Below are 252,187 nucleotides of genomic sequence, written 5' to 3'. Positions count from 1 at the left end.
GGCACCATCATAAATATCCACTTACATATTGACTTTTCTCTAGTATGGGTCAGTATTCTAAAATTCATAGGTAATTGATACTAGCTGTTCATCTTATCTCTAAGACAAGCATTCTCCCCTTCTGATCTAGTATTCTGAGTTGAGTGACACAAGCAAACACCAAGAATCCATTCCGCAGTGGGGGTTTTCCCAGCAAGTTCATCCCCCGCTTTATTTTCTTCAAGCACATTCTTTTCCTCTCTTAACTCTTGTTTCCTCTCTGGTCACACATTTTGGAAAGAGATACTCCAGATGCACGGTGTAAGTCCTTACTCCTGTTGCGTTGATGAGGAAACTGAGGCTCCGAATGGTTAAGCTTATGAAGGTCTCCTCACTTGTAAGGTGCAGAGCTGGGATTCAGATGGGCGACCTTGACTCCAGAGTCCACTGTCTTTCCACTATGGTTATCTTTCAGCCCCCAGCATGTTTTAGTTAGACTTTGACCTTCCCTTTATCTCGTCGTCCTCTTCCTTCCCAACTCTTTTTCCGCCACATTTATGCTAGCCAACCCTCTCAGCATTTGTGAGTAAAATTCTAAAGACGGTTCTCTCTCCTGCACACAGCAGTGCTCACGCTTCTCGACATGGGATGGGGTCCCCATGATTAGAAAGGCAGACTCACACACCTACAAGAAAAGTCCTGCTGAGACCGTGGAAGCCATCAGAATTCCAGACCCCCCTCACGAGAGCCAGGGGACCTCAAACTTTGGTGTGCACAGAATCACCCAGAACATGCTAACGATAGGCACTCCCAGCCCTGCCTGGAGAAATGCTGATTCAGAAGATCTCTTCAAGGGCTTCCAATGAGGGAGTTGCAAGCTCAGATCTACTACACGGCTCTGATTTAATAAGTGACCTCACCATTTCTTAAGCCTGCAACCTTGGACTGATTGTGCCTTGGTTTCCTTGACTGTAAATGGAGATGGTATCAGCATGCAACTCATGGGGCTGTTGTGAGAATTCACCACAATGATAATCCCCACAGATATTTACATGGCCCCTGTAGTAGTAAGTGCTTGACAATGGTGAGCTGTTTTTGTTGATACCAAAGTTCGAGAACCTCTGCCATAGGCAAAAACAAACATCTCACTCACACTATGTCTCCCCCAGGACAACTAGAAGAGTAGTAAATGCAGAGGATATTAGTACACAACTCATAGCTTTTTTTTTCCCTTTTTTTAAGATTTTATTTATTTATTTGACAGACAGAGCGAGGGAGGGAGAGAGAGCATGCAAGGAAGGGGAGAGGCCGAGGGAGAGGGAGAAGCAGGCTCCCCACTGAGCAGGGAGCCTCATGTGGCACTCTATCCCAGCACGCTGGGATCATGGCCTGAGCCGAAGGCAGACGCTCAACAAACTGAGCCACCCAGGTGTCCCCACAACTCATAGTTTTGTGATGAGAATTAAACAGCGTAAACCAGTACACCAACAAAAGCAGTAATAAAGCATAACTGGAAACTGTAATGAGTTCCACAGTAGGTCGTATCAGGGACGAGGGATTGAGAAGAGTGGGGGATCTACTTAGAAGGGGATAAAGGAAGGGACCTTGAATCTGAAGGCTGAACGGGATTGGGAGAATTGGACTAGATTCATCCAAGTGAAGAGGATGGGAGAGGACAGGTAAGCAGGTGAGCGGCTGGCAGAGTAGAATGAAGGCAGGGGAGGCAGGAGCATAGTGGGGACCAGACCCTCAAGAAGATCTTGGTTCTAGATGGGGCAGATCTTGCCGGCTCTGGTAAAGACATGGGATTTTATTAGAAAAAGAACCTTCTTCTTTTAGCTTTCTGAGCAAAATGGCACTCATTAGTTCCCACTATTAAAGAATTCGTGAACAGAACTGGTTCCCCTGTCGGAATCCTATGTCCCAAGGTGCTGTCCTTCCCCGGTCATGGCGGCGTGGCATCCGCTTACCCGAGCGCCCCTGTGCCGCACAAGAAGCCATTTGTCGTGGAATGTGGTGATGGGGAGCATTCCACATTTTTCACTGTTCCCACTGAGTAACCCCTCAACATGTGCCTAGACAGTCCTCTCGCATCAAACCTACACTTCCAGGCAAAAGGAAAGTCTGAATATGAGCTCAGAGCTGGCTTTCTGGTAAAATGAAGCTCCCAGAGCAGTAAGTAACCCTTTCTATCCCTGTGAGGCTTAAAGACTAGATTCTAACGATCTTAAGGGAGGTGTGATAAGGCTTTCAAGGAAGACCCGAAAACCGAGCTAATTGAAGGCCAAGACATGGCAGTGGAGACCCCCTGTGTTCATTCTGAGTAATAGCTACCTGCGTCAATACTTTTTCTCCCACCCGAAGAAAATTAAAAGGTGTTAAGTGGGAAGATGTCCTTTCTGTACCAGGGCCGTTCTTAGGAATTTATTTATTCTCTGATGGGTTGCCACCTTTCCAAATACAACTTCACCAACAAGAAGTCAGGTTAAATTCAGTGGAACCAGCAAGCAGTGTCTTTTAATGTCACTGAGCCTTAGTGTTATCATCTGCAAAAATACAAAGTTTGTGGGTGTCTAGGTGGCTCAGTAGGTTAGATGTCTGCCTTCGGCTCAGGTCATGACCCCAGGGTCCTGGGATCGAGTCCTGCATTGGGCTCCCTGCTCAGGGGGAAGCCTGCTTCTCCCTCCCCCGCTCCCCCTGCTTGTGCTCTCTCTCTGTCAAATAAATAAGTAAAATCTTAAAAAATATATATATACACACACACACACACACACACACACACACACACACATACTTTGGACTGTACCTTTTGAGTTCCAAAGTCCTGGCAGCCTGTGATGAGACCTGGTGACCCAGGTCCTAGCCTTGCCTTCACCTTGCCTTTGGCTTGGGTGGTCAAGTTCCAGGGTCCCAGAAGAGGTGCGGGATAGAATTCAGTGCTCTCTACTCTTTTCAGCTACTTGAAACATGCAGCTTTCAAAACGTCCACCCAACTTCACAGGCTTGAAAGAGTCACCACTGCAACTTGTCCAAGCCTGTGGCCTCCCCCAAGCTTGGCTCTCAGACTACAGTAGCTCCCCTACACGGCGGTCCCTGCCCCCAGAAGAAAGGACGTGAGTAAGAAAGACCGGTCAGGAACCAGAGAAGAAACCAGAAGAGAAGAACCAGAAACCATGGTAGGCAGGCTTTTCAACAGCACCTTATCCTAAGCAGGACTTGGAACTGGGTCTGGAAGATGCCGAACACCCTCTTTGCCTTGACAAGGATACCCAGACTCCACCTGCTGGGATGAGGGGCCTCTAAGTGCCTTGCAGCCCTCTGAGACTTCATTAGTCTTTGAAATTCTGATCTTCTGGCCCCTCTTGTCATATGAAAATAGCTAAAATTTACTGGACATCAAATATGTGGCAGACAGAGTTCAAAACGCTTTGTACAGGGCCTCTGCGGGGGGCTCAGTAGGTTAAGTGTTCGACTCTCGGTTTCTGCTCAGTTCATGATCTCAGGGTCCTGAGATTGAGTCTCCCTACTGGGCTCCCCACTCTGCAGGGAATCTGCTTCTCCTCTCTCTCCTTCTTCCCCTCCCCCTGCTCATGCACAGTCTCTCTCTCTAAAATAAATATATCTTTTTAAAAAACCACTGTGTACGTATTAACTCATTTAATATTCACTACAACACTGTCTAGAGGTAATTACTCTCCCCACCTTGCAGGTAAAGAAATCTGAATCCAGAGATTAAATAACTGGTCTGGGACCACACAGCTCTTAGGGGGGATTCCAGTCCAGGTGGTCATTACCAAAGCCCATGCTCTTGGTCCTCCCTCAACACCCCCCAAACCCCATAGCAGCTGCTGCATGGTAGGTGCTCTGTGAATACACGCCAAATGAACCAATGTCCAGCAAAGGTTTGACTGCATCAAAATAGAACTCATTTCAAGATCCCAGTGAGAAATGTTCCTAGGCAATAGATTGTCCTAGAACCTCCCCTTCCTTTCTAGACCTTCGGGGATTTTCAGCCAGCAGCTCTAAGTTCTTTTTTTAACTGGTAACAAGCACCCAAGGAGCCTGGGCCAGAGAACACTTGCACAGCACTGCCCAGTATCAGCCTTTTTTAAAAGCTGCAAACCAGAAACCCCAGATAGGATCAACCCACACATTCCAATGCCACCCCAAAGTGAGCTTTGCCTCGAGGGGCACATCCCACACAGCATTCTCTTGTCCATCAACTTCCCCAAAGCAGTTTCAATCCCTGCTTCATGTCTAACATTTCTAATTGACGGGAGGGTATCTACTATGGATACCAGGCTACCAACTTTAAATGCCTTAATCTGTTTTTTGAGATCAAGCCAGCACGGTGGGGAGGGGCAGAGGGAGAGGAAGAGAGAGAATCTCAGGCAGGCTCCACGCCCAGCTCAGAGACTGAAGCAGGGCTCCAACTCATGACCCTGAGATCATGACCTGAGCCGAAATCAAGAGTCAAACGCTCAACTAACTGAGCCACCCAGGCGCCCCTAAATGCCTTAATCTTTATACACCCGATATAATTGTACTCATCTGACAGGTAATGAAAGCAATGAATGCCCAGAATGTTTGCATAACTTGCAAGGGTTAACTTGGCCCATGAGTAGCAGCCCTGGAATTCAAACCCAGATAAGTCTGGAGCCAAAGTCCGAGCTCCTTCTACTTGATGCTGTCCTGAAGGTGGTTATTAGCACTTCCTGTTGGCTTCCTCCCAGGTTCTATGATCACTGTCTGGGGAGGGAGTGAGGGGGTGTTTTAGAAGCAGAAAATCTGGAAGCTGAGGACCATTTCTATAGAGAATTCTTAAAAAGATTAAATCAAGTAAGCCAGGTGAAGAATTTAGCACCGTGGCTAGAATGGGTAAGCAATCGTCCTGATCAACTGGGGCCAGAACCAAGAATGTTCCAGAAGGTATTCAAATGAAGACATAAATGAACAAATAAATGACTATTGATTCTTTTTGAAATGGTTTGTCGATGCCCTACCTTTTAGTTTGACTTTGTCGAAATAACCAACTGGCTCTAAGTAACAACCCAATTTTCCTCAATTTCATCAGAGATAGCTAGAAAAATAATGAGACATATATTTTCATTGAATTAACTCTAATAAAGCTCCTGAGGCCAGAAGCCGGGCAAAGGCTGCCAGACTTATTCGAGGCACACATGCTTCCTTCTATGTTCCTTTCGATACTTGATCTTCAGACACTAAGTGCAAATGCCGACATCCGGTCTCTAATGGTATATGATGTCCTGAGATGTACATGGATCCTGCTGTGAGTTGGTTTGGAGACTTAGGCCAAAATAAAACCAGCACCACGCACGTAATTAGAAGCTTCCAGTGCATTCATTAGGAGGCAGATAAATAGTTTAAATAGGAGATCAAAGAGCCATTAAAATGATTACGGGAGCACAGAAACAACTTTGCAACTAGGGGACTAGGTCCCCTGATGTTCCCTAAATGTGCAACTGCATTTTCAACATAACTAGGTACTTAATTGTGTACTACCCTTAGTTAATACATTTTAACACATAAAACATTGGATTTTTTTTAAAAGCTACTTTTACTCACTTATTTTTACTCACTGCTTTTGGAAATCAGAAAAAAAATGTATGAAGGTTCCTTCTTACCCTCTACCCAACACGTTGCTAAAGTTTGCATTGGTTTAAATTCACAAGTGTAATTTGCTTAATAGTTGTCAGCGGTTGTTTAAGTCTCTGTAAGAAATCTGTAAGGAGCCATGTGAAAAAGTATACTTCACAAACTGGACTTGGCTCCATAATTAGGACTTTGAACTTTTTTAATCAAAATTAAATATGAAGATTTGAGATAACATGCTGTAAATAGGTACACTTCTTCATTTCCCTTTAAGCACCTTCACCAATGGTGGCTGAAACGTGGCCCAAAAAAAGTCTTCAAATAATTCATGATAACCGAGCCACCGATGTCCAGGTTTTATGAGTGTAGTTTTTCAGGGAGAGAGGGAAACACAAAATTGTTAGGGCACTCAGCACTCAAACAATAAAAGAATTCAGTTAAGAAGCAGGATATAGGGACGCCTGGGTGGCTCAGTTGGTTAAGCAGCTGCCTTCGGCTCAGGTCATGATCCCAGCGTCCTGGGATGGAGTCCCGCATCGGGCTCCTTGCTCGGCAGGGAGCCTGCTTCTCCCTCTGCCTCTGCCTGCCTGTGCTCATTCGCTCTCTCTCCCTCTCTGACAAATAAATAAATAAAATCTTTAAAAAAAAAAAAAAAAAGAAGCAGGATATAATTTCCAAAGGCAAAAAAAACAAACACAAAACAAAACCCAATATCCTTCATCTGTACAATTTCCAATTAAAGAATATAATAGCAGGCAGACCTCCATTTAACACAGCAACAAAAATTAAAAAAAAAATTACTTGGGAATAAATTTAACACAGAATGTTAGAAACCTTACTTGAGAAAAACGAACATTTTCCTGAGAGATCCAAGAGCAGACTTGAACAAAAGGGCGCACATTCTCTATTTTGCATAGGATTACTCAACAGTATAAAATCATCAGTTCCAATAAAATGAGAAGTCATTGTTTATGGAGCAGGACAAGTAGGAATCAAGTTGTTATGGAAAAATAAACGTGCAAGAACAGTCAGGAAACATTTAAAATGAAGAGCTGCGGCGTGGGACCAGGCCTACGGGACACAGCCGGGTACTGTAAGGTCTTTACAACTGTGGCAGCTTAGCAGGCCCAGAGGTGACCAGACCAGCGGAAGGGTGCACAAACTCTAGAAATAGACCCAAGTTCATTGGCACCTTCATGACAAAGCTGGTATCTCAAATATGGACAAGGCAAGGAGGGGGGTTTTAATAAATGATGCTGGGATATTGATTTACTATTTGGGAAAAGATAAAATTAGATCTCTACCTCACACCATAGATAGATGGTGTGAAACTCCACATGAATCAGGGAGCTAAATCATGTGGTTTTTGAATGTTGGTGAAGTCCAGAGCCAACGGCCAAGAAAGACGTTTTGAGTTGTCTTTGATGAAAAAAGGTGGTTTTATGAAAGCACAGGGACAGGACCTGTGGGCAGAAAGAGCTGTTGACCAGGGTTGTGAGGGGCTACTAATTACATATTTGGGAATGGGGGTGGGGTAAGGAAAAAGGGAGATGTCTAAAAGGGCTTTGATATGCTGAAGACTCCCAGGATCCTGGAGGCCTATTATCAAGCTAAGGTTGTTTAACATTAAGACATTTGGGAGTTTCCTGGAGGAAAGTTATACTCTGCCTGGCTCAAGTATTTGTTAATGGGCTGCTTGTTATAAGGAAATTTAATTTTATCTACATTTCCTTCTACATTTGTTTCCCACATCACTATGGATGGGTGGGTGATGTTCAGACTCCTGGGAAATTGTGGCTATGGGTTTCTGGAAGTTAGGCTATGGATAAGAAGGCTTTTAACTTGTGAATCACTAAGATGTTAGTAAACTGCTGGAGACTCCTGTCCCACAGGACCGTGACCTCTATTATTTAACCATTTGTTTTTCCTTCCTTAACTTTTACGGCAGCTGGGAATGCCTGAGGAGGAAGGTCACATATATCCCACCTGGGTGTGTGTGCGTGTTGGGGGACTGTTGCTCCGTGTCAGCTTGTGCTTCTCCCTTAGCTTGCCTTCTACTCCCTCATCATAAATATTTAAAAAAAAAAAAAAAAGGAAGGGAAGAAAATCATGTAAGTACTAGAAGAAAACGTATGTAAATTCTTCTTCATCTGTGTCTAGGGAAGGGATTTCTAAAAACAGCTAGACTCAATCGAAGATTGATAAATTTGACTCCATAATTTTTTTTTAAATGTCATGACAGGAAAACAAACACTGTAAGTCAACGTCAGAGGGCAAATGAAAAACAGGACAAAATATTTGCAACATTGGCCATAGATAAAGGGCTGGTTCTCTAACATACAAAGAACTCCTTGGAATTAAGGAGGAAGAGGTCAAAATACCTGCTAGAAATATGAGCAAAAGGCATAGAGACACACGCACAGGTGCACGCACAGGCGTGTGCACCTGCATGTGAATGTTTTAAATGACACTTCAACATACGAAAAGATGTTCAACTTCACTTGTAATGTGAGAAGTGCAAATTAAAACTACGGAGATACCATTTCTCACCTTTTCTGGTTAACAAGAATTAAGCAGTACAACAAAAATTAAACGGTATAACAAAAATTAAACAGTATGAAAATAGCATTTCTGATTTTTAGAAGAACTTAAAATTCAGACACCTGCGTGAGCCCCTGCAAGTGTCATGGGCCGTACGTAGTCTTTTTATAGTCTGATGGGAGAGGGAACTATTTCACATTATTCACCTCGGTAAATAAACGAAGAAGATAGTTTCTGATTATGATAAATACCAAGACGATGTGGGTAATGTGATCCAGGATGGGATTAGGGTGCAGCCTGTGAGTCTCTGAGAGCAGAAAATTTAAAGAGTCAGTCCACGCAAGTGTCAATTTAATTAAATCATGATCAATTTTAATTTAAATTATAATTGGAAACAGGGAACCAAGATTAAAAAGCCTTGAGGCAGAGTCGGAAGCAGCCCAGGTTTTGCATGCATCCCACAAACCAAAGAGTTTACGCTATCAGCTGATGATAATGAGAAAGGAACCATGGACCCTTCGTGGATCGAAAATGGTGTATTTGGAATGGCTCTTCCACAATGGGACAATAAAACATCTGCAGCCCCCTCTTCTCAGACGAAGGACCTAGGCATCTAACAAAATAGTCCCAAGAAGTCCCCAACCCCACTTCTTGCCTAGGGCTGGACATTCCAAGAGGTTTCACACAACAGTTAACAATGATGCTCACTTTTTCCCATTTCACCAGTTTCCTCCTTCTCCGGATTATCTGCATGTGATAGAAGTCTAGCGAGATGTCAAAATATAGTCATATCAAACATTCCTAATTAACAGATCATTTGGCATCGGGTGAATCCACAATATTTCAGAAATAAAATGGTTTCCCAAGTCAGCACAACAAAGATACAGAGAAACTATAGGTAACTCACATACCTATGTTTGGAAGCCATAAATACTTACCAACAATTAAAAATTATGTATCAATAATTAGAAAACTATAGGTGGGACCAAAAGCAATCTGCATTCAACAGTCTTTGGCATCAATATGTTCAAGCCATTTCAGATCATAAAAAAACAGAGGGCCATTCAGACCAGATAAACAGGGTAAAGGAAGTCTAATGGATTTGTAGGTAAAATACACTGAAGTATCTATGGACCCAGGAGAGGGGAGGTTTAGAAGACTGTGATACCCTTTGATCAAGAATTAATTTTGTCTTATACAACTGGGCAGTTAAGGAACATATTGTGAAAACAAACAAGCAAATAGTAACAAGGAGTAACAAGAGAGAGTAACAGGTCTTGGGGATGAGATGGGATGGCATCCCATCCCTGCTCCTCCACTAGGCTGGGCAAGTTCAAACTTTTCTAAACCTCCTTGACCTTTCGTCTCCTTCACTGTGAAACCCAGATCCTGCCTCATTTGCGGAAGTGGTGTGAAATAAAGAAAAAAATCACGTGGAGTAGCGGAGTATTGGCTTGGCCCTTGGTCGGTTCTGATTATGCTGTGTTCTTTTTCTAGTGCAAATTTAGACCAGAGTTCCACAGCATCAACTGGAATAATTCTGAGCTATATATACGGCACTTCCTCCCTTCCAGGTGCTTGGGGCCAACCTTGGAGTCCCTGTTGACTTGCCGATTTCCCTCGTACCTCCGCCCCTCCAAGGCAGGAGGAAGTCATGCTGGCTCCCGTATGTCCAGAACATGACCACTTCTTACCCCCTTCATCACTGCTCCTAGGGGAGCTGCTGTCATTTGTCCTGGGTTACCCCTCAGCCTCTCCAGCAGCCTCCATGCTTCTATTCTTGCCTCCACAGGGTATGCACAGCAGAGCAGCCAGAGTGAGCTTTCCAAGGTGCAAGTCAGATAATACTCACAGCCTTCTGATGGCTGCCACCTCACTCTTAGTTAAAGCCGATGTCTTTGCAAAGGCCCGCCAGACCTCCATGACCCAGCCCCCACTGAGCTCTCACACCTTCTGTGCTAAAACTCTCACTTTCCCTCACTCTGCATAGTCACTCTGGGCTCATTGTTTTTCCTCGGACACACCCGGCTCACTCCTGTCTTGCAGCATTTTGTTTAGCTGTTTCCTCTGCCTAGGACCTCTTTCCTTGATTTTCACTCTGCTATCTTCCTCAACTCTTTCAAATTCTTTGAGCTTGTATCACCTCAATTACTCTAGCTGACAAACTGGCTCCTGCCCGTGTGCATTCTTCATCTGCAGGGACCTGCTTTTCCTTGTCTCCATGGCACTCTTCATACTGTAGAATTTATCTTTTTTTTTTTTTTTTAACATTTTATTTATTGGGCTGCCTGGGTGGCTCAGTGGGTTAAAACCTCTGCTTTCGGCTCAGGTCGTGGTCCCAGGGTCCTAGGATCGGGCCCCGAGTCGGGCTCTCTGATCAGCGGGGAGCCTGCTTCCTCCTCTCTCTCTGCCTGCCTCTCTGCCTACTTGTGATCTCTCTCTCTCTCTGTGTGTCAAATAAATAAATAAATAAATCTTAAAAAAAAAAAAAGATTTTATTTATTTGACAGAGAGATCACTAGTCAGAGAGGCAGGCCCTCTGCTGAGCAGAGAGCCGGATGCGGGGCTCTATCCCAGGACCCTGAGATCACGACCTGAGCTGAAGGCAGAGACTTAACCCACTGAGCCACCCAGGCGCCCCAAGAATTTATCTTTTTATTAGGCTTATCACTGTCTGTTTCCCTCTGCAAGAATGTGAACTCCACAAGAGTAGGGATCTCCGTTTTGTTCAAGGATGTTCTTGTAAGATTCTATAACAGTACCCATATATGATAAGTACTCAGTACTTTTCCTACAAATGGTGTTAGATCAGTAAGATCACTATGTATGAAATAATACACACCATACACAGTATAGGTATGCATCAATGCTTGGAAACAATGCTTGGAAAATTCCGTTAATTCAGAACCTTCCATGCCCTAAACATGGTGCACAGCTTGAGTTTACATAATGGGCAAAAACACGGAAAATGTGAGCACCCTTAAATATGGCCAATATAAGAATCTAATATGCTTAGTCCAGGCTGGGTTAGTTCAAACCAAATTCAATGTGGTCAAAAGCACAAATAACAATTTGGAGTGGAGGTAACAGGATGGCTGTGGTGGACAGAAACATGGAGGAAGTCTGAAAATAATGAAGACCATGACTCCGAGGCTACGGGCCCTTCCAGGACCCTTATGGGGAAATAACTTGCTTCCTTCTGCCCCTTCACCTTGCTCATGCTCTCTCCCTCTCTCAAATAAATAAAATCCTTTTTTTTTTTTTTAAGATTTTATTTATTTATTTGACAGAGAAAGGCACAGCAAGAGAGGCAACACAGGCAGGGGGAGTGGGAGAGGGTGAAGCAGGCTTCCCACTGAGCAGGGAGCACGATGCGGGGCTCGATCCCAGTATCCCTGGGATCACGACCTGAGCTGCAGACAGACGCTTAACGACTGAGCCACCCAGGCACTCCAATAAGGAAAATATTAAAAACAAAAAAAAAGGCTAATGGAATCATCCAGATAACACTGTACTGGACCATGGTAATAGCAGCTCAGTGGTGCAAAGGGGCCATGCTGGGATACATTTTGAAGGTAGGGCCCATAGGCTTCACTGAGGTTTGTATCCGCAAGCCTGCCTATGTTTTCAGCACACATGTGCTATTTGAGATCCATTTCATAGAGTAACAGCTGCTAGGACTCCTGCAGCAAGATATTAGATGTCACGGCTGTCACCAGAGTTCTACTGGAACTCTTGGGTGTGTGAAAATACACCACAGTGCCTTGCTAATGCTGTAATGAAATGTCTATCACTGTAGCTTTCTCCAGAATGTCAAAACTCAGGATCTAAAAATTTCTTCAAATATTAATGAGCCGGATCGGGTAAAACAAAAAGGAGCATGGGACTTGAGGTCAAAAAGAACAATCTTGAACCTTCAGTCTCCCACTTGGGTTTGACCTGCGAGGTTGTCTCAGTCCCTGCTTCTACACTACAGATGACAGCACTGAAGGTGGACCCAGAATGTGTTTCTCTGCTTTCATGAGAAACTGCATGTACCAATATGTAATGGGCTTCCTGAGGGATAGTTTGCATGTACAGTGCAAAGACAGAGAGAAAGATCGATCTAAGGTATAGCCAAGGAGACTCGGAAACTAAGGAGTGAAGGGAAGGAAGGCTGGAACTCTAATACTTGAACCACTCACCTGAGCGTGTGTTTTACAAATGAATGGTAAGTCAGGTGAAATCTACAAAGGGAGGTCCAGAAACAACTTGCTCATGTGTTTCCACTGTTCAGCAACCTTGGCAATGAGCACATCAGACCGTCACGATGGCATCAGTCATCCAGCCAACCTTTCTCTGTGTCCTTGGCTGCTAAGCAACTTTCCAATGGTGATTTGGGTTCTATGTGGACTGTCCTAAAGATATGTGGTCCGGGGGCACCTGGGTGGTGCAGCAGGTTAAGCGTCCAACTCTTGGTTTCTGCTCAGGTCTGAAACCTTTGGGTCATGAGCTTGGGCCCCACATCAGGCTCTTCCGTTGGTGCAGAGCCTGCTTGATATTCTTTCCCTCTGCCCTCTTGCTTGTGCCTTCTAATAACTAAACAAATCTTTAAAAAAATAATAAATTAAAGAAAAAAACATGGTCTGCTTGGCAGATAGAATTCTTACGGTAAATTAATAAACTGGAATTCCACATACTAAGACATTAAGACGTGCCTTTTTATTCCCTAGTCAAAGGAAGAAAATTCAAGTGTTGGCAATAGTGTGAAGATACTAGCAGGAGGAATAAAAAACTTAAAATATGCATATTCTTTGACCTAGTAATTCCCACGCTGAAGTATTTATCCTATGAAAATAATTGGAAAAGTGGGCAAAGATGAACATACAAGCATGCTGAATTTAGCATTTCTTAAAGTATTTTAATCAAAATTATATATATTCTAAAAATATATGGTCCAGTTTTAACATGTTATTTGTAAAATAAGTGACAGTTGAGCCACATAATAGAACAATGGGATACCGTGGTCCAGACTAGGTGATGCCAGTGTGCACGTGTGCGGCGCGCGCGCACACACACACACACACACACACACCAACCTCAGTGGATCAGAACAACAAAGATTTATTGATCTCCCATGCAAAGTCCACTGCAGGTCCAGGGCAGTCAGGCTCCAGGAGATCGTCTCTATCAACATGCACTTCTGTGACCCCTGCGGGAAATCCGTGGAGGTTAAGCCTCTCCCCAGCCATTAAACGCTTCTGCCCGCACTTCATTGGCTAAAGCAAGTCACGTGGCCTCACTGACCCTCAAAACCCGCAGCATAGGTCCCGCTGCACAGCGCTCGCATCCACAACTGTGAATGCTCCCCTGGAGCTCTATTTGTTGATATGGGCAAAGGATCCATAGTACCTTGGCAGGGGTAAAAGCACGGCCCCTTAACACTGTATCCAGAGGTGTCTTGTTACATATGCCTGCATGCATTTAACGAAAACACTGAAAGACATACAGCCCAGGTTTAACAGTGTTTTCTCTGGGGGGTAGGACAGAGGGCTTAAAGCACATCTTTCTAACACTTTTTGGTATTATCTTTTTTATTTTCACTTTTTAAATTATATATTATTTTATTACATATTATTATTAAATAAAGCTATATGTCTTTGAAGAAGCACAGTAAACCGCCATGCTGGTTTGTAAGAAACCAACTTCCTAACAGTGAAGCAGAGGAATCAGCTCTCCTGGGTCGGAAGCACCCCGTGTTTATTCACAAGACAGACCTGCTTGCTGATGTGGAGAACTGGGGCACAGATGCTGGTGTGTCCCCATGCACCTCGGGGAGCCTAGACATTCGGAGCAATCGCACTCCCGGGCTTCACAAACTTGGAGAGAGATGGTAATACCTAACCCCGAACCCTTACAGGAAACACTCATGACAAGCTAGCACGTGAAAGCAGGTATTATGGAGAAGGCAAGTGCTTTCAAGTCAGAACGACAGACAGGATCTTCTTAGCTTCTCAACTGTAAAACAGGGATGGTAACGCCCCTGAAGTGTCTCCAGGATGGAACAGCAGAATGCAGGCAGAGCACCAGCGTACTGTGCTAAATATAGGCTGGTTAGTATTATTGCCCTGGGTCCGTATCAAACATAACAAAAGCTAAATTAAGCAAGAGAGTAACAAGCAAGGAACATTTTATTGTGTATGTATATTCTCAAAAAAAAAAAAAAAACCCCACAAAAACAGAACCCACAAACAGGAGCAAAGAACAAAGTTTTCTAACTCTCTGGGATTCACTGGGGCACATTATCTTATAGAAACACAGCTAGTACAAGACAAAATGTACTAATTGACACTGCCCTCTGCTTCCCCAGTCAAAAAGGCTATAGAGTAAAACACTTTAAATTGTATTCTAATATAAACTCGTTGCACAAGGAGTTACTGTATAGTAAACTGCAGAAAATAGAGTAGGCATTCAATAATCTGCTCACAATTAACAATTAAGCAATAGACACTTGAATAAATAGAGCATGTATTACTTATTTGTTAAACCTCAGGTTTATAATGAGCAGATGGTTCATCACTAATAACTGGTTAACTGGTTCCTTACATTTTAGAAGACACCAGATCCAGTAACGGAAGTAGGAAGTAACTGAATGAAACCCAATTCAGAAAGTTATTTCCTTGGGTCTGGGTCACCATGGAATTTATAACATATTTAGGCCAGTTTCAACAGTTTAAAAATGTAGGTACTAGTAAACTGAATTCTTTAGGGGAGAACCAAGTGACGTGTTCTAGAGAGCTATTTTTTGTTCATATCCTCCAGGCAGCAGGACAGAAAGTAGGACATTGTAAACAGAGATTTACAGTATAATGAATAATCTTGTTTCCAGCTAATGCCATGGGGGTGTTTCTGTCATTTGCAGTTAAAAAAAAAAAAGAGGGCAATTTGAGAACATGTCTCAAATGAAGAACTGACATTTCCTTATCACAGACATACTAGATCTAAAACATAAGGATCTTCTCTAATATTCTGTACTTCTTAATCCCTAGTTGCAGGAATTAGCGTGAATATTCAGGAATGGAAAAACCATGAACTGTTACTTGAAGAGCTATTTTAAATGACCCGTTTAAGAGTAACGCAGTCAAAATAAGGCAATAACTAGAAACCTAGTTGGATCTTCCTTCTGTGTCCGGTCAGCAGAATTGTGAAAATAATTTTTGCTCACCTCTATAAAAAATATTACCCATTTGCTCCCTAGTGTGCAGTAGAGACAAGACAAGCCTGCTATGTGTGTCCTTAAAATGAAAAGTGCTAATAGGCTCTGGTGGAGAGAAAAGTTAACTGAAACATTCTTTCCTTTTGCCGATACCCCTCTCTAATTCTCCCTTACATAATGCCTTTCCTCTTTGATTTACATTAGCTTAACCCCTTAGGAGGTGCTCTCACAACCTTATATTCTCTATAGAACACTGAGTTTTTCACTCAGTTTTTAAAATAAAAGAAGGCTGAAAGCTGCAGCATGATATTGTGCTCAGTCTACCACAGACATTATAAAATCACATTTTACAGAAGTTAAAGGCAAACAAAAACCACAGTTTGGTACTTGTCAAAATGGCAAGAAACAGATCATATCCCATTTTCCTTTCAGGACTTCATGAAATCCCCAGGATAGCACCTTTGTATGAGCTGGACCATTAACTGAACAAGAGCTAACATTCAAAACTGCCCTGTAAGAGCCCATCCCTCCAGTTTCCTTCTGTCTTAGTATCATACGTTCTGCAAAGAGCTCACGAAAAGTTTAAAAAAATGAAACACCTTTTTCAGGTGATAGAACACAAAAATCATACGGAGCAACAAAACCCTTCAGTCTTATTTGTGAAAGCAAGTCAATTTTTAATGCAGATTATTCTAAATATGAGGTACCTGATCTCCTTTCCCTATTATTTGTGTCACTTGGCCAGTAAGACATCTTAATTACCTGTCTTAAATATTACAGTCCCTCTCAGCTGTTAAAAAAAAAGATTTAATCCCTTCCTCATATCACAGCGAACCACCATGCTGTCTTGATATGATCCCAACACAGTGACGCAGTAGTGAGTTTTTAATCAATATCCACTAGTAAGACTAACAAAAATACTGTTGCTATCTACTTAAAATTTGTCTTTAAGAAAAGTAGGCCTCTCTCCACTCACTTGCATAGCCCTAAAGTAATAGGTATGTGTACTATTGTTAAAAACAATCAAATAAATAAATATTGGGATATTAAAAGACAGGCTCTCCCTTTCCCCATCTCTTCCCCATCCTGATACTAAGTGGCCAAAAACTTTTAAAATGCCATTTGATACAAGAGAATTCACTAGTTGCTATGAAAGCAATTTACAATTTAGGAATTACTGTGCAGGACCTGGTTAACAATTCCTGCTCTGGGTTACTAATTCCCTTCTATGAGATGCTGATAATATTCCTTACAACGAAAAGTCAACATAGTTTAAAAAGCTTTGGAGTTCTTTTCTGAGGTGTATTATTACTAAACTGCCACAGTATCGCAGGGGCCCATTCTGGGACTACAAATAGAATGTGTCTTTTTAAGAGGACTGGGCTGTTCCATGGAGCCGACTGATCATCTCCCTTCATCATCATGCTGCCGGCGGGGTTGTTTTTCCATTTTCCGAGAGTCGTTACGGACAGCAGTGAGTATCAGGCAGCTTGTGTGACTCCCACATTAACAGCACCATTAAAAACGTTTTGTCCTCAGGGCACATTTGGGGGAAAGGGAAGGATGTGGGCTGCCTAGGTTAATACAGAAACTGTACAGCTCACTAGGTAACAACGGGGAAGGTTGGCCCCTGGCACACCGGCTGGCTGGGAAGAGGAAACTGAGCGCTCCCGACACCGAATGCAGGTAAGGGTGCTACCTGGCAAGAACAGAGATCTTTAAGAAGAATCACTACGTGCAGAGAATATTCACATACTGCCAGTGAGGAAGGAGAGATCTCTGGGTTCTTGGGGTCCTCCTGCACCCCTCAAGAGGGAGACAGCAAGTCCTCCTCTCCTAATCCCTGCTCTAACAATAGAGCTACAGGAGCCCGTGGAGGGCCAGCAAGTCTTAGGGGAAGGGTGTTTGCACTTGGAACTGCTTTAACGCTTTTGTTCAATGGTTTTTCCTCTAAAACTCTCATTTGCTGAATGACTCCTTCAGCACACGTGAGCTCACTGCTCATGAGAAGGTCTCACTGAAGTCATTCCTTTCCTCAGGGAACCACACCAGATGAACTTTTTTCCATATTTGTCCCTACAGGTAGTTCCGCAAAGGCCCCCAAACACACCTTACATTTTTTTCTCTTTAAAAATGTTGCTTTGTTTTTTAGTGGCTACTATCCATTCACGTGACAGTGACCACGGAGCCACGGGGAAGGGCTGTGTTGGTGAAGGGTGCCGTGGGGAAGGTGCAGACCTTGACCAGCTCCTGGATCAACGTGGAGCAAACCCAGTTGCCAGACTGCAGCCCACCACGGGCGTCATGTCCCATATCTGCAAGAGAAAGAACATGCTAGAGAAGGCTGCACTCATCACAGGGCCCAGAAGCAGAGCTCACACCAAACAGTTGTTAACCTGGAAAAGGGGATAAAAGAACTCAATCTGTCATTCTTTCACTACAAAACCTTCTCGAGATCTATAGATGAAACCCCTCAGTGCACTAAAATTTGAAAAAAGCTTGTGTTATCTTGAGATCCGAAAATGACATAGTAATGTTTTACTATAAATCTAATTTCATTTTTAATAAAAAGCCCACTGGGAAAAGCCCCTATTAAAAAAAAAAAAAGATTATGAAATAAAGTGTGTCATGGTTTCACCACTCCGGAGTGGTACTCAGTATGAAACACTTAATTTTAGTTTGTTAGTGACCTGAGGGATCTAGTGAAAGAACATCTGGTTATTTCCTACAACTAGGAAACCGGCCTGGGCCAAGAGGAACACCAGCCGGGGAAGGATGACCAGGCAGAGGGGCTGGCTAAGCCCTGACTGACTGGGGAGGCAGGAACTCTAGGCAGAGAGTGACCCAGGGGTGCCAGGCCCCAGCAGCTACTCTGAGAGGTGGAGGTCGTGCCGGAAACCCCCCCGGAAGGAGGGGCCACCGTACGCGGGACACTCGCAAACATGCAGTTTGTTACTCAGGGTTTCCATCCTGCTACAGGCTGCACGGCTGCTCATGAAAAGGGAAGGCGAGCTCACTGACGAGAGAGTGAAACCAGGCCAGCAGCTGTCTGTCCACAGCACAGCCACGGAGCACTCCACACACAGACGCTCCTTGGGACACTTGAGCAGGCTACCTTTACGACGCGGTCGGTCCCACAGGTCACCATCAGTCCCCGAGCAATGTCCATGGACATGTGGGAAATATTGTGTTTTCCTTCATGAAAGGTTGCTAGAGAAGTCCGACTAACAAAGAGAAAAGAGAAAAGAGACCGCTGAAAGCTCACCTGTTTCCAGAGCTAAGGGAAGAGGTCTTTTTGCAACGTAACAATGATAGTGTTAAAATTTATCCCTAAAAGTGTAGCTATAGTTTGGAAAACTGTTTATAATTGCAGGACAGAAGGCAGGATAAGCTGAAGATTATTTTATATGAGGTCTGACAAAACTCTCCAAATAACTGATTTTTATTTTTTTAGTGGAAAGCCTAGTATACTCCTAGACATAGAACAAGGGCCTTAACTGTGCAGAGGAACTGCACGGCAGGAGATCCTACCCCACGGACAAGATCCTCACGGGGAGACGGCAGGCCTCTGGGCCCTCCAGGAGCAGCTCGGGGCACCGGCTCTCACTCTGCCCCTGCGCCCAAACCCTGGCCTCGTCATGAGCACGCATGGACTGACACCAGTGATGCCGACTAGCCTTTCCACTTGGGCCTCAGCCAAGGTCTGCCAGTGTAGCACTTTCCAAGATGATTCAAAGGGAAGGCAAAGGAAACGAAATTCCCAGGCCCATGCAAGCCAGGGTTGGGAAACTGGAGGGACAGCAACCTCTGCCACCGCACCGGTGTGTGCTGGCCTTGACCCTGAGGGGGCTCAGGGATGCCCCGCCGCTCAGCAGCCCCACTGGTCTGAGCAACACCATGCCCCAGTGTTTGGGAGAAACTCGTCTAAGGTCGTACAGCGAGGACAGAACGCCCTCCCCAGGAATGTTTAGGGAGCTGGGAAGAGACAAAGGAACAGGGCATCATTTCTCAGGCTCCTCCCCCTGTAGGGGCCCAGTAAGACGAAGACCCACAAACACTCACTCCTCCTCTTTGATGGAGTCGTAGCAGGAGTCGCACACCCGGACCTGGAACTCGAAGCCCATGACAGGGTAGCTGGAGCGCTTGCTGCTGCACTTCCCACACACAGCCTGCCCACATTTCCGGCAGTGATGCTTCAGGACCACCGGAGGGAGGAAAAGGAGGAGTTTAACTTTCGCTCCTGTTCCGCTTCAGGGCAGGAGGGTGAGAGTGGGGAAGATTCGCCCTGAATTGTAATTACCCTATTCAATGTACCATTAACACGGCGGGCAGGCAGTGTCAACATTTGTCAAGGATTTCCAAAGATCCTTGTTTTATTGGTCAAATACTGCTTTTTATTCATTCATATTATCTGTCTAGAGGTCCACAAACAACATTATTAAAACCAACTTCAAGTTCATTTAGGAGCTCAAATGACTAGAGGTTTCAGGAAAAAAAAAATCTATTCCTATGTCAGAGAAAAGGTTTCAAATAAAGTAATATGACCTCATTAAGAAATAAATACTCATAATCATACGTTTTACCATCTCTTAATCCTTCAAACCGTGATTCTGGAAATAAGCTTCAAGAACACTCAAAACAGTCCGGTTATTAATTTTGTCATATTCTTTTACCACTAAAAGTTTAGTAACCCATACCTTTCCTCTCTCTTCTAGTAGTTAATTCATACGATGGAAATTAATGTCTTCATGTTTCCTATATAGGTAGGGATTATCTTGCCCATCAATTACAATGCACTAGTTACCAGCAGACATGCATTGCCGGAAGCAGTCTAATCATGGAACTCAGAACTCGAGTTCCATTTCCGAGCATCGGAATGTTATAGGAATGCTAAGATCACCCCTGCACTGCCTGCCAGTCTCATAGCAGACCTTGTGGGGAGCAGCTTTGTAAGTGACACTGAAGAAAGTTTATTAACACACACAAACTTTAGGCCAATCCCTCATAGAGGCACAAAGAAATAAAATCAGCATTCTTCATTACTTACCTGCATCAATTCATACTGAATTCATATTCAATCTGAGTGGACTACCTTCAAGGTTGCTGTAGAAATATGTTTTTTGTAGAACTTTAGAATTACATGAATACCTAGTGATAAGGGCGTCTTTGAAATCTATAGGCTATTTGGGACATGTTTCTCTTATCCAAAAAAAAAAAAAAAAAAAAAACCCAACGAGAGAGAGAGAGAGAGAGTACCAGAAACATGCTTAATAAAAATGTTCCAGGTACACCAGGCACACTTATATGGAACAATCTGTGAAGAATTTAAAATTCTTAGTGTCACAGTACTCCAGTGAGGGCCAAATTGTTACATTTTTAACAAACAGTGAAAGCATAAGGTTAACAATCATATGACCTGCTTCATTCTCATTCTGAGCATGGTTAGCACAGAACACTGACTTGAACAAGCCATACTCCTAGACTGAAGGATCTTTCATGTATTTGCAAATAGGCTCTCAGTGTTTTCCGTGCATCCATGCTTTTCCAACACTGGACAAGTGATGGAACACTTAGGTAATAATCTTGCTGCACCAGGAAAGGCCCCACTCATGGTCTGTTACACAGAGATGGTGATCTCAAAAATGCAGGAGTTCACAGCACTTACAGGAAAAAGTATGATTCCAAACAAAATGACAAATTAGTACCACAAAGAACAAGATACATGATTAATCCAGTGAGAGTTCAACATCGGCTACTCACCTGTCTCAACCCCAGTGTCTTTGTATCCCACATCTGCTTTATATTCCAGAAAAAGGGCTGTTCACATTTCTGGCAAGAATCACTCTCTAACCACTGAGGAGCCTAGGGGAGAAGAAAGTCAAAGCCATCACTGCAACATCTCCTTGTTTACTAGGATTTCTCAGGGTTAATACCACAGTTTCAGACCTTGCTGATTGTTAGCATTTTTTTAAAAAATTCCTCATTTTAGCTTTTGCCATATTCAATACTATGTATTTTCCATAATCTCTATCATTATCTTGTTGACAAGATTGTTCCATTTTTGGGGCACCTGGGTGGCTCAGTGGGTTATGGCCTCTGCCTTCTCCTCAGGTCATAATCCCAGGGTCTTGGGATTGAGCCCCACATCGGGCTCTCTGCTCAGTGGGGAGCCTGCTTCCCCCTCTCTCTCTGCCTACTTGTGATCTCTGTCTGTCAAATAAATAAATAAAATCTTAAAAAAAAAAAAAAAGACTGTCCCATTTTTAATGTATATACATAGGAAGGAGTAATTCAGTTTTCACTGTGAACTCCTAAGGGTTGTCTTCATGTATTTCTTTTCTGCGCCAGATATTGTTTAATATCTATATCCAGTTGAGTGAAAGCCCATTTCTTAAAGAATCTAGTGAACTACCACTTGGGAAGTCTTGCGAGGTCACAGGTGGCCAACAGGGGTGTTCTTCCAGGTGTGTCTCGTGTCAGACAGATTTGCCACCACCTGTCCCCAGCTCCTGGGAGCTCCTGTGTCTCACACCACCCTCAGACCTCTGCTCCAGCACTGGCCTCTCTGTGCTGTCATCCTTTATGCCCATTTCCTTTCTGTCATTAACCTGTTATTCACCGGGCTCGCCCATCTTTGTGTAGGGATAGCCTGTCATAGACTAGGTTCTTGATGAATTTTTATTGAAACAGGATGACTAAAGTCTCAGTATTACTTTAACAAGAACTTAGAAAATATTTCTCTAAACAAACCATTACAAATTGTACCCGATTAGGGGCACCTGGATGGCTCAGTCAGTAAAGCATCTGCCTTGGGCTCAGGTCATGATCTCAGGGTCCTGGGATCCAGCCCCACGTCATTCAGTGGGGAGCCTGCTTCTCTTTCTGCCCCTCCCCCACTCCTGCTTTCTCTCTCTCTCCCTCAAATAAATAAAATCTTAAAAAAAAAAACCTAAAAACCAAATTGTACCCTATTACAAGATGAAACCATTCAAAGTTATTAATCAACCTCAATCACTTATCGTTCTATATGTGCACAAATAGAAAACATGCATTTCTATCAATTAAACCAAAGACAGTGACAAAATAATCCTTTTTTGATCTTGAAATTGGGACACACAAGAAAAATATCCGTGGTAAGAGGAGAAAATGCTGGGAGAGCGCAGAAACCGCATCACACCGACCCTTCTAACACAGGCAGGAGAGACAGAGGGCTTTCAACACTCAAACCCGAACTTCTGGGGGCTTCAAGGACTGGTGCCCTTACTTCCTTATTTTGCTTCCTATTGCATCAGAACTTTTGGCTTTCCTACTTCTTATTTTAGCGATGTCACCAGAAATATTTCTACACACGACAGCCATGACAAAGGTGTTTCTTGGTGGGGGTGGGGGGAGTACTCACAAATCGCAAATCGCAGGCAATGTGCTGAGACAGAAGAGAGGTCCCTTTAAACAATGGAGACGTGCTGGAAAGATGGGAGGACGGACAGAGCAACAGGGACAGGCACCTCGGTGAGGAACCACCTCTGCTTCTGTGTCCATGGAACATGGAAGGAGGTCTGGGAACAGTGCTTGAGCACCCCGTCCCCCACGGTGGGCCCTGCCACCAGTGGCACAATGGAGGGGACGCAGGGGCCAGGGCCTGGTCTCATGGCTGGGACCCCCGCCGGCCAGACGCCCATAGGACCACACACGCGTGCGACAGAGCACGAGACGTGTTCAGGGCGGCAGGATCCAAGCAGGAGGAGCCCCGGGTGAGGGCGTGAGGAAGGCGTGAATGAACGCAGGTGAAGTGCTCGCACGTGCGGGCCGGGTGCTGAGATCGGCTGTGCCTTATTTCACCCGATTCTCCACACAACCGCAGGGCACACAGGCAACACCGTCCTCACTGTGCCGCACACGAACCGGGGCTCTGACCCCGGGAGACGCAGTGGCCGCAGCCTGAGCCCGGTGCCTGTTGGCCACACTCCACACGGCAGCCGCACGTGGGCCTCTGGGGCGGGACCCATGAGGTCTCCACACGTGGCTCTGGGGTGGGGCCATCAACGGAACCGGGTCCCTGCCCTCAGGAGCGTCGTTCTGTCTAGGGGTTTAGGAAAGAATATTACTTCACTGAGCTGCAGGAGAGAGGGGCTCGAAGGAAGGGTAAGCTTGAAGTAATTTGAGGTAATAAACCAAAAACATCAGAAAGAAACAGGCTTCCTGCAACAGTTTACTGTAAGAAATACCCATCACTGCTATGCTCTAGGCTGTCAGGAAGCAGCCGGTTATGTGCTTACTCCCTGCAGAGGAAAAACTCTCTTTTCCTACGAAGAGTAAAAGAGAATATGAATCAGGAATTCTGCTCAAAGATGACGCAGCAATAGCAGCCCCTTGCACCACCATCACCAGCTGGGCAAGAACGCACTGTACTAATGTATACCACACACACTAATGCGTGCCATCACACACCCTGGGATCTACTAGTTTAAAAGTTCTCTTTTAAAGAGGATCCATTCTAATGATTACTTGCTCATTTATATTTCATGCCTATCTCCAAAAAGGAGCCCCTCTAATTATGATCTGGCAGGGAAACAACTGCCCCAATCGGCATCTCCAGGTGACTCAGAAAGAAATTCCAAGCAACCAGTGTGGAGCTAGAGAATCTGGGACTAATTCTCTATGCCTTTGCCTAAGGAAGTCCTACAGATTGTACAAACCCTAACTCGGGGCCAGAACCTTATAGATCATAGGCTGTTTCCCTTTGCACTATATTAAGCTGGTTTAAAAAAAAATAAAACTATTAAAAATGATGCATTTTTAAAAAGATTGATTTACTTTAGAGAGAGACAGATATAGTGCATGGGGGTGGGGCAGAGGGAGAGGGAGAGAAAATCTCAAGCAGATTCCGTACTGAGCATGGACCCAAATGTGGGGCTTGATCTCAGAACCCTGAGATCATGACCTGAGCTGAAACCCAGATGCCCCAATAATGCATCTTTTTGATATAATTTGCTTCCCCACCAACACTGTCAACTACTGGGAGAGCAGCTAGTCGAGCACGATGTGTTACCAGCCAGCATGCAAGTGATCCAGGGTAATCTTCCACAAACAATTAAAGAGAGAACCACCTACACAGGAAGTGGCCTGAGTGATGGCGCTATATTTTCTTTCCCTAGACATACAGATAAACTCCATAATTGTGTAATCTTGAAGCGGGGGGTGGAATCTTGCTTTTATTTTGTTATTCTTTCCTAAAAGAATTTACCAAGGATAAGAACAGTGGACTGAAATCCAAGTGGGTAAGACCTTAGGGGAACCACCAGCAATACTGGCCCCAGGGGTTGCCTTCCCAGTGAACCAGGGAACACAGCCTCCAAGTTAGCTGTGTTCTCAACAAAATCAAAACAAAGAGACCAAGAGCCAAGGAAACCGAATAGTATACCAGCTGTTCTCGACACCCGAATCTAGCAGCTATCGTAAAACACAGTTAAAAAAAATCTTTATAAGGAAAGTGTCCATAATTAATATTACGCCAATGTTATATGTATTTAATGAATTCCTTAAGCCTTACCAAAATATCTTGCCGCACACAGGTAATCAAGATTTCCTCCACTTAACTCATCTCACAAGGTTACTAGAAAAGCTAGCGATCGCTACTTCTCCACATATGGACTTCATTTTATTATTTATGTACAGGTTAGTCTATTTCCTTCATGAGATTACAAGCCTACAAAAAGCAGGCAAGAATCTGCGTAATGAGCATGGTAGCCATAAAGCCTGAAAATGAGTAATGTCGCCTTGATTACGATTTCTGTGGTATGCCTAAGATGCAGGTTTATTTGGTGAAAACGGGACTCCCAAGTAATCAGGAGGCCCCACAAAGCAGACATGTGCAGAGTGGGGTGGAAATGGTGCACCCACGCCCAGAGTCTGCTTTGAGGGGCACACGGGGCCTCTGCAGGACCCTGGTGACGTCACACAGCCTGTGTGTAGTGCCATGCAGTGTCGTAACCCTCTATGAGGCAGATGCACCTGCCTCCAGACCTGTGAGCCACGCTGTAGGGGCTCAGAAGATGTCTGAAGCTCAACTGTAAGCCTCAGTCCCTCACACTCTAAAATCTCTTCTGAGTCGACAAAGAGGCAACTCTTCTGCTATTTACATCACAGGTTGGAAAAGACAGATAATATCCATGCTGGCAGACATGAGAATGGAAATCCTGCCTGGAAGTCAGCTGACACCATCTATAAAAAGCCTTAAGACATCTCCTTGTCCCAGAAGGTCTATTTTCGGAAATCTGTCTGAAATAAATGAACAATCACACAATGACAAGGTTAAGAATGTTCACTGCAGCATTATGTAAAATAGAAAAAACGACCAAGTTACCCACGGATAAGAAAACAGACTGGTGGCTGCTAGAGGAGAAGTATGGAGGTGGGGGAAAGCAGTGAATGGGGTCAAAAGGTGACCCAAGAATCTGGGGGTCTCCTAAGGGCCTACCCACTTGGATTTCAATCCACTACTCTTACCCTTGATAAATTCTTTAAGAAAAAAAAAAGTTGCAAACTAAAAGCAAGATTCCCACCTTCAAGATTACATGATTATGGAGTGTATGTTCTTCAATACAAGAAATTAAAGTTTTGAAATGATGGGTGGTGCTGGATGCTAACTTGGCTCACCGTGGGGATCATGGTCCAATGCCGAATTGCTATTTTCATACCTGAGTTCATATAAAGATATATGTCAATTATTTCTCAATTTAAAAGAAGATGGCGAGGTTGTTTAGACAATCAGTGAATCTGTCTCAAGAACTAGAAGAGGTTTTGGAAGTTGTGTCATTGAACAATCCTACTTGAAGGAGGGTGGGACTGACACTCAGAGAGACAATGACACTCCTCTGAACAAGGTCTCACAACTAGTTAGTGGCCCCAGCAAATTAGAACACAAGTCTCCTAAAAAGAACACTATGTCAACATGTGCTCGGTGGAAAATAAAGCAGAGGACAGAGATATTCTTTCCCAGGAAAACATGAGGCTCCTGGCAAGGTCCCGGGTACTAGTCACAGCAGGGGTCCCAGAGCATCGGGTAACAGGGATGCCGTGGGGCCGCCACAGTGCTTCCTGGGGCTGTGCACAGTGCGTGCCCCAGGCGACATGGGGAACTGTCTTTGGCGTGTTCTCAGTGCACGTCTGCAGACTGAAAACAGCCCACATCCTCAATCTGTGGGCAATGCCTGTCACTGCGGAAACTCTCATGTGGGGAGAGGACATGGGACAAACTGACACACAGGACCTTGTCAGATACGAACCAGTAAGTACAAGGGAGAGGGGCTGGGGCTGTCTGTGACCTGGTCAGCATCAAGAGCCAGCAGGGTGGGAAGCCAAGAAGCCAGGTCTTCAGGGACCTCTCCACATCAGCCTCGCCCTGCTCATTCTCTTACCTCCTCTCTGCTAACGTCCATGTTCCACACTGCAATCCCACCATCCGAGGAACAGGAGACCAGCTGCCTTGTGAGCTGAAGGTAACACAGCGACTGCACTCTGTCACTGTAAACAACACACATCGGTCACTTGTCTCAATGTGGAGAAACATAGATACTGTCTTCACTTAGGCTCCAATCTCTCCCCTGGCTAGAACCAGCCACTGGCGTTTTATCACTGACAATTTGGTATAATTTCCTGGCTTCTAGTCTAAACTTGGATCAGCGTTCTGTAACTTATGACACAGCATAGTCGCTTTTATGAAATAAAAACTACTTTCAAGTCATTCCCTCAGAATTGCAGGCCACAGATAGGACGATGGCTACGTTTTTAGGACCAATCGCTATGATCCATTCCTTTTCAGGTATACAATACTCACCTACCTGCTCATAACAAAGAACAAAGGAGTGTGTACACTTACTGGAACACAACCCATAAGAAGAGGCGATGAGACACCAGAGACAACTGACACACACACTTGCCCGTGTGCTCACTCATGCACACACATGCGCACACATGCACACACACAATGATGGAACGAAATCTGCCTCCTTCCCGTGTGCTTGTCAGACTCCTTTCTGGATCCCCTACGAAGCAATCTACTGCCCCGAAGACCTGTGTGAAGCATCTTTCCTGGGGCGCCTGAGCGGTTTGGTCAGTTAAGTGTCTGCCTTCGGCTCAGGTCATGATCCCAGGGTCCTGGGATCAAGCCCCGAATCGGGCTCCCTGCTCAGCAGGGAACCTGCCTCTCTCTCTCCCTCTGCCTCTCCTCCTGCTTATGCACGCTCTCTCAATCTCTCTCTGTCTAATAAATAAATAAAGTCTTAAAAAAAAAAAAAAAGAATCTTTCCTTGGCTAATTTTTAATGTGATTCTGCTTACGGTAAGCAGCAACAGGCTAACCAATGGGGAGAAAAGGAAAGGCCAGTGTCCCTTCCCTCTCAAAACCAGAAGGCAAGAACCTGGGTATTACACTGTCCTAGCTCAGCTGACTGCATCAAACCACACCCACATGTGACATTTCAAAATAAAAGAACAAATCAGGCATCCAGTTCGAGACAGGCTCAGCACGGCATTCCACGCCATCTTCCACAGTCAAAGTCTCACCGGAACCTCCTTAACAGCCCCCCCAGCAGGTAGTTCAACAGGGTGACTCCTCGGGAGAGGCAGGTGGCAGGTGCTCTTTGGACTAAGAAGGAAGAAGACCCTGGGCTCTATTTTTGTTCTACAACATCAGTCAGTCAGGACTCACAGAAGAGCAGTTAAAAGGGACTGAGTGAGCCCCAGTAAATGGCTGTCTTAACAGATGTGGTTTGAGAAAGCAGGAGCAGACTACGAATACTGCCCCCCCGCCCCTGCAGACTCTGATTCTGTCCCCACCCCCACAAACAGTCACGCACTGATGGCCTTGCAGCAAGAGCGTGCGGCCTTTCCGTCCGCCGATGTCCCACATGATGATGCTGTTGTCAGAGGCTCCTGAGAATAGTAACCGCTGAATAGGGTCCCACCAGAGGCAGGCGATGCTTCCTACAGGGCAGAGAGAGGGCGAGGTTAGGTACAGCCTTCCACCTGCACAGCTGGACTGAAGAAGGACCAGCTGAGCCCTGAAGTCAAAACGTCTCTTTGCTGTGTGAAAGGTCATTCAACGCTTTATCTTGAGTCGCTGAGAATACAGAGCACATCCATCCCCCAGACTTGTAAGATAATGATCTTTAGTTGCACATCAAACTACTTTGGACACAAAGATGTTCAAAGAAATATTTTTCATTCTGTATCAAAATAAAAATTACACAATAGCTATATATATATATATATATATATATATATATATATATAGCTAACGCTATTTAATGAGAAAAGACGGTGAAGATTATTGTGGTCAACCTGGGTAATCTAAAAATCTAGATTATTCCAGGTCTCCAACCTTGCAGATGTTTTACCTTATGATGCATGTTTAAGAAAATCAAATTGAGGGTCTCAGAAAAAAAATGGTCTGTAGGTATACCACAAAATTATGCCAGAGAATTTAGGTAAAGAAGTCCAAACTTCACAATTCACATTCTCTGTTGGGTGAACTTATCAGATTCAATATCCTTGGGAAATCTTTATTTCTACAGCTCTCTAATCTATTTCTCTCTCAACAGATTTCTTTTTTCATTATTCTACTGATTACTGCCTGCCTTGAAAAATTATTAATAAACTTAATAAAACAGAACCCGTCACACAAGTTCGTAATATTTTTGGTGGTTATAGAGAAAACTGATGAAGTCACATTCAAAAGCAAACAACAGTAACTAGTTTCTCACAGAAACTTAACGTAAGTGAAAAGAGAAGTGTTCTGCAAAACTGGCTTCAGGGAACAATTATGCATAAATTTAAGCCTGTGCCCCATACACTTCAGCTAGAGGCCTTACAGCACATAAACGTGGGGCTTTGCTATAAACACCATGAAGCAGTTACCAGAACCCGGTCTGTCCTTAGCAACACAGAGAACAGCAACTTGAGCCTGGGGATCATGAGACCGTTAGTCATAAACACAAGTGGTTTCCTTAGGGGCTGTGCTTTCCTGCCCAAATACATTCTAGCTTGCTGGTCTTCTCCTCTCTCCCCTCTGCTCAACAAGGTCCCTGATCTGATGCACTCGATTTCACCCAAATAGATCAGCTAGGAAGCACAGAGTACATTTAACTTGTTATACTAAAAACACTGTTTTCAAAAATAAGATCATCATTAATTCTTTGAACAAATGCCCAATTCTTCAATCCAAACCAAAAACGGTGGCAAAATTTCTAATTTGTTACCCAATACAGCCAAATGAATTTTAAAACCCTTCCACAGAACCTGGCCAACTGCGCTGGAAAAAGAGTAAAATTCCACCCATTCTTTCCCCTCGGCCCCTAACGGAGCAGAGGCAGAACCAGCCCAGACATTTCTCCTAATCGTATCGCTCTATCAGGTCTTGTTCAGTATCCCAGAAACCGAACCCCCCCCCCAAAAAAATCTTCTACAGGTCTCACCACTTACAAGAAATTTTCAAAGACCTTCTGAAAATAACTTAAAAAGGCAAACAAAATAGAAAGTATTACCCCCACAAGCAATCTGGAAAGGACTTTGATGATATGAAACCCAGCTCAACACCCTATCTTCACTTTGCTTTCAGTCTTTCAGATCCGAATCCCACATCTGGCTGATCAAACTGAAACTGACAGGTCAGAAGAGCGGATCATTCACGAAGCTGCAGGGCTGAGAACTGGGTCTGGATGCCCAAATTAGGAGAAAAACCTGTGGGTGATCACAAAGCCTACCTTCATGACCTTTGAGGGTCGTAATGACTGAACAGGAGTTCTGTTCCAGCTTCAGAAGCGTGATCTGTCCAGAATAATCGCCAACAAAAGCATACTGAGTATCAAAATCGTATCTGTGGAGAAGCAGTCAAGGATATGTGACACAATCCATCTAAAAGTCATAAAACAGAAAAATGTGCATTTTAAAGACCTAAGCATAAAACTATGAGACAGGAGGTACCCAAATGAAATTCAGGCACTAGGTACATATTTAAGAAAACAAGTTTTCAAGCTGGTAAATTTTCTTGGGAAAATTAACATTCGTTCATTTAACAAGAATTCATGGAGCACCTACGACTACTGTAATCAATGCCCTAGGAATTAGGAGTAAAAAAGGTTAAGGGGTGACAGAGAAGTGAGACATGACATGAAAACAAGTAACTATAATCAAATTATAATAGAGTTTAAAAAAGTAAAATAGTAGTGAAAACAGCAAAAAAGAATTGGAACAAAATAGCTTTTTATGAACTATCTCTGGAGATAATGTAAAACTGATAGCAAATATGACATGAGCACCCATCTTTCTTTGGCCTAGATGATGCAGCTTTAAATGAAAACATGGTTTATTTTAAATTGCTGTGCAGAGTTTAATCATCCAAAAGGCAGCTATTTGGGGCAGTGGTAAATTTAAATTTTAAAAATATACTAACTATTGATAACAACGCATTACTTTCTAAGTCACTTAATGGGCATAGACCTTTATGGTCAATCTGCAGCATAAACACATCAGGATAACCACTGCTTTGATTCCAAAACACAGGTCAAAAGGAGCAACACAGGCTGGACCATGACTCTGTGATCCCGTGCCATTTTCTATCAGTCCATATGAAAAGCCCAACACATAACAAACACTTAATTAGCAAATTAAATATCTGAGTATTTTTCCCTTATTTGATTCTGAAGTATATGGTACTGCTTTAATGCTTACTTTAAGTATCTCACTGATTTGTAGCAAACATTTTTTTATAGAGGTTTTCAATGGAAAAAAAGAAGAATTTACTCTGCCAGACATCCAACTCTAAAAGAAACTACTGTGGGGTACCTGCCTGTTGACAGCCTTGATCGTGCTGTCACTAAGATACACAGCTACCGCGAGAAGTCCCTAGCAAGGGCAAATTCTACATCAAACAAATTCCATACAGTGGTAGGAAACTGTGAAAGCAGCAATTTACTAACATTCTGGGGGATCCTGAGGCACTTCTGAGAATATGGAAAGGATTATGAACCCTGTCCACACGTTCACACAAACTATGAAACTCCTGTAAGCCTGTTTATCAACTCTAGGGTCACAAATCCTTACTACATTCTCTTCCAGGGTCTGCCAATAAGCAAATAAAAGATCCGTTCCTTTCTATCTTTATTCAACAAAAAAGTCTTTTCTTTCACCTTGAAATGCAAAGGAATAAGGGGGTGGGGGTTTGCATTAATGAGGTTTAGGTTTCCAAGATTTTGTATTAAGAATGGATAGTACCTCCCAATAAGAACAGTAATTCACCTAATTGTTATTTTTAATACACCAATTTTATACCAAAGAAAAGCAGATACGGGAAGTCTTGCATTTCAAGTGAAATACACAGGAGTCACTCGGTCTTTGGATCTCAACGGACAGGTTATGAGCGTACTCGAAGCCAACTACTGAGCTGAGGAGGTGCTGGGCAGGAGGAGGTCCAGCCCTTGGAAGGATACTGTAAGCACGAAGCCCAGGAGGTGAAGAAATGCCTCCCCAGCATGTTGCCGCTGCGGGTGCACATCCAGCTGACACACTTGTCGTGGCCGGTGCTGATGACCCACTCGGCAGCCAGGCTGAAGATGATCGCAGACACCCGGTTCTGATGAGCTGTGGGGACAGAAAGGGAAGTCAGCACCCTTCGCGAAGAAACGGGACCTTCCAGATCAGAACCGAGCCCCACCTTCTCCAGCTGTTCAGCCGGGAGACTCACAGTCTGAACAGGGGTACCAGGGAAATGCCTGTGCGCTGAGAGCAGCGTTCAGATAACTGCCCTACCCCACCTCACCAACAGGCTTTCCACGTCCCAGCCGCCCTGTCTCGCCACCTGATGGACAATCGTGAGCTGCAGGTTACTAAAGACTGATGCTCAAGGGGGATTCCAAAAACTCATCAAAGAGCAGACCTTTTTTTTTCCCTTTTTTTGTACTCGAGAGCATTTTTACTTTGCTAGTACTATCAATAAGGTCCATATGGAAGGAGGTAGTATTTTCTTAAAGGAGCAATGTGTTTTTATAGCCTATCACTTCAGTACTTTGACCTTTTAGAAAACACTGGCATTGTAAGGGTGCCTGGGTGGCTCAGTTGGTTAAGCGACTGACTCTTGGTCTTGGCTCAGGTCGTGATCTCAGGGTAGTGAGATGGAGCCCACACGCCCCACCCCCCGGCCCCAAACCCTGCTCAGGCACTGCTGTGAAATAAATAAATCTTAAAAAAAGAAAAGAAAAAGAAAACACTAGAACTATAAACAAGAGAACTTAAATTTTCTGAAATTAAAAAAAATAGTGTAAGCATTTTGTTTTTGGAATAATTTCTGCTTGTGTAACTTTTTATTATTTATAAAAACAAAGTACTTATAGAGTACTGTATTCCAAAATAATCGCTGAGAATGAGGAAAGTATTTTTTTTTTTTAAAGATTTTATTTATTTATTTGACAGAGAGATCACAAGTGGGCAGAGAGGCAGGCAGAGAGAGAGAGGGAGAAGCAGGCTCCCTGCTGAGCAGAGAGCCTGATGCGGGGCTCAATCCCAGGACCCTGAGATCATGACCTGAGCTGAAGGCAGAGGCTTAACCCACTGAGCCACCCAGGCGCCCCTGAGGAAAGTATTCTATTACCTAACTCCTGAAATGTTGCATTTCCAGCTGACTATAAGCCACACTGGGACAGTGACCTGTCAGTCTACTTCATCTAGTGTAGGACCTGGCATGAAGCAAGTGTTTAATAAATGCCCAGTCTGATGAATGAAGTCAGAGGCTAAACAGAGAAACTTCTGACCTTGCTCTCAGCTGTACAGGTTGTTTTGGAAGAACCGAGGGACACTTTCTTATAAATTAATTAGGAAATACTACAACTCTGTGGGTACAGGGGTAAAATCATGAACAGACATTCATCAAACCTAACAAATGATCGCCATTAAGTAAAGCTTAAATAATTTATAAATTGAGAACTATTTTGATCATCAAACAGGCAAAAAATGTTTGTAAGAGCAATGATGCACAGGCTGGATGAGCTAATATTCTCAACCACCACTCATGGGCCTGTAAAAGCTTACACTAATGCGGGAAGAAGATTGCAAAATAAATCTAGAGCATTAAAACACTTTTTAATGTTCGACCCAGTTACTCCATTTTTAGGAATTTGTCTTAAATAGAAGCAACCAGGGTTACAGGATTAGAGTCAGAGTCAAGGACACGCACACACTATGTATGTATATATGAATTATACACTCACAGATATACACACACACAGACACACACATTGTCATATATATTAGTGTGTGTTATCAAAAAATGGAAGCAGTACATAAGCTCAAAAATAGAAGAATGGTTAAATTAAATCTGATAATGCACGCAATGGACTAGTAAATGCAAATTTAAACACTGATAAGCAGGTAAAGGACGGTAAATAACCCTGAAGAGTTGACAGCATCCTCTATAATTGGGGGAAACACATCTACAAAGTTAATGTGAAAACCTAATTCTGATCACAAGAGACAGAGCTCTCGTTTTGTGTCTATCTATACGCATGTGTATGCAAGTATGTGTTTGTATTATAATTACCTGGGTAGGTCTTGATAAAGTTCATTTTATTAAAATCCTCAGAAACATGAAATTCCTAAAAGTAAACATATGCAGTAAGAACACAGTTATGGTCTTAAAAACAGGAACTTAACTTTCAAAACAAAGTAAAATCCAAGACTAGCTATCACCAGAGTAGGGACTCAAGATTAGCTGTAACAGAATAATAGGGAATTGCTTCCTTCATCAGACTTGTCCTCAGGCCACGATCTCTGTTGGGGGCCAGACCAAAGAAAGGTGCTGCCGATCAGCATGGCGTTTTTGTTCAGTTCTTCCTCCACAAGTGCAAGCTTTGTGGTCCCTCTCCCTCTACTGCAAAGGAGGCATCTTGCTAATTCTGCTCTCTTGGCTACACTTGAGTATTCCCAGGATGACACGCATGAAGCAAGACTGCAAAGATCCGTTAAGGGAGTTCTCAGCTGCAGTGTAAATAAGGCACTGGGAACCTCAGCAGCATAAGGGGGAAATTATACACATGTCGTAGAGAACACACACAAAAAAGGGAAATTCAGAGATTGCGAGTGGCTTGCTTCTTTTAATATTCTTGTATTTTTCAAATACAAGTATTTGGAAATAAAGTATGTAATACTTTATAAGTAGGAAAAAATAAAAGTATATGCTTTTTAATGAAAAAATCAGCTTCAGCATAAAACCAAGAAGACAAAACTCTAAAGAAAAAACACTAAGAATACTATTGATCAATGTTAACTGAAAAGTTCTTAAGGCGCTAAGGAACATGGGCATTAGGAATTATTGTACACACACACACACACACACACACACACACACAGGAATACTGATTCCTTGCTATCTTGATATTGTGAAGTAAAAAATGTGTAAGTATATGTAAGTATGTGTATATGTATGCATTAATATATACAGTATATATTGTGTGTACATTTACACAGATATATACATACATACACACTAGGGACAGTATAAATGTATTTTATATAGATCATTGTACATATACTGATCTGTACTGGGTGGAAAATCGATAGATCAATTGTTAACAAATGATACACTGGGTTTGCACTGCGCCTTTGCACTGAAGAGCTATGAGTTTTTATAAGCCGTTCTACAATCACAGAGTCTACCCTTGAACTGGGAGCCACAAAAAGCATCCCTAGAGAGACAAAGTGTGCAACCATTGGAGAAACTATTTGTGCTTTATGGTTTCTGGTTATAAATGTGTCTGCACATCACCATGATATACCTATAAAATTTTCAGAAGGAGAAATACTCGAACACTGACATCTACTACTACTATGGTATTCATAGCAGTCCCCAGCTGATGGCAAAGACCTGGGAGAGCCCAACCCTGCAGCCCTCGCCATCTGCCTACTGCTGAGTGAACTGCTTGGGCAGAGAGCCCATCCTTTCCACTGGCTTTTTCCTTCCTGGCCCTTAAACACACACTCAAGGCTTCTTAGCCTTTAACTCTAGAAACAAAACAAGTAGACACAACAAAACACTTTTAGCAGTTCTATGACTTTCCTCAGATCCTTCTCTAAAAATCAGCCCACACTGATGACCCACCATGGCACAAGGCATACGGCAAAGAAAGGGCTTCCCTTGCTCAACACCAGCTGCTAACTAGCTGGTCCCAAGGTCATTTTCCAGGCCTGACCTCATCCTCCCCCCACTGCACCTGGCCCTGTGACTCACCCCTGCATGAAACTCACTGCCTCTCCAGCTTCCACAGCCACAGTGTCCTGGCTGGCTCTCCTCCCACTTTGCCCATTCTGCCTCCGTCTCTCCCATGGATTCCCAGTCTCTGAATTTCCCTTAAATACTGATATTCCCAGGGAATATGACCTTGGCTCTCTGCTCTTCTCAGTCTACCTGCTCTCCCTAGTTGAGGCCAGTCACTGCTGTAGTTCCCACTGACACCTATGTCAGAGAATTCCCAACCCTACACTCCAGACCAAACCCTGAGGTTTACGTCCATGTACCCCACTATAGTACTTACCTCATCACTTTTCCCACTATATTACATCTTTCCTGTCTTAGAGCGTAGCTGACCACTCAACACCACCATCCTGGCTAAAAATCTGGAAGCCATCTTCACCCCATTCTCTATAAAACACCCACATCCAACTAGACATCAAGTCTGCCACCCAGACAGCTCTCAAAGCCAACACCTCTTCTCCAGCGCTACCCCAGCATTTCAGTGTCGCACTGGGGTCCTGAAACAGACTCTTAACTGGGACACCTCAGTTGTAGCCTTGTCCCCTCAAACTCCACACACTGGCACAGTAAGCTCAAAAAAACAGAAACCCGACCATTCTGTCCTCCCCTGCTTAATGCTCTTCAATGTCTCCCCCTCGTGCAGTGACTCCCTACTGCACCTGACCCTAAGGCTCACTTTTGAAAGAGGTCACTGAGAGGGCATGACCACCAGCTGACCCATGAGCCAGGCCCTGGCAGTCAGTTGTCCCAGGCTCCTCACCGCTTCCCTGTCTTCGGTATGTATGTCCCACTGCCTTCCCCATTCCAGAGGCTGTCCCAAGCGCAGAGACTTGATAGCGATGTGGTGTTAGGGCCATCAGGATGATATACAAGACTGAACCCAGCTCAGGCCTCTACATAAACTTTTAGGACTCTGGTGAGTGGGGAGAGAGATTTACTCGTCTTGCAGCCACTCAAGACAAGCCTTGTATGTAAGCTCCCCTGCTCATTAAAACTGCCACCCAGCAATGTGGAGTGACCTGCCTCTTTTTTCGGTCTCACGCAATTAGACCCACAAAAATATCTATCCATCTATAATAAACTGAATTTTTAACTATCTGGTCCTTCACCAGGGTTGGCTTGAGAAGCACTGCCTTAAAGAGTTATAGGAATTGTTGGCTGGATAACTAGTCACTGACCTTGTTCTCGCCCCCCTCCGTTGTTACTTACACTTACACACACACACACACACACACACACACATACACACAAACACACCAGAACCCACAGGCTCTCCACTGTGCCTGCCCTGCTTCCCTGTAGTTCAAGGACAGGGCTGCTGCAGACCATATATTCAGTGTATGAAGGCTGAGCACCAAGCATTCTGAACTCCATGACTTGTGTAAAAATAAGTACAAATGAAAATTAATCCATTTTTCGGCCTCGTATCTATACTGAATTAAACATTTTGTTACGCCAAACAATCAGGCATTCACTGTTCTTTATTTAAACTGTCCACAGGCATGAACACAGGGGGGTCAGTATAACAAGAGCGCTCTGCAAACGACCTACCATTACGGCTCCATTGTCCTGACCCACAAATACCCGTCTGCTGTCGTGGTGGTAAGCCAGAGCAGAGCAAGGAGCTGCCGGAAAGACAGAGACCATGTTATGAGCAAAGCTAGGCATTCTGAGTCATTGTTTAAAATACATTACTATATAATTTACATTTAAAACAAGAGGGCAAGACTGTTTCAGAGAAAATAATGATGTAAATGGAGTATGTTATTCAAGTTCTTTCTGTTGTTTTAGTTTAAAATACCAATTCAAAAAATCTTCATTATTTTTCTGACTTTGAGGGCAGCTAGCCAGCATGAAGCTTCATGGTTTTCTGGTTGAAACTCCTACCTGCAGGCTGCAGAGTGTGGGGGCAGAGTGTGAGGGCCAGTGCTCAGAGTGAGGAACCTGTTACCCAAACTCAGCAGGCCAACCTGGCCCCATGCCTCCTCCCCCATAACAGAATGGTTAGAGAGAGGCTGGAATCTGTGGAAAAGGGGTTCCCAGCACCAGAATTCCTATCTCACTGTACATGTGAGCAAGTGGGGCAAGCCACTTTGGGATTATGTGCTCTCTTGAAGGGTCAAGAAAGGTTCCCCTTCCCGTGACATACACAACCTCAGTGTGTAGGAGGTGAGGTGTACATGTGAGGTATACATGTGAGGTATACACATGATCTTTGTCCGCAGCACTGTTAAGTGCCTGGAACAGCACCTGCCTCTTCCCACGTCCATATCCCCTTCCAGGTTCTACCTGTCTTTCTTCCAGAAAGCTTGGGCCAGAGAATGAGTTTCAGAAAGGAGAAACTCTACAACATCTCCTTCTGCTCAAAATCAGATTGAAGTGATTTGGAAAATGGAACATGTGGAAAAAGAAATATCTGGGTTCATATCAGCCTAAAGAAGTTTAACTGACCATAGGAGAACCGCAAGGGAATACATACCGTGAAATAAACCTGAGTTTACTTTAAGGTAACACTTCTTATAAAAAAGTACAACAAAAAAAGTCTTACAAATGACATGACCACTTGAAAACAGGTTAAAGTTTTCTCTCTACAAAGGGCTGACATTTTCTATTGAAGGATGAAGGTAAACTACAATGCTCCACCGCACCTGAAGGCAAAGACATGGCGAGCTGCACGATCAGATTATGGGAAGAGACTTTTTTCAGGTGCATTCAGAGAACGACCCCACTGGGAGGCAGGAGCTGCAGCTGTCTGCGCACGAAGCAATTACACGTGACTGAAGCCTGTACCCCTCACCCACCACACCGAAGCAGGAGCCTATAAAGAATCAGTGTCTGGGTGGCTCAGGAGGTTAAGCGTCCAACTCTTGATTTCAGCTCAGGTCATGATCTGGGGTCATGAGATAAAGCCCCATGTGGGACTCCGCACTGGGTGTGCAGCCTGCTTAAGATTCCTTCTCTCCCTCTCCCTCCACCTTTCTCTTTCTCTCTAAAAAAGAATGATAGAGCTTAAGAATTATAACCACAAAGGTGTAAGTATCTTTGTCATATAAAGTACTCTTTATTTTTATTTTTATTTGTTTTTAAAGATTTTATTTATTTATTTGACAGAGATCACAAGTAGGCAGAGAGAATGGGAGGGGGGAGCAGGCTCCCCACTGAGCAGAGAGCCCGATGTGGGGCTCAATCCCAGGACCCTGGGATCATGACCTGAGCCGAAGGCAGAGGCTTTAACACACTGAGCCACCCAGGCACCCCTAAAGTATTCTTTAATAACTATTATGAAATTATCTTTGGGGGCACCTGGCTGGCTCAGTTGGTGAAGCATCTGCCTTCGGCTCAAGTCATAATCCCAGGCTCCTGGGATTGAGCCCCGCATCGGGCTCCCTGCTTGGGGGGGGAACCTGCTTCTCCCTCTGCCTCCACCTCTCTCTCTCTCTCTCTCATGAATAAATAAATAAAATCTTTTAGAAAATAATAATAATAAAATTATCTTTGGCAAATCAAACATGCATTGGTGATTTCTGATTCATTGTCACCCTTTTGCTTACTTTTAGGTTGGTACAAAATCTTAATGCTTTAGTTTTAAGCTTCTTTTCAATTCTTTTTATGTCCAACCCTGTAACAAACTATACATAAATATGTAACATACTCTTGTGTAAAATTTACAATGTGCTGAGTAGTTTTATGAGGCTAGAGAATTCTCACATTGGGGAAAAAAAAAAAAGCTTCCCTAATTTATTTGCTGTGTATCCAAAGATGTCCTGGCACTTTTCCCTAGAAGGGAAGCTTCTAATGAGATAAGCAGTATTAATTTAAAAAATTAGATATTCATAGTTGTATAAACACACAAAACACACATCATCTTTCAAATCAGTGGCCTTTTAAAAAAGCATCATTGCAATCCAAAATCATAAGCTTAAAACTCGAGTTTCATAAATAAAGGTTATTTCTGTTTTTTTGGAATACAGCCGGGCTCCTTCATTTATATACTGTTTATGGTTGCTTTCACGCTATGATGGCAGAGTTGAGTGGTTGCCAAAGAGGCTGTTTGGCCCACAACGTCTAGATATTTACAGGTCGACCCTTTGCTAAAAAACCTGGCAGGCAGCACAGTTCTGGAGTCTGATGGGCATGGATGGAATTCCCACCACAAGCAACTGACTCAACCTCTGGCATTAGTTTCCTCACTCACCAAATGGTGAAAAAATCATCTACCTTGTACAGCTGTGTGATTTCATAAAAATGGTATTATAAAAAATAGGCAGGAGTCACACAGTAGATCACAGAAACTAGGGATTACCATTTTTCTTCAGCTAAAGCATATTCTGAAACTTATTTTTGTTACAAGATTTGTAAAGTTATGAAAAAACTCAATCGCACAGAGCAGTACACTAAGGACTGGCTTATTGATCACTCTGTTGGATCACAAGAAAAAGTTCAAATTGGTGGACGGTCACTAAAACGTCCTCAACTGGATAATCTGCAGATAGTTTTTAGAACAGAGCACTTTGCATATTTTGAACTCATCTTCAATTAGAAGTCCCTGTAAAGCAGTCGTTTCTCATCATTCATTCACCCTGTTCTCTGCTGGAGGCGTTCGTACAGTCCCAGCAGTGACGCGGTTCCAGATGGAAGTGTAAGGCGCAGTAGGGAAGCATCTGGAAGCCATAAGCTGAATATGTTTAGGTGCAAACATATGGATGTCGGCCACTCACAAAGACACTATGCCTGTTCTTTCCAGTTGTTGCTGGTCCTTCCAGACACAGCATTCTGAGACCTGCTTTGGCTGGCGGGGGCGGGGAGCATTTAAACCAAGTTAGCAAGGGATGGCAACTGAGATAGCCAAAGCTGTGAGCCCAAGACCTAGAAGCCAAGGAAGAGTGCACACTTCTGCTAAATTCGGAGAGAGCAAGTACAAAGCTGTACGAACTCTCTGGGATAAATATAAACCGAAGAGGAAGTGAACTGAACATAGGACAAAATCCATCTCCGTCTCTACTGCAGGAAGCCTGAACTCCAAGGTCGAGGACGCAAGGGCATGAAGCTATGCCCAAAATGCGAAGTGCGGAGGAATGGCGGGAAGGAGGACTAAGAGCAGTAGCATTAACAAGACTGTTCACAAAGATGACAGAACACTCCCCAGCACTGGCAGGACTTCCTTTCTAGCTGTGAGACGCTTCCCTGGGCCACTGAAGGGAAGGGCTTATCAGTCTGAGAGATGCTCTGCCCTGGTCCGAAACAATCAAAATCTGATTTGAAAATCTGTCCAACGGGCTCTGTGAGTGCACATACTGAGACGCAGGGTCATCGTCACTGAGAGTTAGCAAGGTCACGCAGCCACAGTCCACGTGGACGTGGGTAGGAAGTGCTACTGCTTGGCACTGTAAGTTGTGACTGGGATTTCAGGTGGTCTTCTCAGAGGGGACATACTATAGAATTCTGTATCTCCCTTTGCAACAGTTATCGTTACAGCAGCAGCCCACAAAGTCTTCACATTCATGGCGGAATTACCAAGACAGAGGTGTGCAGCCTGCCCAAGTTGTCCCAGGAAGGCAGGAAAAATCAAACTCCTGATCGACTTCTAATTTTTTCTGAACGTGACCACAGGAGCCGAACAGTGCACACACCCCAGGATAGATGCAGGAAGGAGAACGTGCCGGCCAAGAAAGGAGGCGCTCAGAAGGACGACCCAGACGGACTCCTCGGAACTTGCTGAAGAACTGGCTGTTCTGTGTTTGTAACACACTCTACTGCCTCTGGAATGAAGTCTTGAGAAAGCTGGGAACACTGTCAACAGTGTCTACAAACAATGGCAAGAGCTCTTCCTCGGAGGATCTGACCATGGTCTTCAGAAGGAACAAAGCATCAGGCAGGCCCCAAATCGTTTCTCTTCCCCGGGGGTCTTCTGAACACCGAAACCATTAACAGAGCAAAATTCCTCATTAAGGACCAACATCACACGAGGGAGTGAGTAGCGATGGTGCCTTCCGTGTGGCCATTTGGGATAGCAGGACCCAACCCCAGAGTGGGCCCAGGGGCATCCAGGCCTCTGCCCAGGGCTTTCTTTCCAAGAAAGGAGGAAGAGAAGGAGGGGCAGGGATGGATGGCAAGGATGCTCACATTCGCGGGAAGGGCTGGAACTTCGGTGTAATTTTATGTCACTGCCTCTCAGGGCTCTTTTAAAATTGCAGTGCAAAAGCTTCATCTTCTGGATTTATTTTGTGAACCTAATGAACTACTGAGAAAATTCTCCATGCAGAATGGATTATAATTCGTACACAATCTCTCAGTAGTACCTGGAAGTTTGTGAAAAGGGTGAGCAGAAGGCCGGTTATGAGGGCATGGGAGTACACAGCTCTTTTTTAGTGCCAGGCTCAGCCACTTCCAAGCACACAGTCATTCCGAATACAGGCTGGCAAAACAAAAACAAAGGAAAACCTGGGGGTGGTGAGGCACGCCCCTCCCCCTGCCTCTCCTTGTTTTTCAGTTTTGCTCAAGTCAGCTTTAGGTAAGCCAGCAGACCTGACTTCCTTTGCAAAAGAAAAGGAGTCTTCCTGCAGCTTAACACAGTCTGTTGGAGTACTGGGCAACTAAGAAACCCATTTTGAAATCTCATAACACTTTTTTAAAAAAAGATTTTATTCATTTATTTATTTTTGTGGGGGGGCGGGAGAGCAGAAGGGAATCTCAAGCGGACTCCCTGCTGAGCAGATCTCACAACCCTGATATAAAGACCTGAGACAAAATCAAAAGTGGGATGCTTAACTGACAGCCACCCAGGCGCCCCTCTAGTAGCACTTTTTAATCGAGCACTTTGAACTCTGAATCACCAAAGGCATTAGACATACTTCCCTCCAGTGGAACAGTTCAGCTACTCACAGGCCATGGTGTGGTAAATGCTGGGCCAGTACTGACCACTGTCTCTTTTCAGCCATACTCGGATGGTTCTGTAGAGAAAAGAGTGGAAGAGCAGTCTTTAGCAATTTCATCCTATTTGTGCTCCAGGGAAATATAATTATTTACTTTATTTTCAATCCTGTTTCCCAGTTGACCTTATAACATCGATCAGTTGGACAAATTAGAGAAATACAGTAGCACCCACAAGTACAGCACACAGTACCTTATATACAAACTGTGCGTGCATGCACATGCACACGCGTGTGTGCACGCGCACACACACACCATATCTAGCTACATATCTATGACCATATATGGCAAGTTATGTGGCAGCTATGAGTCAGAATTTCAAATAATTTTAATAATATGGAAAAACTTATTATATAAAAATATAAAACGAAAATTGCTGCTTTTCTTAGTAAAAAACAAACTATGCAAACTTGGTCGCCTGCCATCTGAGCCAAATGAGGAGAGCATAAACAGAAAGACATAAACAGACATAAACAGAAAGACAACGCTTCTGGAGAACCGGGAGAGATGTGTGTAGAAAGCAGAGCCCACACCGCTGCTGGTTCCCAATAATTCCTGGTCTTCCTGCCCCGGGGGAGGAAGTCATCCCACGCCAGGTCTCTGGGCCTCTCCTTTCATCAGAACCCTCACAGGGAGATGAGGAAATCCTGCACACAGGCAGGAAAATGACAAATGACCAAAATAGCCAAAGTTTAATATTCTGGCTTATCATGTCAGAAGAACAATAAGGAACACTAGGGCTCTTCCTACTCCACTCACAGAAGCTCCTCAAAGCTCCAGGTCCCTTGCCTTCCCAATGCAGGGGCGCTCACTGCCTCCCCACACAGGCTCACTCTGCTTCTGTGCTGGGTCCCACCCATCCCACTGCCCCTGACTGTTAGCTCTGTCACAATCACACTAGGATTTCTAACAGCAACGCAGATTCTCGTACACAGTTGGCACCGATTAAATGTCCGCACCTTAAATTAAAATACGTAAGTCTAAATGTTGACACCATCTGTCTTCATTTTGTTTGGCATTCAAGACAAGTGTGACTAGTCCATGAGGATAAAAATCAGAATGGTGTTGCTTCCAGGGGAGGAAGATAGAACGTAAAGGGATATGCAGGAACGTTCGGGGTAATGATAAGGGCTCTGGGGAGATGGTTTCGTGAGTACATGCATTTGTCAGGACTTGCCCAACTACAATTCAGATCTATACAGATTACTGTATATAATTAGATTGCAATAAAGACAGACTAGATGTTGACCTTCATTCATCCAAATAAATAAGAGGACCTAGCAGCAGAGTGGGCAAATTACTACTTTGTATATGAACTGGATACAGGCCTCAGCGTAGGAGAAGCCATGTGTACAACACGCCATCTTCCAGCCACTGCTGATTGGTCACAATGGAACCTTTACCAACTTTCTCCACATCCCACCCCTGATCACAACTGGCTAGACCAGAAATGGGGCGTCTGATCCTAGCTGGTCAATCAGCTCCTCCCTGGGGAAATTAGGAACAGGGAGAGAGAAAAATAGATCAGTATCTCTGATAGTTGAAACGACTGTTTCTGGTCACATGCTGTTTTCCAATTTGGACTGCAGAATGTTGCACATCAAAAAAAGGGAAAGAATGAAGTCACCCATTAAAAGAAGCAGAAGCGATCTGAAGAGGGTCCAGGTAAAAGGCCCTCATGCCCAAGACTGAGCTATTTCCCTAGTCTGGTGTTCTTTGAGGCAGATACCGCAGCATCCTTACCAGAAACACTCTCAATAGCTTAAGTCAGCCTGAGTTATTTCTGTTGTTGGCAATCAAGCAGATATTAATACAGGACATCTAATGACACCAAGAATACTAGACCCAGTTTCCTCAGTTGAGCACCATTAAACAAGCTCCTATGTGATGAGGTTCACAAGGCAGGATAATCAGGCAGACTTTCTTTCAAGGTACCTGTATTGTGACAGTAAGTTCTAAAAGTCTAAGTTCATATGCAAAATTAAATGAGAGATCAGAATAAAGCATATAGGAAGGGACCTTTAATTTTCATAGTTTGTAATTCCACATCCTCACGAACACACAGGCAGCTCAAAGAAGGACTCAGTGGCACATGCTCTCCCTCATGGAAGAAGAGCAAAACTCAGTAACAGAGAAGCTGGCCGTGAGTACAAAACCCTAAAGGTCACCTCTGCCATCCCATCACCTAACCTCGAAAAGTCTAATTTTTATTTCATGAAGTTCAGAATGATATTTAAAATAGCCCAAGGTCAACATGGAAACTACCCAGACACCAGCATCTTGGGAACACAGTACTACTTCCTTTGGAGGACAAACATTAGTACTACAATTCAGTCTGCACCCAGCTAACACACCAGGAAACTGGCAAGACTTAAATTATCTCACATGATGTTTCGTTTGAAAATCGATTCCATCCGGGCTGAGAAGACCATCCTTGCTTGAGAATCAAGTTCCAAAACAGGCACCTGACCTTGAAGGTCTGCTCTACCTCTCCATATTCACATCTTCTATCTGGAATTCTGCCCTGTCTCTTTTCAAGCCATGCTCTTTCCCCTCCTTCCACAACAATGCTAAAATCTCCCATTTCCAAGACTAAATCAAAACAATGTTAAGTTTAACACCTAACACTCCAGTACTCTACCCAGAACCAACGTATTAAACAAAGCTGTATAATTTCTACTAAATAATATAAGAATTTGTTTTGTATTGTGTTTAGAATGTGTCTTGATTGGGTAATAAATGGTTGTAATAGGCTTAAGTTGGGCTGCTTATTAAAAAAAAAATCAACAAACTCGAGACAATTTTTTGTCAGAGACAAAAAAATTTACTATTCAGTAAACTGGAAGTAAAATCTATTTAAGTTGAAAACAACACAATAATACAGTTTAATAACATTTACAGGACAAAACTATTAAAAACTCTAGTATGTTATTAATAGACTATATAATCACCAAGTGTCAAGATTAGATTGTTTTATTTCTATTAAAAACCACAGTATTTTCTGCCTAGCTGAATGTCTATGCCACTCTGAGTTATATTAAAATATAACAGCTTAACTTTTCCTTTAATATTTTGACAAGTTTACACCCACTCACCTAAACTCGTTTTTTATGCTTTGCTTGCTGCTTATTTTAGCCATTTTTTTAGTGGATGGGTTTTCTTTGAGATTCTAAGACCATGCCAATCTGAAAAAAAATGTCTTTCCTTAAAACCAAAACCTTAGAAACATGTTCACCTTTGCCAGGCTCTATTTTTAAGTTATTTTAAAACAATAGTCTGATAGTTTTCCAAAAGGTACTTAGAAAGGAAATGTGTCATTTCTTTCAGAGCCTACATAAAATTTTTCCAGAGATCTCCATGCTACTGTTACCTACACTGATCTCCTGTGCCCTCCTCATTAGAGAGGCTTGGGCTTACATATAGCTGCAGTATTTTCCAAGGGTAGGTGAGAAAAGCTGTTTCTATGTAAGATGGTAATGTGATACATGTATGATCACGCCGGACGCCCACTGTGACCATCACTTCACCTGTCTGTCATTCTTCAGCTAGGTGGATGATCTGCTTGTTTTCCAGGTAAAGGAGAAGCCAAAGCTGGATGGTATTTTTTTATTTTAAGTATTTCCAACTGAAATGTGTTTAAAATGTATCGCCATGGAGGGCTAAGCAAATGAGTAAGTGAAAACAGTAATACAAATGCCATTTCTAGGGCTCTCATAATTTTCTGCCAGCGCTGTAAATCAGAACTCACTCTTCGGCCAGAATTTGTTCCATATACTAAGAAAAACGTTTCCTGCCTAACTAATACGGCTGCTACCACTCCTACTAATAGTAATGGCAACAAAAAGTGATTTAGGAATTCCACGCTTGGCAAATGAGTCTGAAGAAATTATTTAATAGGAAAAAAAGAATTACACATTACTAAAAAGTTCCTATGAGCATCATTCCAAGGAGTAAAAATTGGGGGGAAATGTTAAATAATGAAATGGATTAATGTCATATTAATTCAACAGTTGACATAACCATTACAAATAGTTCTGAAAATCATGAGTTCAGATAAGCTACTGAATTAGTATGCTTACGCAGTCATCAAAAATAGTTGCAAAGACTATGAACCCACGAGAAAATGTTTATGAAATGTTCATTTTTCTGTTAAAAAAGAAAGAGCATAATGTAAAATGATATATCTAACTGCTGTAATTAGGCTGGGAACACACCTGTGAAGCAGCCGAGGCCTTCGGCTCCATTGCAGGGAGAGGGGGAGGTCCTGGAGTCCTGAGACTCGGAGAACTCCAGGGTCCCCAACCTCCACTCGGTAAGCAGAACAAGAAGCCAACAATTAAACAACTCTTCACGAGCCCTCAGGCACTCAAGGATGTATCTGTTCAGCTTCAAGGCAGCTATCTAAATGTGAATACTGGGAACCCCTAGGTGGCTCAGCGGGTTAAGCGTCTGCCTTCAGCTCTAGTCACGATCCCAGGATCCTGGGATCAAGCCCCGAGTCAGGATCCCAGCTCAGCGGAGAGTCTGCTTCTCCCTCTGCCCCTCACCCCACTTGTGCTCTCTCTCTTTTAAGTAAATAAAATTTTAAAAATCAATCAATAAATAAATGTGAAAACTGTGCACTCCCTACGAATGCATCCATTAAATCACTCCCAACACAAGCAAACAAGGCTGAGCAGTGACACAGGCCTCGGACTGAAGCTCCAGGGCAAGCGCAGGCTCTAGAATCCGAGGCAACTCCAAGCAGGCTGCAGCCACTTCTCTTCAGTAAGGCAGAGCCTAAGAGGTTCTGGTCATCCCTCCCTGAGAGTTCTCCCCTGAGGCTGATTCTGTCTTCAACAGACACTCCTGCCACGGGTGAGGCCTTGAAGTCTGGAGCTTGTCGGTCCCCCATCGAGTCTAGTCAGGGATCTGATGCCTGGAGGAGGTCTGTGCAGAGGGCCACACACGCCCAGAGCTAAGAAGGGGACACGGACCCATGGACTAGGACTCAAGGACTAGAGGTGCTATGTGGACACAACCTTGAGAATGTCACCCCCCAGGAGAAGTGAGCAGGAGGCACAGCTGGGTGAAGGAATCAGATGCAGAAAGGCAGGAAAGAGAAGACCCCAAAAGACTCAGGGCCACGAGGCCTGAAAGACACAAGGCAATGCACCGTGCCTCTTGATAAACGTGTCCCTGCTTGACTTCTTCTAAGTTCACAGCAGTGAACTGTAGTGGCAGACAAAGCTACTTCCTATATTCTAGAAAACACATCGGGATCCAGGAAAGGCTACTGTCGGTTGAGAACGTGATGCCATATCCTCATGGCAATGATGACAGCTAAGACCTCCATTTTATACTTAGCAAAAGTAAGGAGAGTCAAAGCCCTAAAATCAAACAAACCAACATCAGTTTGTCTGGTTGTTTTGTCCAATTTTATTGCTCTTTTATCAGAGGATGATGAAAATTTCACATTTCAAGACATTACAAAAGTAAATAATTCAACGCCGAGCAGCTTTTATATGGTAAATAATAAAACAATTTAAAAAAAAAAAAACTCTTTTTAGAAAATTCTACATTTTATCCTCCAAAGCAGTAACCTCTAAACAATAAGGAAACATGAAGAATTAAGTAACTTTTTCCCTCCAAACAAATCTAGAGTGTGGAAAAGTCGAGGTCTAACTTCAAAGCTCTTATTTGGTACAAAGAAATCCTGATTTCTATGCTAAACAGGAACAGTGACTTAACAAAATCTCTCGTGACTAACAGGTATTTTGTTTTTTGTTTCAAATTTTCATTCAAACCTAGCTAATATATAGTGCAATACTGGTTTCAGGAGTAGAATTCACCCCTTACATACAACACCCAGTGCTCATGACAAGTGTGGATCCCCATCACTCATCTAGCCCATCCCCCACCTCCCTCCCTCCAGACACCCTCAGTTTGTTTTCTATGGTTAAAAGTCTCTTACAGTTTGCTTCCCTCTCTTTTTTTTTTTCCTTCCCATATGTTCATCTGTTTTTTTCCCTTAAATTCCACATATGAGTGAAATCATTCAGTATCTGCTTTTCTCTCACTTATTTTGCTTAGCATAATACACTCTGGCTCCATCCATGTCATTGCAAATAGCAAGACTTCATTCTTTGTAATGGCCAGTGTTCCATTATATATATCATATATATATAAAAATATATACACACATACACATACACACACACACCTTCTTTACCCATTCATCAGTCAATGGGCATTTATTTTTAGAATAAAATAAGCTAGAGAAGAGAAAAAGTTATTAAGAAAATAGAACGGAAAATACATTCATAGTACCATATTGTAAGAAATCCACATAGAAGAGGGCCTGCACAGTCCAAAATCATGTTGTTCAAGAGTCAACTGTACTTGCTGTTTTAAGCCACTGAATTTTGAAGTGGTTTGTTTCACAGCAATAACTAAGTGATACAATGCTATCTGTTCCAAAAATAGAATACCCCCCCCTTTTTTTTAAGATTTTATTTATCTGACAGAGAGAGAGAGAGAGAGAGAGACAGAAAGCAGGCGCACACAAGCAGGGAGAGCAGCAGTCAGGAGAAGCAGGCTCCCCACTGAGCCGAGAGCCAGACACAGGGCTGGATCCCAGGACCCAGGGATCATGATCTGAGTCAAAGGCAGATGCTTACCTGACTGAGCCAACCAGGTGCCCCTAAATACTTTGAAGAATACTTAGGATTCTGACCTTAAAATGAAGTATAAATAGCATATGGCCTTTACTGAGTGTCAAGGATTTAAAAGTACTGAATAAGCACTCATTAAAAGCAAGTTGAAAATGTAGGAAATCACCAAGTCTTTTATAAAGCCTCATCTGCTTAAACTAGAAAGAGGAGGAATGAAGATAGATTCCAAGCACGGTTCTTGTGAAAAGCACTGGCTCTCCAACCCGAAAGCATCTTGTGGGAGTGCAGATTAGTATCACTTTTAAACCTAAAACTCCATGAGACCGACATCTGGATTCAATACAGTTTATTTTCCAATACGATTACCTTGAAAATCACGCCCACACTTTGATAAATAGATTCAAAAAGCACACAAGTGCTTTGGTAAAATCACAAGGCCAAATTCTGTCTAGACCGACACATCAGCATTTCTAAAACCAGTTGTTGTTTTGTTTTGAAGTAGGCTCCGTGCCCAGCGTGGTGCCCAAGGCTTGAACTCATGACCCTGAGATCAAGACCTAGTCTAAACTCAAGAGTTGGACGCCCAAATGACTGAGCCACCCAGGCTCCCCTTTTTAAATTTCTCAAAAAACACCCTAATTATCCCAAAACAGCTAAATGAAAGCAATTCAACCATTTTTACATTATAAACTGATAAACAAGGATTACTCAATTAACCAATTAAACACAGAATACAGAGGACAGCATATGTTACAAATTAAGCCCAAGCCCTGGTATTTTTAAACTCTTACACTAGTTAAGTTTGAGGAAATCTGATTTCCCAGTCACTTTTAGGACTCCTGATACTATTTCATATCTTGATAAATCACCAAACATTTCTGTTACCTTCAGCAAAGGATATTCTTCCCTACTCTAACTACCTTCCAGGGCTACAGACACCAAGTGTAACTCTGGAAGCCTCGGTGCTTTCTCTACCGTCAGGATGCTAGCCTGTAAGAGAAGGAAAAGGATATGGTCATCAGTGCAGTCTGCTTTTATCAAGTAAATAGCAGTTTCCTTTCAGCCAAGTCTCTTGAACTCTGCCCTCTTCATTCCTGCTGTGGAAAGAAGCCTTTCTCCTTTGGTAACAAAGGGGGGAAACACTAGATTTTTATTGAACTGACTATCTTAACAGAAAGGCAGGGAAACCATCTTTTATTCCCCGCCCTTCCCAAGGAAAATTAGATTGGCTGAGAAAAATTTAAATTTCCATCTCCTTCTACAGTCTAGGGAAGGAATTCTGAACAGCTTTTTTTTTTTTTCTTTTTCTGAACAGCTTTAACTGCCCGTGATGATGACGCTTGGACTCCTGACTTTGTCACAGGCAGATTTCTAATCCCAAGAGGAAGGCCACTTACGTGGCACCTCCAGCAGCTCTTAAATGAGTAATGCCTCTCCAAAAGTCAGACGGATGGTTTTCTACCTGCACATGTTTTCTTTTTTACTTGAGGAACCATTCCTGTTGTTATCTGCTCACCGTTAGCATCAAAATGATTTTTGGTGACCTCTGTGCTACCAAGAAGGCTAAAAAGCCATCAGAACCTCTAGCAGCAGAAGCAATCCAGGCAGGAGGCGTCAACAGAGGGTCCATTAAACACTTCAACTTAGGGGAAAAAAAAAAAAGTCCAAACTCTATCCATAGCCTACATGTCTCGAGACACAAGGTTAAACTAACCCCCCAAAAGCAAAGTTTGAGGCACTCAGGAAGAGTAGCCTCATTTTCAATTCTGTTCCACACTTCTTTCTTCCTACCAGGTCTGTTTATTGATTCCTTCAAACTAACAGCTGAGAGACCACTGCCCACCGGCTTTCCATCTGGGAGTCTGGAAGTTTGGCAAGCGCTAGGCAGAGGGTACCAGCCCCCTGGTAAAAGCAGGGGTACAGAGTTGCTAATGAGCCTCCTGGGAGACAATACTTTACGTGTGTGGTCAGAAGTCAATGCTGGAGGAATGAAGCACTTTCTGTGTGACTCTACACGGGTTAGGACTCCCAGAAGCTCATGCTGCTTTCCTCCAGACTTCACCCCATACCTTTCCCTCACCAGTTCTGTCTGTGTCCTTTCGCTGTAATAAATCATGGCCCTGAGGACGACCATATGCTGGCAGTTCTCCTAATGAATCAATGAACTGAGGGGTGGTCTTGGGGCCCCCGAACACAGCAGGGCAAAGATTTTATAACAGAAAACTCATGACTGAAATGACTCCTGACCAATATGGAAATGATGAGAAGACACGACTCAAAGACAGTTACAAGAACTTAGGTTTGTAAGTGACTCCCAAAATTGTTATTGTGCTACTTCATTCAGAATTTTTTTTTAATTTACACACATACACACGCAAAGCAAACTCTTTAGCTTTTGATGAGATTAAAATAATTCCGTGGGAAATAATAATGGCCAACACATACACAGTGCTTTCCCTGTGCTGGCCACTGTTCGATGCACTTTGAATATTAATTAATCCAATTTCAGGGCAGGTTCTATCCCCATTTTGCAGATGAGAAAACCATGGCACAGAAAGAATAAGCAACCCCCCCCCCCGGGTCACATGGCTGGGATTCAAGCTCAGGCATTCTGATCGAGAATCCGCTCTTGACTATGCTATAAAAAGAAAGTGATCCTCACAGTAAAGGGCCACCCTAACAACAGAGGAATAAATGCTTCCTTCCTTCTCACTTCTTCGTTTTATTTTCTAACACAAATCAAAGAGTCTACTTTTAGGCACTGCGTGACAACAAAAACACAGCAGTTAACACCCCGGGTTTCTGTAAAAGCCAACGGCTTCCAGCTATGCCAGGCTTTCTCTGAAGTGTAACGCTTAAAAATCAAGTTGTTGATTCAAAATTGCTTCCATGTGAACAGTTAGTAAATATATAATTTTTCCCTCAAACTACCTTAATATGCTTAGAAGTGTCTAAAAGGAAACAAGTACGTCAAAATAACAGCAGTAAGAAACGTAGATGTACCCATATATGTTAAAAGTTGGATTTCTCTAATTGTTACGGTTTACCAGCCTAAGTGCAACGTCCAAAACACACGAGATCTGCCTTTGTTTGACTGCGGCCAGGAAACTGAGTTCCTCGCAGAAATCAATCACGGCCTCCAGACCCTGATGCAAGGGCATAAGTCTGCTCATCTTCCAACTGTCTTCCAAACCTGAACACGGCAGCCTTGCCTTATTTCTAAGGCTTTATCATAAAGTTTTTTCTTTTAAAAATTCTACCCTTCCACTGACTCTTAAGAAATTTGTGATGCAGTCCATAGGAAAAAAAAAGATCAAAAGGCAGATGTGTCCAGGGAATGGGTTTCTCACCGTCTAACCATATTTCAGTTCTGTTCAGAAAGCCGAGTCTCGTTTTCTGTTCCCACTATCCGCAAAATGATTGCTGTAGTTCAAATTCCTCAACTTACCACTCAGGTTAGTACTTTTACTTTTACAGTTTCCTGACTCGAGAGAGAGACAGGCTGTCCTATTTTATTGATTCAAGAATTTTTTTTTTTTTTTTAAGATTTACAAACGTAGCGTACTTGGCAAGCAGGAAAACAGCAGTTCCCAAGTTCAAGCAACTGCAAACTAAAGTTAAAAACACAAATTCAGGTCTAGTGTGACAAAGGAGTTTGGGGTAATTATGACTCTAACAAAATCTACATGAATGCACACAAGAGAGGAGTTGCCATTTTCTGTTAACCCTTTGTGGCACAGGAACTCCAACATTTCAGATCAGACCCGTAAGCTCACAGGCCAAACCATTTCCAGTGACTCCAGGTACAATGGAATTAGGCTCAGTGTTCCACATGGGTTTAACACTCTTTGAGGGGATTGTGTGTTTTCACATTTGTCATACACAGTTTGGTTTTATTTTTTTTATTTTTTTAAAAGATTTTATTTATTTATTTGACAGACAGAGATCACAAGTAGGCAGAGAGGCAGGCAGAGAGGGCGAAGCAGGCTCCCTGCTGAGCAGAGAGCCCAATGCGGGGCTGGATCCCAGCACCCTGGGATCATGACCTGAGCTGAAGGCAAAGGCCTAACCCATTGAGCCACCCAGGTGCCCCCACAGTTTGGTTTTAATGGGAAATCAATGGGTACAATTAAATGACTCCAGGTAAATATATCCCAGAAACTGACAGAAAAGAATGCAAAGTACATAGTGTTCACCCCCAGTGGGCCTACGCAGGCAAGCACCATGACAAGAAACTCTGATAGAAAGTGGTTCTCAAAGTGGGGTTCGTGGACCAGCAGCATCAGCATCAACATCACTGGGAACTTGGAAGAAAGGCAAACTCTCAAGCCCCACTCCAGCGTCAGTGTCAGAATCTGATATAGGCTCAAGTTTGAGAACCACTGTCGAGAAAGACCAGATAAATAACTACACAAAGCCTAACCCAGGGTATCTCAAACACGGCACTATTGACATCTGGGGCTGGTAATTCTTTTCGCGAGGTACTTGGTGTCCTGCGCTTTACAGGATGTTGTGCCCCATCTCTGGCCTCCACCCACTAGATGCCAGCAATACCCTCCTCCAGTTGCGACAACCAAAATGTCTCCAGACCCTGCTAAACTGCCCTGTGGGCCCAAATCACCCCTCTTTGAGAACACTGGCCTAGTTTAGAAAACTGGACACTAACTTCAGGTGACCCTCATATCTTTCATTTTTCCTCTCAAAATGCTCTCAAGCCAGTTCCCGCTGCTTTTAGCATTTATAAAACGAATTAACTTTGGCTGGAGCCTACTTTAAATGTTAAGAGTTAGTGTTCTGAGCATTAAAGCAGAAGTTATACAGAAAAGGTGTAAGCTTTGTTTAAAAAAACAAAAAAACTGAAAGAAGGAAGGATAACTGAATCATAGCAAAAGGTAGAATCCTAGTATTTTACACTTGCTGCCGGAACAGTTGATCGTTGACCGATACTGCCTGGATTCACTTTGCCCAAACACGCAGCTGGATGATGGCAGAAAGAACCAGAGCCTCCCAATCAGACCTGGGTTCAAATCTTCATCTAATCACTTACTAGCTACAAGGCCTTGGGGAGTGACTTCAGGATCCTTTGTGCCTCCATTTCCTAAACGTTAATGGCCCACGCAGTGGGATGCATAAACCCACCCTCTGTTCCAAACACCCCCAGCAGGGCCTGGGGACAGCCCCTGAGGTTACATGCACGGCTGCTTCTGCAGGGGAATGCATGAGCACTCACACAGCACGGGATAAATAAAGAGTACAGTCTCGTCTCTTCAGGCCAAGTGAGTTTTTGCACCAGTGAGTTTTCAGGCCCAGTTTACAAACAAACTAACTAACCTACCTGTGACTTTTAGAATACACTGAATTTTGGAGCTACTGAAAAGGTTAAAAGGTTAGCCATTGTTATTTCCAAAGTATAAATTCTGATCATGTCACCTGCTTTGCTTTGTCACCTCATGGTTCCTTACTACCGGCAATCTGAAGTCCAATTCCTAAGAGTGGTGCACAAGAAAGGCCCTTCCAAAACTGGACACTAGGCCCTCCAGCTCTCAGGACTCTCCCCTGCCATGGCTACTCATACACCTTTTGCTCTGGTCACCTAGATGTAACGGTGGTTCTTCATTGCATCCTGTTCTTTCCATCTGCCTGGAGCAGGTCTGTGCACCCTCTTTCCTTCACACAGTCCACTCCTCTATCCAGTGACATCTCCTGAGGCTTTCCTTGAACCCTGGCCCTCAAGGACACTCTTTCCTCTGTGTCTCCCCAACACCCTGAAAGCTGAGAGCACAGGGCCACCTCCTCACCGGTCTGTCCAGCCCTTTGGAAACAGAGATTCTGGCATCACTGTCGTTCTACCCCACAGATCCAGCCCAATGTCTAATAAATGCTTGTTTGATGAATAAGGGTGGTCAGTATTCTGTTTCCCTAATATGCTGGTTCCATCAGGTCAAGGGCCATAAAAATCAATGAATCAGAAGTCAGGAGGGCAGGTGCTGTGACTTTTGATCCCTGCTCTACTACCTGAGCCTGGACTCAATTGGTACAGTATTTCTAAATCTATGAATCAATGAATCTATGAATGTATGAATGAATGATTGAAGAGGATGACACATATATATGACAATGTAAAGACACAGCACTACATCCAACAACAACAAAAACCCATAGCCAAGTGCCTTCATAAATCTGATAAAGTAAGGCACCTGCTCAAAAATGCCCTACCTTCAAGGAAGCTCCAGGGGGCCTGAAACACAAATTAGAAACACAAGACTCCAAGCATCATCTGGTCCAGTCATCAGCAAGAGCCCTGCTGTGCCCCAGTGAAAAAATGAGCTGATCTAAGGCTCCCCCAGAACATTTCAGTCCCAGAGCAGCTAAGTAATCACTTTCCATAAAACTTTTATCAGCACTGCTCCTGGCCAGTAATCTCAAATATTCAGCAATTTATCCAACATGCATGAGTCACGGATAAGATATTTTACTGAATAAGATAGCTAAGTTTTATAAAATGTTGTCTGCGTCTAAGTTCATATCGTGCAAATATCATTATTGTGTCCTTTGCCTCTTTTTTTTTCCCCCACGTTCCCTTCTTTTCCCTGTGGCTCATGCCCCCTCCCCCTTCTTCCTTTCCCTTACAGCTTCTGCACACCAACACCCAGGTCTTTCCAACTGCTCCCCACCTCCTTTGAAGTTAGCTACATGCAAATGAACTGGAGAGACTACTGCCTGCTTACAATAAAAGGACTCAAAAAGCAAAATACAAAGGTCAAGTAGGCACTGGAGGCTTCAGGTTTTCTGTTCCCAATCAGGACAGGCCCCTAAACGGTACTTCAAAAGCTATGACTGCAGAGGGGTGGACTATGCTGTCAGCTCTAAGGGGACAGCAAGTACCTCCCACCTTCCAGAAGGCTTTTATGACTTTTGAAATATCACCATTTAAGAGCACTCATTGTAGCAAGGAAACACAATTTCACTCTGCAAACATCAGTCATTTCCTCCAAATTTCCCACCGTAAAGCCACAAACCTTTTAAAGACTTAAGGTTTTAAAAACACTAAAGTTTTAATACAAATAATATGTCTTCAATCCAATCACACAGCCCTGGGCCGACCAATGAGCTGGAAAGAAGTGACTTTAGGTGCATAGAGACATGTTTTAGCTATGAGTTTAATTCTTTATGGCAAATGATACTGGTTTTCCATTAACGGTGGAAAATAAATTTTTCCTTGAAATAAAAGCATCTAACCTTCTCAAAAATAAGTCTCTTTAAAAAAAACAAAACAAACAAAAAAACACCCAAAAAACTATGTAGTAAATAAGAGTTCAGATGGTAATAGCAGCTGTAAAAAAAAATAACTGATCTAGGGAGCCGGTGCTGTGCGAAAAGTGTTGTCAACCCTAGAGTAGGGAAGAGAGTGAAAGCCCCGAAGTTCTGCTGAGAGAAGGGAATCCCTGGCACTGCCGCCAGTACTCCTGGCTCCAAAGCTTGGAACTGACCGCCGACAGCCAAGCGCCCCCCACCCCACCCCCACCCCATAGAGGTCGCGACGCTTTCTAGGAGCAAGCAAAACCCCACAAAGGAGAGCAGGAACGGGAGTCCCGCACTGGAAGGGGCGCGGTGGGACAGGGTTGCTAGGCTGGAGGGGGTGAGGATCCCGACCCAAACAGATGGGGTGGGGGGTCACTGACTGGAGGGGCTCAAGGGGATGAGGGTCCCGGGCTAGAGGGGCGGGTCAGGGGTCCCGGGCTACAAGGGGGGAGGATCCCGGGCTACGGGGGCACGGTGGGGGTTCCCGACTGAAGGGGCGCACTGGGACTGGGGTCCTGGGCTGGAAAGACGCAGTAGGACCGCGGGGCGGTCCGGAGGAGCGCGGTGGGACGAGGGTCTCGAGCTAAAGGGTGAAGATCCCGGACTGGAGGGGCGCGGCGCAATTCCGGGGGCCGAGGACGCCCCCACGCGGAGAGGGAGACCGCCGACCCTACTGCCCCCACACCCCGTCGCCTGCGGGAGTACGGGCCGCCCGGATCGCGTCTCGGCCCGCGCACCGCCCGCCGGCCCTACCTGTCCTCGCTGGCGGTGATGACGCCGTCCTCCTTGGGGATGAGCAGCGCGGCCGTGACGGCGTCCTGGTGCCCCTCGATCTTGCTCAGCAGCACCGGACGGCTGCTCTGCGGCCTGGAGTGGATCTCGGCCGCCATGTTCGCGCGGCGGCGGCGGCGGCGGCCTCCCCGGCGGGCGGCCCATCAGCTGACGGCCGGGCGGGCGGGGACGCACGGGTTCTGCTCCGGCTCCCGGGCCGCATGGGCGCTGCGCCGCCGTAAGCTCCCGAGTGCTGCCGCCCCAGACCGTATTGCCTGGGGAAGCCGCGCAGCCAAAAACTCCGAAGGCAGGCGGAGCGCCCCAGAGGGCGCCTGCCGCGGACGCGGAAAGTGATAAAGGTTGAAAAGTGAAGGCATTTACCCAGGAATGGATTGAGCAGATGGAGGGGATGAGGAATTGTCTCCCAAACCAGAGCCTAATGGAAATACTACTACTTTGTGTTTATTCTAAGAAGCCATTGTTTGGAAGACGTTCCAAGATATTGGAATTCTGAAAAAATATAGGGCAGTTTAGAATCCTTGAATGACAGTCAGGGACACTCATTGAGTGGTGACTATAAACCAGGCACTATTCCAGTTTCTTTACATGGATTGTCTTGTTTAATGCTGCTAATAAACTTTAAGAGATTGAGAGGTGAGTGTTCTTGTATTCTCATTTTAGAGACAAAAAAACTGGACCATGGAGAAATTAAATCACTTGCTTAAAGTCGCACATCTATTAGAAAGAGAAAAGTAGCTCTAGAACTCCAGGAGCTGGCTTGGTACTCTGAGCCAGGCGTCTGCATTGCTGGGAGCTGGCCTGGTGCTCACAGCTGGTTCTTGCAGAACATAAACATTAGACAATGCCACTCTATAATCATATATAAACACAGCAAAACATGAAATTGTTCAAGCCATGAAAATGAACAAATATTCCTCTATTCTGGCCAATAAGAGTGACTCCTGTTTCTTTACCAATTACAGCTTTAGCTTCTGCCTAGTCTTCCTCCCTCTAGACCAAATTAAAACCTCCAATCATAGAATTATCCCCGTTTCATGACAGCATCCAGCCCAGTCCAGAGGAAAACCCTTCTTCCTTAAACCCTCCCTGAAATCACCTAATAGAAACCTAAGTCCCACAATAAGTTCTTTCATTCACCAATGCCCCATAGTTCCCATCATATGCCTTCTGCCAATTAGCAACCAACCCAACATGTTCAACTATGAATGTGTTTCAGGTAGCTTTTGGCTGGAGCACATCAGCAGCTAAGTTAAAGGGTCATGATGGGGACCCAGAAAATCATTGACCCTGGAGACCTCCCTTCTCCAACCCACACTCCCCCCAACACTGTATTATTCTGACTAATGAACTGCAGAATTCCAATACAGTTGTGGGTACACAGGGCTATCCAACACTTAAAATGTGACTAGTCCAAATTGAGTTATGGTATGGGGGCAAAATATACACCGAATTTTAAAGACTCAGTATGAAACAAAACAAAAAGATATTTCATTAATAATTTTCATATCGCTTACATGTTGAAATGATAAAATTTAGATATACTGAGTTAGATATTTTAAAAATTAATATTACCTGTTTCTCATTATTTTTTAATATAGCTAATGAATTTTAAATTACACATGTGTTTCACAAAATAGTCATTAGTGGATTTATTCATTTATTTCATTATTTCATTCATTATTCATTTATTCAACAAACATGTATTATACACCTACTAAGGACCATATGCTGGCAAGATGAATTAGACATGGTTCTTGCAGGATGCCTGGGTGGCTCAGTGGGTTAAGCCTCTGCCTTTGGCTCAGGTCATGATCTCAGGGTCCTGGGATCGAGCCCCGCATCGGGCTCTCTGCTCTGCAAGGAGCCTGCTTCTCTCTCTCTCTCTCTCTCTCTCTGCCTGCCTCTCTGCCTACTTGTGATCTCTGTCAAATAAATAAATAAAATTTAAAAAAAAAAGACATGGTTCTTGCAAGGCTTTTACAGTATGATTATTAGACAGGCTACTAAATGACAGTTTCAAACAACACATATCTATTGAATGCCTGCTATGAGCCAGGCACCATTCTGCATGCAGCTGTGTTCCAAAGACACAAAACTCACTCGTCCATTAGAACGTATATTCCAGTAAAAGAATCAGATAATAAAATAAATAACTAAGTTACATAGTATATTAAAAGGTGTTAAGTGCTATGAAAAAATAAAACAGTGAAGGGTGATAAGGACGATTAAGGGTATTACAATTTTAATTGTAATTAAAAATTGTAATTAATTGTAATTTTAAACACAGATTGCCTTCATACAAGGGAGGCAATCAGCAAACACTCTTGGCCTGCAGCTCCCTCAGGGTCGGCTTCAGAAGAAGGGAGCCACCATGGCTTGGCCATGCCCTTCATGGCACAGACAAAATTCAGTAACTAAATGAGAAAGGACTATAAAGGCCTGGCCATGTTGGTCTGGTGCAGGACACACTGATAGAGCTCTCTCCCAGGTTGGATGAGGTTTTGTCAGGCCTGTATTTCAGCTGACTACTTACTTCTCCTGCCTAATCCTGTTACCGCTGCCTCTCTTCACAGCTATGAATGCTTAATAAATACCCTGCACACCAATCTCTGTCTCAGCATCTGCTTGCAGAGAATGCAGCCTGAGGAAAGGCCCCATGGGGAAGGTGACATCTGAGCAAAGAAGAAGAGAAGGGAGCAAACCATATAGAAATATGGAAGATCTCCTTTCCTGGAAAGGAACAGCAAGTGCTAAGGCCCTGAGGTAAGTGCGGTTTTCCAGGGCTGGCAAAGCAGCTGGTGTGGCTGGAGCAGAGTGAGTGAGGAATACAGAGAGATGAGGAAGAAGGGTCACCAGACGGACCATGTTAAGCCCTGAGGTTATGGTAAGGACTTTTGCTCTTCCTTTAAGTGAGATGGGAAGCCAGTGGAGGAATTTGAAGGCAGAAAACTGCCTTGTTCTGCCTTTAGTTTTAAAAGGCAAGGATGTCAGTTGGGAGGCTAATAAAATAAGGCAGTTGAGAGTGGATGATGGTTTAGCACAGACTGCAGATGGTGAGAAGACAGCAGAGTCTAGATATTTCTGGAAGGTGGGGCCAGTGAGCTTTGTTGGATGTGGGGTATGAAAGAAAGAGGAGCCAGGATTTGTGGGATGACCAACCAGAGGAATGGAACAGTCTGGGGAAGGTATTTGGGCAAGAAGACAGGGAGTTTGGTTTTGGATATATGAAGCTCGAAGGGCCTGTAGATGTCCAGGTGGAGGAGTTAGTGGATGATCAGGTGCAGGAGTTTTGTATACACAACTGAAGAGCAGAGAGGCCTCTTCTGAACGTATAAAATTGGGATTTGAAGGGGTGTAAATGAAGTGTACCAGGCCGCCCTGGGCGGGGTATGTTTCCTGGGCCTGGGTCCTAGAAACATGTAGTCCCTTTATTGGATAACGGGACTATTATCCATTTATTGAATAAATAAACAAATGAAAAAATAATAAACAAATTGAAAAAATAAACAAATTCATGAATGAATTTTAAAAACTGGCTAATTCCTCAACTCTGTGAGTTAGTGGTAAAAACTTTCTGAGACCCTACATTTTTGGTTCCATAAACAATGTTCTCATTGTATTTACTGAGAAACTCTCAATGCAGAGACACCTCACTTTAATATAACATTGTTTGCTTCAACTAGATTATTAGATTATTTCTCCCATTAAGTGGACTATTACAGAAATAATAGTTTCCTGTGCTTATAATCCATTTATTTGATGAATGAATGTTCAGTGAACTTTTTTAACATGCAGTGTAAATTTATTGAAACACAAAGACCAGTCATGATCTTCTTTCATCCCTTCTTCGAGAATTTGCTTCACCCAGAAATCCATCAGCTTGTTTTATGATATGTGCCAACCTGCCATTTCCTCTCTCCCTCCCCAAAGAGAACCCTTTTCCAGGCTAATGAACCATTCAGATTTTCCCTCTTGAAAGGTTAAGCTAAGAGACCTTGAGTTGTATGATCTATCAAAGAAAAACAAGAGCTAGACGATAGTTAAGAACAGATTTTATTCTGGAACTGTTGCGATAAGGGAAAAGAGAACTCTGTATGGAACTGAGCTCAATTCCAAATACAACATGGACCAGGGGAAATTATAACCATGGGGGCTGGGAGGTGTCCATGAACACTGAACTAAGTGGAAGCATCAAGGGCAAGGGTGGGGGCCAGGATTCTAGCTAAACCAACAGGATTCTTCTGAAGGCAGGCCAGAGTGATCAGGTTTCACCAGGGGACAGTGGTGGGTGATGAATTTGATTAGATATTAAGGGTAATCATATATTAAGGGTGGGGGAGCCTTGCTTTTTTTTTTCTTTTAAAGATTTTATTTATTTATCTGACAGACAGAGATCACAAGTAGGCAGAGAGGCAGGGAGAGAGAGAGGAGGAAACAGGCTGCCTGCGGAGCAGAGAGCCCAATGCAGGGCTCGATCCCAGGACCCCGGGATCATGACCCGGAAGGCAGAGGCTTTAACCCACTGAGCCACCCAGGTGCCCCGTGGGGGAGCCTTTCTAAACTGACTTAGGATTCTTGCTGCAAGTGGGCTATGCAGTCCCGACAGACACCAAAACCTAAGGTTGAAGCCTCGTTACAAAGAGGGCTTAGGGGAGTCTGACTAAAGTTTGGTCAAGGGGAGAACCTTTGCCAGAGCCTAATATTAGAGATTCTTGAGCTAAGTAGTAACATCCCTGGGTCTGCATTTCAGGGAGATGAATGAAGATGAAGAGTGTCTGGGGAAGAGAGGAAGGTGCAAGATGTGTTTGGAGGTCTGGCGAGGAGGTAAGGATCACCATCAGGTAGCCAACTGCTGCAGAAATTTAAAAAGGATGTGACACCTAGACAAAAGTGGATGTTTGTGGAAAAGGAATAATTGAAGACATAGTAGTCCAAGCTGGGTAACTGTGGGGCGACACTGATGCCATGAACAAGTAGAGAGACCACAGAAACAGGTATCTTTTGGGGTCTAGATATTGAGCCTGCAACTCAAAATTGGAAATTCAGAGAAGTCTTCCTTTGTGAATTAATATTAGAGCAAAACATTTATATGAACAGTTTGGTAGGAAAGTTTCCACTAAAAAGTGGAATATAAAGGGGAAAGAACCCCTTATAATCCCACTGTTCTCATTTTTATATATTTTTTCAGTTTTTTTTGGGGGGGATGCTTTAAAAAGTTTGTACTATTATAAATTGAAATTTTGGTTAAGTTAATATCGCTTAGTCTAGGGCTCCTGAAAAGAAGTTTTCTGGAGACATGTTGGGTAAATATTCGCTCCTAAATAGTGGCAGGGTTGATGGTCTGTAACTCTTAAGACTGAACACATATACATTGACAAGAAGTGCTTTCTTTTATTAAGACTTTCACGTGTTTTCTTTAGACTGAGAGTGAAAAGGGTTTTTGCGCTAATGAGAAAGGAAAGAACAAGAAAGCAACTGAGGGTGAAACAACTCCCACACACTTCCGGATCCAAACTCCCCCCACTCCCCGCTCACCTAAAAGTCATCTTTGGGTTGGCAGGAACCAGAGCTCGCACATGCGCAGTAAAACTCAACGGCAGCCGCCCGCCCCCGGGTACTAGCCCCGCCCGGATCTCGCTCAACTAGCCCAATTCCGGGGGGACTGTGTAACGGAGACACTGGTCCGGCTTTCTTCCTTCCGCCCTCTATTGCTTTTCCCGAGAAATGGCCGGTTTGGGGAGAGTGCTTTTGCGGGGGCCTCGCTGCCTCCTGTCACCGGCCCCTCCCACTCTCGTCCCACCAGTTCGGGGCATGAAGAAGGGATTCCGTGCCGCCTTCCGCTTCCAGAAGGAGTTAGAGCGATGGCGCCTGCTCCGGTGCCCGCCGCCGCCGGTGCGCCGGTAGGAGCCTCCTCGGAAGGGGTCGGGGTGGGCGTCGAGGACCAGGCGGCTGCCTGGAGGGTTGTTCCTCGTTAAAGCGCGCCTGGCTTGAGCCTAGGACGTTTGCCGTAGGGACACCGGTGGAACGTGGAGGCGTGGGCTGAGGCACAGGGAATGAATTTCTGCCTCGGCGTGGAGCGCGGGGCTGGCCCCGACGCTTCGGAACTCTTATTTAGAGCCTGTTAACTGAGTTGTGAGAAATGACGCCTGCAGAGGCTAACTAACCTTTATGTAGGCTTGGGGGTGTCGTTTCTCACGTAATGGCTGAGAGTTCCTGGGTAAGAGAGGGGAGAAGCCGTTGCACAGCATTGCAAGAGCAAAATTAAGTACGTGCAACTACAAGTCTGTTTGCCAGGATAGAAGGAAAACAGTTGAGCTTTAGCTTTCTTGCCCCAATTAATCTTGTTTCTTCTTAGTCTTGTTCCAGTAGTGTCTGGCAGTAGCTTGACAAAGAAGGCCAGTAGTGTGGCATGAAATGACAGCTTCATAGCTCCAAATGACATCTGCTATACCTGAGGTCTTGAATCTTGTTCTCTAAAAATGTGACTTTGACATGTAGTCGTGGCGATGTAAAATATGACTCCATTTGTAGGTATTTGAGTTCCATGTTATTGCTATTACAACCGATGGAACAGTGATTAGCTTTGAAGTTCTTACTCCTTGGGAAATTTAGTGTGAAATTTTGATAACTACTTTAATATTGCTGCCCCACCCCCAAAGTTGAACCAACTTATACATCTGTCAGTAGGAATATATGTGTTCATATTCCTATACTCTTTCAAAACAATATTAAGTTATTTTCCTAATAGGCAGAAAAAAGTATCTCTTAACTCACGCTTCTTTGATTATTGTGAGCTTAGTCACTTTTGGCTTTTACAGTTGAAAGAAACTAGGGATTGTAGAGGTTAACATACATTTTATGACTTATAACCAAGATCTTTGTATTTTCTTACCTATTTTTTTTTCTTACCCATTTTTACTTAAAAGAGTTTTATTTGGATTTTACTGTCTCTTTTTAGAAAGACCTTTTAGCATTCTTGGGAATGCTTACGAACTTTTAATCTACTTGTAATGATATTAGATGCTAACTTAAGTGGGGGTTTTTAAAACTTAATAAAATATGAGAAATATAGCGTACTTATTGTTTAGAGTTTGAGCCTGTGAAATTATAACTCCTATTTCGTACCTACATATAAAGCACAATTCCATGGTTATAGCAGAAATAAAGTCTCAAAAAGATAGGGTAATGGCTTAATTTCTGATGTTGAAGAACTTACATTTGGCAGTTGGCTCAAAGGCAAAATGAATCCACCAATATATATAGCAAAGAAGCACGAGTAATCATCTGACTTAAATTTTAACTTTCAGAAAATCAAAGTGTGGTGTTAAAATGAAACTCAGTCTTTTCTTTGTTTCCTTTACATAATCAATAAAGTTGCATCTCAGTTAAAGTTTTCACGTTATTGTAGTATCTTATTGCTCTCTTTACCATCTCTTACTGTCTTCTGTTTTACATTTTTAGTTCAGAGAAGCCCAACTGGGATTACCATGCTGAAATACAAGCATTTGGACATCGGTTACAAGAAACCTTTTCCTTAGATCTTCTCAAAACTGCATTTGTTAATACCTGCTATATTAAAAGTGAGGAGGCCAAGCGCCAAAACCTTGGAATAGAGAAAGAAGCTGTTCTTCTGAATCTTAAAGACAATGAAGAACTCGCTGAACAAGGGACATCTTTTTCAAAAACTTGCCTCACACAGTTTCTTGAGGATGCATATCCAGACTTGCCCACTGAAGGCATTAAAAGTCTTGTTGACTTTCTCACTGGTGAGGAAGTGGTATGTCACGTGGCCAGAAACTTGGCTGTGGAGCAGTTAACACTGAGTGCAGAATTTCCAGTTCCCCCACCTGTTTTACAGCAGACTTTCTTTGCAGTGATTGGAGCCCTGCTACAGAGCAGTGGCCCTGAGAGAACTGCTCTTTTCATCAGGGTAAGTAATGCTTAATTGCACGTGCTGGGGCCTGCTTGAGGTGGACAGTAGGTTGTAATTCATTTCTTTGTTATATGATTGTAGAAGGTGATCTGTGAATTTTTCTCCCTACCAAATTCTGAGAAAGACCTAAAGCTTTTTTTTTTTTTTTTTAAATGTTTATTTGAGAAAGAGAGCATGCACATGTGTGCATGCTAGGGGGTGAGCAGAGGGAGAGAGTCCTAAGTAGACTCTGCTGAGCGTGGAGCCTGGTGCAGAGCTCCATCTCATGATTCTGAGGTTACCTTGAGCTAAAACCAGGAGTCAGAGGCTTAACCAGATCCACCACCCAGGCACCCCCCATATGTGCATTTTAGAAACTGTTCTAGGGAGTTGGGATTAGAATAATTCAACTTGTGCTCTCACTGAAAGTTCTAATAATAAACTAATAAGACCATTTTCCTGTGGGGAAAAATAGGAGGCATAGGTGATCACCAAAAAAATCTGGATTTCTTTTTATATTCCTACTAATACCTTAGGTATTCACATTGTTTTTCCTTCACCCTGCAGTTGGTTATTCTATATTGGAAGTAATCCAGTGATCCATACATAGTGTAACTAACTGTATGTGTCTCATAAGACAACTCTTTTATCTATACATTAGAAAATTCAAAGTTCCCTATTGAGAACCTATAAATTTAATTTTTTTTAATTCCAGTATAATTAACATTCAGTGTTCTATTAGTTTCAGTGATAAATATTATTTATTGATAAAGCCGAAATAGAGTTCTAGTGCTCGGGCAAGTGTTGTAACGAAATTAACTATTTTGTGAACTAAGGTATTTTTCTTTTTAAAATTTCTCCCCTCTTGTCCCCATTCACCCATCCTTTATTATATACTGTGTTTGTTAACATGAACTAATTGCAGTGTATTGTGACAATTCATGTTCCCATATTTTCTGTCAACACTGATAATTTTTTTTATTAGCAGATGAATTCTACTTTGAATGGTCATAATTTTTCTATTTTTTTGTCTTATAAATTGAAAATATTATCAAGTCTTTAATGGTTTTCAAAGAAAGTTATTTTGAAATTATTTAGATGATTTTTTTTTAAATCATGAATTTAGACAGTGAAGTGCTATTATAGGAGTTTCTGCCAGAAGTTACCACTATTTATTCATTAATTCGTTTGTTTTAAAAATATTTTTCTTACTGATAAAAATATATTTCTAAGTTGTGAGATAAGATTTTACCTTTATGAACTTTGGTGGTGGTTTTTTTCAAGTTTTTATTTAAATTCCATTTAGTTAATGTATAGTGTAATAGTAGTTTCAAGAGTAGAATTTAGTAGGGGCTCCTGGGTGGCTCAGTGGGTTAAAGCCTCTGCCTTCGGCAGAGTATTTGTTAATACCCATCACCCATTTAACCTACTCCCTTGCCTACCTCCTTTCCAGCAGCCCTGTTGGTTCTCTGTAGTTAAGAGTCTCCTTTATGGTTTGCCTCTCTTTTCCCCCTCTGGGTTCATCTGTTTCCTTTCTTAAATTCCACATATGAGTGAAATCATTTTGTATCTGTCTTTTTCTAGCTGACTTATTTCATTTAACATAATACTCTCTAGCTCTACTCATGCCATTGCAAATGGCAAGATTTCATTCTTTTTTATGGCTAAGTAATATGTATGTGTGTGTGTGTACACCACTTTATCCATTCATCAGTTGATGGACATTTGAACTCTTTCCATAATTTGGCTACTGTTGATAAAGCTGCTATAAACTTTGGGATGCATGTGTCCTTTTGAATCAGTATTTTTGTATGGTTTGGGTAAACACCTAGTAGTATAATTGCTAAATCATAGGGTAATTCTGTTTTGAGGAGCCTCGGTACTGTTCTCCAGAGTGGCTGCACCAGTTTGCATTCCCACCAGCAGTGTAAGAGTGTTCCCCTTTCTCCGAATCCTCGCCAACTTCTGTAGTTTCCTGTGTTTTTAATTTTAACCATTCTGACTGGTGTGAGGTGGTATCTTAAATAGTTTTGATGTGTCTTTCTCTGGCAGTGCGTAATGTTAAGCATATGTTCATGTGTCTGTATGTCTTTGGAAAAATGCCTGTTAATGTGTTCTGCCCATTTCTTAAATGGATTATTTGTTTTTTTGTGTGCCGAGTTTGGTAAGTTCTTTATAGATTCTGGATACCAACCCTTTATCAGATACATCATTTGCAAATGTCTTTCCCCATTCTGAAGGTTGTGTTTTAGTTTTGTTGACTGTTTCCTTTGTTGTGCAGAAGCTTTTTGTCTTGATGAAGTCCTAGTAGTTCATTTTTGCTTTTGTTTCCCTTGCCTCTGGAGATGTGTCTAGTAAGAAGTTGTTATAACCTATGTCAGAGAGGTTGCTACCTGTGTTCTCTTCTAGGATTTTGATGGTTTCCTGTTTCACAATTGGGCTTTCATCCATTTTTAATTTATTTTGTGTATGGTGTAAGAAAGTAGCCCAGCTTCATTCTTTTGCATGTTGCTGTCCAGTTTTCCCAAATTTATTGTCTTTCCAGTGGATATTTTTTCCTGCTTTGTTGAAGATTAGTTGACTGACCATATTTTTTGGGTCCATTTCTGAGTTTTCCATTCTGTTCCATGGAACTATGTATGTTTTTGTGCCAGTATCATACTCTTTTTAAAAATTTGTTTATGTATTTATTTCATTATTATTTTTTAAATTTTTATTTATTTTATTTTAATTTTATTTTGGGGGTGAGGAGGGGCAGAGGGAAAGAGAGATAATCTGAGCTGAGCTGAGCTTGATCTTACAACCCTGAGATCTTGACCTGAGCTGAAATCAAGCGTTGGATGCTTAACTGACCACACCACTTAGGTGCCCTAGTACCATACTGCCTCGATCACTACAGCCTTGTAATAAAACTTCAAGTCCAGAATTGTGATGCCTTCAGCTTTGATTTTCTTTTTCAAAACTGCTTTGGCTATCCGGGGTCTTTTGTGGCTCCATATAAATTTTAAGATTGTTTGTTCTAACTGAAAAATGCTGGTGGTATTTTTTTTTAAAGATTTTATTTATTTATTTGACAGACAGAGATCACAAGCAGCCAGAGAGGCAGGCAGAGAGAGATGGAGAAGCAGGCTCCCCACTGAGCAGAGATTCCCTACACGGGGCTTGATCCCAGGACTCTGAGATCATGACCTGAGCGGAAGGCAGAGGCTTTAACCCACTGAGCCACCCAGGCGCCCCTGCTGGTGGTATTTTGATAGGGATTACATTGAATGTGTAGATTGCTTTGGGTAGTATAGACATCTTAACCATATTTGATCTTCCAGTCTATGAACAAAAAATGTTTTTCGGTTTCTTTCTGTCATCTTCGGTTTCTTTCATAAGTGTTCTGTAGTTTTCGAAGTACAGATCTTTTACCTCTTTGGTTAAATTTATTCCTAGATAGGGGATGCCTGGGTGGTTCAGTTGGTTATGCATCTGCCTTTGGCTCAGGTCATGATCCCAGTGTCCTAGGATCCAGTCCCACATTGTGCTGCTCCCACTGCTTGTACATGTACTTGCTCTTTTCTTTCTCTCTCTCCGACAAATAAATAAAATCTTAAAAAAAAAAAAGTTTATTCCTAGGTATCTTACGGGTTTTGGTGAAATTGCAAATGAGACCTATTCTTTGATTTCTCTTTCTGCTGCTTCATTATTGGTGTATAAAAGTGCAACAGATTTCAGGATGTTGATTTTTTTTATCTTGAGACTTGACAACTCGTGTATCAGTTCTGGCAACTTTTTTGTGGAATCTTTAGAGTACTCTTGCCAGAATATCATGTTGTCTGCAGCAACTATGATTTTTGTAAGAAAACTTACATGAAGAATTATATGGATATGAAAAGGAGTAATACATTTTGTCTTTTTCAATTCCCATTAAGTTTTAAATTTTGTTAAAAGTGTGCTTTGATTACATTCCTTATTTTCTTTATACTACTTTAAATGTATAAATTGTATTTTTATATGCAGGACTTCTTAATTACTCAGATGACTGGAAAAGAACTTTTTGAGATTTGGAAGATAATAAATCCCATGGGGCTACTGGTAGAAGAACTGAAGAAAAGGAATATTTCAGCTCCTGAATCTAGACTTACCAGGCAGTCTGGAAGTACCACAGCTTTGCCAGTGTTTTTTGTTGGCTTATACTGGTTAGTAAAATTTTAATCTTAACTTCATAACATTGATTGGAAGCCTTACAACTGACTTTTCACAGTTCTTAATATAAGCTCTAATTGCATTAACAGATTTAAAAAATCTCATTCCCATGATTTTTTTTTTTTAAGATTTTGTTTCTTTATTTGACAGAGAGATCACAAGTAGGCAGAGAGGCAGGCAGAGACTGGGGGAAGCAGGCTCCCCACTGAGCAGAGATCCCGATGTGGGGCTCGATCCCAGGACCCTGAGATCAGGATCCTGAGATCAGGACCTGAGCCAAAGGCAGAGGCTTCAACCCACTGAGCCACTGAGGCGCCCCACTCTCATTCCCATGATTATCTATTGATTACTTTCTTGCTGGTCAGTCTTAGGGGAAGGTAAATAATCTGTGGTTTGCTAATAGTAGCTTTTGTTAACCAGCTGTACATTATAGAATTCCATTCATTTCAGTGAATAAGAATTTCATGTTAATTAAATATTTCTGTAGAAAAATAAAAGTTCTGATTCATAAGTGTTAGAGATTTACCCTTAATCCACACTTGTAATAGCTTTCAGCTGAGCCTAGGACTAGAAAAAGAAAGGCCTAGTTGTCCATCAAAATATATAAATCAGCCCACATTGAGAATGTTTTAGTTTTGTTAGTAAACAGTTGGCTTGCCTCACACTGATTGAATACTTAAGAAACCTAGATTAAAATTTAGGTCAGTATTTTTCTCATCTTTATATGATGTAGGATTTTATAGGTTAAAGGCATTGGGAGACATCACAAAGGAGAAAATGGACAATGTTGTAAAAAGTTTCAACTTTAGTTTTAATTGAAATGCAAAGCAAAATAATGAGGTACTCTTGCTTATTAACTTGGTAAGTCTTAAGCATATCTTTTATCAGCAGTTCATATATTCCTAGTAGAAGGAAAGAGTGGTACAGTATTTCTGTCAGTAATTTTGACCAGACGCCAAGAGGTTTTAAATTCTTCATATCCTTTGATTTGGTATTCTCACTTTGGGTGTGTCTCTCCAGGTTGCATCAAAAATTTGTAAACAAAGATATGCATTTGTCGTTTACTCTTCATACCCCATACCTAGAACAGTTCCTAGGACATGGTAGTCAGTAAACAGTTGTTGAACTAATACTATTTTTTTCAATTAGAAAATTAGAAATAACTTTGGAATCCAGTAAGAGAGGAATAATAAATGCACATGACAGAATATATTACAACTAGGACAGGTGATGTTTTTAAGAGACTTTTAGTGACATACAGACATTTTGAAGAATGGCCTCTTATTTTTAAACAAAGCAGTTTGCCCTATTACTACCAGTGGTTGTCACTGGGTAGTAAAATTATTTAGTTTTTCCCTAGATTTTACATAATGGTATTTTTTAAAAATGATCAGTGATACCCTAAGACCATCATTGGACCAGAAACATAATAAACATTTTGTAAAAGCTTGAAATTCACTCAGATGATTTTCTCATTCCATACTATTACAAATATGTATATGGAGAATTATTACTGTAAAGTTTAACTTACATGATTAATCTTTGTTTCATTTCAAATTATTACCATAGCAAATGTTTCTTAGCAAATTCCTTCTGTATTGTTTTTCTTTTTACTATGTAGTTTTGCTCATTTTTCTTTAATTTGATTCTATTCTTCCTTAGCTTTCAAGTCAACTTATATTGAATCTGAGCTATTTTTTTTTTAAAGATTTTATTTATTTATTTGTCAGAGAGAGATAGAGATAGAGAGAGAGAGTGAGCACAGGCAGACAGAGTGGCAGAGGGAGAAGCAGGCTCCCTGCGGAGCAAGGAGCCCGATGTGGGACTCGATCCCAGGACGCTGGGATCATGACCTGAGCCGAAGGCAGCCGCTTAACCAACTGAGCCACCCAGGCATCCCTGAATCTGAGCTATTAAGGGGAATTGCTGCTCATGAGATTTTCAGAGATGCTTCTTTTAGTTAGTAAAGCTTGGGGTCAGGAAATTTCTAGGAAGTAGTTAAATGTTATTGAGAGTAGCACATCCACACCACACTTGTTCAGTGCACGTCCTTTCCTCCCTGTGGGAACAGTTCTACATTTTTGGAGAAGAATTTGCTAGTTTTTTGTAATAGAAATATCAGTATAGCGGGAATACCCATTTTTGTTTAATTTGGCTTAACTAGAATACTGATACCCTTAAGTGTTCACTGTGCAACCTCAGTATCTTTTGGGAATAAATTAGAGTGGATTATAATACATAAAATAATGTTTTAAACCTTAGCAAGTTTTAAAGATCTAAAGCTCTTAATTTAAAGGACAGAACTGATTTCTCATTTGTTTTAAAGTTTAGATGAGAAACCTGAAAGGCAACAATTTTTTTCCATAAAACTTTTCCTCATATCACAGATTCAGGATGAATTAAAAATAATGTAGTTATATTTTCCATGGACATTTTTAATAGTTTCAAATTTCTTATAGCAAGATTTGTATATATTCTTTAAATTCCTTCAACAACAACAACAGCAGAACAAACCCATACTTACATGTGCCTTGTTTTTTTGATTTGAAAAATACTGGATCCATCTCGTGAGTCGTTTGTATTTCTATGGAAATGTAAATATTTCTTTTCTAACTACTGCATATAATAAATTTGCAACAAAACTGGTTAATTTCCAAAGCTCTTGTGTTTTTTCTGGTAGATATTATTGCCAAAGTAAGATTTAGAAGCCATAACTGATTTGTGACTGTCTTATGATCACAGGTAATTTCAGACTACTCTTGTTTTTTTTCCTAGTGATAAAAAGTTGATTGCAGAAGGACCTGGGGAAACAGTGCTGGTTGCAGAAGAAGAAGCAGCTCGAGTGGCACTTAGGAAACTCTATGGGTTCACTGAGAACAGACGGCCCTGGGACTATTCCAAGCCCAAAGAGAATTTAAGAGCACAAAAGACTGTCACTGCCAGCTAACCTGTCCAAATTGTGGCAGCCTGAAATTTGTGAGCCAGAGAATGAGATAAATGTTGAAGATGTTCAAAGCTGGATATTTTTCAAATTGTAAATAAATAGGTCTTATTTCTCATAACGAGTTCCTAAAATTAAATAATATTTATCAGGTCATTGATTTTTTTGGGGGGGTGGGGTCAGAAGTCTTGGATGTTTTTCCAGTAAGTTTTTTCTAAAGTCCTTGATTTTATTATTTTATTTAACATGTGTAATTAGGTCTATTTTATTCCTGGCTAGCTTTGAGGTATCACCATAATTTGAGTGTATGTTTTACGTGAACTTTAATACCAACAAAAAAGGCACTCTTTCTCTAAAGATTTTATTATAGTTTAATTTGATATACTCACGTTGGTGAACTGTTTCCATAATGGGATTTTAGCTAAAATAGTAATAACTCTTAACCCTTATAAATGTTAAAGTGTAGCTTATCACAATTAGACAGTTATTTACATGATCCCTAGAGTCTGTCTAGGTTTAAAATTCTGTACACCAATTCATAGTTACTCAATTTCTATAAAACAAAAAATAAAGTTTGTTTTTAAAAGAAAAGTCAGAAGCAGCTAACTGAAAAAGTATGTATTTATCAATGTTATTGGAAAAACAAAGTATCAATTTAGTATTCTATAATTATAATCAGAGCCACTGTGTACCAAACACTGTTCTTTTTATTTTATTTTATTTTGTTTTATTTATTTATTTGACTGAGAGAGAGAGAGAAATCACAAGTAGGCAGAGAGGCAGGCAGAGAGAGACGGGGAAGCAGGCTCCCCACTGAGCAGAGCCAGATGCAGGGCTCAATCCCATGCCCCTGAGATCATGACCTGAGCCGAAGGCAGAGGCTTAACCCACTGAGCCACCCAGGCACCCCCCAAACACTGTTCTAAGTATTTTATTGTAACACATTCAGTTTATAGAGAACAAATCTTGAGTATGCCCTTCTAGTTCTTCAGTCGTTTGTGTTGGATGCAGTATTTCTCCAGCTGCAAATTTTTTTTTTGTTTCTTTGTTTCTTTTTAGCTTTTTGGCAATAGTGGTAATTTTTAGTTTCAGTTTGTCAGTAGTCACTCCCAGGGGTTAATAAGAAAAATGGGACTTGGGAGTTGGGAATAGAAATGTTAGAACTGAGGGCACTTTTGCTGTAAAATCTTTTTTTTTTTTTTAATTGAAATATTTTTATGTTTGAAGAGCTAGCATTAAGGTAAATATCCTGGATGACCCATTCAGGGAAGTTCATTTAATCCAACTTCCTGAAGCCTGCTTCCTTTTACTGATGGAGATGCTGGTGGTACTCACTGAGGCTGTATTTCCGGATCAGACCATGCTCGTTTGAGCACGGGTGGCAAAAACAAGACCCCTGGCTGAGTTTTCACAGCTCCCAAAGAGCTGCTGGTGACCCATCTGCTTTCTCAGATGCAAGGAGGTGAAAGGCTTGCCATAAAATCTTTATAAGGGAAAATGAAGAGGACCTTTGGAACCCCTTTCCTGAAACTGGTCAGGGAAGTGGGAGTTTTGTCGTATGTAAGGGGGCTTTCAGTATCCCAAGTGAAGCAGAGGCTGTTCTTAGAGGGGCATGTTTGAGAACTACCTAATTGGCCAAATTGGTAGGTTAAATGATTTCACCCTTTTTTTTTTTGTAAGATTTTATTTATTTATTTGACAGAGACAAGTAGGCAGAGAGGCAGGTGGCGGGGGGTGGGGGTGGGCTCCCTGCTGAGCAGAGAGCCTGATGCGGGGCTCGATCCCAGGACCCCGAGATCATGACCTGAGCTGAAGGCAGAGGCCCAACCCACTGAGCCACCCAGGCGCCCCGATTTTTGAGAGTTAACTTTAACTCCTAACACTTGAATGCAGGGATAGAGGGCCAAACCCAGTAGTAAAAAACACCACGCTTGTGTGTGTCATCCACAAGGAAACATGATTTGATTTCATGGATGCCAGAGAAGGGATGATAGAAAGTTTCTGAGAAGCAAAAGACAGTAAATGTCCTCCAACCACTTACACATCCAGTATATGCAAAATGTCAGGTTTAGCTGGAGTATTACTCTAATTTTATTTTAGATGAACATTTTTTCCAAAGCTCTTGAGAGAATTCATTTGCAAACTTAGTAGTCCTTCATTTCCCTGATAAGTAGTGCTGGTAATGTGATCCCAGGTTTCCCCTGTTCAAGGCATTTTGCAGGACCTTATCCTACAAGGTTGGAGGGGAACTATCCTCATACTTTGTTTTTGAAGCTCCTGAACCTTGAATGATTCTAGATTTATATGTAGGACAGATCTAGCTCTAGTTGATAAAAGCTACTTTTTGCAAGTAGAGAGATCCAAATCCCTTATGGGGAATGTGGTTTCAACACATTTCTAAGTAAAGTCTTCTCTGAATTTAAGTTGTACCTTTAAAAAAGTACCCACTAAGCTATGATTGGCTGGAATGTAGAAAATAAAACACGTATTTTCTCAGTTCCATATGAAATTGCTTGAAACTTGGAGCTAACCTCTAGGAAACCTTAATTTGCATTATAAGAACCAATAAATACTGTGTGAGTTTGATGTGTGGGCAAGAGGAACATAGGTGTAAGGATGTTGTCAAAGGGGTGTGTGACCAAGAGCATTGAGTGACCAGGTGGAGGACTGCCATTTGACTAACGTCTGGTTCATGTTGAGAAGAAAGTCATTATGACCATAAGGAAGTTGAAGAAATACAGTAGCACTAATACTTGAGCTTGGCCTGGCACCACCGAAAGACGTTTAACTCTTTAATCTTTACTCTGAAATTGACATCCTTTCCCACCATTTCCCACTCGCTTTTCCTAAGCCCAAAGTAGAACAGTGAGCCAAAAATGCATGATAGATGTCTATAGACTCCATTACATAAACCTTATTCTTTTTAGTCCATATTGCTTTTTATGATATGCATATATAAAACAGGAAACAGTATTCTCAAAGTGTTTTATGTGGTCATAAGAAAGTAAATTATTACTAGAAAGTACTTTCCAAGTAAGAATGGAACAAATAGGGACGGTTTTCGTGTGTGTGAACCTGTTTTAATATTTGGCCACTAGGTGGTGTGGTAATCCTACTTCATAGTTTAGTATGCAATGTGCTCATTTGCGGCGAGCACTTTTCTCCCTATACAGGAAGGACAGACATTTAGGGCAAAGGATTACAGTGAAAAATGACTTCCTGAGGCCTGTTAGAGCTCTGACAGCCTATGAATGTGGTTGCAGAAACTAGCTCACCTTATCCCGTAAGATGTTAAGAGTCTGATAAGTGAACAATTCACCTAATATGCCAAGGTATGCATGTTTGAGCTCTTTCCTATTTTCTGAAAAGAGGGAAAGTTGTAGGGTTGCCATAGATTAAACTTTTAAAGACTTTATTGGCCCCTTCTTGCTATTCTTCTTTTTTTCTTTTTTTTTGGTGATGGAGAAGATGGACTGCAGACTCAAGGGCATCTTGAAACTTTTAGCCAGATGTGGACATTTCTTTCCATGTGGGGGACCAGATCTCCCCGGCTGAGGGGCGCCCACTGAGGAGGCCCAGCTGGCAGCCTGTAAGTAACGTCTGTATCCCTAAGCCCACTTGGTTTTCTCCTCCCTTCAGTTGACTCTGGTGTCATCTAAAAATCTAGTTTGTAAAGCCCCTCTACCATCGTCCCTGAGGACCCAAGCTGAGGCTTGTAAATTTGGTTGGCTATCAGAGCACTTGGAAGCCATGGTTCTCTCTGTGGAATACCAAGAATGATTTTAGATTAAATCTCATCTCGCAAACTAACAACAAGTCCCCCCACCCCCCAGGAGAAAATTCATGCAATCAAATATTGTAACCACAAGCACTCATGCCCCTGAAAAAAGAGCAGTTTGGCATTGGTAGTGGCTGTGCCTTCCATAACATTCATTTGTTCTTGATCAGGTATCTTGTTGTCTGTTAGTGCTCACTCACAGCAAGACTAATAGTTTCAAGAAAAATTTCTGGGAGAAAAGCAATTAAGAAAATTAAAAACATTAACGTATTCTCCCTTCAACTGAGGAAGAACTCCATTGTTTGATTGTTTGCAGAATATCTTTTTACCACATCTGTTATGTATCGGAATCATCAAATGAACTAATGAGTTTATTCTAATGAGTTTTGCAGAAGAGATGAGTAATGAGGTCATTGAGTGTGAGAGAAGAATATTTCTAATCAGAGCAATTGCCTGACTTTCTGAAGACACTTCCTCTATGTACATTATTGATCAGCAAGACAACAAATCAGGGCCAGAGGTACTTATCAGTGGGCAATAGAGTTAATAAGACAAATACAGTAAAACAAAATCAGCTGATCATCCTCAGATTAACCAACCTGATGACGTCTCTGGGGCTCCTGACAACCTGCCTCTGGGACCAAGCTGTGCGTGCTCTCGTTGTTCACTGCTCTATGAAGGACAAGTGCAAAGGCCGGCTACCCTTCTTTTCACCTTTGGTGGCTGGGATTAGAAACTTCAGATGAAGGAGGTATAGTGCTGAGAAATTTAAAAATTCACTTCCATTTCAGTACCTCCTATTCAGTAATTTAATCTGCAAACACTAATAATGTATCTGCTATCATATAAAAGCGAATTTTAAAAAAGATTTTATTTATTTGACAGACACCGTGAGAGAGGGAATACAAGCAGGAGGAGTAGGAGAGAGAGAAGCAGGCTCCCCACTGAGCAGGGAGCCCGATCAATACTGGGCTTGATACCAGGACCCTGGGATCATGACCTGAGCTGAAGGCAGCCACTTAAGGACTGAGCCACCCAGGCACCCCATAAACAGTGATTTCTCACTTAGCAAATTTTGCCTTTAAATCACATCTGCCTCCTTTTTTCTTCAAGATTTGGGAGAGGGTCAAAGGGGCAGTTGGGGAAACTCAGAAGAAGCAGGCTGTAGAGCCAGTAGTGTCTTCCACTCTTGGGTGGTCTGAAGTGGGTTCATGGTGGGACACGGGGTCTTTCAGTGGTCATGGGAGGCCAAGGCCAGAGATGTCTTCTGCCAGTTAGTTGACTCGGTCGGTGCCTTTCCCCAAGCAGCCACCAAAGACCAGCCCTAGGAAGTGGTGTTTGCTACTCTGCTGGCTCAGGGCAAATCCCTGCTCCTCCCACTTCAATTTCTTAGACCCCTGAATGTGGAGCTCATGGGTCATTCAGTTTTTCACTTTCAGAAAAGCAGAGTTCCTGGGACAAAAGTCATTCCGCGTGTTTTAGGATTGGCATTATTTTCAAGTTATTTGTCATGTCCTTTTTAGGACAAAGACTCAAAGGCCAGTAAGACCTAGAGCTTTTGACTTATTTGGGTCAGTACCTACTCTTTTTTTTCGGGCAGAAAGGAAGAATCCTCATTTCATTAAGTGTCAAAAGAGTGATTTCACTGGTTGTTGGCCTCAGTTCCGTAAGTCTACCATTTTGTTACTTTGGGAAAATTGCAGCTTGTCTCCTACCCAAACTCAATGTGACATGTAATCTATGTGATAAAATTGTTTGCTCAAATGTCTACATGGATAGCAAATAAAGATTCTGACACCCAATTCCAATGTGTGGGGTCCCCCCCACCTGCCTCACCAATGCTCAGACACCAGCTGGATATCCTACGGTTGAATTCAATTCTAACACCATCTACTGGGAGGAAGTATCACATCTCACTGGTTAAGGGCTCGGGCCCACAAGGCTTCCCCTCCCCCACCTACTTCAGATGCCAGTTGGCACCCAGGTTGTCACCTCTCCTTCTGACCCTTAGGCTATAAATCAGAGATTCCCAGGACCCCCTCCTCAGCTTCTATTAACTTGCTAGAGTGACTCACAGAACTCAGAGAAACATCTTGCTTACTGGATTGCTGGTTTGTAAAAGGATATTATAACTCAAGAACAGCCAGATGGAAGAGATGCATAGGACAAGGTCTGGGGAAGGGCGAGGAGCTTCCCTGCCCTCCGAGTGCACCACTCACACAAATCCCCAGGTGCTCATTGACCTGGAAGCTCTCTGAACCTGTCCTTTGGATTTTTATGAAGGCTTCCTTACAAAGACATAGTCGGTTAAATCACTTGGCCACTGGCCATGATTCAACTTAAAGCCATTCTCCCCTCCCCAGGGGTCGGTGGGGGTGGAGCTGAAAGTTTCAGCCCTCCAGTCACATGGTGGGGTCTCCTAGCAACCGGCCTCCAATCTGTAGCCATCAAAGCTCCCAGGTCTCTCTTTGGAGGATACCCTGGCCAGCCCACCAGATCCAGCCCTGGCTGGCAGTCCGGATTACTGCAGGTCTGCCTTCTGTGGAAATAATGCACATTTGTGTAGGTTAGGGCTTAGAATTAGGTAGATGCCTTGTAACCTCAAGGGCTCCCTCCCATGACGCTGCCTCTCTGGATGCTTGCCTTATTTGGACAAATGTTACCTCATTAACATAACAAAAGAGCTCTTTATAGCTATCACTTTGTAAATTCCAAGGGTTTGGGGAGCCCTGTGCCAGAAATGTGGATGAAAACCAAATATATATATCTCTTAGTATAAATCACAGTATCAGGGCACCTGGGTGGCCCAGTTGGTTAGATACCTGACTTCAGCTCAGGTAATGGTCTCAGGGTCCTGGGATTGAGCCCAGTGTGTGGCTCTGTGCTCAGTGGGGATTCACCTTGTCCCTCTCCCTCTGTTCACCACCCCCCTTATGCTCTCTCTCAAATAAAATCTTTTTTTTTTTCCCCCAAGATTTTATTTATTTGACACACACAGAGAGAGAGAGAGTACAAGTAGGGGAAGCAGCAGGAGGAGGGAGAACCAGGCTCCCACCAAGCAAAGAGCCCGACATGGGGCTCGATTCCAGGACCCTGGGATCATGACCTGAACTGAAGGCAGATGCTTAACCCACTGAGCCACCCAGGCACCCTTCAAATAAATAAAATCTAAAAAAAAAAGAAAAGAAAAAAATCACAGTATCACAGAAAATGTGAACTTTTATGACAGGTCTGCAATATTTTTAAATTTATTTATTTTTTTTTAAGATTTTTATTTATTTATTTTACACAGAGAGAGAGAGAGATCACAAGGAGGCAGGCAGAGAGAGAGGGGGAAGCAGGGAAGCAGGGGGAAGATTTGGTGGGCTGAGATCATGACCTGAGCTGAAAACAGAGGCCCAATCCACTGAGTCACCCAGGTGTCCCAGGTCTGCAATTTTTTGTCTCCATATCTTAAATTTATTTCCGTTTCCCTCAAGTAAAGGAGTTTTTCTAAATTTTATCTTTTTGAGGATAAGACCTATAGACTCATTGACTGAAGTGTATCAAAGGATAAAAGTTGAATTCTGTAAAAGTAATAATTTGAGAACTTTCCTCTAGTCCAGAGATTATCAACAAGTTCTAGAGGCTGCTAGAGTCAAGTCAGAATAAAGTTAAAGATAAGCTGGGAAGATCAAGTGAGACAGAAGAAACAGTCTAGGAATCTTGATTCTACAACTCTTCCATGAGATTCTTCCAAGTTCTGTATATCATAAATTTGAAACTTTACTATCTAAAATACTAAAGAGGCATTCAGAAATGGCACCAGATACTTCAAATTTTAATGTGCTCAGTAAAATGCTCAGTTTCTATTTTGGGGGAGTAGACCATCTGTAATACATAACAGGGCCACACTCTACTAGGTGATATTAGAAAAGCAAACCCTTGGGGGCACCTGGGTGGCTCAGCCAGTTGGCTGTCTGACTCTTGATCTCATAGCTCAAGTCTTGATCTCAGGGTCATGAGTTTGAGCACTGCACTGGGCTCCACACTGGGTGTGGTGCCTACTTGGGGTCGGGGGAAACAAAGCAAACTCTTCTGGTCTTTTCTGCAGTGAGCACTGCTGAAGCCAAGAGTTGGGGATCTAGTCTTGGCCCTGTAGCTGCTTCTAGGCTTCTCTCTTGGACTTATGCCCACTTGGTCCTACTTGTGTATCTTGTAAGTACACTTAACACAGGTTAGGTATTTGGTCAAGCTAGAATTCACTCTCTCCCTTCCATGATTAACTTATTTGTGGAAAGGACATATTTATCTCTGTACCCCCTAATGCTTGGTACCCAGTAGGTACCCAAATGAATAAATGGGGTGTATAATTCTTGGATTACTGCTAACACTATTTCTATCTTAAACTATTCAAAATAATATAACAGAATGGGACCAGAAAATGAGTAAAACTGGCTGAAAAGCATTAATAACTATACTAGCATGTTTGCTAGAGTACAAGTAGTTTGTGTTAACCCTTCAAAATAAATTTCTGGCATTTACCCTTTTTAAAAAATTAATTAATTAATTAATTAATTAGACAGACAGAGATCACAAGTAGGCAGAGAGGCAGGCAGAGAGAGAGGAGGAAGCAGGCTCCCCACGGAGCAGAGAGCCTGATGTGGGGCTCGATCCCAGGACCCTGGGATCATGACCTGAGCTGAAAGCAGGGGCTTTAACTCACTGAGCCATCCAGGTGCCCCAGGCATTTACTCTTAATTAAGGAAAGCAATTCCCACCCCTTTTCTTTCTCTCTTGGCTAACCAAAGTATCCCTACTTAAATAGTTGCAAACAGCAGAGCTCAGCCCACTTGACAAATAAGAATCACAAATGGCAAATTGTTGGAGTGTTGGATGTAAAGTTTTAATGTATAAAGAGGGATGAGTAGAGCTCATGGATTTAAAAAAAAAAGTTTTTAAGTTTTGATACATATTTTAAACCAATTCTGATATTAGATGATTCAAGCCTTTAGGAGATTAGAAAAGTAACAACAATGACAACAAACCAGGCAAATAAAAAATTATGAGGAATGTGAGGAGGTCTCCAAAAACAAAACAAAACAAAAAATCTTGCCCTATCAGGAAACAAACACTCCGGCCCATCACTGAAATTATAACATGCACTGTTCACTTGGAGTTCAAAGTGTCTCAGGACCCAGCACCTTCCCTGTGCACTTGCTATAGAAAACCCTACTCTTTGCTGGAAATACTCTTGAATCCTGCCCTTAGCGAGCCCCTGCTGAGATGAGGGCTGGGATTGCATCCTCCTCTAGTGCTGGGCAGTGACTTAGAAAGGGTGGTGAAGCAAGGAACAGTGTCTGATTGCCAGGGTTAGAGGAAAAGAAGAAAATGTGGGGGGGGGCTGTGGGTTTTCTGCTATTTGCCTGAGTACAAAGATTTAGTAGAAGAAGTTAAAGTATTTTTTTAAGTAACATATAATGTATTATTTGCCCCAGGGGTACAGGTCTGTGAATCATCAGTCTTACACAATTCTCAGCACTCACCATAGCACACACCCTCGCCAATGTCCACGACCCTGCCACCCTATCCTTACCCCTCAGCCACCCAGCAACCTTTTGTTTCCTGAGATGAAGAGTCTCTTATGGTTTGTCTCCCTCCTGATCCCATCTTGTTTCATTTTCTTCCCCTTGAAGTTAAAGTATTTTTAAAAAGGCTCTGTTTCTTTTGTTGTATTTTCAATCACAGAGAAATGGCATTTTTTTTTTACTACTCATAACACTTTATTTTTTACTTTGTACAAAATACAAAAATGCAAATCCAAAGAGTACAGAGCAGTAGTGACAGGCACACTGCAGAACAGCAAACCTTGTCTAGCAAGACATTCTTTTTTTAGACTTTATTTTAGTGAATACATGCATTATAGAAAAACAACAACGACAACAACAAAAACACCCAAAGAGGCTAGAGATTTTACTATTTCTACCCCCGAAATAATGCCTACTATCAAGACTTTGGATGAGACCGAAACAAAAGAATTTAAAAAGGCCAATAATATTTTGTTGAATAAAAAAAGTAAAAGCTACCATAAAATGTGTTTTTGTGTTTTTTATTTTTATTTTTTTATTTTTTCCCCATCACACTGATTCAATTTCTTCTGAAATGCCACACGTGTAAACAAAACAAAACTCCTGAACTGGACAGTAAATACTCAAGAGGGTTAGCTCAGTAGTTTAAAGGATTTTTTTAGACATTTTGAAGCCTTTCTATTCACCTGTCAGTACAGTGCTCCAGCCATCCTGCCCCTTTTCCCTTTGATATATATCCCAGAACAGAAATGCTTGCATCATTGAGTCTCTGTTCCTAAGAACTAGTTTTGAAAAAGAAAGTAATGTACAAAAATATTTAACAGAACTATGAAAGATGTAGGAAAGGAGTCTTATTTTCATTGCAAAGGAGCCTTAGCTTTGCCTGGTTTCTCCTGCACACTCTTCAGGGTTTGTATATCTGCCCCATGAATAAGACAGCACCTACAGAATTAAAAGGAAACAAGGCACAAGTCTATAAAAAACATTTCTTAAAAAAAGATATAAAGTGTGTTTAAGGGATAGTCCCTAGGCTGCGATTAACTCTTCTCAAGCAGTGCTATCCAACAGAACTTTCTGCAATGATGGAAACGTCTATATTTTCATTGTTCAAAATACTAGCCACTAGTCACAAGTGGCCATTGAGCCCTTGAAACATGGCTAGTCTAAGAAACTGAATTTTAAGTTATATTTCATTTTCATTATTGACAGTTAAGTTTAAATGACCATGTGTGGCTTGAGGTTCCCATATTGGACTTTTGTTCAGGAGCACACGGATTATGACATTAAAGATACAAGACAAAAGGATAAGGAACTAGCCTGTGTTATTGATTAAAAAAAAGAATAAATGCTGAAATGTATGAGTTTCTACTCTGCACCAATGTGAATCCAACCTCTCCACAAAGACAATCTCACTTATTCTTCATAATTGTACTAAAAGGTAAGAACTATTGTTATCCACATTTTAAAGATGAAGCTAAGAGGACAGAACCAACATTGAACCCATGACTTGGGGAGCCAGTTTGTTATCAGATTAACAGTTCTCGGGCTATAACAACAGAGGGGGCTTCTAGAGGTTGAGGACACGTAGTTTCTTATAAAATTTAACTACTGCACTTACAAAAATGTGGACAAAAAATCAATAGCTGTCAAAAGTCCCCAAAAGGGCTGCAGAGCTCTCTCAATGTTAAAAACAAACCAACCAACAAACCTAAAATCAGTGTTTAAAAGATTCCATCACACTCTGTAAACACAGCCATGGTTTTCTTATCTCTTCAAGGTGGGTGGTCTATTACTCAAAGGGTTTGCAATTGTTGACACAAGGGAGACGGATTAAGAGAAGCAAGGCTGGGTTTCCCTATGATTCCATACACCTTTCGGAATTCTAACGGCTCGCGAAGGACGAGGATGGAAGAGAAGAGTCGCTTACCTGTAGGATTATGTCGGATGAAAAACAGAAAAGGTCTGTCTACTATAAACCAGGGAGGCGACGACCTTGCAATTAGAATCGCAGCTATGGGGAGAAAAAGAAAATGTGTTGTACACCCCGCGTGAGGCCAGCAAGGATCCTCGGTGTTGGAGTTAGAGGACACAATGCCTGTCCCACAGGCTGGCCAGGTTAGATTGGCCCAATGGTCCTCATTTATTGAACCCCTACCACGGGCCAGGCCCTTTCCACTCCATGTCTCATTCTATACATGTCTATACAAATACCACCTTCTTTAATCAATGTACTCACTCCACAGGGTTTTTAGGAGGATTAAATGACCTAAACATTATAAGCTTAGAGAACAGTGTTTGTCACTTAACACCTACTGCATACTCACTGTTATTATTAGCTGTTTTTTATTTATACCATCTGCCTTGCCCATGAAGGCTCCCTGGTCCTTTTCACTCAGCCAAAGCCTTCCTGTACATCAAGGCCCAGCTGTGTTTTCAACCATTTTGTCTGTGCCTTTTCCTCTGGTGGGTTCCCTCTGCATGGTAACGGAGACCTCTCATCTGGGACCCCCACCCCACGCTGCTGTAGCCGCTGGACTCAGAAAGCAAACTTCCGTAGCCCACGGCCCTAGACATGCTTGCCCGGCCATGCTTCCCCATGGCAGCTTCAATTTCATAAGCCTGTGACAGGGCCTTGCGGGAGGGTAGGTGTTGGGATAAAACTGTACCGTTCTTTCTGCAATGGCCCAGTTCTCTTCCTCAAACCCCAGGAAGCACTAATGATTTGGGCTTGATGTCACAAAGGAACCATCTACAGCTAAACCTGGGGTTATTGAAAAGCAACCAGGAGTTAGCAGGTCTTCTGGGCTAAACTGTACCCCCTCAAAGTCCCTATGTTGAGGCCCTAAACCCCAAGGTATTTAAGTTTGAATGAGGGCACAATGGTGGGGCCCTGATCCAATAGGACTGGTGTCCTTTTAAGAAGAGAGGAAGATACATGGGATACTGGTGCTCAGGGCAAAGGCCACGTGAGGACATAGGGAGAAAGCAACCCTTGGCAAGCCATGGAGCAAGGCCTCGGGAGAAACCAGCCCTTGATCTTGGCCTTCCAGCCCCAGAACAGTGAGATACAAACTTCTGCAGCATAAGCCCCCCCCCCCCCGCCCCATCTGTGGTCCCGCGCTACAGCAGCCCTAGGAACTAAGCCAGCAGCACTGGCTTCCTGGGCATGTGGCCTGCCAGTCACACTCACGCAAGGCCCACACTCGGTTCAGTGCTCGGCTACGGCTGTCTTCAAATTCTTAGTAAGTGTTCAGTGAGGCCTCCATCTCTATAGTCTACAGGGCCCTGCAAATTACGGAGCCAGTCCCGACAATGACACAAATTGGCAAAACTGGTCAATAATGGCAAAATCCAGCTCTCCCTTACAAGTACCTCTTAGAAGAGACAAAAGGCATCTGAGAAATTTGAAGCGCTCATATTCTAGGTCTTTGTTTTTAATGTTACTTTAAAGGATTACAAATTAAATGTTTATTCTAGGAAGGCCATAAAGTGTCTATTTGGAGCATAAATGGTACTTTTTCATGACCAGAAATATGTGACCCAGTTACAAGCGGAGCTGGGATATTCCCTTTATGAGTTCAGAGTTTGGCCAGATCCACCCAATCTCAGTTGGATAATTAGGGGCTACGAAAACCAACCTAAGATTGTTCTATTTTCTCCTTCGTTATGTAAACCACAAGGAGAAAGCAGATGTAGATGCTCTACTTATCAAAGGAGGTGGCCCAGCAATCCTGCCGTAATTCAACAGCTGCTCGCTCCTTCTTCGCTTTGTCCCGGATAGACCTGCCTAGTCCCTATCGGTAGTTGCTATTATTTTAGGTTGCAATATGAAGATTGGGCTTTTCTGCCAATAAGAAACCAGAATATGCTTTAACCTTCCGAGGGCAGGGGTCAGCAAACCCCTGCCTTCGGGCAGAGTCTGAGAGAGTCAGATCCTGCTTTTCTAAATAAAGCTTTATTGGAACACAGCCACGTCCACTGGCTCCGATCAGCTCTGTGGCTTTTCCGCTACAGTGGCAGCTTTCCCGTCACAGTGGCGGAGCTGAGAAGCTCGGGTGGAGATAGTACCAGCCACAAAGCAGAAAATACACACTATTAAGCTCTTTACAGAGAAAGCTTGCCAACTCTCGTCCTGGAGGAATGTCTCACACTGAGGGGCTTTCCTTAATGGAACAGACTCTGAGCCTTGAGAAGACAGGTCTTCATTCTCTCTAAATGCATCCTTGTCACCTTGTCACCAGTTCTGGGCTGGGGGTACTGGGTTTGCTACCAACTGGCTAAGGGGCTGGGCAAGCGATAGCACGCTCCCGCCCCCGCTCCGTCCCGGCCCGTCCTGGCTCCTGACCCCATCCTTACTTGTTGCTGCTGAAGCTTTGGTCCCATCTTCGCTGACTTCAATTTTTGCTTTCTGCAAGATGTGAGAAACATGCAGGTTTTCTGACCCTGTTTCCAGAAAATAAAACAAACACAGCATTTATCTGATACACAGGCCATCCATTTGGCTCAGAAAGTAACTTCAAATCCTTGGCAAATTCCAGTTCTTAAAAGGTGTCAGGGGAAGTGACCTCTTATAGTCTGGTGATTGAAGGCTGTAGGGTGACGGTCACCTGCCGTGAATTTCAGTCTCTGTTAAGTGAACTGTGATATCACTTCTGAGGAGGGATTCACCGACCCTGAATGTGTTAGTACCTCTATCAGTTCAACTCTGATCACTCAGCATTGCATAAAAAAATAAAAAGAGCAGAGCTTTAGTAAAGAAGTCCAGTTTTTCAGAAGAAGCAAGGCAACAATATTGTTTGTAAGGGACAAAATGTCAGATCCAGAAAGAATTTCAGATGGCATTTATGGATGGGGAAACTGAGGCCCAGAGGGTTAAGAAATCTGCTCTCAGATCATATGGCTGGTGAGTGGTTTTTCACAGGAAAAGCCAGTCATCTCACTGCCGTATTAGTGAGAAGATAATCTGAGTGTAAGAAGTGTTCAGAACCAGACTCAGAATGGCAATTGTGCCTCTGGAACCTTCTAGTGAACCCATTTTCCTTCTCAGCAAAACCTTATCATTCCAGCAATACCCACTGGCCACAGCATTGTAGGAGAATGCAAACAGAAGTTAACGGTAGCCTTGATGGGACACGGGTCTGGAAGCAAACTGAAAAAGTGCTTTCCATGTCACCTGGTTTTCAACTGTCTGCACAGATGCTGGGCTTTAATATGACCAATGGAGAATGAGAGGGATGTCTGCAGGACGAAAGTCACCAGCAGGTTAACCATAAGATCTAGGAGAATTTCAGGTACCTGGTTCTCCCTCTGAGCACCTGTGAACTACCCTGCCGGTGTAGACAGTGGGCCATAGAAGAGAATCCTGGAGGGGAACGTGCAGGTTCAAACAATGCCCTCTAACGTCACTGGGCTGAGGAATCCTGTTAAAATGATTCCGATTCAGTATGTCTGGGTGAGACCCAAGACTGTGCCCCTCAGACAAGCTCCCAGGTGCTACACGGGCTGTCCCACCTGGGATGCACTGGGTTATCCAAGGATGAAAGGGCGTCAGAATATCCCTACAGCTGCAAGTTCACCAGGGATGTCGTGTGTAGCCCCAGGACAGGCACCCAGGTGCTCCCCTGCAGGCCATCAAGCTCAGTAGTGAACTTCTCAAGGGGAAAAACACAAAAGGAGCATAAATAATGTTTACGCCATGACTTCTTTTGGAAGGAGGTTGCTGTGCTCCACATTAAAAGGACCAAGAGGGGCACCTGGGTGGCTCAGTGGGTTAAAGCCTCTGCCTTCAGCTCAGGTCATGATCTCAGGGTGCTGGGATAGAGCCCCGCATCGGGCTCTCTGCTTGGTGGGGAGCCTGCTTCCCCTTCTCTCTCTATCTGCCTCTCTGCCTACTTGTGATCCCTCTCTGTCGAATAAATAAACAAAATCTTTATTAAAAAAAAAATGGACCAAGAGCAGAGTTATATTCAATAGGACTATAACTCTAGGAAAAGGTACATATATTGGCAAATGTAGTGACAGAATACCAGCTGCGTCCTAGATGCTTTGGCAAAGAAAGGTTCCAGTCAGACCCCTCTGAATTTATACTGTTTCGGATTAACGAGCCTTAAATGCCAAAATACACATCTGGATATAGTGCATGCCTCTTGTTGCTAGATGTAAGCAAGGATCTGAGAGTTTAAAAATCTTCATTTTCCAAACACAGGGAAATAGTTTGTGTTTGAAAAAGAAAGACTAATATCTAATTAAGAGCTACATTTGTAAGTATTAAAGACGATACACGAAGGTCTTCTGTAACTGCAGAGTCACCTGGGCCTCCCATGAAATGTACACATGAAACACAGGGATGGATGATTTCTGTTGATTTAGATGACTGAGAATGAACAGTATCATTTGGTGATAAATCAGAGTAAATCCTGGGGAATTTCAGGGCAATACACTCCTAATTTTGATCTTTTCTTTTGTTCTTTTTTTAATTTTAAAGACTGATTTATTTTTTTTTTAAAGATTTCATTTATTTATTTGACAGACAGAGATCACAAGTAGGCAGAGAGGCAGGCAGAGAGAGAGGAGGAAGCAGGCTCCCTGCTGAGCAGAGAGCCCGATGCGAGGCTCGATCCCAGGACGCTGGGATCATGACCTGAGCTGAAGGCAGAGGCTTTAACCCACTGAGCCACCCAGGTGCCCCTGACTGATTTATTTATTTGAGAGAGAGAAAGAGAGAGCAGGGAGAGGGGCAGAGGGAGAGAGAGAGTATCCTAAGTAGACTCCCGGCTAAGTGCAGAGCCCAACACAGGGCTTGATCCCACGACCCTGAGATCATGACCTGAGTCGAAATCAAGAGCCAGGCGCTTGGTGGACTGAGCCACTCAAGCACCCCGATCTTTTCTTTCTGAACAAATCAGAAACCCAGTTTGTAACACAGTCTCCAAGTATAAGACGAAGTTTTAAATTGAACATACTTGTTATTTTTGCAAAATTTGCTTTCGATGGATCGAACATCTCGGTGATGCCAAGAGCTTTCAGCGGCTCCTTCAGGTCTGTCTGTGCTACAGCTGTGAACCTAGCAGGAAAGGAGAAAATGAGGGAAGATCATCACACCATAAGCGATGTAAAACGATATTAGCAGTGCCGGTGCAGAAGGCTTGATAAACGGAGTCTTTGTTAAGCACGCTCTGGACACCAATCTAAACTGTATCTGAAACTGTAATTCCAAGATTTAGGCAGAGAACGACTCCTCTCTCAAACACTTAGCTGGCAAAAGGAGCCGGACGTCGTAACGGCAAATGAGAGTGGCCTCACCCTCATGTGCTGCAGGCTCCCCCAGTCCAGTTCTTAGGGAGATCTGTGGAGGCACTTTCCCTCACGCTCATGGGAGGATATCCAGAATAGTGACAGGATCATCTACAGGTTTTCCCCATTTCCAACCAACCAAACATCATGGTGGCTGCCATATTGGGGATGGTCCAAAGAGAGGAGACACATTCCTGCTCCCTCTTGATGGGATTTTGAAAGCATTTTACTAGGAAAATAGGAACCAACAACAGGAATTGGTGACAATGCATTCTATTTGGGTGTCACAAGAGTTTCTTGGACACTTGCGACCTATCTGGCCTTAGAGTCACACTTACGTAAATGTCAGCTATTAAATCTATCATCAGAGGAAGTTTTTTTTAGGCTTTCTCCCATTTGGTGGAAGAGCAATCAGGGTATGCGTGTGCGAGCAGATTTTCATCACAGATGGGCTCTAATGATAATTTACCATTATAATTGTGCTTTATCTATAATGTCATAAATCTTACTCATTTATAGCAAGCACTGCCTACATAAAGGCACACTTCACAATAAAAAAATTCTTAGGAGGATTACTAATACTTATTATGAATGGATTCCTCTGATTATACTTAACTCAGTGACCAGAGAAGTAAAATCTATTAGAACTGGAAGGTGTCTTTCCCACCCTGAGACGTGGCTGGTTAAAAGCTCCGGGCACTGGTGGCATGATCACAGACAGGGGACGTTCATGCCTCTTTCACAGGTCTGGGTATAAAGCATTCTCTCACCTGTTAAAAATCTGGGATTCAGGCAGAATTTGGGATTACTTTCCCCTTGGTTTCAAGTCATAACGACTCAAATTCCACCAATATTATGCTTTCAGGGTGCAAGAAAGAACTGCCCAAGTATGATACTAATGTAAGGATTCTTCCTGGATGGTTTCAAAATGTTTCCTTACCACCTAGCTTTTGGACCTTGGTCTTCAGGAACTTCCAGCTAAAACTTAAAAAGACTAAAATGAAACTCCTTATCAAAACACGGGAAACACGACTAACCTTTACTGTATGGTTATACACGTGTTTTTCAGTCTTTTGGACAAAATTAAGTAAGTTAAAAGCCCTCAAAATGGTACTAAGGAGCTTGAGGGCTTATGGAGACTCAGAGGTCGGGCTGCCTCCTTTCCTTCCCTCCTGATGATCATTATGCTGCCGCATGAGAGGCACGGGAACTAGAGGGGGGATGGGGAAGCTTCCGAGAAAGCAGAGCCTTGTATTTCCACCATACAACTTCTGAAAAGTAAGTCAGGCTTTAGGATTTAGGCTGTGCCATTTCCTAACCTCACGCTGTCTGGTATCTGACCCAACTGCTCCAGGGACAGAGTACTCCCACTGTCTTCTCTTCAGGGAGAGGGACCACTTACTTGGGCAAGATGACCTGCACCCTCTTGGGCACCATGGTGCTCATCCAGCTGTCTATGGTCTTGGTGCTGATGTGAGGGATGATGGCCGACAATGGGGTAGAGCTCTCGGTTGGCAAGGCGATCAGCATGCTAATGCTTTCCCCGTGGTAGGGCAGTTCGATGAAGTTGTACCATAAATCGTTGGGGGTGCTTGTAGACCCTAAAGAAATCAGAGACAGGTTCAGTGTATCCCTGATGACTTCTAGAAGTGGCCTGAATCTTTGCTGACCACATGCGTAGCTTCAGAGAGAAGAGGGCAATTCAGTTTGAAAACTTCTCTTTTCCAAATATAGTTTCCTTAAAAGGACAAAGATAAAGACAGTTATTTCTTCTTTCCCTGGTGAAGAATTCTTTCTTCAATTTAGACATGTCTTAACAAAATGCCTTCGGCGTCACTAAAATAACATTAATTCTGTTGCGTTGAATTGAACTAGATCATGAGGCACTTAGAATACAGTGCTTTGCAAGAAGCTAACCCTTATCATGTGAATATAGGAATGAATTTGAGCTGCCTGAGAATTGCTCTTTTGGCTGAGCCTATGTGAGCATGTGAAGAGAAGGGAGAAAGGGATGAACGGCTCCATTGTTTAGGGCCCACACCAACCACTTCAACACATTTAGAAGCTACAGCGCCCCATGAAGTAGTATAAGCAGTCCTAGTTCATAGACCAGGAGGCTACAATTAGAGAAAGTAAGTAACTTGCCTAGAGACACGTGAGCTAAGAAGTGGAACGCCAGGACTTGGATTCAGTATGTCTAATGCCAACAATGACCTTCCTAGTCCACTACCCCACTCCCTCCTCACACTTCACCCACTCCAGTCCTTATGGCTTTTAGATACCTTATGGTATTTGCACTTCCTAATAAAAACCTGACAACGATTTAGACCAGCACTTCCCAAAATGGTGGTCGTCTGGAGAACACAAAACCTGCACATCGCCCAGGAGACAAACAGATTCCATACCCCAGTAAGTTTAGGAAACACTGGACTGAGTCTTCTCGCAGATTCGTAACATATACCAGTGCTGTAAAGGCTCTGAGACGGTTCTGAAGGAAAGCTGTTTGGCTATCCCCAGGTTTCCTGAACTCATTTGATCCTAGAACCCTTTTATCCCATGTGAAACATTCAAAACATTCAGCAGCTGAGCAGCCCAGCTGCGCACTGACTGATGGGAGCTGGTGTTACTGAGCTCAGGGAGGCACCAGCTGGAAGCCCAGCTCAGGGGCACGGGGCCCACGGAGGCCACCGACTCCCCGGGAAAGAACCTCCCATGGAACACGCCTTAGGATCCCATGAAACCTTTACATCAGGCATGTAATGAGAGACTCATTAAAATTAACTACGTAATGGAAAGCCAGCATTTCTAGATTTCTGGCGGATCTCTGAAATGGTTTATTAAGCACTTCAGACTTTTTAAGAACGTAGTGACCTTGGTGAGGCACTTAACCTCTGCACGCCACTTACTATGGAGAGTGGAGATACCAGGGACATTAAAAGTACGTCCCTCACAGGGTCGCCGTGATGATTAAATGAGAAAAAATATGTAAGGCGCTTGGCAGGGCCGGGCCCACGGCAGATGCCCGCTGAACATGGGGCCCCTCCGCCTCCTCCCCCAGCTCTAGATGACCTAGAAGAATAATGCATTTAAGAAAAAGAGAAAAGAGAAAGCGAGTTTCTCTCATGATTTTCACTTGTCTTTTCTCTAGGGACGAACTCTGCCAGTCACCGCGTGTGCGACAGGGAACTTCAATAAGCCAGTTCTCCACAGGAGGGGGCTGGGAGGGCAGGAGAAAGGGAGAGACCTCGAATTTTCTTTGTCTTTGTTACATAACCAACACTTTTAGCTATAAAATATGATAAAGAATAGCAACGCTATTAGAATATGTGACATGACAGGATGACATTCAAGTTTCTCCTTCAGGAAGAAAACTGTGGGCAATTCGGGGGGTGCTCAGTATATCCCCTTCCCATCCTACTGCATTTGCCAGCGGGGCTGTTCAGCAACTGTCTGGCTCCGGATGCCCGGGAACTGTCACTCAAGGCCAGTTCTGTCTCTGGGCTGCCTAAGAATCAGACATGGGATTCTTTAACTTTCCTTTTACCTTGAGTAATAAAATGGTCTTGGCAGAAACTGGAAAATCAATGGGAGAGTCAGAAAAAAACACCACTTCCTAATGAGCCCTTTAATCTTGAAAGAAAATAGGAGGCCCTGATCTGGCAAAGCTCTTCTAGAAACTGTGCGGTTTGGGGAGCAGTTAATAAATGATCGCTCCAGGGCATGAAATAAGGACCTGGCGGCATCCGTTAACCACTTCTAGAAACGTTTACTGTTCTGATAAGAAGAATCAGGGTCACGAATAAAGAAAAATTATGAGCTGGGGTGTGTTTTTCCAGTGGGGAGGCAGCTTCACCTCCACCAGTGAGTCCAGCCTCCACTGGATACGTGTTTTGCTTTGTTTTTTTTTAAGATTTTATTTATTTATGAGAGAGTGAGAGAGAGAGAACAAGAGTGAGAGAGAGATCATTAGCAGGGGAAAGGGGCAGAGGGAGAAGCAGCCTCCATCCCAGGACCCCGGGATCATGACCTGAGCTGAAGGCAGACGCTTAACGGACTGAGCCACCCAAGCGCCCTCCACTGGATACACCAGTGACTGATCAGTTCTGTGAATAACCCCTAAGCATTCTGCACCCAGGCACTCACGTCCACCCAATGATTCCTTTCTCCCTGGCCCTACTTCTGCTTCTGATCACAGATGCCTCTCTGCACACACCCCTTCCATGCTAATCTTTGCTTGGTGGCTTGAGGAGGTAGGGGACAAATTAACACCTCTCTTCTCCTAAACTGATCACTAAAAGACTGCTTTCTCAGCATCGTCTTAGGGAGAACAAGGGCTGAGGTTAAACACATGAGATCTGGAGGTCTAGAATCTGGATTCAAATCCTGGCTCTTCTGACACGCTAGCTCTGCATCTTGGGCAAGTGGCTTAATGACAAGTCTTAGTTTCTTTATCCGTAAAATGGGATAGCAGTGCCTGGCTTACAGGATTGCTGTGAAGATTCAACCAGATGATACACGCAGCACAGTGCTCAGCACAGAGGCTTGCTTGTACCCAGTAAAAACTTTCATCTACTGATGGAAGGAGCTTTTTAAACGCGTTTCTTCTTGAGCGCTCAGTCACTGCCCACACAGTTCACCAAACTGAGGCTGCTGAAACGCAGCCTCAGTTCACCAAAAGCAACCACAGCGACTGCAGTGGGCACAGCTCCAGGGCAGAAGGAATCGAGCAAGGAAGCGGAGCTGGAGCCTTGTGTCCTAGCAGGGAGCTTGTCTTTGTCCCAGAGACCTTTCTGTTAAAAAGTCCTGGCCAGGCTCTCTGTGCTTTAACATCTGGGAAGTAGATGGAGTGTTCTCTAATGAGTGCTGATGCTGGAGTGTAGAAAAACGTGAATGAAGCAGGTTCATTCATGCTGGAAAGGAGGAAACAGATTAGAAGGGGAGAGAAATCTTTTCTCTTAGATGAATGGGGATCAACAAAACCTTTAATGAGAATAGACAAAGAACCAAGTATTAAAAACATGGAGATTTAGAACTTTCTGTAAGTGGTTATTTTGGGGATGATCCAGATATTCCGGAAAACCCCCCAAAGACTCTGATCCCTTCTTTAAATCCTACAAGGGAGGAAGTAACTAGGCTTGCTTGAAATGTTAAGAACTCCTCTTGGCCTTTAAACTCAGAGAATATTTTAAATATTGAATATCAGAAAAACTTTATAGATTAAAATCCCTCCAATTACCTTCCACTACAAGCAGCTTTATGGATTTCCTGAGCTCTTGGGGAACGGTTTCAGCTCTACTTCAGAAGAAACTGAAATACAGATTTGAAAGCAAAAAACAGAACCACTGAATGCAGTGGTCCATATTCTAGCTGAAATGCAAAGGGGGTCTGTGGAGAATTAATGGGGAAGAAGGTGTGGTTTAAGCAACTAGGTGAGTGCAGGTGACACTTGCTGAGCTAACGAACGTGGAGGGAGAACCAGATGGGTGAGGACAATAATATGTTTCATCTATGGAACTAAAACTTAATAGACAACTTAAAAGACAACTTGAATAGGTAGGTATGAGTTGGAAGCTTAAAGGAGTGTGAAAACAGGAAATATACTGTATATTCAAGTATATTTATATGTATACACATATATACATATATATTTGGAATTCTTTGTGGTCTTTTTTTTTTTCAAAATGAAGTCTTTAATGTCTAAATTCATAACCATAAATCAAAAAAATTATAACTTTTGATTCAGCAATTCCTATCCAAGGAAAGTACCTTTATAAATTCTGACAGTTTGTTAAAGATTTATGTACAAGAATGCTTGCTGAAGTGTTTATTACAAGAAAAATGTAATAATATATACAATAATAATATCCATAGGATAGTATAACACATTTATGCCATGGACTATTATACAGCTGATTAAAGGATCAAGTAAATCTACATGAATTAACATAAAGTTTTCCACATATGATCTAATGTATAAAGCAAATTATAGAATAGAAATTACAGTATAATCCTATTATGCAAAAAAGTTTCATAAACATACTTTCTGTAACTATAGAAAAGGTCTCAAATAATACACCTACCACTAAAGGGGTTCTTACACTGGGAAACGGGATTATAGGAAAACATTTATTTTTTGCCTCATTGCAATGTTTTATTTATAGATTTTTGCAATGAGCATGAATACACTTCTTCTGAAAAAAAGATTTCAAGAACTTTTTTTTTTTAATTAGAAGAATTTTTATCCTTAATGTGCTTCTACTTTATGGGACATAGTCAGAAGGGTTTCCCTTCATCTTTCATTTTCCACCCTCTCTTCTTAACATTACTAAGTGAATCTTCTCAGAGATCTTGATGGCGTCTTGGGGGGACGGTCCAGAGGACAGACACATGGACTACCAATGTTTCCACAAAGTGATGGAGGGGGCGTGGTGAGACCCAGAACACCTGCGACGGGGGAGGGGAGCAGGGGGGTGGTTTGCAGAGGTCATGTGAGTACGAGGAGCAGCCTCTGAGCTCAGCGGCAATGGCCCATCTCTGAGCACTGGCTGGTCGTGCCAGCCGGACTGGTGACAGGCAGCAAGGGGGTGGCCAGCTAAGTGGTCTGTAGTCAGGAAAACAAGTAGCTGCTGTGCCGTCTTCACAGATGTGATAAGTCTGCCCTGTGTCACCCTGAGAAGCAGCTGTGCTGGCCCAAGAGGGAAACCAGGGAACACAGGACCCCCGTGTGCTCTGTCACATGGCCCAGGAAGACTGGGCCACTTCCCGGTTACTCAGCAAACCCCCGTGAGAGGCACAGGGAGGAGGGCAAGGAGGACGGCGGCTGTCCGCAGTGTTTACTGTGAGGGAACGAGAACAGTGCAGAGAAGCGGGTTTCCTTCTGCTCTGAATTCAGTGCAGATCAGTAAGGGTCCGAGAGGAAGAGACAGGATCACTGGGTCACTGAAAAGGAGTTTAATGACAGGAGTATTTACAAAGCACGGGCAGAGAACAGAGAAGCCATTCCAGATAGTATCTTGGGCTACAAACATTACCAAAGTAGGCTGGGAAGCGGGAGGGCAGCATGGTGACCCAGAGAGAAAGCGCTCTTGGCCACACCTGCTGACAGGAGTAGAGACCTTTCGTACAGGGGAGCAGCCACCCTGGGGACCACAGGGAGGGCCTGGAAGGGCCTGGAAGTCAATGCTCCAAATCCTCTCCTCCTGCAACCCTATCACCTGCTAGTTTACCTCATAGCCAACGCAACGGGAGGCAGGGGAGCCCCAGTGCAGCCTCCTGGGGCCTCAGAACAGGGGGGAAGAGGGTGGGGAAGGGAGGGCATGACTTTGGAAGGTGGAGAGAAGGTACCAGCTTACTGTGGTTCTATACGGTTAGGATCCTTGACAGCGAGAATGCATTTGTGCATTACTGTCTGTAATATACACACATACTCTCAGACAAATCAGTTCTTAATGGAAAGGCTACCCGGATATGTAACTGCCTCTCTAGGAACATACTATATAATGAAGAAAAGATGTTCCATTCCTGTAAAAACAAACATATTAGTGTTTCATATGTCTTTCATATGTCTACAGGATCCTTGTGTTTTAATCTTTCATGACTGATATTTATTTTTCAGCAACAGAAACATACAATCATTGAAGGCCTTTCACTTTTAGTCTTTTTATTAGAACAGATAATGTGTATAAAGATTGACCTAAAATAAAATGGCTTTGCTTCGGATACGAGCTGGTGGCTTTGCTGGCGTTCCAGTGAGGTCTTCCCGGCAACACCAGCAGGGAGCAGGGAGGGCTCGGCTACCACGGGAAAGAGGGGATGACTTTTGGGCAGAAAGAGCCTTTTATTATTCTCACTTGCTGAGCATGTTATCTTTCTGCAGGGCTTTTAAATACAAATTATCTTCAAAAAAAAAATTTGAGGGAATGACAAAAATTCATCTAGAAGCTTCACGAAAGATAAGCAAGAAGGAAAGGGACTTTGTTCCTTGCTCCCCTCGAGGGAGCCATTCCTTCACTTAGACAATTACGCAGATGGCGGGACCCTGAGCAGCACTGGATGCTTTCAGAGACCGAATATGCAAAGGTCATACTCGGGGCCCATGTGTTCAGGTTCTGATCGGAGACACAAAGGCTAACTTACAGAGGAAAAAGATCAATTTAAATTGGACGACAAATGCTTCCATGAAACCAGGATTAAAAAAAGAATCACCAGACTTCGTGTATCAGTGCTGTGGTAATGACAGCAGGGGTTGGTCATTGTTTCCTGGGTCGTGAAACTGACACAGGCTTGTTTTAAAAGATTTGCAGATTCAAACAAAGAAAAATAATCATTTGAAGTACTACCACTGTTCACATTTTATTGAACATCCTCCAAAACATGTCTCTACAGATGGAGGAATATATAGAAAGTATTTTACGTAAATGAGATGAATCAGCATCTGCTGTTCTAGAACTTGTTTTCTGAAATCAACCGTATATTGTATCATCTTTCTACTTATGTAAATCTTAATCTATTTATCACATATGTTCCACTATACTTACGTATCTGGGTTTTATTTATTTGCTAGGGTGAGACAATCTTCAGAGCTTACGTTCCTTGGTGTGGGATCACTATGTGGGCTCCTAGGAAGTCCCCATCCCACAGCTTCTTCCACCCTCCACAATCGGGGTGCCCACATCTCCCCCAGCCCCCACCAGAGCTACGAATGGGCTTTGTCAATCTTTGTAATGTTTGCAAATCTGGTAAATGGAAAAGAAATCAAATTTTTATTTTTATTTTTAATTTGGTAATGTAAGGTAGCTCATGATGATTTGATGAGGCTTTTGTAGGCTTAATGCCTGTTTATATTTCATATTTTATGAGCTGTCCTCTCTCTTTAAATTGTCAACCTAAAAGTCTATATGTTATATGTTAATACATAACCTCTGTAAACGATATGAAACTTTACCCTGAGCTTTAAAAAAAGTCCTGCCCTCCTCTCCCCTGCGCTTTAAAAAAAAAAAAATCAGTCAGTTCTGCCCCTGGACGAAGTGAAGGCGCTGGCGGGGTGAACGGCCACGCGGACACTTACCGCATCGGAACACGGAGAGCTGGGCTAACATGGGCACTTGATATGACTTCCCATCGGCTGCCACAAACGTACGTTTCTTCGTGTTCTCGGGTTGGAACCGTGATTTCCACAAACCCTTAAAATACACGGCATTGACCAGGACGAGTCTGGTGAGCACACCATCGATGAGATCTGGGGAGAGCAGGTTGTCGATCATACCTGGAAGGTCACAGAACAAGCAAGGGACGATCTCAGGACTGGCCGTCCACTTGAGGGCAAAAGGCAGTGTTGGAGCGCGGACAGTGGAAAAAAAAAAAATGAAAGAAATTTTTAAAAGACCGAAAAGGAACTGTTTACAACACCCTTTTGGTCCTTTCTCATTTTTTTTTTCCTCACTAAAAATGAAAGTTGAAAAATTAAAAAGATAAAATCAGAGAATCCAAAAAAGACTTTAGACAGCCTCTATTTGAGGGTTACCAGAATTTTCATCAAAATATTTTTATAACTGGGATGTCTGGGTGACTCAGTGGATTAAGCATCTGCCTTCTGCTCAGGTCATGATCCCAGGATCCAGGAATCGGGTCCTGCATTGAGCTCCCTGCTCAGTGGGGAGCCTGCTTCTCCCTCTGTTGGCCACTCCCCTTGCTTGTGCTCACGCTCTCTCTGACAAATTAAATAAAATCTTTAAAGAAATAAAAAAGAAATTATTTGATAACTCATTGCCTGCAAACCCCATGTTTTAGAAAATTTTACTCATCCAAATAAGCTACACTTAATTAATGATGAATTTCCCTATCGTTGCTAATAACTGACAGGTGCGACTCCCAAGGAGGGTTTGCCATCAGCACAAGATATGCAGTTGCTGTTTCAACTACCGGGTGGATTTAATCCTGGGCAAAATGAAGCTCTTTGGCCTGCGCAATTTTATCAAGGATAACTGTTTAATTTCTCTGAAGGTTTTAGAAATGTCGGGCATTCGCTTGGCATCCCTGGTACCACAAGGCCTCACAGCTACTTACCGAAGGGCTGGAACCAAAAATTGGTGTCTACATTTATGAGTTAGGGATCGAGCTAGGTGTAATATTATAGAGATAAAAAGAAATGGGGTCTGTCCTAGAAGCCCTCCTGAGTTGAAGGGACATTCGTTCCACAAAATGTCAAGAATGGTCCATCTTGTTTGTGTCAGAAGTGAAGGAGCAAACAATAGTGACAGTCTCAGAACGTCCTCTGAGGCCACGAAGACCTTTCTCAAGTGCGACCTGCGCTTGAAGGTTTGGGTTTTCATTAAGGTTCCTTTTGCTCGGTCTTTGAAGATTCAGCCGTATATGTGTTAAATGAGGGATTACTAATACCCAAAGTGATAAAAAATTAGCTTATTAATTAGTTTAAACTAAAAATTAGTTTAACTATAGCTTTTGGCCTGGGCATTAAAAAAAAAAATGTAGTGCCATAATATAAATGCGTATTATAATTCTTTAAATGGTTAGAGTACAATCAATAGTTTCTGAAGAAGCAAGACTGCCGAACTCAGGTGTGAGGGCTTTGAGTCCCTTTAGATGATGTTCAAGAAGTCGATGTCCAATAAACAAACATTTGACTACGTCATGTTCAAGTCAAGACGCACACCCAGAGGTTGCCCAGACTCCAGTGTCCTCAGTAAGAGCTTCATCACTACTCCTTACTTACACAAGGGGGCACCAATGCCACCATCAGTCAGGGTCTGAAGGAAAATCCCCAAGCTTAAATGGCCATCATTCTATGCAAGGGCAGCCTCTGTCCTGTGGGAGGAAGTCACAATTCTGTGCATCAGCCATGGCAAACTCCTCAGAGTTGGCTCCCGACAGTGGAGGTTGTGTCTTACCTTTGCTGGAAACATCACCCAATCCAAACCCTAGGTGCGTTTAAGACACAGGTCCACTCTGTATCTGTAATAAAGTTCCTTAGACCCTCCTCCCAAACTCCCGGGAGTTTCCATAAAGCTCAACACTCAGCATCACCATTATATGTGTGGTTTTAGACCCATCTAATGTGTCTCTCTCTCCCACCTGGACCATAAACTGCACAAGAGCAAGGACCCTGTCATTCACTTTCTGAAAGTCAAGTCTATCTCTGTGTTGAGTACACAGTCGGTGCTCAATAAGTGTCTAAGTGTCTAAAAAGACACTTATTGTCTCCACAGACTCCTTTTTGTTGTGGTAGATAAGTCCTCTGATTGACACTGTCAGGATCAAGATATAATAAGGGGGATGAAGAAATAACAAGAAATGATAAAAAGGTAAGAACTGCATGGTTTAGAAGCAATGAAGCACCTGGAGGCCCTGCCATCAAGAACTATGTACAGAACTATGCAGTAAACATGCATTCACCTATCCACCCACCCATCCATCTACCCACCCTCCTTCCCATCCATCCATCTGACCACCACCCCACCATCCATTCTTGGATACCTACCTACCATGTGCCAAGTACTCTTCTAGGCAAGAAAATGAACAAACAAAAAATGAGGCCCACCCTCAGAAAGCTATGGAGAAGAGAGAGGGGGAGGTTGGCATAAATGACTTAGGAAAGTGTATTCAATAGTAATAAATACCTTGAAGCAGAAGTACTCAAAGATGCGAGGGCAAATAAAGAGAGGGACCCGATCTGGTCCGTGGGGTCAGGGATGGATGGGTTCCCTGAAGTATTACTTGCCCTAATAGTTATAAAAACAGCTCATGTCTCTGATTGAAATAAGTCAATCAGAGAAAGACAATTATCATATGATCTCCCTGATATGAGGAATTTGAGAGGCATAGTGGGGGGCTTGGGGGGTAGGAAAGGAAAAAATAAAACAAGATGGTATCAGGAGGGAGACAAACCATAAGAGACTTAATCTCACGAAACAAAACTGAGGGTTGCCAGGGGGAGGGGGGTAGGGAGAGGGTGGTTGGGTTATGGACATTGGGTAGGGTATGTGCTATGGTGAGTGCTGTGAAGTGTGTAAGCCTGATGATTCACAGACCTGTACCCCTGGGGCTAATAGTACACTATATGTTAATTAAAAATTTTTTTTAAAATTAAAAAAAAAAACAAAAAAACCAGCTCATGCTTGTTGAACATTTGTTAAGTGCTATGCACTTTGCTAAATACTTTACGCATGTTATTTACATTTCCATAAAAACCTTAATGTTGTTATAACTTTTAGTAGATGTCACTGTCGTATCTCCACTTTAAAGGTGAGGACTCTGGGGCACAGGGAGGTTAGGGACCTTGCCCCAGGTTACATAGCTAGGAAGCGGCAGAGCTGAGATTCAAACTTGGCGCCTGTACTTTTAACTGAGATGATGCCGTTCCTGTGCTCCTGTGCCGGTGTGGAAATAAACAGGCATTAGCAAGGGGAGGGGGGAAGAAAGGCAAGCCGGGTAGCCGGCTGTGACAGGAGAGAGCCCGGTGAGCTGGAGAGACAGGGAGGAAGCTTGCACGGCTGGAGCACAGAGCAGGTGAAGGAGCAGCGGAGGTGGAGACGCAGGCAGGGCAGCCCTGGCTGGGCCATCATCACCCCATCACACAGGACAGAACCTTCGTGTCTGGCCCTCCCCCTCCGCAGGGGCAGGAATGGGACTGGGCAGTCTTCCAAATGTGGACTGCTGGATCTCTAGGGTCCTTGCGGGCTCTGCCAGGTAGGTAAGTGCCCCTCAGTGGGGCCGATCGCTCCAAGGGGGCGACACGGGACCTTGTGGGGGAGTTTTCAGCTGCATGGCAGGTGGCCAGAGAAGCTACCTGTCCTGCGATGCTCCAAACGGTCCCACGCGGTAAAGAAGCGTCCTGCTTGCCGTGCGGCTTACTCACACTAGCGTCACACTGGCTTAGCATCCCCGGAGCCCAGAACCTCACTCTCTCCTCCATGTAAACACAAAGTTAACTGTTTGGGGGCATGTTCTTAACGTACAGGGAATTTTCTAGGTGTGTGACTGCCGGGCATATCAAATGGAGACTCTTCTTATTTTGTTCTGAAATTTACCAAGAATTTTGCACCGTTTTAGAAAAAAGTGCTTCAGAGAAAGCGGAAGGCAGCTTGTGGTTTTCGTGTTCCTGGCATGACAAAGCTGTCTCCATCTGTTTTTGTAGCTGTCAGTTCACAATTATTCTAAGAATATGACGGCTTTATTATGTTCTCAGGTGCAGCTGGTGCCCAAGGGTTTACCTACTGAACTACATACATAAATTAGTTTTGTTTTTCCTTGTATTACAGTTCAGCATATACTAATTTTTAAAAATTATGTGTAGTTCTGGGGCGGCTGGGGGGGGGGGCTCCGTTAAGTGTCTGCCTTCAGCGTAGGTCATGATCCCAAGGTCCTGGGATCGAGTCCCACATCAGGCTCCCTGCTCAACGGGAAGCCTGCTTGTCTCTCTGCCCCTCCGCCCCCCACTCGTGTGTCCATGCACTCTTTCTAATAAATAAATAAAATCTTTAAGAATTGAAAAAATTTTTTAAAAAAGAATAAAAATTTTGTGTACATGTGCACAGGTTACGTGAGCTATGGATTTCATTTCAGGGTGGCAGAGTGAATAGTAAAATCTTTGTTTATGAAATCTTATAAAATATAATCTTATAAGATCTTATAAAAAGATTATAAAATATAATCTTATAAAATATAATTATATTACAATCTTATAAAATATAAAATCTTTGTTTATAAAGACGGGAGTGGGCCTGTAGGGTTGAAAAGCATGCCCAAGTCTTACGACACTCCCCCCTCCCCAGAGGCAGTAAGCAACTGAGTCAGTGTGTGTCCAGGCAGTTTGAGTGCTGTCACGTGGCACACAAGCATGACTAACTATTTCCAGCACACTGGTAAAGAAGGCTGGCAGGGGCCACAGACACGCCACAGTCATCCAGCCATCTAGCTCTGAGTGCCAGCGACCCCTGTTCTTAGGCCTCTAGGCCCAGAAAAGAACCACTAAACCCTTCACACTTGCAGGTCTCCTGATGGTTCTGTGGTTTTAGGAAGGGAGCCCAGATTGCGCTGTCCAGGACCCTGTGCAGAAGGAATGCCATTCTGGCTCCCCTCTACCCTCCCTGGCCCTCCTGGTCCACCTCTGCACTAGTCTGTCATATGCTCTTGGACATTTGCATATACAAGTCTGCTGGAGGGTGGGGGGCGGAGGCAGACTGGGCGAGCACCCGTTTCCATGCAGAAAGCTATGCCCCCTCCTTCAGAGATTCAATACAGGAGGTTGGGGTCCAGGGACCTGCATTCAGAACAAATGCCCTGGATAATCCTGATGCAGGCGCCCCCCAGAACCACCTTGGAAACATATGACCCGAAAAGCCAGTTTCCTCATGTTCTGTCCTTGGGTCCCAATGGAGTCTTTGGGTTTCTTGTGACCTAAACTCAACCTCCTACAAAAAAAGTTTCCCTGGTCTGTATCTGCAGTCTTCCCTTTCCTCCATTGTTCTGGACCCAGCTCTAGTCCAGAACATTTCCATCTAGACCACTAGTTTACAAATTAACAGGTTTAAAACACCCACGTTAGACATCTCCTCAGCCTAATGAGAGGAGAAATGCGTGTAAACACGTAATCACGAAGCGGCATGGAAAGCGCTATAATAGAGGGGCATAGACAACGCATAATCACATGCCCATTGTAAGACAAGAGGAGGCACCTACTTCCCGGAGGGGATGCCAGCAGAAGGAAGGAAAGCAAGGAGGGAGACCAATCCCGAATCTTGCAGGTGGAGAGGGGCAGCCGCAGAGGCACACGTAGGAAGGACTGAGCAACTGAACGTTCAGAGCGGGCCTGGGCCTGCAGGCAAGGCCTCCAGGGAGGAGATGTAGTGAGGACAGGGGACAGTCAGCGCAGCTGAATTCTACTCTGTTGCCAGGGCCCCAGGGAGAATCGTCCTGAACAGCACAGGGAGTGGTGGTGGCAAGAAAAGGGAAGGAAAGGCGCGTGGGTGGCTCAGTTAGTTAAGCGACAGCCTTTGGCCCAGGTCATGATCTTGGAGTCCCGGGACTGAGTCGACATCGGGCTCCCTGCTCAGCGGGGAGTCTGCTTCTCCCTCTGACCTCTCTTCTCTCATGCTCTCTCTCTCTCAAATAAATAAATAAACTCTTTTTAAAAAATTTAAAAATAAATAAAAATAAATTTTAAAAAAGGGGAAGGAAGATGTATGGAGTCACGAAACCTGCTTGAGTCCAGGCCTTTGACAATGGAATGGCCATGGGACCCATTAGAACCTCAGAGTCCCCCGCATGTTTTCATTCACAAAATAGAAGATTGGACAAAACTGTTCCCGGGGAACCAAGGCCACTCACCCCTGGTTTCGTTCTTAACCCACACGTTGATGGAATCGCAGGCGGAGGCTGGATCCTCGAAGCTCACGTTCTGGACTTCACACTGAAACACGTCTTTGTTCCGGGTGACAAAAGGCACCTCCATCTTGAAGCCGTTCTTCACAAACACTGCATTGGCCACGGTCACAATGTCCTTATTCTTCTTGGAGCTGATGGCCTTGTTGATCTTCTTCAACACTTTACCGACTCCTAGAGGAGAAATGGAAAGATGCAACAATATTTCAGCGAGAATTCAGAAAAGCTATTTTTTTTTAAATATCTTTCTTAGGATGGCGAATAAGAACGGTATAGACGAGATAAGCCTGAGTAACAAGAGACCAAGTGTCATGCTTCCTCAGTGGACTTGTGTTAAGAAGGGGGAGGGGTAAAATTAAGTAAAATTATTAGTAGTTCTTAAATGGTAAATGGTAAATTTAAGTAAAATTAAGTAAATTATTGGTAAAATTAAGTAAATTTATTAGTAGTTCTTAAAAATCTGTGGTGCTTTTAGCACCAAAACAGCATATTCAAGGCCCCTCAACATCTTCCCCACATAGAACTCATCCTCCTGGGAGACTTTCTTGGTGCTAGGTCACTAGGAAGACTGGCAAGTGCTTTCTTACATAGCCATGGGGGAATAAATCCAAGGATCTTCCTAATTCATTCTTTTTCTTTCTTAACAATCTTTGGTGCTCTTTCCTGCCAACAATTTATCACTGCGATTTCTTTTTTTTTTCTATTTTGGAAAAAAAAATGAATAAAATGAGCATGAGAAAGACCATAAAAAATTGCCAGGTGCCGCCATCCAAGAACAGTGTGATTTTTACCTGATCTCAAGCTCAAAAAGCATGGGGATTAATTTTATGGCAACGTAGCTTTATTTTACACGAGCCACTCATACATGCTCCATTTGGTTTTAGAACATGAAGAGGAAAATAAATTGTAAGGATGAAATGTGTTTCTGTAGTAAGCTCGAATTACAGATTCTTGGGTTCCTCGCTTGGGGTCCTTTCAAAATGACAGTGTCCTAAAACAGCCTGCAGGGGTCACGGTGATGGTCTCTTGGAGAGTTGACCTGGCCCACGCCATGTCTCTTCTCCGGACCCATTCAATAAGGGCACGGTGAGCTGGCCATGGGGCCCAGGGAGGTGACCCTTTGGCCCTTCGTTTGGCTTCTCATGACCCCACTTTCATGCTGTCCTGTGGGGCAGGCCCACTTTCTCAGTAAGGGAACAGCAGAGGCCAAGACCCAGCACCTGTCCCTTTTGGCCACACCATCTCCTCCTCCACATGCCTTGGTCTCCTGCCAGGAAAAGAGCAGTGTAGTTCTTCCTCCCCTGCCCCAGACAGTTCTGCCTCTGCCCTCAGTAAGAGCATGGCTATCCTGAGTTCTCAGAGGGCCTGAGAAGCCACTTGGGCTCCCCTGAGTCCGTCCCGTGACTGCAGCCCCATTCCACAACACAACGAACGGCCAATAACTCGGGAGAAAGGAGGGGGGAAGGAAGCCACCCAAAGGCAACACTGTCAAAATTTTAGAAATATCGCTTTGCATGAATGTAGCTCAGTGTGAAACAAGAGTCCAGTTGCCGAGCTGGAACTGTACTGGCTGACAGGGTCTGGATGGCACTGGGAAGGGCTGTAAATCCTAGCAGCGATTCACTGTCAAGCTACTGTCGAGCGTCCAAGCAAGGGGCAGAACGGTGTGTTCAAGTACGGAGTCCTTCCACGCTTCTGACAGGTGATCCGACTGCAGACTCGTGAAACTGAAGGCGGTGTAAACAGTGCGGTGTTTAGGCATTTGGCTGGCAGCTTGGGAGGTGACACTGAACACAGCCACCGAAGGGCACGGAGCGAGGCACGAAGTTCTTGAACCCCTGCCCGCCCCTCTCATCTTCCTCATCCAGCCGAAGGCATCAATGCATCAAGATTCTTAGCACTTTATGAGGCTGGCGGGAGCGGAGGAACATGGAAAGAGCAAGCCCCTCATTTTCCAATGAAGCAGCAAAGACTCAAGAGGTGCAGAGGAACTTGCCAGGCCCACAGTGCTCAGGGTTCTGCTCCCTCACACACGGCCCTCGCACAAGAGGCAGGTGCGAGGTGGGTGCTGGGGGACGAAACCTGAGCTGGAGCCACGAGGCACCAGTGCTAGGAGATCATTCAAAACAACAATTCAAACCTTCTCCGTGGGGCCTGACTTCAAAAAAGAAAAAAATTTTTTTTAGCTTTTTATTTTGAAATAATGATAGATTCACAGGAAGTTGCAAAACAATATACGGGGTGGCCCCCTGTGCTTTTTGCTCGGTTTCCCCAGTGGTAACACTGTGTAGGACTACAGCACACGACCTGGAGACTGCCACTGGTACAGCTCCCAGTGCTCAGGCATAATGCATGCCTTTTACAGGGATTCGTGTGTGTGTGTGTGTGTGCGCACGCGCGCGCGCATATATATGTCTCTCTGCACTTTTCTCACCTACACAGATTCATGTGGTGACCAGCATAGTTAAGATACAGGACAGAGGGGCACCTGGGTAGCTCAGTCAGTTAGGCATCTGCCTTCAGCTCAGGTCATGATCCTGGAGTCCCAGGATCGAGTCCCACATCTGACTCTCTGCTCAGGAGGGGTCTGCTTCTCCCTCTCTGTCTCTCAAGTAAATAAATAAAGTTAAAAAAAAAAAAACTTAAAAAAAAAAAAGACACAGGACGGAGGCTCCCCCATGCTGCCGTCCATGGCCACACCCACCCACCCAACTCCCCAGCTCCCAACTTTGAAAAGTATGTTCACAACCATGATGCACCACGGAGGTGGGGCAGATGGGAAGCTTTCTTTTTAGAGATGAGTGAAAGGGGGTGTAGCAAGACCAAGTGACTGACCCAAAGCCCCAAAGCTATAGGACAGAGCCCAGAATCCAGGCCTCCTGACTTCCAGGACAGCCACAGTGGTCCTGGGTGCCAGAATGGCACCAGAGAAAACCCTCCAGAGGCAGAACTCGCTCCAGGCCCCGGTGGCCAGAGCCCACAGGGCACGCACCGTTCACACTGTATCTCATCACCGTGGTGAGCTGCTTCTTGGTCCTGCCGTCGGCTCCCAGCTGAAGCATCCCCAGGATGGACGCGATCCCGTGGGGGGACACGACCACGTTGTCATGAGGCCGGGATTTGACGATCTGATTGAAAACCTGGATTCCTGTGTTGGAGCCCAGTTCCTCCAGAGACAGGGGGTTGAACTGGGAGCACACAGAGGGCAACGTCACTGTGGCCACAAGGAAGAGAGGAAAATGCCAATTCATGGTTCCTTTCGGCAAGGATGACCTGAAAAAGCAGATTAAAAAAAAATATGTGAATTATTAATGAACACCTTTGGGGGGACTACTTTATATTCAATCTAGGTATGATTCACTGTACTCAGTATAACTGAGTGTCTTGTTAATTTATTTAAAATAGAATAGCATAGATTAAATCAGTTTTTGCCATATTTTGTTAGGGGGCTGGGTGAGGGAGAGGAAGGGACCCTCCATGTAGTAGGCTCCCAACTACACACCAGACCCCATTCAAACTTACAACTACCCTTCATCCAACTGAAGCAGTATTTATGGAGAACTAGCGTGTGCCGGGCCCTTTTCGAAGCACTGGGCATACAACTATAAATAGATGGGCAGGACCCCTGCCTTCCTGGAGTTTACACTGTAGAAGGGAGACAGAAAATCAGCCAGTAAGCAATAAAGTAACTTCAGGGAGGGATCAGGGCCACGGCGATAAAACACTGTGCTGGCAAATGAAGGACGAGACAGGGACATGAGGGAGAGCAGGTCAGGGAAAACATCTCTGCCACGGGAACACGTGTGATGAGTCCTGAAAGACAAAGAAGTATCCCCCCCACCCAGCCTCCCCTGGCATGTGGCCACCAAGGAGGGAGTTGGGGGAGGACATGAAGAGGAAGAAGGGCCCAGACCCCTAAGGCCCAGATACCCCAGTGTATATGGCCCTTGGATTTCCTTCTAAGGGTCACAAGAAACCACAGGAGGGTTTAAAAAAAAAGGGGGAGTAAATCCCTCGGGTTGCTAGGACTATCTTAAAACCCGTTGTCCTCAAATTTTTTTTTTTTTTTTTACTATAAGCACATTACTTTCTTAATTGAGGGATTGTTAATTAAAATAAACTTAAATGGTATCCTTAAATCTACACTAGGGCAGAACAATTGGTCAATTTGTCAATTGTGAGAATGGTACTTCTCAATTACAGTGATTTGTCTGAAATATGCTTTCTTCCTGGATTACCACTTACTGAGCTTCCTTTGGCTGTGACAAGTAAGAGGTAGGAAATTTACATGTATTTACAGAAAAGCAAATACTTTCATTAAATAAAAGCTTAAAGGAGGCAGTCAGCAAAACAAAAGCAGAATTCCTGATGGAGCTAATTTGGTTCCTCCCTCGGAGACCCAAACTTTGCAAAGCACAAGTTCCCAGAGGAGCACGCACGTACAAGTGGGAGACCGGGAGTGTCTGCAAAGAATACAAAAGAGGGGAGCCTCTTAGGAAACAGGGGACCCAGAGTCCAGGGAAAGTAGGTGTCTGTGCTCCAAAGAAAAGGGTACCAGGAGCATTAGGTAAAATTGGCTTTCCTTGTCTTCCTTTCTATGCTTCTGTCCTGCTTCCCACTCCAGGTCATAGTAGATGTTCAATAAATACATGTGGGATTAAACCCGATGGCTTATATACTTTTAGTTTTTGTTAATTATTTTTTAACTGCATCAAAATAATGTTTATTGAGTGTGACAGAGAAAGTGAATGTGTTTAGTCCTCAGCTGCACAGTGAGCTGCAAACATTTTCAGTTCAGAGTCCCCCACTGCACCCGCCCCCTCCCCCAACCCAGGGCCACAAGGCGTATCACTAAGACCATCATTCGAGGTGATGTTGCAATTTTCTCATACGTTGTGAAACAACCACATTTTTAAAAAAATTTAGAACATATAGAGCTTCTCCAGGACTTACTTGTCAAATAATTAATTGTGTTAAGACAGTCTGTCTAAATTCAAAACATGTAAGTGACCCACATACGCTCCTACTTGGGGCTTCCCCTATGGCCAGCGTGGCCTATTTTGACTTTGGCACCTAGGACTGTCTCTAATACCATGACAATCCCCTGAGTTTCTTTCAGTCTCCTGGACATTGGAGAGCTTCCAAATACTGACTATGAAGGCTTTACTCATTTCATCTAAAAATTAGCCTTCCTTCCCTCTGGAAATAAATCTCCTCCTTAAAACTTACTATGCCACAAAGCCATTAAAGTCTAAAACAATGCTCACAATTTTTGTTACAAATGGTCAAGTCTGGTCACTAGCGCCAACTTCATCAATCTGAATTGTTGATTCTCGCATTAGAGTCCATTCCGACAGTGTCCTGTAGGCCTGCTCTCTACTCCCCAAGCCTCCCAAAGCAAACCTCCTGGATTAGGAACTGTTTGAATAAAATATTTGAATGTGCACACTCAGAAAGGACATCAAACTGGTTTTGCCTCTGATTGCTTCAAGCTGATTCACCCACATGCTAAAGGTTTGTGTAGACAACTATGCAAGAGGTAGAGGGGATCAGCAAGAGAAACATTTAACAGTGCCAACCTCTTAGAGTCCGCAAAGATCGTCTCGCAAATAAAGAGCCATCTTATTTAGCAGAATTTTGCTTGGTTAGGACTTTTTTTTGCTAAAAGAACAGTTTCATTATGAAGTGAGGAAGGCTGCCTTGGGTGTTTTTCTTGGTTTCTTAGATTTGGGAAGTTTTTTGAGAGAGGTCTATGTGCCGTTTCCTAACAGTGCACCGGGACAGTGTCAGAGCTGTGCAGAACTTGGAATCGGAGCTATTTTTGATTGATGTTCTGGGCATAACTTCTTCTTGGCCTCAGTTTCCTAGGCTAAACGCTCCCTCGTTTAGGCCCACCTGGCTTATGTACATGTCTGGGACTAAGCTTTCGCTCCTCTCCAAAGTTCAGTAGCCAGGAGAGCGGGTGCTGATCCATAAATTACTTTGGCTTATGAAATTCTTAACTGATACATATTCATATCCAAATAGACACTCATTTACATGAAGTATCTGCTGGAGTTAATCAGGCTCTAAAATGCTTACTCTCTACGACGAGGAGATTCTCATTATGGGAAGAACATAGTAACCTCCTGTTTATTTTTAGGAGAAATTACACTTGAAACTTTCAAATAAGAGAGAAGGAATAAAGCTGTTGCCCAAATGTAGAGCATTAGTACGGAAGATCATAAATCTGTTTAAATGTTTCCATTTCTTGAATAATCTTTTCATAACAGTAAAACACACACACACACACACACACACACACACACACACAAACACACCAAGAGTCTGGTTGAGGCCATCACTGGAGGGAGATCATAAACCTATAAATAAAGCTGTCACCACAGGCATAACCTCTCAAATGTGGGATTCTCTTTCCCCGTGTACCTCCAGTGTCCCCTACTCCAAGCTTTTCCTTTCCAGTGTGGGGGATGTCTGGGCAGGAACTAGGTATGGCTCTGAGCTTCAAGTGAGATTCAGTGTAGTCAATGCCAGAGTCGGTGGTTTTACAAATGCCAGATTCGGAGCATACATATCCTTAACGTTGAGCACCATCTCCCTTCCCAAGGGCAGACGTTAGAGAAACACGCACTCCACAGACGTCATCCCTTCAACGGTCACGTCCACACAGGCGATGCTCAGATTTGCGGCTCAAATCCTCAAACCCTCTGCTGAAGGGTATGCGTTCATCTATTTGCTGCCTATGCTCACCCGACTGTTCAGGACATTATCCTGGCCTGAAAAATCCTTCATGGGCAGATTATGGAGAGCCACTGGTCTGTGAAACCTGCCATCTGTCTTCTCAAAGGGTCTAGGCCTGGGTCTCGCCCATGTACTCTCGTCTTTGGTTCTCTCCCTATCTCGCCACCTGGTGACAGCCTGTGGCCCCCCAACTCCGTCCACAGCCTGTGGGAGGCTTCCCCAACTTGTCCCAGATGGTTCTATTTACCCCCTTCTCTGAATTTCCACAGTATTTCCTAACTGTACCTTCCATCTTATTTTTCAAGTGTGCTTCTCCCTCCCAACTAGACTGGAAGCTCACAGAAAGTAGGGCCACGGGACTCTAAAACGCTAGTGGCTACGGGGTCTCCTTTAGGGCCTTAGCACTGGTAGTCACTGAATCAGAGGTTGACTCATGGGACTTACCCAGCTGCTCAATGCTCATGTGTTTGGTTTGGAATAAAAGGCGCTCTAAGAATATTTTAAGCAGCTACAATTTGGAAGATGTCACATGCGATCTAGATTTGGAGTTATTCTCAGGAAAAATGAAAATGAATGGTACCTTGGTAACCCTGGGCCCTCCTTCCTAGGGCAGACATCCTGCACAGCAACCAAACCACCGCCAGGAGCTGGGCGCGAGCTCCCTCCACTCCCAGGCGCCTTGTCCACCGTTGCCACCACTCACGTCACCTCTCCAGGCTGTGTAAGTTTGTGACCAGACTCCTGCACTGAATCAGTGCTAACTGATTCAACAATGGCAGATTAATCCAGCGGGTCACAAAAGATGTCGCTTATGTTCAGCCTAATTGTCTTTTTTACAAAATAAAACCTATTTTACATATAAGACATGAGCAAAAGATAAAGAAAGTGATATTGGTCAGCTCAAATGATAAATAGTAGGCTGTTAGCTCTATTTAGTATAACAAATAAGATGTATGTGAACACTTTTGGGGGGAAACGCTGGAGGACTCCTCTGACGATTCGCATCTGTTTTAGGAGGACCCAGGACTGTCTACTAAATTGGCAAATATTCCATCCCTTCTCATTCTCTAAAATGTCTCAAGTGGTGTATTTTATAAAATCTATGTATCAATATCTTTATGTCATGAAAGATTTTACATATATGAAAAAAGACATAAATCCCCAGTACCCACCATCCTTTATAAAATAATGATCAACTTGGGGCGCCTGGGTGGCTCAGTGGGTTAAAGCCTCTGCCTTTGGCCCTGATCATGATCCCAGGGTCAAGGGATCGAGCCCCGCATGGCATCGAGCTCTCTGCTCAGCAGGGAGCCTACTTCCCTTCCTCTCTCTGCCTGATTGTGATCTCTGTCAAATAAATAAAATCTTAAAAAAAAAAGATCAACTCATGGCTTATTTTATTTCTTCTAAAATTAACAATTATCTTGAAGCAAATTCTAGACATCGTATTATTCAAAATAGCTTCAACACCTAAGGAATGAATACATACATACACACACATACACACAGTATCATTATCCCCCTCAAAAATTAGTAACTCTTTACTATGTTAATATCTAGCCAGTGTTCAAAATTTTTTTAATAGTTTATTTGACTCAGGATCGAAATAAGGTCCACGCATTGCAACTGGTTGATAGTTCTCTTGGCCTTTAAAAAATCTTACCTCAGTTACTTTATCTTTGGCTTTTTTCTCTGAACTTTATTTATTTTTTTAAATTTGAGAGACAGAGACAGAGAGAGAGAGAGCGTGAGCACCGGCAGAAGGGAGGGTCAGAGGAAGAGGAAGAAGCAGACTCCCTGCTGAGCAGAGAGCGGATAAAGGGCTCCATCCCAGGATCCCAAGATTGTGATCTCAGCCGAAAGCAGAAGCTTAACCGACTGAGCCACCCAGGTGCCATCCTCTGAACTCCATCGTTGAAGAAACCAGGTTATTTATCTTGTAGAATTTCCCCCAGTCTAGATTTTGCTAACTGCATTCTTGTGATTATTGTTAAAAATCTTGTGATATAACCATAATCTTGTGATTATGGTTAAAAGTTGCTCTGACTTCCGTACTTCCTGTAAGTTCACAGTTAGACCCAGGGCAAGGATCTGCAAACTCCTGGCTAGAACTGGCCACACTTTTTGTTTTGGCCATGATTGCACTGAGCTCGTACAGCAAGTTGAAAACAGTTGCCCACTTGCAACAGAGACCATACAGCCACCAAAGCCAGAAACATCCACTACCTGGCCCTTTACAGAAGGTCTGCCTCCTTTGCTTTAGAGGCTGATCAGATTCAAGTATCTTTTTTTGCAAAAATGTTTCACAGAGGTGTTGTAGCGGGTGCTGGAAGCAGGAGAAAGTGGCCATATGTCTCTTTTTTGTGATGTTAGAAGCTGCTCATGATCACTGCCTAAGTGCACTTATTAGGGTTGCCAAATGATGCTACTGTGGTTCTAACTTTATTAGTTGGAACGCTTCTATAAAAAGAGGTTTTCCATAACCAACCAATTCCCTTATCCCGAGGTTCAGCTTGTATAGCAAGGGCAGGATGAACGTGTGATTCATTTCTTAGACTCTTCTTAAAATGATGACTTGGTTACCCTGTATCTCAGAGTTGATCAGAGGGTTTTTTCGTTTCTTTGTAGTATAATTATGAACCTATGTTTTTCAACATATCATAAGGGGTCTTGATCCACTGAAATTTTATTATTTTTTCTGATGCTCACAATAAGCCTCTTCAGGTGGAGCTCACATATAACCTCATAGTCTCAAGAGCTTCCTTGTTTTCTCCTTTCACAAGATGTTCCAGGCTCATTCTGCACCCTTCCTGCCCTAGGATCAGCCATATCCCGAAGGAGCTCTGGTTCCCCTCAGTGGGAGGCAGAATTTAGAGACAATCTGAGTGTCCTCACCAAATAAACTCCAAATTAACTGTTGGAATCCCAGGCAATGTGGACAATTCAAAATCCACTGACAGCACTCTCTGGACCATAGCCAAATGTTAAAGTTCAAATTATGAAAGAGAGACTGCTTACTGGCCACAGATGAGGAAAAGATGGGGAACAGAGCTGGACGTTCAAAGCTGGGCTGGGATAATAAAACGGATCATCCTCATGTGAAGACAGTTTGTCTCCTGGATCAAACCCATTCTGATGGCTTGTGGGAACCAAATAATGAGAGTACCTTGTCATCCAGCATGACAAGGAGAGTCCCCCAGTTTATCTAGGTGGGAAGGAGTGACAACCAGCCCCTCTCTTCAATGAAAGCTGACCCCTACTCTTGGACTGGGAAAGTACAGATATCCCTCTGGTCTCTGTGTTTGTAGGCTCCTGAGTCTTAGAACCAAGGCCCCATATTGTTCTGCCTTTGGAGCATTTCTTCTTTTTTTTTTTTTTTTAAAGATTTTATTTGTTTATTTGACAGAGAGAGAGAGATCACAAGCAGGCAGAGAGGCAGGCAGAGAGAGAGGGGGGAAGCCGGCTCCCCGCTGAGCAGAGAGCCCAATGCGCGGTTCCATCCCAGGACCCTGGGATCATGACCTGAGCTAAAGGCAGAGGATTTAACTCACAGAGCCACCCTGGTGCCCCCCCACCTCCATAGGGGGCTACAGGAGGCAGAGGAAAACTGCACACCGGGTTATATGGAATTGTGACATCTCCTGCCAGTTCTTCCCAGAGAAACAAATGTGAAGGAAAAGTGCCTGGTTGCCAAAGACAGCTGTCCAAGTGGCCTTAAGTCTGTGCTGCCCAGCCGTCAGGCCCAAATACTGCCTGCCCTTCAGTACTTCGCCAATAGGCACAGGTCTAAGTCTGAAGGGTGTTTGGCAAGAGGCCTTCTAGGGACTTGAGGAGGTGATCCACGGTGATTAAGGCTGGATCTGCAAAATAATAGAGGCTGTTATGTGTGAATAATTGATGTTAAGCCTCAAATATGGTCCTATAAATGTAAGAGGACGACTCTGGTCTCTCACACTTCTGCTAAAGTTACTGAAAAGGATTCCACATCAAAATCTGTCCTCATTTTCCTGATATCTACCACATTCTCTTACGACAGATGACCAAGCGTCACTGAAGTGCATCTTGATGCCCTTGGAAGTGTGTGGAGTATTAGCAGAATGAATCAGCATCTTTACAACTTAGGAAACAGGAAATGACCACTGATTACCACGACAGCAGCCTGGTGGTTCTAAAACGTTCTTTCAGGTTACTGAGAGATGCTCACAGACCTCTGAGGAATTTTTTCTTAAATTTTTATCACACTTCAAAGTGCTTGATTGATCTGTGACACTAATGAATTTAGCCAAAAGGAACCTAAAAATAGTCAGGAACGAAATTTCCAGCCAGTGAAATATACGGCAACAATGTTTAAACGGTTCCTTCGAAGAGACACATTTTGTTAAGTACTCTCTGACATCTAAAAGTGCCTTTCATCTACAGATCATTTATCTGAAATCTCTTTTGGGGTAAAGGGAAAGGCTAGGAGGAAGAATGCAACTGGGGCTTTGTTAGTTGTCTATCTTTTAGAATACAAGATTGTGGGACAATTATTCTATTTTCCTCTAAGTGTCAGGAGAAATTCATCTAAGGTTCAAATTCCAATTTTACCATCCACTAACCAAGACATCCAGGGCAAGTCACAGTCTTTCCCAACCTCAGCTTTCTCCTCCACATTACATTAGAAATCAAATTCCAGTACTGGCCACGGGAATTCTGTAAGCACGAACAGAAACACAAGACAGTAACGAACATAATGGTACCCATCTCCGAGTGGTACCCAATGAACGTTCGTTCCCTTCCCCTGGTCTTCCTCAATGCTCAAGACCTGAAATAAACTGATTTTTATTTCAATAGCAATTTAAAAAGTGTCAACGATCAAGCTGAGAAAATGCGTCAAACACGAAACTTCCACTCTGATATAGCCCTGTCTGTATCTTTATAACATATTTTAACACAGAGTAAGATAATGCTAGCATATTTCCTTGTCTCTCTAAGAGCATGGAGGCGTTCCATTATGACGGGAGGAGAGGCGGGTATGTTCCAAAAAACGTTTACTTGTTCTGAGATATGTTTTTCTGTCTGTTGTCTCAGGTCCCTAAGTCTAATTTATTTATGGTATCAAGTTCTATACACTTTCTTATTAGCACATTAAGATGTAACAGTTCAAATGGGTGATTTCCTGATTGACAGCCAAGAGACGATCGAAGATGTTACGGTGATGTTGACCAGTGGTTCTTAATCTTTAAAACAAGGTAGCACCTTCTTTGGACATAAACAAGTATTACAGATATTTCCCAACTAATTATGTTTTTAAAAAGTACTTGTGAAACTACAGGATAAAAACTACTATGAATTCATAAACAGTTCAATAAAATACAGAATCTTTTTATCTATAACAGCATCTAGAAACATTTCCAAAAATCAGATTTTGAGGTATTATTTATTCAATCTCTACTCAAAGCTGGACTACCAACATGACTTTTCTGACCCCTTAGAAGAGCTCCAATGTTGTCTACAGGTCCTCAATTCATAGATCAGAAATCAATGCTCTCCAGGTTGTTGCTAGTAAAAAAAAAATGATCAGTAGGTATTGGGAGTGTAAATCGATAAAACAAAACAAAGCAAAACAGCTTTTTGAAAGGCAATTTAGGGTATGCATAACCTTAAAAATGTATATACCTATCAGAACAGTAATACCCTTTCTTTCTTTCTTTTTTTTTTTTTTTTAAAGATTTCATTTATTTATCTGACAGAAGGAGACCACAAGTAGGCAGAGAAGCAGGCAAAGAGAGAGGAGGAAGCAGGCTCCCTGCTGAGGCAGGGAGCCTGATGCGGGGCTTGATCCAAGGACCCTGGCATCATGACCTGAGCCGTAGGCAGAGGCTTTAACCCACTGAGCCACCCAGGCGCCCCAGTAATACCCTTTCTTTTAATCAATCTGAAGGTAATAAATAGGTTTGGGCCTAAAAATGTCTACTGTACAGTTCATTCTTTCTTTTTCTTTTTTTTTTTTTTAAGATTTTATTTATTTATTTGAGAGAAATCACAAGTAGGCAGACAGGCAGGCAGAGGGTGTGGCAGGCGGGGGTGGGGGGAAGCAGGCTCCCTGCTGAGCAGATGCGGGGCTCAATGCAGGACCCTGAGATTATGACCTGAGCCAAAGGCTTAACCCACTCGACGGCCCAGGCCCCCTGTGGAGTTATTTCTAAGAGCAGAATCACTGCAATAGTCTTTGCAATAAATAACTGGAGTAACAGAGATCGTTGCAATCTCAGTTTTCAATGAAGGGGACCCTGGGATGACCTTTTACCAGCTTTGTGTGCTTTGTTGCCAATATTTGCACCTGTTGCAGCAGCAGATTGCTTCTGGGAGTTGGAGCCCATTTTCTTGGTGGGCCTTAAGTGGCTGGGAGTTCAATACGGCATTCCTTTGCTACCTCCCCCCCCCCCCCCCCCCCCCGGTGGCATAGACCACCTGAAGGATTGTGGGATTGTGCACATGGGATTGTGCTGCTATCATTCCTTAGCCGGCTGTTTCTTCTGCAATTCCCACTTCCACCACCCTCTTACTGTTTCACCTCCCAGCACTTCCTCAATGAATCATTCACACTCTCTCCTTGGCTCAGGGACTGCATCTGGGACAGCCTAAGGGTCACTTCATGACATTCACCCAACAGGATATCAACCAGCTGCTGAGAAACTACACTGGAAAAAAATTTGAAGATATGGTAACAGATTCTGGATATATCCTAATGGAAAAAGGAAAACTACGGTATAATCAACTATGTAAAAATAATACACACCACAGGGGGAAAAGAAAAGATTAGAAAGATGGATATCCAGATATTACCTACATAATTATTCTGGTGGTGGGAAGAGGAGTTTATCATTCTTTTTTATTTATTTATTTTTTTAAAATAAGATTTATTCATTTATTTGACAGACAGAGATCACAAGTAGGGAGAGAGGCAGGCAGAGAGAGAGAGGAGGAAGCAGGCTCCCTGCTGAGCAGAGAGCCCGATGCGGGGCTCGATCCCAGGACCCTGAGACCATGACCTGAGCCAAAGGCAGAGGCTTAACCCACTGAGCCACCCAGGCGCCCCGGGTTTATCATTCTTTATACTGTTCTGTATTTTTCAAAATTTCTACAGTGAACACATAACTTTAGAACAAGCATCTCTTTTTCTGTTTATAAAACCACAGCAGTGGGAACTTAGATCAGCTGAAATGTATAGTAAGGGACAGCAGAAAAGACTACAGAGCATGAGAACAGTGGTTAAGTCACAGGATCATAGAAAACTGAATTAAAATGGTAGTTAATGGAAAGGGAGAAAGTTGAGAAATACAGTGGGATCCCTTTATATACACTTAGATGCATGTCATACCCCATTCCAGCCCACAGATCACTTCACAGCGAGTTTTTTTAAGTAAGTGATGGCTCTATTTTGATGAACATGATTTGACACATTTATGTAGCTAAATCTACCAATTAGGTACTTAAAGGCAGGGATTAACAGTTTATTAATTTTTTTTATTTCCTGCATTTACCATAATACCTGGCGTAGAGCAGGAACTCAGTATTTATGAAACACATTGTAGTTCAATGGAAAATACCTGTTCCAACCACTATTTTAAGTAGCAGCAGCAACTGTTATTGCCAATTAAAGAAAAAAAAAGCCAGTTTGCTTAAAACGTGTAGAGTACAGGGGGGTGCCGAGAGGCTCGGGGAGTTAAGCATCCAACTCTTGGTTTCGGCTCAGGTCATAATCTCAGGGTGGTGAGATCGAGCCCCACACTGGGCTCCACACTAGACATGGAGCCTTCTTAAGATTCTCTTTCTCCCTCTTTTTTTTTTTTTAAAGATTTTATTTATTTATTTATTTGACAGATAGAGATTACAAGTAGGCAGAGAGGCAGGCAGAGAGAGAGAGAGAGAAAGGGGAGGAAGCAGGCTCCCCGCTGAGAAGAGAGCTGGATTCAGGACTCGATCCCAGGACCATGAGATCATGACCTGAGCCCAAGGCAGAGGCTTTAACCCACTGAGCCACCCAAGTGCCCCCTCTTTCTCCCTCTTACTCTGCAACCTGCCTCCGCACTTCCTCCCTTCCTCTCTTAAAAAAACAAAACAACAAAACAACTTGTGGAGTACATTCTTAAGTACTCAAGAATAATGGCCATCATTCAGTGAATGTCTCCTATACACCAGACACCCTACCTAGAATTTTACATATTCAACATCTAGCTGAATCTTAACTTCAGTAGACATTAGTATTTATACTTTACAGAATACAAAAACGGAAGCCCAGAAAAATTAAAGAGCCTGCCCAGATCGTGGGTGGTGAAGACACATCTGAAAATGGACACGCTCAGCCAGTGTGTCATGCTGCGTCCTGTGATGGAGTTTAAAGGGTCAACCAAGGGAAAAAAAAAAAGAAGAAGAAAAACTACCTTCTTTCTACCTCTCTGTCCTGCGCTTAAATCATCAAATACTAGGAGTAAACAAGTGACCACAGCTTTACGAGGCACAAGAATTGAACAGAATGTTTGTTACTCTAACGCAGTGGTTCTCCACTGGGAGGGCGGTGACACTACCCCCCAGGGGACATTTGGCAATGTCTGGAGACATTTTGGGTGGTCATAACTGGGAGGGGTGCTACTGGCATCCTGTGGTTGAGGTCAGGGATGTTGCTAAACATCCTACCATGTGCGAGACAACACCCCACACAAGGAATCATCTGTATGTGTTAGTGCCAAGGGGGAGAACCTGGCTAGCGCACAAGAAAGCACACTTTCCTACTTTCCTCCCACACTGTCACGCCGTGACACGGTGACTTTCCTTCATTTGGAATCAAGGCTTCTGTCTGAAGTTAAAGATGGTTTCCTGTCACAGCAACAACTGCACGGACACCAACTGTCATGGTGGCTCTCCCGAGGATTCTCCATGCAAGCCTTTTCCATGTGGGAGAGGAGGGAATCCAGTGGCTTCCCTTCTGCAAATCCCAGTGGGGAAGGTTTGTGTTAACTAGTATCTAAAGCTCTGGGTGGTTGGTCCATCCCACCCAATCACCTTCACCTACAGCCTGCTGTACAGAAGTTCTGCGGCAGGAGGTGTGGAGATGCCCATGTTACACCAAGATTTGAGCCATAAGCATCGGGAAAGGCACTGCCACCAGGCACTGACTCCTCCACAGGAGAAAAGGGTGAGTCCCCAAGCCTCCCAAAGCTGTGCAGCCTCTAGGAGCCCCTGACAGCCTCCCCATGAAGCAGAAGCAGGGAGCCGGGGTCACATAACCAGGCTTTGTCCTCCCCAATGGCTGCCTGCTTTCCCCCCACCCACCCCCACTGCAGGCTTTTTGCTAAGCCACGGCCAGCTCTATCATTCAGGCTCGGGGAACAGAACTACCAGGTACAGAGAGAAAAACCTAAATCACTCACACATACCCTAAATTATTCTTAAGGCCACTGTACTTACTCCCTAGGAACTTTCTGCACTAATTACATCTGGTTATGTGTTTTGCTAAGCAAAATGGAGCCCAAACCCCTTTTTTCCTCCCTTGCCTCATGAAAAGGGAGCAGGGCTCAGCTAGAGGAAAAGAGGACCCAGCAGGTGAACGCTGAATTGGGTCTCCGAGAGTGCCCTGTGTCACATTACCCACCAATGCCACCTGCAGGAGCTCCTGTCCTGTCTGCGGGGACGCCCTCTTTTTCTCAGAAGGAGGTCTAGAGTGAGTGGCTGTGAGGGCCCCTGCATCGGCAGTGTTAAGAGAGGATGTGGGCTTTAATCAGGCAGGAACTGGAAGACCCATGCATCCTCATTTCAGCCGGTGGGCAGAAGGACAAGGAAGCCCATATTCCTCTGTGTAGAGAGACTCTAGTTTTCTATGGCTCATATTCACAACTTGGTTCTTTTTCAGTCAGGGTGGGATTTCCAAGGCTGCCAGATAAAGAACGGTTTGACAGTAGCTACACTTTGTCCACTTACTTCTCACAAACATTAGTGGACACCAGTGTGACAGGCATGGTGCCAAGGTGAGAACATGAACAGGACAGACTCAGCACCTACTCTCCCAGAGCTGAGGGCTTGGAGCCAAGGTTCTCAGCCTGGTCAGGTGTGTCCCTCAGGGAACATCTGTAGACATTTTTGGTTGTCACAACTGGGGAAAGGTGATACTGGCTTCTACAGGGCAGAGGCCAGAGATCCTGCTCGACATCCTACTAGGCTCAGGAGAACCCTGCAGGACAAGGAGTTGTCTGCTCCGAATGTCAGCAGGGCTGAGGGGGAGCTCTGAGGAAGGGCTGCATAGCAGGGACATCAGAGGGTGAGCTGGACATGATGGGACAAAGGGGGACACAAAGGAGGGCAAGAAGGAATATTCAAGACAGAAGATCTCAAGTGCAAAAAAGTCTTGTGCTAGGAGGTATCATAAATTGTTCTGGAAACTGAGACTCTGGAAATACCATTCTTTGCACACTATCATCATCCTATAGTGTTTCTAAGACGAGGTCTACTCTGGGGCCATAAATGTGACAACCTGCTCATGACACACACCAGAGACCAAATTAGACAGGAGCTGGAAGAAACATACATGCTCCAATGTCCATCCTGTCCCACTGCCTTATTTCTCAACAATTAGACCACTGCATTAGGAGAGGAAGGAATCAAAATCCTATTTGGACTTGATACTAAAAGCATGACTCAAAGAAAGAAAAACTGATAAACCAGACCTCATCAAAATTAAAAATATTTGCTCTAAGACTCTACAAGGTTGATGAAAACACAAGCTACATACTGGGAGAAAATATTTGGAAACTGCGTATCTGACCAAGGACTAGTATCTACAATACATAAAGAACTCTACTAATGCAACATTAAAAGAAAAATCAAACACTCCAATCAGAAAATGGACAAGAGAGATGGATAAATGTTTCACTGAAGAGAATATAGTGATGGCCAGTAAGTTCATGAAAAGGTGTTCAAAATCATTTGCCATTAGGAAAATGCAAATTAAAACTACAATGGGCCATCACTACACACCTATCAAAACAGCCAAAATAAAAGTTAGTGATGATGCCAAATGCTGGAGAAGAGGCAGAGAAACTGGGTAACTCACACACTGCTGGTGGGTATGTAAAATTGTACAGCAAACTCTGGAAAACAGTTTGGCAGTTTCTTACAAAACTAAACATGCATTTAATCATACAATCCAGCAATCTTACACATTTATGAAAACTCATGTTCACACAAAATCCTGTACACGAATGTACATAGCAGCTTTATTTGTAATAGGTGCAACCTGGAAACAGCCCACATGTTCTTTACTGGGTGGATGCTTAAGGAAACTGTGGCCCATCCACACCAGGGGACACCACTCAGCTTGAAAGGAATGAACTACTGGTACACTCAGCAATTTGGATGGATATCAAGGGAATTATGGTGAGTGAAAAAAAGTCAATTCCCAAAAGATTATATATCATATGATTCCATTTATAAAATATTCTTAAAATGACAAAATAATAAAGATGGAGAATATATTAGTGGCTACCAGGAGCTAGGGAGGCTGGGAGTGTGTGTGGGGGGGTGTGACATGCAGGGTCCTTATGATGGAGCTCTTTGCTATCTTCCCTGTGGTGGTGATACACGTGATAAGACTGCAGACAAGTAAGTGTGCACACACACAAATGAGTGCCTGCAGAAACCTGAGTAAGATGGATGGCTTATACCAATGTCAATTTCCTAGCTGTGGTATTTACTATTGTGTATAGTTATGCAACATATTAGTACTAGGGGAACTAGGGAAAGGATACAAGGGACCTCGCTACATCGTTTTTTATGACTGCATATGAATCTACAACTATCTCAAAATAAAAAGTAAAAAAAAAATAATAAAGTAAAAAACAAATAACCTTACCTAAAAATTTTTGTCAGCAAACAAATGCACCTGAAGATATCTTTTTAAAATTTACTTTAATTCTTTTCCCAACATGGCAAACATGCTAAGAAATACTCAATATTCTTAAAAAAAAAAGTTTTTGCATGATTATGCCTTTTCATAGTTCTTTGATTAATCTTCTTGGCCTCTGCAGGCTCCTGAGACAAACCACCCAAGCTCAAATCCCAGCTCCGTTACCAATTAACTACATGACTTTTAACAAGTACTTCACATTACCGTGCCTTAGTTTCTTCATCTGTGAAATAGGTATGTATAATAGCAGTCTTGCCTTATGAGCTGTTGTGGAGAATAAAAAAGGGCAGCACATCTCAGGTTCTTTAGACAGTTCTTGAAGATACTAAGAGCTCAACCAAAGCTGGCTTTGCCATTACTGCCACTTACTACCATCATCGTGGTAGCTCAAGAGTCCTTGGGTCTCTCCTCAGCCTCTTAAGGTCCTCACGCCAACCCATCTTCATAGTTCTCTCAATCATAAAATATCCCCAATTTCCAATTTTTAAAAATCAAAACGAAAATTTAAAAGCTGACGTTTCTATTTGCTTGCGGTCTTTTTTCAGTTGTGGGCCGTTTCCTTCATTTCTTTGCTGGAGGAGGAATTCAAAGGTCTAGTATGTGACTTTATCAGAGCTTGACAGCTGGTCACAAGTCCTCAGGGAAGGTAGCCTTGTGCTCCGGGGGCAGCAGCTAGGGTCCATGCAGCTTCCAAAAATGGCCCTGGTGATGGGGTCAGGAAATGACTGATGGTCACTGGGTGACTTTGACTTGGACTCGGGCTCTGGGGACTTTCCTTGTGTTCTTTGCAAGACTGCCAGGCTCGAGAATAAGATAAAATGTTTTCCTTCTAGCTAAAACTGAAACAGGGTGGGATTAGATTAAAACAACTTAAAAAATTTTTAGTGTGGTGAAGCCAGATGAGACCTGCCTTAGCGGTTGAAAGTCTCAGTGGTACAAGTCTGATGGTAAGCTGACTCTCATCTCTGTTCCACTTGCTTAGACAGAAAAATATCTAATATAGAAAATACTTGATGATTTCCCAAAGAAGCCATTTAGAAATAATTCTGAGCTACAGTGGAAAGCCTATTATGATGGTAAGCAGAGAACAGAGGTACTACAGGAGAAATACCTTACATTTAGTAAGCAGGGCTGACTCGTAGTAAGTAGAAAGACATATAGAAGTCCCCTCACCCATTTTCATAGAAATTCTAAGACGGGAGGAAAGAGTACACACTCATTCCTAAACTTGCTGTACTTCCAAGTTCTAGAACCCAGTTGGTGCAGTACCCCATCCATCCAAGAATCTAAGCTGTGTGTGAGTTACCCTTCATCCTTCTCTTCCCCATTTGACCCATCCACAAACTCTACCACTCTATCTCTGACACAGTTCCTGAATGGTCTACTCTCTCCACCCCCTTTGCCCCCAGAGTGAAGACACCAGCATTCCTGGAATAGAACATGAGTCTCTTATACTCAACTCATTGTCTGTACTACCCCAGTGACCCTGCTGACCAGGAAACCTGACCATGACCCTCAGCATCAAGACCAGCGTTAAACCCTCTAATGGCAGCCCTAACTCTTAAAATGAAATAAAATTCCCTCCCACAGCCTAGGAGTTGACCTGCCTTGTCCGGATTTGGCTTTCTTCTAGAGACACACTTTCCTCTTGGCCGTTCACGTGATCTGCCAGGCTCCTTCCAGCCTCAGGCCTCCATGCTCATGCTCCCCCTGACTGGAACACTTGTCATCTCTCCTTCTCTTTGTGCCTGTGAGTGAGGGGGAGCCCCTGTCTGTCCTGTTCACCACTCTTCCCCAGCATCCAACATAGCACATGGGGACACTGAGGTGCTCAATATGTCAAGGCATTGATGAAACAGCCAAGTTTTCAACCATGACCTTAACTCCCTTCATGCGCTAATGTCAATTACAGAAACCACCATCTTATGAGCAGGTTGTATTCTAAAGTATTTGGGGAAGTCTTTTTTTTTTTTTTTTAAGGAATTCTAGAGCAAAGCTTCACAACTTGGGCACTATTGACACTTTGAACGGGATAATTCCTTGTTGGGAGGGACTGTCCTGTGTATTGTAGGGTGTTCAGTAGCATCCCCGGCCTCTATCCACTATATGCTAGTAACAGCCCCCACCCAATTGCAACAACCAAATGTTCGGAGACACTGACCAATGTCCCTGAGGTGAAAGGGAGGTTCACCCTGGCTGAGAACCACCGATCCAGAGAAAAACTAAAAATTGGTGGTTAGGACTTTAATGCTGACCACAAAATACCTAACTAACCCATACTTCAAATCATATTGAGCAATAATGCATTCTAATAATCACCTAATCACCATTTGCAACATCATTTCAGTGAGAACATGCATTCCAAATCCCCAGTAACGTTTATAAACAACCACAGGGAGGTTGGCTGGTCCATCCCGAGCGTCAACTTAGCTTTCGGCATCGGCACCATAGGTGATGTCTGATACGAGATGGCTGGCAAAGCATGGTGGGGAAGGAATGGGAGGTAAGAGAAGAGGTGGGGGAAGGTTGGGGTTCCCCCTATCTGACCTGATCTTCTGTCTGTGTCTGGTATATGCAAACGGGAGACAGAAACAAGGTAATGCCTTCATGCTTGGGGTCTTTCGTGAGAGCACAACCCACAGAACCCTCCAACAGTCAAGTACCTTTGGTCTTTTTGTGGTGTGGCACAGCCCAGGAATGAAATGTGAAGGACTGAATCTCAATATTTCCTGTCCACCGCCCACCCCTCTGACTAATGTAATGCTACTGAGCTTGGAGCACCACTTCAAGAATGCAAAATGACATCCTAGTTTTTACCTGCCACACTGCAACAATATTTTCAATTATTGGTTAAACTGCAAATGCCCCATGAGTCATTTAAATAAATCTCACATGTATGAAATAGTCAATTGTGTTCTCAGAGCAATTCCCAGCTGTAAAAATAGAGCCACACGGAACATATTTTTTCTGCAGCTAATTGAAAATACTGCACATATAATGCATGATTTAAAGCACCCAGGAGGAATTTCAATTTGCATTCCCTATTTTAAAATGTACAATCAAGAGCTGTCTTAAAGTGCCCTACACATTTAAGTCAATATTGCTTGCCTGAAGCCCCAACCACTTCTACATTTTCACACTACTAATTGATGACTGAGGATTTTAATGCTCACGGCGACTTTTAAAACAATGGTTTTAATAGGGCTGCATTTCCCCGGAAAACAAACACTCTTAGACTTGACTGGTTCAAATCTCTGCAGCCCAGACAAAACTCCCCAAACAGCAGTGAGATGCCTGCCAGGAGCAAGGGACTGTGTATAACATCCTTCACGCAGGAATCCAAACTGTGATCTCTTCAGTGCCCACAGCACTGCCCTGGAGTGAGCAAGGATGCTTCAATATTCTTGATGGTTGATCAAGTGGTGGCTAGCAGAGTAAGTGGCCATAAAGAGAGGGGCTGTCAGAGTAACAGGTGCCAAAGAAGGAGTGCCCAGACTCTTGGGTCTGGGGAGAGGGAGCTGCAAAATTCACAATCATTTTCCATTTCTGCACAATGCTCATGCGTTTTCTCAGTCAACAAAAGAGTTTCCTTGGTCCTGCCCCCAAGTAAGTCACAGTGGTAGAAATGACAAAATGAATGGAAAGCACAGTCTGACGTTAAGAGCTACCGGCGAACCAGAGACAGAAGTATTTACGGGAGTAAGAAGCCAAGTGGACCTGATATGTAGTATTGAGACTTCCAAGCAAATGAGAAAAGTGTCAGTTAGCTTTATTTTACATTCAATAGCACAGCATTTGACCATCAGTATCTCTCTATACGGAAAATTAGTCAGAGGCGATGAAAACCAGAAAAGCAGCCATAACCTCCTCTCTCAAGACAAGAGTGACCAGCAATGGCGGCAACTGACAAGTAATAACCAAACTAGCAGAGAATCACAAGCATTGGAATTTAAAGCAACAACGGACACTCAATATATATTTATTCAATAAATGACAGCTCCAGTCACAAACTAGTGTTGTTCCTCAGGTATGCAAACCTTTAACCCCTAGCTTTTGTTCTACAAATTTAAACAATAGAATTTAGAAAAAATGAAAAGATGCAAAAATGACCTCTTTTAATAACTTGTCACCAAGGGCTAATGTCTAATATTATCTGTAATTAAGACACAGACGGCCCTGCCACTAGAGAATGAAGGCATCTACCGTGGGGAACTGTGCTGACAATACTTAGCCTCCAGCGCTCACAGACTAGGAACTTCCCCACAGGCCATTTGGAACTGACCCAGATTGAGTTCAAGGACTTGGACCATCGATTGTCCCATGTGCAAAGAACTTTCCCATGGCAAGTGGGCTTTCTATGAAGACTCTGTTAGAGTGGGGAGTAGGCTAATTAGCTAAAGGACCATCGTCTCAGTCTTCCATCTCTTATGAGTCTGGTAACTGTGAGCCTCTCTGCTCTGCAACATTCCTGTGGCTCCTGACAGAATCTGAGTTTTTCCTCGGTGCTGCACACTGTGCACCCCCCAAGCGAGGCCATCTCAGAGGAGCCCACTTGAGAAAGTCCGCCTCTCTGACATCATGGAAATAAGATACAACAACGTTCACTGACCCATCCTGTGTTTTCCTTGTTCCTTTGGCACCACTGGGTACTTACTTATGATCTTTTTTTCCCAGGCAAATAAGAGGAAGGTAGGAAAGGGCTGAACTTGTGTTGAGGAGCCTGAGAAGGAAGAAGGGGCAGGAAGAGAGCAGGATGGCTTCATCGGCCTCCTGCTCCACCTCCATCCCCTGGGAGGTTCAAGGACACAGTTCAGGAAAGAAAGGCTCAGGGAAAGTGGACAGGCAGCATCTCTCCTACCCTCCCTCTAAATAGATTAATGATGTTTTATTAATGGGTTCGGTTGTGAACACAGGGCCATTAGGCTCCATTTTTCATTGGGATGGCTAGAGGGCAGCTTTGAGGTAAAGTTTTGGGAGTCCCCAGAAGTGATCCTGTGACACCTGGGCACACTTTTCTCTCTCTCCCCTCAGTTTTGTGTCTAGTTCTGGTGACTAAGCCCCCCCATTACCCAAGCATGGCTTGAGAGACCCAAACAGGCTAACCCCATCTAAATCTCTCAGCACCAGTTTTTGGTATTTATTACAAGTGAAATAGTCATGCAGGGGAGGTTGGGAATGGGCATAAGATTCCCTGGTCCCCTCATTTTAACTTCTGGGGGGGAAATTATCTGAGGCAGACATCTTCTGAAATAAATACACCTGTAACTATAGGCACAGGATCTGGAGATACTTCTGAAGTAAGAGGAAGGAATGAGGGATGGGATAAGATAAGATAAAATAGTTAACACCTTTAAGAAAACCTCTTCTGCCATGATCTCGGATTCTCTGCTCACTTCTTTCAGTACAAAGAGTTTATAAACAAACAAAATCCCAAAGTAATATTTTAAAAAGATGACCCCTCTATGTTTACATTTTTATTTCCGGCAAGCAACCATGGAACGAGCAAAGTTCTGCAAAGCTCAGAAACCATCTGACGTGCTGGGAAGCACGATTCCAAACTTGGCTTTAGCTACCCAAGTCCTGAGGTTCTTCCTTTAGCCTGACTTTATTTCTCTTGCTGCGCTCCCTGCTAATGCCTTCTGAAAGGATTTGGTTGGGGGTGGGGGGGATGTTCAGCCAGTTCACAGCAGAAACCTGCGTCAGCATGAACACGATTGGGGGATGGGCCTACAGTCTAGTCCCGGGCCTGCCCGCATCGGACAAATTGCACGGGCTGAACTGCATAGACAGTGACTCAGTTTCTTCATCTGTAAAATCAATGACAACCCTCCTCTCCCATCCTATCCCTCAGAAGGTTGCTATGAGGATCACAGAAGACAACATCCTGGGCAATGACGTGACAACTCTTAGGCATCGCACAGCTTTTCCTCACATCCAGCACTCAGGCAGAAGAACAAGGAATTCTGGAATTAAAAATTGGTGGCATAATGAAAGTGCTCCTTATTTCAGCCTAAACTCTGCTGTAAGATATTGATTGCATGGAGGGATCTCTAGGGATGGAGGGGCTGAGCTTCTTTTGTTATGGAGTCACATTTTATAGGGGAGAACCGTCTCCCCAATATCTCATAAGCAGCTACAGAAACGATGTTCACTAACCATGGAGCTGGGGAGTAGCTGCACAGGAAATGGGTGGAGGGAAGGGCATTTATAGAGCTCCTACTGCGTTCACAGCCCTGTGAACATGTCATCTCACTGAATCTCACATAAGCCCCTCCGGATACAGCTGAGGTAACAGAGAGGCAAGGAGACTGACTAATCTGCCCACATCACACAGCAAAAAAACCACACGGATATGCCCACAAGTCAGATGCTGCCAGAGGCTTCTCCCAAACAGGGCAGAGCTGCTCCTGTCACCTGCTTCTTCCTTGTCCAATCCCTGGTCCTTTCATTTCCTGTCAGAGCTCAGCATTGGCACTGACCCCATTCCCCAGCTTTCAGCTTTCCTTTTGCTCCCACATGGTGTTCCCAGCGTATCTGATGACCCTCTCCCACACTGGAAAGACACCCTGTCTCATAGGGTGAGAGTCTTTATTTCTTTAAGTTCTAATCCCCGTATGTGCTTGAGTAGATGGTCAGCTCCCATTTAAGACAGACCTCCTCTTTTTCCCAGTGAGAAGAGCCCAACACCTCCCGTTCCCACCCACCTGAGTTTTGGTCAACCTGACTAAATAAACTTCATGAACATGCGGAATCACATATATTATGATCTAGAAATGGCACTTTTCTTTCCGGTCTCCCCTCCCATGATGCAATTTTACTCGGCGTTTTCCCAGACATCTTCTCCAAGCCTGTCATCACTCCGAGTTGTCTAACAACTTTCCCAAGCACATCCTCTTTTTGTCCAAGCTGCCTATGATACAGCACTTTTCAAATCTATGTGTCATGCTGTCACTGAAAAAAACCTCTCCTAAGCCGTAAGAAGCTTTTCGTAAGCCTTCAGGACAATTGCCTTCATAGAAGAAAATACATACATGATTGCCATGTTACAGCATGTTACTGTGTGACTTTTTAAAGTGGCTTATAGTCTTCCTGAAACTTCACTTAACTGAGAACAGCTATCTCCTCGGAAAACCCGTTCCTTCTCCTTCCCAAACACAGAGCTAGGGCTACACTTCCTAGCCTCTGTTGTACATGGGAGTGTCCATGAGACTGAAATGTATTTGATGAAATGGCAACAGGAGAGATGTATGCCACTCTCAGAGCTGGCCCACCAAGAGCCGCCATATGCAATCCTCCGTGATCTTTCTGCTTCCACCAGCTTGATGCTGACAAGCATCATGACCTTGGAAACCGTCTGCTAAATCGAGTGGAGCCAGAAGGTGGAAAGACACTGGCTCCCTGAATCACCAGGTTTGGAACAGACGTGCCCATTTCGGGCATTATGCAAGTGGAAGTTTGTGCTGCAGTATGTATTTGGGGTTATTTATTACAGCAATCAGCATTATCTTAATGAACACAGCACTCAAAATTAGGCAATTGAGAAGTCATGACCTCAGGAATAATTACTAAATCTGTATTCTAATTCTCTGCCTTTTTTTTTTTTAACCCTCTTGTATGGTACAACCTCTATGAGTCTTCAGAATAAATACTGATTAAGGGGATGGCAGGCTTATGTGCTCTTCTCCCTTTGTTCCCAAGACTCACTCATAAGTCTCATCCATCCAGGGCAGGGTGAACTCTGACTAATGAACTTATCATGATCTTTACAAATGGGAGACTTTGAAAGGCCCCTAAAATAATAGCAACCCCCAATTTCCCTGAGGAATGATTCTGGGGAAAATTTTTCCTTTTGTATTCACGCACAGAGTTCTCAAATTAGAAAACACTTTTTTCACAGAGAAAAATTATACATTTTGATGCCTTTTAATGACTGACTAAGGAATCACTTTGGCACTTTTGCCTTGTGTGCCTGCCCCGGAAGAGACCCAGCTCTCATGCAGTTTTACATTCTCAAGTGTCTTGTACTCATGAGCATTCAGTGAAAGGAAAGTTGTAATGCTTTACCCCTTTGCAAAGTTGCCCACTAAAATTCACTTCTATTTTTTTCTTTCTTTCTTTCTGAGAACTGATCTTTCCTCCATGAAGGAGTTACCTCCTTGTATTTACTCATGGAGAGCACTTGAGAGACTAAATGGCCTACTCTTATTATTCTTATTACAAATTAGTATATAGCAATTGACAAAATTTAGAGCAAAAAGGGTTTTGTGGAGAGTAAATACAAAAGGAAAAAAACAAGGGCTGCATTACCCATGAGGGCTATCTAGACATTTGCGTTTATCAGCTACTTGACAACATTTCACATTGTGCATAGACTTAACTCTCCCATGCACGACCACTGGCAGTAACTATTTAATAATATTTAAATATTATTAAATAATATCTAAATATTTAAGAACCTTCTATGAGTAAAGGGCTTTAGCATTAGCACTGCTGAGCCTCCTACACTCCCAGAAAGCTGGGCATTCCTACCTTTACTTCATGCAGAAGGAAACGGAGACCCAGAGACTATCCATCACTTGCCCTCATCCCCGAATCTCAAGGACCCTCTGGATTCCTCATCTACAGAAAAACCTTGGGTTGCCAGCCTTTCAAGGCTGTCAAGAGAAAGCAGGGGGAACATGCCTGTAAAGAGCTTCCACAGCCCATGACTCACGGTGGCCCCACAACTAGACTAGTCGTCGGGGTCACACACTGCTCTCCTGGAGTCCTTCCCCACAAAGAGGGAGGGGAGAGGGCTTCTGCGCAGCCTTTCCAGTGACCGAGTCCACACTAACTCCCTCCGGTCTGGTCTCCTAGACATCTCATGCAAAGCACTCATTCTGGCTGTGTTTTACTGACCTAGTGCAGTACTGAGGGTCAGTCAGACTGATGGATTGATGGGTTGAATTGATCACCATGGTACTTGATGATACAAAAACTAATCAATTTTGAGGTATTTTTACTGCTGCACTGAAATCCTCTACAGAAAATGTACCCCCTTGTTGCATCCACCCATGACAGTGTACCATGGTTTCTGAACTGTTAAAGCATCACACATATGCCCTTTCTAATGGAAACATAAAAGACCCTCAATGGTCAATCGATGTTGTGGAGACTTCTGCGTCCCTCAGAGTACCTGGCTGAAAAACTAGTTCTTAAACCAAATGCACCCAAACACAATAGGGCTGCCACTTTGAAGTCTTGTGTGGGCCAGATGCATCAGGAATAAGTCTTGGGGAATCTCTTTACTCTCTGGGAATAATCCTCTTCAGGAAGATGGGGGTGAACACAGAGAAGAGGAGACATAAATCAGCCCAGTGGTTCTAAGGGATGGATGGTGAGTGTCCCCAAGTCAGCGGGGTATTCTGAGGGCTAATCAAGGGGAGGTGACAGGTGATGGCAGTTTTGGCTGCTGTACCCAGACTTGGTGACTGCAGAGGCGACAAGGGATAGGGGCAGAGACCCGAGTTCTCAACCTACCTCAGCCCTGATCTTGCCAAGTGATTTAAGTCACTATTTGCTATCTCCCTGTATGTGAAGGAGGGGCAGTGCTAGCTTTCTCTACAAAGAAGGGAATAACCTCATCAGCTCCATTCTCCAGCTCTGGAGATGAAGCCCAGAGAGGAAAATATTTTGTGGACATCAAATGACTAACTGTAGAGCTGGGGTTTAAACGCAGGTTCATCTGATTCCCAAGTTTACCTTGTCCAGCATGCTCTGACCTCTCATGTGTGGAGCTCTGCACTGTTGCTCAGACACCACTGTATAGTCTCAGTCACTCCCTGAAAACAATGTTTCAGGATGAAAGATCTGCGGAGATACACAGACTTGGAGTGAATATCCCATGGGTCAGATTCTCAGCAGGGTGATCCACATACGCTAATTTCTGTTTTCTTGCCTGCCAGCTAGGACTAATTTCAACCTTCCAAGGGTAGCTGAGATTCAATAAGCTCATGTATAAAATGTGCCTAACAGTACTTGACACACTGATGATCCACGCTCTTTCATTTCCTTCTTCCCTTTTGGGCTCCTCGGAGTCAGGTACTGTGGAAAGAACCTAGGAGGATAAGAAAGACCAAAAATCCTCGAGGGTTCCTAACAGGGCAGATAAGACACAAAGAACCACAACACAAGACAGAGAGGAAGACAAAAAGCATGATTTTGCCACTGTACATGGAAAAACTACATACTTATCCTACCCAAAAGAAATTGTAGGTTAATGAGTAACATACATGCATGGAAACAACTATGTGTTCAGTACTTGCTGAATTAATTCACCATGACTATGATCAGCACTTTGATATTCATGATTTACCACTGTGCAGCACAAGGACAGGTTGGCTATGCATACTTTGGCATCTCTGACCAATCCTCTAAATTGCTATTTTAATTAAGTGTCATTAAGAAATGAACACAGGTTTGGCATAAGATGATAGGAGTCTATCAGTAAATTAATTTCAAAGAGAAAATCCACACCTTTAGGGAAAGGAAGCTCTCCTTATAATTAAGTCATCACACAGAATCAATCTCCCTGCCACCTCGTATTCCATTGTCCGAGCAACGATTCAGGTGTGGGCATACACTGTGCGCTGTACAAAGTCCCAAATGGCTATTTGCCAGTAAAATTCTAAAATATCTTATTAATGGCAGCAGAAAATATATTTCCTATCCGGGAAGGTTTGCTGGGGCTCGTCCAACATTCATAGAACTCTTCTGTATACTGAGGGAATCAAATCATCATTAAATGACCATGTGTTGAAAATATATTCAGTATGTGTTCAAAAATGATTATTTCTGGGTCTTTGGATATTAGTGGATATCACTGGATATAGGACTTTTTCACAGCCTGGAAAATAAGAACAAAAAGAGAAGACTCTGGGTACCCCATTTGCAAAGCCCCAGATATTAAACCAAATAGATTCTTTTTCTGCTGCAAAAACATTTATTAATTCTTCATAACTAATATACATATATAAAAGCACCCAAGCTGACAGGGCTAGCCAGCAATGTGGCCCTAGAAAGACCTTCTGGTAACACCGCTGTTTACATTTCCTCACACAGGTTTAAGAGGGAGTTTATTACCCGCGCTGGCCATTCTTGGCCCCACAGCCAGTACTGCAAGAGCTGGAAGGCTGGCGAAAGGACAGATGACCAGCTGATCACTGGGAGTACTCCCTACAGAGACTGTTACTGGTCTGGAAACCAAACCTACCAACACACACAGCAAGCCCCTCATTCACTGGATCAAAGACACAATGACGGGGCGCCTGGGTGGCTCAGTGGGTTAAAGCCTCTGCCTTCGGCTCAGGTCATGATCTCAGGGTCCTGGGATCGAGCCCCACATAGGCCTCTCTGCTCAGCAGGGAGCCTGCTTCCTCCTCTTTCTCTCTACCTGCCTCTCTGCCTAGTGGTGATCTCTCTGTCAGATAAATAAATAAAATCTTAAAAAATAAAAGAAAACAAAACAAAAACAAAGACACAATGACAACCGGAGTCCCGGAGGAGAGAAATGCTTACCTGGACTACCGGGACACGGAGAACCCCACCGCCAGGAAGGCAGCTCCGTTCCAGCCCCTGTGCTCTGCACCTAAAGCTTACATTCCGCTGCGTCTTTCCAAACTTAAGACACAGTTACCTTCATGTCCAACTCACCAATGAAGAAACCGAGGCTCAGAGAAGTTTATGGCCTCCTGACCCCGAGCTAGTAACTGATAGAATCTAGATTCAGACCAGTCTATTGGCCTCCAAACCTTCCATACACTTAAGTACTAAATTATACTAAGGAAGGAAGGGGACAGGGAAGGGAAGGGAAAGTACACCATTTAGACAGGACAAATTTGGGGGCGGGGGGGAAGGTAACTATTAAAAAAACAAACAAACAAACAAACAAACAAACTATAAAGGTACCTGGGTAGCTCAGTTGGTTAAGTGCCTGACTCTTGATTTCAGCTCAGGTCATGATCTCAGGGTCATGAGATTGAGCCTAATGAGCTGGGCATGGAGGCTGCTTAAGATTCTCTCTGTCTTCCCCTCCGCGCCTCATCCCCCTTCCTGTGTGCCTGAGCTCTTTCTCTCACTCTCTCTTGCTCTCAAAAAAAAAGTATAAAAACAAAAATTAGATCTCAAACAATGTTCTAAGCTAAACCTCCACACGTTTGTGAAGTTCAATTAGGTATGTTTAAAAAAGATTTATTTATTTATTTGAGTGCGCATGCACCACAAGTTGGGGGGAGGAGCAGAGGGAGAGGGAGATTGGATCCTCAAGCTGACTCCAGGCTGAGCAAGGAGCCCCACCAGGAGCTTGATCCCAGGACCAAGAACCTGACCTGAGCCAAAATCAAGAGTCTGCCACTCAACCAATGGAGCCACTCAGGTTCCCCTCTATTGGCATCTTCTAAAAGTCATGTCACCCCGTTGTTTGGTTATGTCGACTTTTACCCAGCTCAGCCCAAGTTATTCCCTCCACTCTGAGTGAAAGCACTCTACCTTTTCCATCCAAAGGTCAGTACTAATTTTAGAGCTTGAGTCCTTGGGGGGGGGGAAAAAAAAAAGTGTCTAAAAAATAAACTGGGCAGGGGTGTGGGGCAGCAACAGGTCTAAAAATAACACTTCCAACAGAAGGCAAAAATATTAGTTTCTTTGGGTGAGTTCTGGTTGTGTTACTGAAGGTTATCTAGCAGCCAAGTGAAACGATGGCCTTTGAAAGGAGGCATGTTGTTTGATAAGAACTTATTTTGAAAAACTGTAGATATTGATGAGATATAAATCTTTGAAAATTCATGGTATCAGCTCACAGTTCGCACATTTACACACCTGGGTTCAGGCTCTGGCATTGACACATACAGGTTGTAGGTAGGACCATGGATACTTCAGCTGCTGCCAACTCCTCCTTCCCAGCTGAGCGAGTGGAGGATACTATCTGTCCTACAGCCACAGATGAGGCTCCAGGAGACAAAAGAGAGCCTCTTGTCAACTGAAAGCAAATACTAATGGCAGTTGGGGTAACTAGTCTGTCCAGCACATCCCTCTCAATACTTTTTCCCCTCCTGACCACAGGTTTGAACATGTGACTCAGACTCTGGCCAATCACAGTATCCCATTCCTCTCACCACAGCCACTGGTCCAGGGAAATGCACATGACCCAAACTGAGCCAATCAGAATGCCTCCCTAGGGTTTTTCTAACTGGAACTGGCAGGAAGCCTTCTTGCCTCTTGGGTCATTAGGCTGGTCCCTGAGAGGACGAAGACCACCTGCAAAGAGACACACACAGAAAGAAGAGCGCCCTAAAGCCCTGAGTCTCTGGTTTCAGTCACCTCCTGGGCCAGGGGCGCCACCACCATCTCAGGGTCTGCGGCGTAAGCCACTAGGTCCTCCCTTGCACCCCTTATTTTTGCATCACTTACACTGATTTGGGTTTCTGCACTTGTAACCAAAAGATAAGGCAGTCATTAATAGCTCATATAATCCGAGCAGTGACCAAACCCACATGATCATTTCTTCCTAAGCAGATTCCTTATTTCAAGAATGAAAAATTTAGTAGAAGCAGCAAGCACTGCCTTTATTTATACAGCATTTTCTCAAAAGAAAGGAAGAAAAATCTCTTTTCATTTGCAGTCACCTTAGTCATTTTCAAGTGGGCTTCATGTTGGGTGTTAAACGCTCTCACATACCCACACCCACTTTCAAGATTTGGTCCATAAAAACTTAGGCAAAAACAAGTGGTTATTTTCTCTGTAGCTATATTAGTTGGCACTAAATAGAAAGGAAAGTTGGGGGGGGGGAGCACTGATGCTATTTTTGGTATGCTTTAAAGAGAAATTCCCCAGGTTACCAGAGTTCTCACTGCAGCAAGTGGGGGAGGGCATTACAACAACAAAACAAAGTACATTTCCCAAGATTTGCAGTCGCTACAAGAAATCCTTTCTGCCTTTTCATAGGATTTTTTCCCCTTTTATATTAAAATCTCCTCCACACTATCTTTCTCCCAAGAATTAACTAGGAAAAATAGAAAGGTACAGTGGGTTCCGATTCTGGAATTATCCCTTCTGAGGCAAATGGCAACGTCTGAGGTCAACCTGAAGCAAGAGCATGAGGTGTTCCTGGGCTGACCTTGAACTGGGGCGTGGACCCCAACCTTTGAAGGAATTCAAGGATGAAACAGGGGACATATTTGTCCAAATGCAGGGATGGAATTGCAAACAGAGGATTGCTTAGGCTCAGCGTACATCCACATGCACAAAAAAGAGCCCCAGAAGCAACGCCAACTTCTCTGGACTGGGCTTACATCCAGACCTAGAAACCTAACAGCAGAATAAGGGGAGAATCATTGACTGTGTAAATAGACTTGCCCTGTTGGGTGAAAGGCAGCATTTCTCAAAAGAGAAATAAAATCCTACTACTCTTTCAGTGCTCTTAGACAAACTGTGAACTTAGAGATAAGAAATAAGCTAAAGATGTAGTTTATTGCATTTGACTCTATTCTACACCTAAGGGTAATTTTTTTTTTTTCAAACCCAACATTGACTTTCAGATCAGACATGCCATCTACTCATGAGGAAAAATGGTTTGGGAAAGAGAAGATAGGCACATTCATGGATAGAGACAGTGGTTTACAAAGAAGATCAAGTATAGGGAACCAAATTTATTTAACATTTTTATAAACGCCTTTAAGTGGGAATATAAACTAAATCTCCATTTTGGCCCTTAACACTATTTCTGAATACTAAAGAGCCAAGCTGAATGATTTCATAGACTTAAAAGGGAGAGTGAGTGAGAGAGAGAGAGAGAGAGAGAGACACGATAAGAATTTCATGTAGATAAACATAAAATAATGCATTTGAGAAAAAATTTCATCTAGATTTGATCTTTATGAGAAAGCCAGACCAAAAAGGAAAATAAGTCAAGTTATAGGTTGTCTTATTTTTTAAAAAAATTATTTATTTTTTTGAGAGAGAGAGAAAAAGAGAGGGGGGGGAGGAGTGAAGAGGGACAAGCGACTCCTCACTGAGCATGGAGCCCAGTAAGGGGCTCTACCTCACAACCCTGAGATCATGACCTGAGCTGAAATCAAGAGTTGGATGCTTAACTAGCTGAGTCACCAAGGCACCCCAGGTTGGTGGTTCTTTTTTTTTCTTTTTTTTTAATGACATCTTTGATTTCATCACACCCATTATATAGACAAAAGAATTAAGTTCTAGATGATTAACTATACAAATCATTGGCAGCACAGCCCAGACCTCTCCCAATGTAGGGCTCTTTCCATCAAACTTGACTGAAGATATTAGCCAAAAAACTACCAAGGGGAAAAAAAAAAAAGTCAGCTAGAGGGCATGCATCACCATCATTGAAAAGGTTAACGGAAGCCAGAGAGAATTCTCCTACCTTGTACAAGCCACAAAATAGGGAGTACAGCCCAGCCAGTGGATCTCAAGGAAGACAGAACCAAGCCAAAAGAGGTTCAGATACGGATAACTGAAGTGACTATAGGGACAGAAGTACTCCTGGGTTAGACTTTTGCTTTTTTCTAAGTACGTTCTATCTCAAAAAAACATAACTGATCAAAAAGATTTTGATTTTTTTTTTTTAAGATTTTTATTTATTTATTTATTTATTTGACAGACAGAGATCACTAGTAGGCAGAGAGGCAGGCAGAGAGCGAGAGAGGAGGAAGCAGGCTCCCCACTTGAGCAGAGAGCCCGATGCGGGGCTCGATCCCAGGACCCTGGGATCATGACCCGAGCCGAAGGCAGAGGCTTTAACCCACTGAGCCACCCAGGAGCCCCAGATTTTGATTTTTTTTTTTTAAGATTTTATTTATTTATTTGACAGACAGAGATCACAAGTAAGCAGAGAGGCAGGCAGAGAGAGAGGAAGGGAAGCAGGCTCCCTGCTGAGCAGAGAGCCCGATGCGGGGCTCGATCCCAGGACCCTGAGATCATGACCTGAGCTGAAGGCAGAGGCTTTAACCCACTGAGCCACCCAGGCGCCCCCCAGATTTTGATTTTTTAATTTTTAAAAAATTTTTCTGCTGTGAAACTATATATATTTACTGCAGAAGTACCAAAACAGAAGTGGAGGTCCTGGTGTGGTGGGGGCAGGGGGAAGCTCCCCTCAAGTCCAAAAGACAAGTACTCTTTCGTAAAGATTTTAGTAAACTTATGAAAAATATAAATATGGTTCAGTTCGGATAGCCATTAAGTGCCTTTGGATCATGCACCGCTGCAAGAGCAAATGAAGCTAAAACATAGGCCCGTCTTCATTGCACTTAGAGTCTAGTGGGGAAAGCATGTAGCTACAACATAGTACCTGCCATCAGAGAGGCCTCTCCGGGGTAGGGCGTACATGTGTGCACACATGCCACACATGCCAGAGAGGGTTGGGGGTAGCAATTTTCAGGAAAGACTTTATGGAACAGAGAACGGACTCGAGTCTTGACAAGGGGGAAGTTAGCCACACAATGAACGCAGAGGATGGAGAAAGAGAATTCCAGGCTGAGGTCCAGAAGGAGCACAGGCAAAGAGGCATGGCAGCCCCACGGTGTGAGGAGTTTGCAGGAAGTTCGGTTTTGCAAGAAAATAAAATTTGGGGAAGGGCACAAGGCAGCGAGGTGGGAAGGAGTGGAAGGAAACTTAGACTTTGTCGGGTCATTGCAAACGGCCAGCAGTCCAAGGAGTTGCTGGAAGGATGGTGGGGCGCCGTGGCAAGTACCCCGGCTGAATGTGGAGGAGTTCTGCGACACGAGGGTCCAACGAGTGACCTCAGGAGCAAAGCGGAGGACTCTGGGCACCAGCGGTTAAATGGAGCCTGCCATGTTCCAGGGGTCTCCCTACTGTGGAATCCGCCAGGTCCCATCCGCTCCCAGGGCGGTTGTGAGGAGGCAGGAGGGTGGTGAGGTCTGTGGCAAGGGTTTACAGACAGCAGAGATGGCATCTTGGCACAGGTGGGGTAACACTGGAATTATGTATTCCCCATTCTCCTTACAGGAGTTCAAGGTGGCTGAGAAACAGAGGGACAGTACCTCGTAGAGACAATCGCTTCCCTTTCCACTGGAGCTACCTGACCAGATACAACAGGGCCGCTCCTTCCAAGTCAGGGTTTGCCCCAAAGTCAAGAGGGAAGCTGAGTCTTTATCAGGAGGGACCCCAGCCGATTTGGATTTGGAGCAACCGAGGAAAGTCACCCAGCACTGCTGTGGGAGACGGTGGAAAGGGGTGCAAATGCTAGGATGTGAGAAATCTGGCGGGAGGCTGCACAGTTAGGCACCAGGGTTTCACAGGCTGCTGCTGGCCTCCCGGCTTATGGCTGCTAACTCAGAAGCTCATGGGAGCCAGGGGGCTACCATAAATGAGGACCACAGGTCCAGGGAGAACCAGGAAGCAGGCAACAGCCAGCAGAGCTGGGTGCTGGAAACTCCACGCGAGCCAAGTGTTGCCAGGCGGGAATGGAGGCCTCGTGTTCCAGGTCTTCTGACTTTTTTTTTTTTTTTTTTTTTTTTAGATTTTATTTATTTATTTGAGAGAGAGAGAGATCACGAGTAGGCAGAGAGGTGGGGTGGGGGGGTGGGAAGCAGGCTCCCTGCTGAGCAGAGAGCCTGATGCAGGGCTCTATCCTGAGACCCTGAGATCATGACCTGAGCTGAAGGCAGAGGCCTAACCCACTGAGCCATCCAGGCACCCCAGGTCTTCTGATTTTTAAGAGAAGCTATAAATGCAAGTGACATTTTAATATTTCTAATATTAACTCAATTTCTCTATACTTTGTGTAGGCCAACAACACATCTGCCCACTGGAAATGGCACACTGGCCACCATTTTGCTGGTTCTGGACTTGGAAGCAGGGCCAGGCCACCATGAGTACAGCAGAGGGCTAGGTGACTTCACAGCAGTGAGAAGCAATATGGGGGGAGTGACTGCATGTGGGGAGTGCTGGAGAAGTCCAGCCTTCCCAGAAATTTTCTGCTTTAACATCCTGGTGACTAGCAGAGCCGCCACCAAAAACAAAAAACAAACAAAAAAATTTTTGGCCGATGCTGGAATGGGTATGGGGTGGATGGTAAGAACTAAAATCAGTCAGTCTTGGACTCATTCTGGGCTTTTTTTGCCTACAAGGTATGGGTGGGTAAGCCCACTGGACTGTAGGTAACTTGCTAGACATTATTCTGGAGACAGCCGAAGCTTAGGGAAAGTGCTTCCCTGAATGACTCTATACAGAGCAGAACAGAGATCAGGACAGAGCCAGGGGTAACCCCGGGAGGTACTGGAAAAGCAATGGAGACAGAGGGAAAACCAGGCACTAGGAAAGAAAGAAAAAGTACCAGAAAGGAAGGAAAGGTCCGTATCCAATGCCACAGGGAAGTCTAGAGAGAATCTGCAGGATCGTTGTTTAGGAATTGTGGGGTCTTCTACTCTGGGGAGCCCCTGGCCAGCTCTCAGGGAGCTGAGAAGAGAGCAGAGAATGGGGGAAATGTTAACTTATTTGAGAAGCTGGGGAGACCCAACGGTTGCTGGAGAGGAGGTGGGGGTACAGGGACAAGGGAGATGATGGCATTCTAAAAATAAATACTGTTAAATTAGAAAAGCGTTCATGGGGAGACATAGGCAGTGCCAAAGGGAGGCCTTCTCTCTAATTTTCCCTGAGTTTCCTGCCCCAACTTAATTTTTCTTCTATTATTCTACCCAATTCATTTTATCATAGCATAATTATGTTTGCTTTTCATCTGTTTCCTCCCACAAGAATGACAGTTCCAAGACAGCAAGGATCTGCTGTATTTATCACACTTCAGGGCCAGGCAAGGCACCTGGACACAGTAGATTAGTTGAAGAAGATGTCCTGGATGGAGGGGTAAATTTGGAAAAGTCTGTAGGAGGGAAATGGAGTAGGACATGGACAGACTTCAATTCAGTGGCCCCTACTTTCCAGGTAGAGTGGGCCATGAAGTCACCTGTTAAACTGGAAGGAGGGAGGGGAAGAGGTCTCTTGTAGTGAGGAAGAGTTGCAACAGGAGCGCCAGTTGGCAACCTGGAAGGCAGGAGCTCGTGACTGAGACATTGAGATGCTGATGTTTCTGATTTCAGAAGATGAGCATCTCTGATTGAGGAGAGACTTAGATATAGTTAGAGGACTCAGTTGCTAGAGTGGGTGGAGGTCACTGGATTTGAGATGGTCAAGGAAGTGGCAACAGACAGCATTCCCTACATGGACTTTGGGACTAGAGGGGGAGCAAAAGCCCAGGAGCCAAAGTTCCTGGAGGAGAACGACTGGCTGGCAGAGGATGGCTACATGGAGGGGTAGGTGGGACATGGTTCATTTCCAACTCTAATACCTCAGTCTCTCTCTGGTACTTATTCACCCATGTAGGGAACTTCAAAACTAATGTCCTTTGGAGACTGAGTCATTTTTGTTCTTTTAAAATTACACTAATATGTGAAGTCATAGGGGGCAGAGATTTTCTGCATAGATTCATTTTTGTTTAGAATAAAGGATGTATGACATCTTTATGACCTTCAGTAATTGCCCTACCCTGTACAATATTTTCAAACATCATTTTAATCTAGAATCAAAATTTGGGGGTTGAAAGGATCCTTAGATTAGTTAGGCTAAAACCTTCATTTGCATAGCTGAAGATAATTTTTGCTGAAATACTGCAAACAGAAATACTGATTTAGATATGCAGACAGCATTGAAAGTATCTTCAGTTTTTGAAGTGCGTTTTAGATATACAAATTAGCAATGCTTACATTTCTTCCAGTTATCTCTGTTCAACTTTGGATATAAAACCTCCAAACTACAAAATTATCACGTAAATTGTTCCCAAACAGTTCAGAGAAGTAAACTGCTTCCTGGCTTAAAAGAGGCAGTCAGACCTTCAAACACCTTTTTATGTTGATGCTAAATATAAGAACATTCCCTGCAAAGTGGTCAAAGCAAGACACAGCAGCATTTGAAATTTCTCAAGAGAGACACACATGAAGATTATTTTTCGTTCATTAAAACACTAAAACCTTCAATAGCATCTCCCATATCACCTGAAGGTGGGGTGCTGTCTTATGTAATAGAAGCCTTCCATCCCCGATCAGTTCGTAGGCAAATGAAATACCTGATTCCGCCCAGAATTTCTGAGGACTTTCACCTTACCTGTAGCCACTAATCAGTGTCTTGATTCCCATTTCTACAGATGATGAAAATAGCAAAAACCTGCTCCCCAGGGTTGAACTGATTGCCAGAGGCCAATTTAAAGGCTCTCCCCCCAAACATCGGTCACCCCCACCCTGCCTGGCAGCGGTTACCACAAGAGTCGGTTTGTCTTTCCCCATCGGGCAGCGCACACGCAAAGTACAGGGTAGGGGAAGCCTGCCTAGTACGTGGGTACCTCAGGTTCAGGGTCACCGGCGCCAGCAAGGATGCGCCGGTACAAGCAGCGCGGGCCCCAGGACTCCCAGCTGCAGGCACACCTGGACGCCACAGCCGTCGCGGCCCCTCCTCACCCGGCCCGGGTCCTCCTCGGGCTCCCCGCGGGCCGGGTACAGAGCCGGGCGCGCACGCAGTCTCGGCCGAGGCAGCCCGAGGGAGACTGAGAAAGTTCCTCCGCCTCGACGTCGCCGCCCCGGGGCCCCGCTTGCCCCGCACGCCCCGCAGCCTCTGGGCCGGGCGCAAGGTCGCCGAGCGGGAGGCGCGCAGAGCCCCGGGACCGTCGCCGGCGCAGGGGGCACGCGGGCCGCGCCCCTCCAGCCCCCCGGGCGCCCGCGATCGGCCGCGGGGCGCGCAGCCGGTACTCACCACCCCTCGCACGATCCCCAGGTGGCGGCGGCGGAGAGCGCCCCGAGCCGGAACCGGAGCCGGAGCCGGGTGGCGGCGGGGCGGAGAGTCGGAGGACGAGAGCAGCAGCGGCGGCGGCGGCGGCGGCGGCGAGGCAGGTCGGGGGAGCGGAGACGCCGCCTGCACTCGATGCGCAGCCCGAGCCGCCCGGCAGTCCCACAGCGCGAGCTGGGCGGCCGCGGCGGCGGGGGCTTTATCGCCGCCCGCCCCGCCCCCGCCCCTTCCTGCCGCCCCCGCCCCCGGCCCGCCCCGCCCCGCCTTCCCGCCGCCTCCTTTGTGTGCCAGCGGGCCGCAGCGTCCCCGCGCCCGCACGCCGGGACGCCCCCACTCCGGCCGCGGCCTCGCAGATGCCGCCCCCAAGGGCTCCACGTCGTGGGGTTGCGCCCGGAACGCGCCGGGAGACGCGCCGAGCCCGGGGTGCGGCGCCAGTCCCCGCCGAGCTGCACGTGGGTCGCCGGGGTCCGGTGTGTGTGGGGACAGGGAGGGACCCAAGGGCTCGCGGCGCGTCCCGTGGACGCAGGCAGGTCGTCTTGGCCGCCCCCTGGGGGAGATACGGGGGGAGGGGGTTGCCCCGGGGCAGTGCCCACCGGTCTGGGTGATGGGGATAACGGTGTCGGGTCGCGGCCCGGGAGGGGCACACCGCCCCTCGAGACGCTTCGCAGGGTGCCCCGGAGCCGACCTCTGGTCGACTGGTCGGCTGGTGGCCGTAGGCAGAGGGCAGACAAGGGAATCTAGAAATCTGGATTCGTGTCTGCGGTGACAGCGAGAGGTACCCGCAGAGTCCTGGGAATCAGGCCGTTCCCAGTCGGTAACTACAACGGATGGGACCTTGTGGGCAACAGAGGCTCAGATCCCAGAGGCGGGCGACATATCACGCTCTGGCACCCAGACCTCGTATATGCAGTCCTCCTTTGCGTCCACCTGGGTTTGTGGGGACACAACTTTAATGACATAATTTATGTTACCCTCAGTGCAGAACACTCCCCGGCAGGCCCACGGCCCCAGCTGTGAGAAGGAAATGTGGTAAATCTCCTAGACACAGCCGTGAAATAAGGTTGCATCTACTGATTAGAGCAACTTCATGATCTAGAATTGGTGTGTAGGCGGCCATGCTAGACGGTGTGTGTGTGTGTGTGTGTGTGTGTGTGTGTGTGCTGGGGTGAAGGAGTCACTTTTAAAAGTGTAAAATCTGGGCCAGCCTGAGGGTATTCACAGCCTCTCTTACAGGGAAACATGCTATGGGAGGGTTGGCTCCTCAGATAAAAAGGAAGCACAGTCCACAGAAAGAAAACCTGTTTAATTATTTTACAGTCATGCCTGATATTCATATTTAATTACAGGGCAGGATATAAATGCTTTTTCCTTGTTGTTCTCTCTGCCTAACATGCTCTCCCACGCTCCGGGATCGGCCTATGACTGCCTCCTTATATGTCAGGTCACAACTCAAATGTCACCTTCTCTAGGAAACCTTCTCTGACCACTTGAACTAAAATCACTTCCAACTTTTTCCAACTTGCTCTTTTCTTCATAGCACTCAGCATCATTTTTTTTTTCCTTCTACGTTTTTCTTGGCTAATTCTCTTCCACCCTTCCTCATAAGAAACTATACTTCCAGAAAGCAGGGAAGAGAAACCACTTCACCATGATTCTCACCTCACCCCACCCCTAGTGCCTGGAGCCAACATGACACGTACAGTAGTTGCTCAATAAATATTTGTTGACTGGTGGATGAACAAGGGCCAAGTGACTATTGACATGGTAAGTATTGCTCCAGGCAGCGTGTTAGGGCTTACTCTAGACTGGGAGGCCCATCTGGACCTGGGAGGAATGAGGCAGAGGGGGAAGCTAAGAGCAGAACAGCCCAGAGCTGTGTTTGAGAAGCTGGGAGTAGCCCCTTCCAAATGGAAGGGAGTCATTCAGGGAATTAGTGGATGGAGAAATAAATTAGAACCAAGAAGTGTGGGTAGAGTCCGTTTAGGAAAGCCTGCCTGATTCCCTGCACCCATTTCCTCCCAAATCACTTTTTTTAATTGAAATTTTTTATTGAGATAATTGTAGGTTCTCATCCAGTTCTAAGAAATAACACAGAGAGTTGCCGGGTATGCTTTGTCCAGTTTTCCCCAATAGTAACATTTTGCAAAACTATTATATGATATCCCAAACAGAAGATTATGTGTTGATTTATATCTCAAACACTTTGGTTAATTTTTTGCAATTTAAAATTTAGAGTAAAGTTACTCTAAGTTTTTGAAAGAATACACAGATACTATTTTAAAGGGTTTTGGTCTCTTGTTTTAATGGAGCCAACATTTTTTAGAGGGAAAATGTTTTATTTTCCCAATTAGGGCGTAATTAGGGCCCGAATTCTTCAGCTATAAAAGACAGTCAGAAGTCTTTGGGACTTACCTCTTTTGTTTACATTTTAATGACTGCCATTCACTTCCCTGTCCTACCCAGTACTGTCGAAGGAACGTTTTGAGCAATACTGTACATGACTTGTCAATTCTGAAATCAGACAGGATGCAGTGTTAACTAATCTGCTAAACTAAGCCCAACCACGAATGTGCCTTTCTCTCTCCTTGGACATTGGATGGGACTGCCAATGAGTATCTCCCAAAGGGAAGTGATTCAAGACAAAGACCCATTCTGCCACTAGGATATGTGGGGAATACCAACTATGCTTGTTACAGAATGTGCATGGCTGGTGTTGGCTGGCCCTCCTGATGCCAGCAAGAGGATACAGAAGCAGTCTCCTAAGCTTTCTGTGACATTCAAGTGACAGGGCACTTTGACGCCCATCATTAGGAGGCTGCCCCAAAGCAGCTGTGTTCCTACCTCAGTTGGTGTCCAGAAACAGCCATTCTTCTCATATTTGGCCCTCTTTGAAGTTTATTTCTCATCGATGTGTACTTTAAGCATGCATTTCCCTCCTGTCTCTACCTCTGTCTTATTTGAGAAATCCAAATAATTATCCTACCTTCCTCTTCCTTTGCGATTCACATTCACAGCAGAATTTCATTTTGTCCTTCAATTGTGTGGCTTGCCTTAATCCTCAGAGCTTCAAATTGTTTATTCCTTAAAAAAATTTCAAAAGTGACCTGGAATTTAGCCAGCTCCAGCCAGTCTCTAAGTTTGGCTTTGTGTCCATAAGCCGCAGTTGAGAGAAACACACGAAATGCCCAAACAGAATAAAACAAATGATCTATTTAGTCTCGTTTCCTCTCTTGGAAGATATCCAGAGTTGAGTGCTTTGGAAGAAGATGAAAATCCCCCTGCCCCACCCCCACCGCTCCCCCATACACCCGAACAGTATGACCTTGTATTTAAGGAAAAACTGTCCCTACTTCCCAACGGGTGATGGTGTTTTGTCTGGAAGAGTGACCAATATCATGATAGTAAGGTAATAGTCACTCCTCTGCTATCTAACCCCTATTTAAAACACATTACACCACAAGACTACTTGTTACACAACATTATGGATGCAAATGTTGTTACGTAAGATTGTTTCAACTGGAGGAAAGGAGAATACCTCTAACAGTTCAGTTGGACAATTAGTTTCTGGGACTGTTGCATCTGTATGATTTTTTTTTTTTTAAGCTTACAAAAGGCGTTTGTCTTCTTTGTTTCCCTTATTGGTTGGCTTTTAAAGAAATCCAATTTTCTTTTTCTATAACTTCTGAAACAGATGAAGTCAGAGCATCAATTCACACTTTCCCATTGTCACTACTTTTCACAAGAGCTTCAGAGAAAAGATATCAGTAGTGCCACGCTGAGCATTATTTTGTCTTACTACTTCCAAATGAGATGGAAAGCCCTCGGTGCTGAGGATCACTGTGGTACTGCCCCCCCTCAATCCCCAATGTAGGTCTTCTTCCTTTCACCACCAAACAATGGGTACTGCCACCTGACCCCTGCCCCTCTCTCTGATTGGCCTTCTCTCCTAAGTCACTGGGTCTTCTCCTACCTGTCTCAGCACCTTCATCCTTCCCCCCCCTTGTCTCCCAAAGGTTACCGATAACTTCCAATGATGGCAGCCCCAGCAGCGTTTCGCCGTTCTTCATCACCCTTGATCTCTTGGTGTTTTGCCCATTTTCGAAACTCATTCTATTCTCTCTCTTCCAGTTTCTTAGCCAGCCTTTATCTTTCCCTCATCAAATCCTCCTCCACCTTGACTGTTGCCACGCAAGCTGCCGGCAGCTCCCTTTCCTCTGCACACTCGCTCAGGGGAGTAACCATTGACGTTGTGGCCACACAACGTGAATTCCCACCCCCCCGCCCCCATCTTTTGATAGCCGAATCTGGTTTTCTTGGGAAAATCACTTCTCCTGCTTTCTGCGCCACGTAGTTGGGAATGGAAGATGAAGTGTCCTTACTTCCTTTAGCCCAGCGGTGGGTATATGTCCAAGCCAAGAGGATCCTCTCCCAGGACTTTGAATTCTGAGGAGTGGGGAAAGTAGTTGGAGCTGACTTATCTCAGCCTGATGAGAGAGTTCCTGAGTTCTTCCCACTGGGGCCCCCAGAACCGTTGTGGTTCCTGCCCCTTGTGGGTAGAGGTCGACAGGCGACTCTTCATTTTTTTTAGTCTTTTCCGCTTTTAGCCAGGTTTTGTTTCTTTTGCTTGCAACTAGGGACCTCTAACAGGCATATCCTTGATGTGTGTAACTTTGCTTAGTTCTGAGCGCATTCCACACCCATATCTACAGATGACCTTGGCCTCTGTCCCCAGATCCTACATGCATATCTCCAAATGCCTGGCGGACACCTCCACCTAGTGTCCTGTTGTCACCTCCACCTAGTGAGTCTAAAGCCAACTTATTCTCTACCTCCTCTAAGCAGTTCTTTCCATGTACTCCCTAAGTGTTTCAGAGGAAAGACTGCCTTCTTGGTCACTGAGGCCAGAAAGATGGGATTGTATTTTGACTTCTCCTCTCTCCTTTATTCATCCATTTTCAGTCATTCCCTGGGGTAGATTAATAGTTTTTCACCCAAATCCCTCTCATTCTCCCATTCCCTTGCCTTTTTTTTTTTTTTTTTTTTTTACTAATTCAGTCACTTATCACTTGATGCCTGGCCTCTCTCCAATAGCACCTAGCCATTCCCTCAGCGTTCAGATTCTACCCACCGTTGCCAGCTTTAATCATAATGCCCTGACTTAAAATGATTCCATGTTTTTCACTAAGGTAAAAATTCCTTGGTTTAGGCAATCTTCTGTAGAGGTCATGGTCACAGCTTCCGGAATTAAACTACCTGTGTTCAAATTCACTTCTCACCACTTTGTGATTTTTTTCAAGTAACTTAACCTCTGAGCCTTAGTTTCCTTATCTGTAAAATGGAGGAATGTAATAGTGTAATCTTAACATGGATTTATATGAGAAATAGTTAATCCATGAAAGGGGTTTAGCTGAGTAAGCCAAGTGCTCAATAAAAAAATTAATACAATGAAAGCTCCCCACAATTTAACTCCAACCTACCTGGCTAGCTGTATTTTCTCATTTTCTCTAAGATGGTCCTAAAGTCTTTACTAATCAGAATTATTTACCTGAATCCATATTGTAGTTTTCTATCACTGTATCATCATTCAAACTTGTCTTCTCTGCTCTGTATACCCTTCTCTTGTTCCTACTGTTCGATTACCTATTCTTGCACTATAAATTCTCCTGATCTTAATTGCTTAAAGTAGCCATTTTGTTTGTTCACAGTTCTGTGGGTCGGTGGGGCAGGGTTTAGCTGAACGGTTCATCTCTGACTCACCAGTGTTGTCTGACCTCAGTCGTGCAGTGGCAGGATTCAAGGTGTCCTCACTCACATGTACGGATGGACTGCAAGGACGGTGGGAACCCACTGCCACGGATCTCCTCCAGTTTTCATCTTCATGGGTCTTTCCCCCCTTGTATTTCAGACTGAGGGCGTTCCCCCTACACAGATTTTCCAGCAGCCCTTAGACTCCCTTATGTGATAGCTCAAGACACCAAGAGGGTGAAAACAGGAGTTGCAGTACCTCGTAAGGACTAGCCTTGGGTTTAGCACAAAGTCACTTCGGCTGCATTCACAGCAGATCACAGAGTTATCTCAGGTTCAAGGAGAAGCAGATTCCCTCCTGATGAGAGATTTTCTAGGCACCTCAGGTTGCTATAACAAGATACCACGGACTCAGGGGCTGACATAACAGATATATTCTCTTCAAGTTCTGGGGGGCTAGAAATCCCGGACCAAGATACCGTCAGGATTGGTTTCTGGTGAGACTTCTTTTCTTGTCTTACAGATGGTTGCCTTCTTGCTGTGTGCATGCGTGTTCTTAGAGAGAGAGAGAGAGGCAAAGGGAGAGATGGATCTTTTGGGTCCCTTCCTCTTCTTCTTCTTCTTTTTTTTTTTTTTAAGATTTTATTTATTTATTTGACAGAGAGAGAGAGATCGCAAGTAGGCAGAGAGGCAGGCAGAGAGAGATGAGGGGGAAGCAGGCTCCCTGCTGAGCAGAGAGCCTGATGCGGGACTCGATTCCAGGACCCTGAGATCATGACCTGAGCCTAAGGCAGAGGCTTAACCCACTGAGCCACCCAGGTGCCCCGCTTCCTCTTCTTATAAAGACACCAGTTCTATTGGATTAGAGCCCCACACTTACATCCTCGTTTAACCTCTGTTACCTCCTTGAAAGCCCTAGCTCTAAGCACAGTCCACTGAGGGTTGGGGTTTCAGCATATGGATTTTGGAGGGACGCAGTTTAGTCCATAACAAGAGGAGTGGAAAAATCGCATGGCAAAGGAGCGTGCAGGATGCGAGGGATGTCTGGGCCCATTTTTGGACATCCCCCACCACACTTCTCCACCACTAAAATAATTTCCATCCTTCACAATTTCTTCCCTCAGCCTGGCCAGGCTTGGTAGGTCCTCACTCAGCACTCCTGCAGCTCTAAGTGTGGGTTGCTTAGTTCACATGACCACATCCTGCTTCGGATGTAAGCATTTGGTTGGTGTAGGTTCTAACCTCAAGGCAATGGCTATAGTTGTATTTTTTGTTTTTTTTATATCTCTGAGTTCTCATACAGTGCCTGGCATAGGGAAAGCCACAGTAGATGTTTGTGGAATGAATCAACAACACAATTAATTTTACTGTTTCAAAAACTGAGGACTACTCACAGACCAAGCGAGGTTTGGCACTTGAGCAGTTTGCGTGTTCTTTAGTCTTCCATTTCTTTCAGATCTTCAAACCGTTGCACGCAGGAAGAACTCAGAAGACGGCACAGCGGAGGAGGGCCTGGGTTCTGGTCCCCGTGCTGGAACCTCTACATTGTGATCCTGGGCAAGTCATTTGATTTCTCCTGGGCCTCAGTTTCTCCATGTCTGCCAGAAGAATAACAATGCCTTTTATGGGCTGTGAGAAAGGAATATGATAATTTAGGTGAAAGTGTTTTGTAAAGTCCCAAGAATTTCACAAACGTGAGTACTTGGATTATTCCGGTGGGGCTCTCATAACAAAATAGCATAGGCTGGGGGGCAAAATGAATAGAAATTTGTTTTCTCACAGTTCCGGAGGCTGGAAATCCAATATCAGTGTGCAAGCATGGTCAGTTTCTGGTAAGACTCTCCCCTTGAAGGGCATCTGGGAGTCTCATTCAGTTAAGCATCCGACTGTTGATTTCAGCTCAGTCATGTTCTCAGGGTGGTGAGATCAAGCCCTGCATGGGGCTCTGAGCTGGGCATGGAGTCTGCTTAAGATTATCTTTCTCTCCCTCTGCCCCTCCCCACCCTCTCTCTCCCTCTTAAAAAAAAAAAAAAAAAGACTCCCCTTGGGGGCTGCAGACGGCTTCCTTCTCAGTGTGTTCATATGACCTCCTTGTGCTTACGCAGAAAGCGCAGAAAGCGGGAGAACGAGAGCTCTGTGTGTCTTCTTATAAAGACACTAATCCTATTAGATGAGGGCCCACCCTTATGACCTTCTTCAACCTTAATCTCCTCCACAAAGCCCCTATCTCCAGATTCGGTCCCGCGGGGGGTCAGGGTTGCAACAGATGAATTTGGGAGTGGGGGAGAAACAAACAGTCAGCCCATAACATCGTTGTTGTTAATTCGGAAGCACACGATTGATCTTCATTAGTCTAGTTTGGTTCCTTGCTGATTCTGCTCTGTACCAGCACTTTCTGCACACGTGCTACAGCTGCCGGAACATTGCGGAAATCAATAAATGATAGCATTTGCTATTGTCCCAGTCCCTAAGGATAGATGTTGGGGGAAGGGAAAGTGAAACTAAGTGTTCTGCAATTAAGTAGAGGAAAGGGTCTACTCTCTTAGGTCCCTACCTTTACACCAGGTTCACGAGCTTTCTGAGCACTGTCTCCAAATACTCAGGAAGACCCTGAACCAAGAAATTACACTCAGACTGGAGAGGGGATATAGCCAGCCTTCTCAAGAAGAGCTTCTGAGCAGGAGAGAAAAAAATTAATTTTTAAAAATTGCAGGCTGCTGAACTAGCTCCGTGTCTGGTTACCGGGCAGGAGCTGACACGCGCTGAATCTTGTTCCACAACAACGCACTTCTCACAGATCCCGGCCACCAGCCTCCCACCGCGGGGAAGGACCCTGAGTGCCCCCTCCCTCCTCTGCTTCCACTTCCACCTCTCCTCGTGCACCATTTTAGATTTAATGAGGATAATGCTGCCCTCATCTCTGTGAGACCCTGAGGACAGACTGGTTCTTTTTTTCTTTTCCTTCCTTCCTTCCTTCCTCACTCCCTTCCTCCCTCCCTCCCTCCCTCCCTCCCTCTCTTTCTTTCTTAGTAGGCTCCATGCCCAGTGTGGAGCCCAGTATGCAGTTTGAACACAAAACCCTGAGATCAAGATGCACCTGGGTGGCTCAGTCAATTAGGCATCTGACTCTTGATTTCAGCTCAGGTCATGATCTCAGCATCCTGGGTTCAAGCCCCATGTCAGGCTCTGCACTGAGCATGGAGCCTGCTTGATATTCTCATTCTCTCTCTCTCTCTCTCTCTCCCTCTGCCCCTCCCCGCTAAAAAAAACAAAAGAAAACAAAACCCAAGATCAAGACCTGAGCTGAAATCAAGAGTCAGATGCTTAAACGATAGAGCCACCCAGGTACCCCAAGACTGATTCTGATTAAAGAATAAAAGCCAATTATTAAGTGACACCAGACACAGAGACCCATGGTCACTTTTTAAGCAATAACTCCTAAAGGACCACGGGGAGATATTCTTCAGCCTTTCCAGTCTACCTTCTGCAGACTTCTAAAGGATCTAGGAAGATGCAACTCCACTGTGAGGTGGTCCTCATTGAGTTTGACTCACTGCATCTCTTAACACATACTGTCAATGCCTGTGTTATCTTAGCATCTAACATCTTTTCAGCAATTCTAAGATGAAGAAGGGACCTTACAGATCCTCCATCCAGGATGTTTTAGAAATGTAGTCCAAGGATAGTCTGCAAGATCATCTGAGAGATTCTTATTAAAAATGCACCTGGGAATCCATCCGAAGATCGAGTCATTCAGCATTCATCTGAATCTGAATATTTTAAACAAGCCTGTCAGATGTCACTTATACACACACATCTAACCACCAATGTAGTCCAAGCCCTTACTTCTGAAAGATGCAATTTTTAGATCCAGTGGTATCAACATCACCCAGGAGCTTGTTAGAGATGCAGAATTTCAGGCCTGCCCTCAACCTACTGAATCAGAATCTACATTTTAATAATATCCCCACTTGAGTCATATGAATATTGAAGTTTAAGAATACTGGTCTAATCCACTTACCTAATATACAAGGCAGCTGGGGTCCAAGAACCCAAGTGACATGCCCAAGACCATATAGGTAGACCAGGAGGCCATATGGATAACTGGGTAAGAGCCAGATAGATAGACCATTGTTCAACTCCTGGCTCTCACCTTTATTAACTTAAAGTCTTAGGTAACTCCCTGCATATATCTATAAGCCTTCAATTAGTTGTTGTTAAACAAAGTAGTAATACTGTCTCATAGGCTTGATGAGAAGATACAATAAAAAGCATGTAAAAAGCACTTAGAAACAACTCCTATGATCATTATCCTAACTGAGATGTTCTGATTCTGTGCAGGCTTATAGGCATCCCATATAGCATGCAAGAAATGAGAAATAGTGTTTTACATAAATTCGGTCTTTTTGAGATTGTTATGTCTAATTTAGATTCTAGGATTTGAAAGAATGAGGACAAGGGTTTCCTCACTTTTCCAGAGTAAAGTAAACAGAACGTGGTACACCTGGGAGATTTCTCAGACTTCTGTTCTCCCAGTACCCTAAGCCGGTTTCTCCATGATGACCTGCAGAACCACCCAGTCCCTGGAGAAACATGCAGGTGGCTGAGGCTTTCACTCACGCTCTTCTTCAGCTTTCGGGGGCTTCTCCTCTGTCTCATTGCTGTAGGCATCCTCTGACCCCCACCCCCAACATTCTCAGGTGGGCCCCTCACAGATTTCCCAAGTGGAGCTCTTCCTCTCTCTGACTCTTGGGAGGGCCAATAAACTCGGGCCCTTTCCTCCACACATCAAAAGTCACCCGCCCTGTGCTTCATCCCAGAGGACTGGCCAATGAAGGTGATAAATCAAGTTCAACCCTCGCTTTTATTTGCATTTTAATGAGATATTTTCTTGTCATCAACCCTAAATAGTGAGCAATGTATCACCCCATGGCGCAGATATTTTTGAGTGGAGTGACAAAGGGATCCTTTTACATTCCACAAATCCTGCCGGTCCGGCAATAGCCTGCAGCATGTTGATTAATACAGTCTCTAGAGAGCTTCCTTCTCTCTGTCCCTCCCTCCTTCCTTTTCTTTTCTCTCTCTCTTCATTTTACAAGCCACACTTTAAAAAAAAATGAACTTTTATTTTGGAATAATTTTAGGTTTACAGAAAAGCTGAAGAGATGATAAAGACAGTCCATTGAACATTTGTCAAAATCTAGAAATGTACACTGCCACACTGTCATTAAACTCCAGAGTTTGTTGGATTTCACCAGTTTTTTTTTTCCCCTGAGAAAATGATTTAGCTGTCATGTCTCTGTAGTGTTCTCAGTCTGTGACAGATTCCCAGTTTTCCCTAGTTTTTCATGATCTTGACTGTTGGAGGACTACTGAGCAGGTGTTTTGTAGAATATCTCTTGATTTGGGCTTGTTTACAGTCTCCCTTATGATTAGACTGGAGTGTTGGGTTTTGGGGAAAAGACCACAAATGTGAGGTGCCCTTCCCATCACAACGTATCAGGACTGCATTCTGTCAATAGCATCACTGGTGTCATTAACCTTGGTTATGTGGGTAAGCTAGTGTTTGCCACGTTTCTCCATTTTCCCCCTTCTCATGCTCTGTTCTTTGGCTACCTGTCACTCAGTTCAGTGCACCCTCAAAGAGATCGAGCTCCACCTCCTGGAGGTAGCAATATCTACTTGAATTAAACGGGAGATCTTCCATGGGCAAAGATTTGTCCCTTTTCCCCATGGATATATTTAATTCAGTTATGTATTTATATGCCAGTGGACTTATTTTTGTTTATTTTAGAGTTGGGGTTATAATACTATAACACCCTATTCATTTTGTTGTTCAGATTTGTCCAGAGTTCGCCATTGGGATGTCCTCTTCCATCCCCTCCATCCTTTTGTCTTTTGATCACTTTCTTGCTTTCTGGAATTCTAGGATGCTCCAGGCTCATCTTACTTACCTACCCAATCCTAGAATCAGTCATTTATTCAAAGAGCCCTGGTTCCTGATGTTGCAGAGCAGCACTGAGAAACATATGGCCACTCTGGGTGTTTATTCCTACTAAGACATGAAACAGTTTTGAAAGCTAAAGCTTTGCTATTCTACACATAGGTCTGAAATAATCCACATGGTTCCTCTTTAGCCCTATGTCTAGAGCTTACTCTGATTCACTCACGAGAAAAGGTTTTCATGTGTTCCAATGCACGCAGCTTGGTAATATTTGATGTCCTCTTGCATCTTACTCATGGGGAAGTATTTCTTGTACCGTACCACAGCAGTACAAACAGCTCAATGTAACATTTCTCTCTGACACCTATTAACACATTGAGTTGGGCATTCATATAATAAATGCAATACTCAGGTCAAAATCTGGAATATACTTGTGGAGAGATTATGATACTTGGCAGCACATTGGTTGCCAACCATTATGTTGCAGGTATGCTTGTTTATAGCACGAAGTTACCTAAACCATTCTTGTTCATTCATTTTTAACAAATACTTACTAAGAGATGGCAGCAAAAGAGAGAGACATTGATTGAGTAGTCATGTGCACACATAATGACAACTGCAAATGTCATCCCCCTTTCTTGCTCACAGAGATTGGATTTTGTTCAGCCATTTATTCATCTATCTCTCTGATTGCTGTTTCAGAAGTAAACCCTGGTTAATCTTGGCCAATCATGATAATTCCATTTTCTTTGCCAATGTTTGGTTTATAGGCAGAAATAATTTACAGGGAAGTCAATTGGTGGGAGAGCTTCTGAGAAAGATTGCCTTGATAATGAAAAGAGATTCATATTGAAAGAGATCACGTCTACTTGCTGCGCAGAACTACACCAGCCATCTTGTGACCATGAGAAGAACTAAGGCAACGTGTTGAGGACAAAGAGACAAGAGATGGAGAGAACCTGGGTCTGTGATGATGTCATTGAGCTACTTTAACCAACCCAAGGATGCCCCTACCCTGTAATGTCTTGTTATATAAGATAATAAGTATTCCTTATTCTCTTGGCAATTTGAATTATTTCTTTCACTTATAACTGAAAGCATCATAATAATCATGTCCTACTTTAGAATGTTTTAAAGCAATTATTAGCTTTTATTTAGATCCAAAGCCCTTTTCAGAACTCACCCATCCATCCATCCATTTATTTTTAACAGATATTTAAGAAATGGCAGCAGAAGAGAGAGAGGGAGAGGGAGAAAGAAGGAGAGAGAGAGCGCGCGCTATTGAACAAATAATCACAGGCACATATAATGACAAACTATGATAAATAAGAAGAAGGGAAAGTATAAGGAACTATGTGAGAATAACTAATAGATACAATTTAGACTGGGAAGGGGAGGCATTAAGGTAAAACGTCACTTAGCAGGTGATGTGTGAACTGAGATCTGAGAGCCATTGTAGGGGGTGGAAGGTATTAAGGAGAGGGTATTGCCTGTGCCATGCTTCCAGCTGGGATGAAGCATGATGCCTTAGAAGAACCTGCAGGAGATCTGTGGAACAAGGGGAAAAGGTAGCACATCTAAGACTAAAGATTTGGCAAGGTCCAGACGACAGAGGATTGATCTTAGAGACCATAGTAAGGACTTTTCTTTCTCTCCTAAGAGAAAAAGAGATAATGATGGGCTCTGAGAATCATGACCTAACCAGTACTTTCTGGGCACCTTTGGGCTCAGGCTTGCCATAGTCTTGCATTCAAATGCATAATACTGTCAGTGAACGTTCTAATCATTACTTGGGCCTCTTAAAGGGGATCCTTGACAGAAAGTATGAGAGCTCTCCCAGTATCTATTTGCTCCTTTCCATTTTCCAGGCTTCTTTACAGTTTGGTTGGGACCATGAGACTGGGTTTGGCATTAATGATGTAAGTCTTTTCCAGGTCAGATTCTTAAAAACATGCCTGTGATCTTCCAGTCCTTGCTTTACCTGCTACTGTGAACTTCGAGGTCACAGTAAGCAAGATGTGAAAGGGCTGTGGTGACCTGCAGAAATCAGACTTTGGGTAGGTGATAAAAAAGACCTCCTGCCTTTAAAGTCATTGAGGTTTCAGTCTTTCTTGTTACTCTGGTATAATTTAACTGTATTAGCTCCATGGAGCTGCTATAACAAATTACTACAAACTGAGTGGCAACTGAAATTTATACTCTCACAAATCTGGAGGCTAGAAGTCTGAAATCAGGGTGTCAGCAGGGTTGTGCTTTCTCCAAAAGGTCTAGGAAATAATCTTTCCTTGCCTCTTCATAGTTTTTGGTCCTTCTGGCAATCCTTGGTGTTATTTGGCTTGTAGCTGCATCACCCAGTCTCTGCCTCCATCTTCATATGGGTTTCTTCTGTCTGTGTCTTCAGATGGCCTTTTAAAGACACCACTGCTGGATTTAGGGCCCAACTCAATCTAGTATGACCTCATTTTAATGGAACCAATCAGATCTACAGAGACCCTATTTCCAAATAAAGTCACATTCTGAGGTTCCTAGTGGAAACTCATTTTGGAAAGACACTATTCAACTCACTACAATAAACTAATCCAGGATATGATTTATAACACACAGTGGTATTTCTTAAAACCACCACTTATATCAACCCCAATTGCAGGGCAGCTCTGGAACCTGTCACCTCTTCCTTGCCCATCCCTTCTTCTACCATTACTCTTCCCCAGTTTTCAGCCTGTAGGACCATGGTTCTATCTATCTACCCTCACCTTTCCTCCCACCTAATGTGTATCATCTCTCCATACATTCATCTTGCTTTAAGATCACAACAGTCCTGGGAATTGGGCTGACAAAGGCAGAACAACCATAAAGGGTAGAGAAAAGTAGAGGAAATTAAGAAGCAAAAGCCAAAAATTTTAGTGCATGAGTTAATTTTCCCATCAAATCTGCATTTCAAGAGATCATTCTGGCTGCAGTTGAGTCTGATGATGGGGAGCAGACAAGAGCATGCATAGGTCAGGAGGCCGTTGGGAGGCTATTATAACAGTCCTGAGAGCTTGGACCAGGGTGATGGTAAAAGAACACAGGTACAGATAGAGTCCAGGGATAGTACTGATAAGACATAAGAAGAAGGGTAAGGGAGAGAATTTGACGAAAGCTGTGGACCCTATTTTCAATGAAATTCACATTAAAAAAAGTATTCTTTAAGATTGATTGATTGATGATTGATTTAGAGAGTGAGAATGAGCGAGAGAGGCAGGGAGAGAGAGGGAGAAAGAATCCCAAGCAGACTCTGCTCTCAACAGGGAGTCTGACTCTGGGCTCAATCTCAGGACCCTGAGATCACAACCTGAGCTGAATCCAAGAATCAGGCCCTTAACTGACTGCCCCAACCTGGTGTCCTCAAAATTTTTTATACAATCATAATGACTCCTGTTATAGACTCCTGAAACCCATTCTCATTCCTGAACTTAAATCCTTGTTCTCGGGAAGTAGTTTCAGACCACTGGAAAAACTGCCTCTTCATCCCAGCTTCTGATACCTTTTGAACAGCAGCCAGGCTGAGGTTATTCTTCGCGAGGGTTGTCTGGAGTGGTTCCTTGTTTCCCTGAATGAATGAAGCCATCAGCTTCAACAGCCCAGTGTTTGAATGAAGTAGGGCCCCTACCTGCCTGGAGATAGGCCAAGGGGATAGCCACAGAAAGGGCTTTCATAAATATTTTTTTCCAAAAACAATGAGCAGAGAAGAGATGCAAAGTTCAAATGGGAAAATCCAGTGGCTATCCAGGCGAAACCTGGAGCACAGTTAAGAGGCAGGTCCTTAGTAATAGAACGTCTTGTATGGATGCCAAGAAATGGAAGTGTATGTGAGAAGGAGTAGGGCTGGTGGGCCCCATGATCCCCAGCCTTACTTGTGTGGAGTCAGACAGTTCACAGCAGCCCACCCTGGTGACTGCAATTGCATATAAGTCCTGTCAGTCTGCACTCACTACAGCCTGCCCCTCACTCCGTGGAGCCAGTCAGTAAAATTGGGCTTCTGCTTTGCAACCTGTGTTGTAATGACACGTTTAATCATTGTTCCCAAGCATATGGGGTTCCCACCCACAAACTCACAGGGAATGGGGGTAAGATGATTCAACGGGGCTGGGGTCACATTGGCTGATACAATGGGGGAGTGACCATTTGGGACAGCCTATATAAGAAAGGGAGCCAGCCATCTTAAAAACGTTTAATGTGACTGGCATCAGGACCCTAGTGGTCCAGTTTGGGGACTGAGGGTACAGTAGTAAGCTCTCTGAGGAGTAGTGGATAGTAGCATTTTCAATCCAGGGAGAATGTATTTGGAACGGAACAGTGTTACTGACAAATTGCTGGTAGGCTGAGGAACAGGGTTCCACTCACTGGAGAAAGAAGGGGACAGGAACAAGCTGGGCAGGTTCTTGGGGTTCTGGTCCAGCAGGGGATGGATCAGGAGCCTGGGGACATAGTGACTGGACACATAAAGTACTGAATCTCACATTCAGGGATTAGGGTAGGGAGTAAGTACATAGGTTCTAGTTCCAGTTCTGAAACTCTTGGGTGATCGTCTATCTAGGTTCAGGGCCAAACACTGGACATGACCCTAGTGGTTTGGCTACTGCTAATCTATCACCAGGCATGTCTCTCATTGGCTCAGGAGATCTGCCTGAATGACCCATCAGGTAACAGGTCACTGGTCCTCATCCTGGGCATGCCTGAGGTAGTCAGGGACTGACACTTCTTGGCTTACAGGTTCCCACTGTGGCTCCAGGCAAAGCCCAGGAGGCTTAACTGGATTTGCTATACCTGCCCTTCTACCTTTCCCAAGAACCCTCAGGCAGCTTCCCACCAGCCTGGGTTCTCCTTCTCCGCCTCCAGCATTGAGTATTGCCCCTGGGAAAATAGAAATTTCCAACTTGAGCCATGGAAACAGGTTACATGATCTGAATTCCAGGGTCTGATACTTCCCACCAGTGTGATCTTCAGTACATTTCTTCACCCTCTAAGCCCTAGTTTCTTCATTTGTAGGTAAGAAAAATAACCCTAAAGCAAGGGTGAATAAGAGAATTAAATGAGATCATGTATGTAAAGCATTTGATGCAAGGTCCAGCACATAGCAATATTACTTGATCATTAGTAATCTCGCAATTGTCTGATTTGGTTGGGGGCTCATCTTATAGCTGGGGCTGCTCACCAAGCTTGTCCTGGATCCTCCTTCTTATGGCTTTCTGCCCTTCCTCAGCATTCTGAGATGCTGAGATGCTAGTATACCTTCAGGTTGAAACTCTGTCCTTACCTTTGTGTGAGGGGATGTTCACGTGTATATATTTGAGAGGAAGGAAGGGGATCAAACCCAAGTTAGTTCCATGTGATTGTTCCCTTTTAAAAAATAATTTCCACCCTGAATGGAGAACAAATAGACTTCTGCCTCTTCTGGGAACACAGTGAAGGTGACACCTCTTCTTTCCAAAAAGCTTGTTAAAGGCTGAGTACACAGGACCAATGGCAGAAGATTGTCTGATCATTCAGCTTGATTCATGGTGGGATTGGGGGTAGGTTTAAGAATGGTGAGTATATGAGAAGATATTTATAGGAAGGGTAATGACATCTTATTCTACACTATCACCAGTAATAGTACAAGATTAAGTTAAATTCATTAAAAGAAGAAAGATTCAGTTGAGGTACAAAGAAAAGAAGACAGAGATAGTTCTAGTAAGAACCAGCTTAGAAAATACAGAAATTGGAATTGTTCTAGGTATCCTTGAAATCACATTTCACATGGAAAATGCTGTGATGTTAACACAGGCAGGCATCCATTCTGGGTCTATTTAGTCTGCATGGTTTCATAGGAAGTTATAATTATTATGGCATTTGTTAGTGATAATAAATTTACTTCCTTCTTTGCTTTTCATTGTCTGTGTTCATTTTCCCTTTTCCATACATGCTCTACTCCCGTTTTCACATTACCTCAGTGATTATAACAGGATCTTCTTAATACCAGTTAAGCTGAAAACTAATAGCCTTTATCCTTTCAAATTGCCCTTAAAACACTTAGTCTTCCACCTTCACCCCAGGCCTTGTCCATGGAGTGTTTTTGACAATATTTTTAAGTCTGTACACAGAGCTGATAGAGTATGAGGGGAAGGAGTCTTTGCCCTCAGTTTTGTTCAGCTTCCCACAGTCTTCTGAGCTTGGATTTCTGTGTAGACTTCTAGATTTTGATTTCCCACCACTTTTTTTTATGAGTCAAGTTATGGAAACCCTGTAGCTGTGGGGAACCCTCTCCCTTCCCTTCTCACATTCTCTGCCCTACTGGGAGCAGTCCTCTTGGACCTGCCAGTTGAGATGGCCCAACCCTCCCTTGGGCAAGATTGAGTAAGTGACATAAGTTTGGCCAAGTAGACGCTCTCTGCTGAAGATGGTTCATCACGACAATAACAACTTGAAGATGTGACACATTCAATAGTTTCTAGCACCTCATACCTGGTGCTCTGCTATTCCTTATCTTTCTGGAGTCTGCTATGTTTTGTTTTCCTTTTAGCTTCTCTGTTGATTATGAGAGCCATCCCCTATCCTTCCCAGCACGTTCCTTTTTGTTTAACTTAGTTATGGTTCATATCTGTGTTGTAAGCAAAGAACCCCCAAAGACACGCCGATACACTGTTCTTTATGAGATTATCAAACACAGCAAAACAATTCCCATATGTCCTTTTAAATATTATCTTTTCTTGCTTTGAGGCATTAATAAAATGTTGATTATTGGCATGGAGATAGTTGTAACATTTTGGGGGAGTCACCAGATGGTGACAACATTACATATTATTTCCTAATCCAATTTATCTCGAAATGTGTGTTTGTTAAATCTTGGGGAAATGCTTTATCATCATGATTATATTATAGTTCTGCTGTCTAAAAACCTAGCTATAGAGTGTCTTGTGGGGACAGAATTTGGGTGTGATGAAAGCAGTTCTTTGGCAATATCTCAGAAACAGGCACCCTGACTTCAAAATAATTTATGTCCAAATGTCTGAAGGCAAACAAATATCCTCAGTAGGGAAATATTTCCTAAGTGGATGCAGCCAATATGTAGATTTTATTATAGCTCTGTCCCAGGAACCAATGACTTACTCATTGCTGTCACTTACACATAAACCTATCACAGATTATGAAAAATCCTTCTTTGATATGTAGGCTCTGCTCTCAGCAAAACTTCAAGCAGTGGACCCTGACCAGAAGCCTTGTGGGTGGTGGCAAAGGACGTTTTCTTCAGATTGTAAGGGAGATTGCAGATTAAATTGTTATGATCATATAGGGCCTAGAAAATATTTCTACATTTACAATAGGAAGTCCATGGACATTTTAAAAAATTGATCAATGTTATTTTGATAGATCAGACCAAAAAGAAGAAGAAGAAAATAACACTGAACCCAGTGCCATTGACTGTGAGAAACTCTCACTGGTAAGTATGAAAAGGAAATAAAACATATTTAAAAGAGAATATTTTCTATTTTGCTCAACTTCAGCTCTGGGGTTTCAAATAGCAAACATTAGTTAGCTCATGAGTTTCTGGGTTGGATGGCTAGTTCTTCTGGTCTTAGCAGGGGTTGCTCATGAATCTGGGATGTGTTGAGGGGTAGCTCCTGGCTGGCTTTGTGATCTTGACTATACTCACACGCTTGGTGGAGGTTTGGCTATGTGCTGGTCTAGGATGTTCTTAGCTGGAACAACAAGGGTCTTTTCTACTCATCCTCCAGTAGGTTGGCCTCTGTTTTTTCAGGTTGCCATGTCAGTGTTCTGAGAGAAATGACAGGCAAAACATTTTTTTGGAAGTCTAAGCTCAGAATTGATACATGGTCACTTCTATCTCAACAAGAAGAGTTATGAAATCATACTGCAAAAGGTATGGGTATGGAGAAGCATGAAACATTGTGGACAATTTTAATTTTCCACACTTAGGAATGCTGCAGCTCTGCTAGCCTGGTATTTTTTGCAACATCAATGAGAAGAATGGGCAGAGAGGGGTAGTAAACAGAGAGGAGGGGGTGGAGGAGAGTGAGGGTTCATGTGGGTTGAGTGTCAGAAAGAATTTGGGGGATTTGGCAAATGAGAGGCTTCAAACAACTTCTGTATAGAAAAAAAATGGGTGTGAGAGGAAATAGGGTTTGGATACGTGTTTACATGGTTTAGGAATTTGATCCCTTCTGATATTCTATAAGAGATGCAAATAAAGAATGGAATTTCCATTAAGTTACTTTTTTGGGCTATTGAGCAATGCATTTTTCCTTGCAACTGTACAGGAGCTATGTGGGGGTCCCAGGACTTACTTGGATTAAACATTTATATTTCTAAAGGAAGAGCTTAAGAAAAGAAAAAAGACTCTTCCAAACTAGAGGAAAAGCAGAACATTGATTTCCTGCCTGCCAAGGAGGTCAATCAATCATATTTAGATATTTAATATTTTTTGAGCACCATCAGGTTTAGCATGTCAAAATTTTGAGCAAATATGGAGCTCTCTGAAGACTTTGTGATTTTAGTTTTTCCAAATATCCATGGAAATGTAAAGAAATGATGTATTGACTAATTCCTAAGGGTATGATGCTGCCCGTGTATTTGAACATTTGACAGCTCCAGGGAGCACATACTTTTTTGTTCACCCATTTCTGTCCTAATGGTGTTGGTGCTTGACTTCTATAAAAACACCTGTCAAATGAATGGGAGATGCCCTGGAAGCCAAAACCTGAGGGCTTGAAAGTTAGCCTATCTTGTATTCAAATCCTGACTTCAACTCTACTAACTATGTGAGCTTGGGCACGTGAACTTGGGCATGTTTCTTATATGAATAAGCTTTTTAAAAAATCTTAACATGAGGTTAATAATCCTTTTACACGAGTTTATTTTGAGAATGAGGGATAATGTATAATCAGTGTTGAGTACATAAATATACATCTATGATTCCTCAAAAAGGGGTTATAGAACAGCCTTTACTGAGCCAGTGTCAAACTACTACAGCTTCCCCAAATTCGGTAAAATAACTTGTCTTATTTAGTCCGGGGTCAGGAAGCCATTGAACCAACAAAGACCTCTCTTCTCATTATTGCTTGTAGGAGAGAAACAAAGGGATAGCTACCAATTTAGTTGTTGGTGCTAGGTGTTAGTTACTGTGCTACTGGAACCATTTAAAAATAAATCAACAGATACAGATTTTATTTTCCATACAGTTATTCCAGATCTCAAGGTAATCCAGCTGGGAAGAAAAGACAACAGAAAACTTTGAAATGCAGCAAGTATTCATCAAATGCTTAATTTGGAGCTTTAGGGCTTTCAAGGGGAGATCGATAAAGGCTGAGTGGACACTGAAGGTGAGGCAGTCTCAGGGTAGAGAGATGGCAAAGGGGGGCTCTCTGAATGAATGCCTGGGGGTTGATGTAGATGAGAAAAGAATGTAGAAATTGGAGAGATGAGTGGGTGGGGATGGGGAGGTTGATCAGCTAGGAAGAAATTAGATGATGGAGGATTTTGAGAGCCAAGCAGTTGACCCTTGACAGACAGATCACTAACAATTTCTAAATAAGTGAAAGAGATCATGAAAATTAGTCCCTGCAGGAGACCAGCAGATTCCTGAGCAGCACCCGGAATCAAGTGTTGGTTGGCGGGGAGTCAGGGACATGGTAGTGGAACCTGGCCCAATGTGTTGGTGGTGGTGGTGGTGGTAGGAATGGGAAAAAGTCACAAAGACTCTCCACTATGGGAGTTTGGGAGAGCTATAGGTTCTTCTGAGCCCCACCTAGTCTAGACTGACCAGTGCTTTTCTGGCTCAAACCTCTGCCTTGGGCAAAGATGTAGAAGGCAAAAACTGTCTTGTTGGATAGTGGATGAGGGATCTGAGATTCCCTTATTGTCAACTTTGCAGAAACCAGGGTATTGCCTGTTAGATGCTCTCAAGCAATGCCTAGTCCTTTAAGTACTTGAGAAATGGGAATGAGAACAGCATGTCTCACCTGGCGCTCATACAACAGCTACAATTTTCTTTCTATCCAAACTCTATAATAAGAGAGAAGGAAATTTCTCTCCCTATCCCTGGGCAAGGAACAAATAGAAAAGTGGAACGTGGGATGGAATAACATGGGTCATCCCCTCAATTACTAATGTTTATTTTTGCCTTCCCTGGATTGTCAATTACAGATAAACTGGCTCACACAACACTTCAGTGAAAATTCAAGGTCAAACAAGTCCTCTGATTTAAGTGTCTGTGGGACTTCTATGCGATACTTTTCCGCCAACTAAAGGATGAAAACTTGAATGTTTTTCTGTGACTTCTAAATAAATGACATCTGTCTCCAAGCTGGCATTCAGCATGGAACAAAGGAGGGAAAAGACAGAACTGAAGAATCCCAAGAGTCAAGGTAAATTCATTTCTCTTCTGAGACGTTTTCTGATTGAGAGGGTCTGTCATGACGGATGAAGGGGAGAGGGAAGGGAGTATTAATCTTGAAGGGGAGTGATATTAAAATTTAAAGCTTAGATTTTTACCTTCAAATCGCATCCATAGGAATCAACAATTAAAAGCAAATTAGAAGTCATTTGAATTTATTTATTCAGCAAGTAGTTACTAGGGGCCCACCCTGTGCCAGACTCTGTCCCACAAATGAGGAATAATTTATCAGGGAAGGAAACAAGTCCCAGCTCATATGTGGTTGACATGTCAGTGGGGGAAGATATACAATAGCCTATAAAAATGTACTCCGTCAAGTTGTCATCAGTGCTAAGAAGAATTGGTCTGGGAATGGGGATAGGAACAGATTTGGTAAGGTGATGTGCTCTTTTAGACAGAATGTTAAAGGCAGGCTTCTCCAATGAGGTGACATCTGAGGAAGTGAGGGACTAAGCCACGCAGACACCTAGGGAAAGAGTGGCCCATGCAGAAGTATTAGCATATAGGGGTTCCAGATAAAATATGGGATTCCCAGTTTTAATTGAGTTATAGATTAAAAAACAAAATTTTTAAGTATAAGTATGTCCTAAATATTGCACGAGACACGTTTATACTAAAAAAAACACCATTTACCTAACTTTCAACTTGAGCTGGTCATGCTGTGTTTTCATGTCATGCTATATTTTTATTTGCTAAATCTAGCAGCCCTTGCCAAATCTTGAGGAAAGAATATGGTGAGTGTGTTTAAGGAACACTGACTAGACCCGAGACAGGAGCAAGGGGAGTCTGATGGGAGTTGAAGTCCTAGAGGAAGCAGGTAGCTTGGGTTCCAGAGAGCCCAAGGGCAACTGTAACAACTTTGGTTTTTCCTTTGTGTGTAACAGGAAGCCAGTGGGAAGCTTTGAGTGATTAAATGTTGAAATTCATTCATTTTCTTCCAAGTGCTTAATCAATTTCATTTAATAGTCATTCAAACAAATTATTGAATATCTATTAGCTTTCCTGAGCTAGAACAGTGTTGGGGTCCTATTTTTGCTTTCCCGGTCCTCATCCACTATACAGGAGTGATAACACTTGACCGCTACAGGAGTGATAAAACTTAACCAGGTAAGTGACAATATAAATGCTTGGGTCAGCATGGGTGGTTTCACCCAGAGTACCACTGGTGGATTACTTGGGTTAGACAAGTCTGGGAAGCATTCTGGAAGAGGCTGGACTAATTGGTCCAGGAAGGATAGGGGGAAAGGTACCTATTTTCCTTCTATTTCAAGATTGCAGGTGTTGTTCTTTAGAATATGGATGGAACTCTGGTGGGTATTTCAGCCTCTGCATCCAATTTGTCCAGGGGATGGTGCTCCTCTTGTACACCGTGTCTAGACAGCACTTTCAGAACTGAATGGACTGCACGATGAACATCAGTCCCCAACCAAAGGGTCAGAGGGTCAGAACTCTGAACGGAATCAAAGTGGATCTTCTCCACCCTGACACACCTACTCCTTGTCTGGAGTAGGAATATGGACTTCAATAAATGTACATTTAACACAACAACCATTACTTTTCCTGAAGGATTCTTGCCTCTGGGAAGTTAGCACCCAGAAAAATTCCTGGCACACAGAGAAGCTTATAAATGTTTGTGGAATAAATATCCAACTTTTGCATCAATTCTCAGAAAGCGTTTTGAAGTCTTTCTGATGGAGTAATCAGCTTCATCAATTAGCTTTAATTTAAATCATTTTCTTTCAGACTCCCTGAGTGAGCACAAAAGAGATCACATGTTCTGTGGCTTCTTTGAAATGGCCTGAGAACCTCAGAGAAAGGCCATGCTTGTGGTCTAGAGCCAGAGGACCCAGGGGACCAGAGCCTTGGTCTTAAGGCCTGCCTCACCTGTACCAGCCTGGGAATACAGTAAGGGTAGACTCTTCCTTCTCTAGTAAAAAGCTCAAATACTGTAATGGCTGGTGGCATTCTCTGAAGATGGGCCAGAAACAAATTCAGGGAACCTAATTTCATTTACTAGGCCTGTTATAACAAATTACCACAGACTGGGTGGCTTAAACCAGCAGAAATGGATTCTTGAACAGTTCCAGAGGCCGTGCCCTCTCCAGTCTTTCAGAGAGAATCCTTTCTTGCCTTTTCTATCATCTGGTGGCTCCAGGTGTTCCTTGGCTTTGGCAGCATCACTCCAACCTCTGACCCTGTGGTCACATCGCCTTTCCCGCCTCTGTCCCAACATGCTCTGTCTCTCTCTTATAAGGACAATTGTCATTGGATTTAGGTCCCACATGACTCAGCCCCACTCAAGATCCATAGCTTAATTACATCTGCAAAGACTCTTTCCCTAAATAAGTTCATATTCACAGGTTCCAGGGGTTAGGATGTGGGACATATCTTCTGAGGGAGAGGGCACATCCTTGAATCCACTACACTCCCCAACACATAAAAGTAAGGGGCTCGAGAGAAAAGGAAAGTACATAAACAAGAAAATTGCTATTGTATAGTCTGTGCATACACACACTGTAGCCAGGGCTGTGATTTCCTTGTTCATAGCCCCTCCGTGGCGACGATTCCCAGACACACCAACACCTTCTACCTGCAAGATTCTCTCATTCTGCCTAAGGGTATTCTCTGGTTGCTGGATTGTGTTTGGCCCGGGAGCAAGCGAAGCAGACTAAATATACCAAGGAATTAATGCACCAGGAAAAATAATTCAACCGATGATGGATAGGATGTATCCCAGCTTCTTTAGCCTTCTGGTAGTACGACTTGAGGGAAGTAAGCTCTAGACAGTCTTTCAGTGGTCACTGGTAGGACTGAGTTCTTACGGCTCATAGCCGTAACTTGCTCATTATTGTATCCAGCATTGCCTTCTTCCCTTTCTTCTTCATACTTCCCTTCTCCCCAGTTTGTGCTTCCCAGAATCACCTCCCTGATCAACTACCCACATGCAAATACTTGGCTCAGGGTCTGCTCCAGGAAGAACCCAGCAGAAGACATTTAAATATATGTGCTTCCATTTACTGAGTACTTATTATGTCATTGTGTTAAGAACTATATCATACAATATTCTATCAGCATAACCATTTTAGTGCCACATTATTATCATTGTATAGATACAGAATCAGAAGCTCAGACAATGTAAGCAGTGCATTGAAGAGTTCACAGGTTAGAGTTGATGGGAATCAAGGATTTGAACTGGCTCCATGAGGCTTCAAAACCCATGCAATACCTTCTTCCTTTATGAGGGCTCCTGTCTTAGTTTCCCCAGGAAAGAGACCCTGAGATGAAGATTGGTGTACAGAAAATTCACTGGGGAAGTATCATTAATATCAATAATAATGGGAGGTTGATGAAAGCAGCCTTGGTCATAGGGAGAAAGTGAACTATGATGCACTTTTTTATTTCATGGGGAGCTCAGAAACTGGTATAGCCCTTCTGAATTGCCTTTGAGGCAAAGGGCCTTGTTCTTTATACCCTCCCAGGATCACCCAGTCATTGAGAAGTGAGAAAAAGAGAGTGTGAGAAGAAGTCATTACCTTGGGTGAGGTAACTCTACTTAACATAGGCAATTTCTGAGGGAAACTAATCTGAAAGTTTTCTGTTATCAACATTCCCGAAAAGTGGGGGAATGGCTACTTTAATCTTGAGAGTGAGGATCTGAGTGTTGTACTAAAATGTGCTCTACTACTACCCTTTACATTGCTTACGTGTAATTTTTTAAATATAATACCTTCTGAGAATAACTCCTAGAGGATTCTGTAATCTCTTTCCTTGGGCAAACTTATAAGAAAATAAATTACAAGGATGATCTACAGGCCTCACCACTATAGCTGGTCTTAAAGCTGCAAACAATCTGCCCATTCTAGATTTCTTAATATATCTCACTCTCAGCTTCCATTTCTACTGGTTTGGGTAGTTTATTTGATGGAACAACCCAGAACCTCAACCCTGAGGTCTCTGAACACTGGTAAATACGCTCTTCTCAGGCTGTGCTACCCTACATTTATCCATTCACTATCAAAACAAGACAGGGAGTTCCAAGAGAAGCTCAACTGGGTTGCCTGGGGGCCAAACACAGTCTTCTCTACCCCTCCACTGTGTAACAGCAGCCTCGCCTCCTCCTAATGATCAGAATCAATCCAATCAGACTGGAAGCAACTTGCTTTGCCTTCTTGTTTCTTACCATGAGAAGACTGAAGTGACTGGATGTAGCTTAAAGTTGAATGGGACTCTTGCTTTATCCCTTGGTGCAAGTGTTTCCACTCTAGGAACTAGAATCTTTAAATCCATAGAAACTGAAATTATTGGGGCTAAAAAAAAATCTTTGGGCATGATGGTAAATGGGACCATTCCTACTTCCACCCCTTGGTTCTGGATATATGTATTCACCTTCTATGGACTCAATACCATATAATGGTGAGTGAGTTAGAGTATATACTGAATCCTGGGTACAGGGGGCACCCTTGCAGGGTGTAATCTCCAAGCTGACACACCTTAACTGTACCTTCAAAATTCTATCTCATTGCTCTATCAGGTTGGCAGTTTCTGAGTGATCCAGTAAGTAATGGAACCAGTAGATCCCATGGTCATGTGACAACTTCCATATCTCTTTGCTGTAAAGTGAGTTCTTTGGTTCAATATGATGCCATATTGGACTCAGATCAGTGGATCCTTAAGCCCTTGAAACGTGTTGCTGGCTAAAGCCTTGTGGGAAGGAAAGGCAAAACCTAGACCCTCTACAACGTGTTTATATGTCTATCAGAATCAATTGCCATCCCTTCCATGGTGAAAAGAGTCTAATGTAGTCCTCACCAAGGTTGGTGTCATATCACAGCAGTTGCAACAGGGTCTTCAGCCAATTCCACAGGGAGACCGGGAACAAGAATGGGCCATCAGGGTTGTCTTTATTTAAGGCAAGAGGGTTGCACCTTCATATTCACTCCCCTGCCAACCAGTCATTGGATGCTGTCTGTCCCCTGGAAGGTGCAAGACTTTTGGAGAAGCAGCTTCCTTTAGCTGAACGTGGATTTCCAAAGAGCAACTCAGCTGAGAGCCTTCAGCCCCAAACTAGCCCGGCAGATGGGAAAGGATCTGGCAGCGCAGCATCAATGGGGGTTCATTTATCTTCCATGAGTGGGACTATGTTTGCCATTGTTTTTCCTCCCTGGAGAAATGGATTGGCCCTGAATGGTCCTTACTCAAGGCAGTTAGCATTTTGTTGGTGGTTTCAGCAGGAATTATTTCAATGGAGTGTTGGGAGGAAAGAGGAATCCAGATAATTAAGAAGTTACTCTGAAATTAGGAAAGTGAGCTAATGAGTCTAAACCTCTTTTGCAAGAAACTTTGCTGAGAAGAAAGATTCTGTAGATTTGGGCAGAATGAATTAAAATATCCTTTCTTCCCCAGTGAGTGCACTTCCAAAATAATGGTTGGGGTGATAAGGGAAAATTGGAAGATTTTTTTTCTCTGTGTGAATCTAATTAGTCCCCAGGGGAACTGAATTCGTAGCTCCAGCTTCATTAGTATCATCCCAGCTGAATCAACTGGCTGGAGAACAACCAGGCTTCAGGCCGGCTGTAGCAGTCAAATCCAAGATTATCCAAGAGGTCAAGTTATTTACAAAGTCAGACAGATGGGGTGGGTTTATGATCATGTTATCTACAAAACGGTTACATCATAGCTTGTGAGGTCTGACACTAGGGAGTCTACTGGCAGCTGGCTGAAACTTTGAGAAAGTATTCTTATTTATGTCCAAAACGAAAAATAAAAAAATTTTTAAAAAAGGATGATGATGATTAGTAGCTTGGGATATCTTGATGGGACAGATTTGAAGGCCAGTGGATTCAGATGTGAGCACAACTTTCCATGTCATCAAATCAGCAAACCCAAGGCAATTGCACTTTCTGAGACTCCTTTTTCTATTTTGTGTGTAAAATATGGAGGACCAAGCTCATTATGTTGTAAATATAACCGATGAGAGAGGTGGATTTCTCATCCACTCATGAACTATTTGAATCACTTCCTAAGTCATATGTTTTATAATTTTTTCACCTGCTAGAAAGATGTGTCCTCAATTTAATCAGAAAAAAGTCAAGGCTTTCTTGAGCAGGGCTAGGAGGCTAGGAGGAAATGAACCCAGTTTCTTATCTTGTTCATGGCAGGTGGGTGGGGAGAGGATGGGTAAGAGCGTGGGTCTAATTCTAAGTAACAGGAGGAGCCCTCTTTTTATAAATATAAGAAGCATTGTCTTCAGTTGAATGAAGAGTTGACCAGGTATGTACTGGGGTCAGGCATGATTCATCCTTGGACACCGAAATATGTCCTTCATCAAAGAACAGTCTAGACTGGCCTCATGCTCAACAACATTGAAAACACTTCTGTGTGTCTGGAATCTTCTTCTCATGCCCCTCCAAACTCCTCTCATGGCTATCTCTTTTGCATCCTTCAGATCTCTGAGCTTCAGTGCCCCTTCTGCCAAAAGTTGGGAACTATCATTTGGCAGATAACAGCTGTATCTAAAGTAGATACTTCCCTGTAACTCTCTCTCAACCCCTTGACTTTTTTTTTTTTGTAGCATATATCCCAGTTTGCAATTTTTTTTTTTTTTACATGTTCACCTATTTCAGCCGCTTGAATGTAAGCTCCATAAGGGCGGGGACCAACTGTATTATTTCACAGTCAAATCCCAATGCCTGGTACCTTGTGATTAATCAATAAATTTACATTGATTGAATAAATTTTACTGAACAGATTTGGCCTGAAAAGGATCATAGGGTTATGGCAATACTTCATTTTACAGTCAAGGTATTGAACTTGGTCTTAACTCTGCCATTAACCAGCTCTGTGACTTTGGACAAGACCTTCAGCCTCTCTGGGAGTCATCTATAAGATGGAGAGCTAGGAGAGGTTCATCCTATCTCCAGAGTTATGTGACTAGAACTGAAACTGATTGGGATTATCCTGGAGTTTTGTGTGTTCACACAGTTGTCTTACTCAAGAATTTCTCTTTCTAACTGGTTTATATACCTCATTTTTTATGGAGCAGCTTGTTTTGACCCAAGGCATATCTAAGCCAAAACTGAATAAGCCCTTATTGGAAAAATATGTCCATGTAATTAAATTCCAGTATTCATGATTTCCAAAACCACTTTACAGAGATAATATGGTCAGTCAGTCTAGAAATCCCCAATACAAATTAAATTAAGCAGTAGGGTTCATTCAAAATGATTACAAATGATACAGGAAACTCAAAGCTTTTGTGATCTTTTCAAAATATTTCAAATGTTTGAAGAAATAACAGTATTTACTGGAGTATCAATTTGTTCTTTCATGCTAAGAACAGAGATATTGAAAAGTTGAGAAATATCCTTACAGGCTCTTTGGTGAGGATAAAGGCATAAAATCACCATCATCTTTTATTTGACCACAGAGAAGTGTTCATGGAAACACATGACCCAGACATGAGTTGCCTCTTGAGCAAATGGCATTGGGCTCAGGTCCCTCCATACAGGTTGATGCCAGTTTCATCAGTGTCACAAGTAGAAGGAAGTCACATCTGATTTTTTTACTGTCTGTGGTATGAGCAAGTCTTTTCTGGCACTAAGATGCTTCCTGGTACCCAGTTATTCATTTCATCACTTAAAACTCTAGTGGTGGCTTCCAGAAGGGAAAAAATGGAAAGCAATTTCCAGCATCTATAATCATTAGTAGCAATATTTATATTTTCCTAAGTAACTTGGAAATCAAGTATTTAATTGACATGGAGACCTAAATACTACTCATAGGTAACAGATTGAAAGCAAGCTCAGGTGTAAGGGCTCAAAAGACCACCTCAGCTGAGAATGGCTGGTCTAGAAGTGAGAGCCCCTACACAAAGTGGCCAGACTTTATCCGTGTGACCATGGATGAACTAGTGCTTTTATTAATGGTGCACTGTGACAGGGCCTATGGTTTGGATTTACACCCAGAGAGAAATTAAATGCATTTCTGTGTTTTAAGGGAGATTAGAAACCTGTAAACCAATGGGACTTGTCCCAGAAGGAGCTGACTTCTCTAAAATCTGACTTCCATTGACATTGGCTAAGGATGGATTTATTCAAGCCTCAGCTTCAAGTCTCAGTAAGAACAACAACAATAACAAAAAATGTTCCTTCATGTAAGTAAACACGCTTTCAACCCTGGTTAATCTGCCCCAGGCAAAAAAGTATTTCTTTCCAACCACTCTCTTACAACTCATTAAGAGGTCTTTTGTCCTCCTCCTCGTCCTCCTCCTTTGCCTTGAGTCCTCTCTTGTCTTCACTCCCTCCCTTACCCCACAGCCTTTTTTGAAAATTACTCTAGAGTGTCAAACTCTATGCCCGTTCTTTATTTCTAGTCAAGAAGACTCCGATTTCTGTCTGCCTCAGAACTTTTTAAAAAATGTGTTTTAAAGATTCCCTTCCCTTCCCTTCATAAACATAATATGTAAGATGTGTGTATATATATGAAGTAAATAATGTATATTAAGTATAGAAAAAGGATGTATATTAAGTATAGAAACACAGAGAATATGTTATTTCTTTATAAATTGAAGATGTTGTGGAGGACAGTTTGCATATTTGCCTTTTTTTTTTTTTTTCACACTCTAAGGATGCTGGTACATCTCCTATCCTTTTCAGCCCCTGTGACTGAAATTTATCCATGAGTTTGAGACTTCAGTTTTTATTAAAAGTTTATCATTTTAAGCTATTTTAAGTTATATACAACACAGTGAAGAAGCTTAATTGTTCCTTCCTGAGAGCAAGTTTTGCTAAGGCAGACTGTGGAGGAGACATACAAAAATGGGAACTAGAAGATGGAGGACTTGCAGATGATGGGTAAGGCAGAGCCTCTGACCCCCTCCCCCTATTCCATCTCATCACTTTCTCAGTTTCTGCTAGAAAGCAATGATCCGTGCTCTGTAGGTTAGCCTCCCTCTGCTTCTTTCAGCCTGGCCAATGACCAAGAAACCCTAGGATACTTCTTTCTTTTAGTATATTTTATTCAGTCATGTTTTGTTCCCTACACCATGCCGGGCATTATGCTAATTGCTGGATGAGCTTTGGCGCACAAAGCACACCTCTGCCTTCCCAGGGCTTATAAACTAAAATCAACAGGAAACAGACAAATAAATAAACCTATAATCAACTAGGGTTAAATCTATGAAGGAATCTAATGGGGCTCTTCGACAGTGAATAACTGAGTGACTTATTCATATACATGGGGCAAGAGAGCTTCTCTGTGGAGGTGAAAATATAGGAGAGAAGGGCCCAGCCACACAGACAGCAAGATGGGTGCTCTAGGCAGGGGAATAGCAAGTGTGAAAACTATGACTCAGAGGGCAAGTCAGAATTTTAGAAGAGTGTTTAACTGTGAATCCTTTGTTCTACTTGAGTCTTCAGTGTATGTCTTCAGGCATTGATGTTCATCATTAAGGTTATTTATAGTTTTCATACCAGTTGACTAGTTGTTGGGCTGAGGAACACTTGAGTAGAACAGTAAGATAGCATTTAAAAAATATTTTTCCCAACTATAGGAAGAGCCCAGATGTCCACTGACAGATGAATGGATAAAGAAGACATGGTATATAAATATATGGACTATTACACAGCCATCAAAAATGAAATCTTGCCATTTGTAATGTTTGTATGGAACTAGAGGGTATTATGCTAAGCAAAATAAGTCAGTCAAAGAAAGACAATTATCATATGATCTCACTGATATGTGGAATTTAAGAAACAAGGCAATGATCATAGGGGAGGAGAGGAAAAAATGAAACAAAACCAAAGAAGGAGACAATCCATAAGAGACTCTTAATCATAGGAAACAAACTGAGGGTTGCTGGAGGGGAAGGAAGTGGAGGGATAGGGTAACTGGGTAATGGACATTGGGGAAGGTATGTGTTGTAATGAGCACTGGGTATTATATAAGACTGATGAATCGCAGACCTGTACCCCTGAAGCAAATAATACATTATATGTTAATTGAATTTAAGTAAAAAAATATATATATATTTTTTATTTTTTATTTTTAAATATTTTATTTATTTGACAGAGAGAGATCACAAGTAGGCAGAGAGGCAGGCAGAGAGAGAGGAGGAAGCAGGCTTCCCGCTGAGCAGAGAGCCCGATGTGGGGCTCGATCCCAGTACCCTGGGATCGTGACCTGAGCCGAAGGCAGAGACCTTAACCCACCGAGCCACCCAGGTGCCCCTAAAAACATTTTTATTAACCATATTTTAAGAAATTGCAAACTGGAGGGGGAAAAAAGGAAGCTCCTGAGGTCTACATGAAATATAATTTTCCAGGGGTACCTGGGTAGCTCAGTTGGTTCAGTTTGGGACTCTTGATTTCTGTTCAGGTTATGATCTCAGAGTTGTGAGATTGAGGCCCCATCAGTCTCCATGTTTGGAGCTTGCTTAAGATTCTCTCTCTCCCTCTTTTCCTACCTCTCCTGTCCATGCCCCTAAAAGAAAGAAAAGAAAGAAAGAAAGAAAGAAAGAAAGAAAGAAACAATTTTTCACTAAGTAAATTAAAAAATGTTTTCTTTGAATTCTAAGCATTGTGCCTCATTTATCTTCTTGTTCTTACTACATTTCTGAGTGCCAGTTTTCAAATCTCCTTTCAGCTAACATCTCAGACAGGAGTAATACTACTTGGGGAGAAGGTGGTTTGCAAATGTGCTATGGGTTACCCCAACCATCAGGAGTCCTCAGGAGTATCTTGTGTAGGAAAGAGGAGTCTAGCTGGGCTCTGAGCTTATCTTCAGTTCTTCAGCACCTGTGCTGGTCGAGAAGTTAGTGTCTTTTGTACTAGCCATCTCTGTGTATGTCTGCTAACCCTATTCCTTCCAGAAACTGCCCCTCCCATCATATTGCTAGGTTGTTGGCCCTGTTTGCCTTGACTCTAGGGTGGACTCATTACCTAAGATGACCAATCAGAGTAGACCATTACTCTGGCCATGGTGATTGGTTTAGCCATGAACACATGACTCAAACAAGGGCCACTAGAACTCTTCTGCCAGATTTGATATGTGAAAGCTGGAGGAGAGTCTTTTCTTCTAGGATTAGAAGCTTTAAGGACAAAATGGGTTTAGGATGATGGGCAGACACCTTGTTTCCAGGTAGAGAAAGAGACTGACATTAACACTCTGCAGACATGAGTGGGGAGTTGGAGAGAAGGAGGAAGAAAGTGTAGGCATCACAACTTGGGCCCCCTGATTTCCCCATACCTGAAGCAAGATGCATTTCTCAGACTTTCCAGACAATGCTTTACCTTTTGGGTTAAAGTGCTAGTTTGAGTTGGATTTGTATCTCTTACAATCAGTAGGTACATACTTTTAAAGTAATATATATCTACTTCAGAAGAGTATATATGTGTATGTGTATGTATGTATGTATATTTCATTTCCACTAAATCTTGCTATACAAAGTAGATATAAATTCATGTAAACTTTTCTCTCACCACCAAACATTGCCAATTTCTCATGTAGGATAGCTGAGTAGTTTTCTTGGACACACTCAAATTTGTAAGAGAAGACTTTCAATGCTTTAAGTACAGACTTTAAGTACATACAAAGGGTATGTTTGCATCTGTGTTAAGAGCAAACAGTGCCAAGAATGAGTTGCTTAATCGGAATTAATTTTCCTTTTGAATGTACTTTATTACAACCCTATTACGTAATTGGAGGTATTATTTTCAGACAAAGCTCTGTTTTCATCTGTAACCAGAAAACTATCTCTTTCTTAGGTTGAGAAACAAGCAGAAATATTTTTTTTTCTATTTCCTGGATTTATAAAAAAGAGTCATAAATTGAAGAGGTTGGTGGTCTGTATTTGTGACTTGTACAAACTGCTTCCACAACTTCCTGAACCATCAAAAGACAAATTACTGTTGAAAATAGTGGGGTTGTTGCCAGGCCACTTAAGCCAATCCTGAAGATGAGTCATTATATTTAAACCCCAGAAAGTAAAGAGTCAGAAGGAGAGGAGATGGGTCCATGACCTCCATTTCCATCCTCATTCACCACAGTGAAGAAAGAAAACTCAACACATGGATAAACTGGAAAACCTGGGTGGGGGTGGGGGAGCCTAACTTCAGACCTACTTCTACCAAGGTTAGGAAATGAAAATGCATTATCATCTCTAAGTGTCCTTACTCAAGAAAGACTATCTCAGGGTTCTGGTGAACCCTAAAATATCTTGGATTAATGAAGCATCCAAGAGTAGAAATTTTTAGTGATTTTAATACTCAAGTCTTGAAATTCCATTTAAGGAAAATGCATTGAGTCTTTAGGAAAATAATAACCATTTGGCTTTGAAATCCTAATTGTATTTCTGCAAAGTCAAGTGGGTCCGGGAAGTCATGGAACTCTGTTTTATAGAGTAGTACTCATTGTTTTTTTTTTTTTTTTTTCTTCTTCCTCTGTAGTCATTTAGTGAAAATGACCAAATACAATATTATAAAGCTCTGGGGAAAATCAGAAAATATTCAAGCTGGGAGAGAACTTAAACTTTTCACTTTCTAGATGAGAAAAGGGTGACTCATGGCAGTTGTGACATTTGCCCAAGGTGTCATAAAGGTCTGATAGTTTTTAGGGGTGGCTCTATCACCAGATGACTCCATCAGCCTTTCTTAAAATGTGTGCATTGGAATACCGGTGAACAGTTGTTCCGTGAAAAAAGAATTTGCTAAAAAAATGAACTTGGGAAATAACATACTGCAGCTTTTCTTGGAACATACTAACAACCCAAGATGTTTTACAGTAAAAAAGAAAAGAAAGAAGTTCTCTATATTTATCAGAGAGTTCGCCCAATATATTTGACCAAGAAACCCTTATTCTGTGTAACACCCACTAACTGGAGTAGATCAAGTTTTCCATGCAGGAGAGACTGATGTATCTGTTTGGTGTTTGCTCTGCCACATGAACACAAGCTCCTGGATACATTTTTAACTTTTTGGGGGGGCTTTATTGGGTTAGTTTAGATTTTATTTAAAATGCTAAATTAAAAAATTAAATTTTCTACAGAGGAAAAGTTTTCAAGCATATTGTTTCTGGTCCTTTCACAGCATGGCTTAGGAAATACCAAAGTGCCATAACTCAATGAAATTCAGCATGTGGTTCTTGGAATCAAACAATCTGACAATTAACTGTCTGAGTAAACTTGAAATATGAATCCATGAGTCAGCATGACCAAGCCGACTTTGCATGGGTGTGCCTACAGACCAGGAGTTATTAGTAACCCTGAATGGACCTGTTAGCCAACATCTTACTGAACATCTTCCAATGAAATTGCTAAATCTTTCTAGGGCTCACTAATTCAAAGTCCTGAGGCAAGAGCATAAGTGGGTAAAAATGTAATATAGAGGGGTAGACATTGTATTGAATTGGAAAGGACTTGACCCCTAAAAGTAAAAGAAAAAATTTTATACTATGTCTTCCAAACACAATTTATTTGGGGGATGAATTAATTACAAGCTATGACAGTGTGTAATCCCTGTCTTGACCTTAAAAGGAAAAGCAAAAGTTCAGTAATAACAGCTAGGATGATCCCAGAAAATAGTGGCATATTCCTAGCTAGTAAGGTTAGAGAACTGAATAATTGGCTTATCAACATCATGATTTATAATTTGTGGTTATAATCCAGCTTTATCTTACAAACAATATGAAGATTTTCTGTTCCCGTGAAATTGGCAAAGAGAGAAATATATTTAGCCTCCAAACTAGAGTGATCATTATCAATTCTTCCAATGATTCAGAAGACACTGGAGGAGGCTGGCAATGCTTCTGGGGCATCCTATGGGCCAAGAGTCATATTCATATTGTAGGGATTTTTTCACTTGATAGTACAAGTGCTAATAGGTTTGCTGTGGTGAGATTAGACCAATGGAATTTTCTGGGCAAATCAAAACACCATAACTTAAAACAAGAGAAGATTGCTAAAAAGTGACCAAATGGGTGAAAATCCATAATCACCTAGAAAACTAGAAGGAATGGGCTTATTTCACTTGTAGGAATTGCCAGAAAGCTGCTACAGAAAGCAAGTTTTCAGGAGAAAGAGGGTTGTTATTGAAAGATTTTTTGATATTATTGAAAGATAATTTCTTTTTGGGAGAGGTTTTAAATTAGGATAAATGCCCATCATCAGTAATTGTGAAAGTGCATGCCTTCCTAGACACAGAAAGAGCCATAATCCATGCAAGTTGCATTCTTAATCAAGAATATTACCAAATGCCTTCTAAGAACTTCAGAGCATGGGAAAATCCATTTATGAGTCTTCAAAGGGCCCTTCTGTTTCTTCTTTGGCCTCAGAAAACTTCCCACAACGCCTGTTACGATGTCCTACCCAGAGTAGGCACTCAACATACAACTGAAATGGGTTCCCTAGCGGAACAGTAATACTGGGGAGCACGGACTGAGCCCTTGCTGTGTATGAGCAGGGCATTGAACTGGGTGCTTTTTATCTCTGGCAATCCCTATTTTATAGATAAGGAGACTGGACTTCAGAAAGGGTGTGTACTTCATCCAAGCTGCCGTAACAAAGCTAAAGTGACAGATCTAATGCTCGTATGCTTTTCAATATACTGTGCAACTAGATAGATGTTTGAGAAACAAGTGGGTTTTGGGATGGGGGAGAGGCTACAATCTAAGAAATTATTGGTCTGTATTCAGGAAGGTACACATTGAGACTTGAGGAGAGACTGAAAGAGCTTTAGAGTGGCGAGAAGTTGCTACTGATTAAGATTACAAAGAGCTCAATGTCACCCATCCTATCTGTGCTTTGAAACCAGGTAATGCAACTATTCATAGTCATGAGCTTGGGAACCTGTTGAGAACTTGGGTTAAGAGTGTGCAGTGGGTCAAGGGTCAAGTAGTAACACTCCTCTCCTGAAAAAAAAGGTATGTCCAAGTTCTAAACCATGGAACCTTAGAATATGATCTTAATTGGAATTAGGTTTTGTGCGGACATAATTAAGGTAAGAATATCCAGACGAGATCATGAAGCACTAGGGTGAGTCCTTAAACCTAATGACTTTCCTATATGACGAGCATCCTATAAAAGATGGAAAATAAGACACAGACACAGAGGGAAAGCCATGTGAAGACAGAGGCAGATGTTGACGTAATTTGTTCATAAGCCAGGGAATACCAAGAATTTCCAGAGCCACTAGAAGCTAGGAAAGAGGTGTAGAGGAGAGGTTCTCCCTCAACCTCCAGAAGGAGCCAACTAGTCTTTCTCATGTTTGATTCAGACTTCTGGCCTCTAGAACTATGAGAAGATAAATTTGTATGTTTCAGCCACCAAATTCATGGTAATCTGTTATGGCAGCCCTAGGAAACCAATACGGAGTGCCCATCACATGCGTGTCTGTGGACCTGCTTTCTTGTCGCTCTCAGGTTTTTCTTAGGGGTTTATGGAGCTTCTTTAGAGAAATGATTTGATAAGAGGGAAACTGAGCTAGCTATTCCAGTTTGGAACTAGAGAAGATGCATTCCTTAAAGTGACCTCTTAGGTGGTAGCTTTTATATTCTCACTGTGGAATAGTCTAAACTGGCACTAAAAACCAGATCATTAGTTTGAATTTTCCAACTCCTCATCTTGATTCTTCTTTAATGCCTTCCATGGCTTAACCTTAAGCAATCTAATCAATATCAGTTTCCTGGTTGGTAAACAGGGCTGCACCATCCGCTGCTTTATTCAACCATTGGCCAGAAAGATCGAGTAGTCTGTATTTAGGAAATGTTCCAGGCTTGAGATATACTAAGCCTGAGGGACAAGTATCACAGTTGCTTTCCAGTTTTTCTGTCCCAGAGATTGTTGCAGATTTGTCCTGTGGTGTTAAAGAGTTCGTGATGACACCCCACGAAGGGTTAACGTTCTGGCATCACAATATTCAGACTCAGGATGCAAAGTCTCAGTGGGCACCAGCAGCAAGCCTGCTATGGAAACAAACCCCCAGGGCTCTTAGAAGATGCACTGAGACACACCTTTAGTGTTGCCATAGATTCAAAACACACACCATGGGTCTGCAAAGAACTGAAGTACTTTTTCCCAGTGGAGAGATCTACCTAAATCATGCTTCACTGATGGGCTCCTGTGGGTGCAAGGCACTCAAGTACACACACAGACATGAGCAAGTATGAAAATGAAGTATGTCCACCATACCAGAGTTTCTGGACTATGAACTGTCCAAAGTCATTTACCACCTTCAGACCATTTTATTTCCTCTTCTACTCCATTCTCATAAGGTTTAACTAAGGTGTTATCTCTGCAGATTCATCCCTGCTATCTTTTGAAAACATCAGCTGTCTTTGCTAGTAATGGGGAGAAATGTGCTGTTTCCACCCTTACCAATGTTAAAAAAATAAAAACTTTTAAAAAATCCAATTTACTCATTCATTCTAGTTTTCCAGCAAATATTTATCAGTAGTCTCTTTGTGCAGTTCTCTTTTAGGTATTAGAGAGAGGGCAGGGAATTTCAACAAACCAAATTTTTTCTCATAGAGCAGGCAGTCTGGTTTGGAGAGACTGGCAATGTACAAATAAATAAATGTACAGTGGTTCAGATGGTAATAAAGGGCTATGAAGAAAAACCAGCTAAATTGAGTGGGGGAGAGAATGTTGGTAGTGGTCTTAATTAGCTCAGGCTGCCATAAAAAATACCATAGACTGAGTGGTTTAAATAATAGAAATTCATGCCCCCATGTCTGGAGGCTAGGAAGTCCAACATCAGGGTACTGGCTGATTCAGTTCCTGGTGAAGACTCTCTTCCTGGCTTATGGACAGATACTTCCTCACATGGTGGAGAGGGGGCACTTATAAGGACACTAATCAGATTGAGTCCCCATTCTTATGATTTTATTCAACATTAGTTGATACCTAACTCCAAGAATAGTCCTATTGGAAGTTAGGGCTTCAACATATCAATACTGGAGGAACACAGTCTATCACATTGAGATGATGAAAGTTGCTATTTTATGTAGGATAGTCAGGATAAGCTCCCCTGACATTTGATCTGAGACCCAAAGAAGTATGGGAAGAAACCTTGAGGATAACCAGAGAATGCTTTCCAGATAGACAAAAAAGAGCAAAGTTCCCTAAATAAGAATGTGTGTGGAGAGAGACTGACAATAGAAACAGCTAAGAGACCAGTGGGTGTGGCGTGCAGTGAGCCAATGAGAGAGTGTAAGGGTTGGACTCAGGAGACACTCAAGTGTTAGAGTGTATCCTACACCACTTTGTAGATCATGGTAATACCCCTGAGTGGAGGAGCGACATGGTCTGACCTAAGCTTTAGAAGGATGCCTATGGTGAAGATGTGTGTACTTCTTTCTTCCTTCTAGTAGTTGGTCTCAATAAAATGGCTCACAGTTCTTCCCCAATCTGCACATGTACATCCTTCCTCATGACAAGAAGTAGAGCCTATTTCCTCTCTTCTTGAATCAGAGTTTTTCTTATGATTGGCTCTGACCACAGGGATGCAAGGGAAGTAACATCATTGGATTGCTGAGTCCAGACCTGAAGATGAACTGTTTCTGTCTTCTGTCTCTTGAAACTCAGCTGCCATGCTATGAGGAACCCAAGGCATATAGAGATGCCACGTAGAGGAAAACAATGAAGCTGCAGTCAGCAACCCCAGGGGAGCTCCCAGATAGCAGTTAGTACCACTGGTCGGCTGCCCTCTTGAACTTGCCAGCCTAGCCAGTTCCCTTCATGCCTGTAGCCCCAGCCTATATCATATTGAGCTGAAGAGATGCTGACCTGAGCCAGCCAACCCATAGAATCATGAGATAATAAAATAGCTGTTGTTTTAAGCCATAAGTTTTAGAGTGATTTATTATGCAGCAATAGGTAATTGAAACACTACTTCTCATTCCCCTTACCTTTCCCTCTCCCTCCTGCCTCCCTCCCTTCCCCCTTCCATTTATTTTCCCTTCCTTTCCTTTTTTCTTCTCTCTTTTTTTCTCTTACCTTTTTTCCTCTTCTGTCTTATACCATCATCTGTTCATTCAGTGTTCCTATGCTGAGCCCTTGTAGAAAAAATAAAAACTAATTCTTATGTCTAAAAAAATATTTTTTAGAAAGGAGGGAAATAGCTAATAAGACTGAAAGGGGGAGAGAGAGAGAGGGAGAGAGATGGTGCACAATACCTATATATCAGAGAATAGTAGAAGAAAGATTTGAGAAAAATATAAAAATTGAAATAATGTATTTCTAACAGTTCTCTGTCTGAGATCAAGCTGGCTGTCCCAGAACCTACTTTTGCAATTCTCCCAAGGCTTGGGAGTGTACTTCAGTCTCATCCTTCCTGGAGCAGGGAATAGGACTCTGAACTGAGGATATCACTGCTATTTTAGAATCTTGACTTTAGTTCCCCAAAGAGTGATTAGTTTTCTACTGATGCATAACAAATTTCCACAAATTGAATAGCTTAAGACAACACCCATTTATTAACTCTCAGTGTCATAAGTCAGAAGGCACATGCTGGGTTTTCTGCTGAGTCTCAAAGGGCTGAATTCAATACATCAATCAAGCTGAATTCTTTTTTGTAGGGTCTAGAGAAGAATTCACTTCAAGTTCATTCAGATTATTGGCAGAATTCAGTTTCTTGAAGTTGTAGGATTGAGGTCTCCATTTCCCTACTGGCCTTCATTGAGGAGCTGTTCTCAGTTCTTCCAAGCCACCCATATTCTTTGCTACCTGGTCTTCTCCATCTTTTAATTAGCAAGGGTGTATGGCCTGTTCTTCAGCTCCCAACCTCTGACTTTCTCTTCTATGATGTGCTGGAGAAACTTGCTGCTTTTAAGGGGCTCATTTGATTAGGTCAGCCCTACCTTGATTATCTCCCTATCTTAAGGTCAGCTGTGTCATATAACATCACCTAATCATGGGAGTAAAATCCACTATAGTTCACAGTCACGTGAACTATGCAGAGAGTACATATTGGGCTTGGAGGAGGGGACCATCTAATAATTGTGGTATACAGTGCCAAAACTTGACAGTTATTAGTATTTTAAAAGACTTCCCTCTTTGTGTAGCAGGACGGTCAGACAATGAAGCAAAAGTCTATATGGACTATGTTTGAGTTTTATTTGAGTACATGAGCTGATATGCATAGAGACTTCTTTTTTTTTTTTTTTTTTGACTAAAGAAAGAAAGAGGAGAACTTTTGTTTTGCCTTGTTTTTGTCAATGGTGTCCACAAGTGAGGGAAGAGAATAAGAAAACAACCTGTACATTCCTCATCACCACCATGAACTAACTGACTCTGAGCCCCTATAGAGAACGAGGAAAGAGCACAGGTAAGCAGAAAATGACTTGAGTTCAGGGAATCAGGAACACAAATTTTAGTAACAGAGTGTGGCAGACCTCAAACTTCCCTCATACCCAACAGCCCTCAACACCTATGTTAGCTTTAACCTTCAGTGTAAAAGTACCCAGAAGAAGCCATTTGGTCAGAGCTCCAGGACCTCACAACACTGGGGGAATGGTGAGGTCTAGGACAATCAATCTTGGTGATTATTCCACATTGAGAAGATAAGTTTGAGTGGCTTTTCTAGAATTAAAAAAAAAATAATAAAAATTTCCTTTTTAAAGAAGTATCAGTTGCATTTTCTAATCCTAGCTCAGAATGGGAATCATGAAATTAATTTCTATTTTATCATCCCTTGTTCCTAGAAACAGTTTTATCATTTCTCTTTCTAGAAATTGCAATGAAATGTTCACAAGCTTATTTTGCTTTGTTGCTCATAACATGCATAGCATGAAACATTTTCATTGGATCACCCAGTTTAAAGCCTTCCTGATTATATTACTTAAAGTTGTAGACTGCTGCCTCCCAGGTACCAGAGACCTTTATGAAGGCTTCAATTATTTCCCTCATTTTAAAGAATGTCCAGACAACAACAGAAGATAATTTCCCCATGTTGTTTTTCCAGTAGTATATGGATCACATAAAAGTAGACAAGAATGATTTTTACATTACTGAGATCTAAGGGCCCAGGGTTTAATTATGTCAAACTTGCTTCTAGGTTGTTCTTTTAAAGAATGGCTTCACTGAGCATCACCTATCCCCTCTCTTGATTGTGAAGAGACGTTCTTCATTGTAGTCTCCTTGGTAAATGAATGGTGTCATTTGGCTGGGAGATTGAGGATGGGGGTGTAGTCTTGCCTGCTCAGGCAAAATGCATGTAAGAAGCTTTGACTTTCTCTCTGTTTCTCAAGTTTACTCCTATTTCAGAGTCTTTGCATATGCTGCTTCCTTTGCTCAAAATGCTCTTCTCCCAGATCTCCAAAGTTCTTGGCAATTTCTGTCACTCCAGTGGGTGCTTGGGTATCACCTGTCCTTGACCTTCATAGCTAAAATGGTTCACTGTTGCTGTTGATCACAGAGCACTGTTTCATTTTCTGCATAGCATTTATAATTATCTGAACGCATTAACTTGTGAGTTTCCTTCTGTAACCTGTTGTTGACTGAGACCTTTTGTGTTATTTTTAAATAGCTGACTTAGGTTCAAAGCTGAGGACAAGTAAGCTGTTATATACCCTCGAATTCTAAAAACTGCCATAAAAGATCAGGCCCAGGTCCTTCCCTTGGATCTAACTAAATAACTGCAGATATGTCCCTGTTACCCCCAACAGATTGGGGAGAGGTTTCTGGAAATGGTTGGGGATGGGGAGAGATATGGGGCGTCAGGGTCTACTGGCTTTGTGGAATGTTGGGAGGTTACTTCCTCTACTCCCACCACCATCCAGCCCAACCAAGTGACCCCAGAGTCTACAAGAGATTTGTTCCTAGAGCTGGGGGATTTCATTGAAGGAAGGTTGTTATCTGCTCCCTGGATAGATGATAGATGATTGACTAGCTACAGAATGGACAGTGTGGTGAAGTAGTAACTATAAGAGTTTAATGAGTTCTGGGGGAGTCTGGGGTCATTGATAAACACAAAGATTGTTAATTCCTTTTCACCTGGAATTACCTGAAGGTGGGATGCTTAATGGAGCAGATGGAGCCAAAGGAGTGAATATGGACTATGGTCTGGCATACCTGAAAAAACGGGCATTTCCCACAGCCAGTTCCTGGCTCGAGGTCAAGGAGCACAGAGGTAGGAGGAGGGCACAGAGTTGTAGTCCTGACCAAGTAGCAGGGAGGCAATGTCCCCTGGGGAATGTTGGAAGGGGCTCAGTGTCCCAACATACAAGCCACTGTCTATGTCAGAACCTCATTATTTGTAGACTATTCCATATTACAGATGCTTTTCTAATGAAGATTTATCAAACCAGCTCAGCTCAGAAGTAAGATAGAATAGTGACAGGAGGTGTCAACACTACGCCATCAGCTGCAAGTTTTGTTTGCCTAAAGTAGGACGTCTGGTCACTTCCTGGCATGCCTTAATGACCATTTCATTGTTTGGGAGGAGTTTCAGACATAGGAAGACGTGTCTCCAAGATTTTACTGAGGCAGATATTTTTTAAATGTGAAGAAAAGGTTCTAAACAAGAGTATGACTCAAGAGGGAAGGGCATCGGCGAGAGTGCATAAGGCAGGAAAGGAAGTCTCTAAAACAGTCTAAACAGTCTCCCAAAGAGCTCTCCAGTGAACGTACATTTGAAAAGGTCATGTACACAAAAATTGAGTGAGTAAGAGATAACCAAGAATGAAAAACAAAGGAGTATGTTGTAAAAGCTAATGACTAGGCTCAGTTAACACTGTGAAAAGTCAAGAAAACAAAAGGCATAATATCTATTCTCAGAAGAGAATATGAGAAAAATGGCTCAGAACAATGTTTTGCAAAATGGTGCAACATTAGCAGATAAAAGAAAGGTCAAAATTTCCTCGCTTCTGTCTTCTTTCGGTCTCTTTGACCGGGAACAATGGACATCAAACTGGGTGACTATGGGAGAGGTATTATTGAAAGACACATGAATTTTTCATAAATGGAAGATCATGTTCCTGGATCAAAGAGGGTATAGATATTCAATTATTTCCACAGTTACATATAGAGTTAACAAAAATTCCAATTAAAATTCCCATAGACATATGTTGCCCAAAACATGTGTTCAAGAATGATTGTAGCAACACAATTCAAGTGTAGCTGAAAACTGGAAATAAGCCAGCAGAATATATAAAAAAATTGCGTAATCCCAAAATGGAATTCTATACAGCAGTGGGAAAGAACAGCTACACTTTACAGCATGAATAAATTTTGCAAACATAGGGTTTATAAAAGAAGTCAGACACAAAATAATGCATACTGTATGACTTCATTTATATAAAATTCAAAAACAGGCAAAAGCTATCTGTACTGTTAGAAGTCAGAATGGTAGCTACTGTGGAGGAGTAAAGACTGGAAAGGGCATGAGGGGCTCTTGATTTGGAAACTAAGTAAGAAAGTACTATTTTTGTGAAAATTCAGGTGTACACTCATGACGTGTACTTTTCTGTAGGTATGTAATATATATACTCATGAAATGTGTACATCACCTGCAAGTAAAGAAATGGTTCCACGGGATTTTATTTTAGAACTTGACCAAACTCTTCTGAAGTTTATTTGGAAAATTATAACAGTAAGTGCATTTATTAATCAGCGTTCCTCAGAGAAACAAAAAGAAAATGTTCATATGATTCATTCTAAGAAATTGACTCATGTGATTGTGGAGGCTGACAAGTCCCAAGATCTGCAGTCAGCAAGCTGGAGACTCAGGAGAGCCAATGATATAGTTGCAGTATGAAAGCTGGCAGGTTGGAGATTCAGCAAGAACTGGTCTTTCCATTTGAGTCCCAAGGCATGAACAAAATGTCTAGCTCAAACTCAGTCAGGTAAGAACAGTTCCCTCTTAGCTTTTTTGGTTTTATTTAGGCCTTCACCTGATTGGATGAGGCCAACCCACATATGGAGTGCCATCTGCTTTACTCAGCCTACTAATTTACAGATACCCTCACAGACACACCCAGAGTAATGTTTGACTAAATACCTGGGTACTCTGTGACCCAGTCAAATTGACACATAAAAATCAACCACCACAGTCCAATGCTTGTCAGCTTGGCACCCATATGCATCTCCTTGAACCATACTTGATCTCCAAATAAAAATAATAACAAAGTCATAATTCCACTTAACACGATCCAACCATCCTATGTACAATTAAAAACACACTAACTAGTAGGAGAGGTATAGTCCTTACTCTTCTCTTTGATGTCATATAATTTAAATACTATTATAAAAATTAACAATATTTAAATATGATATAAATAATAAATATAAATATTATGCTACATGATAAGGGACTAATAGAGGAAAGAAAATAGAGATATCTGTTTTATACACACATATATGTGTGTGTATAGGTATACAAATACACATGTAGAGATATCTGCTATATTTGGTCATACATGCATATATACATGTATATGTGTTTAGATGTGTATATGTTAAGAGACACACATATACATCAGAAAATGAAAAAATACTCATGACAATTACAGTCCTCATCTCTGTAACTGGTCATGTCATCAAGGCTGGTATTTATAGCCACCTTCTTCCGCTACCCATTTTTTATAAGATTTAAAAAAAAAATTTCGTTATTTGACAGAGAGAGAGATCACAAGTAGGCAGAGAGGCAGACAAAGTGAGAGGGGGGGAAGCAGGTTACCCGCCGAGCAAAGAGCCTGATGAGGGGCTTAATCCCAGGACCCCGAGATCACGACCCTAGCCAAAGGCAGAGGCTTAACCCATTGAGCCACCCAGGTGCCCCTCCACTACCCATTTTGTATTACTTTTGCCTTCAGCGTATGCCTCAGTTAGTTGTGGTTGTTTACCTGGTGGGATGACCCACACTGTCATTCCTGAAGGGTCTGGGCCATTAATAGTCCTACCTAGATTGGGTTGTTATAGTTTTCCATTGACCTTAGTGGCAGAGCATGGCAGTACTAAGAGACACTGTAAGGGATCTCCTATATTCCAGATATATTCTTTTTCCTCCATTGTGGAGTTGTGGTCCAGTTTCCCGTTGGCAGGCCGAGTCAGTCTCCCCAGACAACAGTAACTCCCTTCTTTGCCTGATGATTCAGAAGCCTGAGGAGGCCAACGTGGCCGGGTGGCAGTCTTAATTTCCAGTTCAATGGCATCATTGTTGTATCTTCTCGTGGAAGCATTCCTCCCTCTGGAACTAAGACCTCTAGGCCAGCATAGCATATAGTCTCTGGAACAGGAAGCAAAGATTTTGCTAATGGGTCACTAGGGGTAATTGTGACTGGTGCCATTCCCATTTCCACCCCTGATTAGGAGACTTTGGAATCCTGGCAATGGGGGTTGCCACACTGTATATTGGACACTGTTTCAGAGCATATACAGCCCTCAAAAGAACTTTGCCTTAGCTAGTGCTACATACTCAAAAGACCGTACTACTGTTCCACCAAGTCAGCTGCTTCAGGATGGTGGGGGAACATGGTGAGACCACTGAATGGCATCAGCATGCGCCCACACCCACACTGTAAAGTGGGTTCTTTGAGCAGAAGCAATGCAGGATGTAATACCCTGACAGTGACAAAGGCATTCTGTGAACCTATAGATGGTAGTTCTGAGAGAAGCATTACCTGTAGGGAAGACAAATCTGTATCCAGACTGAAAGTCTACTCCATTAAAAAGAAAACAGTGTCCCCTCCATGATGGAAGTGGTCCGATGTAATCAATCTGTTACAAGTCAACTGGCTGATCATCCTGGGGAATGGTGCCATATTGGGGACATAGTGCTGTTCTCTACTGCTAGCAGCTGGGCAGTCAGTGGTGGCCATATCCAGCTTGACCTTAGTGAGTTGAAGGCCATGTTCCTAAGCCCATGCCTAACCTCCATCCTTGCCACCATCCCCACTTTGCTCACAAGCTCATTAGGCGATCACAGAAGTAGCTGGGGAAAGAAAAGGCTGATTCATATCCACAGAATGGGTCACTTGATGATTGTGATCCTCCTCTGCTGAATTCACCCTTTGGTGAGCATTCACATAGGACACAGTTTGCTTTTTGCCACAGACTTTTCCCCAAATATCCTTGTCACCAATTTTCCAATCACATCCCTTCCAAGTCCCTGATCATCCTGCCAAACCAATGCATGTAGCCCATGAATTAACATATAATCACACATCTGGTCATTTCTTCTTCCAAGCAAAGTGAACAACAAGGTATGTTGCTCAAAGTTCTGGAAGGATTTCCCTTCACTGCTGCCCTTCATGGATGTTCCAGACTGCTGAAGCTGTCTAACTTTTAGGTGGTACCCACCTACTGTGCAGAATAATCTGTCAGACATCTGAATCTTCTCTCCTTCTGCCAGCTTGTCATAAGGAACTTCCAGTGAAGTGCAGGATGGGACAAAAAAGTCAGTGTAGCAGGAGAGACCATAGGAATTTTGCACTTCTCCATGTCACTTATTTGTGCCTGCAGGGTCTACTCAGACCTTGTCATGAATATACCACATCCATTTGATGATGGAGTGTGGCTGGTCACACCCAACTTTATGACTTAGTGGGTCCCACAACACCCAGTTCCTGATGGGTAGGCCAGGTCACGTGGTAACTTGGTGGCCCATGGTTATGTGTTCAGTCTGCGATGGCCCAGCAGCAGGGCACAAGCTCTTTCTCAAAAAGGGGTCATTATCTGCAGAGAATGGCAGGGCTTTGTTCCAAAATTCAAAGGGCCTCCTGTGAGTCACATATAGGGGTCTGTCTAAGATGATGACAGCATCCCTCTCTGCCACTGATGCTTTAAGAGCCATTGGACCTGCTGGATTCTATGACCCTAGTAACAGTGCAGGCTGCACCTATTGAAGAGGCTTCTCTTATTCTGGACGTCACCCCAAACTAGCAGCTTTTCAGGGCCCTCAGTAAATGGGCCTGAGTAATACACTCAAGCGAGGAATATGCTGCCTCTAAAGTCCAGAGAGGCCCACTAAGTGCTGTGCTGCTTTTTCTGTTGTAAGAACAGCCAGAAGCAACAACTTATTCTCTACCTTGGAAGGGATATTTGGACATGTTCCTCACCACTGGACCCTGGAAATTTCCCTGGAGTAGAAGTCTCCCAATTTTTGGTGGGATTTGTGTCCCACCCTTTGACACACAAATGTCTTACCGGGAAGTCTAGAGTGGTTGCTACTCTTAGTTGGCTAGGTCCAATCAGCATAATGTCATCCATGTAAAGTCATCCAGATCCTTGCTTCCTGTAAGTCATTGATTAGGAGTATCAAAAGGTGATGTTTTGAGTATCTTTATTGGTAGATCACTGACTGTCTTCACTACTGGAAGTGGAGTCACAGGGCCACACAGAACTGAATCTTGAACCACTGGCTCCTTCACAGGAGCCAGTGAACTTGGAAGAGGACGCCAGACCTCAGATGAGAATCACAGCCCTACTGACCCTTTAAAACCCTTTCAGTCTTGTGAAATTCTGACCTACAAAAACAGTGAGATGATAAATTGGTGTTGTGTTCAGCCACTAAGTTTCTGGTGATTTAATCTATTGCAGAACAAGAGAAAATTAATACAGTAAGAATTGCTTAGGATGTTTTGAAAAAGAAGAATTTAAAAAGGCTTTGTGTGTAAGATATTAAAACTTACTTTAAGACTTTGATAATCAAAACAGTGTCATTCTTTGTACCAAAAAGTGATGTAAAAAAAATCATCAGAAAAAGCAAGTAGTTCCATAATCAACCGAGTATGTGCATATATAGATATTGTGTCTAATATAAAAGAATGATTTTCAACAACATTGTTGGGAATACTGACAAAATATCTAGAGGTAATATTAAACTTAAAATCTTATAGCTATGACAAAAATATGAAAGTTAAATCCAAGACATAAGATTATGAAAAAAGTAGAGTTGGAGAAAGATTTATAAGTATAAAATACAGTGACATATCCCATAAGCCTTAATAAAATTCACATTCCCACTTCTAGGAAAATATCCTTAGAAAACTCAGATATGAGATAAAGATTTTTGAAGAAAGATTTTTCTTTTGGCATCATTTATGATTCCCAAAAATATCCAACAGGGAAATGGTTATATAAATTATGCTGTAGTAATTTAATTTTATATACACAGTCTCCAAAAAACAAGAGTCTAAATGCATCAGACAAAACATTTTTACTAACAGCAGACTGTAATAAAACTCTTTAACTCATATTATGATGTTAAGTGGAAAAAAAACCCTATAAAATCACTTAATAAAACACGTTTTTTTGAAAATTTAGAAAACACATTTTAAAAAGAAAGAAAATACAAGTTCTATATAATCTCAACATCCAGGACTAAGCACTGTTTCCTTTTTGTTGAATATCTTGTTAGACTTTTCTCAATGTGCATGTACACATTTAAGTATAACTTTTAAATAAAAACTATCATAACACCTTATACTGTATTTTGTAACTTATGTTTTCATTCCATAACATGATAGATGTATCTTCATGAAAAGAAGTCATATTCTAAAAATGTGACTAACTTCATAGCCCATCCTTTTATGTAAGTGATTTACCTTATCATTCCCATATTATCTTTTTCCCCACATTTTCCTTGTAATAATATTTGATGCTATGAAAATCAATCTGGTAATCAACTCACATCCTTAAAAAGTTACTTTAAAGTATGTAGGGTTTTTTAAGGTTGAAGATATGGTAAATGTTATAATTCATAATTAATGTCAAATTATAAACATGAATGGGAAATGAACTCTAAGATGATGGAGAATTTACTAAGAAAGTTGCTTTAGTTTTTAATTTTCAAATATATGAAAACAGCTTTAAAAAATGAAAAAAATATATAATTAAAAAGTCAAATATGCCAGAAAGGTTTGTAAAGACAGCAGCTCTATAGAAAGGGGTGAAGCTTGTTCGTTGTCTAATTTAGGTGAAAGAGCAGTATTCCAGTGGTGTTGCTCTTAAAACCTAATCTTAAAATGTACAGATCATCTCTTTAAGGTAACATCTCCCACAAGGGCCTTAGTTCTCTAGAATTTTCCATGTTTTTATTATGTTATGTTAGTCACCATACAGGACATCATTTTTGATATAGTGTTCCAAGATACATTGTTTGCTTAAAACACCCAGTGTTCCATGCAATATGTGCCCTCCTTAATACCCATCACCGAGCTGACTGATCTCTCTCTCCCCCGTTCCCTCTAAAACCCTCAGTTTGTTTCTCAGAGTCCATAGTCTCTCATGGTTCATCTCCCCTTCCCATTCCCCCCTTTCATTTTTCACTTCCTTCTCCTAATGTCCTCCATGTTATTCCTTATGCTCCACAAGTAAGTGAAACCATGTGATAATTGACTTTCTCTGCTTGACTTATTTCACTTAGCATAATCTCCTCCAGTCCCATCCATGTTGATGCAAAATCTGGGTATTCATCCTTTCTGATGGCTGCGTAATATTCCATTGTGTATATGGACCACATCTTCTTTATCTATTCATCTGTTGAAGGGTATTTCTGCTCTTTCCACACTTTGGCTCTTGTGGACATTGCTGCTATGAACATTAAGGGTGCATATGGCCCTTCCTTTCACTATATCTTTATCTTTGGTGTAAACACCCAGTGATGCAATTGCTAGGTTGTAGCGTAGCTCTATTTAATTTTTTGAGGAACCTCCACAGTTTTCCAAAGTGAGTGCACCAACTTGCATTCCCACCAATAGTGTAAGAGGGTCCCCCTTTCTCCACAGCCTCCCCAACCTTTGTTGATTCTTGCCTTGTCAATTTTTGCCATTCTAACTGGTGTAAGGTGGTATGTCAATATGATTTTGATTTGAGTTTCTCTGATGGCTAATGATGATGAACATTTTTTAATGTGTCTGCTAGCCATTTGTATGTCTTCTTTTGAGAAGTGTCTGTTCACGTTTCTGCCCATTTTTTGATGTAATTATCTGTTTTGTGTGTGTTGAGTTTGAGGAGTTCTTTTTAGATCTTGGATATCAGCCCTTTGTCTGTAGTGGCATTTGCAAATATCTTCTCCCATTCCGTGGGTTGCGTCTTTGTTTTATTGACTGTTTCCTTTGCTGTCCAGGAGCTTTTTATCTTGATGCAGTCCTAAAAGTTCATTTTCACTTTTGTTTCCCTTGCCTTTGGAGATGTGTCTTGAAAGAAGTTGCTGTGGCCGATGTCAAAGAGGTTATTGCCTATGTTCTCCTCTAGGATTTTTTTTTTTTTTAAGATTTTGTTTATTTATTTGACAGAGAGAGACCACAAGTAGGCAGAGAGGCAAACAGAGAGAGAGAAGGAAGCAGGATCCCTGCCGAGCAGAGAGCCCGATGCGGGGCTCCATCCCAGGACTCTGAGATCATGACCTGAGCCAAAGGCAGAGGCTTTAACCCACTGAGCCACCCAGGCGCCCCTTCTCTAGGATTTTTAAGAAGAGAACTCTCCTTCCTGGAAAAGTAAATTCCTGCCTACTGGGGCATCTGCTCCTGGGCTGAAGGTTGGACTGACCTATTAGTCTTTAGACTTCAGTTGTCCATCTTGACCCTCTGTTGTACTTAGAATCCCCAAATTCAAGGTTTTCTGTGGTTCCTGAAATCAAGGCAGGCTGTCTTCCTTCTCAGATACTCACCCACCTCTGCCTATTTTTGACCACAAAGTTTTCTACTTGGATTGTCCACAATGCCTACATTGGCTTTCTATTTTTAAGAAATGTATTGACACCTAAAACCTACTGAGAACCCCCTTTATCTTCTTTGTTGTAAGTTTATACCTTCAAAAATTATTATTATTATTATTGTTCTCCTTGCAACAGATTAGTGGAGGTTCAGGCAGGAGGGAGACAGATATATGTTTAATACATCACTTGAACCAAAGTTGACTGTTTGTTTTAAGTGTACTTGATTATTGATTCTAGGATATGCAACCTGGGCATTCGGCAAGTTGGTATCACTGAACTTCAATTTCTTCATCTGTATAATTAAATTAATTAAATAAATTTTAAAAATGGGGCCTGTCTACTTAGATGGGATCAAAGGAAATTATCACATGCATGTAAAGGGCTTTATGAAACCCAAAAACTGCACACAGCTAGGGTTTATTTTATTCCCTCAGTCTTCTCCCGTGTGTGAGATGGTTATTTCGTCTTATATAACCGGGTTCATAAAGGAACTTTCTCACGAAATATAGACTCTTTCTCTTCTAAACCTATTTTATGCTAAACAAAACATCATAGAACTTTTAAATTATCAAGCATAATTTTTCAAAAAGGGGTTACTTTTTGGATCACCTTTATGGTGCTATTTTCTTTCTGTTATTTCAAAATGTCACAGGTCTTAGCCAAATATCATAATAGGTAAGACCATGTTAGGCTGCCTTTTTTTTTTTTTTAATTTCAGTAAGAAAATCAATTAGCTGGTAAAAGGAGAATAAAAGTACTTGTGAAATCTTTAATCAATGTGCTAATTGAAAAAGTAGTTTGTTTTCCTTGTTGTCGGATCATTAGGATTGTGTTGTAATTCATCAGCCTCTGAAGAAGGAGGAGGAATGTGAAATCGCTCAAGCACCTTGGCTCCTGGTATTTTTCCTAGACATAACTTTCCTATAATGTCTTGCCTTATGCATTCCAGCTGACCTAAAGGCAAATTCAAAATGATCAATGCAACCAGCTTTTATTCTCTCTCACTTGCTGCTGTGATTTCGTGCAGTTCACTTTTTGGTGATTAATAACTAGCTAAGGCAACTTGCCTGTGGACACGCATAGCGTTTCCTGTCCAGTCATCAACCATTAATCTGCATGTATCAGCAATAGGCATTCATCATTAATATTAAAATACAGCGTTGTCATTAGGCAAGGGATTAGGAGTGGGGAATGTGTCCATTGCTAAAAAATAAAGAATTCAGTATCCATTTCCAGGCCTCCAAATTATGCGCCTGAAAATCATTGCTATACATAACCTGCTACTCTAAGATTAACACAATTAAGCACCATTATTTGCTTTATATATCATTTCTGGGGATGGGGAAACTGAAATATGTGTTGGTTTGTAATGATCATATACCTGAGTACTAGTGGTTATTTCCATAACCTAAACCCCAAACCCACCCCCAGAAGTCATAATTCTTGTTTTTTGTTTTTTGTTTTTTACAGCTGTCAGTGGCCTTTTTAAAAAGCTATTAAAAGTCAGTATACATTTTTTTTCTAATTATATTTTAATTTGTGTTCAATTAATGGGGCAGAAGAACCATATATTAAGAGATTTATAGAAGCTGGAATGTGGACATTTCTTTATTCCAAGAAAGTTGCAAGTATCTTCTAGACTAACATTTCCTAAGCTTGCATGATTACACGGATCATTAAGAGTGCCTTGGTGATCTACCCCAGAACTCTGGCTTAAAACGCCCGTCTATTATTGCTGTCAAGTCTGTGGGCTGACTGTGTGTCTGCTAGTCAGTTCGGTTGGCTCATCTTGGCCAGGTTCACTGTGTGTCTGCATTCAACTCCCAGGCAGATTTGCATGGTCTCAGATGTCTGATGGCTGATTGGCTGTCAATTGAGTGTTGGGGTGACAGAGGTCATGTGTTTCTAATAATGCAGCAGACTAGACAGGCCCTGCTCACCTGGGAGCAAGTGAGTAAAAGAATAAGTGAAAATAAGCAAAGCCGTTTGAGGCTTAGGCTCAGAACTGGCCCAGTGTTACTTCTGCACCACTCTATTGGTTAGAGCAAGTCCAAAGACCAGCCCAGATCCAATGTGGGGACATAGACGTCACATCTTCGCAAGAGAAGCTGCCATGCCACATTGCAAACGACATGGATATGGGGAAGGGCAGAGGGGTTTGAGAATCTTAAAGAAAAAAAAAATACACTGTAGGGATTGTTTAAAAATACAAACTCCCAGGCCCTGCCCCAGATAGCAACGTCTATCTTAAGACTACACAAGGTTGTGATTTCTATTCAATTCCACACCCGTCAGGTGCTCTCAGAAAAATCTGCAGAACTTTCTAGTCTACTGTATTTCACTCACAACATCTTCCCTCTCTGAGATTGATGAAGTAAGTGAAGACTTCTACCAACCCTATTTTTTCTGCAAAATAAACCAGGTTGAACCATTTAGTTCTTCTTTCAAAATATAGGACAATAACATCTTCTGGGAATAGACTGTAGCTCCATGGTGCTTGTATACCAAGGTTACTGGCCATTTGGTCAGACTTAGCTTTCAAAATATGGTACTAATAACCTGATGGAAAAGTATCATTGAATTCATTCCCTTGATAAATATTTATTGAGTCTCTAGTATGTACTAGGTTCTGTAAGTATAAAGATATTAAACATAGCCTTTTTGCTTAAACATTGGGTTTATTAGAAGAAAGGGGAGGATTTTATTGCTAGAAAGCTTTCTAGGAAAGTCTTAGAATTAATGGTATTAAGCAAATGATATATTTTATTACATATATATTTGCTCTAAACATTGACAAAAACCATTATCTTGAAAATTCAGGTAAATTTTGGACTGCAGGAGTACTAAAAAAGATAATTTGATGTTTAGTTTCAAAATGAACACCCTCAACTTCTGTATTCTTGTGTCGTTGTCGTCTTCTTCTTCTTCTTCTTCTTCTTCTTCTTCTTCTTCTTCGGGGCATCTTGGTTGTTTGACATCTAGGAGCATAAGGAGTGGGATAAATCTTAACCTAAATTCACAGGGTGACTGCAGGTTGAAAGGAACACTATGTCTCAGTAAGGACCTTGGTATAGATGAGACCACTTCAGTGTTCATACTTAACGAGCCATATCGGTGGGTGTCTCATATGTTTTCTAGTTCATAATAATGGTTTTTAGATAAAGAGGATTTTTTTTCCCTCTGTAAACCTTTTCCTGATTGCCTATTAAATACACTTGGGATGTATCAGTATACGAAACAAAGGGCCCTGCTTTTGTAGTAAGCGGAAATCCAAAGGATTCCCCAATTTTCAGGGATTATCAGTGTTGATAGCAGTATCCCGTGCTTAAAGGAAAAATTAAAAATTATGGGAGGTAGGACAGGTACCACATTATAGGAGTGTTCATTTTAAAGACTTCCCAAGAAGGTCTTTTTTTGGAAGATATCAATTGCACCTCCCCTGAAACACGATCTATTTAAATTATGAAGAGCTGGACAATAAAGATAGGAAATGCTCTCCACGGAGATTAGGGATCTGAGAATGTCCAGGGAGGAGCATGGGAATTGGGGTATTCCAGGCTCCCAGAGAGGCCAGGCAGGACCTGAGCACAGAGGAGCAGGAGAGGCCCTGGGAGGCAGCCCTCAGCCAGGGCCTGCAGGAAGTGGAGGGCGTGGCTGGCTTGGGAGAAAGGAAAATTCCAGAGCCTAGAGGCAGGGCCTTGGGGATGTCACAGTGTCTTCAGCCTGGGCTTCATTAAACAAATAATAACAAAACAACCTAAACAACCCTTAGAACATAATAACAACAAAAATCACCCCCAAAGTGGGAGTCTTCAGAAATAAAACAAACAACATGGAAGAAGTTTATTTTGTTACAAAAGAACAAAAAAAACCCGATTTCAGCCTTCAAACCTTGTTAATAAAGGAGCCTTCAGAACAGAGTGAATATCCTGCAGGGGAAGCAGGCAGGATGTGAGGAACCCCAGGGAGCCGCTTCTGGGGGAGAGCCAAGTTTGGCTGATGTGGAGGCTGTGGAAGGTGGTCTGGGAGGGACTGGCCTGAAGTTGTTGCCAGGGACCTGAGCAAAGGAGGTTCTGGGATGAATCTGAGAAGCTCTGCTCGGTGTGTGGTTTGGGCCCAGGCACATGTAGGGCCCAAAGAGCCAGCGGGGTTGGAAGCTCTCAGGTCCCTTCACTGCCACATGGTCCACTCTTCACGCCCTGGCAACCACCTCCTCAGAGAGCAGGTTGTGGCTCCAGTGACTATTACTCAGTTCTTCTGCTCCTTTAGGACCCTCAGAGTTTGAATAGATGGAAAAACATTGAATCTGATCATTGGTGTATACACACACACACACACACACACACTGGCCCCGGCACATATATCATGAATATAAAATGTATTACATATCCTGTCAGTCTATAGGTGCAATGTGCATGCACCTATGGTGAGATAAACTTGTGAGGCTAGAACCGAACTGGAAAGAGGTCATGGAACTGGAAACATTCTAAGAAGAGAGTGCATTTGGCCAGTCTGAATGTCAGCGTAGCTCAGAAGTCGGGCATTGGGATTCCAGAGTCAACCCTCTTTAGTTTTCCTTGGATTTCTGCCACTTACTAGCTCTGTGACCTCAAGCAAATACTGAATTTTTCTTGCCTCAGTTTCCCCTCTTATAATCTGTAGGATGTGCATCATGGAGTCCCTTGAGGGTTCAGTGAGTTCATTCATGAAGAAACCTCAGTAGAGTGTCTGGCTCATCATGAACACTTGATAAGTGATGGCCATTACTCTCTGCTTTGGACAAGTTGTCAAAATGGTTGGAGCAGTTTGTCACTGATTTAAATTAAGGGCAAGACAGGTAAGTCCCATGAGTGAAATCAGGTAAGAGAATCAGAAAGTATGTGACCAGTCCCACACGTACCCCTTTCCTATCACCTGTCAAATCTTCTGATTTGTCAAGAGAAGTTGGATATCAGGATTTCTATATGAAACCTCCCAGTTTTTGAATACCGGAAACAATCTTAAATTTTTTTCCCCAAAGTCTGGGCAGATCCAGCGAAACTACCTGTGACCTGTATCCTGCCCACGGGCAAAATTTTTCTCACTGCTGATGAGCATGGTCTGAAACAGTCCCAGACATTTGAGAAAAGATTCCCTCAGGGGAGAACCAAGCAAACCTCATCATCAGGGAAGAGTGTTGCTGTTGGTTCGTGTCAGATCTAAGCCCACTGCAAATGTCTCCTTGTTGTTCTTTCTAACAAAGAAAAGGATTGTTATCAGATGCATAATCCTATATGCCATCACACCTTAAAAATGAAACCCAAAGGGCTGCAGTTGGTGTTCCTCTCCTCTTGAAACCAGATGGATTCACACCAAGCCATGCTCCTAACCACATCCCTTTGTAACTAGAGCAACCTCAGCACATTTCTGTCCCGCTGCTTCTCTGCCCAAGGTCTTGTCCAGGGCCCTGAGATGGCTACAAAGAGGAAACAGATGCCTGCTTGGCCCAGAAGGATCTTCCTGCAAAGGCAACAAAAGGTAGATATAGTTCAGAGGTTTGGGAACTGATTCAGGCCCGAACTTGTGGTTCAGTGAACCCTTCCATAAAATTCAGTTCCTGGGGTTTTGGTTTTGGTTTGGACACATTTCCTTAAGTATGGCCTTGCTCCCAGTGCTTATTTATGATACTGACTCTTGAGTTTTGGGATTTTGCAGATGGGTGGTATGGCATAGGAAGTGCTAAGTCTAAGTATGAGAAACACTGCTCTATGTAAATGTAGACAATGAAACACATTCTACATTTGAGAATTTACTATTTTAGTTGTTTCCTGGCTAAGGGCCCGCTTTTGTACAGCTGCCTGAACCTATTCAAGTTATTACTACAGCTTGCACTGAAATGAGTCAATATTAAAACCATAGAAATTCACACGAGTCAGGAGCTTCTCTAATAACCTAGGTCTCATGTTCCTTGTCTTCTCATTTATTGTTGAAACTATGTGTGCCTGTTCTTGTAGCTTCCTTCTGAAGAATGTGTCTTGGGAGATTCAGTCTTTATTTTCACAATGCCTACTGCAGGGTCTCTGTCCTCCTGCTCACAATAGACTGGACCTCTGTTCTTTGCCATAACAGGAAAGAACTATAAGGAAATCCAGCCATGAGGTAGCTTGCTGGGATGCTGCCTTGAGTCGACTACCGTGGTGAAGGTGCCACACTGGTCCCAAGAGATTTACTCTCTAGGGGACAGTGAATGAGATATTGACCAGGGAGAGAGAAAGGGAAGAGGAAGTATGCTTGGTCTGGGGGACAAGGTGGCTAAACCCCTTGGAAGATAGTAGATGCTCAATTGGAACAAAATAAGCCAGGATTTCTCAGAGGAGAGTGTCCCACTTATTGAGTATTCATTCATTCACACGTCAGAATAGCTTGAGTGTGTAACTGTCTGCTAATAACCATAGGCACTGTGGGAACACATCAGAGCTCATTCTTAAAGAATTTACGTCTACCTGGGCAGTGAGATAGAAACTTACTTAGACTTCAGTTTAGGAATTCAATAACAGAAAAAGAGTTGTGGGTTCTTGACTTTTCCAGAACCAGCCTCCTTTCAGGTTTTGCAGATATCAAAAAGTACAGAACTGTTTTTGCGTCGTCTCCAATTACTCTATTTTAAGTGTAACCTGTCTCTCTCTTCCTGACTTTCATCACCCCTGCCCTATATTTCTTTCATCACATTTAGCCCCTTTGGCCATAATGTATTTGTTTACTTCTTTGCTGTATTCATTGGTTATTGTCTGTTTCTCTCTGCAAAAAATTTAAACTTCCCAAGGGCAGAGATTTTTGTCTTGTTTCCTGATACATTTCAAGTATGGAGCCTGGAATGTGACAGGTGCTCAACTGGGTGAATGTAGAATGAAGGAAACTTAAAAAATCATAGGTGAAAATGGTCCCAACATCTTCCTTATTGCCTGCCTCCTTAACTATGATATTCTAGAAAGAACATAAACTGTTTTTGTTTTTTTGGTTTTTTGGGGGGTAGGGGTGAGTGTTATATTGAACCACTCTCATTTTGCTGAGTTTTTAAGTTGTTCTCAGGGCCTACTGAGAAGGGTAGGACCAGTGTCTCTGGCTCTGGGGTCAAACACTGCAGATGAATGCCTATTTGAGTTCTGGTGAGTCAGCTCTTCTTTGCTATCAGTTGACCACAGGTCCTTTCTCATCACCACATGGGGGAACCTCTTCCTGCTTCGAATTCCAGGCCTACTCAGTGGTGGCCTTGAGAAATCCAGAGAAGGAAGTGTGCTATATTTGTGTTGGAAATAAGACTAAATAAGTAACCATTAACTTTGAGATCTTATTTTCTAACTCCTAATCACATCAGAATCTTTTAAGCTAAGTTTCCTATTGCCCATTGATGGATGGAGGAAATGAAAACCCAGGAGAGGCCTATCCCCGAAATTTGTTCCAGTTCACATGGTTTATCAGTGGCAGGGATGGGGCTGGACTGAGTTCTGTCTAGTTTCAGAGTTAGCACTCTTTTCTTACTGTCATTTTGCTTCAGTGAGGACCTGGAAATGTGTTCTTTCAAGTAATTTTTATAAAGTTCCATTCATGACACTTACACTGTGGCTCCTTACTGCTGATGGGACTTAATTTTCTGGTTCTCACTTCTCCTCTTTCTTCCTTCCTTCTTCCCTGCCTTCATCCTTCCCTCCCTCCCTCTCTCCCTTTCTCTTTCTCCCTCCCTCCCTCTCTTTCTTTCTTTCTTTCCTTCTTTCTTTCTTTCTTCCTCTCTTTCCTTCTACCTTCCTTATAAAGTTGAAATTTCAGGTGGCAGGTTTCTTGTCAAAGATACTTTATAGCATACTCCAAGGAGTGGAATGTGCTCTTGTTTCTGGAAAGCAATGGGGTCCCTTTAGAAAACCAAAGAAGAAATTTCAGATTAGTGCTTGAGTCCACAACAGCATGAAAGAGCAGATATTTGGACAAATAGCTCCCTTCAACATGGGGCAGATGCTTATGTTTATGCCAGTGACAATGGCTTTGACTAAAAATCAATAGAGACCAGCTCCTTCATGCTTTTCCAGATTGGAAGGCAATGCTCCTTCCCAAAGGGAACACTTGTATATCTGCTCCTGGCATGACTTTAGAGGTTTAAGAGTAAATGAAATTAAATTCCTAGGCTCCCTGCATAGTGAATTAGAAAAATGAAAGAGAAAATGACTTAATGAGATCAGGATAACAATGACACCCTTTATAATATCAAAAATATAAACAAGCAGTCCCTAAGTTTCCCCGTTCTCCACGGAGACTCCTGCCTTCTCCCCCAGGGGTCTGACAGCGACAAATAGCCCTAAGGCTTGGAAGCAAACACACGCTTTGGGCTGGGAAAACAAACTTTTACTTACACAGAGCCCAAGGTTCAGATTTCCTCTCACCACTTCTAGAACAGGATTATGCACTTAATAATTATGCCTGGCTTCTGCCCAGACTAAAGGGTTCAACGGCTGCCTTTTCTATGGCCAGAACCATCTTTGCATGGTTCCCACTCTTTTCTTTCATCTGTACTTCCTTCCTTTCCCCTTTCCTAATGTTGTCCTTATTTTTCAGATAATTTAGCCTCAGACTTTCGGTCTCAATTTCCAAAAGGCTGTTTTCTTACTGACTTCCTCTTGACCATCATTTGGTGGCAGGTGTCCTTTGGGATTGACAACTGAAACAGTTTTCCTTATCCTACAACAGTGGAAAGAGGGGGTTTGACACCATAGGGCAGATCCAACAACTTTCAGATTAAATTCTTTGGCTGCTAACATAGAGGCCTGAGGCCATTCTCAGAACTCTAGCATCCCAGCTATCATTTATTTATTAAATTCCTCACTCATTCATGCTTTCTATCTCCCAACAAATGGCTTCATGCCTCCGTTCATCAGGGCTCACAGATAAATAAAAGCAGGACTTTCTGTCCTCTTTGGAATGCTTCCTCCTCTCTTCATTTAATTAACCCTTATTCATATTTTAAATTTTGACACAGTAATCACCTCCCCCCCCAAATCCTCCTCCAGCCTATAATTTTAAGCATTAATGGAATCCTTTCCCTTAATTACACTCAACACAGTCAATGCTTTTATTTTTATATGGGATCTTTTGATTGCTGATTTTCTCCACTAGACTATAAGCTGGATGTTAGTTTTGCTCACTGTTGACTACTCAACATCTAGTGAATACTCAAAAAACTATTGTGTGATATATGTAGACTGATGGGACGAGTCAGAAGATGATTACAATATTCAGTGTGATGGCAGTGTAAACACCCGTGTTCATTTAATGTGGTTTGGGTTGTGGGGTAGGTAGGATAAGGAAAAACTTCCAGAAATGACCTTTAAACTGAACCCTTGATTATAAGGTGATAGGCCAACAAAGAACACAGGGGTGGAAGCTTATGAGGACAGCATTCCAAGTTGGGGTGACACCTTGAGCCAAACCTTGAAAGTGGGAGAGCACATGGTTGACCTCGTTGAGTAAAGGCAAAAATCCCAGTGAGTCTGAGGTGTAGGGTGCAAGCTGGGGAGTGGACCTTTGGCAGTTAAGACTAGACATGTAGACTGAGGACACATCATGAAGACGTTACATATTATGCTAACAAATTCTGACCTTATCCAGCAGGCATTGGGGAGACCACTGAAGTATTTTATGTAGGGTGGAGGCATGAGGCAGACATGCTGCATGTTTGGATGCATATATGGATCCTGACCTGTGTCACAGGCTACTGGAGGAAATTCAGGAAGTTCCTGGTGCTTCTAGTTCTGGAAGCAAGTAGCCAGGAGAAGTAGGAGTCCCAGAAAAGATGGGGAGGCTGTTGCCTTAACATTCTGCAGATGTGAAGGAAGAAATCTGGTTATGATTGATAAAGGAACAGTTTTATTTCTACCTCAAAATCCAGGGTTTTAGGAACTAATCTTTCATTTTCTGGAGCCGGGGAGGGGGCGGGGGGGATGTAGTTTGGGAGCTTGGATGGCACATAGAAGACAGGAACCTGGAAAGATAGGCATCACTACTCTTTTCTCCCTTGAAGTAAAGTTTGGTGATTATGCTTCATTTCATGTAATGGTCAATGGGACCAGCCACTTTTTAATCTTGCCACGATGCTTGGTGTTTTGGGAAAATGGAAACAAAAGAAATTCTAAGAAAATGATACACGAGAGAAGGAAATACATTGTGTTTTACTGTGGAAATAATTTATGACTCAATCATCACGATTTAATTAGGACTCCCTTGAAGTTTCTCCTTCTGGGATGTCTGAACACTTGGTTTTCATTCTTTTGAAGAATTCTTTCCCTTTTACGTGTGGACTTTTAATTTTACCACTTGCCAAGCTGCCTCTTTCCTCTTAGCTCAGAATTACTCAAATCCTCCCACTCTGGGCCCAGGAACCCTAACCCTGTTTTGGCTTACCAGCCTCTCCAATTTCTTCAATGCCCCTATGCCTGCTCTGGGGGAAGGAATCCCAACCTGTAAAAGTTCTTGCCCAAACTCATTTCATTCTTAACATTCCCAAATGTCCCACCAGCCTCTACTAAAGGAGGGGTAACTCCTCACAGGGGCAAGAGTGTGCTTCCTGTCTTAGAATAGGATAGCAAGTAAATATGAAAGATATTGTTAATGGTAATACCAAAGCCTGGAATCTGCTGGACCACTTCTACAGCATTCTCCTATTTCTCCTAAGTCACTACAGAGACACTTAGTCTGGAGAAAATTTCTCTATCTTGTGTGCTTGTCCTTAATCTTGCTTCTTCCCCAAACGGTCCTGTATATATTTCCCTTAGGCTCATATTTTCTACTTTCAATACTGTACCTAGATATTCAGGTAAAGTTTTGCATGTCAATGAACTAGTAAAAAGAAGAAGATGGTGTGGTATAGTATGTACATTGTGATAAATTTATGAATATTAGATAAACATATACATTAATGAACTATTAAGGGAAGGTATACCATGTGGTATGCTGTATGAAGACTGTAGATTCACGTCTCTCCCATCCTCTGCTCCCTTACTTGTTCTGTGATTTAAGACAGCATTTCCAAAGGTATTATAAAGGAACAGAGAGATCCAAATGTGGGATATTCTAGATTAAACAAAGTTAAATAAATTTCTTTGCTACAGGATTAATGTAGGAATATACAGGAAGGGGATTTATGTATCCTTCTTCAAACTTCTTTGATCAATGAATGCTTTTTTTTTTCCTTCCAAAATGAAGCATCTAGGTGAGTAGTGTTTTATGGTGTGCACTTAGGGCAAGTCTGCCTTTAGCAAGTTCTGAAAAATGGAATAATGATCATTGCCCCCAGGGTAGCTATCAGGATTAATTGAAGTTGTATGTGAAAGTGTAAGCAAGGGCTTCAGGTGTGGAAGATAATAGTATTGTTTCAGCATCTGAGAGCTGTTTCATGGTGATGCCTGAAAAATGTGTTGGTGTCAACAAATGGGGAGCACAATCTCTGTTGGACTCTGAACACAAAGTCATTCCCTGAAAAAGGGCTAACAAAACTTTCCCATCATCCAGCACCCTGGGAAAGCCTCCCTTTGATCAGACCATGTGGGGTCATGAAATGCAGACAAGATATGAGGGCAAAGAGCACAGGTTAACGTAGGCTGAAGATTCTCTGTGATGACACTAAGGACTCTCAAGCAAGAAGGGGAGCTTGGGAGACAAAATACAGAACACTCGAGAAAGGATACAGATGGGACTCACAAAGAGCCTTAGTCACACTGGTTAAGTTGGAAACCAGCTCTTTCATGAAAAGGAACTAAAACCCAGTACAAAACCCATTGTCCCTCCTTTATAGTTTCTCATGTGTGACTGTGTTCAAGACCCTGGAACTTGTTTTCCTTTGGGGCATGGGATCCATCCTCCTCAGTCTTCATCAATGGCTTTTATCTTTTCATAAATCTCAAATTAAGATTCCTTCACCTGTGCTCAGAAGTGTGTATCTGGTATGAGTGGACCTGACTTGACCTTTTAGAATCTTCAGAAGAAAAAAACAGGTTAGCAGTGCCCAGAGAATGTTGTCTTTAAATTAATAACACCAGGCACAGAAGGCATATAGACCAGATGGCATATCCTATATGCTAATGCATTATCTCATTCATTCGTCTGTTTGCTTCACAATAGTCTTTGAGTACTGATTCCCTGATATTCTTTGAGCACCTCTTCTCTGACAAGCACTGTGATAAATGCAGGAAACTTAAAGTGAATGCAATAGTTAAGGTCTTGACTCTCATGAGCCCATGTTCCAGTGATAGAAAATATTTTTTTATTTAATCCAGGAAGAAGGATGGAAGAAAAAAACTTCCACCTTATCCAGGCAGCCTATGTCATTAACATTAAGATTAAAGGCCTAACATTGATCCTCTGGTCAAAGTTCTGACTCCAGCTTAAAATTTCCAGATAGCTCCATGGAGGTGGACAGCAGCCCTGTGTCAGGCTTCTAAGGTGTTTGGAAAGGCAGGTCCTTCTGCAGCACTCAGCTCTTTGTAGGTAAGTGTGTGTTTTGCCAGGAAATGAATTGTGTGCAGTGAAAGATCACATTCATTTTTATTCTCTTGGACATAGCCTTTACTCTGGAAGACAAGGTTCCTCTGCCTTGATTTGAGTGGAAGCTTGGTCCAGATCTACCCAAGATCACTGGCCTATCCTAGACAAGTACGAAAGTTGGCTTGTGAGTCAGAGTCCCACTGAGGCATGTTCCTGGCACAAAATCTTCTCCCTCAGTTTACTCCTCACCTCTTGGTGTTAAACACAAGAGAATATTTGAGCTGAGATGTCTCTGAAGATTCTACTGATTACTATTGTATGACTAAAAACTCCAATGTTCTATTCTGTACTATTGTCTTTCCTTTGTATACAAGTTATCTAGATTATAGTAGAGATGGATTCACATTTTCTTTATCAATTGTCACTGTTATTAGGAAGAGGACTTTAATAAATGGATGAAGGGTGATGCCAATAGTCCTTTAGAAGTTCAAATATCACAGGGAAAAAAAACACATTGTTTTAATTTTCCGGATGGGAGGGCAAAGCAGATAAAAAAGAAAAGAAAATGAACGATTGCAATAGATGGCATCTTGACAAATGGTGGACATTTCCCATGAATTTGATCTTCACAGGATTCAATGGCAGGCAATTGTGAAAAATTAAGGAGCTTGGGAAAATAATAAGAGATGCTCACAGACCTCAGGGATATGCCTTAGTCTGAATGTGTTTTTCCTCATGCTATTCTAATACCAACTTATATCAGCTTTCTTTTCATGAATATGTAAAATACTGCATCTGTACAATGGCTTCAAGATCCTTCTGTATGGTCCTTATGACTCTTCTTATTTTTTCATTTGTTCATTCATTCATTCACTAGGTAGGAGAGCACCTCCTAAGTGCTAGGCACTGATATTCAAGATTTTCAGAGTCTGCTTTCAAAGAGTTTATAATCTAGAAGGGGAAATAAAACATCCTTCTGATATACATGAACACTTGATATACAGTGAAAAATACATAGGAAAAGAGTAACTTGAGTATTGAGGAAAGAGAAACACATGCTTCACGCTCTGGTTCCTGCTCAAGTCCTTCCTCTGAGGTCACAGCCAGCAGAAGGGTTAAGGGCATGGCTTTGTTTGGGTTTGTTTTGGACATGGAACCCAACACAGCTGGATCTCACACTCTTGAGATGAAGACCTGAACCGAGATCAGAGTCAGACACTTAGCCACTGAGCCATCCAGTCTCCCCAAGGGCATGGGTTTGAGTCCGACAGGTGGATTTCTCTCTCGGCTCTGTCTTTGACTGGCTGTGTCACCTTCAGCAGATTTCTTACCCTCTTTAGTCTCAATTTTCCTATATGTAATACAGGGATGATAATATCAATACTAAGAATGGTATCTCCTTCTTGTTGAGGACTGAAGAAAGCAGTGGTTCTAAACAGGTAGTAGGGTGGCATATAGTAAATGCTGAATAAAATGAATTTCATGTTTTTCATGACTTACCCTCCCTCCTGCTGTCCTACCTACATCAGTGGCATTCCCATTTTCCTGGTCATAGAGACCTCAGGAATTTTTCCTCTTTTTTCTCTTTTGCCTTGTACATCTAACTGCCAAGCTGTGTGTGGATTGTCTCTGCATGAGGTGTCTTCATTCCCTTCCTTCACTTCTATGCTGTCACCTGATTTTGGACATTGTTTAACACTATCAGCTAACATTTTAGAAGGCACCTGTATTCTAAACTTGTATTATTTTTTTTATCTATAATAACATCTGTATGAGGTGGCCCATTTACACAAGGGAAACGAAAGCTTAAAGAGGTTGAGTACACAGCCCCAGATCACACTGGAAGTACTGGCACCCGGGCTGGACCACACCTGTTTGCTCAGTGTGTTCTGTGCCATCCCCCATGCCCCTGGCCTTGGAAGGGAAATCCCAGTATCTTTACTTGCATAGCAAACTATTCTCCAGCCTCCGATCCACTTGTCATTATCCTTTCCAAGAAGTAGATATATCTATGGCTGCCTCAATGAGACAGGCACGCAGTAGAACACACTGCTTGAAAATCCAGGTGCCAAAACTTGACTTTCTGAGTTCAAGCCCTGATCTACCATCTACTAGCCATGTGACCCTGAATAAGCAACTTGTCCCCAGTTTCTTCAATTTTGTTCAGCTTTTTGAAGTATAATTGACAAAAAATTATAAGGTATTTAAAATGTACATCATGGTGATTTCATATCATATATACATTGTTAAAATATTTCTACTTCGAGTTACCACATTCATCATTTGACATATTTACTTTTGTGTGATGTGGGAGGAGTTAAGTTCTACTTTCTTAGCAATTTTCATTATACAACACATTATTATCAACTATAGTCGCCATATTATACTTTAGACCCCAGACCATATCCATCTTATAAATAAAAGTTTGTGCACTTTTACCAGCTTCTTCCTATTCTCCCATACCACAAACCCAAGCAACCATTCTTCTGCTCTCTTCTTCTATGAGTTCAACTTTTGTTTTGTTTTTATCCACTTATTTAACTACTGACAGGCACTTAGGTTGTTTCCATGCCTTGGTTATTGTGAATTACCCTGCAGTGTAGTGGGAGTATAGATTTCTTTTTGAGATGGTGATTTCACTTCCTTTGGAATTATACCCAGAAGTGGGATTGTGGGATCATATGGTAGTTCTTTTTTTACTTTCTTGAGGAAACTCCATATTGTTTCCTACAGTGACTATACCAGTTTACACTCCCACCAACAGTGCACAAGGGTTCGCTTTTCTCCATACCCTTTCCAGCGCTGGTTACCACTTATCCCTGTGATAAAAGACATCCTAACGGATGTGGGGTGATATCCCACATTGTGGTTTTGATTTGTCTTTTCCTGATAATGAGTGATGTTGAATGCCTTTTCAAATACCTGTTGGCCATCTATATGTTTTCTTCAAAAAAGTGTCTATTCAAGTCTTTGTTCATTTTTTAAGGTAGGATTTTTTTATATTGAATGGCTTGAGTTCTTTGTATAATTTGTATATTAACCCCAAATCAAATAGATGGTTTGCAGATATTTTCTCCCATTACATAGATGACCTTTTCCTTTCTTTGATGATTTCCTTTGTTGTGCAGAAGCTTTTGAATTTGTTGTAGTTCTTCAACTTTAGAATGGAGATCATGATCATCAACACTCCAGAGGGTTCTTGTAAAAATTCAAAGAGGCAAAATAAATAGTCAAGAAAAATGCTGGTAGGCATTTAATGTTTCTATGTTTGAGGAAAAGAATAGATTTTTTTTTCTGTTTTTGCTTCGTCATTGACCTTGCAGTGATTTGGGCAGAATGGGTACTGAAAACAGGTTGATTAATATGAGAGCCAGGACATTTTTCTGAATAAATCAAGGAGATTATGCAATTAATAGTAAGGAAATCTTTTTTTTTTTAAGATTTTATTTATTTATTTGACAGAGAGAGAGAGAGAGAGGAGCATGCACAAGCTGGGGAAGCTGGGGATGGAGAAGCAGGCTTCCCACTGAGCAGGGACTCTGATCCAGAGCCTGATCACAGGATCCTGGGATCACCACCTGAGCCGAAGGCAGATGCTTAACTGACTGAGCTACCCAGGTGCCCCAGTAGTGAGGGAATTGTAGGATATTAATAGGAAAACTGTAAAAGCCTAGTAAGTGAAGCCATTTCAATGAATAGTGTTGTCTTTTTCCTGATTGATCTTTTCGATAATGATTTTTTTAAAGTAGTAAATAAATGTAGTGCTAACTGGTCAGAGATTATGAAATTTAATCTACTCCAGTACTGTTTTAGTTGAATTGGCCCTCAGGCTATGTGTTAGGGTTGCTAAGCAGCAGCTAGAAAGGGGAAATTTCACCTGGAATGGGGGAAAAAGATAATATTACGAAGATTTTCATGGTGCCTCAAAGTGATTTGATTGTATCTCTTGCCTTACTGGAACAACTAGGTATCTTGTCCACCCCTGAACAGGTGTGAAATTGCCCAGTGAATGGTGTTAGTTAGCTTGCCTATTCTTAGGCTAACTAATGGTGGTCACCATCAGCAGTGCCTCTTGGAAGCTTGTTAGAAATGCAGCACCTGGACACCACCCTGACCTAAACAACAACTTGCATTTTAACAGGATTCCCTGGATGTGTAGTGTGCATATGAGACAATGGTCTAGAGGCTAAGGGGATAATAGGATTAGAAGTAGTGTTTCTGTTATATTACATGTTGTTGGCTTCCCTGCTGGACACGGGGAAATAGTGATGAGACTATTGGAGATTACAGGGCTTTAGACAACTGTAATTTACCTATTGTGGATACATAATGTATGGCTAATAGAAATGATGATGAAATTTTCTTCTAATGCTATGAGGCTAGCCTACTTGATGACTGAAGAATTTGTTCTGGTTAACGTTTGAGCTAGGTGGCAAATGAAAACACAAAACACTCAGTTAAATTTGAGTTTCAGATAATCAGGGTTTAATTTTTTAATATAAGTCTATCCCATGCATTCCTTGGGTCCTGTATTTTATATGGCTACCTTGGTTCCAGCTTATGGGGCTGCATGCTAGAGATTTACTTATCATCTTACATGAGAATTGTATTCAAGGAAAGTATGACACCCTTATGTTTTCCTTAAGGACCTGCATTTCTGGCAAGATGATTACACAGCTTATGTTTTTGAACCAACCTTAGAGATCCTCAATCTTGTTTTTTGGAGTTTCAAAAAGATTAAGAGACTTGCCTAGGGCAAGAGGGCTAGTTATTTTGGGATCTACTTTCTCTGACATGAGTCATTTTGAATAATGGAAACTTGAACCTCAGGGTACAAAATTTGATGTAGAAACTGTTCTTACAAATAATCTACAAGTAATGGGGGTGGGGAATGACAAGCAAAACAAAGTAAGCGAAGTAATAAAAGTGAGCATTGACTATAGAGACAAGTGTACTAAAAATTTTGAAACGTGTGTTAAATTGAGGTTGTCATAAGAATTGAAGCATTTAAACTTTTTATGTTGAAATGAAACTATGAAACGTGATCAGAATTTTGTTGACTATTTCAAAAATGTTGTATTAATCAAATTGCTCTGAATGTATCATTGACTCACTGCATAAAGGATACAAGAGATTTGTAATTAGAAAAAATATTACTGAACCATAAAATCTGAGTTGCACGGAAGTGAATAACGTTAATCTCGGAGTGTACAAAAAAAAGAGAAAAACTTTAGCTAAAAGTGAGACCTAAGATCTAAGAAATAATTTACATGAACAATTTTTAATATATACAAATCAGTTCAAGAGAAAGAAAATAACAGGAGTTGCCTATTAAAATTCCAACACTTTTGAGCGAGCCCTCTTCTGGCTAGTAAATGGTGACAAAAAATTCAAAACCAAATAACATCTGGAAAATAAAAAAGGTGCAAAAACAAAAATAAATGTATTTATTTTTACAAATAAATACATTCATTTATAATTTATTTATATATTTATATATTTAATAATAAATATATTTGTGTTTGAAAAGAAAAATTAAAACAAAACAATAATAAATGTATTTATTTTGGGGCACCTGGGTGGCTCAGTGGGTTATGCCTCTGCCTTCGGCTCGGGTCATGATCCCAGGGTCCTGGGATCGAGTCCCACATCGGGCTCTCTGCTCGGCAGGGAGCCTGCTTCCCCCCCTCTCTCTGCCTGCCTCTCTGCCTACTTGTGATTTCTGTCTGTCAAATAAATAAATAAAAATATTTTAAATGTATTTATTTTTATAAATAAATACATTTATTTATGATTTATTTATATATAATATATATTTAAATATTTAATAATAAATGTGTTTGTGTTTGAAAAGAAAAATTAAAACAAAATTGTTTCATTAGATCAAATGAAAAATTTCTCTAACTAAAGGACTTCATTTTCTCCTATCTCCTGTCTGCTGTCTGCATAAATGAAGAGAAAGCATGTAATAATCTTGAGAGATACTTCTAACCAATAAGTAACTTTTTTTTCTTCTGTGGCAGGAGGAGAGGAAAAAAAGCATTTCTGTCTAAATATCAATAAAATCAGATGATATGAATTCCAGAAGCAATATCTTATTGTTTGGCTTCATAAATGTTTGTACTTTATTGGGTGTCATCTTGGCCTTCTCCCATCAAGGTCTTCTTTTGTATTCCTTTTAAACACTAATTTTGGGGATTATGGATGCCAATGGACTTAACCAGTAGAATTGAAACCAAAGCCAGAAGCTCACCAATAAATGGAGCCAAACTACCTTATACTTCTGATCCTTACGTCCTTCTAGGAATCACCAACCATCTAGAAACCACACTCCAAGTAATATCCAAGTCCACCGGGTAGACTCACACAGATGTTTCTGGAACCATTCAGCATTTAAGGAGTCCTCCACCAGGCAATGGTTTGTCCTGGCACTAACTCCCAATCTTGTGACCAGAGCGGGGTGGTAGCACGTGTGTTAGAGTGGTAGGGTCAGTGAAGATGTATATTCAGTGAAAAAATGTATTAAGAATATTCTATGAGTAAGGTTTACACATTGCCACAGTTGTCTTTTGAGATTTTATGTCTCTGAATTTGAAAATACTAAAATCTTAAAATATTCTACTAAAGGTAGTGATATTGTGACAAAACAACTCCATTGTAAGAGCTCCACCTATGAATTTTTAAGGGTTAAATTCAAGGAATTATTGAATTCCTTCCTGCCTTGAAAGACGGATACCATAGAACTAAATTCAAAAAGAACAGGTGAAAAAGACACAGCATCGAGTCAAGGCTTTTAATAGTTGGTTTGTAGCTGACACTTCTAATAAAACTAAGGAAGACATCAGAAATCATCAGAACCTGTACAATTTCACAGAGTGAAGAGAGAGAAAATAAGTCTGGTCTTTGACTCTGTTGATGTTAAACAATGCTTAAAATGCACAAACTTTACAGGAAAAAAACAAATTTGTGTCATTGTAACCAGAATAAGTTTAAATAGAAAAGATCTTCCTTTGGAAGACAATTTGTCAAGATGAGTCACTTGAAAATGGGTGGTGAGAGCCCTTGAGATGCTATCTATGTAGATGTTACTGTCTTTCACTGATAATTATCAATTTTAAAAAGAGAAAAAAATGTTCCAAAATCTAAGCATAAATTTAATTTAAAATATGATAGTGAAGAAATGTCACTTGAGAATGCTGTGATCTCCTCTGTCTTTACAGAGGTGATGTTGACACCTGTTCTCACTCAGGATTACAATAAGAGACAACAGTCCTTTACCTACTAAATAATGTAACAGAGTATAAATGAAAACGAGAGTGGATTTGATCTTGGCCATATCTAGACTCTCAAACTGAATTATAAAGAGAAGAAAATTCAGCTGAGTCCAATCAAACATGCTTATAAAAATGCCCTGCTAGAGACATTGGTGCTTTGGGTGTGTGTGCCTGAGTGTGTGAATGTTTTAGTGTTAGAGGAATGTCAACAGAAAGTAGAATATGTGGGAAGTAGCCTCATCCAATCAACCTGAATTATCTAACATAATTTCATACCAAGTAGAAAGAAATGGACTTGCACATAGGCAAAGAGACTTTAAGGTCTTCCAAGACTTGACATAGTTTTTAAAGAGTAATTATGTAATTGACAAATTCCATAAAGCTCCAGGTGAGCACTTGGATTTCTCTCTTTATTTAATTCCTTCCCTAAAACATCATACAAAGATCAAGAAAGGCCCAAATTTCCCAATTAGTTTAATTAAAAGTTGAGTTTTTTTCAAAAGTCATCAGGCCTGAGATGTCAGGTCCTTAACTGTGAACTTTATGTGGCCCACATGACTTCCTTTGAATTTATAAAATATATTCTCTCTCCATACTAAAGAAACATTTCACAAGAGACTGCTGGTTTCAGGCACCATGGTAATTGCTATGGGGCATTTTTTGTTTATTTTTGGTAGAGTTGGCAATTCCTGAAAAGCTCTCCCCACAAATTCTGGCAATTTTGTCTTTTTAATGATCAATTTTCTTCTTTAATCTATCAACCTGGTGGGAGTGACTAAGCACACCAGAAATTTAAGGTCTCAGACAACATTTCTATCTCTATTCAGATCACCCCCAAGCACCCACAGCGTTGCAATCTCATGGGAATTTAAAAAATAGAAACTAATTTTACCACAGACTTAATTAAGTAAAATACAAGTAGAAAGATCCCTGCCTAAGATCCTTGGGGACATTCCATGAAAAAATACACCCTTTGTGTGGTTGTTTGCAACTTTGTTGTATTTGGTCCAAGCTTTCTTTTATTGGTACGTACATCTGAGATGGTTCCTCTTTGAGAATGAATCACATCTTGTTTTAGTAAGAGAGTAGAATGTTTTGGAGAATATGAATAAATATATATAGTATACAGGAATATTATTTAGCCTTAAAAAAGAAGGAAATCCTACCATTTGTGACAAGATGGGTGGATCTCAAAGACATTTTTCTAATGAAATAAGTCAGACTCAGAAAGACAAATACCATATGGTCTGACTTGTATGTGGAACCAAAAAAAAAAAAAGAAAAGAAAAAAGAGAATCACCTCATAGATACAGAGAACAGATTGGTGGTTGCCAGAGGCAGGGAGTGGGTGGTGAGTAAAAGGGGTGAAAGTAGTCAAAAGGTACAAACTTCCAGTTATAAAGTAAGTCAGTCCTGGGGATGGAATATACAGTGCGGTGACTAGAGTTAGTAATGCTTATCTTAAAAGTTTTCAACGCAAGGAAAAAAAAATTGTAAGTATGTGTGGCAATGGACGCTAACTAAGCTTACTGTAGTAATCATTTTGCAATATATACAACCTTGAATTGTTATCTTGTATGTCTGAAATGAATATAAAAACATTATTACTGTGGTCCAGCTCAAGAGTGTTCTGAGCTAATGCACTTATTTCCCAATCACTATTGAGCAACTGCATCAGGACAAGGGAAGGAAGCATCTGCATCCCCAAAAGGTCAAGGAACTTTATGCAGATATGGTAAAGCATGGACTCCACGGTACAAGCATCGACAAACTGAGTTTCACTGACAAGTCAGTGGAAGGGATGCTCAGGAGAATGCCCCTAATGCTTCCAACTTAAATGTCTAATGGAGATAGTACAGGAGGAGAAGCTTGTAGTTCCAGCACATAGACCAATAGCTACGTGCTCCTGCCAACTGCATCCTTACTGCATAGGGCAAGCTAAGGAGCCATAAGGACAGGCTCTGACTCACAGGGACTCACCCAAACGCACTGTGAGATTTATTATTATGACATAGTTAAGGAAGATACAAATAAAGAGAATAGAAATGAACTCAAGGATATGGGAAAAAAATTAGAGATGCAGGATAGGATAGTAAGTACTTAAAGAGTCTGGGGTCTAGACCTAGCCTGATTAGGTTTCAGTCCTGGCTTGCTGCATGGCCTTGTTTAAGTCACCAAACACTTCTGTGTCTTTCTCCGTGAAATCAAGATAGGGTGGGGAGGAAAGGGTTAATATGTGAAAAACACTTAGCATAGTTCCTGGAACACAGTTATCCTTCCCTCAGGGTAAGCTATCATTATCGGGTGGAAAAAGTAGCACTTTCAGCAAGAGAATATAATGATTTGTTTGGTGAAAGGTGTTGTGACCACCAGCTAAGTATATGGGAATGAACATTAGATCCTGTCTTTATATTCTACACCAAAATAAAGTCCAGCTGCATTAAGAACCATAACAATTGGAGAAGAATTATATAGGTCAATTTTAAATGATCTCTGGTAGAGAGGGCCTTTCTAAAAAAATAAAAATGAGAAATAAAATTTAAAAAAACATAGGAAGAAAACTAGAAGGGAAAGGAATATGGATAGAGTTGATTATATTAAAAAAATTGAACTTCAAAACACAATAAACAAAGCAAAATGAGAACCAACCTGCTCTAAACAATAATAGAAGATAAATAATGAACTTAGAAAAATATTTGCAATTTCTAAAGCAGACCAAAGTGTATTATAGTCTTATCTACTATATTATTATCTCTTATACTATTATGTTATCTATGTAGTAGAGCAAGAATATATTATAATCTCAATGCTGTTATTATACAATAAACAAATCTTATATATGTGAATAAATATAAATCAATAAATAAATCTTTAACACCTCTGCCAGAAAAAATAGGCATAGGACATTATGGATAAGTCATTTATAAAATATAAATGACCAGGGGGCGCCTAGGTGGCTCAGTGGGTTAAAGCCTCTGCCTTTGGCTTGGGTCATGATCTCAGGGTCCTGGGATCAGGCCCCACATCTGGGCTCTCTAGTCAGTGGGGAGCCTGCTTCCCTCTCTCTCTCTGCCTGCCTCTCTGCCTACTTGTGATCTCTCTGTCAAATAAATAAATAAATCTTTAAATAAAATAATAAATAAATAAGTAAATAAATAAATAAAATCTTTTAAAAGATACATAAATGTCCAAAAACTAGGAAGAAGATGATGAATCTAATGAGTAATTAAAGGGATATGATTTAAAATGAAACAGCGTTTTTCACTTCTTAAATTGGCAATGATTTTTTATTTGTTTTGTTTGTGTTACGTTTCAAGTTTTTATTTAAATTTTAGTTAGTTAACATAGAGTGTAATATTGGCTTCAGGACCAGAATTCAGTGATTCCTCACTTACATACAATACCCAGTGCTCATCACAGCCAGTGCCAGGGTTAGTGCCCATCACCCATCTAGCCCCTCCCCCACTTCACTCCCCTCCAGCCACTCTCAGTTTGTTTTCTACAGTTCACAGTCTCTTATGATGTGCCTCCTCCTCTCTCTCTCTCTCTCTCTCTCTTTTTTGTTTCCCTCCCCATGTTCATGATTTTTAAATGACCATACCAGTATGGGAAACGTGCCCTCTCCCAAACTCTTGGCAGAAGTATAAATTGGCTCCACCTTCCTGTAAGGCAAATTTAAGGTCTATTGGATGTACATAACCTTTGACCTTGCTTTTATACTTCCTGGAAGTTAATTTAAAAAGATATTCTTTGATGTGAAAAGAAAATAAATTTAACTAGAGAGGTACTTTTGCAGCATTTTTAATAATAACAAACAATTCAAGCACCTTATGTATCACGTTACTGCTTAAATAAATGTTTACACGTCTTTGGTGGCCTTGAGAATGAACTTCACAATTCTCTGACTCTAAGGAGTGTAGTTGACCAGGGCTCCCAGCTGTGACACTCTGAAATGCCTCTTCTGCTTATGGAAAACTGGAGAAATCCAACATCCATACAATATTTTATGGATCAGGCATTCAGGTAATGTGGCAGAAGAACATGTCATGACTTAGATGTTCCAACTCTATAGAGAGATGTGTGTGTGTACACACACACACACACACACACACACAGGTTAACAAATGATATGTACAGTATGATCTTATTAGGAAAAATGACAAGTGTAAATATATGCAAAGACACAAAATATTAATGTTGTTCTGTCAAAGTGAAATCAGGACTTCTTTTTGTTTTCTTTTCCTCACCTATCCAAATTTAATTTTTGCCCTGTAAGAGTTATGTATCACTTTACAAAGAAAAAAATATTTAAGATTCAAAAATGTTAACTGTTTCTTTTTGTTCTTTAACTTGGTTTTTATTTTGCATTTTTATTCATGATCTAATATTCGTTTTTTCTTTTGCAATTGTAAGGACCTATTTAGCCAGAGGCTTCCATCCAGGTTAAACAAAAACCTTGTTGTTTAACCCTTAAACTGTCCCTGCTCCCCTTCCCCCAGGGCACTTACTTAAAAACATGTCCCAGAAACCAGCCCCAGGTAACAAAGCCCAGATACAAGGATGGGTCAGGCCAAGTGGAGACATCTGATCAGTGGGGGGGCGCATACCAAGGAGTATGGAGGCTCTTTTGGGAACCTTTTGGGGGCCAATTCTAACCAAGGTGATAGGCGAGGTCAAACGTCTACTATAGGGTAAATTGTAATTCAATTGGTCACCTAGCATCACTGTGCAGCTTTCTCTGTGTGTTACAATTTCATTGGCCACCTGTGCGTGGCCAGGCCCAACCGCATGGCTTTTGCCCTTAAAAACTAGTCTGTGAAACAGAGAAAGGTCGCCCTCTCTTGTAAGAGGTGCGGCCCCGAATGTTCGGTTTGATTCTTGATGCTTGGCACGAAATAAAACTTTGCTTGACCTTCGCTTTGTATCTGTCTCACTCCTTTAATCACAGACCCATTATTGGGGGACCTAACACAATTTAACCTTAGATATGGAAGGTGACATATTAAAAAAATAACTAATTCCTGAGTCAGGATAAAGGTCTGATGTCTATTAAGCATGAATGTTGGTCCTCAAAAGAGTCATTCCCAAAGACTTCATGCATCAAGTTGTTAGATTAGGTGGGTGGTGTTATGGGTGCATATTTTCTTGAAAAATTCTTTTAATGTTGTTGTAAAGTTGTCTTGACTATAAACAACATGGCATTGATCATGTAGCCAATGAGATGACATTCACCTGACTCCGAGGTTTTCCTGCCTGGCCCGGGGGATTTGAGCTAAAGCACATACTCTTCTCCTGTCCAGGACTGAGCTCTGGTCCTTGGCTTCCTCTTGTTACCTGGAATCAATTCACTTCCCACTCTGGGCATTGAGAAGCTTTTGCTTTTGCTCAGAGCCCTGAGGCCACAGTGTAGGTGTCCTCCCAGCTCATCCATTAGAAAGCATCTGCCTTGCCTCCTCCCACCCCAACTCTCACCCCAAGGCTCTTCTCAGAGGGGATTTTACTCTTAATGGTGGGAACTAGACCTTCCATCCTCCTATGCTATTTTCTGTCAAAATAGTTTTCTAAAAATTCTATCTTAGCTTTTAACAGCCGTGACAAGGTGTGAACAATCCATCTGGAAAACCTCAGTTGACATGTCTTTCTTTAACCTTCTGAGGACAGATTCCATGGTGACCTTGAGATGTCTCACAAATGGCCCCCTAAGCTATTAAGAACACTTAAGAGCCCATGCTCACCAGTGGATGCATATGCCTCTAGCCTTGTGCCTCCACTTCCTAGTGGAAAAGAGGGGATTTCTTCCCCCTCCCTCTCTCTGGCTTCTCACAACCTCCCCACCCCCCACTCTTACCACTTTCTGACCTTTCAACTTTGCACGTCCTATCCCCTGCAGGCACTAGTCAGTGAACCATTGTGTCTCAAGTGGGCAAACCCAAGGTTTCGGTGACCATCAGAATTACACAATGAAGAGAAGACAGTGCTTCTACCCACCCCTAAAAATTCTAATTCAGTAGATCTGGATAGTTCTAGTAGTGAGGGCTTCAGTAAGTCTTACAGTTTAGGGCACATCAAAATAACGCGAGTTTTAGTAAACACACATGCCCAGATGCCAATCCCAGACCTCCTGCAGGTGTGCAGTAAATAAAGAAGGGCAAAGATTTGTCTTCTTAGTCGCCATTATATCTCAATGTCTACCATACATCAGCAGAGTACTCTTGTTTTGTTATATAGACTGAACAGTGTCAGTGGGGATATCATTGACACAGATTAGTGATTTGTGCAATGTGGAAATCCTGCAAAATAGGCATCTGAAAAAATATTAAGCAAATGAATGGGTGTTTGGACAAGTCTAAAGTATCTTACTTCTCACATAACAAAAAATGTTAAATATTAAAATAGAACAAAGTGGGGGAAGCCTCTTGTGGTAGGCTCCAAAGATGTCCTTATCCTAATTCCTGGAAACTGTGAATACATTACATGGCAAAAGGAAACTTGCAGGTGTAATTAGGACTTTTTTTTGAAGTATAGTCAGCATACAATATTAGTCTCAGTGTATACAACATTACACTTTAACAACTGCATACATTACAAAATGCTCACCATGATAAGTGTATTACACTATTATTGACTACATTCCCTATGCTGTACTTTTCACTCCTGTGACTTATTTATTTGATAACTGGAAGTTTGTACCTCTTAGTCCCCTTCACCCATTTTGCCTATCTTTCCATCCCTTCCTTCCCCTTAGGCAACCACCACTCGCTCTCTATATTCATGAGTTTGTTTCTCTCTCTCTTTTTTTTTAAATTAAATTTTTATTTATTTTCAGCGTAACAGTATTCATTGTTTTTTCACCACACCCAGTGCTCCATGCAATCTGTGCCCTCCCCAATACCCACCACCTGGTTTCCCCACCCTCCCACCCCCCGCCCCTTCAAAGCCCTCAGGTTGTTTTTCAGAGTCCATAGTCTCTCATGGTTCACCTCCCCTTCCAATTTCCCTCAACTCCCTTCTCCTCTCCATCCACCCTTGTCCTCTATATTATTTGTTATGCTCCACAAATAAGTGAAACCATATGATACTTGACTCTCTCTGTTTGACTTATTTCACTCAGCATAATCTCTTCCAGTCCTGTCCATGTTGCTACAAAAGTTGGGTATTTGTCCTTTCTGATGGAGGCATAATACTCCATAGTGTATATGGACCACATCTTCCTTATCCATTCATCCTTCGAAGGGCATCTTGGTTCTTTCCACAGTTTGGCGACCGTGGCCATTGCTGCTATAAACATTGGGGTACAGATGGCCCTTCTTTTCACTACATCTGTATCTTTGGGGTACACCGTACACAAAGATAAACTCGAAATGGATAAAAGACCTCAACGTGAGACAGGAATCCATCAGAATCCTCAAGGAGAACATAGGCAGTAACCTCTTTGATATCAGCCACAGCAACTTCTTTCAAGATATGTCTCCAAAGGCGAAGGAAACAAAGGCAAAGATGAACTTTTGGGACTTCATCAAGATCAAAAGCTTCTGCACAGCAAAAGAAACAGTCAACAAAACAAAGAGGCAACCCACGGAATGGTAGAAGATATTTGCAAATGACAGTACAGACAAAAGGTTGATATCCAGGATCTATAAAGAACTCCTCAAACTCAACACACACAAAACAGATGATCATATTAAAAAATGGGCAGAAGATATGAACAGACACTTCTCCAATGAAGACATACAAATGGCTACCAGACACATGAAAAAATGTTCATCATCACTAGCCATCAGGGAGATTCAAATCAAAACCACATTGAGATACCACCTTACACCAGTTAGAATGGCCAAAATTAGCAAGACAGGAAACAACGTGTGTTGGAGAGGATGTGGAGAAAGGGGAACCCTCTTACACTGTTGGTGGGAATGCAAACTGGTGCAGCCACTTTGGAGAACAGTGTGGAGATTCCTCAGGAAATTAAAAATAGAGCTTCCCTATGTTTCTCTCTTTTGTTGTTGTTATTTGTTTGTTTATTCACTTGCTTTGTCCTTTAGATTCCACATATAAGTGAAATATTTAACTTAAAAAAAATTTTTTTTAATTTTAATATTTGCCCATTGCCTGAACGGGAGACTTGTGACTTTTTTCACATAGCATCATGCCCTTCTGTTCCATCCATGGTTTTAAAATTTTAGCTTTGTTAAGGTATAATTGACATTTAAAATGGGAAGATATTTAAGAATACATCATGGTGTGTAGATAGAGGCATTCATGTGAAAGATTCCCCCTGTCATGTTAACTAACACATCCATCACCTGACATAGCTTCCTTTTCTGTAAGCAGCTGGAGAAAGTTCTGGTTTTAAGGGGCTCATGTGATTGGGCCTGGCCCACTGGACAGCCTTCCTTTGCCATAAATGAAACAGTCATGGGGTGACACCTCATCATACTCACAGATTCCCCCACACTCAAAGGGAAAAAGATAATACAAGGGCAATGGTTTTGGGGAGTCACTTTTAGAATTCTGCCTGCCACAGGGAGCTTCAAGTATAGCCCTGCTCAGCATTAAAAGTGACTGTCTACCCAATCCAGGCTTGTCCTGAGGACTATTGGCAAGTAACCATGGGAGTTCCATGTCAGAATGGGCCATATCCTGTATTATCTGTGCATGAACAAATAAAGGGATCTTGGGTTATTGTGGTAGGATGTGGGAGGTTGAAATTAAAAGGAAAACTAACGTCATTCACTTATTTTAATCATTAGGACTTTCTGTTTTATATTTCCTTGATTTTTAGATGACCAAATTCCATTAGTATTCACTGGGTCTTGCAGAATTGCCTGCCCTCATTTTCCTCCCTCCTTGCTCTTCTGCCCTCTCCAGGGTCTGACCACTCCCTTATCAGCAGACTAAAGGGATATACTATTAGCCCCAAATATAATCAAAGTCCCATTGTGAGATCAGATTCCCAAGCAAAACAAAGCACTATAAAGAAAACAGGAAGAAGACCAAAGAACAGAACATACGAAATCTTTCCTAAGCAAGTCCTTTATTTTCTCTAAGCAGTGGATTTTTTACTCATTTGATGAGGCTGATTCATTTTTGGTTTAGAAAAAAATTGAACTTTAAAAAGCCTATCCATTTTCATGTGGCTTAGAAATCTTCTGAGAACCAGCTACTTCTTCAATCTTCTCCCTGAAGCAATTCTTATTCTATTTCTAATCTACAGGGTTTTCTGACTTTCTGCCTTCAAAGTGATTTGGTAGACAGGGGTCACAGAAGCCTTTTCTCACCTCATTTTATTCCCAAGTTCCGCCACCCACCCAGAGCCTTTGCTGGAAGTTAGAGCTATTTTTGTCCCATCTGGTTAATGCCAAAGAACAATGCTGTGGTCCCACCGCTGAAGCTCTCAGGAGCATCTGCTAAGTCACTTTTCTAGTCTTCATTTCCTGTTATTTCCTGTCCTATCTTGCATCTTCCCGAGGTCATCCAATTTGGAATTCCTGACATGTTTTCTGATATTTGCCCATTGCCTGAACAGGAGACTTGTGACTCCTTGCTCTCAAAAGTGAATTGATTGCTGATTGTTGATCTAACATGCCTCTCAACCCGTCAGCTTCCCCAGGGAAACCTGGACTTGTGAATGGGGATATTACATCACAGTCTCATCCATAGCTTGCCTCTTTACCTTTTAAAAAGAAGCGTTCTGAAAATGTTCACATTGTAAACACGTGAAACAGGCTGTTGAGAATTTAATTCCCATGTATGAGCGTGTGAGGCAAGTTCAGAAAATTTGTTCATGATGCACCTGAGGTAGAAATTAGATGATGATACTCATTTCCTGTTACCCCTTTGTGCCCCTTGCTCTAAGCTTGTGGTGTTCATTTTGATATAAACATTTAATCAATCATTTGCTAACTTCACATGGCAACGGCTGGTGTTGGTTATTTGATAGTATTTGAAGAATCTGGGAATAGCTGAATTCTCTTTGCTTCTTAAGCATGCCTTTCCCCACAGGGTTCTCCAGGTAATAAGACAGATGAGAGCCTATTTATCATTTTGCAAATTGTCCCAGGGCTCAACTTCTGTATCACAATGGAGCACTCTGGAAAAACCCAGAAGCCACCTCTCTGCTCCCCAGACTGGAGAGCACCTGAATGGGGACGCAGGGAGGGCCAGAGGATAAGATGGCTAAGTCTGTTCAAGGACTTGGGCTTTGCCTCTCCTGACCCAGCTAGCTGCAGTAAGAAAGGAAACAGGGAGTACATGATTTTGTGAACCACTTTCCTCCAGCCTGCTGCTTTTTCACTGCCAGCCTTCTCTCCATCTGTAAAATAGGTCAAGTTCTTCCCTCTCTTTGGACCCTGCATTTGTTAGTAATGATCTTCCCCGACAAAGCCACTTCCTCCTCAACTTCAGGTCATAACTCAAATGTCACCTCCTCTGAAAACTCTTCCTCAACCATCCTCGTCATAGCCTCATTCCTGGCCCTTTCCACATAGGAACCTGTTTCATATTCTTGGTAGCACTCACTCATGAAGTGTGTGTTCATTGCCTGCCTCCTCTCATTAGAACATCAGGGGTTCTGTCTTATTCATTGCTATATCTCCAAAGCCTAAAACAGTGCTTGGCACCTGACAGAAGCTCAGCAAATACTAGCTGAGCAGTTGCCAGTGACCCCCTTCCCCAGTGAACATAATCTAATCAATGTCTTGAAATCTGGCCAATCATTTTAGCATTACCTCTTCTAAGAGAAGAATGAGGAAGATGGTGGAAAGTCTTTGTATTAGTTTTCTATTGCTACATCCATAGCAAATTGCACCCCAAAATCATGGCTTAAGACAATGAACATTGATTATCTCAATTTGGGGGGTCAGGAACTCAGAACTGGCTCAGCTGGATGGTTCTTGTTCTGGGTCTCTCATGAGGTTGCAGTCAAGAGGTCAGCTGGAGTTACAGCCATTTAAAGGTTCAGGGGAGCTGGATGATCTGCTTCCAGGAAGGCTCATTCACATGGCTATTGGCCAGAGGCCTTAGTCCTTCCCCACATAGGCCTTGCCATAAGGCTCTGAAAGTGTCTTAAAAACCAGGAAGTCGGCTCCCCTAGAACCTATGATACAGAGAGAAAAGCTGAAGCCACAAAGTCTTTTATGACCTAGCTTTGAAAGTGACATACCATCATCCACCATAGTCTATGGTCACACATTCTAATCCTGGTATAATATGGGAGGGAACTACACAAGGGTGTGGATACCGAGAGGTGAGGATCATTAGGGACTTTCTTGGAAATTATGTACCACACTTTTCTTTACCCATTGCTTAGATTTTTCTGTCTACAGAACCAGCTTGCTGTGGTAGACTGGATTGGCACAGACCAGGAGAAGGGAAGCCTGAAACTTAATCACTGTCAGGTTGTGGGTGAAGTGAGCCTGTGTGTAAGGTGAAGAAAAACTTTAAGTTTGGCAGGAAGAGCAAAGTATCTGGAGGAAATGACAACAGAGAACAGTGTCAGCTGTAGAATAATGTCAACAAGACATGAAGGAGGTCACACAATGGACAAAAGGGCAGCAGAAAGTGGATAGAGTCCAGCAATGGGGATCCATGAGCAAATTATATTTGAAGATTGAGGCAGAAAGACATTGAAATCCAGAAAGTGGAGTACCAAGTTGGAACTCCATTCCTTTTTTCTTTTTTTAAGATTTTATTTACTTTAGAAAGAGACAGAAGTGAAAGAAGGATGAGGGGCAGAGGCAGAACAAGAGAGAGAAACCCAAGCAGACTGATACAGCACGCAGCCAGACCTGGGGCTGGATCCCAACACTCTGACTTGAACCAAAATCAGGAGTTGAATGCTTAACCAACTGAGACACCCAGGCTCCCCTCGAACTCCATTCTTATGGTATCAGGATAGGACTCTGATCCCAGAGAGAGTGCCATCAAGGTCTTTACTGGTTGTTGGTCATCTGCCATTCTGTTCCCCTCAAAAATGATTCCAAAGGTCACTTCTCACTGCCATTTCCTGAATCACAGGTTTCCCGTCTCTTAGTTTACTGAGAAATTTGAAATCAAGGTTCTTTCTTTATTGGCTCCCTTCCTGAAGCCAAGAGATTTGTGCAAATCTCTCTCATACTAAACAAAAACAACAAAACTTTCCTTTACATTGTTAAACCACTAGGAACTGTCCAATATCTTTACTCCACACAGAGGTCATAGCGCAGCATTTCTCTTCTTCATGCCCCATTTCCTCTGAGATGTGGCTCATTTCCTACTATTTTGATATAACTCTCAGTTAGGTCACCAACAGGCTCATTTTACCACAAAAGCGGTCTGAACACTTTTCATGTAGGATCTCTCTGTTATATCCAACAAGACACCACAGACCACACCCTCTTTACAGAACTCTTTCAACATTTGACGTTCATGTCATCTCTCCACACTGACCCTCCTCCTTCTGGAAAAGCTCCTTAATACTTTGCTTTTGGATCATTGCTCTTTTCACTCTACAAGCCCTGTCTGAGTGATCTGGTACATTTTCACAATTGAAACTGAGACTTACATGCTTATAATGGTCACCTAGATCTCCCAGGCCAGAAGCTTCAGATTCCTAGAACAATCTATCTGACTTCTCCACCTGGATATCTCCAGACACGGCACAATTAATTGCCTAAAACGTAACATCAGTGTCCTCCCTAAATCGGTATCTCCGTACACATTTGTTCTCATTGGCTGGCAGAACCAGCTAGCTAAGTCCATACTGGAAAGAAAAGTGTCATCTGTGTTAGCTTGCTTTCCATCCTTCTCCCATTCAATCAGACATCACACCTGTCAGGTTGACTTCTTGGATGTTTCTCTCCATCTCCATCTCCATCTCCCTTCCCCTACCCTAGTTCAGGCTATCATAATCTGTCTCTTGATTGATGTAGTGGGTTCCTATTTGGTCTCCCCACATCTCTTTAACCCTCCTTGAAATTTTCTTTCACAGAGCTGCCAGAGTATTCTATCTACAAATACAAAGTTGACTGTGTCATGGGCTGAAACCTTTTGATCGTTTCCCCATTGTTGTGAGTCTGAAGTGAAACTTGTCTCACATTACATACAAGATGGTCTGGGAGTTGGTACTGCCTTCCTGCCTTTCTAACTCCCTCTTCTTGCATTTCCATTAATCCCAAATAGCATGTACTTGCATGTACATGCCCTCTTTTCTTTCTCATTCCTTTTTGTAATGTTAAGACTTTTGTGGAATACATGTTTCCATTTTTCCTGACTAATCCCTATGACAGTCCAGGTAACCTCACCCAGAGCTCCATAAATACTCTCCCTGCTGCTGTTGCATTTATCCCTGTCTCCCCAGAGACTCCACAGCTCCTTGAGGTCAGAGTTTGGGCCTTTTGTCACTGCCTCCTCAAACCTTGCCCAGTAATTGGCACATCAGAGGCCTCATTAACATCTTTGTTGATTAATGGAATGGACTGTCTGAGGGGCTTTTCCCCAACTTTACACTACAATATCAGAACAGAAAATGTCTTTTGCCATGCCTTAGAGCAATTAACAAAAGAGGAATGTTTTCAAGGACTCAGTGCCAGATGTAACCTAGATATTCCACGACCTCGCAGGTGCCATAAGAGCTGAGGCAAGAAAGCAGCATTATGTCTCAGGAAGCGACATCTCTGGGTAGTGACATGCGTATGGATGCTCCAGGGCTAACGTATGCAGAGGTCAGAAGGGCTGAAGAAAACCCGCAATAACCTAGAAACGAAAACATGTCTGAATAAAATGCTGCACTTCACAGCCTTCATTGCAAAAAGGTCTGGTTATGTGACTGAATTCTGGTCGGCAGGATTTCAGTGGGAACTGTGTGTTAAATTTGTGTACATTGTCCTTAAATGGAGTGTATGCTCTTCCTGTTTCCTCTCTTCTGGCTGGAACATGAACATGTTGACTGGAACTGAGGCCACCATCTTGGACCATGAACTAACAATGAATGCAGGCCGCTGAGGGAAATACAAGAAGACAGAAAGTCAGGGTCAGTGACACTTACAACTCTATACTGACTTTAGGACACTTATTTCAGACTTTAATATGGAAGAGAAATATAGTTCTTGTTGAAATCATTTTTTTGGTTACACGTAACCAAACCTAATCATAAGAAATATAGGCAGTTTATACAACATTCCTCCAGAATTGTGAGATTCTTAACATCTTAACTATACTCCTGGACTTGAAGGTATAACATTTTTACTTATTCAAGATTTTACTCATTTAAGATTCATGGAATAAGAGGCATCCAAACAGCAAAGTGAGCTTAGGAATAGAAAACATTTTCAGGGTGCCTGGGTGGCACAGTTGGTTGAATGATTGACTCTTGGTTTTTGGCTCCAGTCATGATCTCAGGGAGATAGAACTCCATGTGGGGCTCCAAGCTCAGAGGACAGTCTGCTCAAGATGCTCTCTCTCCACCCACTCTTCCCTCCACTCACTCTTTCTCTCTAAAATAAATAAATAATATCTTCCCAAAAAAAACCACAACATTTTTGACAGTTATCATAGGAAGACTCTGATATTTGAAGAAAAATAATGCTGGTGAATGCTCTCATGGCTTCTGATGGGGTCACACATTCTTCATGCTAGCCAACACTCTCTCCTCCCAGGAGTGTCTATGTACTTAACTCAGTTGGGTGTGGCATAGAGGCAAAACTGTCCAATGAAGGAACTGGGATGGCAAATCTGAGGCTGCCGGATCAGTTTTGGGGTGAAGAGTTTCCTGGAATAGTCAAGGAGCCCAGAAATCCTCCAGACCATAACAATCCATCTCCTGAAAACATTTTACTACTCAGAGATGCATCTGAATTAACACTCCCTGAAAAGCTGAAAATGCAACCATCATCCATGTGATATAGATGGTGATAATTGCTTAAATCAGACCAATAATTAGCAGTAGCCAGTTGCAAAGGAATGGCGTTTGCAAGAAGGCAGTGGTAGGAAGGAAAAAGATAATGGTTCATGTGGGAGAAGACAGGCTTGAATGGGACTTGGCAGCTCAGAGTCTGAAAAACTGGGAGGAGAAGAATCTAAGAGGACTGGGAAAGACTGATCCCATTCCCAGTTTGGCTCCATCAGGGCCAGTGTGCACTTAAAATCATCTCGATGCTGCCCTGGCATGTCTTTGGAGCCTGGGAATGCCAGACCTGGTGTCAGGATATGTTTGGAGGCTGTAAATCATGGCCTACTCTGCGTTGGCCCTGGGCTCATTGGCTGGTGATGGTGACCATTTACTGAGTCCTATTGGTGAGGAAACTGAGGCTCAGTTAACTTAGGTAATTCACGAGGGTCACAAATAACCAGTCTGACCCTACTTGGTATAACCCTCCAAATGCAGATATCCTTAGTACAGAGCAGCCAAAGCCCTTCCCATCCAGCTTCCCCTCATTCTTTCCAGCAGCTGGTGGAAAGACAAGAAACAGCAAGGGAAAAGAGGTACTAGCTTTCTGTTGCAGAAGAATGCAGAGAGACAGCCAGATTCCTCCTCCCACATGACCTCTCCCCCTTGGTCCCCTCACCACTTCTCCTTCTATCTTTTCTATTGTTCTTGGAAATTTTCAGTGCTTTCCAAAGCAGGCTGCTCAGGGAAATTTTGAAAATAAGGTTTCTAGGCCCCAACTCAGGAGATTCTAAATCTGACAGCTTTGGTGATTGTGATCTGCAGCCCAGGCTGGGGATTGAAGGGGTTGGGGAAAGGAGAAGCCCCAGATATCTCCTTCTCAGATGCAAAGGTCTCCAGTGTGTGCAAATTCTTTGTGATCCAAAAAACCACCACCCCTGTGTAAAACCCATGAGATGAGTTGAGAGAAACCATATTCTCTGTTCCATGGCTGATGATGAAAATTTAATTATTTCAATAGACCAGGAAACTAGATGAAAACCAAGCCTTCCTTAAAATGCTTCCTGGGTTTCTTTTCTTTTTTTTTTTTTTCTTTAAATTTTTTTTTATTATATCATGTTTCTAAAAAAAAAGAAAACATCTGTGTGTAATGAAATTCAATGATTAAAACAACAGACTTGAACCTGGAACTTCACTTGGTTACTAAACATTACCAGTACCTTTGCACATATTTGTGCCACTCCTTTCCTGTCCTGTTCGTCTGCCTGTCTCCCCAGAGAAAAAGAACACTAACCTAAATTTATCATTTCCAGATCTATTTTAATAATGGATATTATTATAATAATATATAATAATATAATAATATTATATTATTGGGTATGCATATTTTCTTAAACAATGTATTATTTAGTTCTTTCTGGAACTTCCTAAAAATAACATCATACCTTATCATGCTTTCTATAAGTTGCTTCTGTAACTCAATATCATGTTTCTTTTTTTTTTTTTAATTAAATTTTTTATTTATTTTCAGCGTAACAGTATTCATTGTTTTTTCACCACACCCAGTGCTCCACGCAATCTGTGCCCTCCCTAATACCCACCACCTGGTTCCCCCAACCTCCCACCCCCCGCCCCTTCAAAACCCTCAGGTTGTTTTTCAGAGTCCATAGTCTCTCATGGTTCACCTCCCCTTCCAATTTCCCTCAACTCCCTTCTCCTCTCCATCTACCCTTGTCCTCTATATTATTTGTTATGCTCCACCAATAAGTGAAACCATATGATACTTGACTTTCTCTGTTTGACTTATTTCACTCAGCATAATCTCTTCCAGTCCCGTCCATGTTGCTACAAAAGTTGGGTATTCGTCCTTTCTGATGGAGGCATAATACTCCATAGTGTATATGGACCACATCTTCCTTATCCATTCAACCGTTGAAGGGCATCTTGGTTCTTTCCACAGTTTGGCGACCGTGGCCATTGCTGCTATAAACATTGGGGTACAGATGGCCCTTCTTTTCACTACATCTGTATCTTTGGAGTAAATACCTAGCAGTGCAATTGCAGGGTCATAGGGAAGATCTATTTTTAATTTCCTGAGGAATCTCCACACTGTTCTCCAAAGCGGCTGCACCAGTTTGCATTCCCACCAACAGTGTAAGAGGGTTCCCCTTTCTCCACATCCTCTCCAAGACACGTTGTTTCCTGTCTTGCTAATTTTGGCCATTCTAACTGGTGTAAGGTGGTATCTCAATGTGGTTTTGATTTGAATCTCCCTGATGGCTAGTGATGATGAACATTTTTTCATGTGTCTGGTAGCCATTTGTAAAGTTTATTCCCCTTGGATAATAGGGAAGCAATCACATTAAATTAGGAAAACATAGAAAAGCTGGTAAAATCTGTCTTGGGCTTCCTTCACTTTTGCTTTCCTCTGAACAGGTGCCCAGGATTCTCATTTGGCTCCAAGATGCTCCAAACACTGCTTCTGTACCCCTTCCTAACCTGATGCTTTACAGGGAATGCATCCTTCTCCTCTCTCCACCTTCTTCACCCCAGACCCAAATATCCTCATGTTCACTTAGGCCTAGAGAGCAGTCACTTGCAAAGCAAGTTAATGAGTGGATGCCCTTTATGGCATAAGTATATGGCATATAGTGTCATACTTCCTGAGCTCTTTGTCACCCACTCTGTTGGTTGATGATCTTAGTAAGAGGCCAGATGCTGAGGAACTCAATAATTTCTCTTAAGAAGAATCAAGAATTGATGAAAGACTCTAACCCAGGAAGCTTGGTGTGTTTAAAGTCTAGTTTCTGGTGAATAAAGATGAAAGTGTAGATGAGGACAAGAAGTCAGTTTTTCAGTGTTATCTTGAATCTATCATCTCAAAGTATTTTTGAAAAAAGTAATTTTTTATTGTGCTTTGTTCAAGCAAAGTGGCAGTCATCTGTTCTTGCATGAGTATTCACGAATGGTAGAAAGAAGAGCAGAGCGGCCTCCTGATCATTCCTACTCAAAGAGAGAGAAAAAGAGATCTGACATGGGTCATTCAAAGTCAAATCTTATCTAATTTAAGGATATACACTATGAGTGGGGATACCAGGAGGTTTGATTTATGACCACAGAATGTTAGAGTCAGAAGGGATTTTCCAGATTATTTTTCTTGGACTGATAGGAAAATTGGTTTGCCACCCCTGACAATTCACAGGAGAAGGAGGTAGGCCTGATGATTGCTGTGTGTTAAGGATTGAGGAGAGAATTAAACACCATGAAGCAAATGGAGAAGAGCTGGTCCTGGTGTCCCCCAGATACCACTTGCTCTTCAGTAATTGGCAAAATAGAACCAATTTTTGATGACTGACGACACTACTGGCATTTCCATAGTTATTCATTGTTCAAGATACATCACCCTAGATGAAGACCAGACTTACAGGATGGCACATTATACCCATGACATGGTGAACAGCATCAACTGAAAGGCCCCAGAATACCCAACCTGACAGCAAGTATATATGAATCACAAGTTAACACACACAGTTGCATAAGGCCTCTTTGTGAATATTAGGCAACTGTAAGACACACTTTCAATTCTTGCCCCACTGGGCTCCCCAATCCCTGTACATCCACAACCTTTTCTCTATTTGGCTGTTGTGACTTCAACATCACACAAAACTTCAAAGACCTCTGACAACTCACTTCTTCTCTGCCTCAGCTTCAGCTGCCAACACATACTTGCTGTGACACTCACTCTTTGAAAGGTTGATCCTGCCATGTAGGTTTTTATTCTTAATTCAAACATTCCCATAAATCACAGTACTAGATTTTTTCCCGTGACCTACACTTTGTGTTTATAATAAAGCTGTTATTTTAGGAGCATATTGAAAATGGGCCCAAAGCACCAAACCTGCAAAGTTCAACCCCCTGAATATAAGACAGGAGCTCAGTCTGTTCTTGGACCTTCTTGGTGTTGGCCAGAGATGTGGGTTTTGAAAGATGGTGCTCTAACTTCTCACCAGGCAGGCTCCAGCCTGCAGTGGGAGTTGTTGGAGGCCTGACAGCCATTGCAGACTTCTGGGGTGGATGCCTAGCTGTGCTGTTGTGAAATATTGCCATGGTTGGATGGTTCTCTTGTGTATCACTTTTTTATCAGATGAAAATGTAATCTTTTCCCTTTTGTATCATGTATCTCAAAGCACATTCACACTCAATGGCCCTTTTTCTTCTGCTGTCATGAGTAGACATGAAGAAGATGAAGGTATGAAGCTTTCTTGGGTGTTTATAATATGATGACTCCCACTCACCTCCTAAACTTTACAATTTCTTTACCACCATCTGCCAGGAGGCCATCAAGACAAATCCCATCAGCCACCATTCAAAAGCTAGGACCCTCCCCCACATATAGCACTATTCATCCTCTATGTGGCTTCATCTCCCACTCCTTCATACAGAGCAAAGCCTACCCATGGAATGCTCTGGAACTCATTTCTTTCATCCTCTTACCCTTTCTGGATCCTGGATGCACCCCAAGGGCTCTGCTTGTGCCATAGCTCTCTTGTTGTGGCGGCAGTTCCAGCTCATTCAGCCCTTCATACTGGTGTTGTCCTTGTTCCTATTATTCTGCTCCCAAGCCACCCTCTTATCTCTTCCCTCCACTTCTCTCATTTGTAAGGTTCATTCCATCAGACTAAATCACTTGCTACTGCTCTTTTCTGTAGTCATCTATAAACTCCAGAGTTGCTTAACTTTGTTTCTAGAAAAGTTTGGCTTCTAGATCACAGTCATTCTCCAATGCCACTTTATCACGATACTTGAGGATTTTGTTACTCACTTAGATAATTCTTCTAACTCCTAGCCTCGGAGGCCCTTGGTCTCTTTTCAAATGACTATGTGCCTCATCCACAAATCTCATGGTCTTACCCTTGTCACATGGTTACTCACTATACAATCACTATACAATATACACTCACTATACAATCCCATATGCTCAACTCAGGTACCTCTTTGCTGACGACATTCTTCTAGCTTTGAGCTCACTCCCTTGAGTATCTTACCTTCAACCAGTCTTCAATTCTATTGGGACTGCAATAGGTTCCAATTGCTGCTGTAACAAATTACCACACATTTAGTGACTTAAAACCACACAAATGTATTACTTTACAGTTCCAGAGCACAGAAGTCAGAAATCAGTTTCACTAGGTTTAAGTCATAGTGTCATCAGAACTAATTCCTTCCAGAGGCTCTGAGGGGAGCATCCATTTCCTTGACCTCTTCAGCATGTAGTGGCCACTCGTGCTCCTTGGCTTGTGGCCTCTTCCTCTATCTTCAAAGTACATCCTTCCAATCTCTGCCTCTGACATCACTACATTGCCTTCCTCTCTGGCACTGACCCTCCTGTTTCCTTCTTATAAGGACTCTGATTACATTGTGTCCACCTGGATACTCCAGAATAATCTCCCCATCTCAAGATCCTTAACTCAATCACATCTACCAAATCCCTTTTGCCATAGAAGGTAACATTCACAGGTTCCTGAGATCAGGATGTGGACATGATTGTGTGTGTGTGTGTGGGGGGGTATTATTCAGCCTACCATGGGAACCTATAATTCAATGGTCCTACCACCTTTTGCTCCTTCTCCTGCTTCCTCAAAACTTTCTTACCCTGCTTAGATACCATGGCAAGCATCATGACCAATCTCCTACGTATATCCTAGACTCTCTTGTGTCTCTCTTCTTTCATTGTACTTGCCTGAAAACTCTCAATTTGCCTAATGCAACTTTCTGAATTTTGAAAGCCTAAACCTGATGATTTAAAATTCCTAACCACTAAATTTATATGACTCAACCCAGCCCACCATATTTCTCTGGTCTGTTCATTTATCCTCACTCCTAGATGATTATTATACTCTCTCCCTTTTTGGCTGATATACTTGCTTTTTATTTCACTCAAAGATGGAGCAATGGGGAATCTCCTACCAGTCATCAACCAATTGGCCTCTCTCTGTGCACATAGTGCCTTCCCTCTAGTACCCCCTCCCTCCTTCTAGTGGAAGGATGAGGTTATTCTAAAGACTAAAGACTAAATCCACTCCTCCTCCTAGCTCCTGTGTCCCATCTCTCTTCCCAGGACATTATACTAGGATTTTTCTCCCTCTAGCATACACTTTTATCTCTCCTGTGCTACTGTATCCTTCCTGTCAGTATTTAATATTATAATATTTCCCAACTTAAAACAAAACAGCACTGTTTTGACCCCCTCCTCTGTACATCACCATTTCTCTGTTCTCTCTCTACCAAAACTCAGTGAAAGATTTGTCTACACCAGCTTTCTCTACTTCTTCTCCTTTAGTGCTGACACTGGCACTTATGGTGTGAATTTTAAAGAGCTTTGTAAAAGCAATACAAATGAATTATTTCACAGTTTCTGGAGGTCAGAAATTCAGGCATAGTATAGCTAGATTTGCTCAGAGGGTCACAGGGATGAAATCAAGATGTTGGCCAGGGCTGTGGTCTCATCTGGGTTTAGAGTCCTGTTCTAAGCTCACTGATTTTTTGTAGAATTCAGATTTTTGTGGTCAACAGGCATGAGATCCTATTTTCTTTCTAGCCATTGTCAGAAGACCTCTCTCATTTCCTAGAGGTACCCACAGTTCCTTTCCTGTGACCTCCATAAATACTTTACTTTTTGTGGGCAAGTTGCATGTGTCTCTCTGATTTCTTCTTTTCCAATTAATGGGAGAAAATTCTACTTTTAAGGAGCTTAAGTGATTAAGTAGGGTCTACCCAAATAATCTCCCTAAAAGCCAACTGATGTGAGAACTTACTTACTTTAGCAAATTTCACAATAGTACTTTAGTATTTAGTATTTATATTTGTGATTGAGTGAATAACTGGGAGAACGCATGTGTACCCGGGGCCAGAATTTGGGTGATGATCTTAGAATTCTGTCTACTCCAGGCAGACAGATTACAAAAAAAAAAAAAAAAATCCTTTCTTTCGGGTTGATGCAGCCCATCCAGGGTGGAGGACTTGGCCAGTGAAGCTCCAGGTGGAAAGATTTGATACCCACTTGCCCCAAAGTGAGCTGCTCTTGTGCACTCTCTTCATGGCAGCCCTGCTTTCTCCCATGTGCTCTAATGTCTTACCATGCCACAAAAATTACCCTTTTCAACATCAACTGTGATTTCCATGTTCCCAAATCCAAAGCTCCGTTCTCATTATGCCTGTTATGGATTGAATGTGTGTCCCTAAAATTTATAAGTTGAAGCCCTAATCCCTCAATGCAACGGTATTATGAAGAGGTACTTTTGAGCGGAAATTAGGTTTTTATGAGACCATACAAGTGGAAATCTCATGATGGAATTAGTGGCTCTACAAGAGGAAGAAGAGACACCATCATTTCTTCTCTGCCATCTGAAGACAAAGTAAGAAGGTGGCCATTTACAACCCAGGAAATGAGCTCTCAACAGGAACTAAATATGCTTGCACCTTGATCTTAGAATTCCCAGCCTCCAGAACTGTGAGAAATGAACGTCTGTTGCTTAAGCCAGCAGTCTGTGGTATTTGCTTATAGCAGCCTGAGCTGACTGAGATAATAATTTGACCTACAGCATCAGTATGCCTCTCTCTCCCTCAAGACACACTTTCTTCTCTTAACTTTTGGACACTATTCTTTGATTCTTCTTCCACATATTTAGCTATTCTTTGTCACTCTTATTTGCTTATTTCTATTCACTCTTTCTGCAAATCTTTGGGGCTCCTTAGGGCTCAGTCCTTAGATTTCCTCCCTTCTCCATCTAGACTTACCTTGACTCTAGACTTAGTCTATGCCAAATGTGTATCTTCTGCTCACATTTATATATCCATCTGGCTCCCAGACATGTTGGACTTTTCTAACTAGACTATCTTGAGTATAGCATGTCCCAAATCAAGCTCATGCATCATCCCATGACAAAAACCAATTATAAAAACAACTTAAAAACCTATTTTTGAAATGTTCCTTTTAAATAAATGACATTTTTGCAGGCTAAACCTCAAAATCATCCCTCAGTGTGCTCTTCTGTCATTTCCACATCCAATATGAGCAAATCCCCCTGATCCGATCTTCAGAAATATGTCCAGAATCTAACCATTGGACCCAAGACATCACCATCTTAGCCTGGATTATAGCACTAGACTTCTAAAAGGTCTTCTTGTTTCTACTTATGTTTCTCTATGGTCATTTTTCCTCATAGCAAACAGAGTTAACCTTTTAGTAAATACATTATACCTGCTCAAGGACTGCAGTGGTTTCCCAATCAGAGGAAAAGCCAAAATCCTTTCAAAGGCCTCCATGGCCCTAGATTTCTGTAACATCATTGCCAACCATTCCTTCCCCAACTCTCTCTACTCTGGTCCTGCTGACCCTTGTGCTATTCCTGAATCCTCCAGTTGAAATCTTTCTCCAGGATCTTTACTCCTACTGAAACCCCTGCTTGAACCATCTTTCCTGCCAGATGACTGCATAGCGTATTTTCTCTCTTTAGGACTTTGTTCAAAAGTTACACTCTCTGGCACATTCTATCCCGCATCTTGTTTTTTCTTGATTTATCACCATTGGATGCACAGCAGTTTATTTATTGGGTTTGTATCATCCAACCGTCTCTCTACTGTAACATGTTCATGAAGGTAGAGAGTTGTCTTTTTTGTTCGTTGACAGATCCTTGTGACTTAACAGAGAGGTTCTAGTAAACATCTGTTGCCCAAATAAATACATTTTACATATCACAACTTTTTGAAATTAATGCAAGTAATGAAATTAATAACTAGAATAAGGTTGTCATATCATTCTAACAAAACACTAAATGGAAAAGGTTTCCCAGGTAAAAATTATTTGTGTCACGGAATATTTAATGATGACAATCTGCATTACATTCTTTCTTACCAAATAAGTAAAAGTATTTTAAAAGCTTCCAATGAACCAACTTTTGGTTTCTACTGACTCAGAACTGGTTCTGTTATAGCCATTAAACCAAGATTACTCATAGCCCCCAAAATTATTTTCAATCTGGTATTTAGTACAGAAGTTAGAGCAATTATCAAAACTAGTTTTTACACAGAGCAGCGGGTTCCCTTTGGAAAACACATTCCCACTTATCAAAAAATGACGTTTTCTCAAGGGATTTGAACATCATGTCCCTAATACCAGCTCTCCTCTTAAAGGGAATTTGGAAAGAGCCCCCTTTTTCATGTTGACAGGCTCCAGATTTGAATTACTCATCAAAAGATTGATCACGATTAGCCAAATGCGAAAGACTCAGAGTATGAAATCATGAATTCTAACTACTAGAATTTGAGACTCCTTAAATTCACATTGGTGTCTTGGCAGTCAATTTATGATATGCATAAACAAGAACTCATTTTCCTGTAATTTGAATATGGCATTCATGCCAAAAAATCGTAGCATCAATTTTTGAAAGGCACTCTGGAGCTAAATTAAATCTTTAAAATTCTTGGTTCAAGCTTAATAAAGTTACCAAAAGTGTCTCACCTTTAAAAAGTTTGGCAATAAGTAATTTAAAATTTTGCATGTCCTGTGGTTTATAAATTTTGCTTCTGGAACTTTCTCCTAAGGAAATAGTTTTGTAAATAGAATTTAAATGGAAAATGTACGGGCTTTGTGAACAGACAGACCTGGGTTTGGACACTGGCACCAATATTAATATGCACTTGTGTAACATTCTCTGTTTCCATGTTTGCCTCTGTAAGATGAAAATAACATCATACATCTTCCAGGATTGTTGTGAGAATTAGGGTGGTTAGAAATATAGTCCCTTAGGCAGGTTTATATGTGGTATATACACAAATGGAGTATTATTCAATCAGATAAAAGAATGAAGTATTGATACATGCTACAACGCAGGTGAACGTTGAAAACATTTTGCTAAGTGAGAGATGCCAGACACAACATCACATATTTATGATTCCATTTATATGAAACATCTAGAATAGGTAAAACTACAGAGACAGAAAGTAGGTGAGTTGTTTCCATGACTGGGAGGAGAGAGGAATGGGGAGTGATTGCTTAATGGGTATGGGATTTCCTTCTGGGGTTTTAAGAGGGTTCTAGAATCAGACAATGGTAATGGTTGCACAATATTGCAGATGTGCCTCAGGACACTGAGTTTACACTTTGAAATGCTAAAATGGTAAATTTTATGTTATGTGTATTTTGCTGCAGTAAAAAGAATTGTGGTGGTTATCTCTGACATCACAGTTTTTAAAAAGGTAATATGTATTTTTTTAATTTTTAAAAATACATATGTATTATTCTTATAATAAATGAAGTTTAAGGGGAAGGACAAGGGGGCAAGGGGGAAATAGATGATGGGGATTAATGAGTATTTGTCATGATGAGCACTGGGTGATGTATGGAAGTGTTGAATCACTCTATTGTACACCTGAGACTGATATTACACTGTCAACTGTATGTTAACTAACTGGAATTAAAGTAAGAATTGAAAAAATTAAAAAAAGAAATGAAGTTTAAGAACAATGACAATGAACAATGAGAAAATAAAAGTGCTGAATAAATAAGATGAAAGTAAACCCAAGACTGACTTGCATGCACTGTATGTTTATAAAATAAAAGTGTTCAGCATTATTTCCTAATTGCTACCTGCCTGATCACAGCTTTGGACTGTGCTTGGCTTCATAGAGCTATTCTGCCTTGTGTACCAGAACTTATAAAGAACCAAATCCCTTCCTTCACATCTAATTTGCAAATCAGCAGAGTGGGCATAAGCCTGGAGAGTAAGCAGGAATAATGGCACATAAATCACAGCATGACAAGATAGCTGTAACACCTACCATTATAGTATCTATAACTATAAAAACCTCATTAAAAAAAATGTCCCTGTCCTCCTCCCTCCAAAGGAGAGCTCACATACCAGACGGTGAGGTTCCAAGCAAGATATTTGGCAACTCTATTTATAACTGCCTTTATTTCTCTCAATAGCCCCATGAGAAAGAGATCCTTATTTGAATTTTACACACAATAAAATTTGGACTCAGGGTGAGTCCCTTCTTTGGGTTCAGAATGCTAGCAAATGGTGGACCCAGAATTCAGGCCCTGGCTCATGGGAGCCCACAGCTCATGCTCTGCCCACAGTGACATGCAGCCTCTTATTATCAGATGGATGGGGAAGCAGATGCTGTAAGAGGTAACACCACTGGGCTGAGGTCACAGCAAATGTGTGCTAGACTTGGGATTTGATCCCAAGTTTCCCACTCAGTGAATTTCCATAAAACTCATCTGCCTCCCAGGCATTTCTCAAGGGTGCTGACTACATAGAGGCCATTGCTTCAAGAGAGCCATCAGGAAGACCACAACACAACACAACCTCAAAGAATTAGTGAAAAGATAACTGGCACTTTAGAATAAGTGTGTCTCGTGTGCCAAGAGAATAATAGTTCAGGTAAGAATGAAGTTCTGACATGAAGTTATAAAATGTTCCAAGTTGAAGCAGATGCAAAAATTTGATTTCAAATGGTATGATGATGGAGGGATAATGCTGATAGGAGATCTACATTAAAATTTGAGCTGTCATACAAGATGAATGAGCCCTCTTAAAGACAGAACAAGACAAAACTTGGTATGAGCCTTGCAGGCAGATCCCACTGCCAGCCTGGTGAGCCATCCAGAGCCTTTGTTCTGAGGATGTAATCTATCTGTGAGCAGATTTTGATATACGAACCACATTCCCCCTTGGCCTCCATGGTAGGCGAAAGGTGACACTTATCTAGATAATGTTCTCTAAACACATTCATCGGAACATTTTCAGTGTGGGACTTTTGAGCCTAAAGAGAAAACATTAATCATTTTTCTTCATTTGCAACCGTTCTAACATAGCCGATTATTCTCCCCAAGGAACCTATCCTGGTTTCTATTTTGCACGCTCCCTCATGCTTCTGAATACCTTTCGAACCCTGCTTAGAGCCCATCTGGGGGCTCGGCAGAGCCACATGTCAACCAGGTGGCCTTCTTTACCCTCGCTGCCTCGTTGCAGGCATTGGCACTAAAATTACATTCTGTTTCCACGTCTCTGACCATATCGCCCCTTCTTTAAATAACCGACCTGCTCTTTTTCTTCAATACATTCGAAATAAATTCAAATTCAGTGACTTGACCTCCTGATTCTTCCATGTGTCACTTCCCTGCTTCTGCCAGCCTGCGCCTCCTGTTCTTGTTTCATCTCACACCTCCCTTCCCTTTTGATCAGTGCCTCCCCGGGCTCCTTCTCGGCGCTCTTGTAGTTTTGTGCTTGGGCTTTCTCATGTGCTTCCACTCATGACAGCCCTTATGGCAGAAACACTTTCCATCTCAGATGCCAGCCTCTATCTCTACCTTACACTTGCAATTTCTATAATGCTCACTTCCTTGGTGAAATCCTCCTACACCCTTTCCAGGTGGTGCCACCATCCTCTTAGAACCTCCTTGGGTTCCATTCCCTTACCCCTAACCTGTTCAATGGAACCCTGGGATTCAGTTAACTAAGGGGGTTCCATATTGATTTGAGTAAATTCAACACACTTCCAAGCAAGGGAATGTAGGCCAGAGGAGCATGGTTTCCTCATTTATTCATTCATTCATTCTTCAAAACATTTGCTGAGAAGTTATTATACATCAGACACTATGTTGGGTACTTTCTATGGGTGTGTGCATGTGATTATGATTATGTCATAAAGAGTCACAGCAGAGATTCTCAAACTTCCTTGTCCATGGCACTCTTACTGTCTCAGTATTATTTTCATGACATCCTTAGACTTGTGAAAATAATAACTAATAGTTCTTTGTTTGATTGAATAACTAGATAAAAATAGCTTCATAAATGTTTATGGGTTAACGATTGAGTAGCCATTTGAGCTACATGTAAATTAAAAGAAAAATAATATTTTTGTTTCATTTCTAAATAACCATGATTATTTATTAATGAGATGTATGTGCCTGTTGGGCACTGCACAAATTCTCAATTCCTGGAATCAGATTAGACACTGCCTCATTTCCCATCCCATACTGATCTCATGTTTCCTTGCCTTTTGTGACAGTGAACAGTAATTTGAAGCTGAACTACTTCAGGCTATAAGTTCATGTCATGTCTGATGCTGTGTTTCCTTCAAAATTTAAAATGTACCACAGGACAAGGTGCTTTGGTGCACAGTTTGGGAACCATGGGCACATGGCTTCTGCTCTCCTGGTCTTTATAGTCTTATAGAGGAGAGAAGTCATATAAATAAGAGAGATTGGACTAAGTGCTATAAGAAAAGTCACCAGGTTAGAACAGAGTTTCTCTTTGTGATTTTGTGGACCAACAGAGTGTCAAAATAAATTCTGGCATATATGTGATGTTGCTTATTTTTTATGTTACCAAAAAAGACTTTAAAATCAAAACATATATCACACCTACTGTTATAATTATTTTAATTATTTTTTAAATTGAAGCTTAACTTAGACATGGTAAAATGCATACATTTTAAGTGTTCAGTTTGATGAAATTTTACCTATATAAACACCTATGTTGCGATCACCCAGATCAAGAAATAACATCACTTAAGAGGTTCCCTCAGGCTCTTTCCCAGTGCATTTTTCAGTTAATACCTCAAAACCCTACTCCCCACCCCAACCCTCCACAGTGAGGTAACCACTATATTGATCTCTGTCCCTATTGACTAGTTTTATCTGTTCTTGAATTTCATATAAGAGGAATCATTCAGTGCACAAGCTTTTTTCCCAAAAAAATGTCTGTTAGATTCATTCACATTGTTGCATGCATTAGTTATTGCTTCCTTTCTTTCGATAAATTACATTCCATTGTATGAATATACAGCACTATTTCTTATTTATTTCCTTTTTCTTTTTTATTTATTTATTTTTTTAAAAATGTTTTTTAAAAAAATATTTATTTATTTATTTGTCAGAGAGAGAGAGAGAGAGGAGCGAGAGTGAGCACAAGAGGGCAGAGAGGCAGGCAGAGGCAGAGGGAGAAGCAGGCTCCCTGCCAAGCAAGGAGCCCGATGTGGGACTCGATCCTAGGATGCTGGGATCATGACCTGAGCCGAAGGCAGCTGCTTAACCAACCGAGCCACCCAGGTGTTCCTTCTTTTTCTTTTTTAGAGAGGGGGAGGGAGGGGAGGGAAGACACAGAGGGAGAGAAAGAGAATCTTAAGCAGGCTCCACACCCAGAGTGGAGCAGGATGCGGGGCTTGATCTCATGACTTGAGATCATAACCTGAGCTCAAATCAAGAGTCGGACGCTTAACCAACCGAGCCATCCGGGCACCCCCACCTTTTCATTTTTTTAAATAAAAGATTTCTCAAATTGGAAAAAAATCATCCTTTTTACTTTCATTATAGATGTGTTGCATGCAAATGCTTCCTTAAGCAATATATTATTTAGTTTTGCTTGCTTGTGAACTTTAGAAAATTGTATCATACCATTTTATAAGAATTGCATTTTTTTGCATTTCCTTTTTCACTTCACATTACCTTCCTAAGGGTCATCCATATTCAAAACAAGCCTATTGTTCATTTGTTTTTAGTGTTGCATATTATTTCATTTAAGAAAATGTCACAATCTAGATGTATTCTCCTATTGGTGGTCATGGAAGGGCCATTTGTATCCTAAATAGGCAGAAACTATTTTTTTTCATTGGGCAGTTTTAACTTTACAAATTAATATGAAACATTTGTCATAATTTTCAAGTCACCTTTCTCCTTTAAATATTTTTTTAACCCCATCTCACTGGGGATTATTTCACGTTCCATCTGCAAACCTAAAGCAGTCCTGGTGTACCTGTTATGCAGTGTGTTCAAAATGGCTGGTCTTGGCTCATGGAGAACTCTCTCTCTGGTCACATGGCTAATGGTCACATGGTTCCAAACAGACACCGAACTTCCTATTAATAGTACCCAAACTCAAGAAATCTCATACAAGAACTTGTCACAAAAAGAGAAATGCAAGTAGCAGATGCCAAGTAAGAACCCTGCCATCTTTGTTGATGTCAAACACAGATCCCCTTAAAACTGTAGTCACGGAGCACTGTAATGACCACTGGGAAAAGGTGGGACGATTTTTCATGTATAGGAGAAAAGTGTTAACAAATGGAATGAGCTCTGAAATTAAAGAAGTCTATATGCCTTCAAACCCTCTGGTTTCTTTAGTTAATGGGAACGGTTTTGACTTTAGGCTTTACAAATTCTCCAACTAATCCCCAAAGGCTTACTGACAGAAAATAATAAGAGCTAAGCTAACCCAACTGCTATTGAATGTTTCCCAAGTAACAGGCATTCACGGAGCTAAGAGCTTTACATGGTTTATCTCAGAGACAGCCACTGTCATTATCGGTCTCATTTTATGGATGAAGTGGAAATAATTTGCCCAAAGTCCCATAGCTAGTGTATAGCAATGTTGGGTTTAAATCCAGCTCATCCTGACTCCAGAGTTTGTATTCTTAGCCAGACACTACTGTGCCCCTGGGCACCAGCCTGCCCAGCTGCCAAGAAGTCTCTGTGTGCCGTCGATATTGTGGATAGGGGTTCTGGAAACTGAGCAAGGCCATGTTCAGGGGACAGTTTGCCTCTCTTTGATGTGATAGACCTCTGTTTCAGTGCTATGATGAACTCTTGACTTGTGTTCAAACACTTTAGCTCAGGAACAAATTGCCAAAGCAGAGTATTCGAATATAGGTCACAGTTACAGAAGAATAAATTCTGGATATTCTATTAGGAGCTTTCACAAGTATTATTTTATTTAATCAGGACACCAATCCTGTGAGCCCGAGCATAAAATCCTTATTTTATGGCTGAAAAAACCGATGCTCAGATATATTATTTGAGGTACATGTTTCGAAGACAGGATTAAACCCATGGTTCAGCATCTGTATCCAGGGCTTTTTCCATGAACCCACAAGAGGAAATCTTTAGAACAGGATTCATTGCTTAACTAGCTCATCCTGAAATTCTGAACTCTTTCAAAAGCTCAATATTTGGAACTCTTCACTCTGTTGGAGAACAGGTTTTATTTAGTCTTGTTTCCAAATCTGTATTTAGATTAACCTTAGGATCTGGCTAGATCTGGAAGCGGAAGAGGAGGACTCCCAGGTAAATCACATGTGCCATATTTCTTAGGGTATCAGTGAGTTTGTATTGTCTTTCCTAAAAGATATCACCTCCCTGTTTTCTGCTAAGATTGAATGGGAAAATGCAAAAGGCCAATGTTAATACTGGTTTCCTGAGAACAATTTTGAGGGTATCTTTTGACTTTAAAACTACAACCAACAGTAATTAAATTAAGAAAACAAAATTTTAGAGTTTCAAAGGTCTGGGAAATAACTTCCTACAAAACCTTTGAACTGAATTGCGAAGAGGGGCTGCTATTTTATACAACATGGCCCTGCCCTCTTCCACAGCTGACTGGACAAGGGAGGGCACGTGACTGGACTAATTAGACTTCCTTCCTTGGGAATTTATAATTGGGATTAAGAAAGATTCTCTCTCTCCTCACATGGCCGAACCCGCAATATCTACACTGTAGAGTCATGGGGTAGGGTCCCTTCTTTTCTGTAGAAAAAGAAGGATGAAGTAAATGTGTGTGTCTATCAGTCAGCCAAGTTCAGTCAGGAAAACAGAAACCACACCAGACATTTTAACAAAAGATTAATATAGGCAGACCTTTTTTCATTGTACTTTGCAGATACTGCCTTTTTTCATGAATTGAAGGTGTGTAGCAACCATGCATTAAGCAAGTCTATTAGTGACATTTTTCTCCTTCTTTTTTTAAACTGAATTTTATTTATTTTTTTAGTTAAGTTTTTCTATTTTAGTTCCAGTATAGTTAACATGTAGTGTTATAGTCGTTGAAGGTGTACAGTAGAGTGATTCGACTCTTCCATATGTCACCTGGTGCTCATCACAAGTGCCCTCCTTTATCCCCATCACCTATTTCACCATTCCCCCACCCTTGTCCCCTCCAGTAACCAACAGTTTGTTCTCTATAGTTAAGAGTCTGTTTCTTGATTGGTCTTCTCTCTGTTTTTCTCCTTTGCTCATTTGTTATGCTTCTTAAATTCCACATGTGAGTGAAATTATATGGTATTTGTCTTTCTCTAACTTATTTTCCTTAGCATTATACTCTCTAGCTCCAACCATGTCACTGCAAATGGCAAGATGTCATTCTTTTTATGCCTGAATAATATTCCATTGTATATATACACCACATCTTTATCCATTCATCTATTGATGGACTCTTGGGTTCTTTCCATAATTGTATCAGCACCATTTTTCCAACAGTGTTTGCTCACTTTGTCTCTGTGTCACATTTGGATAATTCTCCCAATATTTCAAAAATTTATTTATTCTATTTGCTATGGTAATCTGTGATCAATAATTACAACTCTCTGAAAGCAAATCATAGCATTTTTAGCAATAAAGTATTTTTTAATTAAGGTAGGTACATTATTTTTTAGCATAATTCCATTGCACACTTAATAAACTATGTTATACTACAACTATAACTTTTATGTGCACTGGGAAGCCAAAGAACTCATTTGATTTACTTTATTGTGGTATTTGCTTTATTGTGGTAGGCGGGAACTGAAACCGCAAGATCTCCAAGGTGTGCCTGTAATGAGCGTTGGCTAAAAGGTATCTGGAGGCTCTAGAGGCAAAAAGAGAACTCTGAAATCAGACAAAGAGAATAATGTCAGGAAGTAGCTGACATCCTTAGGGCTGAGGGAACAAAGGGAAGAAGTTGAAATTATCAGAACCTGCAGGTTGGGAAGAGCAGTGTACACAGCGTGATTCAGACTTCTAAAGGAGGACTGTCCTGCTAGCGCTGGTACCTATAGAACTCACAGGAAGTATCCATGGGCTGGGAGAGAGTGCTGACTCTTTGGCACTGATATCTCTGAGGGGTCAACATGAGGCAGGTTACGGGTGTGCAAAGCAAAGCTGGAAACTGGAATCAGTCATTACTGCAACCAGTTGGGTGCTGGGGTAAAGACAGTCTGGGGCAACAAGCCAAATGGCAGGGCCAAGCCCCTCCCCTCCTCCAGCCTCACAGACTCTAGCATCCCCTGCGTTTGACAGAGCCTGACATGGAACCAGTCAGCAAAACAGAAATGTGACTCGTAGACAGACCCAACCTGAGCATCACAAAGAAAGGGGAGAGGAGAGGTTGGTGCCAGGAGACAAAAACTTAAAGGCCAGGACACATCAACCTTGAATCACCTCCTGGTCACTCCCCACCCCTTGGCCCCGGAGGTTTCTCAATCACAACACTGTTGACATTTGGGACCAGAAAATTCTTTCATGTGGGACTGTTACGGGCTCTGTAGGATGTTGACTGGCATCTCTGGCTTCTACCCACCAGATGCCAGTAGCACCTCCAAAGTTGGCACAACCAAAAATATCTCTAGACATTGCCAAATATCCCCCTGGAGGGCAAAATCACCCCCAGTTGAGAGCCATCAGGCTAAGTTCTTTCTTTGTGTTCTGTGAGGCACCTAGTCCTTTTAAGAATTCTCCTTTTTCCCTTAAGCTATTTTGATTTACTTCTTATTACCTGCACCACAGGGAGCCCTTAAAGCTATCCTGACATGTTCTGAGCTCTCTGAATATGTCCCAGGCCCTGTGCTAAGCACAATAGGCATCACCTACTTTTAAGATCCCCCAAATCATGTGAGGTAGGTATAAATTTTTGTCCTCATTTCACAGAAGAAGATAGTAAGGGTTTGAGAGGAAACTTACACCCTGTCACAGAGTGAGAGAGGTAAGTAGTTTGTGACCACGAGACTCTATCACAGTGTGTTGTCACTCACCTGTGTGACAGGGAGCCACACTCTTGCTCCAGGCCTATTGCTAATATTGGCCTGAACCATGTGAAACTGTCACTTGTAGGGTCCAGAAGAAGTCAGGTATCAGCAATGTCATCTGGTTCAAATGAGTATCTCCTACCTCATGCCAGGAATTCCCATTCCCATCTATAGATCTTACCCATCCTTCAGGCTGATTTCCATTCCTCCCTCTTTTGGGGGATCTTCCTGCAGTGCTCTCCTGCTGAGGGTGATGGGCTAGCTTGTTACGGCTGCCTTGACAAAGGACCACTGGCTGGGCGGCTTAAACAATAGAATTTTATGTTCTCATGTTCTAGAGGCTGGAGGTCTGAGAACAAGAAGTCAGCTGGATTGGTTCTTCTGAGGCCTCTCTCTCTCTTTGGTTTGTAGGTAGCTGTCCTCCTGCTCCCTGTGCCCCCCCCCCCCGCCTCCCGCCCATATCTTCACATGGCCTTTTCCCTGTGCCTGCTTGTCTGTGCCCTAATTTCCTCTTCTTACTGGATGACAGCCCACCTGTATGACCTCATTTTGCCTTAATCACCTCTTTAAAGGCCTTATCTCCAAATAGAGTCACATTCTGAGGTACAGGGATGTAAAGGCTTCAACAAATGAACTTGGGGTGAGACACAACTCAGCCCATAAACAGATCTCTCCCTCCTGGAACCACCTCCCACTCACTGTCTGTGAGATTCACTTGTCTCTCAATCGTGTCTATCTTATGTGGCCTTATGTTTTGCTTCACATATGTGCATCGCTGGCCCCTTCAAGAAGTCCATATGCTTATTAAAAGCACTTCTTTCCCCAAACCCACTACTGTTTCGGGCATGTATCATTAAGATATTATACCAAGTCATCATAGTTTGAATATTCATGCTGTATTAAAGCAGGAATACTGATGGTAAAAAGTCCAAAAATTTCTTCCAGCTTAAAGATCCTATGGCTCACTGCTCTTTAAAACCAATTTTTATGCAGTTAAAACACACTTTGTGGTCTCTTGAAAATCTTTATTATTACCTTAATTTTCTTCATGATGAGCCAGCACCAATGCTATCAAGAACTGAGCTTTAAAAACACTTGAAACTGATTTTCCCTGCTGGAGGCCCTTCAGATTTTCAGTTCGAACTGCTGATGAAGTAAACATGGGCTCTAAGACTGAGTGAAGGGAAAGAAAAATATCAAGACCCAAACAGAATATGTAAATATGTAAATATGTCTGCAAGCCCCAACCCACAGGCCAGCTAAAAATAGAGCTCCAGCATGACCACTCTCTTACAGCAGTCAGCAGGAGTGACTTTGAAGAGTGGCCGATGGATGTCATGGCTTGGAAAGGAAGTACAAGTTTATGGAATAAATGTAAATATATTCATTCGAAGGAGTTCTTTTCAGATTCACATTGGCTTTTGGCTCTGGTCCATCACATGTCTGGACACAGAAGGATTTAGGGCTCTGTGCTCAGAACAGTCATTGTTTCTTCTAGAACATGCAAAAATGTCCGACTTATCACATTTTTATTTGACTGGAGAATATGATGAACAGCCCGCAAACCATTTCCCTTATGAATTGCCCCTGTGTGTGGTTTTATTAACCATATTTTTACATTTGTTCATTTGCTTTCTTTCAGCAAGTATTTATTGGGTGCCTGCTCTGTGGTGGTTTACGATAGGACTTGCCTGCCCTGAGCTGTTTTCAGCTACTTTGGGTCTAGGGTGAGCCACAAGATGTAGGGAGGCTATAGGAGTGGTGGTTAAAAGTGGATCCTGAGGCCAGATGGCCTGGACTCCCAACTGGCTCCAAACCCTGTGGGTTCCATGGCTCTACCTTGCCTGCGCCTCATTTGTAACACAGGGATAACAACTTGACTTACTACATGGGTTGTTGTGACAATAAATTTATGTAAGGCATATGAATTACTCTTTGTCATTCCTGGCACATTATAAGAACTCAGAACTGATTAACTGCTATTGCTATAACTGTTCATCCATAATATTTTTAAATTTATTTTGTTGGTATTTTCTGTTACTCTCCCTCTTTTCCTCTGGGGCATTACCATGACAAACCATTACTATAGGGAGAAGCTGCAGCAGTGGAAGGAAGTGAAAAGACTTTGAGGCAGAAAGAGCTTGTGGTAGGTTGAACAGCCTTCCACCTTGTGAGAGGAAACTCTCCTGTCAGTGCGGGGAAAGGTGGCCAAGAGGTTCTCAGAGCCTGAGAAAGAGGGACACTTGTGGTTGGGGTGGAGGGTGGGGACAATCCACAGGGTATGATGCCCAACAGGAATGCACAATGGATTTAGGGGGGCTTAAGAGCCACTACCACATGCCCTACAGAGGCTGGAAGTAGACAAGGTCTTGGTCAGCCTCTCATATCTTCCTGTGGCAGAGCAGGGTGAGTGGGCTGGGAGAGAAGAATTACTCTTTATGCAAAACACTAGCTTTAAAGACATAGAAAATCTGACTTCAAGGAGCCTTCCAGACAAGACTCTTGGGACCATTGTGCTGGGACATTACGGACAGTAATGGAAGGTGCGATATCCCCTTCCCCGCCCAACAACCCAATACCTCAGCATGAAATAGGACCCCAAGAACTTAGATGGAGTCATGGTGGGGGGAAGAGGGAAATGAATTGGGGGAACTTGCAACACTTGTCATCACTATTGAAAATTTTTGAGGGCAGAGACTTTTACTATATATCCATAGTGTGCAACAAGGGCCTGGTGCATTATTAGGTGCTCGATAAAATTTATACTTGAATAGCAGATACTGAATTAGATGCTAGGGCTATATAGATAAGAAGGTACAATCCTTTTTCTCCAGGAACTAACTCTCTCTCTCTCTCTCTCTCTCTCTTTCACACACACACACACACACACACACACACACTATGGCAAAGGTCTAAGAGAAGTTCAATGAAAGCACAGTGGAAAGAGCCCCCAGACCTGATAACAAAGCTTCACAGAGGGGGAGATGTTGCCCCTAACCTACGCAAGGACATCCCCAGCAG

The 252,187-nt window shown here is 42.5% G+C and overlaps 3 protein-coding genes across 4 annotated transcripts; 1 reads left to right on the top strand and 2 right to left on the bottom strand.

Moving 5' to 3' along the window:
- Positions 1–14,285: 14,285 nt before the first annotated feature.
- Positions 14,286–57,509, bottom strand: WDFY1 (WD repeat and FYVE domain containing 1). The gene is made up of 12 exons (XM_080799142.1): positions 57,265–57,509; positions 42,509–42,576; positions 37,178–37,251; positions 33,917–33,971; positions 31,815–31,965; positions 30,090–30,202; positions 28,185–28,311; positions 26,746–26,851; positions 21,089–21,190; positions 19,391–19,521; positions 18,444–18,552; positions 14,286–17,643 (listed from the first exon to the last, which is right to left on the bottom strand). The coding sequence occupies exons 1-12, from the start codon at positions 57,399–57,401 to the stop codon at positions 17,584–17,586; spliced, it is 1,233 nt and encodes a 410-aa protein (XP_080655268.1). The 5' UTR covers positions 57,402–57,509; the 3' UTR covers positions 14,286–17,583.
- Positions 57,510–62,947: 5,438 nt separating this feature from the next.
- MRPL44 (mitochondrial ribosomal protein L44) lies at positions 62,948–75,919 on the top strand. 2 transcript variants are annotated; one of them, XR_013966572.1, is made up of 5 exons: positions 63,019–63,203; positions 64,765–65,233; positions 69,221–69,399; positions 72,182–72,440; positions 75,813–75,919. XR_013966572.1 is itself a non-coding variant. In XM_080799005.1 (4 exons), the coding sequence occupies exons 1-4, from the start codon at positions 63,028–63,030 to the stop codon at positions 72,351–72,353; spliced, it is 996 nt and encodes a 331-aa protein (XP_080655131.1). In that variant the 5' UTR covers positions 62,948–63,027; the 3' UTR covers positions 72,354–73,061. The 2 variants fall into 2 exon arrangements, 1 of the variants encoding a protein (XP_080655131.1); XM_080799005.1 differs by lacking the exon at positions 75,813–75,919 and having other exon boundaries at positions 62,948–63,203; positions 72,182–73,061.
- A 5,953-nt stretch (positions 75,920–81,872) lies between these two features.
- Positions 81,873–144,123, bottom strand: SERPINE2 (serpin family E member 2). Its single transcript, XM_080799202.1, has 9 exons — positions 143,881–144,123; positions 107,377–107,657; positions 104,331–104,558; positions 98,053–98,250; positions 90,388–90,586; positions 88,655–88,755; positions 86,049–86,135; positions 83,620–83,703; positions 81,873–82,634 (listed from the first exon to the last, which is right to left on the bottom strand). The coding sequence occupies exons 2-9, from the start codon at positions 107,633–107,635 to the stop codon at positions 82,597–82,599; spliced, it is 1,194 nt and encodes a 397-aa protein (XP_080655328.1). The 5' UTR covers positions 107,636–107,657; positions 143,881–144,123; the 3' UTR covers positions 81,873–82,596.
- Positions 144,124–252,187: the final 108,064 nt, after the last annotated feature.

Source organism: Martes martes (genome assembly GCF_963455335.1).
Source record: "Martes martes genome assembly, chromosome: 3".
Taxonomy (NCBI): Eukaryota; Metazoa; Chordata; class Mammalia; order Carnivora; family Mustelidae; genus Martes; species Martes martes.
Note: the sequence above shows the minus strand (reverse complement) of the source record. Positions and strands in the feature narration are given on the sequence as shown.

Bases quoted from the DNA above. Each gene is read 5' to 3' on its own strand.
- WDFY1 (XM_080799142.1), bottom strand. From the start codon at position 57,401: ATGGCGGCCGAGATCCACTCCAGGCCGCAGAGCAGCCGTCCGGTGCTG. The intron at 33,972-37,177 runs GTAGGTCGTTTG...GTTTACTTTTAG, and splicing joins AGGACAATGGAGCCGTAATG to GAATTTCATGTTTCTGAGGA. The intron at 30,203-31,814 runs GTATCCTTCCAA...GCTTCTCCACAG, and splicing joins TCCTGGGCTTCGTGCTTACA to ATACGATTTTGATACTCAGT.
- SERPINE2 (XM_080799202.1), bottom strand. From the start codon at position 107,635: ATGAATTGGCATTTTCCTCTCTTCCTTGTGGCCACAGTGACGTTGCCC. The intron at 90,587-98,052 runs GTAAGTGTCCGC...TGATTTCTTTAG, and splicing joins GCTCTCCGTGTTCCGATGCG to GGTCTACAAGCACCCCCAAC. The intron at 86,136-88,654 runs GTATGTTCAATT...TTCTGGAAACAG, and splicing joins AAATTTTGCAAAAATAACAA to GGTCAGAAAACCTGCATGTT.
- MRPL44 (XM_080799005.1), top strand. From the start codon at position 63,028: ATGGCCGGTTTGGGGAGAGTGCTTTTGCGGGGGCCTCGCTGCCTCCTG. The intron at 63,204-64,764 runs GTAGGAGCCTCC...TTACATTTTTAG, and splicing joins CCGCCGCCGCCGGTGCGCCG to TTCAGAGAAGCCCAACTGGG. The intron at 69,400-72,181 runs GTTAGTAAAATT...TTTTTTTCCTAG, and splicing joins TTTTTTGTTGGCTTATACTG to TGATAAAAAGTTGATTGCAG.